This window comes from Phyllobates terribilis, unplaced genomic scaffold, assembly GCF_046119375.1.
Source record: "Phyllobates terribilis strain yellow unplaced genomic scaffold, ASM4611937v1 Scaffold_4__5_contigs__length_816908805, whole genome shotgun sequence".
NCBI classification, from domain to species: Eukaryota; Metazoa; Chordata; class Amphibia; order Anura; family Dendrobatidae; genus Phyllobates; species Phyllobates terribilis.
This window is the reverse complement of record NW_027362764.1, coordinates 580811641-581099998: the sequence shown is the minus strand read 5'-3', so window position 1 is coordinate 581099998 and position 288358 is coordinate 580811641. Positions and strand designations below refer to the sequence as shown.

At 43.7% G+C, this 288358-nt stretch overlaps 3 protein-coding genes across 3 annotated transcripts; 2 read left to right on the top strand and 1 right to left on the bottom strand.

The window, feature by feature from the left end:
- The first annotated feature begins 50144 nt into the window (after positions 1–50144).
- On the top strand, positions 50145–170962 carry ROCK1 (Rho associated coiled-coil containing protein kinase 1). The gene is made up of 33 exons (XM_073679135.1): positions 50145–50680; positions 84094–84175; positions 129089–129189; positions 130070–130207; positions 131351–131526; positions 131664–131748; positions 133376–133520; positions 134603–134741; positions 140991–141082; positions 141299–141458; positions 141539–141605; positions 142779–142867; positions 143569–143617; positions 143806–143941; positions 145079–145170; positions 145840–146086; positions 147505–147611; positions 149020–149170; positions 149605–149765; positions 151012–151196; positions 153525–153594; positions 154076–154179; positions 155934–156099; positions 158088–158181; positions 158521–158606; positions 158952–159140; positions 161194–161359; positions 163280–163356; positions 166318–166406; positions 166567–166645; positions 167380–167641; positions 168782–168986; positions 169352–170962. The coding sequence occupies exons 1-33, from the start codon at positions 50588–50590 to the stop codon at positions 169353–169355; spliced, it is 4086 nt and encodes a 1361-aa protein (XP_073535236.1). The 5' UTR covers positions 50145–50587; the 3' UTR covers positions 169356–170962.
- Positions 170963–205839: 34877 nt separating this feature from the next.
- On the top strand, positions 205840–244339 carry USP14 (ubiquitin specific peptidase 14). The gene is made up of 16 exons (XM_073679134.1): positions 205840–206061; positions 213484–213629; positions 214385–214417; positions 218248–218352; positions 221051–221154; positions 221730–221788; positions 222009–222139; positions 223162–223242; positions 224474–224553; positions 232310–232424; positions 232896–232961; positions 237393–237485; positions 237752–237880; positions 241136–241190; positions 241893–242000; positions 243647–244339. The coding sequence occupies exons 1-16, from the start codon at positions 206046–206048 to the stop codon at positions 243796–243798; spliced, it is 1473 nt and encodes a 490-aa protein (XP_073535235.1). The 5' UTR covers positions 205840–206045; the 3' UTR covers positions 243799–244339.
- A 13307-nt stretch (positions 244340–257646) lies between these two features.
- THOC1 (THO complex subunit 1) lies at positions 257647–288128 on the bottom strand. Its single transcript, XM_073679132.1, has 21 exons — positions 287978–288128; positions 287820–287893; positions 287417–287477; positions 286017–286083; positions 281266–281384; positions 279595–279643; positions 279365–279460; positions 277251–277333; positions 277094–277167; positions 274643–274751; positions 274383–274514; positions 273565–273665; positions 265260–265326; positions 265128–265178; positions 264978–265048; positions 264767–264862; positions 264517–264582; positions 262711–262794; positions 262230–262377; positions 261940–262018; positions 257647–258108 (listed from the first exon to the last, which is right to left on the bottom strand). The coding sequence occupies exons 1-21, from the start codon at positions 288023–288025 to the stop codon at positions 257813–257815; spliced, it is 1971 nt and encodes a 656-aa protein (XP_073535233.1). The 5' UTR covers positions 288026–288128; the 3' UTR covers positions 257647–257812.
- Between the last annotated feature and the right edge of the window lie 230 nt (positions 288129–288358).

Here is a 288358-nt window from a genome sequence, read left to right as displayed (position 1 = left end):
GCCTCCTACTACAGATCCTCTCTTCCTTTGGCGTCAAAGACCTTGCCCTATCCTGGATCTCCTCATACCTTTCTAACCGCACATTTAGCGTCTCCCACTCCCACACTACCTCCTCACCCCGCCCCCTCTCTGTTAGAGTCCCTCAAGGCTCTGTCCTAGGACCCCTACTCTTCTCAATCTATACCCTTGGCCTGGGACAGCTCATAAAATCCCATGGCTTCCAGTACCATCTGTAGGCTGATGACACCCAGATCTACCTCTCTGGCCCAGATGTCACCTCTCTGCTGTCAAGAATCCCAGCATGCCTAGCAGCCATATCCTCCTTCTCCTCCCGCTACCTCAAGCTGAATATGGACAAAACTGAACTCATTATCTTTCCCCCATCTTGCATATCCTTCCCACCAGATCTTTCTATCACAATAAATGACATTACTCTTTCCCCTGTACCGACAATCCGCTGCCTCGGAGTAACCCTTGACTCTGCCCTGTCCTTCAAACCCCACATCCAAGCTCTCGCCACCTCCTGTCACCTCCAGCTTAAAAATATTTCCAGAATTCATCCTTTCCTCTACCCTCAATCTACTAAACTGCTTGTGCGTGCCTTCATCATCTCCCGCCTCGACTATTGCAACATCCTCCTCTGTGGCCTACCTGCTAACACTCTCGCACTCCTCCACTCCATCCTCAACTCTGCTGCACGACTCGTTCATCTCTTGCCTCGCTACTCCTCTGCTACCCCCCTTTGCAAATCCCTTCATTGGCTCCCATTCCCCCAGCGTATCCAGTTCAAACTACTAACACTGACCTACAAAGCCATCCACAACCTCTCTCCTCCGTACATCTCTGAACTAATCTCCCGCTATATTCCTTCACGTAACCTCCGTTCCTCCCAAGACCTCCTTCTCTTCTCCACACTTATTCGTTGCTCACGCAATCGCCTCCAAGATTTCTCCCGAATATCCCCCATCCTATGGAATTTTGTGCCTCAACACGTCCAATTATCCACCACATCCGGATCCTTCAGACGGAACCTGAAAACCTATCTCTTCAAACAAGCTTACAGCCTGCCATGACCTTGCTTGCTGCCACCTCAACCAACAACACAGGAACTACTGCAACCCCTCAACCTACTGTCTCCACCCCTTTCCTGTAGAATATAAGCCCGCAAGGGCAGGGTCTATCATTGTTAGTTTGTTTACTGCAAGTGATATCTGTATTTGGTATGTAACCCCTTCTCATGTACAGTGCCATGGAATCAATGGCGCTATATAAATTATTAATAATAATAAGAAGAAATGTCTACACCATATTGTGGCCATCACCTGAGGAAGGCGGTAACCCGCCGAAACATGTTGTGAGTGCCACATTTGTCAAATAAAGAAGCATCACTAAAAGGATAATCTTGCCTGGTTGCTGGATTCATGTGCCACACTTAGGAGCCACAAATTTGCCACGTTCATCAACTGAAAGCACAGTAACCTTTCAAAAGCCAGAGATAGGCATACATAATGAGAGCACCAGCTACAGCCCCTCCCCAAAGGCCGCCCCGAAGCACAAGCATATCATTATGGCAGACATGAAAATAAAGATTATAAAAGAACCACTGAATGGATTTCATCAACAAAGGTATCATTTTACTTGGTGTAACGGCGCCAACCGGATAGTGTATGTGGTTTATTAAGCACCATCCTGCTGACAGGTGCGCTTTAACAACGGCCTCCGTATGTGCCATATACCTCAGCTTATGAAAACCTCCCAGTGGTGGGGTATAATAGACTACAGTGAGACAATCACTTATAGGCTGGGATATTACATTACAGTAGTGCAGTGTATTATCTAAACTATCAAAAGATTGAGTGTTCAGTCAACTTGGGAAACTAATAAATATTGTAAAACAAACAGCTCCCCCCCCCCATGTAAACAACAAAAGACACATTAGAAATACTACTGTAGAATAATTTCACTATTTACAGTGCATTGTGAAAGTATTTGCCCCCCTTGAACTTTTCTACCTTTTGCCACATTTCTGGCTTCAAACATAAAGATATAAAATTCAAATTTTTTTGGGAAGAATCAACAACAAGTGCGACACAATCGTGAAGTGGAACGAAATTTATTGGATATTTTAAACTTTTTTGTTTGCTGCTGTAATCGCAGCAAAAGGTGGCGCTACAAAGTATTAACTCAAGGGGGCCGAATAATATTGCACGCCCCACTTTTCATTTTTTAATTTGTTAAAAAAGTTTAAAATATCCAAGAAATTTCGTTCCACTTCACGATTGTGTCCCACTTGTTGTTGATTCTTCCCCAAAAAATTAGAATTTTATATCTTTATGTTTTAAGCCATAAATGTGGCAAAAGGTAGAAAAGTTCAAGGGGGCCAAATACTTTTACAATGCACTGTATTTCAGACAATGAACACTGCAAAAATATAGGGGGAAAAAGCTGAAAAACATTGCCAGAATTGCTTTTTTTGTTCATCCCATCTCACAATAAAATAAAATGTGACCAAAAAGTTGCATATATCTCAAATTAATATTAACAAACATTACAGCTTGTTACACAAAAAACATTCCTTCATGCAGTTGTGAAAACCAGAAAATGAAAAAGTTATAGCTCTCAAAATATAATGACCCCCAGAAAAGATATTTGTTGTAAAAAAACGATTTTCTGCTACAAAACTAATACAATATAAAGAAAAAATATATACATTGGCTATTACCATAATCGTAATGAACTGTACAATAAAGGTTACATGTTTTGCGTATGTCAAGTGTGTTGGGTTGTATGTATTGTGTGTGCTATGTTACATATTTTGAGTGTGTTGTATTTTATGTGTTTTGTGTGTGCTGTTTTGCGTGTGTTATGCTGAATGTGTTGTCTTCCATGTGTTATATCGCATATGCTTTGTTGCATGTGTTCTGTTATTTGTATTGTGTGTGTAATGTGTTACATGTGGTGTTACATGTGTTTTGTTGCGTGTGTTGTATTGCATGTGGTGTTCTGTGGGTTGTGTTAGTCTGTTGTGTGTGTTATGTTGTATGTCTTGAGTCTGCTGAGTTGTGTGTATTGTGTTGCTTGTGTTACATGTGTTGCATATATTGAGATGCGTGTGCTGTGTTATCTTCGTTGCATTTTAGCCGCATGTGTTGTGTTGCATTTATTGTGTTGCTTGTTTTGTATGTCTTGTGTACTTTGTTGTTTGTGTTGTGTACTGTGTGTTATATTGCATGTGTTCTTTGTGTTATGTTACTTGTTTTGTCTTGTAAGTTGTGTGTATTGTTTTTTGCATTGTGTGTGTTCAGATGCATGTGTTGATTGCACGTTGTCACACGTGTTGAGTTCCATGTTTTTTCTTGCATTGTGTTGCGTGTCTTGTATTCTGTATTGTGTTGTATGTGTTTTGTTGTGTGGCTGTGTTATGGGACCTATGTGTGTTGTGTTCAGCGCGTTGTTTTGCATTTGTTGTGTATTGCAACTGACAGGTCATTTTTACCGCATAATGAATGTCGTAAAAATGAAATTTAAATGTAAAAAAATTGGCAGAATTTCTGTTTTTTTCTTCTATGATTTCTCATTGAGTTAATAAAAATTGGTTAATAAGTGACATGTTCCCCAAAATGATGCCAGTAATACATCCCTTGCCGCAAAAAATCAAACCCTACTTAGAAAGAAATATAGAAATGTTATTGCTCTTTGAATGTGACATTGAAGAAACAAACAAAAAATTGCTTCATCCCGAATGCCCAAGATAGGTCACCATTGTCGGACTGGGAAACATTGGGCCCACCAGAGGATTTCATTCTGAGGACCCACCTTTCATCTTTATAAAACCAGTGCATTATCATGAAAGGATTTTTTCGGACCAAGACTAAGGGGAAAGAGGGAGTGGAGACCCCTAAAAAGCTCAAACGACAAACCATGACTCCCCTATGGGCCCATATATAGGTTCCACACCTATCACTGAGCAGGAAACACGGCCCTAGCTGACCCTAAAGCTAGGCCCTAGGTAGGGAGGGGTGAGCAGTAGTTAATCCCACTGCAAGCTAAAGTACACACAATGTAAACAAACAAGAGAATACACTTAGCTTTAAGCTGACACTGGTGAGAACACGACAACAATCCACAAAGGAACTCCAAGGAAATTCTAGCCGACTACTAGAATTCCAGTCCTGAATAGAAGAAGAACACTCTGTCACCAGCAATTCTGTGGAGAAACTGAGTGTATTTAAGCATACAGCAAGGGTGTGGCAATTAGCAGCAGAAGGTGAAGATCACCGCTGGGTCCTAAAGGTATAACCCCAAGCAAGTTGAGGATCACCGCTGGGTCCTAGAGAGTGAGGGATCATGAAAGGATCAGGAAGATGTTTGCAAGGCCAAACACAGCGACCTTCTACAGCCGGACCCCGTATGACTGTCTGTCAAAAGTGACACACCCATGACATTATTACAGATTGTGCACATGATAGGAAAGCAGTAAAAATCAACTACAACCTGTTTACACATAGACATATATGTTGAAGTAACTTGAACACTACTAAGGCTTTCTTTGAGTTAAAGAGCTTAAAAAATGCTCAATGCAGAACTAGGAGACCTCAGATTGTTACACACGTTTTCAAGACAATTAGTTGTTTTGCCATATTTGCGATTTGAAGTGAATCAATTAGCCACAAATCAAATTTTTGGGAAAAATTCAATGAAGTTGGCAAATTTGAATTTCAAAAGATTTCCTCATCTCTAGTATGTTCAATTACAGCATTGACCCAACAAAACATGGCAATACAATGATTACTGGTGACATTATACATAGGAGGTAGACAGTATACAGTGGAAATCTCCAGGTAAATCCAGTGATCACCAGTGACATTATACACAGGATCTCTGTAGATAGTATATATTATATAGTGTAGGTGTACAGGTAATATAATTGTTGATATTATACACAGAAGCTCTGTAAGTAAGGTAGTAAATAGTGTATAGTGTGCAGATAAATCCACTGATCAGCAGTGTGACATTATACACAGGAGCTCTGTGTTAGAACCCTCCTGTTTGTTTTTCCATCTTGTGTTGTGCGGTCACGTGACCACCTGCCTTTATATTCCAGCTCCCGCCTCCTGGCTCTGCTGGACTTCAGTGTTTGACTGTTTCTCTAGCCAGCTGCTTCTGTGCCTTTCTCTGTCAGTTCGTTTGGTCCTTCTGGGACCTCTAGTACCTTTTTGTCTGTTTGTCTTTTTGTGTTCTGCAACAACTTCTCTGTTTAGGAGGTGTCCCATTTTTGTCCCAGTCCTTAGTTCTTTGAGGGACCCCTCCCCTTATGCTATAGGTCTTCGTTCAGACTAGCCGAGGACTAAGGCGGGTCTGTTCGCTAGGAACAGGCAGCCCGCTTCATCGTAGGGATTCAGCTTAGTCTTACTGTAGGGACAGCTTTCCCCTATCTTTCCTTAGTACTTGCTGCAGATCATAACAGTAAGTCCAGCCAAAAAAAAATAAAAGGAAAGAAATTCGGGGATCAGTATGGTTTCCGTCCAGGATTTGGCTCAACGCCTGCAGGGATTGTCTCTGGAGGTAGCCAAGTTCCAGCAACACGTGAGTAGCTGTTCTGAAGCGCATTTTGTGGAACCCAAGGTAGGACTGCCTGATGTTTTTTATGGTAAACAGCAAGATTTTTTTTCCTTTATAAATGCTTGTTTGTTATATTTTCGTTTGAGACCAAGATCCTCTGGGAATGAATCACAGCGCATTGGTTTTATTATGTCACTTTTGCGCAAAGAACCAAAGGGGTGGGCTTTTTTTCTCCAACCTAATGATCCATGTTCAAGGTCTGTAGAAGAATTTTTTTCTGCTATGGGGCTATTATATGATGATCCTGATTGAGTCTCATCTGCTGAGGCAGAACTCAGGCGTTTGAATCAGGGGTCAGGTGATGTTGAAAATTATTGCTCACACTTCAGAAGATGGGCCTCGGAAGTTAGATGGAATGATCCTGCTCTGAAATGTCTATTTATTGCTGGTCTGAGTGAAAGGGTTAAGGATTTGCTAATTGCATTCCCTGCACCTGAGACTCTGCAGGATGCCATGCAATTAGCTGTTCGTGTGGATAGGAGACTGAGATTTAGACAGAATGAGGTAAAGACTCCTGTAATGCCAGGTCCTAGTCTCCAGAAAATCTGCTCTGACGGCGGAGAACCGATGGAGGTTGGGGCGAAGTCGCTCCCCTCTCAGGAAAGAGACCGGAGGTTCGCCGAGGGATTGTGTCTTTATTGTGGTAAAGCTGACCATTTGATTAAGTATTGAGAGCTTCGTTTAAGTAAAGAAAAAAAAAGGTCAGTTACGCCCGTATAGCTTGTTTACGCTCTGCAGGAGTATTTCTTTCTGGGAGTACTACTTTGCAGGAAAATTTGATTGAATTTCCGGTATTTGTGGATTGTGGTTCAACACTTAATGTGATTGATAAACGGTTTTTGGAAAAACTTAAATTGAAATCCAAACCTTTGTCATCACCTATTTCTGTGATTGCAATTGATAACACTCCCTTGAAATGCATTACTCACAAGGTTGCTGCATTTCCCCTCACTATTAATGGAGTTCACCAAGAAATTTTGGACTTGGTTGTATTAGATAATTTACCCTCTCCGGTCGTTTTAGGTTTGCCTTGGTTAAAACTGCACAATCAATTGCTGGACTGGTCTACTAATGTGATTAAGTCTTGGAGTCCGAAGTGCTATGATAAATGTTGTAATGGTCATATTGCGGCTGTGGAAAAAGGTGAATACCTGTACCTATTCAAGATTTTTGGAGTTTTTTTTCAGAGGGTGAGTCGTAAGTTTTACCTCCTCATAGGGATTATGATTGCGCCATTGAGTTTGTTCCTGGAGCTACTCTTCCCAAGAGTCGCTTGTTTAATCTGACTATCCCTGAAAGAAAGGCCTTGGAGGAATACATACAGACTAGCCTGGCTGCTGGTCACATTATACCTTCTAAGTCGCCTGTGGCAGTTGGATTTTTCTTTGTTAAAAAAAAGGATGGGGTTCTTACGTCCATGTCTGGATTTTCGTGAAATTAATAAGATTACCGTACGCAATTCCTACCCATTGCCGTTAATTCCTGACTTGTTTAACCAGTTGGTGGGGGCCAAGTGGTTCTCTAAAATTGATCTCCGGGGGGCATACAATTTGTTACGAGTGAAGAAGGGTGATGAATGGAAAACTGCTTTTAACACTCCGGTAGGTCATTTTGAGAATCTGGTGATGCCTTTTGGTCTTACAAATGCACCTGCATTTTTTTCAGAACCATATTAATGACATCCTGAGACCTTTGATTGGTAAGAATGTGGTTGTGTATTTGGATGACATTTTGATTTATTCACCAGATCTAGAGTCCCATTGGCAGAGTGTACGTGAAGTTTTACAGTTATTGAGTGATAATTCACTCTTTGCTAAGCTGGAGAAATGTGAGTTCGCTGTGCAGAAAATTATTTTTTGGGGCTACATTGTCTCCAGCGAGGGCTTTGAGATGGACCCTGTGAAGGTTCAGGCTGTGCAAGAATGGCCTAGGCTTATTGGTTTGAAATCTATACAGAGATTTGTGGGTTTTACCAATTGTTACAGGAAATTCATTAATAATTTTTCTGTAATTGTTAAGCCTCTGACCAGGAAAGGTGCGAATACGGTCCAGTGGACTACTGAGGCCATTGAAGCGTTTGAGTATCTCAAAGAGTGGTTCAGTTCTGCCCCTATCCTTATGCAGCTTGATGAGACCAAGTCTTTTTTGGTCGAGGTCGATGCTTCATCGGTGGGGGTTGGAGCAGTTTTGTCTCAGGAGAACAAAGATGGAGTACATCCTTGTGCCTTCTTTTCGAAAATTTTTCGGAAACCGAACTGAATTATGATGTTGGAAATCGGGAGTTGCTGGCTATTAAACTCGCGTTTGAACATTGGCGTCATTTTTTGGAAGGCGCTAGATTTCCATGGGAGGTTGCTCATGCCTAGAGCCTTCAGGAGAGATTTGTTTGTGGAGTGTCATGAGTCTCGGTTGGCAGGTCATTCAGGAATTTCAGAGACTAAGAGACTTATCAGTCACAGTTTTTGGTGGCCTCGGTGGCAGAAGGAAGTCATCAAGTGGGTGCGTCAATTTACTGTGTGTGCTAGGTCAAAGGCTTCACATACTACTGCTGCGGGGTTGCTTTGCCCTCTGGAGGTTCCTAGTGCGCCTTGGACGCATCTCACAATGGATTTTATTACTGATCTTCCTGTGTCCGAGGGTTTTACTGTCATCTGGGTGGTCGTGGACTGTTTTAGTAACATGTGTCATTTGGTTCCATTCATTAAGTTGCCCTGCGCCAAGACACTCGCTAAGGCGTTTGTTAAGAAGATTGTCAAGCTTCATGGCGTTCCCACGGATATTGTTTCTGATAGAGGACCTCAGTTTGTGGCTCGCTTTTGGTGTGTTTTTTGCGACAGGTTGGGAGTCCATTTGTCATTTTCGTCTGGGTATCATCCTGAGTCTAATGGACAGACTGAAAGAAAGAACCAGGATGTAGAACAGTTTTTGAATTGTTTTGTTGCGGACAATCAAGAGGTGTGGTCTGAGTTTCTGCCTCTCGCAGAATTTGCTCTTAACAATCACACATCCTCCTCTGCTGGGTGTTCTCCTTTTTTTTGTTGTACTGGGAGACATCCGTCTTTTGGTTCATTCTCCAAATTGGGGTCGGCAGTGCCGGAGGAGGAGAATTTTTCCAGTGATTTGGAGAGAGTTTGGACAAATGTACGTTGCTACCTTCAAGAGGCTAGCAAGAAGTCTAAGAAGTATTTTGACAGGAAACGTAAGGAGGTTTTGTTTACTGTGAGTGACATGGTTTGGTTGTCCTCAAAGAACCTGCGGTTGAGGATTCCCTCTAAAAAACTGGGTCCTAAGTTTGTGGGTCCATTTAAAGTGCTTCAGGTTGTTAACCCGTCTGCGGTTAGGTTGGATATCTCTACTTCCTGGAAGATTAATCCTGTGTTTCATGTTTACTTGTTGAAAAAGGCTGATGTATCAGATAGGGATTCCACTGTCACAGTTCCTCCTGTGGTGGAAGACGGTGAATATGAAATTTCTCATATCCTGACTTCTAGATGGCATAGAGGGAGATTACAGTATCTTGTCTCCTGGAAGGGTTTCTGTCCCGAAGATAACTCCGGGGTAAGGGCGAATGATGTCTCTGCTCCTAGGCTTGTTAGAGCTTTCCACAGGAGGTTTCCGGATAGGCCTGGAGGATCCAGAGGATCCTCATAAAAGAGGGGGTACTGTTAGAACCCTCCTGTTTGTTTTTCCATCCTGTGTTTTGCGGTCACGTGACCACCTGCCTTTATATTCCAGCTCCCCCCTCCTGGCTGTGCTGGACTTCAGTGTTTGACTGTTTCTCTAGCCAGGTGCTTTGGTACCTTTCTCTTTCAGTTGGTTTGGTCCTTCTGGGACCTCTAGTACCCTTTTGTCTGTTTGTCTTTTTGTGTTCTGCAACAACTTCTCTGTTTAGGAGGTGTCCCATTTTTGTCCCAGTCCTTAGTTCTTTTAGGGACCCCTCCCCTTATGCTATAGGTCTTCGTTCAGACTAGCCGAGGACTAAGGCAGGTCTGTTCGCTAGGAACAGGCAGCCTGCTACATCGTAGGGATTCAGCTTAGTCTTACTGTAGGAACAGCTTTCCCCTATCTTTCCTTAGTACTTGTTGCAGATCATAACACTCTGTAGATAGTATATAGTGTTAGTGAACTAGTGATACAGTGATCACCAGTGTAATTATACACAGAAGCTCTGTATATAGTACAGGTGCATCTCACTAAATTAGAATATCATCAAAAAGTTTATTTCAGTTATTCAATACAAAAAGTGAAACTCATATATTATATAGAGTCATTACAAACAGAGTGATCTATTTCAAATGTTTATTTCTGTTAATGTTGATGATTATGGCTTACAGCCAATGAAAACACAAAAGTCATAGCTCAGTAAATTAGAATACTTTATAACACCAGCTTGGAAAATTATTTTAAAATCCGAAATGTTGGCCCACTGAAATGTATGTTCAGTAAATGCACTCAATAATTGGTCGGGGCTCCTTTTGCATCAATTACTGCATCAATGCAGCGTGGCATGGAGGTGATCAGCCTGTGGCACTGCTGAGGTGTTATGGAAGCCCAGGTTGCTTTGATAGCAGCCTTCAGCTCGTCTGCATTGTTGGGTCTGGTGTCTCTCATCTTCCTCTTGACAATACCCCATAGATTCTCTATGGGGTTAAGGTCAGGCGAGTTTACTGGCCAATCAAGCACAGTGATACTGTTGTTTTTAATCCAGGTATTGGTACTTTTGGCAGTGTGGACAGGTGCCAAGTCCTGCTGGAGAATGAAATTTCCATCTCCAAAAAGCTTGTCGGCAGAGGGAAGCATGAAGTGCTCTAAAATTTCCTGGTAGACGGCTGCGCTGACTTTGGTCTTGATAAAACACAATGGACCTACACCAGCAGATGACATGGCTCCCCAAACCATCACTGATTGTGGAAACTTCACACTAGACCTCAAGCAGCTTGGATTGTGGCCTCTCCACTCTTCCTCCAGACTCTGGGACTTTAATTTCCAAATGAAAATTGGAACTCTGGGACCTTGTGGAGTGTGACAATGACTGCCTTCTGGACATCTGTCAAGTCAGCAGTCTTCCCCATGATTGTGGAGCCTACTGAAACAGACTAAGGGACATTTTGAACACTTATTTGTTTTTTGTTAATTATTTTAATTTACTGAGATAATGACTTTTGTGTTTTCATTGGCTGTAAGCCATAATCATCAACATTAACAGAAATAAAAACTTGAAATAGATCGCTTTGTTTGTAATGACTCTATATAATATACGAGTTTCACTTTTTGTGTTGAAGAACTGAAATAAATTAACTTTTTGATGATAGTCTAATTTAGTGAGATGCACCTGTATATAGTGTAAGTGTACCGGTAATTCAGCAATCACCGGTGACATTTTAAACAGGCGCTTTGTATATATAGTGTAAGTGCACAGGTAAATCCAGTGACATCTCCAATTGAAGCCAATAATCTTCGCTTTTCTTCTTCATCCGGCACAGACAAGTATGACCAGGGGTGAACACTGATGGCTTGGGGCCCCTGTGTAAGAAATGTGTTTTGACCCCCTCATTTCTCCCAGAAAATTATCGCAATTAAATGTTTTGTTATACACATGTTTATTTCCTTTGTTTGTATTGGAACAACACAAAAGAAAGAGAAAAAAAGGCAAATTAGACATAATTTCACACAAAACCCCCAAAATTTTTGGCACCCTCTTAGGAATAAATAACTGCAATCAATCGCTTCCTATAACCATCAACAAGATTCTTACACCTCTCAACTGGAATTTTGGACCACTCCTCTCTTGAAAACTGCTCCAGGTCTCTTATATTTGAAGGGTGTCTTCAAAACACTTTGTTGGTGCTTTAAAGATCAGGGGTTTGACACAAGTCTTTATTTTACCAATAGTTGTCAAATGTATTAGCTTCAGCCATCTATCGCACTCTAGTGGTAGCAAATTATATAATTATGAATTGTGAGAATACTTGTTTATACGGTTTAGAAATTCTGTTTTGCAGCTATACAAAAATTGCAGTATTAGATTTTGATCATAGATGACATTTTAATCAAACTGAATTACATTTTTTTTTCTATCTGTTCACAGCATGTGTCTTATAGTAATACACTGCTAAAAAAATAAAGGGAACACTTAAACAACAGAATATAACTCCAAGTAAATCAAACTTCTATGAAATCAAACAGTCCACTTAGGAAGAAACACTGGTTGACAATCAATTTCACATGCTGTTGTGCAAATAGAATAGACAATAGATGGAAATTATTGGCAATTATCAAGACACCCTCAATAAAGGAGTGGTTTTGCAGGTGGGGACCACAGACCACATCTCAGTACCAATGCTTTCAGGCTGATGTTTTGGTCACTTTTGAATGTTGGCTGTGCTTTCACACTCGTGGTAGCATGAGACGAACTCTACAACCCACAGAAGTTGCTCAGGTAGTGCAGCTCATTCAGGATGGCACATCAATGCGAGCTGTGGCAAGAAGGTTTGCTGTGTCTGTCAGCGTAGTGTCCAGAGGCTGGAGGCGCTACCAGGAGACAGGCCAGTACACCAGGAGACGTGGAGGGGGCCGTAGGAGGGCAACAACCTAGCAGCAGGACCGCTACCTCCGCCTTTGTGCAAGGAGGAACAAGAGGAGTGTAACGGGTCTGAGAGGTGGAACCTCTGAGCTACTATACAAAGGGGCAGTCCTTGTAAGGAAGCAGGTGGCTCCCAGGGAAGGCGGGCAGGTAGATACGGCAAGTGACAGGAACAGTCTCTGGGTAGAAGGGCAGGAGGTCACGGCAAGTGACGGGGAAAGTCTCTTGACAGGCGGGTGGTCACGGCAAGTGACAGCAGGGTAAGAGTCTCTAGACAGGCAGGTGGTCAAGGCAAGTGACGGCAAAGCCTCCAGGTAGACTAGCAGGCGGGTAGCAAGTGAGCGCTCCCAGGTGAGCGGGTAAGAGTCTCTCGGCTGGCTGGCAGGTGGTCACGGCAAGTGACGGCAGAGCCTCCAGGTAGGCTAGCTGGCGGGTAGCAGGTGAGCGCTCCCAGGTGAGCGGGTAAGAGTCTCTCGGCTGGCAGGCAGGTGGTCACGGCAAGTGACGGCAGAGTCTCCAGGTAGGCTAGCTGGCGGGTAGCAGGTGAGCGCTCCCAGGTGAGCGGGAAAGAGTCTCTCGGCTGGCTGGCAGGTGGTCACGGCAAGTGACGGCAGAGCCTCCAGGTAGGCTGGCTGGCGGGTAGCAGGTGAGCGCTCCCAGGTGAGCGGGAAAGAGTCTCTTGGCTGGCTGGCAGGTGGTCTCAGGCAGGTATCAGGCAGGTATCAGGCAGGTGCTTCCTAATCCGCAGGCGGACTGGTCCATAGACAGACTGGCGGATGCTGGTAGACAGACTGTCGGACCGCAGGGAATGCAAGCAGGTAAACAGAGCTGGAAAACAGACTGGCAACGGGACCTGAGGGCTGAAGCAGAGGTGAAAGGCTTTGCAACAACTTTGCTTGGGCACCTCCATTTTGGAGGAGGTGCCTTATATATGGGAGCTCCACCAGCAATTGGCCGGGAACTCCTTTAGGACGGCGCGCGCGGCCCCTTTAAGAGAGAGGGAGCGCGCGCGCGCCTTAAGCACAGTGCCCGGGAAGCGACGAGCGCTGCCAGCACGGAGCAGGGAGGTGAGAGGAACTGCGTCTCTGCCTAGCAGGAGGCAGGGACGCCGACGCTACAAGGAGCACTGCCAGAGCCCTGCCAAATGACCTCCAGCAGGCCACAAATATGCATGTGTCTGCACAAACTGTTAGAAACCGACTCCATGAGGGTGGTATGAAGCCCTGACGTCCACAGATGGGGGTTGTGCTCACAGCCCAACACCGTGCAGGACGCTTGGCATTTGCCACAGAACATCAGGATGGGCAAAGTCGCCACTGGCGCCCTGTGCTCTTCACTATATGAAAGCAGGTTCACACTGAGCACATGTGACAGACGTGACAGAGTCTGGAGACGCCATGGAGAGCGATCTGCTGCCTGCAACATCCTTCAGCATGACCGGTTTGGCATTTCTTTGGAGGGCTGCACAGCCCTCCATGTGCTTGCCAGAGGTAACCTGACTGCCATTAGGTACCAAGATGAGATCCTCAGACCCATTGTAAGACCATATGCTGGTGCGGTTGGCCCTGGGATCCTCCTAATGCAGGACAATGCCAGACCTCATGTGGCTGGAGTGTGTCAGCAGTTCCTCCAAGATGAAGGCATTGAAGCTATGGACTGGCCCGCCCATTCCCCAGACCTGAATCCGATTGAGCACATTTGGGACATGTCTCGCTCCATCCACCAACGTCACATTGCACCACAGACTGTCCAGGAGTTGGCGGATGCTTTCGTCCAGGTCTGGGAGGAGATCCCACAGGAGACCATCCGCAGCCTCATCAGGAGCATGTCCAGGCGTTGTAGGGAGGTCATACAGGCACGTGGAGGCCACACACAATACTGAGCCTCATTTTGACTTATTTTAAGGACATTACATCAAAGTTGGATCAGCTTGTAGTGTGTTTTTTTTGGGGGTGATTCCAAATCCAGGCCTCCATTGGTTAATAAATTTAATTTCCATTGATGATTTTTGTGTGATTTTGTTGTCAGCACATTCAACTTTGTACAGAACAAAGTATTCAATGATAATATTTCATTCATTCAGATCTAGGATGTGTTATTTGAGTGTTCCCCTTTATTTTTTTGAGCAGTGTATAAAAAATGCTATCTACAGTACAAAAGTTTGGACACACCTTCTGATTTAAAGATTTTTCTGTATTTTCATAACTATGAAAATTGTACATTCACACTGAAGGCATCAAAGCAAAAGGTGGCTACTTTGAAGAACCTAGAATATAGGACATATTTTCAGTTATTTCGCACTTTTTTGTTAAGTATATAATTCCACATGTGTTAATTCAGAGTTTTGATGCCTTCAGTGTGAATGTACAATTTTCATAGTCATGAAAATACAGAAAAATCTTTAAATGAGAAGGTGTGTCCAAACTTTTGGTCTGTACTGTATAAGCTACAGCATTCGCACCTTAAAACATATTATATTGGTATTTCATCACGTTTGTTACAAATCTTGAATGCAAGCAGTTTCTTATGTGTAAGCATTAGAACAGTACAATGCTGGTAGCATAAAGTCTATGTAATCCTAATAGCACATAGACAAGAAAATTGAGTGCTTCTCTTTGCAGAGGCTTTTTTCTTGCACTGATGGAAGACAGTCTGAAGTGGACTGCCCTCATCACAACCTCTGTGATGTGCCCAAATAGATTCTTAACAGATAGATCGTTTAGGCTTTTTAAATCTGAAAATTCCCATTTGTTTTTTTAGAAATAGATATTCTGCTCCCACCATATAATATCAGAGCAGCCATTCTTTTGTGCAGATGTTTAGTGTTTCCTGAAGCCAGTGTTGCTTTTAGCTCAGTTATTCACACCCTGAAGAGAATTCCTGCTGCAAGAGAGACATGGGGTCAAAGCCTGCTGGTGTAAGGTGCACCAAATTTATCAAGACGTGCACACATCTGGGTAAAATTGGAGTATTTGGGGCAATCTGGGTGCTGCAAACTGAAATTTATGCCGGCTATTAGTTGGTGTAGATTTCTCCTATAATTTACTCTAATATCTGATGTAATTTATTGTAGGGCCCTGGCCTTCCTACTTATCCCCATTCACTTTTTTTCAGAGTTATTGTGCATATCATCTATTCTACAAGAATGTGAGGATGTCATACCATGTATAAAGGGGCTATGGGGCATCATACCATATATAGGGTGCTGTAGGGGCATTATATCATGTGTAGGGGGCTGTGGGGACATCATACCATGTGTATGGAGGCTCTGGGTACATCATACATGCATGGGGCGCTGTGGGGGCATCATACCATGTATAAGGAGTCTGTGTGGGCACCATACCATATATAGTGGGGTGTGGGGGCATCATACCATGTCTAAGAGGTGTGTGGGGGCATCATAGCATGTATAAGGTGCTATGGGAGCATCATAGCATGTATAAGGGTGCTGTGGGGGAATCATACCCTGTAAAAGGGGGCTGTGGGAATGTATTACCATTTATGGTGGGCTGTGGAGGAGGTCATACCATGTATAAGGGGGTCTGTGGGGATGTCATAAGAGCTTGGAGGAGATGTAATACCATGTATAAGGTGCTCTGGGGCCATTATACTGGGAATACAGGAAATATGAGGAAATCATACTGTTTATGGTGTGCACTAATGGACCACACTAGGAACAGTATTCTATGTGGGCGCATATAAAGAACTAGTCAAGGATAAGGCATTGGCTTTGCGTAAAGTAAAAATTGCCATGGTATGCCACAGTGTGTGTACCTCTTTTTTATTTTATCAAAGTTAAGAGGTTTAAGGATGTCCCTGTACATCTCCCCAGTGGTGGCCTGGGGATCATATCACTTACATGCAGGCCAGCGCTGTGAGACCACATGAAACAGCTGATTGGACTAACCTTTCAATCAGCTGTAATTGTGGGAATGTCTCCCACAAGGTATCTCTGCCTGTATGTGTAATATATAATGGCAGTTAGACAGGGCAGGAGACAGGTGAGACATTCAAAGAAAACTACTTCCACAACATTTGCATTGCAACAAATAAGCACGTATGTATTTGTATCATTTACATTCTGGCTGCTGCATTCACTCACATCTACCGTCCCTACAAACACTCTTTGTACTCCATCCATATTGGCCCCTTTCTCCTCGCCTCTCCTATGTACAGCACTCATGCTCTTTTTCACTATCCTAAACTGCACCGATCCACTCACTTCCACCATACAACACAAGAAACCTCTCACAAATCACTTAACCATCTGCTCACTCTCACTATGCTCCTTCTCCTAGTCGCAGCAGATATCTCTCCCAAAACTCTTCTATTAGTAAGTCAAACCCCTCCCCTTCTTCACTCAGAAAGCTTGCTAATCTCATTAATATTCCCTGCATTCTTTCTGTCTCCTTCAATTGCGCCCTTTGGAAAGCTCGGTCAGTATGTAACAAACTCTCCTACATCCATGACTTTTTCCTTTCAAATTCCCTTAACTTTCTGGCTCTTACTGAAACCTGGGTCCAGTAGTCGGACCCTACCGCCTCTGCTGCTCTCTCGTATGGTGGCCCACAGTTTTCACATCCCCCCAGACCTGAGAGCAGACAAGGTGGAGGTGTTGGTCTGCTCCTATCAGCGAAATGTACTTTTCAGGTTATCCCCCCAGTACCCTCACTTATCTTCTCTTCTTTTGAGGTCCACACTGTCAGACTCTACTGACTCTTCTCCCTGCGAGAGGTGGTTGTGTGTCGTCCTCCGGACCCCTCCCTTCAGTTCTTGGATCACTTTGCCACCTAATTTCCTCACTTTCTATCCTATGACATCCCAACACTCATCATGGGGGACTTAAACATCCCCATCAGTAATCCACTCTCCCCATCTGCCTCCCACCTTCTATTTCTAACCTCCTCCTTCGGCCTTTCAAAGCTTACTAACTCTCCTACTCACAAAGATGGAAATACACTGGACCTGATCTTCTCCTGGCTCTGCTCAGTGAATTATTTTACTAACTCCCCTCTCGCGCGCTCTGACCACAACCTTCTGTCATTCTCTGTCAGTAACTGTTGCTCCACTCAGGACACTCCCACTTACCACACCTATAGCAATATACGCACCATTAACACCCAGAAACTTGCTAAGAAATTGCAGTCATCATTGGCCCCAATCTCCTCTCTCCCATGTCCTGACTCTGCACTCAAATATTATAAAGATACTTTGCAGAGTGCCCTGGATGAAGCTGCTCCTCCTACGCTTAGAAAAACTTGGCACAGACGGCGATAACCCTGGCACACACTACAAACACGTTTTCTGTGCTGAACATCTGTGGAGAAAGTCAAATCTGGCCGAAGATTTCATCCACTTTAAGTTTATGCTTAAAACATACAACTCCGCCCTTCACCTCTCCAAACAAACCTATTTCAATACCCTCATCACCTCACTTTCCAAAAATCCTCAACGCCTCTTTGACACTTTTCATTCCCTCCTCCAACCAAGAGTGAAAGCCCCGACTACTGACCTCAGCGCTGATGATCTGGCTAATTATTTCAAAGAAAAAATTTACCATATCAGACAGGAAATTTTCTCCCAATCCCCTAATACCATGCACAGTCCTCCCTCTACCATTACATCTAACTCACTCTCTGTCTTTGAACCAGTCACGGAAGAAGAAGTGATCGGGCTCCTTGCATCTTCTCGCCCTACTACCTGCACCAGTGATCCTATTCCCTCACATCTCCTTCAGTCCCTCTCCCCGGCTGTCACCACTCACCTAACTAAAATATTTAATCTCTCTCTCTCATCTGGTATCTTTCGCTCCTCATTTAACCCCTTTACCCCCGAGGGTGGTTTGCACATTAATGATCATGCCAATTTTTACAATTCTGACCACTGTCACTTTATGAGGTAATAACTGTTTTCTCCTCACCTATGGGGTATCTGCATGCTCAGGGGAAATTGCACAACAAATTTTGGGGTCCATTTTTTCCTGTTACCCCTGCAAAAATAAAAAATTGGGGTCTAAAGTAACATTTTTGTTAATAAAGTTAAATGTTAATTTTTTTCTTCCCCATTCCAAAAATTTCTGTGAATCACGTGAAGGGTTAATAAACTTCTTGAATGTGGTTTTGAGCACCTTGAGGGGTGCAGTTTTTAGAATGGTGTCACTTTTGGGTATTTTCTGTCATAAAGGCCCCTCAAAGTCACATCAAATGTGATGTGGTCCCTAAAAAAAATGGTTTTGTAAATTTTGTTGGAAAACTGAGAAATCGCTGATCAACTTTTAACCCTTATAGCGCACTAATAAAAAAAAAAAATGTGGTTCCAAAATTGTGCTGATGTAAAGTAGACATGTGGGAAATGTTATTTATTATTTATTAACTATTTTGTGTAACATATCTCTCTGATTTAACAGAATAAAAATAAAAATTTTGAAAATTGTGACATTTTCTAAATTTTCTCCAAATTTCCAATTTTTTCACAAATAAACACAAGTGATATCGAAGAAATTTTACCACTATCATGAAGTACAATATGTCATAAAAAAACAATCTCAGAATCAGTGGGATCCGTTGAAGCGTTCCAGAGTAATTACCTCATAAAGTGACAGTGGTCAGAATTGTAAAAATTGGCCTGGTCATTAACGTGCAAACCACCCTGGACGGGAAAGGGGTTAAACTTTTGCCCAGAGCCCCACTTTGTTTAAAACCGGCCCTGGTGGATCCTGGCCTATATATGGTACATTATGTAGGAAGATTGTAAAGAAAAGTGACACCTATATATATGATGAAAGTGTGATAACGAGATGGCTGCTAAAAAGTTATCCTCTCACCAGGTCAAAAATGTTTTTTTTGCATTTTAACTTATTCGTGCCTTTTTATTTAGAGCTAATTTTTATGGTTCTTACATGCGGACATGGCTCATATGATTCTCTGGAGCTGTGTTTTTAGGTGTTTTGCATTAATACACTGTGAGCAACGCTCCCTTAGAAAAAATATGACAATTGACACTAAATAAAAAGGCTCATATCTCTGGAACCGTATGTAAATGAAGTAATTAGGGGAGAAGTGGGAATAAAATAAGAGCAAAAACTGTTCACTTTCAGCAATAGATGAATTTTTTAGTGACTCATTCATTCCCTTTACTAGTGTCAGACAATGACGCAATACTTTAGGACAGTGGTCTCAAGCTACTACAAGATTCCCGGCTTTCAGCGCACATTGTGCATTGTACTATTGCACCAGATGAAAACATATAAGTTGAAGAAGTCCCATGGTTTAGAGCAGGGGTCCTCAAACTACGGCCCGCGGGCCACATGCGGCCCGTGGAGGACTTTTATCCGGCCCGCCGGGCTATGGGTGGAGGAGAGGGGAGCGGTGTCAGCACCCGCCCTTCTCCCCCGCTTGCTCAGGGCCCCGGCAGGTGGATACATACCTCTCCTCGTGCCTCTGCAGATCCGCTGTCTTCCTGCTCTGCGCTTCCTGTGACGTCTCAGGTCAGAGGGTGCGGTGACGTCTTTACACCGCGCCCTCCCGAGTGCTGTCACAGGCAGCGCAGAGCGGGACAACGCCGCTGCGACGCTGGAGTCCAGACCAGAGTAGAGCAGCGGCAGCAGGTGAGGAGGAGTGAGGTGAGTATTGGATTTTTTTAATTTTTTTAATGTATGGAGGCATAGGTCATTATATGGGGGGGGTGACATCCTGCATGGGGCATGATATGGGGGGTGACATCCTGCATGGGGCATTATATGGGGGGGTGACATGCTGCATGTGGCATTATATGGGGGGTGACATGCTGCATTATATGGGGGGTGACATGCTGCATGGGGCATTATATGGGGGGTGACATGCTGCATGGGGCATTATATGGGGGGTGACATCCTGCATGGGGCATTATATGGGGGGTGACATCCTGCATGGGGCATTATATGGGGGGTGACATCCTGCATGGGGCATTATATGGGGGGTGACATCCTGCATGGGGCATTATATGGGGGGGAAAGGGACATCCTGCATGGGGCATTATATTGGGGGAAAGGGACATCCTGCATGGGGCATAATATGGGGGGGGGGGTGACATGCTGCATGGGGGATTATATGGGGGGGGAAGGGACATCCTGCATGGGGCATTATATTGGGGGAAAGGGACATCCTGCATGGGGCATAATATGGGGGGGGGGTGACATGCTGCATGGGGCATAATATGGGGGGGTGAAATGCTGCATGGGGCATAATATGGGGGGGTGACATGCTGCATGGGGCATAATATGGGGGGGTGACATGCTGCATGGGGCATTATATGGGGGGGTGACATGCTGCATGGCGCATTATATGGGGGGTGACATCCTGCATGGGGCATTATATGGGGGGGAAAGGGACATCCTGCATGGGGCATTATATGGGGGGTAAAGGGACATCCTGCATGGGGCATTATATGGGGAGAAAGGGACATGCTGCATGGGGCATAATATGGGGGGGTGACATGCTGCATGGGGCATTATATGGGGGGGTGACATGCTGCATGGGGCATTATATGGGGGTGGCATCCAGCATGGGGCATTATAAGGGGGGAACAGCCTGCATGGGGCATTATAAGGGGGAAACAGCCTGCCTATTGGGAACATTTACCTGCCCATTGAGGACCTATGCTGCCTATTGGGGATATTTACCTGCTTATTGGGGACATTTACCTGTCTATTGGGGACATTTACCTGCCTATTGGGGACCTATGCTGCCTATTAGGGACATTAACCTGCCTATTGGGGACATTTACCTGCCTATTGGGGATATTTACCTGCCTATTGAGGACCTATGCTGCCTATTGGGTACAGTTACCTACCTATTGAAATACCGGTTGATTTAACTTTACTTGTTCTTCATTTTAAATATTGTATTTGTTCCTGTATTGTTTTTTTTTACTACAAAATAAGATATGTGCAGTGTGCATAGTAATTTGTTCATAGTTTTTTTTAAAAACTATATTCCGGCCCTCCAATGGTCTGAGGGACCGTGAACTGGCCCTCTGTTTAAAAAGTTTGAGGACCCCTGGTTTAGAGTATCTCAAAGTATTTTTAGTCCCTTCATTTGTATGTATTTTGTGCTTTTTTAGCTCAGCCCCACAATGACATTGTCGAATCACAACATTACTGAAATGCACGCTATGACTTCTTTGTCATGAAAGTCATGAATAGCTGGTGAGCAATGCAATAATTCCAAGAATAAGGACAGCTGGAATTGACGTAGTTGTGATGTAGAAAAAAAATCATATTAGTTTGAATGTATATTCCTATTTCTAATGAGCAATTCCTAGCAGAAGTTTTCATGTTGGGTGTTACTCTAGTAAGTTCTATCTTCTGCAGTCATATAATCAAAGGTTTTCACGTCTGTTATGACACCAGTGATCTGACAAACTATTCTAAACCGCACAGACTGAATCTCAGGAAATGTGTCTTCTGTAATCTTAACCACAACATGCAGTCATCTGTTTTAGCCACAGCCATTCATTTCATATGCTATAGTGCAAACCATAGGCTATCTTTGTGTGGCCAGAACGTACAGAATACAGGAAGCAAAAAAAAGTAAACTAGTCATACTGGAATGTGCATATGTAATGTCTACATATTTATTAGCAGAATTATATACACTGGTCATTCACATTATAATATTTTCAACTTAAAATCGTCTTTTCTGAACAATTATAATTTAAAGGGGTATTCTCAAGTTAATTACTTTAACTCGAGAGCATGAAAATAATGTTTGCAATTGACTAGCTTTTCCTATCTGCTGTCACACTCCTGCAATAACAGCTTTTATCTTACATAATGAATAGCTGGTTTCTATGGCGCTCAGCTACTAGTGTCTGCCCAGAATCTGGTTGAGAATGCACAGTAGTTCCATTCTAGGAGAGGAGTTAACTCTTAACATACCTCACTCCAGCCCATTGTTTGTTTTCTATACAGCATTTAACTGCTCATCTCCCTCACTCTCAGCTCCTTATAAGCTGCTAGGGTAAATATTGCAAAATCACCAGCCTGCAGCATAGGCTTCTCCCATAGTACTTTTTCTAAGTACAGCTGTAGCTGTCCTGAGCTGTGGCTTGTTCAAATGATGTTACCTCTATATGTAAATCTAGTGAAAACAGTGTACACTCAAGAATAAACCCCTGATAGCTGAATGTGGTACTACAGAACTTGTGCTGAGCTATATAGTTCTACTAATCCTAGAGTTTGCTGGTCACTAGAACTGTCACTCAAGGAGGAGTGGCCACCCTGCCAGAAACCAGGAGGTAAGGAGACTCTAAAGAGACAGCATAGCTCTGAGCCGCTCAAGAGACAACTTGAGAATACGCCTTTAAGACCTAAATCAACTTTCAGTGCTACTGACAATGTTGATTAATGACACTTTCAATTGACTGGAAGACATATTCAATTAGTGGTTGCAATTGAATGGAAAAGTCCATGTGAATCAGTGCATTACATTGAGGCAGTGTTGAGACAAAAAAAATTAAAAAATAAACTCTATCTTAAAAACCATTGAGATATACTATAAAGGTACAGTTTATACCAAGTGAATATATTGCTAATCAGCTCCATATTGGGCAATCTTGTGCTCGACAACAAGTGACTGAAGAATGTACCATTATCACTTCCCGTTCTAGCTAGGCCACCAAAGCAGCCTGCACTGAATCCACAGGGGTGAAGCAGATGAATCTGCCTTACACTGATATTTTTAACACATCAATGCCATCTGTAAAGTTATTGTTGGATTCAATCAACCCCTTTAAGAGGGATTTACATTTTCATCATTTTGGACAAATTAGTCTTTGCCGTGATAAAAGTAACAACATCAGCTAGTACTCACCCTCCCAGGTCCAGTGCTGCGTCTCTGCTGCTGCTCCAGAGATTGTGTCTAGGCCGCAGTAGTGATGTCACGTCTACTGTATCCAAAGTGTCAAAGCCAATGCCTATGAGAAGGTCCACTGAACTCTGCACTATGTCTGTCTATCTCAATCAGTCATACTTTAAATTGAGCGGCCATTAATATGCATGGGTTACCACAATTGCATTCATAATGGGGACACCAAAGCCACATTCTCAGCAAGGTGGAGGTCTCAGTAGCTGCAACCCCAGCAATCAGCATCTTGGAACCTGTGGATAAGTTGATTTAGTAGGCCAGACCTTTTAATGGAGCAGACTAGCTCTTACTGACAACAGCAGATCACACGTGATTATAGAGGCTGGCAATATCCTCCTGATGAACATGCTGAAACTATTCAAAAACAGTGGTAAAATCCAGTAACTATCACACTATGCAGAAAGGCTGAGGAAACCTGTCACGGGTGTGTCAGAGGTGACAGTCGCCCTGCAGTGGGTTGCAGGAGATCTCCATGTTTGGCATTGCAGAGAGCTGCTTAGATAGGAGGCTGTCTTTAGGACCGAGCGACTACCTCTCTCTTGCTAATTTGCTCTCTGGCCTGGGTGTATATATACCTGGTGTGTCTGAGAGGGAATCGCCAGTTATATTCACTTCTACTTGTGAAGCTTAGCAGGAGCAGTACCTCGTCCTCTCTGGAGCTTGAAGCCGTGTGAACATTTGGAGATCATTTAAAGCTAAGCCATTTTCCCCTGTTTTGTCTACCCTTGTTGTCTTTAGCGTTTTAGTGGAGAGTTGACTAGTGCTCATCTCCTTCCATCCCTAGCCGCAGCCATACGCCAGGGAAAGTAGTGCGAGGCACGTGATCGGCGATAGCTGAGGAGGCTATAATATAGGGACGTTAGTTGAGACAGGGTGACGCTAGACCAGACTAGGAGGTCTCCACTTCCCCCTTTCCCTAGTGTCTGCGCTCCCACTCCCTTTTTCCTCTGTGTTGCACTTACACCTGGCGTGATAAAACCCCAATTGCATCATCACAGTTTTAAGGTAAAAACTGCATGCTGCTGATTCCATTTAATGGGATATAAAATAAATACACAATATATAATTGACCTTTTTAAAGTCACTACTCACCCAGACAAAGCTTTCTAAAAAGTTTAGATGGATAGGTATTTTCAGCCTTACATTCTGGTTTTTGCCAGATGCTTAACCTTCTGGACAGATTTCCATGATCTCATGCCCACGCTGATGAATTATATAATCCATGAAATCTGCTCATTTATGACCTGGCAAAAGTGACTCCTAACCACTGAAATCCAGATGAGAAACTGCCGATTTACAGCACAATGCAAAAAACAGACTGAAATCTTTGTAATAGCTGGAAATAATATCACCAATGATCATATTAAAATGTTAATTTTTTCCTGACATTTGGATTGAAATGTAGTATAATGTACAGTCCTATATAGCATATGATACCTGTGCTGTTCTTTCATTGTTTGATCCTCCAAGTTACATTTATTATTCCGCCAGCTTCCAATTCTTTTGGAAGCGTTTCATTTCTCTGAAGAGCATGTATACATCTAGATTGTATAGCAGTGGGAAAGCTGGGTGACAGTAGCTGTTTTGGAGTTAACACAGATGTAACCCAGCTTTCCCACTACACAAAACACAAAAGTGGAAGAGAGAAGGGGAGAAGACAAGCTTAATAAATGTTAAGGAAACCTAAGACATTAAAAATAATGTAAAGCAACAATACCTCCCACACACCCTACATGAAGGGATCGGGCAGGCAAAGTGAAAAGTCAGAAAATGTTTTAATGTTTTGAAAAATAATACAACTTTTATTAATTTCATAAAGAGACATAAAAATAACACACAGAGTAAAAAGCAGGTGCCTCTTATGTGAGGGACAAAACACTAGCAGATCAGTAGATACAATATTATTATTGTTATATAGCCATAGAATCGCCACACATGCGGTAAATATCGCAAACAATATTTTTAACTATCCATAGATTCACCACATATACAATACAGACCAAAAGTTTGGACACACCTTCTCATTTAAAGATTTTTCTGTATTTTCATGACTATGAAAATTGTACATTCACACTGAAGGCATCAAAACTATGAATTAACACATGTGGAATTATATACTTAACAAAAAAGTGTGAAACAACTGAAAATATGTCTTATATTCTAGGTTCTTCAAAGTAGCCACCTTTTGCTTTGATGACTGCTTTGCACACTCTTGGCATTCTCTTGATGAGCTTCAAGAGGTAGTCACCGGAAATGGTCTTCCAACAATCTTGAAGGAGTTCCCAGAGATGCTTAGCACTTGTTGGCCCTTTTGCCTTCACTCTGCGGTCCAGCTCATCCCAAACCATCTCGATTGGGTTCAAGTTTGGTGACTGTGGAGGCCAGGTCATCTGGCGTAGCACCCCATCACTCTCCTTCTTGGTCAAATAGCCCTTACACAGCCTGGATGTGTGTTTGGGGTCATTGTCCTGTTGAAAAATAAATGATGGTCCAACTAAACGCAAACCGGATGGAAAAGCATGCCGCTGCAAGATGCTGTGGTAGCCATGCTGGTTCAGTATGCCTTCAATTTTGAATAAATCCCCAACAGTGCCACCAGCAAAGCACCCCCACACCATCACACCTCCTCCTCCATGCTTCACGGTGAGAACCAGGCATGTAGAGTCCATCCGTTCAACTTTTCTGCATCGCACAAAGACGCGGTGGTTGGAACCAAAGATCTCAAATTTGGACTCATCAGACCAAAGCACAAATTTCCACTGGTCTTATGTCCATTCCTTGTGTTCTTTAGCCCAAACAAGTCTCTTCTGCTTGTTGCCTGTCCTTAGCAGTGGTTTCCTAGCAGCTATTTTACCATTAAGGCCTGCTGCACAAAGTCTCCTCTTAACAGTTGTTGTAGAGATGTGTCTGCTTCTAGAACTCTGTGTACCATTGACCTGGTCTCTAATCTGAGCTGCTGTTAACCAGCGATTTCTGAGGCTGGTGACTCGGATAAACTTATCCTCAGAAGCAGAGGTGACTCTTGGGTCTTCCTTTGCTGGGGCAGTCCTAATGTGAGCCAGTTTCTTTGTAGCGCTTGATGGTTTTTGCAACTGCACTTGGGGACACTTTCAAAGTTTGCCCAATTTTTCGGAGTGACTGACCTTCATTTCTTAAAGTAATGATGGCCACTCATTTTTCTTTACTTAGCTGCTTTCTTCTTGCCATAATACAAATTCTAACAGTCTATTCAGTAGGACTATCAACTGTGTATCCACCAGACTTCTGCACAACACAACTAATGGTCCCAACCCCATTTATAAGGCAAGAAATCCCACTTATTTAACCTGACAGGGCACACCTGTGAAGTGAAAACCATTTCCGGTGACTACCTCTTGAAGCTCATCAAGAGAATGCCAAGAGTGTGCAAAGCAGTCATCAAAGCAAAAGGTGGCTACTTTGAAGAACCTAGACTATAAGACATATTTTCAGTTGTTTCACACTTTTTTGTTAAGTATATAATTCCACATGTGTTAATTCATAGTTTTGATGCCTTCAGTGTGAATGTACAATTTTCATAGTCATGAAAATACAGAAAAATCTTTAAATGAGAAGGTGTGTCCAAACTTTTAGTCTGTACTGTAAATACACAGATAGTATTCCTATTGGGTAAAATGTTATAGATATGCTACCATATATATAGGCAAATTAAATTACTGAAAATGTACTGATACAAAATGCTAGGCAGCGTGCTTTAAGAAGTGCATACCTCACAATAGCATATAGAGCAGGAGTCCTCAAACTTTTTAAACAGGGGGCCAGTTCACGGTCCCTCAGACCATTGGAGGGCCGGAATATAGTTTTAAAAAAAAACTATGAACAAATTCCTATGCACACTGCACATATCTTATTTTGAAGTAAAAAAAAAATACAGGAACAAATACAATATTTAAAATGAAGAACAAGTGAAGTTAAATCAACCTGTATTTCAATAGGTAGGTAACTGTACCCAATAGGCAGCATAGGTCCTCAATAGGCAGGTAAATGTTCCCAATAGGCAGGCTGTTTCCCCCTTATAATGCCATATGCAGGCTGTTCCCCCCCCCTTATAATGCCCCATGCAGGCTGCTCCCCCCTTAAAATGCCCCATGCTGGATGCCACCCCCCATATAATGCCCCATGCAGGATGTCCCTTTCTCACACCATATAATGCCCCATGCAAGATATCACTCCCCTGTCTTTATAATGCCCCATGCAGGATGTCCCTTTCCCCCCCCATATAAAGCCCCATGCAGGATGTCACCCCCCCATATAATGCCCCATGCAGGATATCACTCCCCTGTCTTTATAATGCCCCATGCAGCATGTCACCCCCCCATATAATGCAGCATGTCATCCCCCCATATAATGCCCCATGCAGCATGTCACCCCCCATATAATGCCACATGCAGGATGTCACCCCCCCCATATAATGCCCCATGCAGGATGTCACCCCCCCTATATAATGCCCCATGCAGGATATCACTCCCCTGTCTTTATAATTCCCCATACAGCATGTCATCCCCCATATAATGCCCCATGCAGCATGTCACCCCCCATATAATGCCACATGCAAGATGTCACCCCCCCATATAATGCCACATGCAGGATGTCACCCCCCATATTATGCCCCATGCAGCATGTCACCCCCCCATATTATGCCCCATGCAGCATGTCACCCCCCCATATTGTGCCCCATGCAGCATGTCACCCCCCCATATTATGCCCCATGCAGGATGTCCCTTTCCCCCCATATCATGCCCCATGCAGGATGTCACCCCCCCATATTATACCCCATGCAGGATGTCACCCCCCCATATTATACCCCTTGCAGGATGTCACCCTCCATATACAGTGCCTACAAGTAGTATTCAACCCCCTGCAGATTTAGCTGGTTTGATAAGATGCAAATAAGTTAGAGCCTTCAAACTGCAAACGAGAGTAGGTTTTATGAACAGAAGCATAAATCTTACAAACCAAAAAGTTATGTTGCTCAGTTGAATTTTATTAAATTTTAAACATAAAAGTGTGGGTCAATTATTATTCAACCCCTATGTTTAATATTTTGTGGAATAACCCTTGTTTGCAATTACAGCTAATAATCGTCTTTTATAAGACCTGATCAGGCCGGCACAGGTCTGTGGAGTTATCTTGGCCCACTCCTCCATGCAGATCTTCTCCAAGTTATCTAGGTTCTTTGGGTGTCTCATGTGGACTTTATTCTTGAGCTCCTTCCACAAGTTTTCAATTGGGTTAAGGTCAGGAGACTGACTAGGCCACTCCAACACCTTGACTTTTTCCCTCTTGAACCAGGCCTTGGTTTTCTTGGTTGTGTGCTTTGGGTCGTTGTCTTGTTGGAAGATGAAATTACGACCCATCTTAAGATCCTTGATGGAGGAGCGGAGGTTCTTGGCCAAAATCTCCAGGTAGGCCGTGCTATCCATCTTCCCATGGATGCGGACCAGATGGCCAGGCCCCTTGGCAGAGAAACAGCCCCACAGCATGATGCTGCCACCACCATGCTTGACTGTAGGGATGGTATTCTTGGGGTCGTATGCAGTGCCATCCAGTCTCCAAACATCACGTGTGTGGTTGGCACCAAAGATCTCGATCTTGGTCTCATCAGACCATAGAACCTTGAACCAGTCTGTCTCAGAGTCTTCCAAGTGATCATGAGCAAACTGTAGACGAGCCTTGACATGACGCTTTGAAAGTAAAGGTACCTTACGGGCTCGTCTGGAACGGAGACCATTGCGGTGGAGTACGTTACTTATGGTATTGACTGAAACCAATGTCCCCACTGCCATGAGACCTTCCCGGAGCTCCTTCCTTGTTGTCCTTGGGTTAGCCTTGACTCTTCGGACAAGCCTGCCCTCGGCACGGGAGGACACTTTCAAAGGCTGTCCAGGCCGTGGAAGGCTAACAGTAGTTCCACAAGCCTTCCACTTACGGATGATGCTCCCAACAGAGGAGACAGGTAGGCCCAACTCCTTGGAAAGGGTTTTGTACCCCTGGCCAGCCTTGTGACCCTCCACGATCTTGTCTCTGATGGCCTTGGAATGCTCTTTTGTCTTTACCATGTTGACCATGTCTGAGTGCTGGGGAGGGTCTTAAATAGTCAGAAAAGGCTGGCAAAAGAGATCTTTAATCCACACATGTGAAGCTCATTATTCTTGGTGCCTGAACTACTTCTTAATACTTTAGGGGGACCAAACAGAATTCTTGTGGTTTAAGGGGTTGAATAATAAATGACACACTGAATTAACTTTTAACGTTTTAAAAAAAACAAAAAAAAAAAAACAAAAAAAAAAGTTGCTGCAGTACATTTCCCACTTCCAGGCTGATCTACAGTACAAATGTCACAATGCCAAGTTAATTCCGCATGTGTCAACCAGCTAAATCTGCAGGGGGTTGAATACTACTTGTAGGCACTGTAATGCCCCATGCCTCCATACATTAAAAAAAAAAATCCAATACTCACCTCACTTCTCACTTGCTGCCGCTGCTCTAGTCTGGACTCCAGCGTCGCGGCGGCGTTGTCCCTCTCTGCGCTGCCTGTGACAGCACTCGGGAGGGCGCGGTGTAAAGACGTCACCGCGCCCTCTGACCTGAGACGTCACAGGAAGCGCAGAGCACGGAAGACAGCGGATCTGCAGAGGCACGGGGAGAGGTAAGTATCCGCCTGCCGGGGCCCTGAGCAAGCGGGGGGAAGGGCGGGCAATGGCACCGCTCTCCTCTCCTCCGCCCATAGCCCGGATGAAAGTCCTCCGCGGGCCGCATGTGGCCCGCGGGCCGTAGTTTGAGGAACCCTGATATAGAGTCTATAGGGTGCAAGGTAAGTATTATCAAAGTGCAAGTGCATCATATCAGCATATACAGTTGAAACCAGAAATTTACATGCACTATATAAAAAGACACATATGAATGTTTTTCTCAATATCTGACATGAAATCAGAATAAACCTTTCCCGTTTTAAATCAGGGCTTTGTGATGACGACTCCAAAACATGGATTTTGTTATCCTTAAGCCACTTTGTTACCATTTTGGCAGTATGCTTCAGGTCATTGTCCATTTAAAAGACCCATTTCCGCCCAAGCTTTAACTTCCTGGCTGATGTCTTGAGATGTTGCTTCAGTATTGCCACATAATCTTCTTTTCTCATGATGCCATCTATTTTGTGAAGTGCACCAGTCCCTCCTGCAGCAAAACAACCCCAACAACATGATGCTGCCATCCCCGTGTTTCACAGTTGGGATGGTGTTCTTAGGCTTCCAAGCTTCTCCCATAACGATGGTCATTATGCTCAAAAAGTTCAATTTTAGTTTCATCAGACCAGAGGACATGTCTCCAAAAATTAAGGTCTTTGTTCCTGTGTGCATTTGCAAACATTAATCTGGCTTCTTTATGTTTCTTTTGGAATAACTGCTTCTTTCTGGCAGAGTGGCCTTTCAGCTCATGTTGATACAGTACTCGTTTCACTGTGGATATTAACACAATCTTACCAGCTTCCACCATCATCTTCACAAGGTCTTTTGCTTTTGTCCTTGGGTTGATATGCACATGACGGACCAAAGCATATTCATCTCTGGGACACAGAACCCGTCTCCTTCCTGAGCAGTATGATGGCTGGACATTCCCATATTGTTTGTACTTGCGTATAATTGTTTGTACAGATGACCGAGGCACCTTGAGGTATCTTGACATTGTACCCAAGGATGAGCCAGACTTGTGCAAATCCACAAGTCTCTTCCTGATATCTTGGCTGATTTCTTTAGACTTTCCCATGATGCTATACAAAGAAGCAGTGTGTTTCAGGTGTGCAGTGAAACACATCCACAGGTGTGTCTCTAATTAACTCAGATGTTGCCAAATAAACGATCAGAAGCTTCCAAACACATGACATCGTCATATAGGCAGCCCAGAATTGTTTAAAGGCATAGTAATCTTAGTGTATGTAAACTTTTGACTTTGCAGTAAGTAATAAATATACCTTAAAACATTATCTCTCATTATTCTGGCATTTGGCAAATATTAAAAATTATAGTAATCCTAATTGACCTAAAATGGAAAAGGTTTATTCTGATTTCATGTTAGATATTGAGAAAAACATGCATATGTGTCTTTTTATATAGTGTATGAAAACTTCTGGTTTCAACTGTACATACAATTGACAAGCCAAATGGCTATAAATAGCAATGAAGTAGATAATTCAATTATAATGTAAATAATGTTTTACATAAATGTGAAGCTTTTTCCTGGCAAATAATGGCATGATATGTCAGGCGTTCCACAGCCCCGACGCACGTTTCGTAGACACTTCCTCGGGGGGGGGGGGGGCAGTAGGCATCGTACTAGTTTATGGACCCTCTTACTTTCTTTATTTGACATTAAAAATAAGCCTGGGTGGAGAAGAGTAGGTTAAAGTTGCAATGCTAATCTGCCATGAAAAACATGTAAGGTGTCAGAGGGCGGTATTCATGGGCAAGCTGCTGCTCCATGTAACCCTGGCACTTTACAGAAAAATTGTGTCCCAGTTTAAATGTGCAGTTGAGTGTAGGATGCATTACACTCACTTGTAGGTCGCAGGCTTCTGCTGTCTTCAGGTCTTCATCTTCAGGAGCCGCTACGCATATATCAGGGTACACCCAGTTTGTTTGAACACACATAAGTTTACTCGACAGCTCAAGTGCATCAGATTGTAACACGCAGTATCGGGCACAACATTCTCCACAGGCCTTATGAACGAGCAGGCAATTAAACATAAGTGTATGAATGCGCAACACATTTAATGGGTTGCAATGCAGTGAAAATAAAAAGATTTAAACATACAATTGACAGTAATTATAAAAACAATCATAGCAAGTTTGTGAGCAGGGTCCTCAGTCCTCTTGGTATCTGATGATTTATGCGATTATTTTTATTCTGCAATGTCTTTTATAGTCTGTACAAGCCCACTCCAAAATGTAAAGTGCTGAGGAATATGTTGGCGGTATAGAAATAAAATTATTATAATTATTGATATAAAAACCATTAATGTTGAAAGTTCAAGTCTCGCTTGCAGCTACATCAGTTGGTCAAACTAATAATAGTCAATGAGGGGTATCTGTGGATTTATCTGATTCATATATTTCTAAAGCACGATATTGGAAATCAAGTTACACTCTTACCAGTCTGGCACAGATGATTTGTCCAGTAAACCACTTGCAACATTAAGACTTGTCCCCAGTCTCTTTACCATTAGGCGTCAGCTGCTTTTTAAATACCATCTTCAACACAAAACATCTAATTTCATAAAAAAATACTCTATTTGCCATGCACATATAAAACACAATGCATCTAAATACATAATGAATAAACTATGTAGACATATGTCAAATTCCCCTATATATTACTTTAGTTATACTAAGAAAAACCCACAATGGTCACTGAAATATGACCTGACAAAAGTAATTTTCAATACAAATGTACTGATTATCAACTAATGAAAATCTGACATTGTGGTTCAACAGAAAAATGTAAAAAACAAACAAGCTAATGAAAATGGCCTGGACAAAAATGATGGTTCCCCTAGAAAATATTGAAAATAAGTTTACTATAGGGACATGTTAAACTAAGGTGTGTCCTATAATTAGCATCACAGGTCTACAAACATGTAATCGGCCCATGAGCTTATTTAAAGGGTAAAAAGTAGTCACTGTGCTGTTCGGTTTCATGTTCACCACACCACACTGAACATGAACCCAAGAAAGCTAAGGAGAGTGTAGTCTCAGGAAAAAAAAATCTATAAAAACATGTTAATGGGAAAGCTACAAGAACATCTTCTGAATTGTACAACTGGAGTAACAGGAACATCAAATTGTTTGGAGAAGTTTACAGTCTTTGGGACTGTAGCCAACCTCCCTGGACATGACCACAAGAGGAAAATTGATGACAAATTGAAGAGACAGATAATACAAATGGTGACCAAAGAACCCAGAACAATTTCCAAAGAGGTTATAGGTGAATTCCAAGGTGCATGTACATCACTGTCAGATCGCACCATCCTTTGCTGTCTTAGTCAAAGGTGACTTTGTGAAAGACGTCCAAAGCACTGTTGAAAGCAAAAAATAAAAAAACAACAATGGATTTTGCCAAAATGTATATCGACAAGTCACAAAGCTTCTGGGAGAATGTCCTTTGGACAGATGAGACCAAACATGAACTTTATGACAAGTCTCATCATCTCTATGTTTACAGTGGCGACAAGATAATGACCCAAAACACATGGCTAAAAACATTTGACTTTTCCAAAGTGGCTTCTGTGAGCCCTAATCTAAATCCTATTGAAAATCTGTGGAAGGAGCTGAAACATGCCGTCTGGAGAAGGCATGCTGAATGGGACAAATACCCGTGGACAGGTTCAGAGTTAGGCCGGAGTCCCACTAGCGTATGGCATCCGATGCGAGAGCATCCGACGCTATGTGCTAATGACACTCAGCTCCTGCTCTGCTGAGAGCGGGAGGAAAGTTTCAGTGCTCTGATCTTCTTGCACAGAGAGAATTGACGCACCCCTGGGCCTTCGTCGCGCGGCATCGCGCGCACGGGAGCTTACTCGGAGCCGGATCTGTTGAGGGTTGTACTCTCGTGGCGGTGACCCGGTCCGTGCCCAGGGAGTCAAACTGAGCGGCGATGTATTAGCGGTAGATGTTGGACGACTACGCCACCCGTTGAATGCAGCGAAGGAGCTGCCGCTGCAGGGCAGACCGCTGAGGCCGGTGGTAGGATTGTGCAGCGTGATAGTATCACCCCCAACGGGAGGGGTATGGCCTCAGGGCAGCCGACGTGGATGATGGGGGTAGCAGGAATCACTCAGAGACGATGCGGTGTAATTCAGGGTCTTTACTGGTGATAAAGATAGACCCTCCCGGAGTACTGGCTAGCGATCGGGGCCTGGTCAGTCCTTGAGCAGATGGGATCTCCCCTGGCCAGGCGGAGTTGTAGGCCTCCCAAACTGACTGTACTCTTCTGGCTACCTTGCTAGAGGCGGGTATAAGTAGCCCACGTCCCTGAGTGTACCGTGTGGTGCTCACCCGTATGGCCGGTGACTCGGGGCCTTCTAGTGGCGTCCGCTCCACGACGGCGGTGCTGGTCCCACGCGTGTGACCGTGCCTTCGGGTTTCTTGGCCTGAGGACCTGAAATCCCCTGCCGGGCGGTTTCTGCTGCTGGGTAAAGATTAGTCCCCACAGCCTCGGACTCCGGGTCCGGTGATAGCTTCTCAGTCAGGGCGAGCTCTGCAGCTGCCAGCCCCTGACTCCTTATAGCACTGCTCCCACAGAGCTCCTGTTGTTCTTTTACTAGATCTGCTTCTCTTCTCTGTCTCTACTTCTTCTCTACACACTAACCCTGCCTCAGTCCTAGGTTTATATAGGGGAAGTTCTTCCCCTCCCAGGACTGGGCAGGAGGTGTGGCATGCACAGGATCCCTGACCAAGAGACCTCCCACCTGTTCTCAGACATAACATTGCTGTTACTGTGGAAACCAGACCCCTGGGGTGCCACATTCCCCCCTAGTGAAATTTAGTACTCCGGGACTAAACATATTTTTAAACATAACAAGGTATAAACAATAATAGTACAATAAGAAAAACATATAAAGATGGTCACGGCGTGTCCGCAACCGGGTGCAGTTTTTGAAGAAAAGCAAGGTGTCCATTTCACCAAAACAGGGAGACGTAACCAGGTAGGGGTCTGTCCTGCCCCGAGTCCTTAACAGTCTTTAGTCCATTCCTAGGTTACGCTCCAACCATGTACAAGGATTCCCGGTAAATCCACCAAGGACTCCTATAAATAACTAGAAACACATAATTATACACAAGCAACAAGAAAAACAGGTAACCACAAATAAAACAATTTATACACTTCAAATCCTCCAACGTGCAGGTAACTGGCCTCTAGTGGCCCTAGTGGACCTACGGAGTTGACTGTCTAGCCCTGAACTACAGGGTGTGGGAGCTGTCAAGGGTAAACTGGGCAGCTGTCTACCGGCTCTTTGGCTCACTAGGGGTACGGCAGGCTCACTATAAGCAGAGGGTTGATCCTCCTGTTCTGCTTGTGTGGAGTCTTCTGCCTCCTGGACCGGCTGCTCTTCCAGCTCTACCTGTTGCTCCGTAGGCACTTGGGATGCTGGTTGGAGGAACGTGAGGACGGGTACCACAACTGCACCATTGACTTGAGTCCAGGACCGAGGGAAGTCTCCGAGCACAGTACTAACCATATCTTCCCTTTCCTCTACGGGTCGATGGTCTTCTTGTTCCTCTTCAGGGTTCCGTAGCTGCTCAGGACACTTCTTCAGGTGATCCCGGGATACAATGGCTATGGTCTCCCCTCCGTTTTTACTGATGGTACAGACTTTCGGGTTCTCGTGGCTTGAGGGCAGTACGGTGTACGGGTCCTTCTCCCACTGGTCGTCCAACTTGTGGAGCCGTCTTTTCCTCTTCAAGACCTGCTCTCCGGGTACCAGGGGAACAGCGGGAGCATACTGGTTGTAAGTTTTCTCTTGTCTTTCCCTAGCCTGACAGAGACTTCGCTCCACGCTCTCCTGTACTTTCCGGTACTGCTGCTGCCTCTCTGTGTCCCAGTCTGCCTCTGGTGAAGTGTCCTCGGGTGTCAGGACTCCCATTTCCAGGTCAACAGGTAACTTACCAGGTCTCGCCCTCATTAGGTAAGCCGGGGTACAGTTGGTGGAACCTACCGGGATGTGGTTGTATAGGTCCACCAGATCGGGCAGCTTCTCAGGCCACAGACTGCGTTCTTCCAGGGGCAACGTTTTCAGGAGATCCATTACCACCTGGTTCATTTTCCCACAAAGTCCATTAGTTTGCGGATGATAGGGTGTCGTCCTTATCTTCCGGCAGCCATACAGATTGCAGAATTCCTGGAAGACCTCCGCTTCAAAGGCAGGTCCCTGGTCCGTCAGCACTTGGTCCGGGTACCCGTGTGGGCGGCAGAAGTGCTGCTGGAAGGCTCTAGCTGCTGTTTGAGCCGTTAAGTCCTTAACGGGGACGACAACCAAGAACCGGGAGTAATGATCCACAATGGTTAACGCGTAGACGTAGCCACTTCTGCTTGGGGTCAGTTTTACATGATCCAAGGCTACCAGTTCCAACGGCTGCCGGGTGACGATGGACTGCAGGGGAGTCTTCTGGCTGGCACGGTCCTTCCTTCTTAAGTGGAACGGGCCACAGTCTCTGCACCACCTCTCGATGGTTCCCCTCATGCCTACCCAGTGGAACCGCCCACGCAGCAGGAACTCCAGCTTCTTCCATCCGAAGTGTCCAGCCCCGTCGTGGTATGCTTCCATCACCATGGCTGCGTCTCTCCGTGGCACCACTACTTGCCAGATTAGTTCATGCGTCCGGGAGTTAACCATTCTGCGGCACAACTTCCCCTTGTAAAGGAACAGTCGACTCTTCTCAGCCCACAGTTGCTTGGCTTCCTCCGGAGCGTCTGGGTCAAGGCGAGCCTCTGGCCGAGTCAGCATCTCCTTCACCAGCAGGACGGCAGGGTCACTGTCTTGCGTTTCCTCCCAGTTGTAGTGAGGCAAGGGGTTAAACGTAGCGGCTTGCTTACTCCTTACCCGATGGGAATACTGGATAGTCCCATGACGGTGGAATGCGGGGAGTTCAACTTCTTCCAGTCCCTCTGGATCTTCTCCTACGTCCGGTAGGTTTGGCATCCTGGACAGGGCGTCCGCGTTGGTATTGGAGCGTCCTGCCCGGTATTTGATTGTGAACTCGTAGTTGGACAGACGGGCCATCCATCTCTGCTCTAGGGCACCGAGTCTTGCCGTGTCCAGGTGTGTCAACGGGTTGTTATCCGTGTACACGGTGAACCGGGAAGAAGCGAGGTAGTGCTTAAAGCGTTTGGTGACTGCCCACACCACTGCCAGGAACTCTAGCTTAAATGAGCTGTAATTCTCAGGGTTTCTTTCGGTGGGTCGCAGTTTTCGGCTAGCGTAAGCGATTACTCGTTCTTTCCCCTGCTGGATCTGGGACAGTACGGCTCCTAGCCCGATGTTACTTGCGTCAGTGTAGAGGATAAAGGGCTGGCTGTAATCAGGGTACGCCAGGATTTCATCCCCCGTGAGGGCCATCTTCAGCTGGCGGAAGGACTCTTCTTCTAACTTCTCCCATTTGAAGGGCGGCTTCTGGTTCTTGGCCTTCCGGGACTGGCCTATCAGGAGGTCCTGCATAGGAGCTGCCTTTTTGGTGAAACCGGGGATGAATCTGCGGTAATAGCCTACCAACCCGAGGAACTGCCGCACTTCCTTTACACTGGAGGGACTTGGCCATTCCTTAATTGCGGTGATCTTATCAGGGTCGGGAGCCACTCCGTCAGCGCTCACCACGTGTCCCAGGTACTGCACCTTTGGTTTCAAGAGGTGACACTTGGAGGGTTTTACCTTTAAGCCGTAGCTTGCCAGAGCTTCGAACACTTCCGCCAGGTGTTTCAGGTGGTCCTCATAAGTCTTGGAATATACGATGACATTGTCCAGGTACAACAGGACCGTCTCGAAGCTTCTGTGGCCCAGACAGCACTCCATTAATCGTTGGAAGGTTCCCGGTGCGTTGCAGAGTCCGAACGGCATACAGGTAAACTCGCTAAGTCCCATCGGGGTGGTGAATGCGGTCTTCTCCCGGTCCGCCTCTGCTACAGGAACCTGCCAGTACCCGCTAGTGAGATCCAAGGTAGAGAAGAAGTTAGCAGATCTTAAAGCAGCCAAAGACTCCTCTATCCTTGGTAAGGGGTACGCATCCTTGTGTGTGATACGGTTAATTTTCCGGTAATCTACACACATCCTCATGGTGTTGTCTTTCTTTTTGACTAAGACTAGTGGAGCTGCCCAGGGGCTACAGCTATCCCTGATCACCCCAGCCTCCTTCATGTCCCTAAGCATCCCCTTGGCGTGTTGGTAGTGTGCAGGGGGTACGGGTCGATACCTCTCTTTTATGGGAAGATGGTCTCCCGTGGGGATGTGGTGTTCTACCCCCTTGACTCGCCCGAAGTCTAACGGGTGTTTACTAAACACTCTCTCGTACTCTTGAACCACCCGATAGACTCCCTGTTTCTGGTGTGAGGGAGTGGAGTCAGTACCCAAATGTAGTTGCTGACACCAGTCCTCCATTGTTTCCTTAGAGCCGTTACCTTCCTCCGGGGAAGATGGAGGCAAGGGTTCTACGGACTGTATGGAATTTTGATTGATGGTATACAATTTGGCTAGCGTGGCATACCGGGGCAGGTACACTTCCCTCTTCCCGATATTTATTATGCGAACGGGCACCCTCCCATGGCGTACATTGACCACCCCCCGTGCTGTCAAAATGGTGGGCCTACTGTCTGAGTAAACTGGTTCTACCATTGCCTGGTAATCTCTACCTCTCAGACCAATAGCTGCCCGGCACCAAATCATCATTTCACTTTTTGGGGGCATGGCAATAGGGAAAGGGTCACACATTCTTACGCTATCAATCTCACCACCGGAGAGTTCTATCTGTTGCCGTCGCATCAGTGCCCGGATCTCTTTCTGGAGCACTCGCTGCTGGCCGGAGCTGGCGTTCTTGGCAACCTGTTGTAAAAGGAAAATCACCTCTGCAAGACAATTTTCAATTACATTAGTTCCTAGAGTTATCTTTGGGTGACTCTCGTGTTTGTCAATGTCTACAATGATCAGTCCCTGTGCTGCCAGTTCGACTCTACCGATTTTAATGGTCACCTCTTTAAATCCAATCTGTGGCACGGGCTGACCATTGCTGGCGATGATACTCAAGTCGTCGTCAGGGTAGCGGGTGATATCCGAGTCATTCCAGTACTGCTTGAAGAGCACGTACGGGATAGTGGTGACCTGTGACCCGGTGTCCAATAGGGCACTCATAGGGATGCCATCCAGTACCACAGGCAAGACTGGACATCCTCCCACATATCTGTCGCGCCAGTTCGATGGGCCTGATGATCTTTTTCCTGGGGGTTGGCCCTCTACCCCAGGTTGTGCCAGTTTAAAGGACAGTACCTTGCCATATGTCCGGGTTGATTGCAGCGGCGGCAGATGGGTTATCCGTCCTCGTTGTATCGGTCGCTGGGTCTTCCTCTGGCCGGTGGGGTCCTCCTTGGTCGACGCCACGGGATGTCCTCCGGTCCGGATGCCAGCTGGATCTTCCCTGGAGTGGAAACCTGTAAAGACTGCACAGTTCGGGTTAGCGCAGCAACGCTTTTAGCTAGCTCTTGGACCTGATGGTGCAGGTCTGTAGCCGGGTCACTGTTTAAAGCCTGCGCATCAGCTCCCACAGGCCCTGCCGACAAGGGCGCCGCCTCCTGGTGGTAAGTGGTAGTGGGGCGTCTGTGGGTCACAACGCCACCTGGTGCTGGTTCTCGGAGCACCCGGATGGCTCTGTCCTTGAACTGTGCAAATCCCAGATGAGGGTCCTGTAAGGCCATTGCCCGCAACTGGGTTCGGTGGGCATTGTAATATAAACCCTCTATAAATTGTTCAGTCAACAGCCTGTCCTCGTCTCCCACGCCGTCAGGGTCGGTCTGCTTAATGGCTCTCAGGGCCTCTTGTAGGTTCAGGGCATAGTCCCTTATACTCTCATGTGCCCGCTGTTTGCACCCGTAGAATCTAAGCTTGATCTCGGCTGAGGTGCAGGTATCAAAGGTGTCCCTCAGCCGGGTTAGTATCTCTGCGACAGTCCTCCTCCCAGGTGGCCAGGACTTTACCTCCCTTTGGGCTGCCCCGGTTAATTGGGCCACCAGGATGCTCACTTTTTGCTCCTCTGTGAGGGGATACACCTGGAAGAGGCTATCCAGCTTTTCTCTAAAGTCATGCAGGGTATGTGACTCCCCTGAGTACTGGGGTAGCCAGGCTGCCCCCGGAATATAGGGCATGGTGAAAGGCATGACCGCAACAGCGGTGGCGCTGGCGGGGGTTGAAGCGGTGAAGCTCTCCTCCGTATCCGACATCCTTCTCCCTCCTAGTGGACCGTGGCCTACCTTGCGATGATCCTCTTCCTTAGGCCGCGGCTCCGCAGTGGATCGTCAGGGTTGAGGACCTTCCGTCGCGCTCCTGTGACATCGGCATCTGCTGGGCTCCTTCCAGGACCTTACGCAACGTCCGGACGTGAGGCGGGGCTTCAGTTCTCGCGCGCTTTCGGAGTCCACGCCCCTCTTCTTCCCGCGCGGCGTCTTCAAGATGGCGTCCAACGGCGGGAAAACTCCACGGATGGCGGGAAGAAGGCAGAAGATGGCGGGAAACCTCCACGGATGGCGGGAATCTTCACCACTGGTAAGTTTGAACAGTCTTTTTCAGGCACGCAGTACCCGGTGGTTGCGGGCACGAAATCCTGCCGACTACGCCAAAAGTTGACGCACCCCTGGGCCTTCATCGCGCGCACGGGAGCTTACTCGGAGCCGGATCTGTTGAGGGTTGTAGTCTCGTGGCGGTGACCCGGTCCGTGCCCAGGGAGTCAAACTGAGCGGCGATGTATTAGCGGTAGATGTTGGACGACTACGCCACCCGTTGAATGCAGCGAAGGAGCTGCCGCTGCAGGGCAGACCGCTGAGGCCGGTGGTAGGATTGTGCAGCGTGATAGTATCACCCCCAATGGGAGGGGTATGGCCTCAGGGCAGCCAACGTGAATGATGGGGGTAGCAGGAATCACTCAGAGACGATGCGGTGTAATTCAGGGTCTTTACTGGTGATAAAGATAGACCCTCCCGGAGTACTGGCTAGCGATCGGGGCCTGGTCAGTCCTTGAGCAGATGGGATCTCCCCTGGCCAGGCGGAGTTGTAGGCCTCCCAAACTGACTGTACTCTTCTGGCTACCTTGCTAGAGGCGGGTATAAGTAGCCCACGTCCCTGAGTGTACCGTGTGGTGCTCACCCGTATGGCCGGTGACTCGGGGCCTTCTAGTGGCGTCCGCTCCACGACGGCGGTGCTGGTCCCACGCGTGTGACCGTGCCTTCGGGTTTCTTGGCCTGAGGACCTGAAATCCCCTGCCGGGCGGTTTCTGCTGCTGGGTAAAGATTAGTCCCCACAGCCTCGGACTCCGGGTCCGGTGATAGCTTCTCAGTCAGGGCGAGCTCTGCAGCTGCCAGCCCCTGACTCCTTATAGCACTGCTCCCACAGAGCTCCTGTTGTTCTTTTCCTAGATCTGCTTCTCTTCTCTGTCTCTACTTCTTCTCTACACACTAACCCTGCCTCAGTCCTAGGTTTATATAGGGGAAGTTCTTCCCCTCCCAGGACTGGGCAGGAGGTGTGGCATGCACAGGATCCCTGACCAAGAGACCTCCCACCTGCTCTCAGACATAACATTGCTGTTACTGTGGAAACCAGACCCCTGGGGTGCCACAGAATCACAGCACAACTGCGGAGGAAAGGGAGAAAGTAATTTCTTCATCTCCTCTATTGACGGCGTCGGCGGGAATCATATTGCACTCGGGTGATATCCGAGTGCAGTGCGATATTTCACACACACCCATAGGCTTATTTATATGGGTGCATGCCATCCAGATGAGGCATGCAATAGCAGCATGCTGCGATTTTTTTCCAGTCCGATCGCGATCAGATTGGAACTTAAAAAAAAAAACGTCACTGAGCACACCATCATAGGATTAAATTGGTACGAATGCAATCTGATTTTTTAACGGATTGCATTCGTCAAATTTAATCGCAAGTGAGAGCGAGCCCTTACACTGAGTTACAGAAATCCTTTGTTTGCAGTGATTGCCTCAAAAGGTTGCGCAACAAAATATTAAATTGAGGGTAACATTTTTCTGTAGGCCATTTTCATTAGTTTGCTTTTTAAAATTTTCTAATGAATCACAATCAAAAAGGAAAGTCTGATTCTCATTAGTTAATTGACAGTCAGTAAATTTAAGTTGAAAATTACTTTTGGCAATTTCAATTTATTTCAGTGACCATTGTGGGATTTTCTTACTATAACAGAAGGGTACCCAACATTTTATCCACATGTACATAAGTATATACATCTTTTTATATATGCATACAGTGGCTTGCAAAAGTATTCACCTATTTTGTTACATTACAACCTTTGTTTAAATATTTTTGTAATCTGATTTGTGTGTGATGCATCAGCACTAGTCTATGTTGGTGAAGTGAAGTGAGAAAAATATAGGCATAAATTTAATTTATGGGATCAAATAACTAAAAATTGGCATGTGCATATGTATTCACCCCTTTTCCTACGAAGCCCCTAAAATTTCTGGTGCAAGCAATTTCCTTCATAAGTCACATGCTTAGTGAAAGGAAGTCCACCTGTGTGCAATCTAAGTGTCACATGGTCTGTCAGTATATACACACCTTTCCCTGAAAGGCCACAGAGGCTGCAACACCATTAAGCAAAAGGCACCACTAACCAAACAACACCATGAAGACCAAGGAGATCTCCAAACAAGTGAGGGACAAAGTTGTTGAGACGTACAAGTCAGGAATGGGTTATAAAAAAATATCCCAATCTCTGATGATCCCCCGGAGCACCATCAAATCTGTTACGAGTCCGGGTGGTGGAACCTCTGTGCTTCGGTGCAAGGAGGGACCAGAAAGGCGTGCCTAAGTGCCTACTCGGCCCGACCAAGGTCACACGGCGGCTTAGTCGACTCCGTGAACCAGGGAGGAACCGGGCAGGTGGACCAGGTGCCACTCTGGGACCGACCTTGTGTGAGAGCAGGTGACACCCACGGGTCAGATGGCAGGAAATGACCGGTACAGCGGATGAGCACGGCAGGAAGGCTGACGGGTGGTCTGGGTAGATAAGCAGGCTGGTTCGGCAGATAGCCAGACGGGTGCTCCGGGTAGGCGGGCCCGGCAGGTAACTGGCAGGTGCTCCGGGTAGACTGGCTGGCGGGCACGACAGATAACAGGCAGGTGCTCCGGGTAAGCAGGCTGGCGGGCACAACTGTAGACAGACTGGAGAACAGAACTGTTAAACAGGCTGGAGGGCTGGACTGACAGGCAGCGGGACCTGAGGGCTGGAGCAAGTGTTAAGCACACGGAACAACCTTGCACAGGCACCTCCATTTTGTAGGATGTGCCTTATATAGGGGAAGTCTTCTGGCCATTGGCCAGGGACTCTATAGGACAGAGCGCGGTCCCTTTAAGAGGAAGAGAGCGAGCGCGCACCCTTAGCACAGTGCCCGGGAAGCTGCGCGCGGTGCGCACCAAAGCAGCAGGGGTGCGGGAAGACGCCGGACCTGGACCGCGGCAGTGAGGGGGAACAGAGTCTCTGCCCGGCAGGAGCCAGAGACGCCGATGCTATAAAATCCATTATCATCAAATGGAAAGAACATGGTACCACAACAAACCAGCCAAGAGAGGGCCGCCCACCAAAACTCTCAGCCCGGGCAAGGAGGGTATTAATCAGAGAGGCAGCACAGAGACCAAAGGTAACCCTGAAAGAGCTGCAGAGTTCCCAAGCAAAGAATGAAGTATCTACCCATATGACCACAATAAGCTGTACACTCCATACAGGTGGCCTTTATGGAAGAGTGTGCAGAAAAAGCCTTTACTTACACCTAAAAATTGTAGGGCTCATTTTGAGTTTGTCAAAAGATATGTGGGAAACTCTCCAAATGTACGGAGGAAGATGCTGTGGTCATAGCAGACGAAAATTGAACTTTTTGGCCATCAAGGTAAACGCTATGTTTGGTGCCAAACCAACACAGCTCATCTCCAAAAGAACACCATCCCCACAGTGAAACATGGTGGTATCAGCATCATGCTGTGGGGATTTTTTTCAGCAGCAGGGACAGGGAAAATGGTCTGAGTTGAGGGGAAGATGGATGGTGCGAAATACAGGGATATTATTGAGCAAAACCTATTTCAGTCTGTCAGTGATTTGAGACTGGTACAGAGGTTCACCTTTCAACAAGACAATGACCCAAAGCATACTGCTAAAGTAACACTCGAGTGGTTTAAGGGGAAACATGTAAATGTTTTGGAGTGGCCTAGTCAAAGCTCACACCTTAATCCAAATGAGACTCTGTGATCAGATTTAAAGATTGCTGTTCACCAGAGGAAACCATCTAACTTGAAGGAGGTGGAGCAGTTTTCCCTTGAGGAATGGGCAAAAATCCCAGTGGAAAGCTCATAGAGACTTATCCAAAGTGACTTACAGCTGTAATAAGTGCAAAAGGAGGCTCTACAAAATACTAACTTTAGGGGGGTGAATAGTTATGCACACTGAAGTTTTCAGTTATTTTGTCCTATTTGTTGTTTGCTTCACAAAAGAAAGAAAACCAAATGTTCACAGTTGTAGGCATATTCTTTACATGAATTGATGCAAACCCTCAAAAAAGACTGAAATTCCAGATTTTGAGTTAGCAAAACACAAAAAAATGCCATTGTACTACATGTAAAGTAATGTGTAAAAGTTTTAGGCAGGTGTGAAAAAAATGCTCCAAAATAAGAATGCTAAATACCACCCAAAATAAGAATATTTTTTTTAAAAAAATAGAAGTTTAATGGTTTATTCATATCAATTAACAAAATGGAAAGTGAATGCACAAAATAAAACATCAAAGCATCAATTATTCTAGTGACACTTGCACACAGTTTTTGAAGGAACTGAGAAGGGAATAAGGTTACATAAAAAAAAAAATACTGCCAACATTTTTTAAAAAGAAATTTAATGCAAAAACTGATTTAAACAACAGGTCATTTTCAGATATGGGGTTAATCTGCAAGTTAGTAGCATTCTGACCCGGCCAGGCTCACTCACTTAGAGCCACAATGCCGGGAGGAAATGAACTTTATTCCTCCTGGCAGTGTTTGGGGGTGTCGCCGGTGCGGGTTCAGACACTGCCCTGTGCATAGAGATGTAGCTGTGCCCCCCAGCACTGGGGCGCAGTTACAGCCGCTGCTCTCTACACACAGAGCGGTGACTGAACCTGCGTCGGCTTCACCCCCGTGACTGAAACCCGAATGCTGCCAGGAGGAATAAAGTTAATTTCCTCCCAGCAGCGGGGCTCTATGTGCGGGCACCGGGCAGAACGCTATTAACCTGCAGATTGACACCATACCTGCAGGTTAATAGCTCTTATTCATGTGACAGGTTCCCTTTAAATCTGCGAACTATCTTAGATGACCACTAGGTGGCAATAAAAACCCACCATTCGATTAATTTTTTTAATTATACAATATAGTTTATAGAACATATAGGTGTATGATTCATGCATACCAGTATTGCTCAACTCCAGTTCTTGAGTACCCCCAAACAGTCTTGTCTTCCAAATACTTGGTATTGTCCTGACCTGACCTTAAACTCTGCCCGCCCTGACCTAGGATTGTCTTGACTATATTTCATGGATCTTGTTTTGGTTCTTCGAATGCAATCATCTGTCAGCCTTTCCCAAAGAGACTATTCTAAAGATTGTGACCTGGGTATTCCCTACACCAAAGTCAATATCCTTTGTCTATTGCCCTAGCCATGCTCTCTGTTCTCCTAATGATCCAAGACGAACATAGTCCATAATCTGAACTTCCCACTCCTGCACCCACGGCTTTTCTCATGCTGCATTGGTTCTCTAGAATGCACTACCCCATACAATCTGATTTGTTCTAAAAACACATCTCTTTAGACTGGCCATTCATATGATATTACTAACTTAACTGTTCTAAGTTCCCCCTTCCAACATTTTCACTTGAATCTGGTCCTTTCTATCATCTGTTCCCAGAGCACTCAATAACACTTTTTATCTGGACATAGACATAGTGGCTGGTTCATGCAGAATTGAATCCTTATTTATTGTAATGATGGCGGGACCATACATTACAAGCATTTTTAAGTGCTTAGTGCCATTCCTCCTTCATTGTAGATTGTAAGCTTTTGTGAGCTGGGTCCTCTTGTTCAAATTGTAAAACTGTGTCTGTAATGACCAATATTGTTTGCACATGTCCCCTCTGAACTGTAAAGTGCTGCGGAATATGTTGGCGATATACAAATAAAATTATTGTAAGAGTTTAGGGTGTAAAAACCAGGGCATCTATTAAGATTCCAGACCTCAATTTAGCCCAAGGGGTCCGCTATGTCTAGGTAGCACTTGTTTCAACCAACATGTATCTAATCTTTATGGCTACCTTTACACTTGAATTTCATTTCCGTAATTTATTTCACAAAGTATATTGTATGTAATGAAGAGAAAAAAATCTACCCATATAATCTCCCCCACTTCCCTTCTGTGCAACCATTCATCCACAAGGCCACATAACAGAATGCAACAAAGAGATGGTTAAAGGGAACCTGTCACCAGGTTTGGTCGATATGATCGATATGTCACCTTTCAGGCATGATGTACAGCATTCTATAATGGTGTATATATACCCCCAACCTGACCTGAAAGAGAAATAGAGCTTTTATTACACTCACCCGGGGGGCGGTCTGGTCTGATGGGTGTTGCTCGTCTTGGTCCGGCGCCTCCCTTCTTCTTACGATCGTCGCCCCCCCCCATTACTTCGTGTGGATGACAAGTCCCCACGTCATCCACCCAGGCATTGCGACCCTGCGCAGGCATACTTCTCTGCCCTGGTGAGGTGGATTCTCTAAGCCGTAGTTCTTTGTGAGAAACACGGATCGGATGGGATGGTGCAGCGTATCAGGTCACCCCTCTTTCGTCTCATTCAAAATAAAAAAATAAAGGGGTAGGCATATGTGGAGGGGGGGCACGCATAAGGGGGGAAGGGAAGGTGACGGACGTAAAGGGGGGGGGAGAAGGCGACGCGCGTAAAGGAGGGGGGAGGGCAGGCGACGAGCGTAAGGGGGGAGGGCAGGCGACGCGCTTAAGGGGGGGAGGGCAGGCGACGTGCGTAAGGGGGGGCAGGCGATGCGCGTAAGGGGGGGAGGGCAGGTGACCCGCGTAAGGGGGTGGGAGGGCCAACCGACCCGCGTAAGGGGCAACCGACCCGCGTAAGGGGGCGGGAGGGGCAACCGACCCGCGTAAGGGGGCGGGAGGGGCAACCGACCCGCGTAAGGGGGCGGGAGGGGCAACCGACCCGCGTAAGGGGGCGGGAGGGGCAACCGACCCGCGTAAGGGGGCGGGAGGGGCAACCGACCCGCGTAAGGGGGCAGGAGGGGCAACCGACCCGCGTAAGGGGGCGGGAGGGCCAACCGACCCGCGTAAGGGGGCGGGAGGGCCAACCGACCCGCGTAAGGGGGCGGGAGGGCCAACCGACCCGTGTAAGGGGGCGGGAGGGCCAACCGACCGGCGTAAGGGGGGCGGGAGGGCCAACCGACCCGCGTAAGGGGGCGGGAGGGCCAACCGACCCGCGTAAGGGGGGCGGGAGGGCCAACCGACCCGCGTAAGGTGGGCGGGAGGGCCAACCGACCCGCGTAAGGGGGCGGGAGGGCCAACCGACCCGCGTAAGGGGGCGGGAGGGCCAACCGACCCGCGTAAGGGGGCGGGAGGGCCAACCGACCGCGTAGATTCCTCATGACCCTGCTCCAAACTTGACACAGCATAATTTCCGCAGCGTAAGGGGGCGGAAGGGCAAACGACCGGGTAGATTCCTCATGATCCTGCTTCAAACTTGACACAGCATAATTTCAGCAGCATAAACGCTTGGGAAACGCTTGCTAATCCGCCCCTCATAGTCCCCAATGACAAGCCACAATGTCAATGCCCATGGTGCGCTCAAAAATCTGCAGCATGTCCATTAATTTTGCGGACACGCAGCGTAATCGCCGCCATTGACTTGCATTGAAACGCATAATATCCGTGTCAGTACATTTGTACACACGGATATTATGCGTTTCTATGTGCGGATGGTACCCAAGTCTGGAGGACAGGAGACTCTCATCCAGACCTGGGTACCATAGAAACTGTAAAAAAAAAAGAATTTAAAATAAAAACTAAATTTTATACTCACCTTCCGATGTCCTCCCGATGTTTTGTCTGCTCCATCCGGTGTCTTACAATGCTCGCGCTGTTGTGAAGGACCTGCCATGACGTCACTGAGTCATGTGACCCATCACATGGCTGAATGACGTCACCGCAGGTCCTTCACAGCAGCGCGAGCCGCCCAACACACCGGTCGCAGAGGAGATAACACCGGGAGGACATCAGAAGGTAAGTATAAGCTTTATTATTTTATTTTTTACCATTCTTATTCTTTTTAACTATTACTTGGTCACACTATATATGCCGGTTGCATGGATTTATATAGTGTGAGCAAGTTGTCAAGCAGTTTCCAAGTGATGCTAAAAATCGCTTGGAAAAGAGCTTGATAACCTGCATGCAAAAACGCTTGAGGCTGTGTGCCCACGTAGCGTTTTTCAAGCGTATATGCTGCGGAATTTCCGCAGCGTAAACGCTTGAAAAACGCATGTATATCCGCACCCCATGGTCCCCAACGGCATTCCGCAATGTCAATGCCCATGCTGCGGATTTTTCCGCAGCGTATATGCTGCGGTCAAAAATCTGCAGCATGTTCATTAATTTTGCGGAAGCGCTGCAGAATCAATGTGCGGATGGTACCCAGGTCTGGAGGAGAGGAGACTCTCATCCAGACCTGGGTACCAAAGAACCTGTAAAAAAAAAGAATAAAATAAAGTTTATACTTATCTTCTGATGTTTTCCCTCCGTCGCGCTGTTGTCTGAAGGACCTGCCACGTCATTGAGTCATGTGACCCATCACATGACTCAATGACGTCACCGCAGGTCCTGCACACAACAGCGTGAGCCGCTCAAGACTCCGGACGGGGCAGAGAATGCATCGGAAGGTGAGTATAAACTTTATTTTTTACCATTCTGAACAAGTTGTCAAGCACTTTTCCAAGTGATGCTTGGAGAAGTGCTTGATAACCCGCATGCGGAAACGCATGCAAAGACGCCTCACAAACGCTTCTACCTGGCGGGAAAACCGCATGTAATATCCGCATGCGATTTTCCCGCCAGGGAGAAGCGTAAAAAATATGCTTCAGGTCCGCAACGTGGGCACATAGCCTGACAAACGCTTCCTGGCGGGAAAAAAGCATGTAAAATCCGCATGCGTTTTACCTGCCAGGTAGAAGCGTTTGTGAGGCGTCTTTGCATGCATTTCCGCATGCGGGTTATCAAGCACTTCTCCAAGCATCACTTGGAAAAGTGCTTGACAACTTGTTCAGAATGGTAAAAAATAAAAAAATAAACTTTATACTCACCTTCTGATGCATTCTCTGCCCCGTCCGGAGTCTTGAGCGGCTCACGCTGTTGTGTGCAGGACCTGCGGTGACGTCATTGAGTCATGTGGTGGGTCACATGACTCAATGACGTGGCAGGTCCTTCAGACAACAGCGCGACGGCGGGAAAACATCAGAAGATAAGTATAAACTTTATTTTATTCTTTTTTTTACAGGTTCTTTGGTACCCAGGTCTGGAGGAGAGTCTCCTCTCCTCCAGACTTGGGTACCATCCGCACATTGATTCCGCTGCGCTTCCGCAAAATTAATGAACATGCTGCGGATTTTTGACTGCAGCATATACGCTGCGGAAAAATCCGCAGCATGGGCATTGACATTGCGGAATGCCATTGGGGACCATGGGGTGCGGATCTACATGCGTTTTTCAAGCGTTTACGCTGCGGAAATTCCGCAGCATATACGCTTGAAAAACGCTACGTGGGCACACAGCCTAAAACATATGCAGCATTTCTGCATCGTGGGCACATAGCCTTCTGCCTCCAAAACCTCCATGTGAACGTAGCCAACGCGTTTTTGGTGCGGCTGTTGGAGTGTGCGCATCCCCGGGGTGTGATGTGAGGTAATGACCTCCGCGGCCATGTCACTGCAAGCTGCAGAAGCCGGAGGTCACCGATCCTTCCCTCAGCAGGAGGCCGCGCCCGCGGGTGTAGAGCCTCCTCCCCACCCGGCGTCTGGGAGAAGTGACAGCCGGAGAGGCCGTGAATACTGGGCGCCATGTAGCGGCGCTGCGCCCTCCTCCGTGTGAGCCGCCGCCTCGTCCTCAGTGAGCTCGCTCCGTCTTCCGGCGCATGCGCGGCCTCCCCCGCCCGTCTGTGTTTGAACAGGAAGGCGGACATGTTTGTGGAGCGGCTGTGAGTCAGGAGGAGCTTGCGGCATAATCATCATCATCCGGGAGCCGCAAGAGGCGAGCTGCCCTGCCTGACTGTGCTGTGTGCCCGGGCGGAGGAGAGTGATGACCGTGCGGCCCGGATACTGAAGCTGGACGGGGTCATCCACAGCGCCGGCTGCTTCTTCGTAGTAGCTGTCAGCCGGGCCCCGCGGAGCTGTGCCCGGGCCTGTGTGTATGAGTCCGGCCGAGGCCCGAAGGGAGGAGGATGCCGGGGTCCGTTCCGCTGCAGAGCCCGGCGCTGAGGTGGGGGTGAGGGAGCTCGGATCCGAGAGACACGCAGGCAGCTGCCTCCTCCTCCTCCGTGCTGCGCTGTGAGGCCGCCGCCACTGCACGGACATCGCCTGCAGCCATGACTACCGGGGACAGCTTCGAGAGCCGCTTCGCCAAGATCGACGTCCTGCTACGTGACCCCAAGTCGGAGGTGAACACGGACTGTCTGCTGGTGAGTGTGTGCAGCCGGCAAGTGCCGGCCTGACAGCCGCTGATGGGGCCAGCGGTAACCCGGGGCTGCCTGCAGCTGGAGGCATCGGCCTGCGCCCTCCCTGACCATGGGGCCGGCCAGTACTAACCCCGGGCTGCCTGCAGCTGGAGTCATCGGCCTGCGCCCTCCCTGACCATGGGGCTGGCCAGTACTAACCCGGGGCTGCCTGCAGCTGGAGGCATCGGCCTGCGCCCTCCCTGACCATGGGGCCAGCACTAACCCGCGGCTGCCTGCAGCTGGAGGCATCGGCCTGCGCCCTCCCTGACCATGGGGCTGGCCAGTACTAACCCCGGGCTGCCTGCAGCTGGAGGCATCGGCCTGCGCCCTCCCTGACCATGGGGCCAGCACTAACCCGGGGCTGCCTGCAGCTGGAGACATCGGCCTGCGCCCTCCCTGACCATGGGGCCGGCCAGTACTAACCCGGGGCTGCCTGCAGCTGGAGGCATCGGCCTGCGCCCTCCCTGACCATGGGGCTGGCCAGTACTAACCCGGGGCTGCCTGCAGCTGGAGGCATCGGCCTGCGCCCTCCCTGACCATGGGGCCAGCACTAACCCGGGGCTGCCTGCAGCTGGAGGCATCGGCCTGCGCCCTCCCTGACCATGGGGCTGGCCAGTACTAACCCCGGGCTGCCTGCAGCTGGAGACATCGGCCTGCGCCCTCCCTGACCATGGGGCCGGCCAGTACTAACCCGGGGCTGCCTGCAGCTGGAGGCATCGGCCTGCGCCCTCCCTGACCATGGGGCTGGCCAGTACTAACCCGGGGCTGCCTGCAGCTGGAGGCATCGGCCTGCGCCCTCCCTGACCATGGGGCCAGCACTAACCCGGGGCTGCCTGCAGCTGGAGGCATCGGCCTGCGCCCTCCCTGACCATGGGGCTGGCCAGTACTAACCCCGGGCTGCCTGCAGCTGGAGGCATCGGCCTGCGCCCTCCCTGACCATGGGGCTGGCCAGTACTAACCCGGGGCTGCCTGCAGCTGGAGACATCGGCCTGCGCCCTCCCTGACCATGGGGCTGGCCAGTACTAACCCCGGGCTGCCTGCAGCTGGAGGCATCGGCCTGCGCCCTCCCTGACCATGGGGCTGGCCAGTACTAACCCGGGGCTGCCTGCAGCTGAAGGCATCGGCCTGCGCCCTCCCTGACCATGGGGCTGGCCAGTACTAACCCCGGGCTGCCTGCAGCTGGAGGCATCGGCCTGCGCCCTCCCTGACCATGGGACCGGCCAGTACTAACCCGGGGCTGCCTGCAGCTGGAGGCATCGGCCTGCGCCCTCCCTGACCATGGGGCTGGCCAGTACTAACCCGGGGCTGCCTGCAGCTGGAGACATCGGCCTGCGCCCTCCCTGACCATGGGGCCGGCCAGTACTAACCCGGGGCTGCCTGCAGCTGGAGGCATCGGCCTGCGCCCTCCCTGACCATGGGGCCGGCCAGTACTAACCCGGGGCTGCTTGCAGCTGGAGGCATCGGCCTGCGCCCTCCCTGACCATGGGGCCAGCACTAACCCGGGGCTGCCTGCAGCTGGAGGCATCGGCCTGCACCCTCCCTGACCATGGGGCCAGCACTAACCCGGGGCTGCCTGCAGCTGGAGGCATCGGCCTGCGCCCTCCCTGACCATGGGGCCAGCACTAACCCGGGACTGCCTGCAGCTGGAGACATCGGCCTGCGCCCTCCCTGACCATGGGGCCAGCACTAACCCGGGGCTGCCTGCAGCTGGAGGCATCAGCCTGCGCCCTCCCTGACCATGGGGCCAGCACTAACCCGGGGCTGCCTGCAGCTGGAGGCATCGGCCTGCGCCCTCCCTGACCATGGGACCGGCCAGTACTAACCCGGGGCTGCCTGCAGCTGGAGGCATCGGCCTGCGCCCTCCCTGACCATGGGGCCAGCACTAACCCGGGGCTGCCTGCAGCTGGAGGCATCGGCCTGCGCCCTCCCTGACCATGGAGCCGGCCAGTACTAACCCCGGGCTGCCTGCAGCTTGAGACATCGGCCTGCACCCTCCCTGACCATGGGACCAGCCAGCACTAACCCGGGGCTGCCTGCAGCTGGAGGCATCGGCCTGCGCCCTCCCTGACCATGGGGCCGGCCAGTACTTACCCCGTGCTGCCTGCAGCTGGAGGCATCGGCCTGCGCCCTCCCTGACCATGGGGCTGGCCAGTACTTACCCCGTGCTGCCTGCAGCTGGAGGCATCGGCCTGCGCCCTCCCTGACCATGGGGCTGGCCAGTACTTACCCCGTGCTGCCTGCAGCTGGAGGCATCGGCCTGTGCCCTCCCTGACCATGGGGCCGGCCAGCACTAACCCGGGGCTGCCTGCAGCTGGAGGCATCGGCCTGTGCCCTCCCTGACCATGGGGCCGGCCAGCACTAACCCGGGGCTGCCTGCAGCTGGAGGCATCGGCCTGTGCCCTCCCTGACCATGGGGCCGGCCAGCACTAACCCGGGGCTGCCTGCAGCTGGAGGCATCGGCCTGTGCCCTCCCTGACCATGGGGCCGGCCAGTACTAACCCCGGGCTGCCTGCAGCTGGAGGCATCGGCCTGTGCCCTCCCTGACCATGGGGCCGGCCAGTACTAACCCCGGGCTGCCTGCAGCTGGAGGCATCGGCCTGCGCCCTCCCTGACCATGGGACCGGCCAGCACTAACCCGGGGCTGCCTGCAGCTGGAGGCATCGGCCTGCACCCTCCCTGACCATGGGACCGGCCAGTACTAACCCGGGGCTGCCTGCAGCTGGAGGCAACGGCCTGCGCCCTCCCTGACTATGGGGCCAGCACTAACCCGGGACTGCCTGCAGCTGGAGGCAACGGCCTGCACCCTCCCTGACCATGGTGCCGGCCAGTACTAACCCGGGGCTGCCTGCAGCTGGAGGCATCGGCCTGCGCCCTCCCTGACCATGGGGCCGGCCAGTACTAACCCGGGGCTGCCTGCAGCTGGAGGCATCGGCCTGCGCCCTCCCTGACCATGGGGCCGGCCAGTACTAATCCGGGGCTGCCTGCAGCTGGAGGCATCGGCCTGCGCCCTCCCTGACCATGGGGCCGGCCAGTACTAACCCGGGGCTGCCTGCAGCTGGAGGCATCGGCCTGCGCCCTCCCTGACCATGGGGCCAGCACTAACCCGGGGCTGCCTGCAGCTGGAGGCATCGGCCTGTGCCCTCCCTGACCATGGGGCCGGCCAGCACTAACCCGGGGCTGCCTGCAGCTGGAGGCATCGGCCTGCGCCCTCCCTGACCATGGGGCCGGCCAGTACTAACCCGGGGCTGCCTGCAGCTGCAGGCATCGGCCTGTGCCCTCCCTGACCATGGGGCCAGCACTAACCCGGGGCTGCCTGCAGCTGCAGGCATCGGCCTGCGCCCTCCCTGACCATGGGGCCAGCACTAACCCGGGGCTGCCTGCAGCTGAAGGCATCGGCCTGCGCCCTCCCTGACCATGGGACCGGCCAGTACTAACCCGGGGCTGCCTGCAGCTGGAGGCATCGGCCTGTGCCCTCCTTGACCATGGGGCCAGCACTAACCCGGGGCTGCCTGCAGTAGGAGGCAACGGCCTGCGCCCTCTCTGACCATGGGACCGGCCAGTACTAACCCGGGGCTGCCTGCAGCTGCAGGCATCGGCCTGCGCCCTCCCTGACCATGGGGCCGGCCAGTACTAACCCGGTCCTGCCTGCAGCTGCAGGCATCGGCCTGTGCCCTCCCGGACCATGGGGCCAGCACTAACCCGGGGCTGCCTGCAGCTGGAGGCAACGGCCTGCGCCCTCTCTGATCATGGGACCGGCCAGTACTAACCCCGGGCTGCCTGCAGCTGGAGGCATCAGCCTGCGCCCTCCCTGACCATGGGGTCGGCCAGCACTAACCCGGTCCTGCCTGCAGCTGGAGGCATCGGCCTGCACCCTCCCTGACCATGGGACCGGCTAGCACTAACCCGGTCCTGCCTGCAGCTGGAGGCATCGGCCTGCGCCCTCCCTGACTATGGGACCGGCCAGTACTAACCCGGTCCTGCCTGCAGCTGGAGGCATCGGCCTGCACCCTCCCTGACCATGGGGCCGGCCAGTACTAACCCCGGGCTGCCTGCAGCTGGAGGCATCGGCCTGCGCCCTCCCTGACCATGGGGCCGGCCAGCACTTACCCCGGGCTGCCTGCAGCTGGAGGCATCGGCCTGCGCCCTCCCTGACCATGGGACCGGCCAGTACTAACCCTGGGGCTGCCTGCAGCTGGAGGCAACGGCCTGCGCCCTCCCTGACCATGGGGCCAGTGGTAACCTGGGGCTGCCTGCAGCTGGAGGCATCGGCCTGCACCCTCCCTGACCATGGGGCCGGCCAGCACTAACCCGATGCTGCCTGCAGCTGGACGCAATGGCATGGGGCCGGCCAGCACTAACCCGGGGCTGCCTGCAGCTGGAGGCAATGGCATGATGCCGGCCAGCACTAACCCGGGGCTGCCTGAAGCTGGAGGCATCGACCTGTGCCCTCCCTGACCTCCTTATGTGTTGCCCCCAGTACTTGTCACTGGTTATATACCGGGAGGCCCAGCCTCTACTGCAGGGGAGCCCCTGAGAGATGTCCCCTGGTGTCAGTCCTGCCCCCCCAGCAGCTCGGTGTAATCAGTGTGTAATTCATGGCCGCTGCTGTATCTGATGTGTGTATCCACCTATGATCCGGCTGAAATCTGTCACATTCCCACTGTTAGAGGAGAGTTAACGGTCGTGTAACTCGAATAAGGATCACAACGCAATATTCGTATTGGCCGGCCGCTCTCCTGACCCGATCATGACAGCTGCATAGAAATACATTCTGTCAGGGTCCTGTCGGGAGAGCTGACAGCCAGTCTGCGATCCTCATTCGAGTTACGCGGCCCTCTGACTCTCCCCTCAAAGGGAATCTCACCAGGTTTTTGATACCCCATCAGAGAGAAGATTCATGTAGGGGCAGAGACCCTGATTCCAGCGATGTATCACTTACTGAGCCGATTGCTTTCATTTTGATAAAATCATTGTTTTATCTTCTATAACTGCGCCCACACCACTGATTGGCAGCTTTCTGCCTATGCACAGTGTTCACAGAGCGCTGCTAATCAGTGGTGAGGTTATACAGAGCCTATGAATATGGAGCACTACCTGGCAGCAGGTTGACGAGTCCTGTAGTGATAATCTCCTGCTTATAACAGTGATTTCATCAAAACTAGAGCAAGATGCCCAGTAAGTGACACATCACTGGCATCGGAGTCTGTCTCTACATTATGCTGCTCTCAGATTAGGTGTCAAAAACTTGGTGACAGATTATTATTATTATTTTTTTTTTTAAAGTGACAGCATACTAGGGAGACCTTGATCAGTGTAAAGGGGTTGTCTCAAGAGCCTTTTATGGAATATTACTGGGATATCCCATAGATGCCTGATAGATGGGGGTCTCTCCAACCCCCGATCCGACCGCCATTACAGAAGGTGCTACAAATTCTGCTGTGTTCAGAACTCCCGCCACCTCTCCACTCGCTGGTGGTCAGACGACAGTCGGAATGTAAGATTGGGTACCCCATTCTGGAGATATTTATCTGTTAGACATTTGGCATATCTTATGGGTAACCCTAGTTATCCCCTGTACTGTTGTCTATACAATTGCTGGATAGAGCACAGTACTTGTTTTTTTTTTTTCAGTCCCATAGACAGTGACTGGAGCAGAGGTCGAGCATGCCCACCGTTGCTCCATGTAATATGGGGGGCTCTGCAGAGCGTCCTAGAGGTTGCCCCTTCAGCTATTAGTTAGTTATCCCCAGTCTTATAAATAGGTAATCAGTTACTGTCTTGGTAATAACCGTTTAGGGAGCCCCAGGGTCTCCTTATTGGGAAATCCTGGTGTAGCCACTTAGCTTTTCCAGAAGGCACAATGCTGAGGTCTCCCCATGTTTGTGCTTTCTGATATATAGGCTGTTAGGGACTTCTGGAAAGATAAGTGAGTGACAGGCCCACTGGCAGCTCCCCCGTCCCTCCCAAATAAGGTCATTTTTGTTTTACAATTGTAACAATTATCTTGCAAAAATTTGACAAGACTGAGTTTCATAGAACTTTTTTTTTAAACCCATGACATGAAAAAAAAGTTTAATATACAGTACCTTTCATTACAAAATCTTCAGTTTTACTCCAATTAGTTGACGTAAAAATAAATACACTCCACATCAAAAACTACTACATCTAGTATTTTGTATGACCCCCCCATGATTTTTAAGGACGGCACCAAGTCTTCTAGGCGTGGAATGAATATACTGGCGACATATTGCAACATCTGTCTTTTTCCATTCTTTAAGAATGACCTGTTTTAGAGCCTGGATGGAGAGTGATGCTCAACTTGTCCCTTCAGAATTCCCCATAGGTGTTTGCTTGGGATCATACTTGGCCATGAAATCACGTTCACCCTGTTGTTTTTCAGAAATGCAACAGATGTGTGTTTTGGATCATTGTCATGTTAGAAAAATGCACGTCTACCATTTGTGAATTCATGATACCATCAATGAATAGTAGCTCCCTGACACCAGCAGCTCATGTAGCCCCACGTAAGGACACTGCCACCACCATGTTTCACTGTAGGCACCATGGTTTTAGAGAAGTGAATTTAGAAAACTGCATGGTGCCTACAGTGAAACATGGTGGTGGCAGTGTCCTTACGTGGGGCTGCATGAGCTGCTGGTGTCAGGGAGCTACATTTTATTGATGGTATCATGAATTCACAAATGTACTGCTCTATGGTGAAAGAGAAGATGTCACCATGAGTGCGAGCCCTTGGTAGACGTGTACTTTTTCCAACGTGATGATCTTAAAAACACATCTGTTGCATTTCTGAAGAAGAACATTGTGAAAGTGATTTAGTGGCCAACTATGTTTCCTGATCTGAATCCAATCAAACACCTATGGGGAATTCTGAAGAGACAAGTTGAACATCACTCTCCATCCGGGATCTAAAAGAGGTCGTTCTTGAAGAATGGAGGAAAGATAGATGTTGCAATATGTCACCAACTTGTTCATTCCACACCTAGAAGACTTGGTGCTGTCCTTAAAATCATGGAAGTCATACAAAATGCTACATGTAGTAGTATATTTTTGCATCTACAAAATTGAGTAAAACTTAATATTTTGTAATGAAAGTTATATTAACCTTACTTTCATGTTATGGGTTAAAAAAAAAAAAAAAGTTTTATGGAACTCGGTCTTCTCAAAACTTTGAAATTGTTCTTGTATTCAGTGAGCTATTGATTAAAAAGTTGTTTTTGAAAGCGGGTGTACTCATTTATGCTGAGCGCTGTACATGAGCTGTACTACAGGCATCACCATATGCTGCTGAGCCATGATGCCAGTATTACAGCAGGTAATTTTGATTGGCTGCAGTGGTCACATGCTGGCTGCCTATTGTCAAACACCAGGGGGAGCACTGAAGCATCGATGCTGGGACGCAGTGGGAATGAGCGGCAGAGTTATTGTATTTTCTTTTATTTTCAATCCACCTGTTTAATTATTGGTTCCATGATGGTAGAAACAGGAGAGTGACACATTTTCCATAGTTGAAAATTTTAAGTTGGGAAAAAAAATTAAGTGGCTGATAATTGGAGAGATCATTGCTGATCTGCATTTCTAATGATTTAGGGACAGTTACATAGTTTTTATTTCCCCCGGATTTCCCCTTTAAGTCTGCTGATGATGAAATCGTCCGTGTATGAACAGGGAAGTGTGCGTTTCACTGTGCAGAAGATGATTATTATTTTTAGGTAGCGTTGTCTGGGCAGGTTCTAGGAGAAATGATAGCTGCCTAGAAATCCTGACACGTAGCCAGATGGAAAGCCTCTGCAGCCCCACATCTCTGACCGAGCGCTGCCGCTGTGTCTTCTGCTGGCCCGCCCATAGGACAAGCCATTTGTGCCCATGTGGATGCCAATCTTTAGTGCTGGCAGATGGACCAACTGCAGATTAGTGTTCAGATTTAACTATTTTACTACTGTAGAAATCATCTTGCCATGCTTATGCCCATCAGTGCGGGTATGGCAACAAACCGTGCCCATTCAGCTGCAATCCCAGAGTATAAAGTGAGCAGCAGGTGACAGCGGGGCGGACGCTCAGTTACTTCTGTCCTGGGCACAGCCTTTCTGGGTGACTTGAGTGATGCTGAAGAGGAAGAGCAGTGACTGGCTATGCCTGCGAGCCGCCCGGCCCGCGCTCCTGGAGCGCACACAGGAAATGCTGTGTCTTTGAAGTTGCTCTTGCGTGTACAGTGTATGCTTTTACAGTTTCTGCCGTAGTTCGTTGTGCACAGAAGAGTCACAGCTCTGAGCTTTGTCTGCTCTGATGGGGTCACACTTGCTTTTCTTTCTCACTGAATGAGAAATTGGTGATAAACTGACTCCTGTTTATTTCCCAGTGACTGCAATTAAATGGAAACCACTAAAATAACGAATATTGATCCTTTAATCGTGAAGTTAGAGCAGATCTGAGCGAAATGTCATAACCTGTATTTATGGGAAATATCTTCACATGCGCAGTTTTTTGTCAGTTTTTTAAACTGTAGTCCAGTCTGATATTCAATGTCCCATTCCGGCGTTTTTTTATTTTATTTTAGCATTTGTTAGATACGTGTAATGTGTGTACAGTGCATGCATTATAATAGTTACCGGTCACTGTCGTCTTCGGTTTCCAGCATCGCTCTGGTCCCTCTCATCCATCATGACTTTCTTACTGGCTCACACATCAGACCGTATAGCTCTTAATGTAAGATTGAGAGTCTCATAGATTTACATTGTGAAATGACTTCTGGTCACAACTGCTGTCACATGACGCAGGAGAGGACTGGAGCAGCGCTGTAAACGGCAGAAGACGGCAGTGGGTAAGTGTTCTGAATCAAACACTGATCGTACTTTATTGATAAATAAACGTACAGTGGTGCACATTCACTTATGAAAAGAAAACCAATCCACTCTTAGGCTCAAGCGTTTTTGCACCGAAATTTCTGCAGCGAAAACGCTTGGTAATGCGTGCCCCATGGTCCCCAATGATAATCTGCATGTGCTGTGCACATGATGTGGAAATTTCCGCTGCGGATTATCATTGCGGAAAAATACACAGCATGTCCATTAATTTTGCGGACACGCAGCGTAATCGCCTCCATTGACTTGCATTGGACCGCGTGACATCCGCATCACTGCATCTGCACATGCGGATATCACACGGTTCAATGTGCGGATGGTACCCGGGTTTGGAGAAGAGGAGACTCTCCTCCAGACCCGGGTACCATAGAACCTGTTAAAAAAAAAGAATTAAAAAAATAAAGATTATACTTACCTTCTGATGGCCCCCGGCCCCCTCATCGATGCGTCCGGTCTGTTGTATGGGTCGCGGTGGTGTGAAAGGACCTGCCATGACCATTTAGTCATGTGACAGGTCACGCGACCGCCGACATCGGCGGTCGCTTGACCTGTCACATTACTAAATTACACCATGGCAGGTCCTTTCACACCACCGCAACCGATACAACAGACTGGACGCAACGGAGAAAACACCGGGGGCCATCAGAAGGTAAATATAATCTTTATTTTTTACCATTTTTATTCTCTTTTTAACTATTACTTGGTCACACTATATAAATCCATGCCAATTGCATGGATTTATATAGTGTGACCAAGTTGTCAAGCACTTTCCAAGTGATACTAAAATCGCTTGGAAAAGCGCTTGATAACCCGCATGCAAAAACGCTTGACAAACGCTTCTACCTGGCGGGAAAAACGCATGTACAATCCGCATGCGTTTTTCCTGCCAGGGAGAAGCGGAAAAAAATCTGCAGCATTTCTGCATCGTGGGCACATAGCCTTAAAGTGCTGTATGCGGACTTTTCAGTGACTTCGTGTTGGCTTTGCTTGCAGATTTTCAGACCTAAAATAAATGCCGTTAAAAACGGAATAAGCCCTAAAATAGGTTTTATGCGCTAGTTCTCTATTGCGTGTCTGGATGGCGACCTAACGTATCTGTGAGGCACAGGGGGTGAAGTCACAATCTGACTTTGACATTGTTATTCTATATGGGTTAAATCTTCCATGTGACCTTAGAATTAAATCTCACATTTGTTTAGTATCTGCTAAGAAACAATAGGCTCCCACCATTCCAGGAGAAGTGATCAAAGTAGCGTTGCGATTCGGGCTGTGTGGGTAAGGGAAGGTTTTGCGTTTTACGCCAAGGTGCTTCAGTTATACGGCAAGTCCAGGTAATGCACATGGGTTTTATGTGCTTCATCGTTACATGCTGAGGATCTCCAGGTCACTACTATCCATTGTTCTCCCCATGTGAACCTACTCTTAAAGGGGTTGTCCACTACTACTGGTGAACTCAGGAAGGTGGAAAACAGTTTTCTTCTGTACCGACACCTCTCCTCAGTACTTGGTACTGTCTCCCCCCACTAGTATACTGGGATCAACATCCATCTGGGGCATCACGTGACCACTGCAGCCAATCAGATGCCCCTGATTGGATGCAGTCTTTACATTTTGTCAGAGGCGTGGCATCAGTGTGGGAGTACCTAGCTCTTTAATATGGGGCTGTTTAGCAGTGGAAAAAGCTAAGGAATTAAAAAAAATAATAAGAATGGAGCTGCTCTCCGGGTCTTCTAAAAAAATAAATACAAATCCAGAACATGTAAACTGTGTAAGAATAGTCTCTCCAGCTACCAAAGAAGTCAGGGCAGGATAGGGGGGCTAGACCCCCCTGTCTGGAGCTGTATGCAGGTCACAGAGGGTAAGATATTTGTGACATTTCCACACTGAGAAGTAAGTGGAGCATGTGACATCGTGCACGTGTCCTATTCTCCCAAGTGGTGCATAATGCCTCACGCCCGCTACGGTGGCCTGGCGGGTATCCGTAGACGGGATGTCACCAGACCTGCGACCTTAATGCAGAAGTGAGCAGAGATGGACAAACCCTTTAAGTGCACTGTCCGGCACAGCTATTAATGGTCTGTTACTGCAGAGATCGGCTCCATTTCTGACCGCAGTTATGTTCATGGCCCACTTGTCCTACTGAATAGGCAGCATTTAGTGTCCATTCACACTCTGCATATATGTATAATATTAGTGCTGGGTTATCTGGCTCTTCTAAAGCTGCTGGGACTTTTCATTCCTTATCTGCCCAGGAATTGTTTACCGTGTGATGAAAGGTTTGCAAACAGGACCTACAGCACGTGCCGTGACCAGGCTCTCCTCTTCGTCCGTCAGATCGGGATGCAGCCGTTAATGCATATGGTATGCTGGGAGCTGTAGTCCTACCACAGGGTGCAGATTACCGACAGTCGGGGCTCTGGTCTGGCTGTGATATGCTAATATCCTGGCCCACGTGAAGGCCCGCCTCAGATTATTGCTTTTCTAATGCTTTGTGTATTGTTGTTAAGGCTCATTAATATGCAGAGAAAAATATCTTGAAGAAATGCAACAATGAATCGTCTGTGCGAAGAAAAAAGGAAGCAGATTAGTGTGAAAGGGAAAATGTTAAAGTTTGATTTCCACCTCCCACAGCAATCTGAAAAAACTCGTTTTTGTGCTGGGGCACTACTATCACTTTGAGCGAGCGAGCGAGCTTGTGGGGAGAGTCACATTCCCAGGCTCATTATTCTAGAAACCCATGTGTGCTTGCTGCAGACGACGGGGCGTGTTACACATTGCTAAGTAACTAGAAAATATTTGGGAAACTTTCAAAGTGGGTTTGATAGATTTCAGTTGAAAACTGGATTCTTTAAAAGCCAAACTTCACTGAAGGCTAAAAACTTGTAGTTAACCAGCGGAGACCTGCGCTCCTGTTTGCACTGACCGTGCCAGCAGCAATGATATCAGGGGGACATTGCCATCACCTCTGACTTATTGTTCCTATCTCCTGACCCACTTAAGCCATGTTCACACATTATTGATTTTGTCAGCGTTTAGGTGCAGATTTTACATGTATATGTTGACAATCTGCTGACATTCTGCAGTAATTGCAATGATTGGATGGAGGACAAATCAATGTGCAATCTGGACGTCTGCCCCAAATGCTTTGAAAACTTTTTGACTGATCTGATGTCAAAACCACCACATGTGAGCATAGTCTTGTATGGCGAGGAGCCTGCCCAGCGGCACATTGGAGCCATGCGCCTCTGTGTATAGAGCCGTAGCACTTGATGTGCTGCCGTCTGGTGCTTTCACATGTGACTGTACTCTCTGAAGCATTTCTTGAAATGTCGTATGCAATGTGATGTAGAGACCTACTGAAGCCTCAGATTTCCATGCCCTAATTGAAAATTAGCTCAGAGAGTGTTCACAGACATCGTAATTGTAGCGTTTTTTTCTGGGTATTTTACAAAGCGTATTCGGTGCATAAACTGCGTAGCGTTTTACAGTCCCGGCAAAATAGATGCCATTTTTAAAATCTCATGCACATGCTGCTTTTTTTCACTTGTTGGAACTCTGCTGCGTTTTTGCCAAAACAGAAAATGTCAATTGTTTCCGCATTTTTCCTGCATTAATATACTGTAGACAAAAGCACACATGAATTGTGTGTAAAACGCAGCAAACTATGCATTTTGTACACAGCATTCTTACTGCTAAGAGGGAAGGTTTTGGGTGCAGAAAAAATAATGTTGCAAAAATACTAAGCATGAACATGCCCTAAGGCATAGGTGTGCAACAGTGTCTTATTATGTCACTCTTAAGGGCTGCAATAAAATCTAAAGGGGTATTACTCTCTGACATTTCGCTAAATGCCTGAGCGATAGGAGCCCAGAAAGTGAAATGCACCTATGGGAAGACTAGGATGTCCCCTTGTACCTCAGCTCACACTCTTAAAAATAGGCCATGTGTGCATAGAACTTTCTTCATTGTAAACTCAACTGCCATAAACTAAAATGGAGAGAGGCACATGGCCATCTAGAACTAGCATACCATTCAGGAGTCAAACCCCAATAATTTTATGATGGCTGTGTGCCTCTTCTCTTTTCTTTGATTTGAAAACCTCATGTAAGCAGCTACACACAGACCAGCATGATTGGGGGCCACACAGAATGACATTACAGGCCCCTGGGCCCAGGTTGTGTTCCCCAACCTGTCATGTAAAAAAAAACAAAAAAAACACTTAACCTGCAGATAAGAGGTTAATCTGCAGGTGAAAAGCATTCTAAATTTGTGTGGCCATCTCACAGAAAGCCTGGCTGCCAGGTGGAAATTAACTTTATTCCTCCTGGCAGCCTCCGGCTTTCAGTCATGGAGGTGTGGCTTGAGTCACCGCTCAGTATACAGTGAGAGGCGGCTGTAATCATGTCCTGGGACTGACTGAAAGCTGGCTCTGCTCTGATTCGCTGTATAGCAGCTGTCAGTCAGTGCCGGAGTATGCTTACAGCCGCCGCTCACTGTGTACTGAGCAGTCACTGAAGCCGGCCACCATGACTGAAAGCTGGAGGTTGCCAGAGGAATAAAGGTCATATCCTCCCGGTAGCCGTGTTTTCAGTGCAGTGGCTGCATGACTTTAGAATGCTAATAACCTGCAGATTAAACCCTTATCAGAACAACTTGTCTTTTTAACAATGATTCCATAAATTATGATAAATTGCCTATCGATCTTTGCTTTGATCTGGGGTCTGGGTTTTTATGGATGATATTAATCTGTTTAGCATGAGCAATTTTTCCAAGGACTGTACCTTACAACGTCCGAACAATCCCAACACAGCGGATGAGCTTCTGCCTTTGGTCGATGGGTGTCATGCCTGTAACTGTCACACAAAACGACAATGTCAGAAAATCACTGTTTAGCCTTCTTATATCTGTAGTGTGGTCAGCTGGAATGTTTAGGGGTTAGAAAATGTGCTATTGAATGGCTTCCTAATTTTTGGGATCTACAGTTTTCAGTGCAGGCTAGGTTTCACTGCCCTCATACAGGAAGACAATGGTTAAACCACATGTGAGGTCAGCAGGGAAGGCGGGGAGAGCGTTTCCAGGGAAAGACGTGGATAAACAGGAGCCGCCGCCATCATAACTTATTATTATACAGTGAGAGATGAGAATAACTTATGTGGGAACAGTACGTCCGACTAAGGTTGTGTTCACATTTGCTTTGGAGGCGCTGTAGAGCTCACTGATTTCATAGTAAAGTATAGCTGTAGATGCAGAACTTTTTTTTTTTGTAATTATGTAAGTAACGGACCCAGTAAGTCGGTGGCTGTCGGGCAGCGGATCCGGCCCTGCATTGTGGTTGCTGTTTATAATGGAAGCATGATGGAGATATGAACAGAATTAGGATGTCATTGTAAAGGGACTATAATCCGGATCAATTCACAGTCCTCTGCAGTAAAGCCTGAATGTGGAGCAAAGGAAAGATTGTTGGTAGGATAAAGTCCAGATGTCCAGCTGATTTAATGCCACAAACTTACCCTGAAAGAAGAAAAATAGAAATCATAAAAAATGTATATTTCTTGGAAAGTTGGGTCGTACTTAGTATTGCTATATTTACAGCTCCCAGGGTTACTATTTCTGACCTGACAATTGCTTTATGATTACATGGAGTAGTAATAGTACTGATATTGGCTGTCACTAGGCCTCACAAATGAAATCAAAGCCTTTTACATCTACTTTTTGTTATGGAGTTGCCCATTGTTTGGATATCGGCCATTTCAGCCTGGGTGAACCTTGGTTGTGGCATTACCAGCGGCAAGTTCAGGCTGGGTAGCACATGGACATGATATGTGCTAGTTCACATGGGCTGTTTTTCACACTGCAGCATCTGTTTGTCTTGTCCGATTTATAATGCATGGAAGGTGTAGCTCCCATCCCACACCAGCCGCTGATCCTACAGTGACCCTTGCTTAGCAGATGGAGCTGGCAATCTAATTTGAAGTGTTCCCAGAGCATCACTGCTACATTACAAAGCTTGTTTGCTAGGCAGGACCTGGAAACTTTCTGTGGAAAGTTTGTGCACGCTCTGTAGGGTGGCGATAAGCCTTGACCGTTCAGCTGTCAATCTTACAAGTGGAAGGAGAGGGCGGCTATTTAGGGATCTATCATAGCAGTGATAAAGCTGGGGGTCTGATTGTGGGACTGCAGGTAACAGGTTGATTTCTTAATCGAACCTTGGTCGTAAAAAGATCACTGCCTTGCTGATCGGGGTCATAAAACAACCTCTAATTGACTCTATACAAGCTCAGTCGTTTAATGGGCTGTTTAGTCAGGCCAACTGGAATTCTATGTCCACAGAACAATCGTTAATAGGATCGTGCTGTGCATATAGAATATCATGTTATCGGCAGCAGATCACTTGCTGACACAGAATGATGTGCTTCTGACCATGATGACCATCTCTGGTAACCAAGCGATGAACTAACACCAAATAAAGGCTGTATAAAATACTTGTTCTCTATTATTGGGTTTTCTAAATAGGCCTCAGTGCTACGTTCACATGGGACCAGATATTTTTTTACACGTGTCTGCTATTTTTTGTCGCTGATCTTCCCCATTACTGGGCTCTTCGTCCTCGTCCCCAGTGATAACATTCACCTGTGATGGCAGCAGTGGTAACAGGCGTCTGTCTACTTGTGTAACTTGCACTGCACTCCCCCTCACACGGCCCGGGACCACCTTTTCATGGGGCATCTGTAGGTGGGCATTTCTTATTTTGACACCAGGCCCCCCATTGTGCCCCGCCACGCTAGGGATGCGGAGCGCTCCCGGTATCACATGTTCTGTACACCTAGCGCTGATTCCCGCTACGGGAGCAGATTTTCAGCCTCACATGCGGCCTGTATCTATGACAACATGAAGTGTCTCCCACATGCCAAGCTGAAAATAGCTGCTTCTCATTCCAGTCCTGAGCCTGCATGGCTATCATCCCATATTGTTACTGGATTAACCCTTTAGCATGTGTCTTGCTATCTCCCGTTCTGCAGCATCGTCTGTGCCCGCTCTCCGTTACCTTCCAGTGGCAGGACGGCACTTCTCTGGGTTGGCACTGGCGTGCAGCTGATGTAATGGGCTTATCTCCTCCTAGAATATGTTGGCCGCTCTTTCCCTGACTCCAGAAGGCTTATCAGTGACAAGTCCACTTCTATTACATTCACTGGCATGTTTTATCTGCAGCCAGCTGACCAGACTATTTCCATAACTAAAGAGTTAAATGGAAAGGCGTCTGATGACGGCGTGCCGAGAACAGTAAGCCATCTCTGGAGACTTGTATGGGTTTATTAATAACATAATGGGAATCGGTTGAATTGCATCTGGATGGTGTTTTTCTTACTTTGTGGCCTGCGTGCAAATACAGCCATAGTCTGAGTGTAGCCAGTGTGTGGCAACCTGCTATGGTCCGGCTCATTTTGCGGTATCTGGTCGTGTTCAGACAGGTCTTGACTTGGAATTGCTTAATGAAAGCTTTCTGATGTTTTTTTTGAGCTTCAAAGCACTTTCTCTATGTTCAGTTTGGCAACTAATAGCTTTCTCTAAATTTTGATGTACAAATGTGTAATGGGTTGTCCCGTCAGATCTGACCTTGTGTTGGCTTGTGTGGGGGGCTTCAGAGATTGTCTTACCGGGGGACATGGCTGTGTGTGCGATGACAAATATGCTTCATCCACAGGAGAAATGTGGACATTCTGGTGACTTTCCCTGATGATAGCTGGTTTCTGGGGGCTGCAGTGAGGGGATCCCCGGCAATCCAACAAACATTGAAATATTTTAAGTTGCAATGGCCCTTGCACCAAATAGCTGTATGTGATGGGAAGGATTTCCTAGGAGAGGTACACAATTTTATAGTAAAGCTGGGCACGATTTTCTTTATCACATTCCCAAAGACCCCTTTAACTACTATCCCCTACTATATTATTATTCCTTCTAAGCCAATCACCATTGTCCCAAATAAGGGGTATTTCCAGAATTAACACTTATCACAGATGTACAGCAGAGGTTATAGCTGCCCGGTCATTGACGTTAGGCCACCCACAAATCATGAGAGCAAGGGTCCTGCATCCTTAGTTTGAGTTTAGCAGTGGTCTACCATTATTGCATTGAAAGTTTTTAGGACTGATTGAGAAAGCCTCTAGATTTCAAATTATGGCAGGTCACTACCTGGACTGCTATTTACATTCAAACAGGACGCCGTTCTCTTTGTTGATAGTGGTTTCGGCCCCTATGATCATTCATCGCCTATCCTCCTGGTTTACCCATTCAGGCCACACCCCCACTATCAGTATTTGGTCAGTATTCAGTCAGTATTTTTAATCTGGAGTGGGAGCCAAAACCAGATGAGGAACAATCAGAGAAAAGGTATAATAGAAATAAGTCACCAATTCTGCATTTATCACCCACTCCTGGTTTTGGCTCCCACTCCTGAGAAGAAATACTGACCGAATACTGATAATGGGGCCGTGGCCTTAAAGATAATCTGTCAGTAGGATCAATCCTCCTAAGTCCTCTATATGGGCATGTAGGTCATAGGAAGCTGAATAAACTGATACCTTGTTATCTGATGTCTTATTCCTGAGAAACCCATGTTTTTTCTTATATGTAAATGAGCTGTTAAGATCTATGGACCGGACACTGATCTGCATGAGAATCTGTCTCCAGAGATGATTATAATGAAAGGGACATTACTTTTGTGAGATTTGTAATGGCCGCTCTCTACTCACCTGATCTACATCTCACAGTAGTAATAAAGGGAACCTGTCACCAGAAATAATGCTATTAACTTGCAGATATGCAGTTAATCTGCAGGTTGACAGCGTTATTATGCTGCCCGGCGCCTGCACGCCGCTGTGCCTTGTGATGCCAGTGTTGGGGCAGAATGGTTCTGTGAGCTCCAGGCCAAGCCAAAGATGTGTTGAGCGAGTTCTCTAATTTTGCTTATTGAGTACACATTGTTTTCTATGCACTAAAGGGAATGCCATTTATAGGACCAAGTCCTCTTATGACTGTATTTGTGTCTTCGGTGACAGACTACCTTTTAGGTTCCTGTGTCATTATGCTCTTCACACAGGTTTGTTTTTTTTGGTGAAACCTCCTTCTGAATGTATGTATAGTAGATGAAGAAACCACTGATTTGCTAACAGGACGTGAGCTCACAGGATGTGGTTGGATGATAAGGTAAATGAGCAGCTTGTGTGGAAGGATCCAGATTGCTTGGCTAGTTGAGTGATGATCATTTAAGGTCGGGGAACGTGGCGGTCGCTGCTGGGCATGAGATCCTGAATTATGTCCTGCTCATGTCTCCAGATAGAAGGCTTAAAGGGCCTCTGTACTGTCATGCACATGGTCTCCAGTATGAATGCAGCCCTAAATGTCTGTTCACACCTTGGTTTGTCACGATTGGAGAATTTTTTTGTGACAAACGCTGTTTAACATGTAATTTTTTGGTTGGTGGTCAGTCATAAATAAATCATATGCTAGATATAATCTGCACTTTCTGGCTGTAATGTACTCTGCAGCTGTGATTGAATGTTTCTTACCATAATGGCTGATGATTAATCACCCTTGCTCAGTCCTCTGAGGGGACACGCACTTCAAGTCCGTAATGGAATTTCCTTACTAAAATTTGTGCGGTAAAATTTGAGCCTAGGAGGTCTAAAAAAAAGATACCTTTCAGACCAAAGCCGATTCTCCTTGCCCAGTGCTGCATACCCCTCCGGTCTGCTGGATGCGACGGCCAACAGGGGTGTCACGTGAGCGCTGCCCCCAATGGTACTACTGACGTGGAGATCAAAAGTGATGTGGGCATAACCTAAACCTCATTCACACACAAATATCACATGCGCAGACACTGAAAAAGGTCTAAGGTTCGTAAACTAATGCTTTGTTCCCTTGTGTGTTGATATTGCTGTTACATACTTTGGGTGACCCTGGATTTCATTTGATCCCCTCAGTGGACAGCCACCTAATATGTCCAGATGTGGTGAGAACTTGCGCCTAGTGCACTAATTCTCATTGTCTGTGTGCAAGAGGATCCAGGCAGAAGGACTACCTATTAAACATTTGTGACCAGTGAAACTGGACACGTTGGCCCGATTCATGAAGTGTGGAGATTTTCTGGGACATGGCGGGGTCAGACATTGCAGGTGCACGCCGCCTCATGGATCAGCAGCGTCTGACAAGTGGTGTGCGCCTCCCTGTGTCTGGTTGGAGGAAGGTTTCTGGCGTTTCAGCTGGTCATGAATTAGACAGGCTGTGACGTCACACCCCAGTCTTGCCCATTTTGGTGGAGATGAGAGAAATTGGTGTGAAAACTGCTATTTTTTTGCGCAACTCTGAGAAGCAACAGAATTTCCCTACTTTTTTAAACAATTTATCCAAAAAATTCTAGTGAAATTGCTTTGATGAATTGGGCTCATGAGATGGACAGTCTGGTGCACGCTGCTGTTCTTTTGATTCCCTCTCAAAGAGAGTATATATTATCAATGTCTAGACACAGGAGCATCTATACTGTTTACTTGTGAGGGAACCCCCCCCCTTAAAGGGGTTGTACAGTTTCTGGAAAACCACTGTCTTCTGACTGCAGTTTATTTTCAAAAATAACTGTGCTTTCCTCACCATGCTCAGGTTCCGTGCTGAGTCTCAGCCACTGCTTATGGTGTCTAGTATTGTCTGCAGCACTGACGACAGCGCCGCAGCCGAGCTCAGTGAAGTTAATGGCATGAGCATCTCCACTCCGCACTTGGCTGCAGCGCTGTTGAAGTGACTTTGGCACTGCAGACAATAACAGACACTGGGAACAGCGGCAGAGTCTCAGTGCTGGACTTGGGGACCTTAGGGACACGTTTTTTCTGAAACATGAAAACCCCTTTAATGCTAGCTTTTTTTTTTTTTTTGCAATGAAAGTCAATAGGCAATGTGTCCCTGCATTTTATTGCCCAAACTGTGTATGAACGAAGCCTAAAAAAAGTCACTCCTAGCTTTTTATTTTCAAAATGAAGGCAATGAGCTGATTTTTATTAGATGTTGAATTCCTCATTTGGGCCCGGTGTTCACACGTTGGAGATATCTACAGTAGGTTCATGAGTCTCATGCTCACTCTCCACTAGTGGATCACTCATGAGCTACCAGGCCTACTTATTATAAAAGGTGACCGTAGTTTCCTCTAGCTGTGAACTTATCATCAACCTTTGTGAATCAACACAATTGTTGCAAGTCTGTTCATGGATGAAGTCCTGCAATTTGAGGATATGCACGATTTAGTGTAATCAGACCCCTGCCTCCCCACAATTATAGCTATTTGACTCTTTGAAGTGTGCAGTCATGGGTTGTGCTCTCCAAGCCATGGAAAGTAAGTAATCAGATGCTGATATTCAGCAGTCTATATCCTGACCCTAATCTGCTACTGTGGTAGTGTTACTCACCTTGGACATGACTTACTAGGTTAAATTCTAGGCTCATGCAGAATAGCATATAAATTGAACTTGTGCTATCCGATTTTTGATTGGACAGCACACTGCTGTTTACACGGCACTGTGCTGCCGAGAATCAATCATTTTTAAGGTTGCATCAAAATCAATTCACCCAACAAACAATCGTTTTGCTCTTTTATCAGTTGCTAGGTTGGCCTGTTTAGACTGATAATTGGGAAACGAGCGTTCCTAGGAGGACTCATCCTCAATTATCGGCCAGTGTAAGTGCACCTTAAGAACAAAGTGTCACCTGAAACACCTGGTCTGATTAGTTGTCCTATTTGTGTGTTATATTGTCTATGTCTCTCCCCCCCCCCCCCCCCCCCCTGGTCACCAAGATCTGCAGAATTTTTTAGACTTGAACTTGCTGTGTTTGCTTTAGTCTAGAAATGATTTCGACATCCGTTAAACTGAAAATGGAATATTTTTTCTTTTTCCTTAGTAATATATAGAACTTCAGGTTATTTTTGCTTTCAGCCCTGGAAACCTCACATTATGGAATTTCAGGAATTGCCTATATTGCTTTGGAATGCTTCCCAGTATTCACTACTATAAATGAATCTACCGGTTATGGGGATTGTTTAAGTGGAATGCTGCTAAAACTACAAAGTCCTTAATTGATGAAATATGGGGAATTAACTGAAACTTGGTAAAATATTTAAAAAACTTAAATCCCTTTTTCCTGGCTCTCCCTGATAGTGATTACATCAACTATAGCTTCATTCACACTTTGGCATAATACGGCTTCGGCAAAGAAACACAGCACAAGCTGCATGGTAGGAGATGTTGTGTTTTTTTTCTTCTTTTGTTAGTAGGGCAGCATGAATCAGACACTGGATGCTACTTCAGACGTATATTTATTACTCTGAAATCCTGGGGCAGTTCAGAGAAAACTTACACTGAGAAGCTGACCCGTAACTATGCATCTTGGATGTCCAGTCCGTGGAAGATCTCCATCATTGTCTCCTGCACCGCGCCCCAAGACACTGAGGTCATTTCCTATGTTCATTACTGTGTAAAAGTTTTAGGCAGGCGTGAAAAAAAAATGCTGCAAAGTATGAAAGTTTTCAAAATAAAAGTGTTTAATAGTTCATTAATAAAAAATAAAATGCAAAGTGAATGGACTAAAGAGAAATCTAACTCAAATATTTAGTGTGTCCCGCCCTTTGCGGACTACATTTTTAACTTGTCACCCATTTCTTTCATTAAAAATAAACAAATGTAAAATATACATCTTTGGTTTCTCAGATCCCATAAAACTTCAGTTTATCAAAAAGTAAAGTTAATGAACGCAATTGGTAAGCGCTGTAGACAGGGAAATTGAACGGCCAGAATTGTGGGGTTATTTTGGTCATTGCAAAAAGAAGCAATTAAAATATTGAATCTATCCCATAATGGTATATATAAAAACATCAGTTCTTGATGCAAAAAAACAAGTTCTCACATAGATTGGATGGAGATTCACGGGAAAATAAAGAAAATGGTGTCACAGATCACTTCTTATACAAAGTTCAGGATTTTGGATTAAATGATGCTAGTGATTGATGCTCAATTACTATATCTGCCAACCATCGGCCATAGTGGTATTTAGTTATATCATGAGGGGGTACTTGCTATTAAAAATAAAGGGTATTCTCAAGTTCTCTCTTAAGGGGTACTCCAGGGAGATAAAACATTATTCTAATGGCTGAGCCCTTATAAACTATTAAGATAGCCTCTATAGTGTTGTTTCCCATCCTCTCACTGTCTGCAATTCAATGTGACGCTGGCGCTGCTCCTTGGTCCGTCTGTGGCAGGGCCATGGCTCGGACCCCTGATTGTCTGCAGATTCCCATCATGTCCTACTGCTGTGATCCTAGAGTCAGTCTGCTGCAGATAGGCCAAAGCAAAACGTACCATGGTTTGCAACAAACAACAATTTTTTTTTTAAGCAAAATGTTCCTGTAGCTATTATATACTATGATTGCCCAGACCTCTGCCAAGCCCCGAGGAACAATTGTGCAGTAAAATTCCCAACTCCCCAGACACAGACTCCAGAGACCCTGTGCTGTGGAGAACCTGCTGCTCTCATCCAGTACAGCAGAGATTCAAGTGCCATTTTCCAGATCATGTGTGAAGTCCCCTGACACATCAGCGGCAAACAGCTCAGGGCAGATTGTGGCCGAGGACATGGTGGAGCATGAACACCTCACCTGGAGGAGGAGGCAGGGCTGAAATAAAGGTAGACAGCGAGAGCAGCCAATTCCTAGGGTAACTTGAGATCAGGCGGATGCGGCTGAGTTGTATCATTGTGACTAAATAGTGAAGTAAAAATTAGCATGTTAGGAGCTTTTCTCTTGTATACACTAAACCTAAGCAATGGGGTCTAAATGCATCTAATGCAATTCAGGTATAGATGAGGGCCCAGACCAGAAGAAACCAATGTAAATTAGTTTATTTACCTCTTAACATGTTGCTTCCAACTACATGGTATACAAATTGCCCTCCAATTGTGAGCACCCAGATGGGCCTGTGAATTGTATCTTCATACCATGGGCTGAATACGCGGGTGCTGTACTAGCCTTAAAATTAGAGGCTTTTTCTGGTGACTGAAACCTCTTATAAAAGAACATTGGCTGCTCTTTTCATACATAATTATAATCAAACCTTCCAAGTCTTACTATTAATTATGCTTGCGTATATAGCACCAACATATTCCACAGCGCTTTACAAACATTGTCCCTATTGGGGCTCAAAATCTAATTCCCTATCAGTATGTCTTTGGAGTGTGGGTGGAAACCAGAGGAAACCCACGCAAACACGGGGAGAACATACAAACTCCTTGCAGATTTTGGCCTTGGTGGGATTTGAACCCAGGACCCCAGAGCCTCAAGGCTGCAGTGCTAACCAATGAGCCAAATGTAGCCCTATAATTAGGGACTGGTCACCCCAATATGTTTGTGTCCTTCTAAAGCCAGAACTCCACCAGTTGGCAGTTACTTAGGTGCAGGGGGCCTTAGTCCCTTTTCTGCTGTACTTGCTCTTGTTACACTGGATTGTTGCCCACCATGGAAAGCTGGGCTGAAACAGAATATTTTTCTTTATAAATAATGAGTTGAGTCTTGGACCCTCTTCTTATTTTCTTGCTTACTCCTGGTAGAGTGTCGTCTTGCAGCTCAGTCTCGGCTCACATATCTCTACTTGTGGATGCCTGTTTTGGAATTGCATACACTGGATGCCATTGATATTATATAAAGCTTTGCCATCCATTTTTTTCCACCTTGAATACAGGTCTGTATGAGTCTGTTATCCAAATTTGTGAATTCCAAAGGAAAATGAATAGTTGGCATTGTCCTTTCCACGTACCATAAACATTTTCAGACTCTATAGAGAACCTTTACCAAGACTGGCATTTCAAACTCTAGCCTTAAAGGGGTGGTCCGAAGGCAAAGCATGTTCTCCTAACTCCCTGCTTAGTCCCAAAATCTCAGCTATTTTCTAATATATTTGCTTTAAAAATCCCCTGCCGTTCCCTAACTACACTAGCCATAAGCTTTTTGTCTTTCCTATTTCCTGTCTGATGACTATTAGTTTTAGTAGCACCAGTGCATGCTGGGATACTTAAACGAAGCGTCATCGGGGGGCAGAGTCTACGGTCACAATCCTAGCCCCTGCTCACTCCCTGAAATGAAGCTACATTAGTGACGTTCTTTTCAGGGGCTGGTCCCTGAGTGTCTCCCCCTGTGTGATGAGTGCAGCGTCCGTTCTGTTGTTGGCTTATGAATAGTAATAAGCTGGTGGCAGAGCGGTGTCCCTATGCCCGGGGTGCAGGAGACTACTGCCGCCCCCGCAGATGTTGCCACTGGTCTCTGCACTGTTTTGAAGCAGGCAGTGATCACTGGAGTGCAGTTATTTCCGAATTCCGGCTAGCTTCAGCTCACTACGTGCAAACTATACACCAGCAGTGGTCGGTCTCCTAGACGACAAGCTGTATACAATAGTGTTAATACCTCAAGAAGAACTGACATTTTTAGAAAGGAGTAAATGGCAAAAGTGCTTGTTTTTTCCCCAGCTCTGCCAGTACCCATCTATGAAGGTTAGGACAACACTTTAGCTCAAAGTTAAGAGGAGAAAAATGCTCATACATGCTTTGTGATTGGTGCATATTGGGCTGTCAGTGAGCCAGAAATTGAAATCTGTGCCTGCTACAGGCGGCCGTAGATTTCTCTGTACGGGTAATGTCGGCTGGGGCCTCAGTGTATTGCTTGGGTACAGTCTGATATCATTCAGAGCTGCAAAAACTCTGTGTAAGGCTTTAACGTTGTACTCGTCTCTGCGTGTTTAGTGTCCGCACAGCTCGTGGCATCGACTATTGTATATTCACCGCAGGCTTCATGCAGTTGTCAAAAAGAAACAATGATTAGTCCCTTGTATCTTGTGCCTTGTAAGAGCTTAGCCTAAAAAAAAACCTGATACACATTAGATAAATATCCTTCTCTGTGGATTTGGCCCACAGCCCAATGTGTATTGGGGGGAGGATCAGATTCTTCCCCAACAAGTGATGTTGGAGAAGATAAGTGTCAGATTTCGGACCGCTGATCCTTTTCTCTCGGTGATAGACCACCACTAGACATGTCTGCCAGCGGCTTTCTCCTACAAAACACGGGAGCACTCGGCAGTGTTGAAAAATCAGTGACTGCTAGCTAAAGTGTATGGGGGGGCTTAAGATGTTTGGGTACATTCACATGTACCAGAATTGCTTCATAAGATGTTCATATCAAATCCAGGGAGATTTTCTGTGGTCCCCACCAGTCTCCTTACACTTGTCTTCCACTGATGACGTGTCTTTATGTGCGGCGGCTGGTGATTATGCCACTTCCTTACTGATATAATGGTGATTTACTGTATATGTGACTGATTAAGGCAGCAGCCATTTTAGTTTCAGCCTACGAGTGTAGTGTTGAGGCTGTGGAGGGTACTGGTACCAGTAGTGTGTATGTACTGGGTATAGACTACATTATAGGCTCAGCTGGGTTTCCCATAGCTAAAACCCAGATCAATGTACCTATATAATGTATTACAAGTAGGATTAGAAACTTTCCCTCTATGTATTTTCAGCCTCTTGTCCGGTGGCTGCTGCCAGTCACGTGACTTCTCGTAGACCTCCGAACTCGGGTGTATACAGTGCAAACATAGATAAGTCTCCTGATAGTGTGACGTCATTGTGATCTGTCCACAGGAGCCGGAACAGAAGAAGTCGGACTTCTATATTAATGACCTATTCTTATCCTAGGTAATCATGGTCAGATCAGTGGGGTTCGGCATTCCCTCCATTCCCTTGCTTGCAGCTTCCTTGGCATCCGGATGTAAGCAGTGTACAGAGTTGTAACAGCGTTCTATACTGCCCGTTCTCAGGTACTGCAGCTCAGCTCCTATTCACGTCAAGGGGAACTGAACTGCAGCACAGAGATTGGCCAGTGTGCAGCGCTGTGGTGTTGTGGCCGTGTGTATGGTGTATATCCAGGAGCAGCAAACAGCTGATCGGTGTCAGCGGGGGTCACCACCGCTATTGGGATAGGTCTGGGGGGCAGCAGTTCTGTGTAGTTATTACTTTACACCCTGCATACGATAGGAGCAGAGCTTTATGTCCTTCCAGTGCTGCAGAGTTTGGAGCTATTAGTGCAGGCTGAAAGCTTCAGGGATAACCAGCATGGAAATGTCTTATGGAAACAATGGCGTACTACCCGGACACTGTCTTCTCAGCGATGGGAAGTCGCCACGTACAAAGTGTTTAAACAGTTTAGAAAAAGGTTTTAAACTTTTTAAAGTACATTCATCAAAGTGTTTTTGTGGCTGTGGAGGGTCCTCCGGACAGGTCCCATTTTAGTACAGCCATGTCCCCACCACCATGGCTGCCTGCTATCCCATGTATCAGCTGGACTAAGCACACCTTTCTATTGCAACAGCAAGCGGAGAAGGAGAAACAAACCAGCCTACCCTTCTGCCACCCTACTGATGAGGGGGCATACATTGAGAGAATACACTCCTTTTGTTTTCTTCTCGCTTAAGAGTAAGCACACGAGATGGCACCTACAGTACAGACCAAAAGTTTGGACACACCTTCTCATTTAAAGATTTTTCTGTATTTTCATGACTATGAAAATTGTACATTCACACTGAAGGCATCAAAACTATGAATTAACACATGTGGAATTATATACTTAACAAAAAAGTGTGAAACAACTGAAAATATGTCTTATATTCTAGGTTCTTCAAAGTAGCCACCTTTTGCTTTGATGACTTCTTTGCACAGTCTTGGCATTCACTTGATGAGCTTCAAGAGGTAGTCATCGGAAATGGTTTTCACTTCACAGGTGTGCCCTGTCAGGTTTAATAAGTGGGATTTCTTGCCTTATAAATGGGGTTGGGACCATCAGTTGTGTTGTGCAGAAGTCTGGTGGATACTCAGCTGATAGTCCTACTGAATAGACTGTTAGAATTTGTATTATGGCAAGAAAAAAGCAGCTAAGTAAAGAAAAATGAGTGGCCATCATTACTTTAAGAAATGAAGGTCAGTCAGTGTGAAAAATTGGGAAAACTTTGAAAGTGTCCCCAAGTGCAGTTGCAAAAACAGTCAAGCGCTACAAAAAAACTGGTTCACATGAGGACCGCCCCAGGAAAGGAAGACCAAGAGTCACCTCTGCTTCTGAGGATAAGTTTATCCGAGTCACCAGCCTCAGAAATCGCAGGTTAACAGCAGCTCAGATTAGAGACCAGGTCAGTGCCACACAGAGTTCTAGCAGCAGACACATCTCTACAACAACTGTTAAGAGGAGACTTTGTGCAGCAGGCCTTCATGGTAAAATAGCTGCTAGGAAACCACTGCTAAGGACAGGCAACAAGCAGAAGAGACTTGTTTGGGCTAAAGAACACAAGGAATGGACATTAGACCAGTGGAAATCTGTGCTTTGGTCTGAGTCGAAATTTGAGATCTTTGGTTCCAACCACCGTGTCTTTGTGCGACTCAGAAAAGGTGAACGGATGGACTCTACATGCCTGGTTCCCACCGTGAAGCATGGAGGAGGAGGTGTGATGGTGTGGGGGTGCTTTGCTGGTGACACTGTTGGGGATTTATTCAAAATTGAAGGCATACTGAACCAGCATGGCTACCACAGCATCTTGCAGCGGCATGCTATTCCATCCGGTTTGCGTTTAGTTGGACCATCATTTATTTTTCAACAGGACAATGACCCCAAACACACCTCCAGGCTGTGTAAGGGCTATTTGACCAAGAAGGAGAGTGATGGGGTGCTACGCCAGATGACCTGGCCTCCACAGTCACCAGACCTGAACCCAATCGAGATGGTTTGGGGTGAGCTGGACCGCAGAGTGAAGGCAAAAGGGCCAACAAGTGCTAAGCATCTCTGGGAACTCCTCCAAGATTGTTGGAAAACCATTTCCGGTGACTACCTCTTGAAGCTCATCAAGAGAATGCCAAGAGTGTGCAAAGCAGTCATCAAAGCAAAAGGGGGCTACTTTGAAGAACCTAGAATATAAGACATATTTTCAGTTGTTTCACACTTTTTTGCTAAGTATATAATTCCACATGTGTTAATTCATAGTTTTGATGCCTTCAGTGTGAATGTACAATTTTCAAAGTCATGAAAATACAGAAAAATCTTCAAATGAGGGTGTCCAAACTTTTGGTCTGTACTGTATATCGCAGCATGTCAAAATGTATTCCTGTTTACATGGGAATGAAGCTGGCATACCACTGATACACATGGATGCCTGCACCTCCCCCACATTGGGTTTATGCTCTTTAGCTCTGCCGTGCTGTGATTCTCAACACGTGGCACTTATACCATAACCATTTTATTTTTCTGTCGGCGTGGCCATATAAGGTTTTTTTTTTTTTAAGAAACTTTTAGTTTTCAATGACCCCAATAGAGAGGTTATGCAACCGTTACAATATTAGAGCCATGGGGGTCCAACTGTCAGCACTCCTTTCCATTCACTTTGATGTAATAAAATAATGTTTATCTTTATAATAATAGCATGATTTAATTGTCTGTATTGTGTTTTGCCCCGTGGTCTGGTAATGTATGACCACCTTTAATGGGAATCTGTCACCAGGTTTTTGCTACCCCATCTGAGAGCAGCCTACCGTAGAGACAGACCCTGATTCCAGCAGTGTGTCACTTACTGGGCTGCTTGACCTTTTGATAAAATCACTTTTTTCTTTGCTGCAGATCTAGCAGTTCTCTGAATACTGAGCTCTGTATAACCCCGTCCACACCACTGATTGGCAGCTTTCTGCCTATGCACAGTGTACACAGAAAGCTGCCAATCAGTGGTGAGGGGCAGGGTTATACAGAGCTCAGAAATATGGAGGACTACATGCAGCATGTATACTAGTCCTCTAGTGATTATTTCTGGCTGATAAAACTGTGAGTTTATTAAAACTAGAGCAAGAAGCCCAGTAAGCGACACATCCCTGGAATCAGGGTCTCCACCACTGTTATACTGCTCTCAGATTAGGTGGCAGAAACCTGGTGACAAATTCCCTTTAACCTTTGCAAACTTCTCTTGTGTTGTTTTGCTGATTTCTTATTCTTTTTCCCTTGTAACATAATGTTGTATTCTTGGTTTTCCATTCTGCACTTTTACTGCTTTCATTCACTTGTAGGAATTTTGTTTTCTTTGCATGGCCGGAAACTTTTTCTCAGATTTCAGAGACCTTGCAGTTTAGCGATGTAACAGTATTCCTGGGTTCCTCCAGCCCATGCGCCCGTGGATGGTTACCCAGATGAAGGAATGGTATTTGTGCTTTATTGTCCTGGGTAACGCTCATTGTCTTGGAGTTTAATATTAAGGAAACACATCCTTCTCATTATAATGCTGTGTACTTTCCAAGAATGCATTTCTTTCTTCCCATAATGGAGCATTGCGCCTATTTTTAGCTGCTAAACGCACCCCTACTATTCTCTGCAAAAGCCATTTGGGCCCATGGACGTCATGGAAACGTGAGCGCCTGCAGGTCATAAAGTGAGCGCTTTCCAGATTTTAGAATTTCTGAATAATTTTTGAGCTTTTAAATTTTCTCAAATGCATTTGTAATTTTTTTTGGGTTCAATGCTGAGCCGGCTTTGTTTTGAGTTTTCCGATGTCTCGAAGCCTGGGATCACCTTGAAAATACTTTAGAGAACATCTACCTTTTACAAGTCTCTAAAAATTTTAAGTTGCATGAATGCAAGTCTCGGTTACAGTGGGCTTTTAGGGCAGTTTTATTCATGGCCAATCTTTAGAAGTTGTTGATCTTATAATGCAGGGTTACCTATGTGCGGATATAGGCTTATATGAGAACAAGATGAGCGAAACTAAAGTGCCCCTATGCTGAGCCGAGTGCTTCACCTCCATCGTTCCAGTGATCACCGGGGTCCTCTGCACCCAAACCCTAACCAATCAGTGTCCTACAAACTAAAGCAAAACCAAAGAAATGAGCTGGAGCACATGTTGGTATAAGTGCAGTGTGTAGGTGCACATTCACACTGTGACCATTACCCAATCAGAGTGGTCCTATCTCTAATGTAAAAGTATATGCACCTACACTTCTACCAATACGTGCTCCAGCTCATTTCTTTGGTCTTGCTTTAGTTTTTTGTACATACAGGGATGGGTCTCCCCCTTCTTGGGCTGTGCATCTGGTCCATATATCTTTCCTTGGGCAGGTGGTTCAACAGTCAGACCTGAGTCCTGCTCGGCCCTGTTAATTGAGGCCTGCTGGTACATAGAGAGGTGTACTATATTACAGATAGGACATCCTGATTGGATACACCTTGTCGCCGTGGGATCACCTTTACGTTTTTTTTTTATTTTATCAAAACAGTGTCAACTAAGTACCCGATGTTATTTACATTTACTATTTACTTTTTGCAGGGTATTTACATACAGTGTGAATGTGCTCCTTGCACATTGCAACATATTCTCCAGCTCCTTTCTTTGGCTTTGATAAGGGTTATAAGGACTCTGTAGCACTTGAAGCCTCCTGCGTGGCCCAGATCTCCTGGAGCCGCTAGCTATTGGCTATCCTGATCTCTCCCTGATCGTACTAACTGCTTTTATTATTTAGATCTGCAATTCATGCTAAATTCACAAACCTAACGTTTCATTTCCAGACCTTTCCCACCATGTAAGGGTCTTCATACATGTTTGTGACTGTTCTTCCGACTGTTTTCTCTCCCGACTACCACACTCGTGAACATTCAAGCGTTTTCAGAGGGGATAGCTGAGAAAGCTGCTGCCAGAAAGCCCTGCTAGATCCTTCTGTCTGAGTAATGAAAGGGTCGGGGGTTCAAATTTAAACTGTCCGACCCTTATTTCCCTTCACACACTGTCAGGAGATTCGGGAGGCCCCCATACACAGACTGTTGGTTGATTATCTGCGGGTACAGCTGACTTTAGTTTAGCATCTATGGGGGCCTTAGGGCTCTGTTCACATCTTCTTTAGAGCCTTCATTGTAAATTCAGCCAAAAGTAATGAACAAAGTATTGCATGCTAACCTATTTGCCTCTTAAAAAGAGAATCCCTGTTATTGCCAATGGGCTGTGTCTGAACTGTTGGTGTTTGCCATTAGACAAGTGTTTTCTGATCACCTTTTTTTTGCCTCATAGGCTTCTATGGGTTAAAGTTAACTAACGGAGGTTTAGTCATTAACCCTGTTCCAGCGCTGGCTCCGGTTTGCTGCAGCGGTGATGTCCTGACTACAGCACACGCGCCCAAATGCTGCCATTAGGAAGCCTTTGTTAATTTTAACCTGTTAAAGCCTATAAGGAAACAAAAATATGTTGTGTGGATACTTTTCTAACTAATGCTGATGTGAACAGACCCTGCCCCGGAGGTTAGAGCCCCATGCACCATATATTCTAGGCTTCAGGTGCCAGTTGCATTATTACAGGAGCCAACCAAATTCTGTTCACATCTTGCTGTAATTCTCTGCATTGCATTTCTAAAGATGGGATTTATCTTGATCCGATCTTCTGAAACAGCTGCTCTCCGAAACCTGATACAAGTCCTGCTTTAATCAAACATGTGAATCCAGAGCTCATATCAAAGCTTCCCCCGGAAGACCTGGGAGCCGCAAACCGCTACATAGGAATCCTCTGCAACATGGCTGGTTTACCACTGAAAAAAGTGCTGGGGTCCGATCCATTATTGTGTTTGTGCTGGTTTATTTCTGTTGTTTTGGGGGTTTCTCTTGTTTTTCATTTACGCCTTATTCTTCCTTTTAATTTTGCACCTTTTTAAAAGATTGTGTGGTCACCTGTGCAAATGTCCCCTCCGGTTGTAAATGTATGTACCTTTGAAATATTTGTGCAAATTATGGGACATTTACTGAAACAGTCAGGTTTTGGCTAAATAGTTGCGGAATAAGAAAAAAAATAAAAACAAAACTTATGAACTACGGTACTAAGGTCATTTTGAAGAACGTCAAATAAGTGATTTGATAAAGGCATATGCACACACCTATATACACATACACATGATGAATCTGGCCCATAGTTTGTAAACCTGTTGTGATATCTGGCACAATATCAGGGGTGATAATCGCTATCTTTGCTGTTTAATGGCATCCTCTAGCTTTTCTGTTTTTAACTTCTTTTTTTTTTTACTTCAAATATCCACTGCCAGGTTGACATAAAACTGAACATAGAGGGAGCACTCACTTATGGCTTTGTAACTAAAAATAAAATTATATGCAGTTTGTAAGCTCTGCCCCAAATTCCACTTACTATGCTTCTAGTATGCCAGTAATGATAGCCGTATAGTACGTTAGGTAGAGCTTTCCTCATGACAACAAAAGAACGGGCACTTTGAAATCTATCCTTCTCCTTTGACACCTGTGCTTTGGGGGGAGGGCAGTGGGTGTGGGGGGATTTCACGGGCAGTATATATCAGTCAGGTATGTTTAACTTTGGATCACTACGGTGTTTGAGAGACATACTTTATAAGCCCCCAAGGACAGAGCCGCGCTGGAGACTAGTCGGATTGGTGGGTCCCCAGCAGCTTCTCCTCACCCGATGTTTGATAGTGACTAGTGATGAGCGAGTATGCTCTGTTAACCCTTTCGGCGAGCATGCGAGGGTGCTCGCCGAGTGTCTTCAGCGTGCTCGGGTGTTATGTTTCAGTCACTCAGTGCTCATGATTTGCGACTGTTTGACAGCTTTAATACATGTGAGGAAGATACTCGAAAAACACCCGAGCATGCTCGTAAATCTCGAGTAATGAGCATGCTCTCTCATCACTGATAGTGACCAGTTTTCTCTTCCTATCCACGCTCACAGGGAGAGATCTGTCACTCCAGAGGAGCAGGTGGAGAGAAACCGCCGGGAACCCGTCTGTCCGACTAGTCTCTAGCACAGCTCTGTCCCCGGTGGCTTTTACAGTATGTCTTTCTCAAATATACCTGACTGGGATACAGCCAGTACCTGATATGATTCCTGATCTGTGGGTGGCATGTATCAGCTGTCTGAATCCCTTTAACAACTGCCAATTTGTAGCTCTTGTGTGTTTTTTAAATTATTATTAATTTATTTATTTTAAAAATGCAGTAGCCAAAGAGGTGCGGGAAAAATTGTCCTTTTTATATTCTTCCTTTTGGTGGCAAGTTCTTGGAGTTGCGTCCAGCTAAGCTCTCAGCATCCACAACAATGGAGGTCTTAATGGAACGTGAGCAATACTCAATCAGTATTGGAAGATGCTTTCCATGGCATCAGAGGTGCACAGAAAAAGGTGCAATCTGTAGACTCCTGGTGATTTTTAGGAAAAGTAACATACTATGTCTAAGTGAAGCTGAAGAAAACTTGTGAGTGCCCAGAATGTGATTCATTTTCATGTCCAGTAGTATTGGTGGTTTACCCCCATACTGCCATGCCTGGCTTGTGACTGCACTGAAGGATTTGACCTGTTTATGACACTCGTTGTGATGTGTCTAATCATTTTATGTTTTTTATTTTGCAGGATGGCTTGGACGCTATGGTGTATGATTTGGACTTCCCAGCTATGAGGAAAAACAAGAACATTGACAACTTCCTAAACCGATGTAAGAAACTTCATTTGTGTTTCTTTAACTGGAGATTTGTACGAGAAATGACGTGTGCAGAACTGCTTACACCGTCTTGAAGGATGAAATTGAGTAGTAATGTATGACTGGGAAGATAATCCACAACCACTCTTGGTTGGCCTATATCTCCCTAGGTAAAACTAGCCTATCAAAGTTACTTAGGGTGTGGCAATTCATGAGCAACTAGGTAAACATACTAAAGATGAATGACACATTTAAGAATCAAAGTTAACCCTCGGCGTTTTTCCCAGGCTAAACATAGCAACTGGAGAAATTTATGTGACTTCAGATTGCCGAACCTTACAGTGTGCAATATGCAGACTGTTGGGATTCCCCTTTATCGCTAGTTCGAGCAGTCGTCACACAACCGCAAGTAAGGGATTTGCGTGGTTGTGGTAATGTACCGACTAGCTTCTGTCATTTAAAACTTTGAGAGAAGTCAAAAGTTACTAGTCGGCACGTATACTTGCAGTCATGACTGCCCGAGTTAGCAATAGGGGGGAATCCTGATGGTGTAAAAATTGCACGCACTGTCAGAATTTGGAAAAATGTATGTTCAGCCCAGCAAACCCCTCTACCTAGCTTCATATTCATTAACCCCTTCACAACATTTGCAGTGTATATATACATCATGGTCGGGAAGTACTAATGCCGTATATATGCGTCATGGCGATTGCCCGCACACAGGAGGCTTTGTGCAGGTGATCACTGCTGGGTTTTCAGCTGATAGGACAGCTGACACCCGACACTCGCTGCCCGCACCGCACCCGGCAGTTTAACCCTCTAAATAATGCGATCGATTTCGAATGCATCATTTAGCAGGCATGCAGAGGGAGGGAGCCCCGTCTGCCTCCTAATCAGTGACCCCGCAACGTCATCACGAGGGGCCGATTGTTGCCATGGTGACCCGATGTCATGACAACAGACCATGGTGTATCAAGTTTGTGTGTCCTTGACAGTTTATAAAGCATAGCAATGCTCGTGCATGGCTATACTGTATCAGCGATCAGAAGCAATCAGAGTTAATAAAGTGAAAGTCCCACAGAGGGACTAAATGAAAAAAATTGTAAAAAAAAATTTATTTATGGGTACAATCTATCTATAATGAATATTTTTATGAAAAAAAACAAAAAAAGCACACCTATTTGGTATCGCCACATCCGGAACGACCTGACCTATACAACTTGCCCACTAGTTAATCCCTTCAGTGAACACCGTAAAAAAGGAAAAAAAATTCCTTTAATTGCTGTTTTTTATGAATTCTGCCTCCCAAAAATGGGAATAGAAAGTGATTTAAAAAATGTCATGTGACTGAAAATGGTACCGATTAAAACGTCAACTCGTCACTCAAAAACAAGCCCTCACATGACTGTCAGCCGAAATATGGAAAAATTATAGCTTATTAAAAAATATTTCTAAATATGGTGATGCAAAAACTTGTTTTTGCAATAATTAGCATCTTTTAGTGTGTGAGAGCCGTTAAACACAAAAACCCGATATAAATCTGGTATCGCTGTAATCGCACCGACCCAAAGAATAGTTGTCTAATCACTCCTACCGCACGAGGAACGGCATAAGATATAAATTAAACCAATTCTTCACCTGCTGTTGATTTGTTCATTCTGCCTCCCAAATATCGCAGTAAGGCTCGGTTAATAATAATTTTTATTTTTATAGCGCCAACATATTCTACAGCACTTAACAATTTTAGGGGGGACTTATACAAGCAATACAGAATAAGCATTTCTCAAATCAAAAGGAGTGAGGGCCCTGCTCACAAGCTTACAGTCTGAGGAAATGGGGTTCACATTTATCCTGCTCTCTGCGCTTACACCTGGGTTTCCATGTAAATCTATGAAATATGTGATTCAGACAGAATCCCCAGTGGAAGATTCCCCATAATGCGACAGATGGAGGCACTGTGGATACCATCTGCCCTGTGATCCAGCAGTGTCGGTCTTTTTAGGCTTGCACAAAAGTACGGCCTGCCACAGTTTTGTGCACTTCTGAAAAGGACACCGCTGAACAGAGCCCAGAGTAACTCTGCTGCCTCATTATACTGAATGGATCCCTTGGGGGTTTTATCTGAATCACGTCACTTGGAGATTTAGATGGAAACCCCAAAGTAAGTGCTCAGCGTAGGGCACCGGATAAATGTGATCTCAAATGTTATGTAAAATTTTCCCAATAAAAGCTTCAACTCAATCCACAAAAAAAGTCCCCACTCAGGTCCAGCATCTGTTAACGGAAATACAGGGGGCTTCCACGTTACTGGTAGCACAAAGGCTCTGGAAAAGCGCTATGGCTCCTCGCCCCCCCAAAAGAAGTCCAGCAAATTCTGCACTCCCAAATCCAAATGTGGCCCCCTTTCTGAGCCCCAGTGTGCCTAAACCACATTTAACGTCAACATGTTCGGCATTTCTGTAGCGATGAGAGCCCGCCTAATTTACGTGTGCTTGTCTCCAGAAACACGAGCTGGTCACCTCACCGGTAGTTTGCAATTTTCACTCGGCAACATCCACTGCTGCTTATTTCTTGGAAACACCCATGGAGTCAAAATTGTCAGTACACCTGTAGATAGATTCCCAAAGGGGTATAATTTCCAAAGTGGTGTCGCTTAAGGGGGGATTCTGCTCTTCTAGCATGTAGGGGCTCTGTATACGGAGTCGGCGAACTATTCTAGGAAAATCTGCACTTCAAGAGGCAAATAGCGCTCCATCCCTCCCAAGTTGTGTGGCTAAACAGTACTGTACAGCCACATATGGGGCATCTGTGTAATCGGGAGAAATTGAACAACAAATTTTGGGGTCCATTTTCTCCTGCTATCCTTGTGAATATGGGGCTAAAACAACATTTTTGCGAGAAAAATAATTTTCTCATTTTGACAGATCAACGTTGTAAAATTCTGTGAAGCACCTGTGAGTTCAAGGTGCTCACCACTAGTCTAGATAAATTCCTTGAGTTTCCAAGATGGGGTCACTTGTTGGGGGGGGGGGTTCTACTGTTAAGGCACATCAGGGGCTCTCCAAATGCAACATGACACCCGCAGACCTTTCCATCAAAGTTCCAAAATGTCACTCCTTCCTTTCTGAGCCTTGCTGTGCTCCCAAACAGTAGATTTCCCCCACATATGGAGTATTGGCGTACTCAGGAGAAAGTGCACAACTAATAGTACAGTGTCATTTCTCCTGTTATCCTTGTGAAAATGCAAAATTCGGGGCTAAATGTACATTTTTGTAAAAAAAAAAAAAAAAAGTGATTTTTTTTTTTATTTTCACGGCTCAATGATATTAACTTCTCTGAAGCACTTGGGGGTTCAAGGTGTTCACGACACATCTAGATAAGTTCCTTGAGGGGTCTAGTTTCCAAAATAGGGTCTCCTATGGGGGGTTTACACTGTTTAGGCACATCAGGGGCTTTCCAAACACGAAATGGTGTCCGCTAATTATTCCAAATTCTGCATTCAAAAAGTCAAATGGCGCTCCTGCCCTTCCGGGCGCCCAAACAGTACTTTTCCCCCACATATGGGGTATCTGTTTGCTCAGGAGAAATTGCACAACAAACTGTTAACCTTGTGAAAATATAAACATTTGGGTCACATTTTTGTGAAAAAAGGTATATTTTTTTCCTTCCACATCTCATTGATTCCTTTTGAAGCACCTGAAGGGTTAATAAATTTCTTGAATATGGTTTTGAGCACCTTGAGGGGTGCAGTTTATAGCATGGTGTCACTTTTGGTATGTTCTGTTATAAAGGCCCCCCAAAGAAACTTCAAATGTGACGTGGTCCCGGAAAAAAAAAAAAAAAAAGATTTTGTAAAAATGGGAAATCAACTTTTAACCCTTCTAACAAAATAAATTGTGTTTCAAAAATTGTGCTGATGTAAAGTAGACATGTGGGAAATGTTATTTATTAACTTTTTTGTGTGACATATCTCTGGTTTAAGGGCATAAAAATTAAAATTTTTAAAATTGCAAATTTTTTGCCAAGTTTCCGAATTTTTTTTTCCCCACAAATAAACGCCAGTCATATCGAAGAAATTTTACCTCTATCTTGACATCTCTATATGTCACCAAAAAAGTCTCCGAATCGCTTGGATACATTCAAGCTTTCCAGAGTTATTACCACATAAAGTGACACTGGTCAGAATTGTAAAATTTGGCCTGGTCAGGACGGTGAAATAGGCTCAGGGGTGAAGGGGTTAAAGAATCGATTTTTCACTTTTTGCAGATTTTTTTCAAAAAATATAAATGTTTTCTACTTGCAGAAAACTCACAGATGTTTGCTTGGGCCGGATGCTATCGTAGCAAGCTCATTAGTGATAATTTTTAGGCTAGTTTCTGTTTTCAATGAATATACCTGATCACTGACAAAAAAAAGATCTTGAGAAAGTTAATGGCTCCATGGTTACAGGCTGCCAATACTCCTGATAGTTGTGGTTCGCTCTACTCTCGATCTCCTTTCCTACCGTCTATAAATTACTCGGAGGGGAGAAGGTGGAAGTATCAGATTACACGTTTTTTGTTTGTGTAGTCTTGGATAAAAGTTTTGAGACTTGTACCAATTTTGGGTTTCACAGAGTTTGCTATTTCAGTGTTTTTTTGATCTTTTAGTCAGATGTTTCTATGGAAGTGACTCGCCCCCTGGGCCGTGGGGCACCCGGAACCGGGCTTCTATGCGATTCTGGGGGTAGTAGTGGCAACCCTATCCCGTGGCTCAGGGTGGTCAGACCAAATTGTGGCAGTCTATTTATCAGTGTTTTGAATGTCCGACTACGCCACCCGTGGATTGCGGTCAGGGATGACCGCCGCTGCGAGGCAGACCGCTGAGGCTGGTGTTGGTGTGCAGCATAGGGATAGGATAACTCCCCACGGGGAGAGTGTAGCCTCAGGGCAGTGTAGGTGAATGCTGGGGGTGATAGTGCCGGCCGCAATAGTAAGAGTTCGGAGTCCGCTTCAAGCAGTCCAGGGTCTTTATTGCAGATGTTATTACTGACCCAACAGTAGTACTGGTTAGGAATGGGCCTGGGTATCTGAGAGCATTCGGGCGAGCCCCACTGGTCAGGGTGAGTGTGAAGGCCTACTGTTCTCTCTATGCTCTTGCTGACTATCCACCTTTTCGTGGTGTAATAGCCCACGTCCCTGAGCTGGCCGTGTACTTTGCCTGTATGGCTTGCGACTCGGGCCTTGGGTACCTTTTGCTTTCTCCTGCTGTACTGGTCCCTCTGTGTGGCGAAGCCTCCAGGCTTCTTAGGCCAAGGGACCTGAAATCCCTTGCGGGTTGGTTCTCTGCTGCTGGGCTTGCAACCCTGACAGCCTCGGACCCCAATGTCCGGTGGTGATTCTCTCAGCCAGGACCGGCTCGTCGCCTCTGTCCCTGGCTCGCAGTTCCTCGTCTGCGTCCTGGACTCCTCAGCTGCTGCTGACCTGTCCCTTCCTCTGAGAACCCTTCTGGACACTGCAGAAGTGGGTTCTGGTCTCTCTAACCCTGCCCCAGTTCCAGCTTTTATAGGGGCAGCCTGCTCCCCCTACTGGCCTGGGACAGGAGGTCCTGCATGGTAATGGTCCCTGACCAGGGAACCTCCCTCCTGCTCTCAGACACGGCCTTTAATATTTGTGGCATCCAAGCCTGGGGTGACACAGAAGCATAAGTACAATTATAAACATTTCAGAAGTTTTTAAACTTTTATTGACAAATACATCAAGTTTCTGCAAAGACTCAATATTTCCTGCGTTGTCCGTTATTTTTCTGGCTTCTGGGCCAGATCCTGACTGATGACTACCTACACTTTCCTAATCCGTGCTTGGAGTCTATCATAATTTCTGTGTTTTTGTTTGTCCACCTTCTTTTTGAAGATTGAGAACTGGGTAGTTTCCTGGCCATGGACACACACTTTCAATGTTTTCTTCCCCAGGCCACTTAGTTATCACTTCTGCCTTGTGACATGGTGCTCTATCATGCTGGAAAAGCATTGTTCATCACCAAATTGCTCCTGGATTGATGGGAGAAGTTGCTCTTGTAGGTTGTTTAGATCCCATACTTTATTCAGACTGTTTCCTAAATAGGCTGTAGGTTCTGTTCAACACTGGTGCAGAGCTTAATGAAGAATGGCAGCAGGCAGGTATCTGTCCCTACGCACGCACAGTGAGGAAAAGGCTTTTGGAGGTTGGATTGGTGTCAAGAATGGCCGCAAAGAAGCAACTTCTCTCCCAAAGGAAAACCTCAAGGACTGACTAATATTCTGCATGAAGAAAAAATGAGCACTACCGTGAGTCCTTTGTCATGCCAACAGTAAAGCACCCTGAGATCTTTCATTTATGGAGCTTTTCATCCATTGAGTCGGCTAACTCACAATTTTGCCTAATAACACTGCAATGAAAAGCATGGTATCTCTACATTCTCCAAGTGAAACTTCTCCCAATGATCGAGGTTCAATTTGGTGATGAACAATGCTTTTTCCAGCATGATTAAGACCAGATCGCAAGGCAAAAGTGATAACTAAGTAATCTGTGAAGAAAACATGAAAAATTTGCATCCATTGCCCGGAAACTCCCCAGATCTCAATCTCAGTGAGAACCTGTGGTCAAAAAGCAGAAGGACAAATAAAAACTCAGAAATTGTGATCAACTCCAAGAACTGATTAGACAAGTACGGGTTGTCATCAGTCAGGATTTGGCCCAGAAGCTGATATATTCAGCATGCCAGGACAAATTGCAGAAGTATTTAAAAATTAGGGTCATCACTTTAAATATTGAGTCTTTACAGGGGAGAATGACTATTTAAGCGGTCTAAACTTAAAGGGAATCTGTCACCCTATTTGAGCGTTTTAGCTAATATTGACATACAGGTTGTATAAAGCTGAAATTAGTTGTTGTTTGAATTTTCATGCCCTTAAATCAGACAAATATGTCACACAAAATAGTTAAGTAGACATGTGGGAAATGTTATTTGTTATCAGCACAATTTTGGAACCAAAATTTTTTTTTTGTTAGGAAGTTATAAGGGTTAACAGTTGACCAGCGATTTCTCATTTTTCCAACAAAATTTACAAAACCATTTTTTTATTGACCACACATTTGAAGAGGCCTTTATGACAGAAAATAGCCAAAAGTGACACCATTCTAAAACCTGCACCTCTCAAAATGCTGAAAACCACATTCAAGAACTTTATTAACCCTTCAGGTGCTTCACAGGAATTTTTGGAATGAGGAAGAAAAAAAAATGAACATTTTATTATTTTTTCACAAAAATGTTTCTTTAGACCCAATTTTTTTTTTTATTTCTCCTGAGCACGCAGATACCCCATATGTGGGGGAAAACCACTGTTTGGGCGCATGGCAGGGCTCAGAAATGAAGGAGCGCCATTTGACTTATTGAAAGTAAAATTTATTTGAATAATTAGAGGACGCCACATCGCGTTTGGGGAGCCTCTGATGTGCCTAAACAGTGGAAACTCCCCACAAGTGACACCGTTTTGGAAACTAGACCCCTCAAGGATTTTATCAAGGGGTATAGTGAACATTTTGAACCCAGAGGTACAGCACAGAATTTGATAACATTAGCTCATCATATGGAATAAGTTGTCATTAGTCTTGAGTGCAAGTGCTCACTACTTGAGTTTACATCGGGTACTCTGGTATATACCATGTATCGCGGATGCTCCTTCCCCACCCCGCATGTTTCACGGTTATTAGACACCCCCCCCCCCCCCCCAAAAAAAAAAAAAAAAAAACATGCAGGGATCGCTCGTGCATGACAGGCAATCCTTGCAAGTTTTTTTTTGCTGTATAACAGCTGCAAAACATATGGGGTGGAGACTCCAGCATGTCACTCCAGCACCCGCGATACTCGGTGCATACCTGAGCACCCGATGCAAACTCAAGTAGCGAGCACTTGCGCTCAACACTGGTCGCCATATCGTCATTTTATTTTCCTTTACTTTTGAAAAAATCCCTTCTCACATCCCTAACCCTAGCGTTTATTTTTTACGCCGTTCATCGTGCGGTATAAGTGATGAGATTACTTTATTCTTCGGGTCGGTGCGATTACGGCGATACCAGAATCATATCGGGTTTTTATGATTGACAGCTGTCACACACTGAAAAACCCTTTTTATTTGCGCTAGTGTTTGCATCGCCATGTTTTGAGAGCTATAATTTTTCCATATTTCGGCCGACAGAGTCATATGACAGCTTGATTTTTGAGGGACAAGTTGACTTTTTTATTGGTACCATTTTCGAACACGTGACATTTTTTGATCGCTTTCTATTCCGATTTTTGGGAGGCAGAATAAACAAAAACCAGCAATTCAGGAATTGTTTTTATTTTTTTTTTATATGCTGTTCCTCAAGGGGTCAAATTGATAAGGCAGCTTTATTCTTCTTGTCAGTACGTTTATAGCTGTACCACATTTATGTTTTTTTTATGTTTTACACAATAAAAAACCTATTTTATAGTAAAAAAAATTTTTGTATCACTTTATTCTGAGAGCTATAGCTTTTTTTTTTTTTTTTTTTTTTGGCTGATGGAGCTGTGTGGCGGCTTGTTTTTTGCGGGACAAGATGATGTTTTCGGCAGTACCATTTTTATTTACATTCATCTTTTTTATCGCGTTTTATTCCATTTTTTGTTTGGTATGATGATAAAACATCGTTTTTTGCTTCGTTTTTTTTACTTATTTTTTTACAGTGTTCACTGAAGGCGTTAACCAGTGGGACAGTTTTATAGGTCAGGTCGTCCCGGACGCGGCGATACCAAATGTGTACTTTTATTGTTTTGTTTTTTTTCCATAATATTTATTTATGGGTACAGCCTATTTTTAATTTCTGGGATTATTTAAATTTTTTATATATATATATATATATATATATATATATATATATATATCTAATATATTTACAATTTATTTATTTTTTTCAGTTTTCTGACACTTTTTTTTATTCCTTTTACACTTTGTCCCACTATGGGACTTTCACTTTTTGCAGGCTGATCGCTTGTATAGCATAGGGATGTAGTAGGAGCATCTCTATGCTATTCTGCGCGTCAGCGCTGCACTGGCAGAAGTTACTTTGATCGCGCACTGCATATGATCAAAGTAAGTTCCTGGTGACCCGGACATCTGGTCACCATGGCAATTACTGGGACCCGGCACGGACAGCGCAGGACGCCGGAGACTAGCTAAGTAATCCACGCCAGCATTTTTCGGTAAATGTGCCGGGAGCGGAGCTGCACCGCTTCTGGCACATAGCACCAGGTATCAGCTGTGAGAATCAGCTTGTGTGCAGGCGCAATGACGTGATGCGTAATAGTACGTACCAGGTCTAATAGGCCCAGGGCCGTGAGACTTACTATTACGGATCACATCAGAAAGGGGTTAAAAAAAAACAAAAAACTAACTCCATAAATTCAAATCACAACCCCTTTGCCACATTCCAATTAAAACCATTAAAAAAAGATATACCCCCTCCCCCCCTAGTCTTGCCACGTTTAGGAGACAAATTACAAAATCATTTCCAGATGGTACAGGACCCCGGACAGGATCCATCACATGTACCCAACTCTTCCAAATAAATGCTGGAGGTGTGAGTCTGCCATTGGCGATATGACTCATATCTGGTGGAAATGTCCCCAAATCTTTAAAAATCTGGGCTGCAATATTTGATCTTTTTAATAAGTTATTCGGCACCACTATTCCAAACCCTCCTGAGGTGGCCCTGCTTTTCATCATGCCCATGTTCATCTCTAGTATTAAAAAAGGAAAATTTAGAGTATTTCTAACAACCACCAGACAAATCATTCCCAGATATTAGAGATTATAACAACCATTCCTTCCAAAGTAGAGTGGGTAGAAGCCTTGGATAATCTGAAACGCATGGAGAAGTTGGTGATTTCTGACAATTGTGAAATTGTCCTTTCTTTCTTTGCAATTTCACCACACTAGGAATTTTTTTTCCATTATTTGCCAGTGCGCTATATGGTAAAAATCAATGGTATAATTCAAAGTACAACTCATCCTGCCAAAAACAAGTCCTCAGACGGCCATATTGACGGAAAAATAAAAGTTATGGATCTGGGAAGAAGGAGCAAAAACAAAAGCACAAAAATGAAAAATCGCAAGATGGTGAAGGGGTTAAAAATCTTTTTTTTTCTCATTTGATCTTCCAGGCTATGGGACTTATGCTGCCTGGAAGATAAGACTTGCCTCCTCTCATTATACTAGATTTCTCCTCTTCCCTGCTTGTGTTTGACGTCAGGTGTGCGGCCAGAAATCCTGCAGATTCTGCCGACAGTCTCCTGCTTTGTTCTGCCCTTCTCAAGGCAGTGACTTCAATTTTCTTGCTCGCAGGCGCCGGAAAGTCACTGTCACTTCCAGTCCCAGTGTTCTCCAGCACTCTGAATAGTTGTACACTCAACTTGAAATTTGCTGTGCACCTGACGTCAAAGGCAAGCAGGGAAGAGGGGGAGCAGAATCTAGCATAATGAGAAAGGAGCCAGTCTTGTCTTCCGGGCAGCATACACCCTATAGCCTGGAAGAACAAAACGAGAAAGATGATTTTTAATGAGCAAGGCATCATCAAAGAGGCATACAGATATGACTAGTTTCAGCTTTATGCAACCTGTATGCCCATATTAGCTAAAATCGCTCAAATGGGGTGACAGATTCCCTTTAAAACCATATTAATAACTGTTGTCATCATCATTTATTTTTAGAGTACCATTGATTCCATGGTGCTGTACTTGTGTAAAGTGGGTTTACAGACAAAAATACAAACATCCATTTTAATGAAGAAAATACAGTCCCAGTGTGGTTGGTTACCTAGGTCCGGTGTACGTGGCATTGCAGACTCTATGGTTCACATCCTGCTCGTGTTGCTGTGAAAGGAAGTGTACTTGATTGATCCGACCTGCTTCAGTCCTCCTGTGCTTCTTCCATGTTTCCATGTAGCAGTCTGGTAGAGAGCTCGGTTCAGACCAGTGGCGTGACTATGCTGCTGGTCTGAACTGTCAGTCTTCTTCATATTCAGCCAGCACCCACCTATAGCTGTAACAATGGGAGCCAGCTTTGATCACTGCAGTTTAACCACTTAGACACTGTGGGCATGGTCAAAAACTGCATTTATGCAATTAGACAGCGGGGTTAGGCCCTCTTTGTTATCCAAAAAATAATTACTAAAAGAGCATAAACCTCACAGCTGGACAGCATGTCAATAGTAGGCAATTAAAACTTAAAGGGTTGGAGCGTCACCTAAAATGTTTTCTAAATATCTATCCTTACACCCTAACCACTTTTGCACTTTTTCCTATATAGCTAATCCCTAAACTTTTTTTTTTTTTTAACTGTACCTATCTGTGACTTTTTGTTAGAGAGTAGTCTCAAATGTGACCTCACAGGAGGCTGGAGCTGCACTCCGTGTCAGTCAATCCTCCTGGAACAGGTCGTCACCAGGGGGCAGCATTGCAGTTACTCAGTTTCTTGGATCGCTGCCCCCTCTGAAGATGTCCTGGGTGCTGGACGCTGTGGGAGAGGTGAGTGCAGTGCTGGCTCTCTGCTTCTGTCTCTGCCGCCATAGGTTCTAACTGTGAAATAAGTCATCAGCGGGCAGAGATAGAAGCAGTGAGTGATACCAGCACCACCCCGCAGCTTCTAGTACCGCCCTCAAACAAATTGCCGTCAGGGGGCTGCGCTGGTGTCACTCACTGCTTTTATCGCCGCCCCCTGATGACATTTTCTTTCACGGAAGCTATGGCGGTGGTGGAGACCAAAGCAGAGTGCCGGTGCTCCACTCACATCTTCCTCAGCCTTTATCATCCTGGATCTTCAGAGGGGGCAACGATGCAAGAAACAAGTAAATAACGGCTGCGCTGACCCCTGGTGACGTCCTGTTCCAGGAGGGACAATAGATGCTGCGGGGAGTGATGCAGCCCCAGTCTCCTGTTATGTCCTGTTTTGAAACTCCTCTCAAATGAAACTTCTCAGAAAGTACAGTAAAAAAAACACATTTAGGGATTAGCTAGATAGTTAGAAGTGTAGATCTTTGTGCAATAAAGCCAATTACAAAAGTGGTTAGGGTATAAGGATAGATAGTTATAAATTATATTTTAGGTGTCAGACCCCCCCCCCAACCCCTTTAACATTTATTGGTTACATGTTAAAAAATATTCACTTTTTTTTTTATTACAGGTCACAAAATATGAAAGTGATATCTCTCAGTAGTTAGGTTAATTATATAGCTCATTTAATAGGAGTAGACTATTATTTTTACTATAGCCTAGCAATACTGTAGGTTTGTCTAAAACAACCACACGTTCCAAAATCCCCTCCACCCTCACACCAACATGTTTCACCGCTTTTGCAGCTTCATCAGGGGCTGGGACAGTGGTGTGTTAACCTATTGCCACCCAATCCCCTTTTTTCCCACAGCACCAAGGCAGCGCAGAATTGTTTATAAAAGCCCTAGTGTCCGCCATCTTTATAATTTGATTTACAATATTCTTCAGTACAGAAGTATTATAATTGCAATCAAGCCCTAGGGGACTAAAGCAATTCTCAGATGATTCTTCCCTGACAAGTCACCTTCTATACGGTTTATAAGTAAAGGCAGGGCAGGCAGTCTAGGGCTTGTAATTACCATCCAAAGGATGTTGGTGTCAATGATGTCAAAGTCAGCGTGGTTAAAGCAGAGAATGTGACTGCTCAGTGCTGCGCCCTGTTCAGATGACTAAAATAAAGTGGGGGCACAGCCTGATTACAATGTTATTTTCTGCTTTTACAGCTGACTGATATCTATGATACTGGCATCATTTAGAAGGTGATTATAAGCCCTAGACTGCCCTGTTTGTGCTTAGAGAACTTGTCAAGGTAAAGTTTCTCTATAAAAAAATTTTTTTTTTTATTAATATGCAAGAAAAATGCACCAAAAAACATAGAAGCATAAAATCGCCTCCTTTTTCCCAATTGTAAATAAAGCAAATATATGCATAAAAATGTATATAGACACTGCTCAAAAAAATAAAGGGAACACTTAAACAGAATATAACTCCAAGTAAATCAAACTTCTGTGAAATCAAACTGTCCACTTAGGAAGCAATACTGATTGACAATCAATTTCACATGCTGTTGTGCAAATGGAATAGACAATAGATGGAAATTATTGGCAATTATCAAGACACCCTCAAAGGAGTGGTTCTGCATGTGGGGACCACAGACCACATCTCAGTACCAATGCTTTCTGGCTGATGTTTTGGTCACTTTTGAATGTTGGTTGTGCTTTCACACTCGTGGTAGCATGAGGCGGACTCTACAACCCACAGAAGTTGCTCAGGTAGTGCAGCTCATCCACGATGGCACATCAATGCGAGCTGTGGCAAGAAGGTTTGCTGTGTCTGTCAGCGTAGTGTCCAGAGGCTGGAGGCGCTACCAGGAGACGTGGAGGGGCCGTAGGAGGGCAACAACCCAGCAGCAGGACCGCTACCTCCGCCTTTGTGAAAGGAGGAACAGGAGCAGCACTGCCAGAGCCCTGCAAAATGACCTCCAGCAGGCCATAAATGTGCATGTGTCTGCACAAACGGTTAGAAACCGACTCCATGAGGGTGGTATGAGGGCCCAACGTCCACAGATTGGTGTTGAGCTGTGAGCACAACCCCCTGCAGGACGCTTGGCATTTGCCACAGAACACCAGGATTGGCAAAGTCGCCACTGGCGCCCTGTGACTTCATGTGGCTGGAGTGTGTCAGCAGTTCCTGCAAGATGAAGTCATTGAAGCTATGGACTGGCCCGCCCGTTCCCCAGACCTGAATCTGATTGAGGACATTTGGGACATCATGTCTCGCTCCATCCACCAACGTCACGTTTTACCACAGACTGTCCAGGAGTTGGGGGATGCTTTAGTCCAGGTCTGGGAGGAGATCCCACAGGAAACCATCAGCAACTTCATCAGGAGCATGCCCAGGCGTTGTAGGGAGGTCATACAGGCACGTGGAGGCCACACACAATACTGAGCCTCATTTTGACTTGCTTTAACGGACATTACATCAAAGTTGGATCAGCCTGTAGTGTGTTTTTCCACTTTAATTTTGGGGGTGACTCCAAATCCAGGCCTCCATTGGTTAATAAATTTGATTTTCATTGATGATTTTTGTGTGATTTTGTTGTCAGCACATTCAACTTTGTACAGAACAAAGTATTCAATGAGAATATTTCATTCATTCATATCTAGGATGTGTTATTTGATGTGTTATTTTTTTCAGCAGTGTATTATACTATTACATATACTTCTGTGTGTATATATAATTTTTTTTTTTTTTAATCAGAATTATAAACGTATTTAAATTAGTGAGCATTTTTCCTTTGCTGAGATAATCCATCTACCTCACAGGTGTGGCATATCAAGATGCTGATTAGACAGCAGGATTATTGCACAGTGCCTCAGGCTGGCCACAATAAAAGACAACTCTAAATTGTGCAGTTTTACAGTATTGGTGGGTCGGTGGGGGGGTTAAAAAAACAGTCACTATCTGGTGTGACCACCATCTGCCTCCCACTGTGCCACACATCTTCCTCGCATACGGTTGATCAGGTTGTTGATTGTGGCCTGTGTGATGTTGCTCCATTCCTCTTCAGTGGCTGTGCGGAGTTGATGGTTATTGGCAGGAACACGCTGTTGTATACGCCGATCCCGAGCATCCCAAGCATGCTCAATGGGTGACATGTCCAGTGAGTGTGCTGCCATGCGTGAACTTTGATGTTTTCAGCTTCCAGGAATTGTGTACAGGTCCTTGCAACGCTGGTCTGCGCATTATCCTGCTGCAACGCTTGGCTGCGCATTATCCTGCTGCAACGCTTGGCCGCGCATTATCCTGCTGCAACGCTTGGCCGCGCATTATCCTGCTGCAACGCTTGGCCGCGCATTATCCTGCTCCAACATGAGGTGATGGTTGTGTATGAATGGCACATCAATGGGTCTCAGGATTTCATCACGGTATCTCTGTGCATTAAAAATGGCATCAATAAAATGCACCCTTGTCCATTGCCGTTGACGTGCGTCTGCCCATACCGTAACCCCACCACCACCATGGGCCACTCAATTCACAACGTTGACATCGGCAAACCGCTCACCCAAACAACTCTATACACGCAATCTGCCATCTGCCCTGTACAGTGAAAATTGAGATTTATCCATGAAGAGAACATGCCAGACGCCATCAAATGTGCGCATTTGCCCACTTAAGTCTGTTGAACGATGAACTGCAGTCAGGTGAAGACCCTGATGAGGACGATGAGCATGCAGATGAGCTTCCCTGAGATGGTTTCAGACAGTCTGTGCAGAAATTTTTTGCTTATGATTGTTGCAGCGGCTTTCTGGGTGGCTAGTCTCAGACGATCTTGGAGGTGAAGATGCTGGATGTTGAGGTCCTGGGCTGCTGTGGTTACTCGTGGTCTGTGGTTGTGAGGCAGGTTGGAAGTATTGCCAAATTCTCTGAAATGCCTTTAATTTTTCTACTGTAAGTCGTCTACATTCAGTTAATAGGCAACAGCTCTGGTGGACATTCCTGCATTCAGCATGCCAACTACACCCTCCCTCAAAACTAGCAATATCTGTGGCATTGTGCTGTGTGATAAAACTGCACATTTTAGCTGTGGCGTTAGTAAGCCAAACCTCCGACTCCTCAATTTCCCTGACTCAAACTCCAACTCCTCAGCCCTGGAGGAGCCTCACTACTGAGCATGTACCTTAAATGCAGCACAGATTCATCTCACTACTGAGTGTGTACATAAAGTGCAGCACAGATTCATCTCATTGCCTCACTACTGAGCATGTACATAAAGTGCAGCACAGATTCATCTCACTGCCTCACTACTGAGCATGTACATAAAGTGCAGCACAGATTCATCTCACTGCCTCACTACTGAACATGTACATAAAGTGCAGCACAGATTCATCTCACTGCCTCACTACTGAGCATGTACATAAAGTGCAGCACAGATTCATCTCACTGCCTCACTACTGAACATGTACATAAAGTGCAGCACAGATTCATCTCACTGCCTCACTACTGATCGTGTACATAAAGTGCAGCACAGATTCATCTCACTGCCTCACTACTGAACGTGTACATAAAGTGCAGCACAGATTCATCTCACTGCCTCACAACTGAGCATGTACATAAAGTGCAGCACAGATTCATCTCACTGCCTCACTACTGAGCATGTACATAAAGTGCAGCACAGATTCATCTCACTGCCTCACTACTGAGCGTGTACATAAAGTGCAGCACAGATTCATCTCACTACTGAGCATGTACATAAAGTGCAGCACAGATTCATCTCACTACTGAACATGTACATAAAGTGCAGCACCGATTCATCTCACTGCCCCACTACTGAGCATGAACATAAAGTGCAGCACAGATTCATCTCATTGCCTCACTACTGAGCATGTACATAAAGTGCAGCACAGATTCATCTCACTACTGAACATGTACATAAAGTGCAGCACCGATTCATCTCACTGCCCCACTATCGAGCATGTACATAAAGTGCAGCACAGATTCATCTCACTGCCTCACTACTGAACATGTACATAAAGTGCAGCACAGATTCATCTCACTGCCTTACTACTGAGCGTGTACATAAAGTGCAGCACAGATTCATCTCACTGCCTCAGTACTGAGCATGTACATAAAGTGCAGCACAGATTCATCTCACTACTGAGCGTGTACATAAAGTGCAGCACAGATTCATCTCACTGCCTCACTACTGAGTATGTACATAAAGTGCAGCACAGATTCATCTCACTGCCTCACTACTGAGCATGTACATAAAGTGCAGCACAGATTCATCTCACTGCCTCACTACTGAGCATGTACATAAAGTGCAGCACAGATTCATTTCACTGCCTCACTACTGAGTATGTACATAAAGTGCAGCACAGATTCATCTCACTGCCTCACTACTGAGCATGTACATAAAGTGCAGCACAGATTCATCTCAGTACTGAGCGTGTACATAAAGTGCAGCACAGATTCATCTCACTGCCTCAGTGCTGAGCATGTACATAAAGTGCAGCACAGATTCATCTCACTGCCTCACTACTGAGCATGAACATAAAGTGCAGCACAGATTCATCTCACTACTGAGCGTGTACATAAAGTGCAGCACAGATTCATCTCACTGCCTCACTACTGAGCATTTACATAAAGTGCAGCACAGATTCATCTCACTGCCTCACTACTGAGTATGTACATAAAGTGCAGCACAGATTCATCTCACTACAGAGCGTGTACATAAAGTGCAGCACAGAATCATCTCACTGCCTCACTACTGAGCGTGTACATAAAGTGCAGCACAGATTCCTCTCACTACTGAGTATGTACATAAAGTGCAGCACAGATTCCTCTCACTACTGAGCATGTACATAAAGTGCAGCACAGATTCCTCTCACTGCCTCACTACTGAGCATGTACATAAAGTGCAGTACAGATTCATCTCACTGCCTCACTACTGAACATGTACATAAAGTGCAGCACAGATTCATCTCACTGCCTCACTACTGAGCATGTACATAAAGTGCAGCACAGATTCATCTCACTGCCTCACTACTGAACATGTACATAAAGTGCAGCACAGATTCATCTCACTACTGAGCATGTACATAAAGTGCAGCACAGATTCGTCTCACTGCCTCACTACTGAGTATGTACATAAAGTGCAGCACAGATTCATCTCACTGCCTCACTACTGAGCATGTACATAAAGTGCAGCACAGATTCATCTCACTGCCTCACTACTGAGCATGTACATAAAGTGCAGCACAGATTCATTTCACTGCCTCACTACTGAGTATGTACATAAAGTGCAGCACAGATTCATCTCACTGCCTCACAACTGAGCATGTACATAAAGTGCAGCACAGATTCATCTCAGTACTGAGCGTGTACATAAAGTGCAGCACAGATTCATCTCACTGCCTCAGTGCTGAGCATGTACATAAAGTGCAGCACAGATTCATCTCACTGCCTCACTACTGAGCATGAACATAAAGTGCAGCACAGATTCATCTCACTACTGAGCATGTACATAAAGTGCAGCACAGATTCATCTCACTGCCTCACTACTGAGCATTTACATAAAGTGCAGCACAGATTCATCTCACTGCCTCACTACTGAGTATGTACATAAAGTGCAGCACAGATTCATCTCACTGCCTCACTACTGAGCGTGTACATAAAGTGCAGCACAGATTCCTCTCACTACTGAGCATGTACATAAAGTGCAGCACAGATTCCTCTCACTACTGAGCATGTACATAAAGTGCAGCACAGATTCATCTCACTGCCTCACTACTGAACATGTACATAAAGTGCAGCACAGATTCCTCTCACTACTGAGCGTGTACATAAAGTGCAGCACAGATTCATCTCACTACTGAGCATGAACATAAAGTGCAGCACAGATTCATCTCATTGCCTCACTACTGAGCATGTACATAAAGTGCAGCACAGATTCATCTCACTACTGAACATGTACATAAAGTGCAGCACCGATTCATCTCACTTCCCCACTATCGAGCATGTACATAAAGTGCAGCACAGATTCATTTCACTGCCTCACTACTGAGTATGTACATAAAGTGCAGCACAGATTCATCTCACTGCCTCACTACTGAGCATGTACATAAAGTGCAGCACAGATTCATCTCAGTACTGAGCGTGTACATAAAGTGCAGCACAGATTCATCTCACTGCCTCAGTACTGAGCATGTACATAAAGTGCAGCACAGATTCATCTCACTGCCTCACTACTGAGCATGAACATAAAGTGCAGCACAGATTCATCTCACTACTGAGCGTGTACATAAAGTGCAGCACAGATTCATCTCACTGCCTCACTACTGAGCATTTACATAAAGTGCAGCACAGATTCATCTCACTGCCTCACTACTAAGTATGTACATAAAGTGCAGCACAGATTTATCTCACTGCCTCACTACAGAGGGTGTACATAAATTGCAGCACAGATTCATCTCACTGCCTCACTACTGAGCGTGTACATAAAGTGTAGCACAGATTCCTCTCACTACTGAGCATGTACATAAAGTGCAGCACAGATTCCTCTCACTACTGAGTATGTACATAAAGTGCAGCACAGATTCATCTCACTACTGAACATGTACATAAAGTGCAGCACAGATTCATCTCACTACTGAGCATGTACATAAAGTGCAGCACAGATTCATCTCACTGCCTCACTACTGAGCATTTACATAAAGTGCAGCACAGATTCATCTCACTGCCTCACTACTGAGCATGAACATAAAGTGCAGCACAGATTCATCTCACTGCCTCACTACTGAGCGTGTACATAAAGTGCAGCACAGATTCATCTCACTGCCTCACTACTGAGCATGTACATAAAGTGCAGCACAGATTCCTCTCACTACTGAGCGTGTACATAAAGTGCAGCACAGATTCATCTCACTGCCTCACTACTGAGCGTGTACATAAAGTGCAGCACAGATTCATCTCACTACTGAGCGTGTACATAAAGTGCAGCACAGATTCATCTCACTGCCTCACTACTGAGCATGTACATAAAGTGCAGCACAGATTCATCTCACTACTGAGCGTGTACATAAAGTGCAGCACAGATTCATCTCACTGCCTCACTACTGAGCGTGTACATAAAGTGCAGCACAGATTCATCTCACTACTGAGCGTGTACATAAAGTGCAGCACAGATTCATCTCACTGCCTCACTACTGAGCATGAACATAAAGTGCAGCACAGATTCATCTCACTGCCTCACTACTGAGCGTGTACATAAAGTGCAGCACAGATTCATCTCACTACTGAGCGTGTACATAAAGTGCAGCACAGATTAATCTCACGGCCTCACTACTGAGCGTGTACATAAAGTGCAGCACAGATTCATCTCACTGCTGAGCGTGTACATAAAGGGCAGCACAGATTCATCTCACTACTGAGCGTGTACATAAAGGGCAGCACAGATTCATCTCACTACTGAGCGTGTACATAAAGGGCAGCACAGATTCATCTCACTACTGAGCGTGTACATGAAGTGCAGCACAGATTCATCTCACTACAGAGCGTGTACATAAAGTGCAGCACAGATTCATCTCACTACTGAGCGTGTGCATAAAGTGCAGCACAGATTCATCTCACTACTGAGCATGTGCATAAAGTGCAGCACAGATTCCTCTCACTACTGAGCGTGTACATAAAATGCAGCACAGATTCATCTCACTACTGAGCGTGTGCATAAAGTGCAGCACAGATTCATCTCACTGCCTCACTACTGAGCATGTACATAAAGTGCAGCACAGATTCATCTCACTGCCTCACTACTGAGCATGTACATAAAGTGCAGCACAGATTCATCTCACTGCCTCACTACTGAGCATGTACATAAAGGGCAGCACAGATTCATCTCCCTGCCTCACTACTGAGCATGTACATAAAGTGCAGCACAGATTCATCTCACTACTGAGCATGTACATAAAGTGCAGCACAGATTCATCTCACTACTGAGCATGTACATAAAGTGCAGCACAGATTCATCTCACTGCCTCACTACTGAGCATGTACATAAAGTGCAGCATCGATTCATCTCACTACTGAGCGTGTACATAAAGTGCACCACAGATTAATCTCACTGCCTCACTACTGAGCGTGTACATAAAGTGCAGCACAGATTCATCTCACTGCCTCACTACTGAGCATGTACATAAAGTGCAGCACAGATTCATCTCACTGCCGCACTACTGAGCGTGTACATAAAGTGCAGCACAGATTCATCTCACTGCCTCACTACTGAGCATGTACATAAAGTGCAGCACCGATTCATCTCACTGCCTCACTACTGAGCGTGTACATAAAGTGCAGCACCGATTCATCTCACTACTGAGCGTGTACATAAAGTGCAGCACAGATTCATCTCACTGCCTCACTACTGAGCATGTACATAAAGTGCAGCACCGATTCATCTCACTGCCTCACTACTGAGCGTGTACATAAAGTGCAGCACCGATTCATCTCACTACTGAGCGTGTACATAAAGTGCAGCACAGATTCATCTCACTGCCTCACTACTGAGCATGTACATAAAGTGCAGCACAGATTCATCTCACTACTGAGCGTGTACATAAAGTGCAGCACAGATTCATCTCACTACTGAGCGTGTACATAAAGTGCAGCACAGATTCATCTCACTACTGAGCGTGTACATAAAGTGCAGCACAGATTCATCTCACTACTGAGCGTGTGCATAAAGTGCAGCACAGATTCATCTCACTACTGAGCATGTGCATAAAGTGCAGCACAGATTCCTCTCACTACTGAGCATGTACATAAAGTGCAGCACAGATTCATCTCACTACTGAGCGTGTACATAAAGTGCAGCACAGATTCATCTCACTACTGAGCGTATACATAAAGTGCAGCACAGATTCCTCTCACTACTGAGCATGTACATAAAGTGCAGCACAGATTCATCTCACTGCCTCACTACTGAGCATGTACATAAAGTGCAGCACAGATTCATCTCACTGCCTCACTACTGAGCATGTACATAAAGTGCAGCACCGATTCATCTCACTGCCTCACTACTGAGCGTGTACATAAAGTGCAGCACAGATTCATCTCACTGCCTCACTACTGAGCGTGTACATAAAGTGCAGCACAGATTCATCTCACTGCCTCACTACTGAGCGTGTACATAAAGTGCAGCACAGATTCATCTCACTACTGAGCATGTACATAAAGTGCAGCACAGATTCATCTCACTGCCTCACTACTGAGCATGTACATAAAGTGCAGCACAGATTCATCTCCCTGCCTCACTACTGAGCATGTACATAAAGTGCAGCACAGATTCATCTCACTGCCTCACTACTGAGCATGTACATAAAGTGCAGCACAGATTCATCTCACTACTGAGCATGTACATAAAGTGCAGCACAGATTCATCTCACTACTGAGCATGTATATAAAGTGCAGCACAGATTCATCTCACTACTGAGCATGTACATAAAGTGCAGCACAGATTCATCTCACTACTGAGCGTGTGCATAAAGTGCAGCACAGATTCATCTCACTACTGAGCATGTGCATAAAGTGCAGCACAGATTCCTCTCACTACTGAGCATGTACATAAAGTGCAGCACAGATTCATCTCACTGCCTCACTACTGAGCATGAACATAAAGTGCAGCACAGATTCATCTCACTGCCTAACTACTGAGCGTGTACATAAAGTGCAGCACAGATTCATCTCACTACTGAGAATTTACATAAAGTGCAGCACAGATTCATCTCACTGCCTCACTACTGAGCATTTACATAAAGTGCAGCACAGATTCATCTCACTGCCTCACTACTGAGTATGTACATAAAGTGCAGCACAGATTTATCTCACTGCCTCACTACAGAGCGTGTACATAAAGTGCAGCACAGATTCATCTCACTGCCTCACTACTGAGCGTGTACATAAAGTGCAGCACAGATTCCTCTCACTACTGAGCATGTACATAAAGCGCAGCACAGATTCCTCTCACTACTGAGCATGTACATAAAGTGCAGCACAGATTCCTCTCACTACTGAGCATGTACATAAAATGCTGCACAGATTCCTCTCACTACTGAGTATGTACATAAAGTGCAGCACAGATTCATCTCACTGCCTCACTACTGAACATGTACATAAAGTGCAGCACAGATTCATCTCACTACTGAGCATGTACATAAAGTGCAGCACAGATTCATCTCACTGCCTCACTACTGAGCATGTACATAAAGTGCAGCACAGATTCCTCTCACTACTGAGCGTGTACATAAAGTGCAGCACAGATTCATCTCACTGCCTCACTACTGAGCATGTACATAAAGTGCAGCACAGATTCATCTCACCGCCTCACTACTGAGCATGTACATAAAGTGCAGCACAGTTTCATCTCACTGCTGAGCATGTACATAAAGTGCAGCACAGATTCATCTCACTACTGAGCATGTACATAAAGTGCAGCACAGATTCCTCTCACTACTGAGCGTGTACATAAAGTGCAGCACAGATTCATCTCACTACTGAGCGTGTACATAAAGTGCAGCACAGATTCATCTCACTGCCTCACTACTGAGCGTGTACATAAAGTGCAGCACAGATTCATCTCACTACTGAGCGTGTACATAAAGTGCAGCACAGATTCATCTCACTGCCTCACTACTGAGCATGAACATAAAGTGCAGCACAGATTCATCTCACTACTGAGCGTGTACATAAAGTGCAGCACAGATTCATCTCACTGCCTCACTACTGAGCGTGTACATAAAGTGCAGCACAGATTCCTCTCACTACTGAGTATGTACATAAAGTGCAGCACCGATTCATCTCACTGCCTCACTACTGAGCATGTACATAAAGTGCTGCACAGATTCATCTCACTGCCTCACTACTGAGCGTGTACATAAAGTGCAGCACAGATTCATCTCACTACTGAGCGTGTACATAAAGTGCAGCACAGATTCATCTCACTGCCTCACTACTGAGCATGTACATAAAGTGCAGCACAGATTCATCTCATTACTGAGCGTGTACATAAAGTGCAGCACAGATTCATCTCACTGCCTCACTACTGAGCATGTACATAAAGTGCAGCACAGATTCATCTCACTGCTGAGCGTGTATATAAAGTGCAGCACAGATTCATCTCACTACTGAGCGTGTACATAAAGTGCAGCACAGATTCATCTCACTACTGAGCGTGTACATAAAGTGCAGCACAGATTCATCTCACTACTGAGCGTGTACATAAAGTGCAGCACAGATTCATCTCATTACTGAGCGTGTGCATAAAGTGCAGCACAGATTCATCTCACTACTGAGCATGTGCATAAAGTGCAGCACAGATTCCTCTCACTACTGAGCGTGTACATAAAGTGCAGCACAGATTCATCTCACTACTGAGCGTGTACATAAAGTGCAGCACAGATTCATCTCACTACTGAGCATGTACATAAAGTGCAGCACAGATTCCTCTCACTACTGAGCATGTACATAAAGTGCAGCACAGATTCATCTCACTGCCTCACTACTGAGCATGTACATAAAGTGCAGCACAGATTCATCTCACTGCCTCACTACTGAGCATTTACATAAAGTGCAGCACAGATTCATCTCACTGCCTCACTACTGAGCATGTACATAAAGTGCAGCACAGATTCATCTCACTGCCTCACTACTGAGCATGTACATAAAGTGCAGCACCGATTCATCTCACTGCCTCACTACTGAGCGTGTACATAAAGTGCAGCACAGATTCATCTCACTACTGAGCGTGTACATAAAGTGCAGCACAGATTCATCTCACTGCCTCACTACTGAGCATGTACATAAAGTGCAGCACAGATTCATCTCACTGCCTCACTACTGAGCGTGTACATAAAGTGCAGCACAGATTCATCTCACTACTGAGCGTGTACATAAAGTGCAGCACAGATTCATCTCACTACTGAGCGTGTACATAAAGTGCAGCACAGATTCATCTCACTACTGAGCATGTACATAAAGTGCAGCACAGATTCATCTCACTGCCTCACTACTGAGCGTGTACATAAAGTGCAGCACAGATTCATCTCACTGCCTCACTACTGAGCGTGTACATAAAGTGCAGCACCGATTCATCTCTCTACTGAGCGTGTACATAAAGTGCAGCACAGATTCATCTCACTGCCTCACTACTGAGCATGTACATAAAGTGCAGCACCGATTCATCTCACTGCCTCACTACTGAGCGTGTACATAAAGTGCAGCACCGATTCATCTCACTGCCTCACTACTGAGCGTGTACATAAAGTGCAGCACAGATTCATCTCACTCCCTCACTACTGAGCGTGTACATAAAGTGCAGCACAGATTCATCTCACTGCCTCACTACTGAGCGTGTACATAAAGTGCAGCACAGATTCATGTCACTGCCTCACTACTGAGCATGTACATAAAGTGCAGCACAGATTCATCTCACTGCCTCACTACTGAGCGAGTACATAAAGTGCAGCACAGATTCATCTCACTGCCTCACTACTGAGCGTGTACATAAAGTGCAGCACAGATTCATCTCACTGCCTCACTACTGAGCATGTACATAAAGTGCAGCACAGATTCATCTCACTACTGAGCATGTACATAAAGTGCAGCACAGATTCATCTCACTACTGAGCATGTATATAAAGTGCAGCACAGATCCATCTCACTACTGAGCATGTACATAAAGTGCAGCACAGATTCATCTCACTGCCTCACTACTGAGCGTGTACATAAAGTGCAGCACAGATTCATCTCACTGCCTCACTACTGAGCGTGTATATAAAGTGCAGCACAGATTCATCTCACTACTGAGCATGTACATAAAGTGCAGCACAGATTCATCTCACTGCCTCACTACTGAGCATGTACATAAAGTGCAGCACAGATTCATCTCACTACTGAGCGTGTACATAAAGTGCAGCACAGATTCATCTCACTACTGAGCGTGTACATAAAGTGCAGCACAGATTCATCTCACTACTGAGCGTGTACATAAAGTGCAGCACAGATTCATCTCACTACTGAGCGTGTGCATAAAGTGCAGCACAGATTCATCTCACTACTGAGCATGTGCATAAAGTGCAGCACAGATTCCTCTCACTACTGAGCATGTACATAAAGTGCAGCACAGATTCATCTCACTACTGAGCGTATACATAAAGTGCAGCACAGATTCCTCTCACTACTGAGCATGTACATAAAGTGCAGCACAGATTCATCTCACTGCCTCACTACTGAGCATGTACATAAAGTGCAGCACAGATTCATCTCACTGCCTCACTACTGAGCATGTACATAAAGTGCAGCACCGATTCATCTCACTGCCTCACTACTGAGCGTGTACATAAAGTGCAGCACAGATTCATCTCACTACTGAGCATGTACATAAAGTGCAGCACAGATTCATCTCACTGCCTCACTACTGAGCATGTACATAAAGTGCAGCACCGATTCACCTCACTGCCTCACTACTGAGCGTGTACATAAAGTGCAGCACAGATTCATCTCACTGCCTCACCACTGAGCATGTACATAAAGTGCAGCACAGATTCATCTCACTACTGAGCATGTACATAAAGTGCAGCACAGATTCATCTCACTACTGAGCATGTACATAAAGTGCAGCACAGATTCATCTCACTGCCTCACTACTGAGCGTGTACATAAAGTGCAGCACAGATTCATCTCACTGCCTCACTACTGAGCGTGTACATAAAGTGCAGCACAGATTCATCTCACTGCCTCACTACTGAGCGTGTACATAAAGTGCAGCACAGATTCATCTCACTGCCTCACTACTGAGCGTGTACATAAAGTGCAGCACAGATTCATCTCACTGCCTCACTACTGAGCATGTCCATAAAGTGCAGCACAGATTCATCTCACTACTGATCATGTACATAAAGTGCAGCACAGATTCATCTCACTGCCTCACTACTGAGCATGTCCATAAAGTGCAGCACAGATTCATCTCACTACTGAGCGTGTACATAAAGTGCAGCACAGATTCATCTCACTACTGAGCGTGTACATAAAGTGCAGCACAGATTCATCTCACTACTGAGCGTGTGCATAAAGTGCAGCACAGATTCATCTCACTACTGAGCGTGTGCATAAAGTGCAGCACAGATTCATCTCACTACTGAGCATGTGCATAAAGTGCAGCACAGATTCCTCTCACTACTGAGCATGTACATAAAGTGCAGCACAGATTCATCTCACTGCCTCTACTGAGCATGAACATAAAGTGCAGCACAGATTCATCTCACTACTGAGCATTTACATAAAGTGCAGCACAGATTCATCTCACTGCCTCACTACTGAGCATTTACATAAAGTGCAGCACAGATTCATCTCACTGCCTCACTACTGAGTATGTACATAAAGTGCAGCACAGATTTATCTCACTGCCTCACTACAGAGCGTGTACATAAAGTGCAGCACAGATTCATCTCACTGCCTCACTACTGAGCGTGTACATAAAGTGCAGCACAGATTCCTCTCACTACTGAGCATGTACATAAAGCGCAGCACAGATTCCTCTCACTACTGAGCATGTACATAAAGTGCAGCACAGATTCCTCTCACTACTGAGCATGTACATAAAATGCTGCACAGATTCCTCTCACTACTGAGTATGTACATAAAGTGCAGCACAGATTCATCTCACTGCCTCACTACTGAGCGTGTACATAAAGTGCAGCACAGATTCATCTCACTACTGAGCGTGTACATAAAGTGCAGCACAGATTCATCTCACTGCCTCACTACTGAGCATGTACATAAAGTGCAGCACAGATTCATCTCATTACTGAGCGTGTACATAAAGTGCAGCACAGATTCATCTCACTGCCTCACTACTGAGCATGTACATAAAGTGCAGCACAGATTCATCTCACTGCTGAGCGTGTATATAAAGTGCAGCACAGATTCATCTCACTACTGAGCGTGTACATAAAGTGCAGCACAGATTCATCTCACTACTGAGCGTGTACATAAAGTGCAGCACAGATTCATCTCACTACTGAGCGTGTACATAAAGTGCAGCACAGATTCATCTCACTACTGAGCGTGTACATAAAGTGCAGCACAGATTCATCTCATTACTGAGCGTGTGCATAAAGTGCAGCACAGATTCATCTCACTACTGAGCATGTGCATAAAGTGCAGCACAGATTCCTCTCACTACTGAGCGTGTACATAAAGTGCAGCACAGATTCATCTCACTACTGAGCGTGTACATAAAGTGCAGCACAGATTCATCTCACTACTGAGCATGTACATAAAGTGCAGCACAGATTCCTCTCACTACTGAGCATGTACATAAAGTGAAGCACAGATTCATCTCACTGCCTCACTACTGAGCATGTACATAAAGTGCAGCACAGATTCATCTCACTGCCTCACTACTGAGCATGTACATAAAGTGCAGCACAGATTCATCTCACTGCCTCACTACTGAGCATGTACATAAAGTGCAGCACAGATTCATCTCACTGCCTCACTACTGAGCATGTACATAAAGTGCAGCACCGATTCATCTCACTGCCTCACTACTGAGCGTGTACATAAAGTGCAGCACAGATTCATCTCACTACTGAGCGTGTACATAAAGTGCAGCACAGATTCATCTCACTGCCTCACTACTGAGCATGTACATAAAGTGCAGCACAGATTCATCTCACTGCCTCACTACTGAGCGTGTACATAAAGTGCAGCACAGATTCATCTCACTACTGAGCGTGTACATAAAGTGCAGCACAGATTCATCTCACTACTGAGCGTGTACATAAAGTGCAGCACAGATTCATCTCACTACTGAGCATGTACATAAAGTGCAGCACAGATTCATCTCACTGCCTCACTACTGAGCGTGTACATAAAGTGCAGCACAGATTCATCTCACTGCCTCACTACTGAGCATGTACATAAAGTGCAGCACCGATTCATCTCACTGCCTCACTACTGAGCGTGTACATAAAGTGCAGCACAGATTCATCTCACTGCCTCACTACTGAGCGTGTACATAAAGTGCAGCACCGATTCATCTCACTACTGAGCGTGTACATAAAGTGCAGCACAGATTCATCTCACTGCCTCACTACTGAGCATGTACATAAAGTGCAGCACCGATTCATCTCACTGCCTCACTACTGAGCGTGTACATAAAGTGCAGCACCGATTCATCTCACTGCCTCACTACTGAGCGTGTACATAAAGTGCAGCACAGATTCATCTCACTCCCTCACTACTGAGCGTGTACATAAAGTGCAGCACAGATTCATCTCACTGCCTCACTACTGAGCGTGTACATAAAGTGCAGCACAGATTCATGTCACTGCCTCACTACTGAGCATGTACATAAAGTGCAGCACAGATTCATCTCACTGCCTCACTACTGAGCGAGTACATAAAGTGCAGCACAGATTCATCTCACTGCCTCACTACTGAGCGTGTACATAAAGTGCAGCACAGATTCATCTCACTGCCTCACTACTGAGCATGTACATAAAGTGCAGCACAGATTCATCTCACTACTGAGCATGTACATAAAGTTCAGCACAGATTCATCTCACTACTGAGCATGTATATAAAGTGCAGCACAGATTCATCTCACTACTGAGCATGTACATAAAGTGCAGCACAGATTCATCTCACTGCCTCACTACTGAGCGTGTACATAAAGTGCAGCACAGATTCATCTCACTGCCTCACTACTGAGCGTGTATATAAAGTGCAGCACAGATTTATCTCACTACTGAGCATGTACATAAAGTGCAGCACAGATTCATCTCACTGCCTCACTACTGAGCATGTACATAAAGTGCAGCACAGATTCATCTCACTACTGAGCGTGTACATAAAGTGCAGCACAGATTCATCTCACTACTGAGCGTGTACATAAAGTGCAGCACAGATTCATCTCACTACTGAGCGTGTACATAAAGTGCAGCACAGATTCATCTCACTACTGAGCGTGTGCATAAAGTGCAGCACAGATTCATCTCACTACTGAGCGTGTACATAAAGTGCAGCACAGATTCATCTCACTGCCTCACTACTGAGCATGTACATAAAGTGCAGCACAGATTCATCTCACTGCCTCACTACTGAGCATGTACATAAAGTGCAGCACCGATTCATCTCACTGCCTCACTACTGAGCGTGTACATAAAGTGCAGCACAGATTCATCTCACTACTGAGCGTGTACATAAAGTGCAGCACAGATTCATCTCACTGCCTCACTACTGAGCATGTACATAAAGTGCAGCACAGATTCATCTCACTGCCTCACTACTGAGCGTGTACATAAAGTGCAGCACAGATTCATCTCACTACTGAGCGTGTACATAAAGTGCAGCACAGATTCATCTCACTACTGAGCGTGTACATAAAGTGCAGCACAGATTCATCTCACTACTGAGCATGTACATAAAGTGCAGCACAGATTCATCTCACTGCCTCACTACTGAGCGTGTACATAAAGTGCAGCACAGATTCATCTCACTGCCTCACTACTGAGCATGTACATAAAGTGCAGCACCGATTCATCTCACTGCCTCACTACTGAGCGTGTACATAAAGTGCAGCACAGATTCATCTCACTGCCTCACTACTGAGCGTGTACATAAAGTGCAGCACCGATTCATCTCACTACTGAGCGTGTACATAAAGTGCAGCACAGATTCATCTCACTGCCTCACTACTGAGCATGTACATAAAGTGCAGCACCGATTCATCTCACTGCCTCACTACTGAGCGTGTACATAAAGTGCAGCACCGATTCATCTCACTGCCTCACTACTGAGCGTGTACATAAAGTGCAGCACAGATTCATCTCACTCCCTCACTACTGAGCGTGTACATAAAGTGCAGCACAGATTCATCTCACTGCCTCACTACTGAGCGTGTACATAAAGTGCAGCACAGATTCATGTCACTGCCTCACTACTGAGCATGTACATAAAGTGCAGCACAGATTCATCTCACTGCCTCACTACTGAGCGAGTACATAAAGTGCAGCACAGATTCATCTCACTGCCTCACTACTGAGCGTGTACATAAAGTGCAGCACAGATTCATCTCACTGCCTCACTACTGAGCATGTACATAAAGTGCAGCACAGATTCATCTCACTACTGAGCATGTACATAAAGTTCAGCACAGATTCATCTCACTACTGAGCATGTATATAAAGTGCAGCACAGATTCATCTCACTACTGAGCATGTACATAAAGTGCAGCACAGATTCATCTCACTGCCTCACTACTGAGCGTGTACATAAAGTGCAGCACAGATTCATCTCACTGCCTCACTACTGAGCGTGTATATAAAGTGCAGCACAGATTCATCTCACTACTGAGCATGTACATAAAGTGCAGCACAGATTCATCTCACTGCCTCACTACTGAGCATGTACATAAAGTGCAGCACAGATTCATCTCACTACTGAGCGTGTACATAAAGTGCAGCACAGATTCATCTCACTACTGAGCGTGTACATAAAGTGCAGCACAGATTCATCTCACTACTGAGCGTGTACATAAAGTGCAGCACAGATTCATCTCACTACTGAGCGTGTGCATAAAGTGCAGCACAGATTCATCTCACTACTGAGCGTGTACATAAAGTGCAGCACAGATTCATCTCACTACTGAGCGTATACATAAAGTGCAGCACAGATTCCTCTCACTACTGAGCATGTACATAAAGTGCAGCACAGATTCATCTCACTGCCTCACTACTGAGCATGTACATAAAGTGCAGCACAGATTCATCTCACTGCCTCACTACTGAGCATGTACATAAAGTGCAGCACCGATTCATCTCACTGCCTCACTACTGAGCGTGTACATAAAGTGCAGCACAGATTCATCTCACTACTGAGCATGTACATAAAGTGCAGCACAGATTCATCTCACTGCCTCACTACTGAGCATGTACATAAAGTGCAGCACCGATTCACCTCACTGCCTCACTACTGAGCGTGTACATAAAGTGCAGCACAGATTCATCTCACTGCCTCACCACTGAGCATGTACATAAAGTGCAGCACAGATTCATCTCACTACTGAGCATGTACATAAAGTGCAGCACAGATTCATCTCACTACTGAGCATGTACATAAAGTGCAGCACAGATTCATCTCACTGCCTCACTACTGAGCGTGTACATAAAGTGCAGCACAGATTCATCTCACTGCCTCACTACTGAGCGTGTACATAAAGTGCAGCACAGATTCATCTCACTGCCTCACTACTGAGCGTTTACATAAAGTGCAGCACAGATTCATCTCACTGCCTCACTACTGAGCGTGTACATAAAGTGCAGCACAGATTCATCTCACTGCCTCACTACTGAGCATGTCCATAAAGTGCAGCACAGATTCATCTCACTACTGATCATGTACATAAAGTGCAGCACAGATTCATCTCACTGCCTCACTACTGAGCATGTCCATAAAGTGCAGCACAGATTCATCTCACTACTGAGCGTGTACATAAAGTGCAGCACAGATTCATCTCACTACTGAGCGTGTACATAAAGTGCAGCACAGATTCATCTCACTACTGAGCATGTACATAAAGTGCAGCACAGATTCATCTCACTGCCTCACTACTGAGCGTGTACATAAAGTGCAGCACAGATTCATCTCACTGCCTCACTACTGAGCATGTACATAAAGTGCAGCACCGATTCATCTCACTGCCTCACTACTGAGCGTGTACATAAAGTGCAGCACAGATTCATCTCACTGCCTCACTACTGAGCGTGTACATAAAGTGCAGCACCGATTCATCTCACTACTGAGCGTGTACATAAAGTGCAGCACAGATTCATCTCACTGCCTCACTACTGAGCATGTACATAAAGTGCAGCACCGATTCATCTCACTGCCTCACTACTGAGCGTGTACATAAAGTGCAGCACCGATTCATCTCACTGCCTCACTACTGAGCGTGTACATAAAGTGCAGCACAGATTCATCTCACTCCCTCACTACTGAGCGTGTACATAAAGTGCAGCACAGATTCATCTCACTGCCTCACTACTGAGCGTGTACATAAAGTGCAGCACAGATTCATGTCACTGCCTCACTACTGAGCATGTACATAAAGTGCAGCACAGATTCATCTCACTGCCTCACTACTGAGCGAGTACATAAAGTGCAGCACAGATTCATCTCACTGCCTCACTACTGAGCGTGTACATAAAGTGCAGCACAGATTCATCTCACTGCCTCACTACTGAGCATGTACATAAAGTGCAGCACAGATTCATCTCACTACTGAGCATGTACATAAAGTTCAGCACAGATTCATCTCACTACTGAGCATGTATATAAAGTGCAGCACAGATTCATCTCACTACTGAGCATGTACATAAAGTGCAGCACAGATTCATCTCACTGCCTCACTACTGAGCGTGTACATAAAGTGCAGCACAGATTCATCTCACTGCCTCACTACTGAGCGTGTATATAAAGTGCAGCACAGATTCATCTCACTACTGAGCATGTACATAAAGTGCAGCACAGATTCATCTCACTGCCTCACTACTGAGCATGTACATAAAGTGCAGCACAGATTCATCTCACTACTGAGCGTGTACATAAAGTGCAGCACAGATTCATCTCACTACTGAGCGTGTACATAAAGTGCAGCACAGATTCATCTCACTACTGAGCGTGTACATAAAGTGCAGCACAGATTCATCTCACTACTGAGCGTGTGCATAAAGTGCAGCACAGATTCATCTCACTACTGAGCGTGTACATAAAGTGCAGCACAGATTCATCTCACTACTGAGCGTATACATAAAGTGCAGCACAGATTCCTCTCACTACTGAGCATGTACATAAAGTGCAGCACAGATTCATCTCACTGCCTCACTACTGAGCATGTACATAAAGTGCAGCACAGATTCATCTCACTGCCTCACTACTGAGCATGTACATAAAGTGCAGCACCGATTCATCTCACTGCCTCACTACTGAGCGTGTACATAAAGTGCAGCACAGATTCATCTCACTACTGAGCATGTACATAAAGTGCAGCACAGATTCATCTCACTGCCTCACTACTGAGCATGTACATAAAGTGCAGCACCGATTCATCTCACTGCCTCACTACTGAGCGTGTACATAAAGTGCAGCACAGATTCATCTCACTGCCTCACTACTGAGCGTGTACATAAAGTGCAGCACCGATTCATCTCACTACTGAGCGTGTACATAAAGTGCAGCACAGATTCATCTCACTGCCTCACTACTGAGCATGTACATAAAGTGCAGCACCGATTCATCTCACTGCCTCACTACTGAGCGTGTACATAAAGTGCAGCACCGATTCATCTCACTGCCTCACTACTGAGCGTGTACATAAAGTGCAGCACAGATTCATCTCACTCCCTCACTACTGAGCGTGTACATAAAGTGCAGCACAGATTCATCTCACTGCCTCACTACTGAGCGTGTACATAAAGTGCAGCACAGATTCATGTCACTGCCTCACTACTGAGCATGTACATAAAGTGCAGCACAGATTCATCTCACTGCCTCACTACTGAGCGAGTACATAAAGTGCAGCACAGATTCATCTCACTGCCTCACTACTGAGCGTGTACATAAAGTGCAGCACAGATTCATCTCACTGCCTCACTACTGAGCATGTACATAAAGTGCAGCACAGATTCATCTCACTACTGAGCATGTACATAAAGTTCAGCACAGATTCATCTCACTACTGAGCATGTATATAAAGTGCAGCACAGATTCATCTCACTACTGAGCATGTACATAAAGTGCAGCACAGATTCATCTCACTGCCTCACTACTGAGCGTGTACATAAAGTGCAGCACAGATTCATCTCACTGCCTCACTACTGAGCGTGTATATAAAGTGCAGCACAGATTCATCTCACTACTGAGCATGTACATAAAGTGCAGCACAGATTCATCTCACTGCCTCACTACTGAGCATGTACATAAAGTGCAGCACAGATTCATCTCACTACTGAGCGTGTACATAAAGTGCAGCACAGATTCATCTCACTACTGAGCGTGTACATAAAGTGCAGCACAGATTCATCTCACTACTGAGCGTGTACATAAAGTGCAGCACAGATTCATCTCACTACTGAGCGTGTGCATAAAGTGCAGCACAGATTCATCTCACTACTGAGCGTGTACATAAAGTGCAGCACAGATTCATCTCACTACTGAGCGTATACATAAAGTGCAGCACAGATTCCTCTCACTACTGAGCATGTACATAAAGTGCAGCACAGATTCATCTCACTGCCTCACTACTGAGCATGTACATAAAGTGCAGCACAGATTCATCTCACTGCCTCACTACTGAGCATGTACATAAAGTGCAGCACCGATTCATCTCACTGCCTCACTACTGAGCGTGTACATAAAGTGCAGCACAGATTCATCTCACTACTGAGCATGTACATAAAGTGCAGCACAGATTCATCTCACTGCCTCACTACTGAGCATGTACATAAAGTGCAGCACCGATTCACCTCACTGCCTCACTACTGAGCGTGTACATAAAGTGCAGCACAGATTCATCTCACTGCCTCACCACTGAGCATGTACATAAAGTGCAGCACAGATTCATCTCACTACTGAGCATGTACATAAAGTGCAGCACAGATTCATCTCACTACTGAGCATGTACATAAAGTGCAGCACAGATTCATCTCACTGCCTCACTACTGAGCGTGTACATAAAGTGCAGCACAGATTCATCTCACTGCCTCACTACTGAGCGTGTACATAAAGTGCAGCACAGATTCATCTCACTGCCTCACTACTGAGCGTTTACATAAAGTGCAGCACAGATTCATCTCACTGCCTCACTACTGAGCGTGTACATAAAGTGCAGCACAGATTCATCTCACTGCCTCACTACTGAGCATGTCCATAAAGTGCAGCACAGATTCATCTCACTACTGATCATGTACATAAAGTGCAGCACAGATTCATCTCACTGCCTCACTACTGAGCATGTCCATAAAGTGCAGCACAGATTCATCTCACTACTGAGCGTGTACATAAAGTGCAGCACAGATTCATCTCACTACTGAGCGTGTACATAAAGTGCAGCACAGATTCATCTCACTACTGAGCATGTACATAAAGTGCAGCACAGATTCATCTCACTGCCTCACTACTGAGCGTGTACATAAAGTGCAGCACAGATTCATCTCACTGCCTCACTACTGAGCATGTACATAAAGTGCAGCACCGATTCATCTCACTGCCTCACTACTGAGCGTGTACATAAAGTGCAGCACAGATTCATCTCACTGCCTCACTACTGAGCGTGTACATAAAGTGCAGCACCGATTCATCTCACTACTGAGCGTGTACATAAAGTGCAGCACAGATTCATCTCACTGCCTCACTACTGAGCATGTACATAAAGTGCAGCACCGATTCATCTCACTGCCTCACTACTGAGCGTGTACATAAAGTGCAGCACCGATTCATCTCACTGCCTCACTACTGAGCGTGTACATAAAGTGCAGCACAGATTCATCTCACTCCCTCACTACTGAGCGTGTACATAAAGTGCAGCACAGATTCATCTCACTGCCTCACTACTGAGCGTGTACATAAAGTGCAGCACAGATTCATGTCACTGCCTCACTACTGAGCATGTACATAAAGTGCAGCACAGATTCATCTCACTGCCTCACTACTGAGCGAGTACATAAAGTGCAGCACAGATTCATCTCACTGCCTCACTACTGAGCGTGTACATAAAGTGCAGCACAGATTCATCTCACTGCCTCACTACTGAGCATGTACATAAAGTGCAGCACAGATTCATCTCACTACTGAGCATGTACATAAAGTTCAGCACAGATTCATCTCACTACTGAGCATGTATATAAAGTGCAGCACAGATTCATCTCACTACTGAGCATGTACATAAAGTGCAGCACAGATTCATCTCACTGCCTCACTACTGAGCGTGTACATAAAGTGCAGCACAGATTCATCTCACTGCCTCACTACTGAGCGTGTATATAAAGTGCAGCACAGATTCATCTCACTACTGAGCATGTACATAAAGTGCAGCACAGATTCATCTCACTGCCTCACTACTGAGCATGTACATAAAGTGCAGCACAGATTCATCTCACTACTGAGCGTGTACATAAAGTGCAGCACAGATTCATCTCACTACTGAGCGTGTACATAAAGTGCAGCACAGATTCATCTCACTACTGAGCGTGTACATAAAGTGCAGCACAGATTCATCTCACTACTGAGCGTGTGCATAAAGTGCAGCACAGATTCATCTCACTACTGAGCGTGTACATAAAGTGCAGCACAGATTCATCTCACTACTGAGCGTATACATAAAGTGCAGCACAGATTCCTCTCACTACTGAGCATGTACATAAAGTGCAGCACAGATTCATCTCACTGCCTCACTACTGAGCATGTACATAAAGTGCAGCACAGATTCATCTCACTGCCTCACTACTGAGCATGTACATAAAGTGCAGCACCGATTCATCTCACTGCCTCACTACTGAGCGTGTACATAAAGTGCAGCACAGATTCATCTCACTACTGAGCATGTACATAAAGTGCAGCACAGATTCATCTCACTGCCTCACTACTGAGCATGTACATAAAGTGCAGCACCGATTCACCTCACTGCCTCACTACTGAGCGTGTACATAAAGTGCAGCACAGATTCATCTCACTGCCTCACCACTGAGCATGTACATAAAGTGCAGCACAGATTCATCTCACTACTGAGCATGTACATAAAGTGCAGCACAGATTCATCTCACTACTGAGCATGTACATAAAGTGCAGCACAGATTCATCTCACTGCCTCACTACTGAGCGTGTACATAAAGTGCAGCACAGATTCATCTCACTGCCTCACTACTGAGCGTGTACATAAAGTGCAGCACAGATTCATCTCACTGCCTCACTACTGAGCGTTTACATAAAGTGCAGCACAGATTCATCTCACTGCCTCACTACTGAGCGTGTACATAAAGTGCAGCACAGATTCATCTCACTGCCTCACTACTGAGCATGTCCATAAAGTGCAGCACAGATTCATCTCACTACTGATCATGTACATAAAGTGCAGCACAGATTCATCTCACTGCCTCACTACTGAGCATGTCCATAAAGTGCAGCACAGATTCATCTCACTACTGAGCGTGTACATAAAGTGCAGCACAGATTCATCTCACTACTGAGCGTGTACATAAAGTGCAGCACAGATTCATCTCACTACTGAGCGTGTGCATAAAGTGCAGCACAGATTCATCTCACTACTGAGCGTGTGCATAAAGTGCAGCACAGATTCATCTCACTACTGAGCATGTGCATAAAGTGCAGCACAGATTCCTCTCACTACTGAGCATGTACATAAAGTGCAGCACAGATTCATCTCACTGCCTCACTACTGAGCATGAACATAAAGTGCAGCACAGATTCATCTCACTGCCTAACTACTGAGCGTGTACATAAAGTGCAGCACAGATTCATCTCACTACTGAGCATTTACATAAAGTGCAGCACAGATTCATCTCACTGCCTCACTACTGAGCATTTACATAAAGTGCAGCACAGATTCATCTCACTGCCTCACTACTGAGTATGTACATAAAGTGCAGCACAGATTTATCTCACTGCCTCACTACAGAGCGTGTACATAAAGTGCAGCACAGATTCATCTCACTGCCTCACTACTGAGCGTGTACATAAAGTGCAGCACAGATTCCTCTCACTACTGAGCATGTACATAAAGCGCAGCACAGATTCCTCTCACTACTGAGCATGTACATAAAGTGCAGCACAGATTCCTCTCACTACTGAGCATGTACATAAAATGCTGCACAGATTCCTCTCACTACTGAGTATGTACATAAAGTGCAGCACAGATTCATCTCACTGCCTCACTACTGAACATGTACATAAAGTGCAGCACAGATTCATCTCACTACTGAGCATGTACATAAAGTGCAGCACAGATTCATCTCACTGCCTCACTACTGAGCACGTACATAAAGTGCAGCACAGATTCCTCTCACTACTGAGCATGTACATAAAGTGCAGCACAGATTCATCTCACTGCCTCACTACTGAGCATGTACATAAAGTGCAGCACAGATTCATCTCACTGCCTCACTACTGAGCATGTACATAAAGTGCAGCACAGTTTCATCTCACTGCTGAGCATGTACATAAAGTGCAGCACAGATTCATCTCACTACTGAGCATGTACATAAAGTGCAGCACAGATTCCTCTCACTACTGAGCGTGTACATAAAGTGCAGCACAGATTCATCTCACTACTGAGCGTGTACATAAAGTGCAGCACAGATTCATCTCACTGCCTCACTACTGAGCGTGTACATAAAGTGCAGCACAGATTCATCTCACTACTGAGCGTGTACATAAAGTGCAGCACAGATTCATCTCACTGCCTCACTACTGAGCATGAACATAAAGTGCAGCACAGATTCATCTCACTGCCTCACTACTGAGCGTGTACATAAAGTGCAGCACAGATTAATCTCACGGCCTCACTACTGAGCGTGTACATAAAGTGCAGCACAGATTAATCTCACTACTGAGCGTGTACATAAAGTGCAGCACAGATTCATCTCACTGTCTCACTACTGAGCATGTACATAAAGTGCAGCACAGATTCATCTCACTGCCTCACTACTGAGCGTGTACATAAAGTGCAGCACAGATTCCTCTCACTACTGAGTATGTACATAAAGTGCAGCACCGATTCATCTCACTGCCTCACTACTGAGCATGTACATAAAGTGCTGCACAGATTCATCTCACTGCCTCACTACTGAGCGTGTACATAAAGTGCAGCACAGATTCATCTCACTACTGAGCGTGTACATAAAGTGCAGCACAGATTCATCTCACTGCCTCACTACTGAGCATGTACATAAAGTGCAGCACAGATTCATCTCATTACTGAGCGTGTACATAAAGTGCAGCACAGATTCATCTCACTGCCTCACTACTGAGCATGTACATAAAGTGCAGCACAGATTCATCTCACTGCTGAGCGTGTATATAAAGTGCAGCACAGATTCATCTCACTACTGAGCGTGTACATAAAGTGCAGCACAGATTCATCTCACTACTGAGCGTGTACATAAAGTGCAGCACAGATTCATCTCACTACTGAGCGTGTACATAAAGTGCAGCACAGATTCATCTCACTACTGAGCGTGTACATAAAGTGCAGCACAGATTCATCTCATTACTGAGCGTGTGCATAAAGTGCAGCACAGATTCATCTCACTACTGAGCATGTGCATAAAGTGCAGCACAGATTCCTCTCACTACTGAGCGTGTACATAAAGTGCAGCACAGATTCATCTCACTACTGAGCGTGTACATAAAGTGCAGCACAGATTCATCTCACTACTGAGCATGTACATAAAGTGCAGCACAGATTCCTCTCACTACTGAGCATGTACATAAAGTGCAGCACAGATTCATCTCACTGCCTCACTACTGAGCATGTACATAAAGTGCAGCACAGATTCATCTCACTGCCTCACTACTGAGCATGTACATAAAGTGCAGCACAGATTCATCTCACTGCCTCACTACTGAGCATGTACATAAAGTGCAGCACAGATTCATCTCACTGCCTCACTACTGAGCATGTACATAAAGTGCAGCACCGATTCATCTCACTGCCTCACTACTGAGCGTGTACATAAAGTGCAGCACAGATTCATCTCACTACTGAGCGTGTACATAAAGTGCAGCACAGATTCATCTCACTGCCTCACTACTGAGCATGTACATAAAGTGCAGCACAGATTCATCTCACTGCCTCACTACTGAGCGTGTACATAAAGTGCAGCACAGATTCATCTCACTACTGAGCGTGTACATAAAGTGCAGCACAGATTCATCTCACTACTGAGCGTGTACATAAAGTGCAGCACAGATTCATCTCACTACTGAGCATGTACATAAAGTGCAGCACAGATTCATCTCACTGCCTCACTACTGAGCGTGTACATAAAGTGCAGCACAGATTCATCTCACTGCCTCACTGCTGAGCATGTACATAAAGTGCAGCACCGATTCATCTCACTGCCTCACTGCTGAGCGTGTACATAAAGTGCAGCACAGATTCATCTCACTGCCTCACTACTGAGCGTGTACATAAAGTGCAGCACCGATTCATCTCACTACTGAGCGTGTACATAAAGTGCAGCACAGATTCATCTCACTGCCTCACTACTGAGCATGTACATAAAGTGCAGCACCGATTCATCTCACTGCCTCACTACTGAGCGTGTACATAAAGTGCAGCACAGATTCATCTCACTGCCTCACTACTGAGCGTGTACATAAAGTGCAGCACAGATTCATCTCACTACTGAGCGTGTACATAAAGTGCAGCACAGATTCATCTCACTACTGAGCGTGTACATAAAGTGCAGCACAGATTCATCTCACTACTGAGCATGTACATAAAGTGCAGCACAGATTCATCTCACTGCCTCACTACTGAGCGTGTACATAAAGTGCAGCACAGATTCATCTCACTGCCTCACTACTGAGCATGTACATAAAGTGCAGCACCGATTCATCTCACTGCCTCACTGCTGAGCGTGTACATAAAGTGCAGCACAGATTCATCTCACTGCCTCACTACTGAGCGTGTACATAAAGTGCAGCACCGATTCATCTCACTACTGAGCGTGTACATAAAGTGCAGCACAGATTCATCTCACTGCCTCACTACTGAGCATGTACATAAAGTGCAGCACCGATTCATCTCACTGCCTCACTACTGAGCGTGTACATAAAGTGCAGCACCGATTCATCTCACTGCCTCACTACTGAGCGTGTACATAAAGTGCAGCACAGATTCATCTCACTCCCTCACTACTGAGCGTGTACATAAAGTGCAGCACAGATTCATCTCACTGCCTCACTACTGAGCGTGTACATAAAGTGCAGCACAGATTCATCTCACTCCCTCACTACTGAGCGTGTACATAAAGTGCAGCACAGATTCATGTCACTGCCTCACTACTGAGCATGTACATAAAGTGCAGCACAGATTCATCTCACTGCCTCACTACTGAGCGAGTACATAAAGTGCAGCACAGATTCATCTCACTGCCTCACTACTGAGCGTGTACATAAAGTGCAGCACAGATTCATCTCACTGCCTCACTACTGAGCATGTACATAAAGTGCAGCACAGATTCATCTCACTACTGAGCATGTACATAAAGTGCAGCACAGATTCATCTCACTACTGAGCATGTATATAAAGTGCAGCACAGATTCATCTCACTACTGAGCATGTACATAAAGTGCAGCACAGATTCATCTCACTGCCTCACTACTGAGCGTGTACATAAAGTGCAGCACAGATTCATCTCACTGCCTCACTACTGAGCGTGTATATAAAGTGCAGCACAGATTCATCTCACTACTGAGCATGTACATAAAGTGCAGCAGAGATTCATCTCACTGCCTCACTACTGAGCATGTACATAAAGTGCAGCACAGATTCATCTCACTACTGAGCGTGTACATAAAGTGCAGCACAGATTCATCTCACTACTGAGCGTGTACATAAAGTGCAGCACAGATTCATCTCACTACTGAGCGTGTACATAAAGTGCAGCACAGATTCATCTCACTACTGAGCGTGTGCATAAAGTGCAGCACAGATTCATCTCACTACTGAGCATGTGCATAAAGTGCAGCACAGATTCCTCTCACTACTGAGCATGTACATAAAGTGCAGCACAGATTCATCTCACTACTGAGCGTGTACATAAAGTGCAGCACAGATTCATCTCACTACTGAGCGTATACATAAAGTGCAGCACAGATTCCTCTCACTACTGAGCATGTACATAAAGTGCAGCACAGATTCATCTCACTGCCTCACTACTGAGCATGTACATAAAGTGCAGCACAGATTCATCTCACTGCCTCACTACTGAGCATGTACATAAAGTGCAGCACCGATTCATCTCACTGCCTCACTACTGAGCGTGTACATAAAGTGCAGCACAGATTCATCTCACTACTGAGCATGTACATAAAGTGCAGCACAGATTTATCTCACTGCCTCACTACTGAGCATGTACATAAAGTGCAGCACCGATTCACCTCACTGCCTCACTACTGAGCGTGTACATAAAGTGCAGCACAGATTCATCTCACTGCCTCACCACTGAGCATGTACATAAAGTGCAGCACAGATTCATCTCACTACTGAGCATGTACATAAAGTGCAGCACAGATTCATCTCACTACTGAGCATGTACATAAAGTGCAGCACAGATTTATCTCACTGCCTCACTACTGAGCATGTACATAAAGTGCAGCACCGATTCACCTCACTGCCTCACTACTGAGCGTGTACATAAAGTGCAGCACAGATTCATCTCACTGCCTCACCACTGAGCATGTACATAAAGTGCAGCACAGATTCATCTCACTACTGAGCATGTACATAAAGTGCAGCCCAGATTCATCTCACTGCCTCACTACTTAGCATGTACATAAAGTTCAGCACAGATTCATCTCACTACTGAGCATGTACATAAAGTGCAGCACAGATTCATCTCACTACTGAGCATGTACATAAAGTGCAGCACAGATTCATCTTAACTAAAAGCCGAGATCCTTAGATCAGGAACAGAACAGACATTTTTTAACTTTACCAAATTCTTATGAAAACATTTACAGCACATCCTGCATTGTACTACTGTACCCAATGTATTATATATTTTTGGAGTCGATCCATTTCATACTGACTCCACAGCTCTGAACATTTTAGAGTCCAAGTCTCACCTGTGCAATAATCCTGCTGTCTAATCAGCATCTGGATATGCCACACCTGTGAGGTGGATGGAGAGGATCTCACGAACACAGATTTAGACAAATTTAGGAACATTATTTGAGAGAAAAAGGCCTTTTGTGTACATAGAAAGTCTTAGATCTTGGAGTTCAGCTCATGAAAAGTGGAATCAAAAACAAAAGTGTTATACATGTATACATACACAAACAACCTGTCAGGTCCAGATTTGCAATGTAAGTACAGGTCCAGCTGTTTACAGCTTATAATTACCTTCAAAACGTTGCTGGTTACTTAAATATCTGTCAGTGGTGAAAGCTGAAATTAGCGTTCTAATCTCGCTGCGCCCGGCTTCATTCCAGTCATCTGAACAGGGCGCCGGACTGAGCAGTCACAGATTTCCTGCCTTCAGCGTGGTGACTGATAGCTATGACTGCAGCATCACTTGGAAGGTAATTAGAAGCCCTGCAGACTGCCGTGCCTCTGCCCCTCTGGTTCCAGCACGTTATGGTCGCCCTCTGCTCTTTGTACTCTGTGATTCGGCAACAACGTCCCGACATGTGACTGCTACAGCCAACCATTGGCTAAAGCTGTGACCCGCTATACCCAGTGATTGGCTGATGTGGTCACATGCCGGTCCTGACCTTGTTACTGGAAGCCCAGAGACCATCAGGGACCTGGAGTGGCCGAGGATCGGTCCTACGAGTGACTTCTTTTCTTGTTCTCGAGCACTCTATACTTTTAACAGTGTAATGTATATCATGGCTGGACAAACCCTTTTACCACTTCTCTGTATTTTGGCTTGCAGAATAAGCTTAAAATATTTCTGACATGTTGTCAGTCTAATTTCCATTTGTTCTTATGTTACTGCCGTCATAATTACAGGAACAACTCGGGTCTAATCTGTCACTTTTGTAAATTGTGGAAGGAATCCTTGTTTTTTGGCAGGCTCAGATGATTGAGCAAGTCTTAACAACTCAGATAAGTAACATATTTGTGAAAGAGGGGGGAAAAAAAGCTGACAACCCTGAACCTTTATTCTGCCGTTGGTATTTTATTTAATAGCGCTCTGTTTGCTGAACATTAGCATTCTGAACTTTCCATACAATCTCATGCCAGCGTTGACCCTAGTGGATTAAAATAGCCCTTTTTCACCATGACCAAATTTGGAGCTGAAATATCTGCCCACTGGGAATCTGTGAATGTTTTCTAGTTTCTAGTGACAGGTTTATACAAATAATTAGTAATTCCCATTGCATGTTTTAAATTAAAGCCCAGGATTTAATCATAAGAAGAGGGATGTGTTGCCAATTCTCCATCTCCCTTCTAGCGTTGTCATCTTCCTAGTAAACTGCTTAAAAATAACATGTGGAGTGACTGAGCCTTGTTGTTGTTTTTTGCTTCTTTGATTCTAGATAAGGACACAATAAGTAAAATCCGTGACTTGCGCATGAAAGCTGAAGATTATGAAGTCGTCAAGGTCATTGGCAGAGGAGCGTTTGGTGAAGTCCAACTGGTAGGTCGCAGAATAGTGGCGCTTGTGTGACCGATCCATTAGCAGATAAGATTTTACATTTGTACATGTCATATGCAGAGCTGTTATCAGATTTCACTTACTTTGAAAATCCATATTTCAAGTCCTTTCATTATTCTTTTTTTACCTCGCCATTCTTAAAGGGGATATGTCATTAAATTTCACAATAAAAGCTCCATACTTTATCAAATACATCTTAGAGGTGATGAGGCTGGTGTATTTACGTTGAAAATTAATGTTACAATGACTTGTAATCCTGTTTTGAAAGTATCCCTTCCTAGTATTAAAGGGAATCGGTCACCAGGTTTTTGCTATCTGAGATCATTATGATGTGGGAACAGAGACCCTGATTCCAGCGATGTATCACTTACTGGGCTGAATCACTGTTTGATCTACCATTTCCCTGAATGCTGCCATGTAGTCCTCCATATACATATTATACTCTGTATAACTCCGCACACACTGTGTATGGAGGACTACATGGCAGAAGGTTTACTAGTCCTCTAGTGATGACCTCCTGCTGACAAAACAGTGATGTTATCAAAGCTACAGTAAGCAGCCCCGTAAGCGACATCACTGGAGTCAGGGTCTCTGTCTCTACAATATGCTCAACTCTAGCTGGACTCATGAAATGCTCATTCCAATATTAGAATTGCACAGCCATTATGATATTTATTTTCAAAAGAAGTATACCGGCCTGATCAAGTCTAAGAAGTTATTCATCTGTTTGTATTATTAATCTGGTGACATTCGCTGAAAAAAAAAAAAATTGTGCAGTTACCAAAAGCGTTATTAAATTGTTATAAAAAGATTTTGTAAAGCTGGAAAATCATAACATTTTATATGTTAATTTGTTTTAAAGGTAAGGCACAAGTCTTCCAGAAAGGTGTACGCCATGAAGCTTCTCAGCAAGCTGGAAATGATAAAGAGGTCCGATTCCGCCTTCTTCTGGGAAGAAAGAGATATTATGGCATTTGCCAACAGTCCTTGGGTTGTGCAGGTATGGTGGACACTTGGTCATTCTTCTGTTTATATTCTTATTGATGTAATCCTTTTTCCTTTGGTGTTATGAAATGTTTACTAGGAATAATAGCGTTGAGGGATTATAATGTGTGTGTTAGAAACACGAGTGGAGGTGCTGCCGCTTGTCACTGTTTCTATTCACCAGCCTGACTAAGAGACCCCAACTGTGATCTGGCTACTTTATAGCTAACTAATATTTGTCTTGCAGTATTCAATACTAAGAAGTTTTTAATTTTGTATCTGTGTTGTAAAATCTCAATAAATTATTGGAGAGAAATCCCATCAGTGCCTCCGTCATGTTGCCACTTGCATTGTCCGCCTACTCCTCCTCCCCCTTGGTCACATTGCCCTTTGCAATATCCCCCAAATATCGCGTTGCCCTCTGCAGTGCCCTCCCTCCCCCGTTGCGCTACTTTTTGCAGAGCCTTCACCATTTCACAATCACACTGCCCATTGCAGAGCCCCACTGCCTAAGTCGTGTTATCTTTTGCTGACCCCCCTCCCCTTTACTCCTAATTATGTAGCCCTTTGCAGGCTCGAACCTCCCCCCACCCCTCATTCCCAAATTACCTTGCCTTTTGCATGGCTTCCCGCCCGCCATCATGTTGCTTAAGCACCACACCCTGAGCTTACCACTTAGAAGCAGGAGTTGTTAGAGATGGCTACTTATCTTGTACCTTAAAGGGGTGTTCCCTTCTCCAAGATCCTATCCCAAAATGTAGTAGGTGTAATTATAATATTAGCAAATATTTCCAATTAAAAATGTAGTATAGTTCTTCTGATTTGCTATGTCGCTTACCCCATGTGCAGGGCATTGCAGTACCATGGATACCTAAGCTACTGCAATGCCCTGCACATGGGGTAAGCAACATAGCGAATCAGAAGAACTATACTACATTTCTAATTGGAGTTATTTGCTAATATTGTTATTACACCTACATATTAGGATTGGATCTTGCAGATGGGAATACCCCATTAAGGTACAAAATGGCAAAGAACATGGACAAACCAAAATGTCTGTGCCGTCTGGGTGCAAAGGCTTACAGTCTACACATTCTGGATTATGTACTTGCTATGAAGGCTCTATAAGGCTATGTTCTGTATTTTTATTTTTTTACAGCTATTTTACGCTTTTCAAGACGATCGGTATCTGTATATGGTGATGGAGTACATGCCGGGAGGAGACCTGGTAAATTTAATGAGCAACTACGATGTACCTGAGAAATGGGCACGTTTCTATACAGCTGAGGTGGTCTTAGCCTTAGATGCCATTCATTCAATGGGCTTCATTCATAGGTAAGTTTCTGAAAGCGCTGCACAGTCACATCTATTCTCCTAAAGTGATATACTGGAAATATCAGAAGAAATTCTATAGCCGTGGATAAAAAGAGACATAACGATTGTATTCTTTAATGTCGGCCATTGCCTTGCAGGGATGTGAAGCCTGACAATATGCTGCTGGACAAGTCTGGGCACGTAAAACTTGCAGATTTTGGTACTTGTATGAAGATGAACTCGGTAGGTTGGCAGACTAATTAGTCTGTGATCATTCACATTTAATGGCTGCTCAAATTATGTAAATCTGTTATAATTAGGTTACACATGTGAAGAGCTCAGTGACTACTATGGCCGCCATTATAGGTGTCACAGCGATCCTGCTATTCCAGAAAACTAACCAAATCTGTGCACTAATGCGGTGACATGTCCCCCTCCTCTGAAGTGCATGACAATTAGGGGGATGTGCTGTCTAAGTGTCTAACAACCCATTTGGAGACCATAATGGTAACCATGTTGATTGTCGCCCGTCATTTTCAGATGTAATTGAATTGGACAACTCTGCTCTTCCTACATATATTTTAGTGAAATGCTTGTAAAAAAAAATAGTACTGGGGTGTTAGAACTGACCAAGGAAATGACGGAGAAAAGGCTCAATGCAGAAAAAGATAAGAAAAAATATATTTTTTCTTCTGAAAACAAGAAAATATAAAAAGCAAAATAATAAAAATAATCCTAATAACGTAAAAATTAAGAGTTGTAACATAAATGCATCCACGGGCTTGATGTTTGTCTGCTGAGCTTTGGGGATTCCACTGCTGGGACCCCCAACCATCTGAAGACTGGGGCTCTGGAGTCCCCTATTTGAATGGGACGTAGGTCTCTTTCATTGTCTATGGGACTGACAGTTATAGATAACATTGTACTTGGTCTTCTCCATCAGCCCCATGATAATAAATGGAGGTGCTTGTTTTGGACCATTGCTCCACTGTCAGTGACCTCAAGAGCCCTGTTCTTAAAATTGTTGGGAGCACTAGTGATCAGCAAGTTATTAGCTCTTCTAGTACTCTACCAAAAATGGAAGTGATAATCTGTAAATTAACCCCTTCTTGGTTTCCACAGAACGAGTTATTTCGGGATCATGCAGAAAATCCTGTAGAGTGTCTGAAAGATCATCTCCTGCACCCTTTCATAATTCATTTCTAAGTTTAGTGTTCTTTGAAAAAAAACTATAAAGATAGAGATATTTATATCTAACATGCTGGGCCTGGGGGCAACTTAGATTCTGTGCTAACTTATGTTGTCAGGGATTGTGCCCATGTGGGAGGGGAGCAGCCGGCATGTAGCGCAGCTGTCAGTGCTTCCCTTCTCCCTGCTTGAGGGGAAAAGGTGGCTGCTGCTTCATTCATTGTTAGACACCGATCTTAGCCTTTCTAAAAGTGCATTTACAGTGAGAGATTACGGTGAATGAGGGTCCGTGCAGTGTAGACATCTACCGATCAGCGAGCAAAGTGCTTGTTCAGTGGGTGAAATGATCTTTTGTGCTGCTCAAAATATCAAACATCATTGTGCTGGATAAACCATACTTATGCTGCCGAAAACAATGGCAGCCTATGCGTACTGATCATTCATTGCACATCTATGGACCAGTCTCTGTGCAAACCCACCCTCGGTGAGATCCGATCACTTTGCTGGAGACCGAGTAGCTCCCTCATGTAACATATGCATCCATTCTTATATGTTTTTTTTTATTTTTTAAATCCATTTAAATATTAGTGGTAAGGTATAGGATAGAGTGTTGGGAGCATGTTACTATCTCTGATTATCGTGGATTGTTTGGATGTGGTTTAATGTTTAATCTCACATACAGGAGGGAATGGTACGATGCGACACTGCTGTAGGAACTCCCGACTACATTTCCCCTGAAGTATTAAAGTCCCAAGGAGGAGATGGTTACTATGGACGAGAATGTGATTGGTGGTCTGTAGGAGTGTTCCTGTATGAAATGCTTGTAGGTAAGTTCCATGGTAATGTATGACCACGATATACAGATTACAGCCCGGGTCTTGGGTCACTTGGTTCCATTCTTTACTATGTGCAGCATGTGCCGTATCTGGTACTGAGAGCACTTCACCTCCACACGTCCCGTTGGAATGAATTGTGCTGGATGTCAGTAACTGGGAAGATGTCAGTAGGTGGATACGTGTAAATGGCACATGAGGTCCTTTACTTTTCCTTTGCTATTTAAAACTGGATACAAAGTAAAAAAAAATAAATTTCCTGTAAGAGGTCAGTCCAGTGAGTTGTGTAGTATCTATCAGTGGCACTCAGTCTTGACATTCACTTTCCTGCATCTATACGCAGTGGAATTTGCTGCCAACCCAGAGCTTTATGTAAAAATGCATCTACTTCCAGGAGAGGAGTCACACAAAACAGGGTGATCACTTACCTTTAACTGCAGAATGGCTCCTTTCTCCTGATAGCTGTGTAGCTATTTGTATAGTTGGAAGGTCCAAACAGTATGTGTTTTTTTAGAAGCATTTAAAGAGAACCTGTATGAGGACTCTTCCTGATGCCGGCCTCCTGCCAGTGATTAACAGGTCCCTCTTCTTTGACGTGCTCCCCCAGCCTACATCTCACAAGCGCAGCTGGATAGTCTGGCTCTCGCAATGTCATCACAACGTTATTGTGCCTGGGTGTCCCCTGGGAATGGACTGTGTTGCCCCTGGGACTGTCTGCGCCTGGGCGAGATGTCATCTGGGGTAGAAGACAAAAATGACTTGTCGATCACTGTCAGGAGGTCGGCACGGGGTGGAGAAAGAGGGAGAGAGGCCGGAGAGCTGTAAGTTCAGGCTGAGCTCATAGCATAAGAATTGGTTGATGGGCTACAAGAAAATGGAGACACTGATTTGTAATATAAAGGTATGGAAGTGATAATCATTATAGGTACTTTGCTGTGATGACGTTACTTTGGGGTCTAAAAACCTGACAGGTCCCTTTTAGGCTTCCATGTGTTATTTTTTTAAGATGCAAGTGATCCATTAATGTTTGTGCTTGGAAACATCTTAACAGTGTAACAAATTGTTTTTTTCTGTAGGAGACACTCCTTTCTACGCAGACTCGCTGGTTGGTACATATAGCAAGATCATGAATCATAAAAACTCGCTTACATTCCCGGAGGACAGTGACATTTCAAAAGAGGCGAAAAACTTGATATGTGCATTCCTCACTGACAGGTAATGGCTTCATTAATACTTTGTGATATTTTGCTTGTGAAGCCCCTAGAATTATCGGAATAGAAAAGTAAAGCTGACCTCTTATTTTAGATGGCTGATCGTTCGGCTGGCCTCTATCTCTCCCGACTCCCCCGTATACAGGAGTGCCTCGCTCTTCCCAGGGTCCTTGTGTTCTCTGTATAAGAAAACTGAATTTTCTGGAGTGGCTTATCGCCCCATTAAACAATCATTTAAATTCCAGCCACCCACCAAATCCTTATGTCCCAAACATAACCCGTAAGGGGACAGCCGGGAGGCCCCCATATACAGTAATGGTCAGCTAATCCGACTAAAAGTGGTGCGTTAGGGTGTCTTATATGTAGTGTATGGGGGCATTAAAAGCTGGGCTATCAGACATGGAGCTAATGAATCCTGGACTTGTATCGATGGAATTTCTTGCTAATGACTTTACAATCTAAATCTTGTGGAAGAAAGAAAAAAATGTTGACCAAGAATTTCTTAGAGGACTGTCACTTGGCTACTAAACAAGTATGTTTGGCCAAAGAGCAGAGCGGCTGCCAGACGGGCAGCAGAAACCTGATATTGTCAGCTGCTCTCACTTAAAGAAAATCTTCGGTTTATAGCATAAAGGGGTATTCGCTTCTACAAGATCCTATCCCAATATGTAGTAGATATAATATTATTTGCAAATGCCTCCAGTTAGAAATGTAGTATAGTTCTTCTGATTCGGTATGTCACTTACCCCATGTACAGGGAATTACAATGGCTTAGGTAGCCATGGTTGAGACGACTAACAACTAACTGTCACTATATGAGTGGTCTTAACCATGGATACCTAAGCTATTGCCATGCCCTATACATGGAGTAAGCGACATAGCGAATCAGAAGAACTACACTACATTTCTAATTGGAGGTATTTGATAAAATTATTTTTACTACACATAGTACATATTGGGATAGGATCTTGGAGATGGGAATACTTTAACTCATTCCCACAAGTGTTTGCTGGAGAGACGTTTAGGAGTGTTGCTTTCAGATATTTAAGAAGATGAGTAAAGGATTGGTACAATACTAACCATGTGTTTAAAGTGACTGTGTGGGACTTTAATATTGATGGCCTGTCAATGCTAACAGAGCTGTAGGCCCTGAAAAGTCTTCATACGATGCATAACTGTGGTAACAGCTGATTGGTGGGGTTTGGGGTGTCGCACCGCCTCTGATGATATTGACCTATCCTAAGAATAGGTAATCCATATTAAAGTCCTGGACAAACCCTCAATGTGCTTCCGATGCGTCTTTTATTGCCATAATGTTCCAAAACTGCAGTGAAATCACTGTTTACTGCATTTTCGGAAATTGCATGAAGAAATGTTTTTAAAAGTATTGTGTGAACACTGCCTTTAAAGTGCATCTGTCTGCAGAAACTTGCATTGCAAGCTGTTCAAGGAATTAAAGATGCAGTTGTGTATAATTGTGTAGCGCTCTGGGAATAAATGTCCTATACTGCATATTGTAGGAGTAGACCCTCATCTAAAATCCTCTGTCCCCTTCTTGCTGGAGACCTTTTCTGTATACTTGGCCCTCTGATCAGTATGGTGGCCATAGAAGACCATGTGTGTATGAAATTTGTATCAGGGCTGCGGGGAGCAATGTTTTGTTCTTATTCACTACTTTGCTTATGTACGTACATTGTAATTGGTAGTGGCCCCCCATGGCTGACCAGCTGTTAGGGGTGTTGTGGACACTTCAGGTCTGCTTAAAATAAGTGAACCTAGTCCTGGAATAAATCCTCAATTGTTCCGAATCCTTTAAATGACAAATTCTAGGAAATGAGATGTATGTCGTCGTCTCTGCTCCCAGCCCTGTAATGGAGGCCTTATAAGGCTGCCGGCACCACGACTTCTCCAGGAAGATAAAATCATATATATTCACTGCATTTGAAATCACTGCCGGCTTCTGTCATTTTTTATCTAAATAAAGCAAGATGTGAGTATATGTAAGCGATGAAAAAGAGCGGCCGAGTGCCTTTGTAAGGAAATGTCTGCAGTCTGCAATGAAAATAGTGAAGGGTTATGTGATAGCACTTCATTGAAGTAATCGTTGCTGAAAGAAATGAATGTAACTGAAGAATGGCTTGGTGCTTTCTGCTTCTCTTGATCACTACACTTGTAGCTCATTTGGTTTCTTACCAGGCATTAGTCGGCACGCTCGGCTGTTTCTGTAAGCCTGCTCTATCTTACCACTCATTCATTGCTTGTGGGCAGTTGTCGCATCCCCAGGTGGTGGTCCCAAGTCCTCCCCATATGTGTGGCTCACAGAGGTGGGACCGGCTTCTATCTGACTTTTCTGGTATGCCTTGTTGATTTGCCATCAATGTTTGGAATATCCCTTTACCTTTCCTTTTGAAGTGAATGAGTATTAAAGGTTGGCATTTTGGAGGGATGGGGGGAGTAAGTCGAGGGTACAGCCTTACAGGATTTAATTGATGTGGTATAAGACGCATCCAGCCATGCATGGTTTGTTTCACCCTTCATTGCAGTTTCGCCTCCAATTTAAGCCTAATGTATTGCAGTGAGTGAAGTCTGTGAATTGAAAATATGTAGCACAGGTCAATTTCCACCGTGAATGAAACTTTATAAACTCTCCGCCTGTGTGAACAATACCCTAAATACTGAAGGAACACTGAGGCGTGGGCCGGTCAGATTCAGCAGAATGTGTCATAAGACATGATCTACAAGTCAGCTGTGCTCTGGGAGGGCTGGACAAGGATGAAACCCCTAATCGATATCCATCTGTAGCTTCTTTCTGCTCTTGAACTGATCATTTATTTTCAAAATTCTTAAATCCCAGGTAAAATCTGTATTCAGTGAAGACAGAATGTTCCATTACTGAGATAGGAGATGACAGCTGCTACTGATAAGATTCTATGGAGGAGGGAGCAGCTACAAGCAGAGCTCCTTCCATCTACATAGGAGATGGCAGTTGGTGCTGATAAGATTCTATGGAGGAGGGAGCAGCTACAAGTAGAGCTCCTTCCATCTACATAGAATCTTATCAGCACCAACTGCCATCTCCTATCTCAGTAATGGAACATTCTGTCTTTACTGAATACAGATATTACCCCGGAATTGAGGATTTTGAGAATGAATGATCGGTCTTGGCAGAGAAAGAAGCCGATTTCTCTGATAAGATATATCACAAAGTTTCTTATTTTCATGTGCTATTGAATTGCGAAATAAACATTAAAATGATTATGCTTTAAGACTTTGTTCAAATCAGTCACAAAGCAGCCAAACGCACCACACAATGGACACTGGTTGTGCCGGATGGACTTTTAATAGGATCATTCTGGTTTCCCTCAAGAGGGTCTATAACTAGAATTCCCAGAATCAACGATGCATCCTCAGCAATCTATCTTGAATCACTGTTCCCCCCCATATAAAATAACACTTATACTGTATGTAAAGTGCTGTGGAATTAATGGTGCTATATAAGTGAGTAAAATAAATAAATACGCCACTTCAGTGCGGGACCATTTCAGCAGTGTTGTCACTGGATCTCCCGGGGCTTGCGTGACATAGGCTGCAGGGATCGTGTGACAATCAGCAGCTGCTTCATTCTCCCCGCTTTTGGACAAATCAGACATCTGTAGGAAGGAGGAACTGTGGCAGCTCTATCCCGAACTTCCTCTGGATGTCTGATTTGTTTGAAGGTGGGGAAAGTGAAGCAGATGCTGATAAGCCGCAGAGATCAAGTGACATAACCATGTCATGTGAGCCCATGGAGAGCGAGTGCCAACCCCGGAGGGGAGTTTAAGTGTTCTTATTTTACTGTCTGAGTAGTGGACAACCCCTTTTAAGAATGGCCTCTAGACTCCTATTTTCTGATTAGTGTTTTGTACTGTTCATGTTCTTACACAGTTGTGGCCAAAAGTTTTAAGAACGAGACATATTGTTTTTCACAGTTTTCTGCGTCAGTGTTTTTTACACCTTTTAGTCAGATGTTTCTATAGTTACTAAAGTACAATTATAAGCATTTCATATGTTTTTATACTTTTGAGAAATACATCAAGTTTATGTAAAGACTCAATATTTATGGTGTTAACCCTTAATTTTCAACACTTCTGCAACTCTCTGGAGAGGGTGTCATCCGAGAAAATAACTCTGCAGAGGGCTGGGGTAAACTTTTTCTCTGATGAAGCCTCCTTCAGAATGTTTGGGACATCTGGAACAATGATTGATTGTCCAGGGAAAATCATGCCACCATGCCAAAAGAATTATCAGACCATCCATGTGTCGGGGCTTTTTATCCATGGTGGGGGATCGATCGCTCACAATTTCGCCTAAGAACACTGCCATGAATAAAGAATGGGATCTGATCATCATCTTCAAAGAACAACTTTTCCCGATGATCCAGGAGCAATTTGGTGATGAACAATGCTTTTTCCAGCAAGACGGAGCACCATGCCACAAGGCAAAAGTGACACCTAAGTGGCTCGGAGAACAAAACATTGCCAGCAAAGTCCTCAGATTTCAATCCTATTAAAACCTGTGGTTAATCCTCAAAAAGCGGGAGGACAAGCACTGATTAGACAATTGCTGGTCATTAGTATTGAGCGAGCGTTCTCGTTTAACCCTTTTAAACGAGCATGCTCGGGTACTCACCAAGTAGTTTCGGCGTGCTCTGCATTTCAGTAACTGCCGCTGCTCGCTCAACACTAGTGGTTATCAGTCAGGACTTGGCCCTGAAGCGGATATCCAGCTGCCAGGGCGAAGGGTAGAAGTTTTGGAAAATAAGGAGCAACACTGTAAATATTGAGTCTTTGTATAAATTTGATGTATTTGTCAATAAAAGTGTAAAAACTTCTGAAATACTGATTTTACTTCAGTAACCATAGACACATCTGACTGAAAGATCAGAGAACACTGAAGCAGCAAACTTTATGACCACATTTTCGGTCTCAAAACTTTTGTTCCCAACTGTAGATCCCATGTGAGCAGTCCATCATCTTTTTTGTATCCATACGATCCGTCTGCCACTAAGGGGTTAAACTGCTGCAATGATCCAAATCCATGGCATCTATGTGGCTATATGTGGAAAGACTTGCTCCTTGAAGTGATCGCAAGAACCTGATGGGTTGCTTGATAGCAGACACAAATCCGCAAATTGGACTTTCACTTTCACTTTAGAAGCCCTTGAATTTCTATGTACACCCCTGTTTACACAACTTGCTTATGTACTACTTATATGTATTCTTTAAAATGTGTCAATCACAGCATTAGTCTTTTGTTTGATGGCTTTGACCAGTCATAACATTTAGGCATGAATCGCTTTGAAAAGTTGCAAAATTTTTGCACAACTGAGTTCCCCTAAAATTTTACAACTTTTAACGTTTTCACGCCAGTTTCTTCCAGTTTCACAATGGGCAGAATGAGGGCGTAACGCCACAATTCATCTAATTCATGACCAGCTGTGGTGTACCTTACACCAAAAATCTCACTCCAGTTCCCGACTTAGTAAGATTTGTGGCAAGGTGCATGTAGGCGCATGCCATTTGTCAGAGGCGCCTAATTCATTAAGAGGTGTGCGCCTCTTCATGAATCAGCCACGTATGACTCCAGTTAACGCCAGTCTTGAGGAATCAGGGCCTTGATCTTTGGTGACTTGATAACTGCCTGCAATGATTGCCTAGACTACATGTCAGAAACTGCCCCCTTGACAAACGTGCTTCTAAATGACCAACCAGCCGTTCAATTGTCAGTGTCTAATTATAATGATAGCATGGACTTCTATAAACTTGGTTAAGGCTTGATTTATGATACGTGCTTTATACTTGTTTTGGCTTCTGTTTTCAGACTGGCCAGTGAAGTTAAAGGGACTGTCAGCACAAAATGACTGTTCAGACAAAGTACAGCCACTAGGTGCTTCACAGCGGGACCAATCATTTATATACCCCTTCCCACCTGCTTGTTTTCCCTTCATCTCCATCCTCCCTTATTCTTTCATTGACAGCTCTGTCTTGGTAGGGCCAGATAAGGGAGGCGATGCATGTAAACCAAGCAGGTGGGAAGGTGTATATAAATGATTGGCCTTGCCGTGAAGCACCGAGCACCAGTACTTGGTTTCAACAGTCATTCTGTGCTGACAGTTCCTTTAAGCTTTTTCCAAAACATTAATTAACAATGAATTGGAATCAAGATGCTCTGACAATGAACATTATTTTTATTTATTTTTTTTATTTCTTCACAGGGAAGTCCGATTGGGGCGGAATGGGTTTGAAGAAATTAAAAGACATCTTTTCTTCAAAAATGACCAATGGGCATGGGAGACCCTCCGAGATAGTAAGTTCTTTATCAGTAAAGATCGTGTGTTAAATGCCAGCCTCTGCTTAAACAGTCGAGATCGGAGGAGCCTCTGATCCCGGCCTTTTAACACATCTTATCAGTCAGGTTTGTTTCGAGAGGGCAGAAACAACCCTACCTGTCTTATACAGCCTGATATACTTCCTAAACCTAAGTGACGCTCTTCTTTTTCTATTCTTCTGCTCTTCTTTTTAGCTGTAGCTCCAGTAGTTCCAGATTTAACCAGTGACATTGATACAAGTAATTTTGACGATTTGGAGGAAGATAAAGGAGATGAAGAGACATTCCCAATACCTAAAGCATTTGTGGGGAACCAGCTTCCTTTTGTGGGATTCACATATTACAGTAACAGACAGTAAGACATTGTTTGTAGATATAATGGTTTTGAAGACTCATTATATGAATTTTCCAACTTTTCACTGGTTGCTTTTTCAGGTATTTATCTAACCCTGCTTCAAGTGCTGATGACAATAGATCCAGTTCCAAAGTTGATAAAAACCTGGTATGTATCAGTGATCACTAATAGTATTGCTGTTCTATCAAATGGCATAAAAAAGTGAGACGAGAATAGGGCTTGGATTTGCCATCGCCCTTTAAAGGGAACCTGTCAGGTGACTGTTGCTGCTTAAACTGTGGCCAGCATAAATCGCAGCCGGGCTGCACAATCGCAGCCGGGTTTTTATTCTCTGAAATGTTCCAGGGTTTAAGAGAAAAGATACTTTAAAGCACCACTTTTTTATTGCACTGCTGGAGTGGTGCTTTAAATGTAAGTCCCCCTCCCCCTGTTTCATACTTACCTGCCGCCGCCTTCATCCTTTTCCAGAGTCGCTCCTGTCTGTCTCCGAGGAAAAGTGACCTGCCGGCAGCTCCAGTGTCTCCTGTAGCTGCGCGGCGGAGGTCACTTTTCAATACATCTGAGAGCCTTGTTCTGGCCTTGTTCTGGCTCTCATAGACTTGTATTGAGCTCTTGTGACGTAGCTTCTGACCAGTCAGAAGTTTCTGGCGCAAGATAGCACCACGAGACCGGAGCGACGTCTATAAAAGGTGAAGCCGCCGGAGGGTGAGTATAAGAATGGGGGCGGGGAGCTTACATTTAAAGCGTCACTCCAGCACTGAAAAAAAAAAAAAAAACGCCATAATGGTGCTCTAAAAAACTGTCTGGGGATCATAGCCAGAAACTAGAGTATCCGCTATTCTGGCTCAGGTAAGATGGCAGCCCCTCTTAGTCATATACATGAGATACAATCTTAAAAAATCTATGAAAAAAAAAAAATCATTAAAATATAGATTAGAAAAAATAAGAATATGTATCACGATCTAGTTTAATTAATAAAATGCTTTGAAACATTCCCTTTGAGGGGCATGTGACTTAATAAACTTAACACCTCTTAATCCACCTTACATCGGTCTAGTCTGACTTGTAAAACAGCAATATAAGTATCCCCCCCCCCCCCCATTGAGCCTCCCATTGACTATGTCCATAATGTCTTACATTTGCACAATTGGAGGCTGTAGTTCAGACTCTAAAGTTACACCAATCCTCAGCAGCAGCTGATTTTTTTTTTTCCTTTTACCTGATCTCCATAAGATTCATCAGTCCTTTGTGATAAATATTGTATGTATTGTAATAATATATATTGTTTCTTTGTAAATATATGATAAACATGTGCTTCAGGTGGAGAACTTACAGAAGAGCATATATCAACTTGAAGAGCAGCTGCATAATGAGATGCAACTGAAAGATGAGATGGAGCAGAAATGCAGGTAAGCGATTCGAGGCTCTGTTCACACATTGCATATCTGGTGTGTGCTTTACGCATCGATTTCTAAAGTGAAATCCACAGCAGTTCTGCATCTAAAATCTGTTTTCCACACTTATTCATGCATTTCTGTACCAAAGTCACAACAAGGCCAGGCTAGTAGTTTAACCTGCTGATTTAGGTTGCCAATTGAAACAAATAGGTAAAATCCACCCAAAAAGCTGCATTTCTGCCAAAGAAATGGATATGTTGCAGATTTAGAAAACACAACTAAAGACAATTTCAGACACAGCATGTGGGTAGGATCAAGTTAAAACTCATTCAATTGACTGATCTGGGTTGTCTAATATGTTAGTATCACCACGTAAATTTGTGTCTGTTACCTTCCATTTTTTACACACATTTATTGGTTTGATTAAAATAGAGGATCTCATGAAGCTGGAATCCTACACGAAGTCTAGGGTTAAACTAAAAATAATTGGATGGGGTTGTATCATATCTCTAGGGGCACCATATTCAATCCTATGTCTCCATTACGAAGTCTGAATTTCAGATGTAATGTTTGGGCCCACTGTGGTTCTACTGAACCAACCTATGATATGCACCTAAATCAGGATTTAGTCATTAGTTTTTTTATTATATACATTACTGACTTTTGATGCATAGTTTGCTTGATTTGATTAAAAATTTTTTCCTTTGTTAAAGGATGTCCAATATTAAATTAGACAAGATAATGAAGGAACTGGATGAAGAAGTAAGCTTTCTCTTGACTTTTCTTGAACCTTAGCATGCATAATTATGTTCTGATCATGTTCTTCATTGTTCTCCTGGCCCCGAGTCACATATTAATTCAGTCATGCAACTGATAGGTAGAAATATGCCCATACCAGCTAAAAATACATTATTACGTAAGGTGCAATCATTCATCATGTATAATTTTAGGGCAATCAAAGAAAAAACTTGGAATCGGTCGTGTCTCAAATTGAGAAGGAAAAGATGATGCTACAGCACCGAATGAATGAACACCAAAGAAAGGCAGAGCAAGAGAGTGAAAAGCGGAGGAATGTAGAAAACGAAGGCAAGTTAACAGTTCGTTGTTACTCGGCCTAATGGTGGTGGGCATGTGGTCCTTCTCAGGAATGTGGCCTTTGCAATGGTTAATTAGGGGTTAATGTTGGAGGAGGGGGTATTGTGTAATCACATTTGGACTTGATTACCAGCTAAAAATAAGTCATTTTAATCTCCAGTACATGAATGAAGATTGATTTTATGCCAGAGTATCTTGTACTTGTAAAAAAAAACATTTATTCAGGTTTTCTGAGAGATGACAGCATATTAAAGTCTTAATTTTTTACCAAATGTGAGGGATGCATGCACACTCATTATCCTGAGAATAATTAGTCGTTGCCCTAATTAAGAACATTTTTTATACATTACACTTAAAATATTGGCTTTGGGAACTGATAAATAGTATATGGTCATACAGAGTTTTGGCATTGGGTCACTTCTACATTGGATGCCTCGTCAGTTTAGTGTCTATGAGGGAAGCCCCTTGCTCTGTCCATTCCCTTCTGATCCTTTTGTTTAAGAGAACCTATCACTTGTTCAAAAAATTTACCTAGATATCTTGTAATAATCCCTGATCTCCTCTGATTTTGACGCGCTCTTCCTTTTTTGTGCTGCGTCGCTCCATTGCAGAGACATTCACATTTGTTTCTTCTGTAGCGCGCAGTATGTGAAATCTCTGCTTGTAGTGCAACTGAGCATTTTTTTTCAGTCTTGAAAATCTTGGCAGATTATCTAGCAGTTTATCAGTGGCAGTCATGAATTGGTAAAATGAGTAACGGATGTGTAAGGAGATGGATAAACTTTGCAAATGCACTTAGGTTTTTCTAAGTGGAGACGAGGTTATGCTTACAAGAGAGACATGACAGCTATGCCACAGCCTTTTACAAATGAATCCAAGAGAATTCTGATATATGGGTTTTCTGAGAATGTGATAAAAATGGCCGCTGTCACATATTTCAAACTGCTGTCTTTCCAAGTCATGTGTCAAGACAGGTTGCTGCCTAAAGAAATACTTTCCTAGACATGCGTTTCGGCTGTGAGGTTGAGGAGCAGCATCACGAACAGACGTAACTGATCTGTTCACTCCAGCAGAAAACCTTCACCTCAGCTGATGATTATTATTTTTGTTTCCCTGATCTTTGCACAGTTTCCACATTAAAAGACCAATTGGAAGATTTGCGGAAAATCAGTCAGAATTCTCAGATGACAAACGAGAAAATTGCACAGTTGCAAAAGCAAGTAAGTGATCCCTGTTGTCATTGTCTGGATTCTCAGCATTCATTTTATTTTATTTTTTTCTCATCCAATATCTCTTCCCACATATTTTTTGTCTGCTTACTGAATCTGAGAAAGTCTTCCAGCTGTACACAGAGCCATTGCTGGTGAAAAGCGTTTCCCAAACAATCAGATAATAGTTATCAAACCTTTATTACCCTTCCAGAGTCTAGCACTGCAGCAGTGACCTCACAACTACATTGCACATTACCACTGCAGTCAGTCGTTGAGGTCGGTGATGTCACCTACATTAACAAAGCTGCTGAGCTCAGTGATTGGCTGCAGCTGTAATGTGAGCTGTAGATGTGATATCACTGCTACAGGAAATCACTGAGAGCAGAGCAGCATATATTATTTATAATGTATATCATTTATTTTTTTTAACCTATATCTGATTGTTTGGGGACCATTTTTCTAAAAGCGGAAAACCCCTTGAAGTGCTCTCACTATATAAAATCTGTCAATAGATACTTTGGGGGTTTTTTTGTATCATATTCACTGGGGATCAGAGTTGTGATGGACTGCCAACATTTTTTAGGTGCCAGTTAATCGGATATGTCTTTTCCAATTCATCCCCATGTGTCTCTCTTATAAAACTATTGATATGACTTATGAGAAATCTTTTATTCTTAGTTGGAAGAAGCCAATGATCTCTTAAGAACCGAGTCAGACACTGCTGCGAGGCTAAGGAAAAGTCAAAATGAGATGAGCAAGACTATTTCACAATTGGAAGCACTCAATCGGGAATTACAGGAGAGGTGTCGGCTATTGGAAAGTGCCAAATTACAAGTGGAAAAGGATTTTTTTCAACTACAGGCGGCCTTAGACTCGGAGAGGAGAGACCGGAATCAAGGATCAGAACTTATTGGTGACCTACAAGGTAAAGAGTTATGTGGTTACTTGCCCGACGTTTACATGGTGTCATAGTGTCAGTAACAAACAAGGTAGGATATGGAACTGATGCTACTGTAACATAAGAAATGACATACACTATATGGATAAAAGTATGTCCCAATCTAATTTAATATGGAGCCCGTCCCCTTTTTGCTGCAATAACATCATCCACTCTTCTAGGAAGGTTTTCTACAAGATTTTGGAGTGTGTGAGAATTTTGCCCACTCGTAAAGAAGTGCATCTGTGAGGTCAGACACTGACATTGGATGAAAGGGCCAGGCTCACAATCTCTCTTCTAGTTAATCCCAAAGATTTTGCATGGGATTGAGGTCAGGAGTCTATGCGGCTAGTCAAGTTCTTCCAGACCAAACTCGTCCAAATATGCCTGTTTTACACCACTCCATCTGACACTTGGCATTGTGCTTGGTGATGTAAGGCTTGTATTTAGCTTCTCTGCCATGTAAACCCATACAATGAAGCTCCCAGCATTGTGCTGATGTTCATACCAGAGGAGGTTTGCATTCAGCAGTGAGCAGAGCGATGGAGACTTTTACATACTATGCTCCTCCGCACTTGAGGACCTCGCTCTGTTACTTTGTGGTCTCCACTTTGTGGCTATGTTATGGTGATTGGTAAACTCTTTAACTTTTCCATAACCTCCCTCACAGTGGATGGTAAAATATTTAAGAGAGAAGAAAAGTCATGGAGTGACACTGGTCTGTTTCTTGAATTCAGCGAGCTTAGATCGGCCCATTCTATCACTCATGTTGGTAAGGACAGACTGCACGGCGAGGGAATGGATTTGCATCGGTGTAAATGAGACTAAATACAAACTATATAGAATTATTTTAAGAGGGGGGGGGGGCAGTACTTTTGTCCATATAGAGTTTGTCTCTATAAAATGGTTGCGTGTGATGACTTGGGATATGATTCTGTCATTAAATACTGTAAGTATTATTGGTCTTACCCTTTATTTCACAAATATATCAAAAATGGATAAATAGATGAAAGGAGTAAGTGACACTGGTTAAAAACTACATTGGTAAAATATACCCACAAGCACAATAAATTGCAGTCTGGAGGATAGCTCGTGGTACTGGTATCAAACAGAGCATTGTTCTGTACTCGTGCTCCTCATTTTCTGGATGAGCATGAAGCTGGGACGCCCCTCGTGCCCAGACAGTTATATGATGTGTAAAGGAGCTTTCATCTCATTGGTGACAAGTGATACCTCTTCTGCCAGGTGGAGGTCTTAGATTAATTCTTCTGTGCACTGTGCTGTCATTTCATTAGGTTCTTAAGTGAAATCCTGATACAAGCTTGTCGTAAATACAATTCTGCGGCTGAGGAGCGTGATTTCATTTTATTGACATCATTTTTTTTTTCTTAATTCTTTTCATACAGCGAGAATGACATCAATGCAAGAAGAGCTGAAGCATCTCAAACACAATCTTGAAAGGGCAGAAATGGATAGGAAAGAGGCATTGGATCTCCTGAACAAGTCAGAGAAAGTTAGTGATATGAGAAGTTCCTACTTACATGACATTCAGCTCCTGATCAAATAATCATATAATTAATAGAAATTAAGTGTAAAATTACGTGCTGTATATGTTTATACTTGTTGGAAATGTGGGTGAAACGTGAAAACTAGTGTCCTGGTGGACAGGACGTACAATTACTGAAGGCGATCACACGTGCGTATCCAAAATGATGTACGGATTCCATAGTGCATAGACATACAGGTCAGGCTTTGTTTCCCTAAAGTTGTACACTATATACTGAAAGTAATTTCATTATAACTAAAGAAACGTATGTGTATGTATATGTGTGTAGATACAGTACAGACCAAAAGTTTGGACACACCTTCTCATTTAAAGATTTTTCTGTATTTTCATGACTATGAAAATTGTACATTCACACTGAAGGCATCAAAACTATGAATTAACACATGTGGAATTATATACTTAACAAAAAAGTGTGAAACAACTGAAAATAGGTCTTATATTCTAGGTTCTTCAAAGTAGCCACCTTTTGCTTTGATGACTGCTTTGCTCACTCTTGGCATTCTCTTGATGAGCTTTGAAGAGGTAGTCACCGGAAATGGTCTTCCAACAATCTTGAAGGAGTTCCCAGAGATGCTTAGCACTTGTTGGCCCTTTTGCCTTCACTCTGCGGTCCAGCTCACCCCAAACCATCTCGATTGGGTTCAGGTCTGGTGACTGTGGAGGCCAGGTCATCTGGCGTAGCACCCCATCACTCCCCTTCTTGGTCAAATAGTCCTTACACAGCCTGGAGGTGTGTTTTGGGTCATTGTCCTGTTGAAAAATAAATGATGAACGGATGGACTCTACATGCCTGGTTCCCTCTGTGAAGCATGGAGGAGGAGGTGAGATGGTGTGGGGGTGCTTTGCTGGTGACACTGTTGGGGATTTATTCAAAATTGAAGGCATACTGAACCAGCATGGCTACCACAGCATCTTGCAGCGGCATGCTATTCCATCCGGTTTGCGTTTAGTTGGACCATCATTTATTTTTCAACAGCTCATCAAGAGAATGCCAAGAGTGTGCAAAGCAGTCATCAAAGCAAAAGGTGGCTACTTTGAAGAACCTAGAATATAAGACATATTTTCAGTGGTTTCACACTTTTTTGTTAAGTATATAATTCCACATGTGTTAATTCATAGTTTTGATGCCTTCAGTGTGAATGTACAATTTTCAAAGTCATGAAAATACAGAAAAATCTTTAAATGAGAAGGTGTGTCCAAACTTTTGGTTTGTACTGTATGTATATATATATATATATATAATAGATGTATATAATATTAAATTTGGTTTCCTTTTTGCTCTTGACGTTACGTCTACACCATGATTGTAAGTTGCTGTGTGAGTGTTGATTGTACTGTGTTGTCTTTTTAACAGGAGAAGAACAATTTAGAAATAGAGCTGAACTATCAGCTGAAGTCTTTACAGCAGCGGTTGGACCAGGAGTTCAATGAGCATAAGGTGACAAAGGCAAGGCTGAGCGACAGACACCAGTCATTTGAGGAAGAGAAGTCAGTGGCTATGTGTGGTGAGTCCTGTTGTCCCTTTGGTTTATAATTAAGTTGTAGCTATATTTCAAGGGGTGTTCCTATTCCAGAAACCCCCTGGGAAGAAGAAGGAAAAAAAAAAGTCCTTCACTCACCCTCCCTGGGTCTTGGCCATTGTTCCCAATGTCTGTTATTGTTTGCGGTGCTGATGTCATGTCAGCAGTGCTGTAGCCTCCACACCACCACTCTCTGCGGTCAGAAGGAAGCAGTATGGGCATTACGTCCCGTGGACATGAATGGAGCGGTGGTGCTCTTGCATGGCAATGCTGCTCTGTTCAGTATCAAATGCAATTTAATGAGTTCTGAGTGGATCCGTGTTTCTAGAAATAGTGCTCATCACACACATCATGTAATGACACTCGACCTCTTCCAATCGTTGCTATTACCTGTAAATGTAATTTACGTTTGGTTTTAGAAATGGAAATGAAAGTGAAAGCAGAAAGAGCAGCGAAGGAGAAAGCGGAGAGCCGGAGGATGGAGATAGAGAAGCAGTGCTCCATGCTGGATTTTGACCTCAAGCAGTCACGTCAGAAATTGGAGCACCTTGTCCAGCAGAAGGAGAGGCTGGAAGAGGAGGTATGGATGGATGTACGGGCATGGAGTGCGGCCATTCTGCATCTAGTGGGAAACGACAAGATAAATGGCTGCCTGGCTTTAATCTGTAATTAAAGGGAACTTGTTAAAGGGTTTTTGTTATGTAATCCAAGAGCAGCATGATATAGGGGCTGAGAGCCTGATTCCAGTTAAGTGTCATTTACTGACTACTGGACTAGGAGTCTAGTGCCTCCTAGTCAACTGCTCCGCATAATCCGCCCCAATCACTGATTAGCCGCTTTCTGCTTATGAACAGTGTACACAGAAAGAAGCCAATCACTGATGTGGGCGGGGCTATACAGGGCTCCGCATTTTGAGCACTGCTAGGTCAGCAGAGAAAACAGGGATTGTATCTTTTTCACAGCATGCAGATCAGCAAGTGACACATTGCTGGCATCGGGGTCCCTGTGCCTACATCATACATCTCTCAGATTACATAGCAAACACCTGATGACAAATTCCCTTAAAAATGACTTTAAAGGGAACCTCTCATGTCTGATAACGCTATAAATCTGCAAGTTAAGTTAATAGTGTTATAAAGGTGCCTGTTGCAGTATTAAAAGCGCAGCATCATACAGAAATTGAAGTTTATTCGTCCTGGGAGCTGTGCGTCATGCAGGCATGCCAACACAGCTTCAGTCACCACTCGCACCGCTGTAAGCACACCTCACACTTTGACTGACAGCCGGCTCTGCAGTGCATCACTGTTATATGGTTTTTTGTTATGACAGGTTCCCTTTAAATCTAAAATGGGAAGGGAATCTGTCTTGAGACATTTATCTACAGCTTGTTCTTATGCCGGTGGGGTTTAGCGTTCCAACCATGGCCAATGTACTGAATGTACGGTCTTCATCTACACAATGCTACTAATGCAAATAGTATAGACCACCATGGTTCACTACGCCATTAACATCACATGCTGGCATTATGTTGGTTGCTGCTGCATCTCTATATAAAGAACAAGGGATCAGTACACAGAAATGAACGTTGTATAAACATAATTTAATTATTTATTAAAAAAGTACTACCTTTTTTTTAACCCTTTGGTTTTAGAGGACAGTTGGCATTATTTTAACCATTGACTGATTGAAAGGGCAACAGAAATTAGACATTTACTCATAAATTGTTAATTCTTTGTTCTTCATGAATTGTTAATGCACATAGATCAGAAATATAACAGTAGACAATACTTCGTCACAAAAGCCAACTCCATCTTTGTGGTCTGCAGGTAAAACATCTGACACAGCAGCTGGAGCAAGAGGCGAAGAAAAGGATAACGGCGCAGAATGAGCTGAAGGTGCACGCGTTTGAGGCGGACAACTTGAAGGGATCTGAGAAACAGTTAAAACAGGAAATTAATACGTTGTTGGAGGCAAAGAGGTTGTTGGAGTTTGAGCTGGTGCAATTAACCAAGTACGTACATTGCGCTTCTGTATATCAATGTTCTCTATCCAGTAGGTTGACTTAAAGCGGATCAGTCACTAGATTACACAACACATACATACATTACTAAATACATATCCTGGAGCTGATAACTTTGCTGTAATTACTTGGAAATTCTGTCTCCGATGGCTGCTTAATCCATTATAAAAGTTCAACTCATTCTCCACCCACCTTGTCTGACTAACAGCTCCTCTCCTCAGTGTCCCTCCTTCTGCTGAGATCTCACACTACTCAGTACAAGCTGTAGCTTTCAGTCAGGCTGGGTGGGAGGAGACTGATCACACTCAAGAGTTATTTCATATACCTGGAATCCTCTTTATCTAAATTTATTAAGGCCATTTTGACTTAAATTTTCATAGTATATACACTAGTCTAATAAGGTCTGAGATCCATTTAATAATGTGTAGTTTTGTATTGTGAAGTCTGGTGACGTGCTTTAATCCATGCAGTTCTAGCCATGTCATGTTCCCTGTATCATGGATAACTGTATGACCAACCTGCTAAATCTCCTATTATAGAGGGCTGTGCATGGGAGACGCCAGGTGCTGTGGCTACGAGGATATAACACCTCTTGTGCCCGCTCTTGCACGTCCTGGTGTCGTATTTAAACTGTAGGTGGAAGAGCCGAACATGATACAGCGACACCTGATGGGTGCTGTGTTTATTCTCATCTTCTATTGTGGTGGCATATGGCTAAGATGCCATCACTTTATCATAGGTGGGGGTTAACCCTTTGGAAACCTTACCTTTCCTAAGAGTAAAGTGGACACAGTCCTGCTTTATTTCTGAATTATCTAATGCGTGATTATCAGAATGAATGTGTGGCCATGTAGTGCAGACTTATGTAGCAGTCGTTATCCAGTCTTGCATGGACATCCAGGTTTATTGGCAATAGGAAAGCCTTGTCCACCATTGCTGTGGTTTTGGCATTTTTTTGCTAATTAGCCTGTTCTCAGTGTAAAGTTTTAATAGCTGGGGACATGAAGTCTACCAGGGAGCCGTGGAGTGGCGTTAATACCCCGAATTCTTGGCTGTAGTATGTATTCTTGGTTCGAACTTCGGCAGACATGGATGTTCTTGGCAAGTAGTTAAAGGTATGCCCACGTTCCTAATTCTTGTTTTTCTCAGTGCTCATTCTCCTTAATCTAATTTGTCTGATTGGCCAGCACACGTCAAGTGTCGCTTTAGTAATGCTTTTAATATGTGCGCCACCAAAGTGGAGCCTCAGATATTAATAGCATTACATCTGCCACCGCTGCTATATGATGTCCTATAGTTGGAGGGCACCGCCAGCGACCGTGCACCTACTAGAATCTTTGTATTACTTAGGGGTCTGTCTTCAGGGTGGTACTTTTGTCATCCTGTTTCCTGCTCTGCTCATATCTATGCCATCTGTGCAGGGAATAAAAGCTTAACTAGTAGAAGCCCCTCCATTCCCTAATTACTAGTGAGTGCCATGTGTTGTATGAGGGGTAAGCGGTACAGAGTGATGATAGGTGACCATGCTTAGCTGCTACTACGGGCCACACATAGCCTTCCTATGTACAGTATGAGCCCTCACATAGTCCCTCTATATACAGTATGAGCCCCACATAGCCCCTATATACAGTATGAGGAACCATACAGCACACCATACATACAATATGAGCCCCCCATATACCGTATGTGCTCAGACACAGCCATCCAATGTACAGTATGAGCCCACAGTCCCCCTGCATACAATATGCGTTCTTAAATTGCCTCTCTGTATACAGTATGAGCCTACACGCAGTCCCACTATATAGAGTGTGAGCCCCCACATGGCCCCCTATATAGAGTGTGAGCCCCCTATATAGAGTGTGAGCCCCCACATGGCCCCCTATATAGAGTGTGAGCCCCCACATGGCCCCCTATATAGAGTGTGAGCCCCCACATGGCCCCCTATATAGAGTGTGAGCCCCCACATGGCCCCCTAATACACAGGCACACCTTTCTCCCGTTCCCCTAGCACTCTGCTCTGGTCTCCAGTGCACGGACTCTCCGCACAGCAGACGGGATGTTGTGACGCCATTGCGTTTGCTGTCTCAGATGCACACGCTGATCGGTGGAAGATTGAGCCTCAGGCTTCTTCCTCTACCAGTGTTTTCACCACTATCTGCATCTTGAGGATGCAGATATCCAAGATATCCGGCGACGGGCAAGAGTGGGCATGGTGCTGTAGAGTAAAATTTGTATTAACATTTGGACAATATTTATAGCTCTGAAATCTTAAAATAGCTGCTGTTCATAACTTTTTTGTTTGTTTGTTTCCTTCAATAGGCAGTACAGGGGCAATGAGGGTCAAATGAGGGAACTTCAGGACCAACTTGAAGCTGAGCAGTATTTTTCAGTAAGTGATGTATTAATCATCAGTGTTTTTGCTTACGAAATTATTTTATGATGAGTATACAATGGTCGGCAATGTCCAGGATGATGCAAAATTTTTATTTCAAATACAATCCTGCAGCGTCTGGATCAGGGTAACATACAGCACCCCTATGACTACTCTTAAAGAATGTAGCTGTACAGTACGGTGCTTATCCTTCTCTGATTTTAAAATTGTATATTTCTTCTGAGTAATGACCTTTAATAGTCAGATGCACTTATCGCCTCCCCCACAGCTTTATTAGTGTGTTATATGTGTTTACGCACATGTAGTATTTATAGGCTACTGAATTAATCCAGATGGAGATGAATGCTTCCACTTCACATATTCACCATCTCCTGTTCTGCCATTGGTATAATTATTAGCTGTTCTTGCATTTTTTTTTTTCATCTCTTTCCTATGAATTTAATCTGCTTAGTATTACATCTTTATGATCGTCCTACAGACACTGTACAAAACTCAGGTTAAAGAACTTAAGGAAGAAGTTGAAGAGAAGACAAAGCTCAGCCAGGACCTGGATAAGAAGTTCCATGAAGTTCAAAATGAAAAGTAAGGTTATTTTTTTTTCTTAATTTCTGCATGTTATGAAGCAATACAGACATTAGGTGTCTATCCTCTCCTCACAAGAGAATATGAATGTCCCATTCCTCACGTGTGCTTACTGACGTTAAAGGGGAGCTTTTTATATTCACCATTTTTAATTATACATGCTACTAAATTGGTTTCACACGAAGGGCTCTTTCACACGTCCGTGTTCCCAGTACGTGTGGTGACCGTTTCCACACGTACTGGAGACACTGACACACGCAGACCCATTCAAATCTATGGGTCTGTGCATATGTCAGTGTGTTTCCACGGACCGTGTGTCTGTGTGCTCCACACGCTGACATGTTCCCTTTTTTTTGCGGGTGCACAGTCCGCAAAAGTCTCGCTCTGAACACACACAGATGACATCTGTGTGACATGTACCGGCGCCTGGGATTCAGCGCTACAGTTAGCGCTGTTCCCAAGCACCAGGTGCTGAATACTACCCTCATCATGGTTCCTGCCGGCGCTGCAATCTCGGCACCAGTAGGGACAATGATGAGGGTAGTAGTAGTGTCTGCTTCTGCAGTGTCCACCTGTAAAAATAAGAATAAAATAGTAAAATCTATGTACTCACCTGTCCTAAGTGTCCCCCGCTGTAATCCTCTGACTGCTGCCGCCCGGGAGAATGAGCCGCTCCAGCGAGCGGGCCCCGGAGCTGAGCTCAGGAGCGGTGTCCCGTCACTCACTGAGCTCAGCGCAGCTCCAGAGCCGCTCTCTGGAGAGGCTCATTCTCTCCGGCTCCTCGGCGTCAGTGGTCAGAAGATTACAGCGGGCAACATCTCTGGACAGGTGAGTAAATGGATTTTATTCTTATTTTTACACAGGGACACTGCGGGAGAAGACTACTACTACACTCATTATTGTTTCTGTGGGTGCTGATCGCAGCGCCGGCAGGAACCATGATGAGGGCAGTGTTCAGCACTTGGGAACAGAGCCAACTGTACCGCTGATTCCCAGGCGCCGGATCATGTGATCCTGATGCAGCACACGGTTGCCACACGTGTGACACACGGGACACTGATATTTCCGATACCATTTTTTCCGGTACCGGAAATATACAGACTTGTGAAACCGGCCTAAAATGAAGTTGTTCATTTAATATTATGTTTTGTGGATAATGGAAGTACCACATAAACCTCTCGTCATTGGCAGTAATATTTTTTTCTGTTTCTCTAGTTTAATGCGTTTAAGATCTCATAAATGCCACATGGTTTCCATGCTGCTGTGACAGATCCATCCAACAGCTGACACAGATTATCTCTGATAGACGCCATTGATGGGATCTATTGGCTTTCTGATATTTTGATGGCAAAAGTACCAATACTTGCTGCACTATGTTGTCAAAAGTGACAGGAACCACAAACAAACCACCTGACACAGCCTCAGAACTGATTTTTCAGGCGTTCTTTAAAGGGGTTGTCCAGGCTTGTGCCTACAGACCAGTGAATCCTCACTGCGCCCAAAGCTTGCACTGCACCTACTCAGTGACTGCAAGTATGCGATTTGCCGACTAGACATTCGAGTGAATTTGAGTGAGGCCATACACATCTAGTCTGAATTTGACCGAAAGTATGCAAATCACCCGCTGTCGGTGCAGCAGCGGAGAATCCTGCCGCGTGCACTGTGCCTCACAAGTCTGCAGTCACATAGACCGGTAAACCATCCTAATTTTGGAAGTATGTGTGCTGTAAGTGACCTACCCTGTTGTTTTGCAGAGAAACTCTAACTGCACAGTTGGATCTGGCTGTGACGAAAGCAGAATCCGAGCAGCTGGCCAGGGCACTTCTGGAGGAGCAATGCTTTGAATTGACCCAAGAAAACAAAAAGCTGTCGACACGAACCAGACAAGATGTTGTAGACAAAGATCATACCATCCGCAAGGTAAAATATTTCATTTCCTAAAGGCTGAGTTCACACCTGGCGTATTTGGTGCGGATCTGCATGCACAGTATTAACTATGGATATTAGATTTCCTCAAATCTGATCTAAACATTGTGAATATATTCAACACATGTCCGTTCTGGTACAGATTCAGCATGGATTTCACCATTTGTAATGGAAAGGGTTAAGTCGGCACATAATCTGCAGTAATCCCTGCATGTAATAAGTGTGGCTTTTCCTGCAGTTGCACTGTGGAAACCATCCAGATCAGATATGCAAAATACAGCCTGAAAAGTGTAACGCTGGTGCAGTGGGCAAGGGCAGGGGTCTGATTTACTAAACGTGGGTGGTCATTTGTCATGTAACGGCTGGGATGCTTTAATATAAAAAGCAGCTTGTTTTTATTCTTCGGATCTTTTTGCATTAAGTAGGGAAGGAACAGTAAAAGGAGCTGACAGACACCTCTAGGGGCAGCACAACTTTCTTGAGAACAAGGCATCGGGTCAGCACGCCCAATCCTATTTCTCCATGGCATCTACCGGACAGCTTGTAAAAATGACATGCCCCTACTGGTCCCTTTAAAATCAGTGGGTTCACCTCTATTCCTTCACCTGATTCTGGTAAAAATGGGCTTTACAGAAGTAGTTGGATGGGTGAGCTTGTGGGTGGGTGGGCGGGCTCCCTGACCGGCAGTGAATCTGTAACCTAGTTCTCCAGGTAACTTGCATTTGTTGTATGAGGTCTTTCTGTTCTTCTTTTTGGTTTGTCGTCGCAACTCTTTTCTTGTATTTGGAAAATGAAAATTATGCTTTATGTGCATCTCAATTAATAGGAAAAGATCTGATTTAAATTAAAAAATCAGCAGGTTCAGTCAATTTAGTCTGATTTATGTGGCCACATTTATTCAGCATCTTACAATATATCACCATTTAGATTCTTAGTAACAATGTTGTTTAGTTAATTGGAAGATCTCAGATCCCATAACCTAATGTCAGTAGAAGTTATACCTTTCTTTACGTGCATGAAAGTTCCTTAATTAAAGGGAATCTGTCACCAGGTTTTTGCGACCTAATCCTAGAGCAGCATAATGTAGAGACAAAGTCCCTGATTCCAGCGATGTGTCACTTACTGGGCTACTTGATTAAATCATTCAGCAGGAGATCATCACTAGAGGATTGAAAAACCTGATAGGATGTAGGCTTCCATATTCATGAGTTCTGTATAACCTCGCCCCCACCACTGATTGATAGTTTTCTGTCTATACAGTGTACACAGACAACTGCCAATATGTGGAGTGGGTGGGTTTATACAGAGAACTACTAGAGCTGTTACAGAGAAAGCTGAGATTTTATCAAAACTACATGAAGCAGCCCAGTAAGTGATACATAGCAGGAATCTGGGTCTCTGCCCCTACGTCATGCTGCTTTCACATGGGAAGCAAAAACTTGCTGACAGAAATTCCCTTTAAAGGGATGTCCCAACTTGGCAAGTGATTACGTCTTCACACTAAACTTGAGAACAGGGCTCTTAAGTGCCTAGTTGAATGGTGTCATGGTCCGGCACGTGGACCACCACTCGATTCATTGTCTGAGGCCAGTGAAGATGGCCGAGTACAATGGGTGTATATTTCCGACAGTGCCATAGACTGTCAGTGGGAGGTGTGAGGTACATATGAGGCCATTGCCCCATTCAGTTAAAGCATGAATGCAGAATGTTATACCCCATTATGTGGATAGGACAACCCCTATAATAATCCTGATATTTGCTCTGAAATTGAAACTCGTCTATTTAAATGCGCATGTTGCTGAAAGAAATGTATAGATACAGGTAAGCTACAAAATTATTGGAAATACCATGTGTATCTGTTGAAATTGCAAAGTCCCATTTTTACTAGCACCAATTTCTGCTGTTTTCGCTTATTTTATTTTTTTACGAAGGTTTCCTAATTTTTTTTTTTCTTAAATATATTTTCCCCATTATTTTGGCAGTTGGAGGAGGCGAACCATACATTAACCAAAGATGTTCAAGAAGTAACCAAAGAGAGCGCAGAGCTGAGTGAAAAGGTTAAGACACTGGAAGAAGGTATTTCACTTTCTAATAGGATCCTGTGGGATTGAGATGTTTGATGCCTTTACCGTGTAGTTCTGAATATTTGCATCTGTCCTCACATGCCGTCATGCTATAGGATTATATAGTCCTCACTATTGTAGTCTGCCGCATGGTGCAGAAAATGTGTAAAAATGGAGGCACTCAGGGATATTTTCCATTTTGTCTGTTAGCGTATTAGGGAGCACAAGAAGAGCTTCCATATCCTATCATTTCAGGAAAGGGGGGAGACCCCTGCTGCAGCCAGTCTGACAGCGAGGAGAGGGGACATGACTGACAGCGATACTTTCTTTTAACAATATTTGTATTTTGCAGAATTTAAATTGAAGCAAGAAGAAATTAGCAATTTGAAGATTACTTATGAGAAGAATATAAACACCGAGAGAACGCTTAAAACGCAGGTAATTGATGGCTCCTCTAGCTTGTTCTTTATACAGCTCAGAGACCTATATATGAGTGACAATGCAGATAAAAATTATTCTGTGGCTGAGCTTCTATTACAGACTGTATTATATGGGAATTTTTATGAGGATATTTACTTTTATGCCTAATAGAAAGGAGCTCGTTCTGCATCATGTTCAAATATGGGCATGTAATGTGTGCTGCACTGTTCAAGCAATGCTTCATTTATTAGGTTGGGGTCTAAATGAATGATTTAATTTCCGGCTCATGCTGCTTGCATATGACGGATCGTTACTGTTGTCTTGTATATAGCGCACACTCATTGTGCTGTGGTTTTGATCTAGGCTGTAAACAAACTAGCTGAGATTATGAATAGGAAAGAATTCAAACTGGACCGGAAGAAAGCAAACACGCAAGACCTGAGAAAGAAAGAGAAGGAAAACCGGAAGCTGCAGCTGGATCTTAACCAGGAGAAGGAGAATTATAACCAGATGGTTACCAAATTTCAGAAAGAGATAGAAGAAATGTTAATGGTAAGCAACAATTTGTACATTACTTTTTTGTGCAGAATCAGAACATAAATTTGTAAATATTGCACATAAAAATAATTCTATATATATCCCCATGACAGGGTGTATGTGTGTATGTGTATATATAGAGAGAGATATAGATATATATAGAGATACAGTACAGACCAAAAGTTTGGCCACACCTCATTTAAAGATTTTTCTGTATTTTCATGACTATGAAAATTGTACATTCACACTGAAGGCATCAAAACTCTGAATTAACACATGTGGAATTATATACTTAACAAAAAAGTGTGAAACAACTGAAAATATGTCTTATATTCTAGGTTCTTCAAAGTAGCCACCTTTTGCTTTGATGACTGCTTTGCACATTCTTGGCGTTCTCTTGATGAGCTTCAAGAGGTAGTCACCGGAAATGGTCTTCCAACAATCTTGAAGGAGTTCCCAGAGATGCTTAGCACTTGTTGGCCCTTTTGCCTTCACTCTGCGGTCCAGCTCACCCCAAACCATCTCAATTGGGTTCAGGTCTGGTGACTGTGGAGGCCAGGTCATCTGGAGTAGCACCCCATCACTCTCCTTCTTGGTCAAATAACCCTTATACAGCCGGGAGGTGTGTTTGGGGTCATTGTCCTGTTGAAAATAAATTATGGTCCAACTAAACGCAAACCGGATGGAATAGCATGCCGCTGCAAGATGCTGTGGTAGCCATGCTGGTTCAGTAAGCCTTCAGTTTTGAATAAATCCCCAACAGTGTCACCAGCAAAGCACCCCCACACCATCACACCTCCTCCTCCATGCTTCACGGTGGGTACCAGGCATGTAGAATCCATCCGTTCACCTTTTCTGCGTCGCACAAAGACACGGTGGTTGGAACCAAAGATCTCAAATTTGCACTCATCAGACCAAAGCACAGATTTCCACTGGTCTAATGTCCATCCCTTGTGTTCTTTAGCCCAAACAAGTCTCTTCTGCTTGTTGCCTGTCCTTAGTAGTGGTTTCCTAGCAGCTATTTTACCATGAAGGCCTGCTGCACAAAGTCTCCTCTTAACAGTTGTTGAAGAGATGTGTCTGCTGCTAGAACTCTGTGTGGCATTGACCTGGTCTCTAATCTGAGCTGCTGTTAACCTGCGATTTCTGAGGCTGGTGACTCGGATAAACTTATCCTCAGAAGCAGAGGTGACTCTTGGTCTTCCTTTCCTGGGGCGGGTCTCATGTGAGCCAGTTTCTTTGTAGCGCTTGATGGTTTTTGCAACTGTACTTGGGGACACATTCAAAGTTTGCCCAATTTTTCACACTGACTGACCTTCATTTCTTAAAGTAATGATGGCGTTTTTCTTTACTTAGCTGCTTTTTTCTTGCCATAATACAAATTCTAACAGTCTATTCAGTAGGACTATCAGCTGTGTATCCACCAGACTTCTGCACAACACAACTGATGGTCCCAACCCCATTTATAAGGCAAGAAATCCAACTTATTAAACCTGACAGGGCACACCTGTGAAGTGAAAACCATTTCCGGTGACTACCTCTTGAAGCTCATCAAAACAATGCCAAGAGTGTGCAAAGCAGTCATCAAAGCAAAAGGTGGCTACTTTGAAGAACCTAGAATATAAGACATATTTTCAGTTGTTTCACACTTTTTTGTTAAGTATATAATTCCACATGTGTTAATTCATAGTTTTGATGCCTTCAGTGTGAATGTACAATTTTCATAGTCATGAAAATACAGAAAAAAAAAATCTTTAAATGAGAAGGTGTGTCCAAACTTTTGGTCTGTACTGTATATAGATATCTATATGTGTGTGTGTGTGTGTATTTCTCCATGCCTTGTTTCTGTATGGTTTTGCTGCCTTCAGTCTGAAAGATGTTGTACAACCCAGTCAGACATTTTGAGTACTTTGATTGCCCACGCTGTATACCATCACTCAGTAAGAGGGTTTATGCTGTTTGAAGGGTGTAAAAACTGAAGGACTGATGTAGATTTCTTTATATGTGTTTTATTGTGTTTTTTTTCCTTCCAGTTACACTTGTAATGCCTTATATAATGTCTTTTTAGCAATTAACTGAAGAAGGCAATACCAGGAATGAGCTTCAGATGCAGCTGGCCAGTAAAGAAAGTGACATTGAACAGCTGCGTGCCAGAGTGGCAGAGCTGCAGCTACGTATGGACTCTACCAGTGTTGCCAGCCTACAGCCAGATGAGGCAGATGGAACCATCGGTGGTAAGAGTAACGTAAACCATTGTGTAGATGGTTTTAATAATTTGATTAGGCTACAAATCGTTTTGGTTTTTTTTGAGCCTATTAAATATTTTGCAGTACAATAAATCTTAAAAGCACTAATTGACATGCAAACCATAATCTAATCTTCACTTGTTAAAAGGGTATTCCCACCTCCAAGAACCTATCCCAATATGTAGTTGGTGTAATAATAATATTAGCAAATTCCTCCAATTAGAAATGTAGTATAGTTCTTTAGATTAGCTATGTTGCTTACCCTATGCAGGCATTGCAGTAGTTTAGGTATCCATGGTTACGACCACTAAGAGCTGTCACTATATCAGTGGTCATAACCATGGATACCTAAGGACCTGCAATGCCTGCACATGGGGAAAAGAGAGCGAATCAGAAAAACTATAATGTATTTCTAATTGGAGGTATTTGCTAATATTATTATTATTACACCTACTACATATTGGGATAGGATATTGGAGATGAGAATACCCCTTTAAATCCTCCCTTCTGACATCTGTAATAAAACAGATCTACACTTGCTTCTGATCTGCACTTTGTGAACAAGACCTAATTGTTTAATTTGCTATTAGTATAACTACTTTTACTAAATAGCTTTAAAGGCCTTATGGTACAAGTCTGCAGTCCCTCTTTGTGACTGTAGACTTGTGAATCCTCATTGCGCTCTGTGAGGATACTTGTGGTCACATCACTGCCCAGCCTCGGAGAATCCTCAGAGCATGTCAGGATTCACAAGTCTACAGTCACATAGAGTGACTGCAGACTTGTACCTTAAGGCTGGACAACACCCCTGAACACCAGTACAAAGAGTAATACTATATATTTTAGTGATCTTTCCTATATACACAGTTTGGGTGAACAGTTACATGTCTAAAGGAGAAAGGCGCTAGACCGAGTTCGCTGGCAGCAATGTATAGGAAGGGGCGTTCATCTTTTTAAAGTTAAACTGAAATACTGTAAAAAGTTATGTTTTATGGTTCAGTTATTTTTATTCCACAATAAATATGTGGGAAAAATGTCAGCGTTACCAGCTAGAGTGTTACTTTTTTTTAATAGAACTGTTTTCTTTTGAACCAAAAATATGTGTCCATATCCTTTAAGGTGAATACTTGCACACCTCCTCATTCTAACAGCATTAGTTGTGGTGCATTGAACTGAATGTTAGCTGCCTACGTTTCATGCATTTGTCCTCTTATTGTTCCTAGTATGCCAATATAACGTATCTCATTTTGCTAGCATTCAGTGCTGTTGGTGGATCATCATTTCGTAGGTGTGTGTGTGTCTTTTGCCGTGTGCCGCTTGCATTTGGGGAAGAAACAGTTCCATTAATGGGATGAGTTTGTAGCAGAACTAGGCATACTGTTCATGGATGGGGCATATGCTTGGCTCTGGCACACGTCACCTTTTCAGATGGTTTGAGTCTATTCTTCCCACTAAATAAAATGTTTGTCTCTTATTCTCCGTTTAGTCGAGTCTACCTGCATTCCTTATTTCTTTCTCTCCTATTCTTGTCTTCTGTGAGTAAATGGTAACGCACATCTGCCTGTTATTGGTGACCACCTTTTCAGTTAGCTTGTTGCACTTTATCCTTCTAAATATGATTTCTCGCCTTTAAGACCTAAATCGTTTTGTTTTTATGATGACATGTTTTTCTTTTTTTTTTCTTTTTTACTCTTTTAATTTCTGTCTTGATAAATGCTCTTCGTGTTCAACTTGCATTTGTTACTGCAAGTTATTTTTCTGTTTTGTGGGCATGAAGTGTTGACAGCTAAGTCATCCTTTGCGTTCTTTCCTGCCATGCGTTTTTCATGCTGCATGTTTCTATGTTTGACACTATTTTCTAACCAATTCAAATGATTTAATGCAATGGTCGTTTCCTTTTTGTTTTAGAATCCGAATCAAGAATTGAAGGCTGGCTGTCCATCCCGAACAGAGGAAATATTAAAAGGCATGGCTGGAAGAAACAGGTATCAGCAAGTCAACATTAGAGCATTTAGCAAGGGACCCTGCACGCACATCCCCCATTGTCATATCCATAAACTTGTTGCATCATTTATGACAAATTGATTAATAGGCTCAAAGATCGCTCAAATTAATGTAATGCTACATCAAGTCTGCAGAGTGAGAGACTTTTTGGCAATGGCTCTCCACTGTAATTATTAGCTAGGGGTCCGAAGGTCGTTGGATTTTGAGTAAGTGCAGTTACTGTACTGTGACTGTTTGGAACTTTGATATATAGAAGTCTTTGCTGAGGTAGATGAAAAATAAGCAGAATGAGAGATAAGGGCAGAGAGATACACACTAAGGGTGCTTCCACTTAACGTTATGTGTTGAGCTCACCCAAGTGCTTGATGCACAGCTACACTGCTCAGTACTGCTGAACATTATCCCTCATGCTGCTGATGATTGTAAAAGTGCTACATAGAGACAGGATAGTAGGAATTTCTCGTATCTCTGTGACCTGTGTATAGCTTATTTTCGCTGAGCTAATCTTCATACACGAGCTCAGAGAAAACTGAAAATAATGCCACGGTCAGTATTTGGTCAGTATTTTACATCAGTATGTGTAAGCCAAAATCAGTAGTGGGTGATAAATACAGAAGTGGTGACGTGTTTCTATTATACTTTTCCTCTGACTGTTCCTCTCCTGGTTTTGGCTTACACATACTAATGTAAAATACTGATCAAATACTGAACGTGTGCACATGGCCTAAAAGGGAGCACCTGTTGAAGGGAAAAAATGGTGGTACATGCAGAATGCTGGTCACATAATAGCCCGAAATAGTGATATTCCTGATGCATACATGTGACAATTTATTCTGAAAAGCCGCTAACAAAATAACTGACACACCTTAATTACTGTTAGGGTGTTTTCACACTGCGTTCTGGCACCCTTTCGTTGATCCCGCTGTGGCTTACGTCCGAACTTCCCCCTTATAAAACGGGATTTGGGTGTATGTGCTGATGAGGCTATAGACTATAATGGTGCAGACACAGCGAAAGTGTGCTCTATCATGCATCATTTTCAAGCGGGTTTGCCTACTGGAGGCAGACACTCAGACTTAGGCCACAGCCCCACTATCAGTATTTGGTCAGTATTCTTTCTCAGGAGTGGGAGCCGAAACCAGGAGTGGGTGATAGAAACAAGTCACCAATTCTGCATTTATTATACCTTTTCTCTGATTGTTCCTCACCTGGTTTTGGCTCCCACTCCTGAGAAAAAATACTGACCAAATACTGACCAAATACTGATAGCGGGGCCGTGGCCTTAGTCTACTAAGTCTGGGTGTCCGCCTCCAGTAGGCGTATACGCCCCAAGATGATGCATGATAGAGCACACTTTTGCTGTGTCGGCACCATTATAGTCGAATCCTGTTTTGGGGGGGGGGGGGGGGCTCCGGATGTAAGCTCAACGGGATCAACTAATGGGGGGTGCCAAAACGCAGTGTGAAAGCACCCTTATTCGGCTTTATATTTAAAATGTGATTTTGACTTAAAACTGTTGTATTAAGTTGGGAAGAGCCCTGTCTTTGGAGCGGAGGTGTCATATGTGCACCTTTTACGCCATTCATTCTCTTCAGCACTGCCAGAAATAGCTGCGTGATGCAGAATATATCTACAGGTGCATCTCGCTAAATTAGAATATCATCAAAAAGTTAATTTATTTCAGTTCTTTAATACAAAAAGTGAAACTCCTATATTATATAGAGTCATTACAAACAGAGTGATCTATTTCAAGTGTTTATTTCTGTTAGTGTTGATGATTATGGCTTACAGCCAATGAAAACACAAAAGTCATTATCTCAGTAAATTAAAATAATTAACAAAAAACACCTGAAAAGGCTTCCTAAATATTTAAAAAGGTCCCTTAGTCTGTTTCAGTAGGCTCCACAATGATGGGGAAGACTGCTGACTTGACAGATGTCCAGAAGGCAGTCATTGACACACTTCACAAGGTCCCAGAGTTCCAATTATCATTTGGAAATCAAGGTCCCAGAGTCTGGAGGAAGAGTGGAGAGGCCACAATCCAAGCTGCTTGAGGTCTAGTGTGAAGTTTCCACAATCAGTGATGGTTTGGGGAGCCATGTCATCTGCTGGTGTAGGTCCACTGTGTTTTATCAAGACCAAAGTCAGCGCTTCCCTCTGCCGACAAGCTTTTTGGAGATGGAAATGTCATTCTCCAGCAGGACTTGGCACCTGTCCACACTGCCAAAAGTACCAATACCTGGTTTAAAAACAACAGTATCACTGTGCTTGATTGGCCAGAAAACTTGCCTGACCTTAACCCTATAGAGAATCTATGGGGTATTGTCAAGAGGAAGATGAGAGACACCAGACCCAACAATGCAGACGAGCTGAAGGCCGCTATCAAAGCAACCTGGGCTTCCATAACACCTCAGCAGTGCCACAGGCTGATCGCCTCCATGCCACGCTGCATTGATGCAGTAATTGATGCAAAAGGAACCCCGACCAAGTATTGAGGGCATTTACTGAACATACATTTCAGATTTTAAAATCATTTTTCAAGCTGTTGTTATAAAGTATTCTAATTTACTGAGATAATGACTTTTGTGTTTTCATTGGCTGTAAGCCATAATCATCAACATTAACAGAAATAAACACTTGAAATAGATCACTCTGTTTGTAATGACTCTATATAATATATGAGTTTCACTTTTTGTATTGAAGAACTGAAATCCATTAACTTTTTGATGATATTCTAATTTAGTGAGATGCACCTGTAGCTTTACCATAGTAAGGACATACCATACCTGGTAGTGTGACTGACACAAAGTTCTCATCTCCGCTTTCTCTTCGTTATACTACTCTCCATACTTGTGCTTTGTATTCACTAATTCCAGGTAGTGTGTAAAAAAAATATTTCAACTGAATATATTTGATTAATTGTAAAATTTGACTCTCTGCAGTATGTTGTGGTTAGCAGTAAGAAGATCCTATTCTACAATGATGAGCAGAATAAGGAGCAGTCCACCCCATCCATGGTACTAGATATAGAGTAAGTACTATCACTTGCCTTACTTGGTTTTTATCCACGGAGAATTTCAATAATAACATTTTCTCTGAGTTTGAGATGTTTTCTGTGTGTATCTTTGAAAGGAATAAAAAAAAACAACTTTGATTAAAAATAATCTAATTTATGTGCTTCATTTCATTAGTAAGCTTTTCCACGTCCGCCCTGTTACACAAGGAGATGTTTATCGAGCGAATACTGAGGAGATCCCGAAGATATTCCAGGTAATAATGCCTCCTTTGATTGCACCTGAGGAAAGGTATCATCCAAAAATGCCATTTTGCGTCAGTAGGATTTTATTTTTTCCAGGCAGTCCGTGGTCAGTAGAGGCGGAGGCTGTACTAACAATACAGACCATGTTAGTCTGACACGTTTCTAACTTTTTAACTCCCATTAATTGCAGCTCGCTGTTGTACTGTGCCCAGGATAGTGTAAATATGGCGGTCTTCAGGAGAATTTACAAAAAAGCAATCCCGTTTTTGCACCCTAATGTTGTTGTTATTTTTTTCTTTTTTTATGCCGGTGTTTTCCCAGTAGCTGCATTTTTCCAGCTATTTTATATTTAGTCCTCCATGGCATCTCATCTGCTTTGGCTGCTTGGCATGATGTTTTCATATGATGAAATATAACTGATACTCATAGATTTAGGGGTAAAAAGCATCCAGTAGAATGGTGTTTTGTTTTTTTTTCTTTTTTGGCTTGTCACCCACAATTAAGTTATTAAAACACTAACACATGTTCATCCACAACTTGGCATGTGTAGAAATGAGAAAATGTAAAAACTCCATATTGCTGAAATGATAGAATTGTTCCAGAATAGTAAAATGAAAGAGACCCAAAATTGTCTTGTCCATAGTGGTTTTATTTTATTTTCTTAACCCACTATCGACCTCTGAACATGTAGACACAACTGTTCTAGTCAATATCCGTTCCCATTGTGCATTTTTTATCCCGTTAGATACTTTATGCCAATGAAGGAGAATGCAGGAAAGATGTGGAGTTGGATCCAGTGCAGCAAGTGGAGAAGACCAATTTCCTGAACCACAAAGGGCACGAGTTCATCCCTACACTCTATCATTTCCCGGCCAATTGTGAAGCTTGCTCTAAACCATTATGGCATGTTTTCAAACCGCCCCCAGCACTGGAATGCAGACGGTGCCATGTTAAGTGCCATAAGGACCATCTGGATAGAAAGGAGGAGCTCATAGCTCCCTGTAAAGGTCGGTACCACATGCCACTAGCATCTTTCATTTTTAATTTCTGTTCATCTTTTGGGTCTAAACTGGCCCTTGTATAGGCTTACATTACCTAGGCTTTACTTTTGGTAATTTGGCAACAGATTGAGTTTATATGGTCTTTCCTTATTTGGTTTTTACTCCTCTCCCAATCTGCGTACTGTTAGTGATTGTTAGAAGACATTGCCCTTATTCTGCCTCAGTCTAATGTACTGGTTCTGTCCACTAATGTCATCTATCTGCCATGAACACATGGCTTTTAGTGTAAAATAGTTGTTGTGCAATGCTTAAACATAGCATAAAGTTGGCCATACACCTTAGATAAATGTTGGCCAAACAATCGTTAGCCAACTATATCTCCAGAGTCCCCCATACATAGGAACGCTTGGCTGAGCATTCCTGTGTACTCTATGGGGAGAGCGGAGTAAGCCACTGCCATCTGCCCACAGAACAAAATGGTCAGGTGCCCATCCCGGGGAAAGTCAGGATGCCTCCGTATGCGTTAGATAAAAGTTGACGGGATCAGATGACTAATGTGTATGGGGGATAAGGATTTTGTTGTTTTCTTCAATCATGCAATTCTTTTGTTTTGACTTAAGGTAGTTATATACCTTTGATAGCTGTTGGCTGAACAAATGGTTCAGTCAAATAGTATAAAATTATCAAATCGTATGATCCATAAAATAAAATTAAATGGTATAATTCATGAGGAAACATAAAGAAATCTAGATAAGCGCTTAAATACATAGAGCCTCATACAAAAGATGCAAGAAGATATGTATCACAACGATAGCTTAGTAATCACTACATATGGCTCTTGTTTGACATCAGAACCAGGCACAAAAGACTCACCGACAAAATAGTGTATAGTCATTACCAGAGCTGCATATGGATTCTACTGCCGCACACACGTTTCGCCATTGCTTCCTCAAGAGCTTTGAGGAATCGCTTAACTTTATCAACATCCTTAGCATATTAATGACCAATGGCGCTCTGATATAGTAAAGTTTACAATCATACATGAACAAATAATTATATAAACTCCACCTCTGCACTCTATACTTTCAAGCATATGTATCTGTGTGTTTTAAATCCTCTAATTGTCCCCTCTTCTTAATTTCATAGTGAGTTATGATGTGACAAGTGCAAGAGATATGCTTTTACTGGCGTGCACTCAGGATGAGCAGAAAAAATGGGTATCTCATTTACTGAAGAAAATGCCTAAAACGCCACCTTCAAATTTTGTCCGCGTCTCCCCAAGGAGTATGTCTACTAGGTCAACAAACCAGTCCTTCCGAAAACCTATGAAAACTGGTTCAGGAAAAGCCAGGTAAGAATTTCTGTGCCTGGTTATTGTAAGACATGATCCTGTGCATGTGTTCAGAATAATTTTCTGTGTGGGACTATGGTAGCGTGATTCTTCAGGAGTATAAGGCCCATCGTTTCATACATCTGGCCGGATATACAGAGGCAATATGTCATTTTGACGTTTTTGAAGGAGGTGCTGTTTGTCTCCATTGCTGGTTCCCTCCTACCTTCTCACATCTCTTTGCCAGTCAATGTAAGGTGCTTCTGACTATTGGGGACCTTGTAATACCTGTGACAGGTTCTAGAGGGGTATTAGATCCATGAAAATTGATATAATGGTCAAAATAAAATGCATATAATGTCATTTATTTTGTCTTTCTCTTCCAGCTAATCTTGGTTGGTCACTGTGCATTCATGAAGCTGGTCTTCCATATTACAGACTGGTGCAACGAAGCTGCTATATCCATCAGCGACGGAGTAACAGGCTTTCAGGGTGACTTTTTCTTCCTCTTCCCATTGCTAAAGCACAGAAAGCATGTTTGAGGGTCTTTTCTTGTGGGCTCGTCTAAAGATAGAATAGACGGATTATTACTATGTAATGCAAGTTGTTAAACAAAGCTTAGCCTATTTTTATTTTCATATATATTTATATTCAAAACATTGTAAAGATTTTTGGATATCTATGGAAGCCTGTCAATCATGATGGAAAACAGCTCATGCACAGATGAGGATTGGAGCAACGACGCCAAGCATGGATATCAGAGGACGATGTCTCAATGAGAACAGAAGTTCCTGTATGTTATCTCCATCTTCCTGAAGACTGCAAATTCTTCTTGCAAAAAGTGACCACTTGAACTTCAGTGCCTTCACTTTTCGGCTATTGTAGCCTTATGGCAAAAGCACTTGGGGGGGACAGAGCCTGTATTGTGCTTTGCATATATTTTACAGCCATTCATCAAAGTGAAAGGTCAACATATAATTTTAACTATGCATTTTATTTGTTTTATTTTATTCTTTTTGCCAAGCCATATTGAAATGTGTTTAATACATAGAGGCATTAGAAACTAACAGTACAATCCAAGTTTTTATGTGTGTTTTTGAATACATCATTTTGTTTCTTTTGTATTGTTTTTGCCTTACAGTTTTTAAAGATAAAGAACGTTAAGTTAACGGACATATAAAATATGTATGCACTGTGTGGATTTGTAAATTATTTGTTAGAACACTTTATTGGGTATTGCTATTGTCGTTGTTGTTTTTTTTTTATAGTGCCTTATTTCTTTCATTTATTTTACTGCCATGTTCTGTTTTAGTTTATGGGCACAAAACTTGTATCCTGAAAGTAAATACCCTTTCCAAGTCACAGGTTTTATCAGTCTCATATCACACTGCTTTTAACGGAGGGAGATTGAAAGGCCATTAGCTAAAGGGTTTAGATACAAAAGTTGACACAAAGTATTTTCAGATGTCCGTTTTACATTCCTAATAGATGAACCCATTATTTATAGGGTTTTAAATATCTGATTAGCTCCATATTGGAGCAAATCAGTGTTTTAGCCAGAGGCCAGCCAGTTACGTTTTAGGACTGTGACTGTCAATCACCAGTCCCCATAGCTGTCCTGCGCAAGACTTTAAAGGCCCGGCCTTGAGCTGGAATACCAGGAGTTGCCTCTGGTCACTTTGACGTTCCCCTTTTCTGACAATTAGTTCAAAAACCGTTATCTTATGGAGGATATTTTCTATTTAGTTTTCTTTCTTACATAGTTTGAGAAGACATATCATGTGGTTTCTGAACAATCACTGAGCTAAACTACCTGCTATGGTTGAAATATGCCGAGCATCCAAGCTTGAAAGCATTAAAATAGTTTTTCACGTTTTTATAAACTCTTGATAATCTAGGGATTCTAATATATATGTTCCTGACTACATAGCAGAGACCAATTAAGGTATGGGCAATAATGGTTTATTTTAATTTCTATGTTTTTTCTTTTTTTTTTTATCAAATACCTCCTCAATAATGTATGATGGCTTTGCAGTTTCATTTCTTAAATAAAAATACAAAAAAAAAAGCACTGGAACCCTAGTTGTTTGAAGGCAATTTGCATGTTACAAGTGGTATTGAAATCCGCACTGATGGATATGTAATAATAAACATATCTGTTATTAATATGCTAATGACTGTGTGATCATTTGAAAAGAAATAAAAATTATTTATAGAACTCCAGGTTTTTTTCTCATTAATGCTTGTGCGAGATGCTGCTCCATTTCTCCTCATTCACATGTATTCAGCATTTCTGATGCCAGCAGAAAACCATTCATCTAGAACACGTCAAACTCTGGCCCCAGGGTGGTTTTATTTGGCCTGCGACACCAGAACCACCACCCCCTTGTGAGGCCATTATACTGTATGGAGGACTATGTGGGGCCCATTATACTGTATGGAGGACTATGTGGAGCCCATTATACTGTATGGAGGACTATGTGGGGCCCATTATTCTGTATCAAGGACTATGTGGGGCCCATTATTCTGTATGGAGGACTATGTGGGGCCCATTATTCTGTATCAAGGACTATGTGGGGCCCATTATTCTGTATGGAGGACTATGTGGTGCACATTATTCTGTATGGAGGACTATGTGGTGCACATTATTCTGTATGGAGTACTATGTGGGGCCATTATACTGTATGGAGGACTATGTGGGGCCCATTATTCTGTATGGAGGACTATGTGGGGCCATTATACTGTATGGAGGGCTATGTGGAGCCATTAGTCTGTATGGAGGACTATGTGGGGCCCATTATTCTGTATGGAGGACTATGTGGGGCCTATTATACTGTATGGAGGACTATGTGGGGCCCATTATACTGTATGGAGGACTATGTGGGGCCCATTATTCTGTATGGAGGACTATGTGGGGCCATTATACTGTATGGAGGGCTATGTGGAGCCATTAGTCTGTATGGAGGACTATGTGGGGCCCATTATTCTGTATGGAGGACTATGTGGGGCCTATTATACTGTATGGAGGACTATGTGGGGCCCATTATACTGTATGGAGGACTATGTGGGGCCCATTATACTTTATGGAGGACTATGTGGGGCCCATTATTCTGTATGGAGGACTATGTGGGGCCCACTATTCTGTATGGAGGACTATGTGGGGCCCACTATTCTGTATGGAGGACTATGTGGGGCCCACTATTCTGTATGGAGGACTATGTGGGGCCTACTATTCTGTATGGAGGACTATGTGGGGCCCACTATTTTGTATGGAGGACTATGTGGGGCCCACTATTCTGTATGGAGGACTATGTGGGGCCCACTATTCTGTATGGAAGACTATGTGGGGGCCCACTATTCTGTATGAAGGACTATGTGGGGCCCACTATTCTGTATGGAGGACTATGTGGGGCCCACTATTCTATATGGAGGACTATGTGGGGCCCACTATTCTGTATGGAGTACTATGTGGGGCCCACTATTCTGTATGGAGTACTATGTGGGGCCATTATTCTGTATGGAGGACTCTGTGGGGCCCATTATACTGTATACTAGTTGGCCCGCGGCTTTGTCCAAGTTTTTCATTTTGGCGCTCTGCGTATTTTGAGTTTGACATCCCTTATCTAGAAAGTTTAGAGGATCAAGAAAGCGGGAAGTTAAGATGTGTTCAAATAACCTTATATTTGTTCATTGTCTTGTATAAAGAGGTGAATTATTGCCGATATAGCGATGTTTTAGCACACTGAACAATCGTATTAACAGTCTTTCTCTGCACAAAGAAGTGTGGTCAGTCAGATTAAGGCTGGCATTACACATTGGATGGCTGTCTGACGAACAATGCTTTGGCTGATTGTTCGGCCGGCAGCCATCTCAGCTGACTCTCCCATACACAGGAGCACTGGTTTGGCCAAGCACTCATGTGTTGCCTGAGAAAGTGACTGAGTGACACACTGGCCAGAGGCTTATCTCAGGGAGAATGATGTGCTCCACAGTCTGAAATCGGACATGCGGATCAACATTTCTCTCGACTGTCAGTCTGTTTCGGAGAGACGGCCAACTATCAGCCGAACCAGTTTATTGGAGGGTTCAGCCGACATTAGTCTAATGGGTATGAGAGCCTTAAATATGCCTTTTTAAATATAAAGTAAAGGTAATTGGTTTTCCAGGAGAGCATAAAAAAAGAACCAAAGGTGGTGACCATTGCTGCTACAGGAACACAGAGGTTGAAATGCCCCTTCCACCAGCACCCGATAGGGTCTTCCAAATTCCTACAACAGGACAACTCCATGCTAATATATAAATTCACATAGATGATAAGGAATCGACAATAAGGGTGCTGTCATGATGCCGCTCTGGAAAACAATTACTGGTAGATCTTTCCAGGGTGTTCTCCATGACTACATTATATGAGCAGTACCAAATTGGCAAGACAGAACAACTAGTCTATATCATCAGCAGGGGTTATAGAGGATTGGATCAAACTCTTCAAAGAGTTCTCCAATCTCTTTGAGCAACCCATCAGATACATTTCTTGTCCGTGTCATTGAGGGGACACACACTGTGGGTCTTGGCTTCTGCCACTAGAAAGCGGAGACTATGTAATTAATTTTTTGCCTCATCTACCAGCTATAATAATTTTGCAGGCTTTCACTTAAATACGTTTTAGTTTAGTGCATGAAGGAGGCAACCTCCCTGCACTGTCAGGGGTTTTCTGCTTTTTATTTTTCTTTCTTCTCCAGCTGGGAAATAGAGGATTAAGCCTCCCTGAAAAATCCCCAAATGAGACGAGAAAACAGTGCTCTGAATAATCACACACTCCTCTCCCCCCCCCCCCCCAAAGAAGGCAAAGTGGAACAGGGCAGCCATGCTTCCCGTCAGCCGTAGGGTCACCCGCCCTTCCTGCCTGCTCTCCACCACTATTCCAGCCTACTATCCTGACTGAAGGACTGTCGCTGAAGGGGATGACCTACTTGTTTATTAGGGGAATGGAAGAGAATGAAAATGAGGTATTTTGGGATTAGGAGAGTTTAAAACCCCATTCCAGCACGGAGGCAACATTGATGGCATAGAAGCAGAACTTCAGGGGGCTTCTTCTGATCTTTCTTCCACATGCCATGACTTGCTTAGTGTGTTTTTGCCATCTTCCACCTGCACTTCATCCAAGGATGGTCACCCACTGCAGCGGGCATCAGCTATTGTCTGCACCTTATAACTTTCCTTGTGTGACAGCCCCATATAGAGGTGTTTCATCCACCCCATCGGCGTTTTTGAGCCCCCCTCATTCCAGTTTCTTTTGAAATTTGCGGAGCTGACATCACATAGGATGGGCGCCAGCCGATGGTCCTCAGAAAACAACGGCTGCACTTGGCTCCTTCCTCTCACCCTTTAAGTTCTTATATTTTGTACCTCAGGGCAATATCTGCATAAAATCAGTATCTCATTAGATTAACATTTGCATTCAATACTAAGGCGGTACCTCCATGAGTCACACACTATGTTTTCCACTCTGTCCCCAGGGAATTTTAATTTACAGTAGGTGTACCTACTATCTTGGAAGTATTACGCCTTAACAAGGTCACAAGCATAATTCTTGGCAGGACAGGAAAGATGCCAGCCTAATTTCTTCATTTTTTACTAACCATAGGCCTCATGAAACAGTGCACTGATGCTGGCCAATCATTTCACTCTAAATTGAGCTTGTATATTTCTATGAAGACAGTCCAAAGAGTACACGTCTCTGCCATACATTTCCAAACTTGAAGTCTTTAAATCTCACTCGGATGTTCAGAAATTGTTGAAACTCTTCTATTTGAATTGACAACCATATTGTTGCGAGCGGCACCTTCCAGGTACTGGCTCCTGCATCTGCTATACTCTGGTTATTTTCCCAGGCTATGACCACTGTTTTGCATGGAACGAAGTGCTTCACAAACTCGAGAGAAGTAAAATTATTGTCCGACCTTACTTAAGAGCAGCTGGACTGACTGCAACTGTTTTTTCCTGCCTTTACATCAGTAGGCATAACCACTGCTGTTGGCTTCCTTCATCGAAGCATGTATCCAGATTACTGCGTGATCCCCATCAAAGATCACTGAGACTCAAGGACTATCCATATATGAAATCATTAGATATTCTCCAAATCGCCTGTTCAAAAGGGAAGAGGACTTGATCTGTAGAGCCACCAATTGGGTGTAACAGTCCTAAAAGTCAATATCAACCCTTTCACGAGCTCTGCTACTCGACTTAGGATAAAAAGCCAAACCTACATTTACAGGCATGTGTTTTGAGGTATTTTCCCTTCCTCAGTGCAAAGCAGAAGAACTGTTTTGGTTAGGTGAGAGGCCTCGTGACTGGAGACTTCAAGGGGTTTTCCCACTATTGTAAGTTCATTTTAATCAATAGATCTTGAAATAATAATAATTTCCACAATTGGATGTGTTTAAATAAAATGTTCCTGTGCTGAGATAATCTTATAAATGTGACCCTGCTGTGTACGGTGTAATGGCTGTGTCTGACTGTGCAGGAACATGGTCTGATCATACCACATCTCCTGGGCAGGAGGGGAAGCAAAAGAGTATACAGACATCACAGCAGGGAATCACTGCTGATTCTTTTTGTGAAGTAAAACATTGTTTAAAAACAGGCAGGGAAATGTTTTACCTCACAGAATCAGCTGCGGTTCCCTGCAGTAATGTCTTCTGTATACTGTTTTGCTTCCTCCCCTGCCCAGGAGCTGTGGTATGATCAGACCATGTTCCTGTACGGTCAGACACAGCCATTACACAGTACACAGCAGGGGCCCATTTATAATATTATCTCAGCACAGGAACATTTTATTTAAACACATCCAATTGTGGAAAATATTATTATTCCAAGATCTATTGATTAAAATCAACTTTTGTTTGTGGGAAAACCCCTTTAAGTGGGAAGTTTCTCCAAGTGCCAAGCCAGCGTTAGAAGACTTATAGGCCATGCAATGCTGCTCTGGGAATTTAAATATGCAAGTAGCCTCTTTGCATATTAAATTCCCAGAGGAGAATGGCGTGGCCTATCAGTCTCCTTACTCCGGCTTGGCTCTCTTCACATGGAGAAACATTCCCCTTTAAACACCTAGATATTTTGTGTTATCCCCTGGTCCTAGTCCCTTATCTTGGGTAGGTTCCTTCATAGAGTTGCTCCCAGATAAAGGTGAAAGGCCTTTTCTTGGGGGAGCATATGTTCGTTCTATATCTTCATCATTTTGGCATGGGAGGCTCTCTCCATTGCATGCAGTACAGAATTTTCTTGTACTTCCAGACCACCCCCTTTTACAGACTAACCGGTCCAGGCTTTATATTTTGTCTAGAGTGTTTCACTCCGTTCTCTCTCAGGCAGTTATTTTTTATTTTCCACAGAAGAGCAGTCTTGGATGTTTTGGAATCTGCCTTTTCTTCTCCTGGTTTTAATTATTGGTCTTTCCATCGGATCGGGCCACCATCAATGTGTACATGCCTACAAAAAGTGTATTTCATTTGTTTATATTATTCATTAACATTAGGGGGATTTTCAATTTGCTAACTCAGGAGTTCTCAGATCTTCCTTACTGGATGACTGCTGCTGAACATCAGTGAACTTCATACTTTGCCACAATTCAGACCAAGATTATTCCAGGACACACCCCTCTTTTTATATATATCTCAGATATCAACCTACTTGTTAGCTACAAGCCCCCAGAGCACGGCAAGCCAGTGTGGCCCCCCTGGCTAGTGCCTCAAGTGCTACGTCCCCACAAGTCTCGGCCATGCCCCCAATGAATATCATGACTGCACTAGATGGGACTAACGCCCCTTCAGGCCCTGCCTTCCAGCTCCTCCCCTGACACAACCCAAATGGTTGCAGCAGTTATATGTCAGTCTTACACTGCCATCCAAGACTCACTAGAACAGTTACTCAGTCAAAATGGGCTCCTCATCTCAACCCCTGCTGCTCACCTGCAGCACTCACCTAGACTGCTACCACTAGACCTCACACCTGAGTCTAGGGGACCCGATACTGTAGATCCTCAGGAGGGTGTGTGGCGTCCCTGGAATCCTAGTGAAATGCTGGCTATGAGGAGTAGAATGCCAGGCCCTGAAATGTTTCTCATGCCATTTGTTAGAGGTAGAGAAAATTAGAAAGGCTTTCTCCTGTTGTTGCCGGGATTTAGAGGACCTGGTGTTAGCAGCGGCAGGGGATACCTTCTACCCCCTTGTGGTGGGGGCAATAGGGGCCCCACCTGCAGATGATACTTCACTAGATTCAGGGCAGCAGTACTTGAGAAAACTCACCCAGTGGGGGCAGGATAGGTTAGCTTCCGAGTAAACCACCCTTCATGATATCCAACAGGATGATACAGGGTCAGTAGAAAAATATTAGACCCGGCTCTAGCAAAAATGGCAGGACTTAGGATACGAGAACACCCGTTTACTGTCCTGTGCTTTTGTTGAAGGTTTAAAGTCTGTGATTGAAGAGCCACTAATAGTGTCCTGCCCGGAGTACCAGACCATGTCCCCAGCCTTGATATTCCAAGTAGCCAAGGGTGTTGAAGCAACAAATGCTCTAAATAACAAGGCAAAACCTGGTCCAAAGTCCCTTTTATGTATCACCATACCCAACAAAGGGACTGGACTAGGCAAGGATGAAGAAACGTCACATGTTGGAATTTTTTAAAGACTGGACACAAAAAGCGAAGCTGCAGGCTCCCTCCTAAACTCGGAGCAGAGCATGATAACCCCTCTCCTCCCCCTTCTCCAGCAGATGAGTTGGTGTCTCACTAGGAAAATGGCAAATCAGTCAGGACCTGCGTGTGTAATGTCCCTCAGTAATTTTGGTCCTACACCCATTATCCTCATTTCACTTGCAGGAGATGATCCCTTGCGTTTTCTCATTGACACTGGTGCAGCCAAAACAGTAGTGCGCAGGAAAGATTTAGATTCACTGATTGGGGGTAATGAGTGTTAGGGTACGTGCACACGATCAGTAATTGCTGCGGATTGTACGCAGTGCACTTGCGCTGTGTGCAATCTGCAGTGGCTAGATGTTACAGCATAGAGGATGGGATGTGTAGAAATCCCATGTCCACTTTGCGTCTCCGTGCTCCTGCTGCTCACCCGCGGACACGGACATGCGGCGCGTCTTTCCAGACCGCAGTATGTCAATTTCTCTTGCGGAGAAGCTAGTCTCCGCAAGAGAAATTATATCCGTACAATGTATAGGATGCAGTGAATCCGCATGGTTCAGTGAACACATGCGGATTCACCTGCGTGCAGCGCTTTGGATGCAGCATAAAGTATACTGGGTTCAAAGCGCTGCCAATGCCGTGTGCACATAGCCTTATAGTATGTGGGCTGGTGAGGTTTGTGTGGCAAGGCTGCTTTTTTGAACCAGTCTGGCCCTGATGTCAGGTTTCAATCAGGGTTTTTTCTCATTTTCATCCGATTTTGGTCATTGTGTTAGTTTTTCTTTTCAGTGTGGCGTATTTTTCTTATATGCAAAGTAAATAGCTAAAGGTTTCCTAGCCTAGCTTGCCCTACCTGTAGACATTGGAAAACAGGCAGTACAAGCAACATGGTTGGTTCTCTCCATTTTTTTTTTTAACAGACTCAATAGGTGACCTTTATCTACAAATCGGATGAGAATCGGACTTGTCTCAGTTTTGATTTGCAGATCGACCGTCCACAAATAATAGAGATGTAAACATGTCCATAGTCTATAGCGGAATATTTTCTATCTGTTAGACAACAAAGAGAATGTATAGACTGATAGTGGTCATGTGAAAGGGACCCAAAAGTGGTTATAGGTTCCAACAATATCCACTATTTTATTACTGCCCCTCAGTGGACCTCCAGAGTCATAGGGCCCTCCAATAAAATTTTTTAGATGTTTAGTCTAGATGTGATCTGTTTAAATTAAAGACCTATTCACTGAAATGTGAGTTTGGTGGGCAAATCGGACAAATCTTAATTCTGTGACTTTTTGCATACCGTCGGTCTGTAAAAAAAATAAAACAGACATGAAAAATTTCCTCTAGCTAATTTTCCTTGATGGAAGAAATCGTTAAGCAATATTATGAGGGCTGCTGAGGTTTGTGTGCCAGGGCTGTATTTTAATCTCAGTCCAGCCCTGCATGTATGGCAGATATCAGAAAGAGGTTAAAAAAAAATTCTCCTTTCTATATTCACCTACCATCACTGATCCAGCAGTGCAGGAAATATACGCCTCTGCCCTGACACACTGTGCTCCGTCGTGATGCCATTTAGGGGCGCTGCTGCACGCCTCTTTCAGCCGGCTTTCTGGTGCAAAATTTGGACCTGAACCCCCAATAGCATGTTGGTCAGATGTATGGACCCCTGTGGTATTCTACATCCTATAAAGATAAATGTGTCCCCCCAATTAAAAACAAAAAAGACTACAGATACAATGTTCCGTCCACCCACTTACAACGCGACAGATGAATAAGTGCCATAGCACCGCCCTGGTGCTCTGCACAGCAACAGTACCTCCCTTTTGTTCCCCATACTGTAACAGTATTACCAAAAATAATATATATTACAATAGTGATGTCTCCCTTTGTGACCCCCTCAAAGTAGAAATGTCCCCCTCTGTGGTCCCCAAACAATATCAATGCATATGTCCCCTTTAGTGGCCCTTGTGCATATTAACACCATTATTGCCCCCATACAGTAATAGCGTCCACATTAAATGCCTCTATACAGTTGGGACATCCCATATTGTGGCTCTATAAATCAATAATGTATGGGCCCCAATGGTCAATTTTATTAATGTCCCGCTTTGTGGAGTAATAGTGTCCCCCATTCTTGCCACCATGAAGTAATATTGTCCCCCAATAGGTCCTATATTGTAATATTGTCCCCCAATTGGTCCTATATAGTAATATTGTCCCCCAATTGGTCCTATATCGTAATATTGTAACCCAATTGGTCCTATATAGTAAGACTGTCCACCAATTGGTCCTATACAGCAATAATGTTCCCGTGTTGAATCACTATAGTAATTATGTCCCTCACAAACAAATAATGTATGTTCCACATTTTGACACCTATCCTGTAATAATGTCCCCTCTCCTGGTCCCCGGCAAGTAATAATGTCCTCTATCCTGGTCCCCATCCTTTAACAATGTCCCTTCTCCTGGTCCCCATCCTTTAATAATGCCCTCTGTCCTGGCACTTATCCTATAATAATATCTTTCATCCTGTAATAATATCCTCCGCCCTGCTGCTCTTCGCATACACATTAAACAGATTATTTTTCTTACCTATTCCCTCTCCCACAATGAGTCGGGTCCTGTGACGTCATGCCGATGTTAGCTGAGGCCTATGATTTGCTGTGGCTTGTAGATATTGCGGTGCAGAGAGCCGGTGATTCTCTGCTCCATTACTTAATCTCAGATTGCCATGACAACTACTGACGCCCACGATTACAGGGTGCTGATAGGCTTAAAGAGAGAGCCCCTTTCCTCAAATAACTATCTGGATACTATTGACAGCATGGCCATGATTGTGCGAATACCATTCATGACCATTACTGCAGAGTTGCTGCAGCTATGATATACAGCTGCCAATCATGGTGCTATCACTGACTGTGAGCCAACACCATCATCTCACAAGGCAAGTAGGGCAGTTTGCAGCAAGTCACCTCCCGCTGGGCCATACATGTACCACCCCCATTAACGGAATGCAAGGAAAAGTGTGAACTTGTGCTAACTGTGCAGTAACATTTTGTGATCTCTGCTTCGTCCTGTCTTCCAGCACAGGGTTAAAAAGGCTCTAACTCCATATCTGGCTTCATGGCTTGATCATAGATGCTGGATTCTGATTCCCAAGAATATCCCATTAACCCAAGATTGTGAAATAAAAACACAAAACACTTTTATTGGATGTTAAATAGACCGAATTTTATTACATATCACATTATTATTATTTCATTCAGTGTCTGAAATTTAGAATCAGCCAATTGCTATGAAAAAGACACTGAAAATGGCAAACCTCGGACTCACCAAGAATCATCCTTCAGCTCTCAGGAGAGGAAAACCCCCTTTGGAGGAAACCTCTAGGGAGCCATGGCTGAAGAACTGCCCTTCCCTTGGGCTTAGAAGGTTAATGCCAACACAAATTGTATCAGAATTTGTACATTGTATCATATTTGCAGTGAGACATAATATACATCCACTACAGATATGATGGCAGTGACATCACATAGTCACACAAGTTACACATTACATCAGCAGAAAACAGACAGTAATGGAGAAGGTCAAAGCAGGTGCCCTGTGCGAGCGCCGTATGGAGAAGTCTAATGCGACCTCTCCAGGCCGTACACATAAAAGTGAAGGCAGATAGTACCAGACGTGAGGGAGATCTGGCTGCAACATCTGTCACCCCATTGATTGCTAGGGTTAGTTTGATCTGGCTGGCTAGGCGGTGTGGCTGATCTGGCTGGCTAGGTGGTATGGCTGATCTGGCTGGCTAGGCGGTATGGCTGATCTGGCTGGCTAGGCGGTATCCCCTTCCTCCCATATAGATTGTGGAGTGATGAAGCTCCAGGTCTCCAGACACATCCAGTATGGCGCCTCATACGGCTGAATGACCTGTGGTTCCGGAATCTTCTATAGCATAGATGTATGTGTTTATGACATCAGCACAGTTGCCGTAGTTACCACAGTTGCTTATTACTGATGTTTCATTGGGTAGAAAGTCCCTTTCAGTGTTCAAAAGAATTAACGCTTGAATGACTGGCATTGTGCCTTTCTCCAGAAGTCTGTAAAATAATCTTGTCTCTAGGTAGGACCATTATCATTAATTAATGAGCGCATCTACAGATTTGATGTGTAACAAGCACCATAATTCCCTTAAAGAGGTTATCCATTACTTTTACATTGATGGCCAATCCTTAGGATTGGTCATCAATGTCTGATCAGCTGGAGTCTGACACCAGGCACCTCCACCGATCTGCTGTTGTCTCGGAATAGAGAATGAATGACATGGAAGTCAATGCAGTTAAAGAAGTAGAAAGCCAAACCGGGATGAGTGTCTCCCATGACACAATACACTGTACACTGCAGAGGAATGGTATGTATGGATGTCGTCCACAAAGGAAGCCATTCCTAAAGCCGAGGTGCAAAAAACCCACTTCCAAGTTCATCCAACTTCATTCTTTACAGGACTGCTCTGTACTCATATTGTGCAGTTATGCATTTAGTAGGGCTTAAAGAGGTTGTCCACTACTTTTACATTCATGGTCTATCCTTAGGATAGGTCATCAAAGCCCACATTCCAAGTGAATGAACATTACTCCTGATCTAAACCCAGTCAAACACCTATGGGGATTTCTGAAGAGACAAGTTGAGCTGCACTTTCCATCCATCATCCAGGATCTAAAAGAGGTGTTCTTGAAGAATAAAAAAAGATAGATGTTGCAATATGTCACCAACTTGTTTAATCCAGGGCTAGAAGACTTGGTGCTGTCCTTAAAATCATGGAGATCATACAAAATACTAGATGTAGTAGTTTTTGATGTGGGGTGGATTCGTTTTTGCATCAATTAATTTGAGTAAATCTCGAGATTTTGTACTGAAAGTTATATTATTAACCCCTTACTTACCGGGGACGTATTAGTACGCATATTTGCGTACCCCCCGTTCAGTGAGGGCTGCTGCGCTGAGCCCTCACTGAACGGAGCACATGTCAGCTGATTCTTACAGCTGACATGTGCCCGCAACAGCCGCGGGTGGAATCGCGATCCACCCGCGGCTGTTAACCAGTTAAATGCTGCTGTCAATCTCCGACAGCAGCATTTAACGCGCGCTTCCGGGTAGCTCGTCATAAGCCCCGCCCACCGGCGACCCCGTCACGTGATCGCGGGTCGCCGATGGGCGTGCATGACAACCCAGGGTCTGCAGCAGACGCCTGTGGTTGTCATGATCTTGTCGCTATGAGTGCCACCTAGTGGTCGGCGCTCATAGCACAGGACCATTTCTGCTGCATGCAGGGGACCTGCTCGTCCCCTGTATGTAGCAGAGGCGATCGGATAGTTGCTGCTTCTAGTCTCCTATGGAGACTATAGAAGCAAGCAAAAAGTAAAAAAAAAAAGTTTTTAAAAATATAAAAAAAAAGAAAAAAATATAAAAGTTTAAATCACCCCCCTTTCGCCCCATTCAAAATAAAATATATAAAAAAAAAAAACACATACACATATTTGGTATCGCCGCGTTCAGAATCGCCCGATCTATCAATATAAAAAAATAATTATTCCTATCGGTAAATGGCGTAACGAGAAAAAAATTCTAAACGTCAGAATTACGTTTTTTGGTCGCCGCAAAATTGCAATAAAATGCAATAACGGGCGATCAAAACATCGGATCTACGCCAAATGTTATCAATAAAAACGTCAGCCTGGCACGCAAAAAATAAGCCATCAACCAGCCCCAGATCACGAAAAATGGAGACGCTACGGGTCTTAGAAAATGGCGCTATTTTTTTTTTTTTTTTTTTACCAAATTTTGGAATTTTTTTTCACCACTTAAATATAAAAGAACCTATACATGTTTGGTGTCTATGAACTCGTAATGACCTGTAGAATAAGAAGGGCAGGTCAGTTTTAGCATGAAGTGAACATGGTATAAAAAATAAATAAAAAACAACTGTGGTATTGCACTTTTTTTGCAATTTTACCGCACTTGGAATTTTTTTCCCGTTTTCCCGTACAGGATATGATAAAACTAGTAATGGCGTTGAAAAGTACAACTCGTCCCGCAAAAAATAAGCCCTCACATGGCCATATTGACCAAAAAATAAAAACGCTATGGCTCTGGGAACAAGGGGAGCAAAAACGAAAATGCAAAAACGAAAAATGCTCCGGGGCTTAAGGGGTTAACTTAAACTTCATTTTGGAAATTGTTCAGTGACAGATTGATTAAAATCTTGATTTCCAAAGGGGATGTACTCATTTATGCTGAGCAGTATATATTGTTCTGACGTTCTCTAAATAGTTTCCCAGGTATGTGATCTGTTTAAATTACAGACCTATTCACTGAAATGTGAGTTTTGTGCGCAAATCGGACAAATCCTGATTCTGTAACTTTTTGCATACCGTCGGTCTGTAAAAAAATGAATAAAACAGAAGTGAAAAATTTGCTCTAGCTAATTTTCCTTGATAGAAGAAATCGATAATCAATATTATATGTGGGCTACTGAGGTTTATGTGCCAGGGCTGTATTTTAATCCCAGTCTGGCCCTGTTTTCCCGATAGCATGGTTCAGATATTTGGTGCTCAATACCTGACCATTTTTTCTTCTTGTTCCTAGGGGCCACTTTTGAACATCCCACTTCTCCTCCTGCTTGCTACAAACTGATACAGCTCAGTGCCTAAAGGAGGGATATTGCTTAAATACTTAGTGTCTGCTACCTATTGGTAGCAGCTATGACCCACGGTTTCTGTGTCCTCCAATGAAAGTGACGAGAAAAGGATTTTAAGCTATGCAATGTTAAACACGGAACCATAGACTTCTATGGGTCCTTGTCATTAATGCTGCTGGAAAAAAAAAAGCAGACATGTCTCCATGTGTTTTGCACACACACAGTCTGTGTAACAACACCAACATGTGCATAGCACTACAGCTTATAATGAGTATGTGTGGTATACATGGAAAAAACAAATACCACATGGAAACATGGATATGTGAATGAGGCCTAAGATCCAAACGCTTAACCCCTTTACCCCCTCAATGCTGTTTGCACGTTAATGACCAGGCCAATTTTTACAATTCTGACCAGTGTCACTTTATGAGGTAATTACTCTGGAACGCTTCAACGGATCCCACTGATTCTGAGATTGTTTTTTTCATGACATATTGTACTTCATGATAGTGGTAAAATTTCTTCGATATGACATGCGTTTATTTGTGAAAAAAAAAGGAAATTTAGCCAAAATTTTGCAATTTTTAAACTTTGAATTCTTTTGCCCTTAAATCAGATATTTTGTGAGTCCCAATGGGGACGGTGCCGATATAGTCTGTGAAGCGCTGTGGAATTAATGGCGCTATATAAGTGAGTAAAATAAATAAATATGTCACACAAAATAGTTAAAGGGAATCTGTCACCCCCTGGGACTTTTCAGACCTCTACTATGGGCATACAGGTGATAGAAATGTGAATCTATACATACCTGTATGGCCCATATTAGCGGTCTGGCTGCTGTGTAATAGCTTTTTTATTAAATTATTTCTGCTAAGCTTCGCGTCCCCCGGACGCCAAGAAATGCCCGCCTACTAGCCCTATTTCCATAGTCACCCCATCTATCCTGCACGTCACAGGGCCCTCTGACGTGCAGTTCCCGGCCGGATCCCGCGCCTGCGCTGTTTCCTTTGTACAGATGGCGCTCTTCTCCCTGCTGTCAGTGTAGTGTTGTGCAGCAGGGAACTTGTGCGCAGGCGCCGGTGAGTCACTCTGCCTTCACAAGACTGGTACAGCGATGGGAAGTAAAATGGCTCCACAGTGCGCAAATCTTTTCATGGCCAAGCTTGAAAGTGACTTTTTGTCCTCATATCCCATCAGGCCTCTGGCCTACTATCGTTTCATTGACGATAATTTAATCATCTGGACGGAGTCTGAGCAACAGCTGAAGACGTTCCATGAACACTTTAATCGATTTCATCCCACCATAAACCTAATACTCAATTACTCCTGTACTGAAATTAATTTTTTGGACACCATCATCAAGCTACAGAACAATGAAATAGCAAAGAAAAATTATAAGCAATCAGCTCACCTATTCACAAATGCAGGTGTGCACGGATCCAAGTTCCAAAGGAAATAGTCCATATAACAGAGGCGGTTGATCCAGCACTTCCAATACAACGTATATTTTTATTAAGAAAATTTCATCCATAAAAAATATAGAATGCCATAAGAAATCCACAGAAACATATGGAAAAGTGTGTCATCTGAGGAAATAGCCCCAAGGGAGATGCATTCAAGGTGTTGGTTGACGCGTTTCGAAGTGATACTTCTTATTCATAACCTACATAACCATCTTATTCATAACCTAGGCTACGAATAAGAAGTATCACTTCGAAACGCGTCAACCAACACCTTCAATGCATCTCCCTTGGGACTATTTCCTCAGATGATACACTTTTCCATATGTTTCTGTGGATTTCTTATGGAATTATATATTTTTTATGGATGAAATTTTCTTAATAAAAATATATGTTTTATTGAAAGTGCTGGATCAACCGCCTTTGTTATAAGAACAATGAAATAGAGGCATCCTTGTACCGGAAGCCAATCGACCGTCGAACATATCTTAAATGGGACAGTTTCCATCCGAAACACATAAAAAACTCTATTGTCTACAGCCAAGCCATCAGATACAATCGGATATGTTCCAACCCTATGGATAGAGACAAACACCTTGATGGCCTCAGAAAGACCTTTTTGAATCAGGGCTACCATCCAAGAACAATTGAGAACCAGATTACAAGAGCCACAAGAATATCAAGGAATCATCTCCTACATTACAAAACCAAACAAGAAAGCAACCGGGTGCCTCTAGTAGTCACCTACAATCCAAATCTGGAGGTGCTAATGAGAGCTGGACGGAAACTACAACCCTTACTACAAAAAGATGCCTGATTACAATCCATATTTCCAGAACCCCCACTTTTGTGTTTCAAGCAGTCCCCAAATCTAAGAAGCATCATTGTCAGAAGCTCCCTGTCATCTCCACCAGCTACAGGTACCTTTCCTTGCAACCCAAAAAAATGTAAAACCTGTCCGTTTATAATGACCACAGACAAGATGAAGATACCCAACTCACATCAGGACTACAAGATCCCAGGTACGTTCAGCTGTATCACATCTAATGTAGTGTACTTAATTATATGTACCAAATGTCGAGCTGGGTGTCTGTATGTAGGGGAGACAGGGCAAAAAGTCAGGACAAGGATGAATTCTCATCGCCACACAATAAAAGAAGAAAAAATAGATCTACCTGTAGCCAAGCATTTTGTTCCCCTGATCACAGCATCAAAGACATGAAATTAATGGCATTAAAAGGTAACTTCAAATCTCAGAGAGAAAGGAGAGTCTCGGAATATAAACTAATAGTGACCTTTGACACCTTCAGAGAAGGAATGAATGTGTTGCATGGATTTATGTCATTCTACATCAACTAAGGAATGTGCCCATCAAACTTTTGGAGTCATCACAACACTGCACCAAACAATAAAACTTTCACAGTCCTTATCTATGAACTGCTAAAATATTTACAGCCAGAAATGTTTATCTCACCCATAGTAATAGCTCTGCTTTTCATCACCTGTCTCATCTATTGCATTATTTATGTGCCCTATTGTGTATAAATATGTGACTCTTCAGATTTTGGGTTAAACTAGCCTCATGAAGAGACCCGAGTATTCTCGAAAGCTTGCAAGCTGTTACCATCTTTTCAGTTAGCCATTAAATGGTATCAACCACTGAGGACTCTCAAATCTAAATATTTTTCTCTCTTCAGAGAGGAAGAGGACTTCGGCATTGTGAATTGCTGCCATCTAGTGACCATTCGCCATAACTACATTACTAACTGTTACAATGCTCAGACTATTATTACTAGACACAGGCTTAACTAAAGTAGTGCACTGAGGGCTTCTTGAAATGGGACATCTAGCATGACCACCTTTTAAACCAGCCCCTGCTTATACAGCCCAATCTGCTGAATACCACCACTATCAGCAAATGATCTGACTGACTGTGTGGGAGATTTGACCATCCCCCCAGCACTGCTTACTTGCAGGAGCTGCAGCCTTTTTCTCTCTCCAGAAGCCCTGTTTGTGGATTACACAACACACTACCTGCTGGCCACACGGATCTTTTCTATTCTACTGTCTGGGGATATATGCGGCAAATAAGCATCACATCTTACCAGCCTGGAAGCCACTGCCCAGGAACATGATATTATAATTGGACTATGACAGTCTTCCTACTCTCCTACTCACTGCAGCCTATAACCTGTTAATCTGCTAACCTTTTCTGCCGCCCATTGACCTACTACTTTCCCCCACTAGTGGGGAGTTGTAATGGACAAATATTTAATAAAAACCCAAGCAGAGAAATCTACCCTCTTGCACGGGCCTTTACTGCCCAGTACACAACCGCCATCTACAGTGCACCACAATAAACCCACCTTGAATCCACCTAAACAATCTGCTAAAGGTTCACGTCACCAATCCACTTCTCCATTGCTGGGGAACCCGCCTGTGGTACTGATGGAGGACACTTTATCCCCGCCATAGCTTTCTCTGCTGCTAAGCTGCTCTGAACCCTCTGGGCAAGATTCTATACAGGCGATTTTGGTGGCCCAAGAAGTCTCCAAGTTACTGATGCTACAATTTGACAATCGGTTTTACGTTTTTCATACCTCCATTACTTCACCCATGGCCCACATTACCACCAATTCTCAAAAAATTGCAGAATTGGAAAATAGGATCCAGTCCAATGAAACTGAACTTACAGAACTGAGGAACTCTCTCCAACAAGGTCAAGCTACAGAGCGAGAAATGCGTGATAAGCTGGAGGACTTGGAAAACAGAGATCGCCGCAGCAATCTGCGTTTTGTAGGCATCCCGAAATCAGTGGGCGGTGAACGTCTTATGGAATACCTTACCAAAGATCTCCCTGTTGCCCTCCAACTGGACCTTGGTAAAGACCCAATGATGATAAAAAGGGCGCACAGACTAGGCCCCCCAAAGCCTACCCGAGACAGTGGAATTACTAGACCTCGCCTGGTTATAGCAAAGTACCTCAATTGGGCCATGAAAGAAAAAGGTAAGAGCATATCGACAGCAACGAGAACGGACTATCCATGATTCTAGGATCCTAATCTTCCAGGATTTCTCTGCAGCCGTAGCTCAGAAACGCAAGGCATTTGTACCTATCTGTCGTCTACTGATTGAAGAAAGTATTAGATTTCAGCTACTCTACCCAGCTAAACTGAAAGTCCAAGATGGATATCAAGTAACTATTTATGAAGACCCAGAGGTGGCAGAAAGAAGATTCCATCGTGCTGAAGATGTCGCAGTGAGATGATCTATAGAACTCATTATACCTGTTATCCTTTATTGTAAGGGGACTGTTGTTTCCGTAATGGAATGTTTTCTTTGGTGATGGCCTGGCTCGCCTGGTGTATTCTTGGCGGGCCGCTATCACTGATTTGTAAAGTTGAATATAGTTTTTTATCTGTCGTTCTTTACTGTTTTTACCCTTCTATGCTTTTCCCTTTCTCAGCTCAGGTACTAATCTGTGCAGGACCCACCTTTGATGACACCTCTAATATTTGTTCATGCCTGAGGCTCACTGGGACAGAGAGGGATGGACACGCCTTGTTGCAGAATCCTACTCAGACCTTGCCCTGGGACCCAGGATGAGTATACCTCAGACACCAGACTCCAACACCACTTACACCTCACCACATTTGCGGTTTCTGTCATGGAACGTGACGGGCCTTAACGCCCCTCTTAAACTTAAAAAAGTTCTAATCCACCTGAAACGATTCATGCCAGATGTGGTCTTTCTTCAGGAGACACACTGGAGGGCTGACAAGCCTGGTAAATTTTCAACACCTAGGAAAGGTGATTGCTATGCTGCCTCGCATACTTCATCATCACGCGGAGTAGCTATTCTTATTAAGACGGGCCTGCCATGTTCCATTCAAGATTCTATTAGCTACAGTCAGGGTAGATATCTGATTTTGAAAGTGGAAATAGCCGACAAACTATATTTCTTGGTCAATCTCTATGCTCCCAACCATGGCCAATACTACTTCTACACATCGATTCTCCAGATTCTTTTGGGACTTGGGCCTAACCATCTAATGGTAGGAGACTTTAACTTAGTACAATGTCCTACCTTAGACCGCTCCTCGCCCTCTCCTCAGACCTCAGTAGCCACCGCTTCCCTCCTGCATTTCATGGAACAGCTTTCACTCTGCGACCTGTAGCATCGGCGTCTCTGTCTCCTGCCGGGCAGAGACGCCGTTCCCCTTACTGCTGCGGTCCCAGTCCAGCGTCTTCCTGTTCCCCTGCTGCTAAGGCGCGTACTGCGCGCAGCTTCCCAGGCACTGTGCTTAGGGCGCGCTCCCTCCCTCTTAAAGGGGTCGCGCGCGTCATCCTAAAGAGTCCCCGGCCAATGGCCGGAGGACTTCCCCTATATTAAGCACCTCCTCCAAAATGGAGGTGCCTGTGCAAGGTTGTTGTTGTGTGGGTGCTAACACTCTCCTCAGCCCTCAGGTTCCTTGCCCGCCAGTCTGTCTAACAGTCCTGCCCGCCAGTCTAACAGTCCTGCCCGCCAGCTTGCCTACCCGGAGCACCTGCCAGTTACCCGCTGTGCCCGCCAGCCTGCCTACCCGGAGCACTTGCCAGATTACCTGCCGTGCAAGCCTGCCTGCCTACCCGGAGCACCTGCCAGTTACCTGCCGTGCTCGCCAGCCTGCCAACCCGGAGCACCTGCCAGTTACCTGCCTTACCCGCCTGCTCGTTTACCCGGAGTACATGTCTGGCTATCCGCCGTACCCGCCTGCTTGTCTACCCGAATCACCCGCCAGCCTACCTGCAGTGCTCATCCGCTGTAGCGGTCGGCTCATGTCATCTGACCCGTGGGAGTCACCTGCTCTCACACAAGGTCGGTCCCAGAGTGGCACCTGGTTCACCGTGCGATCTGAGTCAGTCCGAGTAGGCACTTAGTTATGCCCCTCTGGTCCCTCCTTGCATCAAAGCACAGAGGTTCCACCACCCGGACCCGTAACACGACCCATGGTGAATGACGGATTCCACAGCTAGAGAGTACACATGCCACTCCCTTACTTATCAGTCCTTCTCCCATATTGATTATTTCCTCATCTCCACACGACTATTTACCCAGCATCATGATTTCCGCATCCACCCAATACTGATCTCAGATCATGCTCCTATTTCATTATTCCTGACTTTCCTGACGGTTCTGAGCCCCCCGGACGCGACATTGGAGGTTTCTGTCCTACCTTGCATAATCAGATAATTTCATAGCCTTTCTTAAATCTCACTGGAATGACTTCCTAGATGACAATATCATCCACACTGACAATATCCCTTTACTCTGGGCCGCTTCTAAGGCCGTTATGAGAGGCCATATCATCAGTTATCTGTCATGTAGAAGGAGGGCACATAGAAAGAAATTTGATGCCTTACAAACCTCCCTTCTTCAGACTCAGACAATGCTCGCTCTGTTCCCATCCACTGATGCACAACAAGCTTATAATATGGCCAAACATCTCCTCGACTCTTGTATACATTCCCAATCACACTGGCAGGTCCAATTAACCTGAAATAAATTCTACCACTGGGGAAATAAGACGGGCAAATTGTTACGCACCCTAACTAAACCCAAGCAACCCTACAAGCCAGTTATTAAACTGCAGAATCTCGCAATGGGCTCGCACACAACTGACCGTGAAGAGATCCCACAAATTTTCAGTGATTATTATAAGAATCTGTACAGAGCCTCCCCTGCCAACCTTACAGCGATTAACTCCTTTTTGAACTCGATTAATCTCCCGTTCCTGACCACTGAACAACAAGTGATGTTAAACTCAATGATAACGGAAGATGAAGTCAGACAAGCTATAACAGACACATCCAATGGTAAGACCCTAGACCCTGATGGATTCTTTGCTGAATATTATAAGATTCTATCGGCTGACTTAGTACCCATTCTGACTAACTTTTTTAATGCAGCTTTCCTTCAGGGGGCCTCTATGGATCAATATACTCACTCACGCACTAGTTATCCCTAAACCTAACAGAGACCCATTATTGAAACAATCCTACCACCCAATCTCATTCCTCAACTATGATTATAAACTCCTGGCGAAGATCTTAGCAAACCGTCTACAAATGTTGTTGCCTGGCCTTCTGTGTGAGGCTCAGACAGGCTTTACCCAAGGACGAAGCAGTGTGGCAAATATATGCCTGGCGGTCGCAACCACGGTCTTGGCCCAGGAAGCATCACGGCCACCCGTAATGCTGATGAGTCTGGATGCCGGAAAGGCCTTTGGCAAGGTGACATGGCCTTTTTAGTATGAAGTCCTGGGCAGGGGAAATTTTGTTCCAAGGTTCCTACAATATATTCAATACCTCCACATAAACGCAAATACTTGTGTGATGGTTAATGGATGTAGTGCACCAGCAATAGATCTCTTTCAGGGAGTCAAACAGGGATGCCCTCTGTCACCCCTTTTATTTAACCTCTCTATAGACCTCTTATTACGCCACCTATTGCAGACCCCTACTTTTAGGGGACTTATGGTGGGCTCTAGAGAGTTAAAGGCCACGGCATTTGCTGATGATATTCTGCTGGTAGTAACTAACCCCAACAGGTCCTGCATACCCTTATACAAGAATTAGAAGACATAGGAGGTTTATTGGGCTATAATATCAAATGGGATAAAACAGAGGTGATGATGCTACACGGCCCCTCCAGACCATTATGGGCATCAGGATTCCCATGTCGATGGACTACTTGCTCACTGAAATACTTGGGAGTACAAGTGACAAGACATCCGGCTAAATTGTATAAAACTAGTATCAATTTATATCTCAATAACTTAGAATCCACCTTGGCTAAATGGAAGGATTTTAGTCTGTCATACTTAGGTAGAGCCAATTTAATTAAAATGACAGAATTTCCACATCTTCTCTATCTTTTCCATACTCTCCCTATCTATCTAGCTCCTAAAGAAGAGAAACGGATCAGCTGTTTGTACTGCTCATTTATCTGGGAGGGAAAAAGCCATGTATAGCCTTTAAATTACTCCAACAGCTAAGGGGAGAAAGGAGGATAAACTTCCTCGATATTAGACACTATAACCTAGCATCCCTATTCCGGGTGGTGGTGGACTGGCTGGGAGGGACATCCTGATAGGCCCAATACGGCCTAGAGTGTCGTCTCACATCGGGCCTAGCTCTTCCTGCCATCTTACACCTCCCTTATACCGAATTGTCGACTGAGATAAGAGCAAATCCACTCCTGTTGTCTACATGAAAGGCATGGCAGAAAATACGCAGACAATTTCGGCTCTCTCCTCAGGCGTCTCTCCTTCTCCCACTCATTCGTAACCCTCATTTTCAAAATGGACATTCCCACCCTGTCTTTTATCAGTGGCACTCTCAAGGTATAACATCTATTAAACACTTGATCCACTTAGAGGAGCGCCGTATGTACTCAAAAGAGGAGATGCAGTCTAAATACCCTACCGTCATATTCCCTTCTTTCCTATATCACCAAAGTAAGAGTTACGTAACAAAGATACTAGCACATCTTCCTAAGCAGGAGTGGAGACCATGCCTGCTTAGATGGTTTACTAAATCTAATTCTTCATCTGGCCAAATAGCCACCAATTACAAATTCATACATGTTGCCCTGGATTATGAACAATCCCAATTTCCGCTAATAAAATGGCAGATTGAGGACCCTACCTTCTCCTGTAGCACTATTCTTAAAGCTCTAGATCAAGCCCACAAATTCCTCCCTTCAGCTCGCTTTCTAGAAATGAAACTGAAAATCTGTCATGGATCCTATTTAACTCCACAAAAAGTCATAGAATGGGGCTGTTCAAAACCGCCATGTGTTTTAAGTGCCACTCCTCTGAAGCCAATTTGTTCCATTCCCTGTGGACATGCCCAGTCATTCAGCCATTTTGGGTCAGAGTGCGAAAATTCACCACCATGCATCTGACAAACTTTGCTCGTGATGAGCCTCTATGGGCCATCTTTGGATATTTAAAACCAGATAAATACACATGCACTCCAGGGGTCCATAAACTACTACATTTGGTGGTGGCAGCCGCTACTAAGGCCATTCTGCAGGCATGGATCCACGACCAAGCTCCTCCTTTCAAGATCTTTCTAGACAAACTGTCATTTCTGCTTCAGATGGATTGGGCTGAGGCCTCCTTGCATAAAGAGGGAAGGGTGCAGTCCTTTTTTGAAACTTGGGAAAGTTTCATCTCCCTGCTTCCACAACGCATTCAGGATGATATTAGAACCTGTTTTCAACCAACAGTGTGGTATCAAGAGCAACTACTATTAGGAAAACCGACTACATAAAAAATATTTTTTGGGAGAACCGCTGCGTTCTAGGTGTTGGAGGTCTGCTCTGGTGTTGGTGGGTCCTGCATAACTCTGAAAGAGAGTCTAAGGTTACACACCCATGGTGGGTGATCAATATGCAAGAGATTTACCTGTTTCAGATATATCCTTTTTTTCCCTCCTCTCCCCTCCCAGTTTTTGGTTTATTTTCCTTTTAAATCAATGTAATTGTGCCTAGAATATATATTTTGCTACCTACCATCTGATAACAACATGGCATGCATATGTTAGTAGGCTTTGGTTAATCGAGTAACATTTGCATTGATATATGTACATTTTTTCTATTCAATAAAAACAAGGTTTAAAAGAAAAAAAAAACATTTCCCACATGTCTACTTTACGTCAGCAGTTTTTGAAACAATTTTTTTTTGTTAGAAAGTTGTAAGGATTAAAAATTGACCAGCGATTTCTCATTTTTTCAACAAAATTTACAAAACCATTTTTTTAGTCACCACATCACGTTTGATGTGACTTTGAGGGGTCTATATGACAGAAGATACCCCAAAGTGACACCATTCTAAAAACTGCACCCCTAAAGATGATCAAAACCCCATTCAAAAAGTTTATTAACCCTTCAGGTGCTTCACAGGGATTTTTGGAATGTGGAAGAAAAAAATCAACATTTAACTTTTTTTTTCACAAAGATTTTACTTTAGACCCAATTTTTTTTATTTTCGCAAGGGTACCAGAGCCTCTAAGTGCTAGAAGAGCAGAATCCCCCCTCAAGTGACCCCACTTTGGAAATTATACCCCTTTGGGAATTTATCTACAGATGTGGTGAGGATTTTAACTACATGGGTGTTTTCCAGAAACAAGAAGCAGTGGATGTTGCTGAGTGAAATTTGCAAACTGCCATTGTAGTGACGGTACATTGTAATGACCAGTATGTTGTAGTGACCAGTACGTTATGCCCCGCTCTTGTTTCTGGAGACATGCACCCATAAATGCCAGACATGTGGATGCTAACTGCGGTTTAGGCACACTGGGGCTCAGAAAGGAGAGGGGCATTTGGATTTGGGAGCACAGAATTTGCTGAATTTCTTTTGGGGGTTGAGTAGCCATTTCGCTTTTCCAGAGCCTTTGTGCTACAAGTAACGTGTAGCCCCCTATATTTCTGTTAAGAGATGACAGACCTGAGTGGGGACTTGCTTTTTTGGTGTATTGAGTCTAAGTTTTTATTGTGATCCAAAATGTTATGTAAAATGTTCCCATTTATCCTGTGCTCTATGCCGAGCACTGATATCAGGGTTTCCATTTAAATCTGCGAGTGACGTAATTCAGATGAAATTCCCAAGGGATATCCATTCACTATAATGAGGCAGCTGATTCTGGATTCCGTCTGGCCTCTGTTTAGCGGTGTCCTTTTTTTTTTCAGAGGTTCACATATTTATTTATGGGTACAATATAGATTTTTTTTGTGATTTTTAAAAAAAATATTTTTACAACTTTTTTTCACTTTTTCTTAACTTTTTTTTTAACTTTGTCCCACTATAGGACTTTCAGTTTCTGCAGTCTGATCGCAGTTATAAGGCATAGCAATGCAGGAGCATTGCTATGCCTTATAACCTGTCAGCCCTGCAGATACAAGTTAGTTAGATCATGCACTGCGCATGATCTAACTACCTTGCTAGTGCCTGGAACTTAGTGTTGGGTGTCAGCTGTCAGAATCAGCGGACACCCAGCGGCGATCACAGTCTCTGTGCGCGCAAAATCGCCTGTACGTACTCAGAACTTCCAAGGTCGGTAAGTACTTACCAACCAGGACGTACTGAGTACTTCCAAGGTCGAGAAGGGGTTAATAGGCTATTGATCCCACTAAAAACAACACTGCTATTGCACACTTTGATATGAGGGGATTCTCCTGATCATGTCACCAGTACTTCTTTGATGCTGTGGCCTTGGTCTTCCAAGTTAATGTTTCCAGGCCGTATCCTTCATTGAATGACATGATTTGCTGATTGCGTTCTTAGTAGTTTTTTTGCTATAAGACTGAAAAGGAAAAGCTTCACGGAAACTGATTGGGATATGGTAGACAAATGATAGCAGACTCCACACTCCAAATTATTTAAACCTTGTTTAGTTAAGACAGCTCAATACTAGATTTATATATTTTGTGCCAGGTAGTAGGATGTTGCTGAAGGAGAATATTTAGGGGTACATATAGTCCTCTTAGAGCTCATGTACAGTACCATTTTGAAGCCTTTCTCTGTAATCACTTTTTGCAAATATATGGACCAATACATCCAGTGAATAACAGTCACAAGATCTCTGCCAGTGCAGACAGGGAATGACAGCTGTAATATACCTCACTGCAATAGCCTGGAACACATCTCCGAAGGCTGATGTTTAACCCTTTAGACTGCTGTCAATTTAAACTTCAGGCCTCATAGGAGTTTGAGTAGGAGAAATGAGACTGAATGGAGTCCAATTGACAGCTGAGTGCCTGACAAACGCTCCTAGTTTGGCAAGAGACATCTGATTTTGTTATGTTACATTATGGGAAATTTTGGGTGTACATTTTTCTAAAAAAGGTAAACCTCTTTAATCCCTTTCGACATACGTTTGAGGCAGGTGTGGAAGCAATGCTGCAAAGTAAGAATGCTTTAAAAAATCTAAGTGATAATAGTTTATTTTTGTTAATTTTCAAAATGTAAAGTGAATGAACCATAGAGAAATATAAATCAAATTAGTATTTAATGCGATCACCGTTTTTCTGCAAAACAGCATCAGTTCTTTTTGGTTATACTTGCACAGTTTTTGAAGGAATTTGGCAGGGAGGATGTTCCAAACATTTTGGAGAACTAATTACAGATCTATGCAAAACATTCTCCCTCTTCATGTAATCTCAAAAAGATCTGATGATATATCAGGGCTCTGTGGGGGCCATATCATCACTTCTAGGACTCTTCTAGAACTCTTTGCTCTTCTTTATGCTGAAGATAGTTCTTAATAACATTGGCAAATCAATTTTGAGCCAATCAGACACCTCCCTGATGGTATTGCACCATCGATAAATACCTGCCTTTTTCTAATCAATCCATAGCAAATGCTGTAATTTTTCTGCACCCACTTCCTATTTTTGTGAATAATTTGTTTTGTTGGCCTTGTTTTCATGTTGAGAATGTGACTTTTTGGCTGTGATTCTTCTATAAAGACCATTCCTGACCAGACGTCTCTGAAGATGGGAGTCGCTGGGTCCCACTGGTTTCTGACAGTTCTGAGGTGCTTGCACTGCTGGACATAAAGCTTATGCCAGTAAGCATGATGTGGCTTTCATCTGCTGAACTAAGTTTCAGTGCTCGACTACTACATCAACAGTGTTGCCAATTCCTTGCTGATTCTTTAAAAGAGCTTGAGCAGCACACCTTGAATCCCCAATCTGATTTGAACTCTTTGCCTCGGAGAAACTTTTCTGATTCAATATAAATACCTTCTGTCTTGTTGCTGTGGTTAGACTTGCCATTGTGTATGATCTGTGACATAAAACTGTCTTCCCCAACCTCACCTTTGTAGCAGTTTGGCTGTTTCTCTTCCAGTTTTAAACCTCCTGCACAGCTGTTTCTGTTTCAGTTGATAACTTTGCTGCATCCTACATATGACAATGATGATCATCACCTGTTTGGTATAATTGGTTACTTATACAACTAAAAAAATCCTAATAAATCCCTCACTTTGCGCAAGCGTACCCAGAAGAGTTAATGCTGTTTTGAAGGCAAACACCAAATATTTATTTGATTTACATTTTTCTTTTGTTCATTCACTTTGTATTTTGATAAAAATAAACTATTAACACTTCTACTTAAAAAGAATTTTTACTTTGCAGCATTTTTCACACCAGCCTAAAAGTTTTGCACAGTAGTCTGTCTACACACACATATATACAGTCATGGCCGAAAGTGTTGGAACCCTTTACATTGTTCCAGAAAATGAAGTATTTCTACCAGAAAATTATGGAAATTACACATGTTTTGTTATACACATGTGTATTCCCTTTGTGTGTATTGGAACAACACACACGCACAGAAAAAAAGGCAATTTGGACATAATTTCACACAAAACCCCCAAAATGGGCGGGACAAAACTGTTGGCATGTTTCCAAAATTGTGGGAAAACAACTTTGTTTCCAGCATGTGATGCTCGATTAAATTCACCTGTGGCAAGGAACAGGTGTGGGCAATATGAAAATCACACCTGAAGTCAGATATAAAGGGGAAAAGTTCACTCAATCTTTGCACTGTATGTTTGTGTGTGCAACAGGATGAGTTATCCTGAAGTTGTATTTCTACTCATGTGCCATATTCACTGCTTAAGAATTTGGAACTTCTCCAGTGACTTTGCGCAAATTACACTCAATGGACAGAAACCACGTTCTGCTATTTCAAATATCTTGAACTGTTAAAGCACTGCTCCAGCATTTTTTTTATTGTACCACTGGAGTGGTGCTTTAAATGTAAGTCCCCTGCCCCCTGTCGGATACTCACCTTTGCTCCGGTCGGTCTCTGGAGAAAAGTGACTTGCCGGCCGCTCCAGTGTTTCATGGAGCTGCGTGGAGGTCACTTTTCAATACAGGTCTATGGGAGCCTTGTTCTGGCTCTCATAAACTTGTATTAAGAGCTTGTGATGTAGCTTCAGACTTCCGGACAGTCATAAGGTACCGTCACAACATGGTGCTGCGGGACTGGAGCAGCGCTGAAAAATGGTGAAGATGCCGGAGGGTGAGTATATGACTGGGGGCAGGGGACTTACATTTTTCTGGCATAAACACTTTGATGAATTTTAGCCATAATGCCTTTGCCTATTGGGATAATATGAACAGGCACGTGGAGGCAACACAGAATACTGAGCCTAATTTTGACTTGTTTTAAGGACATTACATCAAAGTGGGATCAGCCTGTAGTGTGTTTTTCCACTTTAATTTTGGGGGTGACTCCAAATCCAGGCCTCCATTTGTTAATAAATTTGATTTCCATTGATGATTTTTGTGTGATTTTGTTGTCAGCTCATTCAACTTTGTACAGAACAAAGTATTCAATGAAAATATTTAATTCATTCAGATCTAGGATGTGTTATTTGAGTGTTACCGTTATTTTTTTCAGCAATGTATGTGATAGGTATTTTTTTTCTATATTGGGTCTATTACTGTATCACATTGCTGATACTACTAAGCTGGAGAGTAACATTCATACTTTATTTATTCATGGTGTCTGAGGTGTGGCATTTCTTTATTCAGGTTTTAATTCATTTCAATCATGGTATGTCAATTTGTCAATAAATGAATAATTAATCTTATACAGGTGTGCACATTGTTATGTATACTACCTTTTCTCTTCATTTTTGTTTAGCTGCAAAACCAAGAACAGTCACTACGAAAAGTACAATATACAGCCATAATAAAAAGTGGAGCCCATTCAAACAGTCATGATGGTGAGAATAAGACACTGCCAATCGAATTGTAATGGCTTATCCTAAGGATAAGCAATCAGTAATATTGGGAAGGAGTCAACATAAAATTACCTATTGTTTAGGTTACATTTTTTTTTTTTTTTTTTTACATTTTTGGCATTTTTTTTCTCCATATCACAATCTTTATTAAAATTAAAAATGTAAAATCTTGCAATTTCACCCTGGCCACTGGGACTTTTTTGTCCTGTTGTTTTTGGAATTCTACACATTATCCGAAATAAACAGAGACTAACACTATATTTTGTATTGAAGCATCTAATAATCATGGTCAAAGGCAGGCCCGTATTTGCCACTAGACACCGGAGGTCCGGTGACTGGGGCAGTGGGTCACGGCGCCAGGCTCAGGATTTAAAAAAAAAATATATACAGTATATATTTTTTAAATCTACCATCCCGTCCCCAGATTCCATAGGAAAACCGGAGTCTTTGCCAGCGGGAGGGGAGGTGTCCCTGTATTCATTTGTATCAGCGTATTTGAGACACTAATACAAATGAAAGTCTGCGCTGCGGCACTTCCGGGGTCAGTGGAGCTTTAATCAGCGCCCTGTGCGCACTCTCCTGACATCAGGGCAGCGCGATGAGTTTACCTCATCACGCTGCCGATGTTACTACAGAGCTCCGCAGAGTAGGAGATGCCACAAGAGCCAGCAGCAGCTAGGTAAGCGCTCACTGAGCCGAAGATATAGTGTGCTGCATGGGGGGGGGGGGGGATCTATGAAAAAGGGGCATCTGTGAAAAAGGGGGCTGCACTGGGGGGGGGGTGATCTGTCTGTGGGCAGCTCTTTTCTTGCTGATCTGGCCTTGAGCACCAAGGAGAGACCCTGCCTACAGTCCCACGGGCATATCATTAGCTCAAAACTACAAAAACTGATTACACTGGAACCACAAGACAGATTTCTTCACCTCCGGGATCATATTAATCAGTGCAACAGCCCCAACATGACACTGCCTGCATTTTACTTAACAAAATCCTGGTGACAGGTTCCTTATAAGGAGGTACGGCATGGTGGTCATGGTATAGAAGGGGGGACGGCGTGGTGGGAATATTTTATAGGAAAGGACAGTGTAGAGGCCATGTACCATCAGAGGAACAGTGTGGGGTCATTTTTTGTGCAGATATCACAGCGAGGGGCAGTTATTTATTTGGGGGCACAGCATAGATTCTTTTTATTCAGGAGCATTATGCTGACACTGCTATTATTAAAGGCACTGTGTCGGGATGTGCTGCAGAAGTCCGGAGAAGATAGATATCTGCAGAGATGAGCTGTGGCTGTGAGACGTCATCATAGCACCAGGATCTGTGAGGTATCTAGATCTATGGATGGCTAAATACATTAGCTAAATGCAGATTTTAAATGACCGCTGAGCAGCTATATCAAGCAGTGTCAATAGTTTAATAGCCTGTTTAGTCATTCGGTGACCGCACTTTCATGTGCACAGAGCGATCTATACATGATCGTCCTGTGCACATAGAATAGCATTGTTCTTGGCAGCATGTGTTCACAGGACAATGTGCTGCCAAGAAAGATGATATCTAAAGGGCGTCTGTCACCCCCCAAATGACAATTAAACTACATAACCATTTATTTAGGGAACGTAGCCCACATAAAAATCCTACCAGGCATTTACAGTGTAACCTAATAATCAAAAATCTTCTTTTATTTTTGTATGCAAATGAGTGCATTGGTGCTTCTTTGACATGGCCTATGGTGCACCAAAACATTACACCTTTCTATTGTATATTAAAGCCAATCCTCTGTTTTGATTGACAGTGCTCCATTGGTAGGAGCGAGCGCTGCCTAAAATCACTGTGCTCCAAGTGTCAGTGTGGCCGTGCACACAATGTAGCGGCAGGTGCGTTCTTATTTCTGGTTCCTGCCGGTCTTTGGCCGCCACTCGAGCAGCTTCAATGAGGAGGATGAGGGGTGTTTAAGTGAACAGTCAGCATGTACATGTCACATGGGGCTGTCTTCCCTGAAGTTGCTCACTACACATCCAGGTGCAGCGACCACGGACAGACAGGATCCATGCATCAGAGCACGTCCCTAACCACATTGTGTGCTCACCCGCACTGTCACTTGGAGCACTCGCTGTTTTCAACGGACCGTTGACAATCAATACAAGTGACTAGCTTTAATATGCAAATATTAGGGCATAACAGTGCACCAAGGCATAGACCACGCAAAGGGTGCACTCAAAATAAACGTGGATTTTTTCAGCAAATGTTAAGTTAAACTGTATACACTTGGTATGATTTTTGTATGTGCTGCGTTCCCTATTATAAATGTTTATCCAGCTTAATTGGCATTTTATGGGTGACCGTATCCCTTTCAGTAAGCTTAAAAATTTCACCCTACGAGCAAATGTTTTGCTCCTGCATCGGGTGACTGACAGCCTGTTTAGGTAGACCGATAATGCACCTTGAAGAATAAGTGTTTGAGAGATTATTTTATATGCTTTCGGGTCATTAATTCTGAGCAGATCTGTGGGGAACATCGTCCCGAGTCCCCCACCAATCGCTCAAAAGACCTTAGAAAAGAGCAAATCATGAGACAGGAGAGCACATGGATGCAGTAGTGCAGAGCAGAACGGATGCAGTAGAGAGTCATAGTCCTGTCTCCTGGATTGTGCACTTCTAAGAGGTCTTTTGAGCAATCAGTGGGGGTCTCAGCACACATTGCTGCCCCAACCTGTTCAGAATTAATAAACCCAGAACATATAAGATATCTCTCAAAAGTTAAAGGGATGGTCAGAAGGCAAAGTAATTTTCATTCTAAATCCCTATCTATTTAGTGCCATAATTTAAACTATTTTCTAATATACTTGCATTAAAAATTCCCTATCCTTCCCTAACTACACTATCTAATTGCTTTTGCTATTTTTTTTCCCTACTTCCTTTTTCATGACGCTTTGTTTTAGAATCACAGTGCATGCTGGGATACTCAAATGAAGAGTTATCAGGGGGCACAGACTGCAGTCACTGCCACAGCCTCTGTCCCCTCTCTAAAACGAAGCGCCATCAGTGATGCTCATTTCAGGGGCTGGGCTAGTCCCTTTGCACTGTGTGATGTGCACAATGACAGCGCACCTTTCTTACCGGCTCAGTTCAGTAGTAATGAGCTGGCAACAGAGCGGTGTCACAATACCCGACGTACAGAGACCAGTGACGTCACTTGTCGGGGCGATGCTGTTTTCTGCACGCCGAGTATTCTGACACTGATCTGAGCAAGCAACAGAGGTGCGCTGTCATTGTGCACAGCACACAGGGATTAGCCCAGCCCCTGAAATGAGCTTCACTGATGAAACTTAATTTCAGGGAGGGGACAGAAACGCCTCTTCCCCCTGATGGTGCTTTGAGTATCCCAGCATGCACTGGGATTCTCAAACAAAGCATCATTAAAAAGAATGTATAAAAAAAAAAAGAAAGAAAAGCAGTTAGATAGTGCAGCTAAGGAAGGATATGGCATTTTTAATACAAGTATATTTGAAAAATAGTTCAGATTATGACACTAAATATATACGGCTTTATAGTTATGCACATACAGTTATATTAAAAAGTTTGGGCACCCCTATTAATCTTAAGCTTAATGTTTTCTTAAAATTGGTGTTTTTGCAACAGCTATTTCAGTTTGATATATGTAATAACTGTTGGACACAGTAATGTTTCTGCCTTGAAATGAGGTTTATTGTACTAACAGAAAATGTGCAATCTGCATTCAAACAAAATTTGCACATTTTCTGTTAGCACAATAAACCTCATTTCAAAGCAGAAACATTACTGTGTCCAACAGTTATTACATATATCAAACTGAAATAGCTGTTGCAAAAACACCAATTTTAAGAAAACATTAAGCTTAAGATTAATAGGGGTGACCAAACTTTTTCATATAACTGTATATACACTGCTCAAAAAAATAAAGAGAACACTTAAACAACAGAATATAACTCCAAGTAAATCAAACTTCTGTGAAATCAAACTGTCCACTTAGGAAACAACATTGATTGACAATCAATTTCACATGCTGTTGTGCAAATGGAATAGACAATAGATGGAAATTATTGGCAATTATCAAGACACCCTCAATAAAGGAGTGGTTCTGCATGTGGGGACCACTGACCACATCTCAGTACCAATGCTTTCTGGCTGATGTTTTGGTCACTTTTGAATGTTGGTTGTGCTTTCACACTCGTGGTAGCATGAGACGGACTCTACAACCCACAGAATTTGCTCAGGTAGTGCAGCTCATCCAGGATGGCACATCAATGCGAGCTGTGGGAAGAAGGTTTGCTGTGTCTGTCACCGTAGTGTCCAGAGGCTGGAGGCACTACCGGGAGACAGGCCAGTACACCAGGAGATGTGGAGGAGGCTGTAGGAGGGCAACAACCCAGCAGCAGGACCGCTACCTCCGCCTTTGTGCAAGGAGGAACAGGAGGAGCACTGCCAGAGCCCTGCAAAATGACCTCCAGCAGGCCACAAATGTGCATGTGTCTACTCAAACGGTTAGAAACTGACTCCATGAGGGCGCTATGAGGGCCTGACATCCACAGATGGGGGTTGTGCTCACAGCCCAACACCGTGCAGGACGCTTGGCATTTGCCACAGAACACCAGGATTGGCAAAGTCGCCACTGGCGCCCTGTGCTCTTCACAGATGAAAGCAGGTTCACACTGAGCACATGTGACAGAGTCTGGAGACGCCGTGGAGAGCGATCTGCTGCCTGCAACATCCTTCAGCATGACCGGTTTGGCAGTGGGTCAGTAATGGTGTGGGGTGGCATTTCTTTGGAGGGCCACACAGCCCTCCATGTGCTCGCCAGAGGTAGCCTGACTGCCATTAGGTACCGAGATGAGATCCTCAGACCCCTTGTGAGACCATATGCTGGTGCGGTTGGCCCTGGGTTCCTCCTAATGCAGGACAATGCCAGACCTCATGTGGCTGGAGTGTGTCAGCAGTTCCTGCAAGATGAAGGCATTGAAGCTATGGACTGGCCCGCCCGTTCCCCAGACCTGAATCCGATTGAGCACATCTGGGACATCATGTCTCGCTCCATCCATCAACGTCACGTTGCACCACAGACTGTCCAGGAGGTGGCGGATGCTTTAGTCCAGGTCTGGGAGGAGATCCCACAGGAGACCATCCACAACCTCATCAGGAGCATGCCCAGGCGTTGTAGGGAGGTCATACAGGCACGTGGAGGCCACACACAATACTGAGCCTCATTTTGACTTGTTTTAACCCTCAACTGGTGAGGTGGGGTTTGCCACACCCCAGGGAATTTTTGTTCGGCTGCCATTCTTTGAAAAATGCTGGTATGAGGATACGCGTCTCACTAGCTTCCATCCATTTGTGGGTGTCAAAAATTAGTTATACTCATGTGTAATCAATCGCCAATAAGAAAACGATTAAAACAAACGTGATCTTTGCATTTTCTGTAAAAGTAAGAGATTTCTAAACACTGGGGTATAGGAAACCCCACATCACCAGTTGCATGACAAAAACCCCACCTCACCAGTTGAGGGTTAAGGACATTACATGAAAGTTGGATCAGCCTGTAGTGTGTTTTTCCACTTTAATTTTGGGGGTGACTCCAAATCCAGGCCTCCATTGGTTAATAAATTTGATTTCCATTGATGATTTTTGTGTGATTTTGTTGTCAGCACATTCATCTTTGTACAGAACAAAGTATTCAATGAGAGTATTTCATTCATTCATATCTAGGATGTGTTATTTGAGTGTTCCCTATAATTTTTGGAGCAGTGTATATAGCAGCTGAGTATGTGCAGCCGTGCGTCCCCTACTGTGTCCCTCTTTCTCCCTGTGCATATTTGGAGGTATGGATAGGAAGGACCTTAAAGGTGTAGATGGATTTTTCTCATGAGGCTGCTGCTGTTATAAAGAACAAGTTCTGCACCTGTGGCTAAACCCTTGCACCTGCAGTCCTCCATCGGTAGTGGGCGCTGTGAGCAGAATTACTTATCACAACTTACAGCGTTTACTGCAGCCACTAAACAGCCTCTGGTTTTAGCCTCCTCTGCACCCAGCGGGTTACAGCGCAGCGCCCTACCGGAGCGGCACACCCGCCGAGGGCCACTCTGTACCGCACAGCTTCTCTCACAGCTGTGCCCATCTCTGCTACTTCTGAGGAAGAAAACCTGCTATCACTTCCGGGTTATTGTAAATGAAGGCTCGCTGCCATTGGTCAGGCTGTCAAAACTCTGCCCTGTGATTGGCTGTAGAGTCGCCGGACTGGTGCCTGATTGGTGACGTTACCGGGCTGTACTTCGGGATTGGCTGGTCAGTCGGTACAGCGTGTGATTTCGCAGCGTCACTGCTGTGAGGGGCCCTGTTTGAATGAGACTGGGAGACAGCGACAGCCTGGAGAGCGGACAGCGCCCCGACATCCACCATGCCCGTATATGCAGGTACCGGGGCCGGGAGCGCGGCCTGCACAGCGCGCTGTGTGCGGGGACTGCTGTAGTAATGCTGAGCACAGCCTGGCTGCAGGGCTCCTCTCCTGCCTGCTGGGTGCAGTAGTTCTATCTGCCAGTGACTCAGGCTGCAGCATGGAGGAGAGACTTCCTGCAGGAGAGGAGCTGGCGGGCCGGTGTCATGGCCGCCGGTTGTGCGGTGGCCTGGGGCGTCTCACCTCAGGGGCGGACACTTTATAGTCACCCCTTCCCGTCTCAGCCATTTTTAATATCACTGTATATTTCTTCTTCCTTTCTTCTTTTTTCCCGTTGACTTGTAGTTTTGAATGACACGATTAATTTTACCTTCTAATGTCTATAAGAACGGGAGAAAAGGAAAACCTGGTTCTGCCTCAGTGTTTGGGGTTTTGTTTTTACTGCGGTCATTGATGGGTAAAAATGACCTGAAAACCTGCGATGCCACAGAGACGCCAGAACTTTGCTGAATAAATTGCTTGGGTCGCATTTTTTTTATTTTGTGTTTTTATTTCTTCCTTACTAGCCAGGGCTGTGGAGTCGGAGTCATGGAGTCTGTATTAAATGGACCGACTCGTAAAATATATAATAAATTGGGTACAGTGGCTCAATGCAGTTTGTGGGGAATATTTTTTCATAATTTGGGAAAGTTATAAAATGTCCTATAAATGTCTGTCCTATTCCTGATCTAAGGGTCTGGACTTTTTGCTGAGATGAATCTGTGCTATGGAGTCATGTATGAGGGAGTCAGAGTTGGTGTCATGGAAATTGAGGAGTCAGAGGTTTGACTTCCTGACTTCACAGCCCTGCTACTAGCCCTTTTAGGAGACTTGAAACTGTGGTAGTGATAGGGTCCTTCAGTAAGACTCTGGCTGCCACCCGTCGGTGCCCTATAGTTTCGTCATGGTACAGGGGAGTGGTGATGTGCGCCCAAACGGACACTCCACCTTGATTGTGCCCTCTCCATACGCGCTCATCTCCATACAGTGATGTAAGGAAGGAGTTAAAGGTGTCCAGCAAGCTGCAAAAAGTGACTGATAAACATGGTGTACTCTGACCATGATTCATTAAGGCTGGCATTTTACATGCTCATCTTAATGATGGCATCCCTGTAGTGAGATGCACCTAATTCACAAAGAGGTGATCTCTACTTAAAGGGGTTGTCCGGTCCAAATCAATAAGTCTGCAGTCACTCTGTGTGACTGCAGGCTTATGAATCCCCCCAGTGCACGCAATTCGCCTATTTCTGAGCCGAGACCGGAGGGTATAGAATCACTAGTCGGGGCGCGGCCTCGCTCTATACAAATGTTTGAAGGAAGGCTGCGCCCCTAGACAGGCTCTGGCGGGCAGGGCTGTGGAGTCAGAGTCTGTATAAAGTGTTCCGACTTCTAAAATATATAATACATTGGGTACAGTAGTACAATGCAGGATGTGCTGTAAATGTTTTCATAAGAATTTGGGAAAGTTATGAAATATCCTATAAATGTCTGTTCTGTTCCTGATCTAAGGATTTAGGCTTTTAGTTGAGATGAATCGGTGCTGCACTTTATGTACATGCTCAGTAGTGAGGCAGTGAGATGAATCTGTGGTGCACTTTATGTACATGCTCAGTAGTGAGATGAATCTGTGCTGCACTTTATGTACACGCTCAGTAGTGAGATGAATCTGTGCTGCACTTTATGTACACGCTCAGTAGTGAGATGAATCTGTGCTGCACTTTATGTACACGCTCAGTAGTGAGATGAATCTGTGCTGCACTTTATGTACACGCTCAGTAGTGAGATGAATCTGTGCTGCACTTTATGTACATGCTCAGTAGTGAGATGAATCTGTGCTGCACTTTATGTACATGCTCAGTAGTGAGATGAATCTGTGCTGCACTTTATGTACATGCTCAGTAGTGAGATGAATCTGTGCTGCACTTTATGTACATGCTCAGTAGTGAGATGAATCTGTGCTGCACTTTATGTACATGCTCAGTAGTGAGATGAATCTGTGCTGCACTTTATGTACATGCTCAGTAGTGAGATGAATCTGTGCTGCACTTTATGTACACGCTCAGTAGTGAGGCCGTGCTGTGGAGTTGATGCTGGAGTCATGGAAATTGAGGAGTCGGAGGTTTGGCTTATCAATGCCACAGCCCTGCTGGCCGGGAGTATGTATAACTCATACATACCCTCCAATCCTGGCTCAGAAACTGACGAATCCCCACTAAGGCGGATCAGTCTGCAGTCACACAGAGTGACTGCAGTCTTATCAATTTGGACTGGATAGCCCCTTTAATGAGTTAGGTTCACCTTACAACAGAAATGTGCCCTCGTCAGAGATGTTACTTCGGTCAGTGACTGTCATACATTTGTGGCCACACTCACACCACTAATGTGGGGTAAATGTTCATGAATTAGATGGGTGGGCTAAACCACACTCCATCCCACTAATGCACTTCCCATTTTAGCGGAGTTGGCTGGGACATGTGTTTTAAAAAATAACTAAAAAAAAAAAACCTCCCAAAGTCTTCATTTTGTTTGCAATATTTAAGTGTTTTATGCCAGAAAACTGGTGAAAAAACTTTCATGGATCAGATCCTGTGTGTGCAGCAGAACCCTGGCTCGTTTTTTAGTGGAGTTGCCCATAGACTTTACTTACAACATCTGCATGACGTTTGTATGTCTTTCCTGTGTTTGTGTGGATTTTCTCTTTATTGGTCCTGTACTTTATACGCCATTCTCTTCACTCCAGTTTTCTATTCAGTATGAAGGGTATGCTGGCGTAAGCACCAACTTTCATGTGTCTTGGTGTTCATGATGATGATATACAGGATATAAAGTAAGGAGGGAGGGGAGCCAGCAACCGATCCTGATTAAAGTCTAGTTACTTTTTTTTTTTTTTTTTTAAGCACATAACATGTCAGACATGTACATTTTTGTGTATGTCCAAGAGCTGACATCTTTGTTGCCATAGTACCTAAGGTCAGTTGGATGTCAGCTGTATATTACAGCTGGCATCCGCTGCTGATGGAACAGCCCCAGTGCCAGTGCCATGCATTATGTCCTGTTATGATAAGGATGTGATGGCCGGATCAGGTTATACGGCTTTATCTTTAGAATCCGATATTAGATAATTGTTCTCCCTATGCGGACATACACATTTTTACCCCTTAGAGAAAACCTGTCGGCTCTATGGACGTGTTTATTTTAGTAAGCATTATAAAGAAAATAAGTTTTCTGTACCTCTGTATTCTGCCATTCCTCTTATATTTCTCCTAAAAATTTCTTAATAAGTTGGCAGCCAGGTGTTACAGTTGGGGTGTGCCCCTACACATTTATACTGTTTAATCAGTGCTGACTGCATCACTCATATAATGACAGCCCCTTTGACCAAGGCAATGATAACACCCAGATGTCCATTTATGAATACGTTTCTAGGGGGAATAAGAGTCCCCTTACACAATAGATGGCTGCTGATGAACTGTGGCTTGGCTGACAGCTCAACGACTCCTCTGGATCTCTCAATCTCCTGTGTTCCCTATGAGAGATCTACTACCAGACTCCTCTGGTTGCAGAAATCTGGTCATCTCAGAGCAAAAGGATTGGCAGTCCTAAATCGGCCATGCCAGATCCTTAAAGGGGTTGTCTGGTTTAAAATGACCAGTCTGCGGTTACTCGGTGACTACAGACTTGTGATTTCTAACATCGCATGCACTGCACGCTGTGAGGATTCTCTGGGGTCAGCCCCGGGAACGGCTGGCACATAACCGCAAGCATGCCATATGCATACTCCGGGCACAATCCGACTAGACTGTTTCTGTCGTGCTCAATGCAAGTGTATTGCGGTAGGCTGGAAACAGTCTAGTTGCATTTTGTCTGTGAGTAAGCATATCACATGCTTGCGATCATGTGACCGCCATTCCTGGCACTGACACCGGAGAATCCTTGCAGTGTGCGCCATGTGAGGATTTACAAGTCTGCAGTCACATAGGGTGACTGCAGCCTCATTTTAGATCAGACAACGTCTTTAATCTTCCCATACATCATGTGTTGGGGGAGAGTAAGGAGGCCCCCATACAAACAGGCGGCCAAGCCCATCTAAATCACCGTGGTTTGTCCTGATGAAGAGGCTGTATATTTCAAAACGCATTGACTATTAAACTGCATCTCTTTGAAATCAGGTCTTCTCATCATTATTGATGGCAGCGCAGGTTAATCTATTCCTGTCCAGTTTTTCTCTTTAGCCCATCTAGATCGGCAGTGTCAGATGACGTTGGTCTGATGTGTATGGGATCTGTTGCGGAGTACATTGCAGAATTTTTAGAAAAAATGCTCCATTACTGGAAAATTATGGGAAATACAAGTACTTCCTAAAACCTGTCAGGAGAGGGAACGTCTTCTTTAACCGATGTCTATACTGTATCTTCTAATCCTAAAGCAATTAATATGAAACAAATGCTTTACTTACCGGTGTAATTTGGCACAGATGTATGTGTAATTTGGTGACCTGAGATGCCGGCTTGTGCAACATGATACATTAGACTGTACCTGCCTGTAGTAAATGAGGTTTGTCAATACGCATGAGGTGGTGCGGCTGCTGCGGAGGGAGTAGTAATCATCCTAACAATAATCCTTGTGTGCGCTGTGACCTCATCCAGCCTTGTAATCAGACAATGGCAGTCTTATTGTGTTCTCCATGTACAGGTGAATCTCACTAAATTAGAATATCATCAAAATGTTAATTTATTTCAGTTCCTCAATACAAAAAGTGAAACTCATATATTATATAGTCATTACAAACAGAGTGATCTATTTCAAGTGTTTATTTCTGTTAATGTTGATGATTATGGCTTACAGCCAATGAAAACACAAAAGTCATTATCTCAGTAAATTAGAATACTTTATAACAATAACTTGAAAAATGTTTTTAAAATCCGAAATGTTGGCCTACTGAACTGTATGTTCAGTAAATGCACTCAATACTTGGTCGGGGCTCCTTTTGCATCAATTACTGCATCAATGCGGCGTGGCATGGAGGTGATCAGCCTGTGGCACTGCTGAGGTGTTATGGAAGCCCTGGTTGCTTTGATAGCAGCCTTCAGCTCGTCTGCATTGTTGGGTCTGGTGTCTCTCATCTTCGTCTTGACAATACCCCATAGATTCTCTATAGGGTTAAGGTCAGGCGAGTTTGCTGGCCAATCAATTACAGTGATACTGTTGTTTTTAAACCAGGTATTGGTACTTTTGGCAGTGTGGACAGGTGCCAAGTCCTGCTGGAGAATGAAATTTCCATCTCCAAAAAGCTTGTCGGCAGAGGAAAGCATGAAGTGCTCTAAAATTTCCTGGTAGACGGCTGTGCTGACTTTGGTCTTGATAAAACACAGTGGACCTACACCAGCAGATGACATGGCTCCCCAAACCATCACGGATTGTGGAAACCTCACACTAAACCTCAAGCAGCTTGGATTGTGGCCTCTCCACTCTTCCTCCAGACTCTGGGACCTTGATTACCAAATGAAAATTGGAACTCTGGGACCTTGTGGAGTGTGTCAATGACTGCCTTCTGGACATCTGTCAAGTCAGCAGTCTTCCCCATGATTGTGGAGCCTACTGAAACCGACTAAGTCTTTGCAGGTGTTTTTTGTTAATTATTTTAATTTGCTGATATAATGACTTTTGTGTTTTCATTGTCTGTAAGCCATAATCATCAACATTAACAGAAATAAACACTTGAAATAGATCACTGTTTGTAATGACTCTATAATACACTGCTCAAAAAATAAAGGGAACACTTAAATAACAGAATATAACTCCAAGTAAATCAAACTGCTGTGAAATCAAACTGTCCACTTAGGAAGCAACACTGATTGACAATCAATTTCACATGCTGTTGTGCAAATGGAATAGACAATAGATGGAAATTATTGGCAATTATCAAGACACCCTCAATAAAGGAGTGGTTCTGCAGGTGGGGACCACAGACCACATCTCAGTACCAATGCTTTCTGGCTGATGTTTTGGTCACTTTTGAATGTTGGTTGTGCTTTCACACTCATGGTAGCATGAGACGGACTTTACAACCCACAGAAGTTGCTCAGGTAGTGCAGCTCATCCAGGATGGCACATCAATGCGAGCTGTGGCAAGAAGGTTTGCTGTGTCTGTCAGTGTAGTGTCCAGAGGCTGGAGGCGCTACCAGGAGACAGGCCAGTACACCAGGAGACACGGAGGGGGTCGTAGGAGGGCAGCAACCCAGCAGCAGGACCGCTACCTCCGCCTTTGTGCAAGGAGGAACAGGAGGAGCACTGCCAGAGCCCTGCAAAATGACCTCCAGCAGGCCACAAATGTGCATGTGTCTGCACAAACGGTTAGAAACCGACTCCATGAGGGTGGTATGAGGGTCCGACGTCCACAGATGGGGTTTGTGCTCACAGCCCAACACCATGCAGGACGCTTGGCATTTGCCACAGAACACCAGGATTGGCAAAGTCGCCACTGGTGCCCTGCACTCTTCACTGATGAAAGCAGGTTCACACTGAGCACATGTGCAGACATGACAGAGTCTGGAGACGCCATGGAGAGCGATCTGCTGCCTGCAACATCCTTCAGCATGACCGGTTTGGCAGTGGGTCAGTAATGGTGTGGGGTGGCATTTCTTTGGAGGGCCGCACAGCCCTCCATGTGTTCGCCAGAGGTAGCCTGACTGCCATCATGTCTCGCTCCATTCACCAACGTCCTGTTTCACCACAGACTGTCCAGGAGTTGGCGGATGCTTTAGTCCAGGTCTGGGAGGAGATCCCACAGGAGACCATCCGCAACCTCATCAGGAGCATGCCCAGGCGTTGTAGGGAGGTCATACAGGCACGTGGAGGCCACACACAATACTGAGCCTCATTTTGACTTGTTTTAAGGACATTACATCAAAGTTGGATCAGCCTGTAGTGTGTTTTTCCACTTTAATTTTGGGGGTGACTCCAAATCCAGGCCTCCATTGGTTAATAAATTTGATGTCCATTGATGATTTTTGTGTGATTTTGTTGTCAGCACATTCAACTTTGTACAGAACAAAGTATTCAATGAGCATATTTCATTCATTCAGATCTAGGATGTGTTGAGTGTTCCCTTTATGTTTTGAGCAGTGTATATGAGTTTCACTTTTTGTATTGAAGAAGTGAAATAAATTAACTTTTTGATGATGATCTAATTTAGTGAGATGCACTTGTATATATCTGTGTACTGGGTATATAGCGCATTCAGGTGCAGGGGAAAACTAGAGCTGTAACATTTGGCCCCTAGTCAGGTCCCAGCTTGTATTTCCCGGTGGTCTCGACTCCCATATTTATTAGTTTCAATACCCTCAGTTCTTTATCTGCTTGTTTTTATGAAGCATTAAATTGTGCTATTTTCTCCCTCCAGTTAACGTGAAGTGGGGGAAGGAAAAGTTTGATAATGTGGAGCTTAACACCGATGAGCCTCCGATGGTTTTCAAGGCCCAGCTGTTTGCACTGACCGGGGTGCAGCCGGACAGACAGAAAGTCATGGTGAAAGGAGGAACCTTGAAGGTAGGAGCTTTACAAGGTGCCCCGGTTATACTTTGCTATTCTTACAAGGAGCTTCCGATCATTAGGTTGTCCCGAGCTTGGCTGCATTCACCTGAATGCTAATGTGCACGAACATCACATGCATCCATGTATGGCTGAAGCATAGTAGCCCCATTTAATAGCATAAAGCCACATTCACACGTTCAGTGTTTGTAAACCAAAAACCAGGAGTGGGTGATAAATACGGAAGTGGTGACGTGTTTCTATTATACTTTTCCTCTGATTATCCCACTCCTGATTTTGGTTTACACATACTGACCAAATACAGAATGTGTGAACGTGGCCTAAAAGACATGGTGCCGTTTTATTCTGCTCATTAAACCATCAACAGTAAGTCCTGGAATAAGATTTTAATGAAATAAAGCTTATTAATATGGTCATGTTGCTCCGCTTTTTTATGCACTTACTGCAGGTCTATTTTCATGTCTCTGCTTGCAGTCAGTGAATAGAAACATCCCTGCTTACATTCATGGGGGGCAGACTCCTTCATCTTGCATTGCTGGATTTTAGTCTTTAAAAGATTATTTTCATTCACCAACAATAAGCAGACATATTGAATATCTGGTAGCCGAAACACACCGTTCATTAGCCAATATCTACATTGCTCCTTTTCCTTGCTCTTCCTGCGGAGTACCTCTAATATCTGATGTCCTTGTGGTGTACAGTCAGGAGCTGACATTATATTGTTAATCCATTTAGTTTTTTCTTTTCCTTAGGATGATGATTGGGGTAATCTCAAGATAAAAACTGTAAGTACTTTCTTCTTCCCGTTCTGATGAAATAATTAGCATTTTAGTCTGTTTTGCATGCAGTGGGCAGTGTTTGCTGTATGACAGCTGGAGGCTGCTGAAAATACAGTAAAATCTTCCTTTTGTAAATGCCACGCTCCTGACTAGACAGGTGATGTGATTGTTACACCCCCATTACCTCTGCTCCGTTCCTCTGCACCTCTTCTGTCATTGTCCGGCTTCAGAGGTGGGCGAGCACATGCTAGTGACTGACCACCAGTTGTGCCCATCTATCCCATTTACATATTCCAGTGGTTTTTAAAGTGAACGTGTCATCAGAAAGTCAGCTATTGATTATATATTTAATCTCCGTTTTTTGTGATGTTTTTTTTTCAATTTTACATATCACTTTATAATATCTATAATACTGTGCAAAATTTTAGGCAGGTGTGAAAAAAATGCTGCTTGGAATGAATGTTTACAAAAATATATTCATGTTAATAGTTTATTTTTAATAATTAAAAACTTGTGGTTTGTCCTGAGGAAGAAGCTTGTTATACTTTGAAACGCGTCGACGATAAACCGCGTTTCTTCATCGTGGATCCTGATTCTTTCTCTGTGATATCCATTGGAATTCGAGGCAGCGCAGAAATTAAACCCCTTTTTTTCATTGCTATTGTAATAGTTTCTTTTTAACACTTAACAAAATGCAAAGTGAATAAACAAAAGAGAAATCTAAATCAAATCTTTGGTGAGATTACATATACCTTTTAAAATGGCATCAATTCCTGGTATACTTGCACAAAGTCAGAGACAGGGTTACTGTCAGGCGTATGAGTAACCAAATAAACCAAACGTGATAATGATCATTTTCATATGTATATCAAAGCTGTCAGTTGAAACAGAAACAGCAGTGTAGGAGACTTAAAGCTCAGTGAGGAATAACCAAACTGCTAAAAAAAAGGTCAGGTTGTGGTAGACAGTTTAATGGTCATACACCATGGCAAGATGGAGCATAGCAACAAGAAACAAGGTAGTTATACTGCATCTGTAAGGTCTCTCCCAGTAAAGATTTCAAAGCAGACTTGGCTTTCATGACAGGCTGTTCAAGCTTCTTTTGAAGAAGCACCAAGAAATTGGCAATGTTGAGGGTTGTAGACAGTGGTCGGCCAAGGAAACTTTGTGTAGCAGATAAGACCCATCATTATGCTTCCCTTCAAAATCAGAAGATGTTCAGCAGTGCCATCAACTCAGAACTGGCAGCAAGCAGTGACACCCAGCTTCACCCACTTACTGTTCAAAGACGTTTGGCCAGAAGAGGTATTCATGTATGAATTGCGGCCAAAAAAACATACCTTCATCGTGGAAAGAAGGCTGAGCAACTTGGCTATGTACAAAACCATAGGAACTGGGATTCAGAAAAATGGCAGCAGGTGCTCTGGACTGATTAACTAAAACTTGAAATATTCAGAAAATGGAGTTTGGGAGTTGATCAGGATTAAAGATTTAGGTACAGGGATTTTAGTAATACCATAACAGTAATACAAAAATAAAACTAATTAAAAAATTAAAAACTGATTTAATTGTAATAGTGCAGTAATGATAACAATAGAAATGGTAATTCATTTGTGAGGCCTGGTTCCAGTAAGTTAGTGTAGTGTTGGTATGTGGGTAGTACAATTGGGGGAGACAGGTTGAACTTGATGGACCTAGGTCTTTATTCGGCCTACGTTACTATGTTTTAAAGGAGTCCTCAATGCTGATAAATACAGGCAGATGCTTATGCATCATGCAATACCTCCAAATTTATGCTGCAGCAGGACACTGATTCCAAAGATACAGCCTATCTTCAACGTAAAGAAGAACAGGAGACCTAAAAGTGCTAATACATCGCCCACAGAGCCCTGATCTCAGCATCACCAAGTCTGTGGAATTACACAAAGAGACAGGATTTAATCAAGTCTTGCAGTTTTTTACAACAGCAATAAGCCTAATACTAAACTCGCACTTTGTGTACAGTTTACTTTTCAGCAGTCTTTGTCATGGCAGGTAACACTTCGATATAGATATAGATAGATACAGGATTGTCCAAAAGTAGGTGGACAGAAAGTGTAATAAGGTTATGAAGGGGGAGATTTATCAAACATGGTGTAAACTGAAACTGGCTCAGTTGCCCTTAGCAACCAATCAGATTCCACTTTTCATTCCTCACAGACTCTTTGGAAAATGAAAGGTGGAATCTGATTGGTTGCTAAGGGCAACAAAGCCAGTTTCACAGATCTAGTTTTCACAGATATATCTCCCCCAAATCTGTTTTCTCTTCAGATAATTCAGATAACACATAATAGCAAATAATTTAAATACAGATCAAAGAAAATGGATTTTAACAGAGTATTGGAAATCTCAAAATGCTGAAACTGTTAGAGCAAATTGGGTTGAAACATTTGGTACTCAAGCCCCAAAGAGACAAACCATTTACCGCATTCGTGACAAATTCAATGCCACTGGCTCAATCCTTAATGCTCTAAAAACTGGTCGACCCAAAACAGTCTGTACAGAAGATAATAAACAATTTGCTGCTGAAATATTTGTTCAGAGTCCAAAAAAGTCCACGGAAGAGCCTCTTTGGAATTGGGAATTTCACGAGCTTCTATCATGCGAATCCTGAAATCTATTGGGTGGAAAGCTTATCGTCCACGTCTAATTCATGGTTTATTGGAGGATGATCCAGACAGGCGGCTGCAATTTAGTGAGATTATGCTTAACGAAATTGAAGAGAATCCAGTAATTTTAGATAACATTATGTGGAGTGATGAAGCTTCTTTCACATTATCCGGCCATATTAACAGACATAATTGTATCTACTGGTATAATGAGAACATGCATTTAACATTAGAGCAACAACTAAATGAGCCTGGTGTCAATGTTTGGGTGGTATTTCAAGTTTTGGTTTTAGGACCAATATTTTTTGATGGAACAGTCACAGGAGATAAGTATCTCGAAATTCTAATGAATCAAGTTGTTTCCCAGTTACAGCAACAGCCTAATTCAAATGACTTTATTTCCAACAAGATGGGGCTCCTCCACATTATTCAAGAGTAGTCCGCGAGTATCTTGATGAAACATTTCCTAATAAATGGATTGGCCGGCACGTTCACCAGACTTGACCGCAATGGATTTTTTCTTTTGGGGAGTACTCAAGGACAAAGTTTATAGTCGAAAACCAAAAAGTGTCAGTGATTTGAAAAATTACATAAGAGATGCAAAGAGACTTGTGCAAAAAAGTTTGTTGAAGCGTAAGAGGCGACTTCAAAGCTGTGCAAATCGTAATGGAAAACTGTTTGAGCACCAGCGTTGATAACATTTAAGGGCTTTTGTATTATTGTTCAGAATAAAATGTAATTGTCAATGTTATGCTTGTGTTAGTAAATATAATTTTATATATAAATCAAAATAAATGTTATTTAGATATAGTAGATGGCATAGGATCCACTGTTCCTACTAAGGGTTAGTCACTGTTCACCTTTTTTCCCTTCACTTAAAATTAAACACTTCAATACAACTCAATAGGATCTCACTCCGTGTAATACTGCCCATGTCCATGTGGCAGCTGGGGGAAAAAAATAAAAAAATTTTGAAATAAAAAATATTGGAAATAGAGAGTCTTACTGCATGAATTGGGTTTTTATTTTGTGATGGCACGTTTCCTTGCAGGCATGGTTTCCCATAAACATTATGGACACCTACAGTTATGTGCTATAAACATGTTGTAGATGGGGGATGAAGACCTTCTTGAATTATGTAGTTATTCCCCATAACGTATAATTTTCCTTTATGTTCTTCTCTTGCAGGGAATGAGCTTGTTAATGATGGGCTCTGCTGAAGCTCTTCCCGAGGAGCCCGCAGAGAGGCCTGTATTTGTAGAAGACATGACGGAGGAGCAGTTGGCCTCTGCAGTAAGTGTACTCATGGCATTTTATTCTTTTCAGCTTTTGGCCGTGACATTTATCCCAATGAGGTTGAATTGTATATGAGTTTCAGGTATCTGGTTTAATTGAAGCTAATGTCATCACAGGTATTGATGAATATTTTTGTATAAAATGGACTTTCATTTGAGTAATTAAAGAAAGCGCTGTGCATGGCATACTTGTGGCGCCCCCTGCTGTTCTGGTGATTGCCCATCAGACCATCCACCTTTAATGTGTCCAGTGCAGATGAGTAAAGGTTGCTTCTATTCTTATTGATTGTTCTGCACTGTAGTGGGAATCGCTTTGCTGCTTGTGTAATAGAGGATCTAGTTGTTTGGAAACCTATTGGTGTAGGCCATCTATATCAGATTTTGGGGGTTCCTCTCCCAGATCCCTACCAATCAAATGATTTGAAAGTACCATAGTACTTGGGTTTCTGCAGAGGCAGAATTTTAACACCATTTGCTGCACAGTCCCCAATAAAGATGCCTACTGTGATTGGTTCAGTGTGCATGTTCATTCCACTTTTTCATGAGAATCCTTGTATCAGTGTTTACTATCAGTATGGCATGTCTGTCTTATATGTAAAAAAAAACAAACAAAAAAACTTTTTTCCAAGTTGCTTTTACCCAATAAGCATTATATATATATATATATATATATATATATATATATATATATATATATATATATATATATATATATATATATATATATATATATATATATATATATATATATATACAGGCCTTGGATGACCTACAGAATCAGTGATTTATATATATATTATATTCATATATACATACATGTCTGAAAGTGTTGGCACCCTTGAAATTGTTCCAGAAAATGAAGTATTTCTTCTGGAAAATTATTGCAATTACACATGTTTATTTCCTTTTGTGTGTATTGGAACAACATAAAAAAGACAGAGGGGAAAAAAAGCAAATTGGACATAATTTCACACAAAAGCCCAAAAATGGACAAAATTGTTGCCACCTTTCCAAAATTGTGGGGAAAAAACTTTTGTTTCAAGCATGCAATGCTCGTTCAAACTCACCTGTGACAAGTAACAGGTGTGGGCAATATGAAAATCGCATCTGAAACCAGATGAAAAGGGGAGAAGTTGACTCAATCTTTGTGTTGTCTTTGTGTGCCACACAAGGCATAGAGAACAGAAAGAGTAGAAGAGAACTGTCTGAGGACTTAAGAACTAAAATTGTTGACCAATACCAACAATCGTGAGGTTACAAGTCCATCTCTAGAGATATTGATGTTCCTTTGTCCACAGTGCGCAACATAATCAAGAAGTTTACAGCCTATGGCATTGTAGCTAGTCTCTCTGGATGTAAACGGCAGAGAAAAATTGATGAAAGGTTGCAATGCAGGATAGTCTGGATGGTGGATAAGCAGCCCCAATCAAGTTCCAAAGAAATTCAAGCTGTCTTGCAGGCTCAGGGTGCATCACTGTCGGCGCAAACTATCTGTCGACATTTGAATGAAATTAAACGCTATGGCAGGAGACCCAGGAGGACCCCAGTGCTCAGAGACACAAAAAAGCTAGACTGCAGTTTGCCAAAATCCTTCTGGGAACGAATCTTGTGGACAGATGAGACCAAGATAGAGCTGTTTGGTAAAGCACATCATTCTACCGTTTACCGAAAACGGAATGAGGCCTACCAAAAAAAAGAACACAGTACCTACAGTCAAATATGGTGGAGGTTCAAAGTTGTTTTGTTTTTCTTTGCTGCCTCTGGCACGGGGTGCCTTGACTGTGTGCAAGGCATCATGAAATCTGAAGATTACCAAAGGATTTTGTGGCCGCAATATAGTGCCCAGTGTCAGAAAGCTGGGTTTGCATCCTAGGTCATGGGTCTTCCAGCAGGACAATGACCCCAAAAATACTTCAAGAAAAACCCATAAATGGATAGAAACAAAGCACTGGAGCATTCTGAAGTGGCCAGCAATGAGTCCAGATGTAAATCCCATTGAACACCTGTGGAGAGATCTTAAAATTGCTGTTGGGAGAAGGTGCCTTCAGATATAAGAGACCTGGAGCGGCTTGCAAAATTCCAGTTGAGAGGTGTAAGAAGCTTGTTGATTGTTATTGGAAGCCATTGATTGCAGTTATTTGTTCCAACGAGTGTGCAACCAAGTATTAAGTTGAGGGTACCAACAATTTTGTCAAGTCCATTTTTAGGGTTTTGTATGAAATTATGTCCCAATTGTCTGTTATTTTTTTTTCTTTGTTCTAGTGTGGTGTTCCAATACACACAAAGGAAATAAACATATGTATAACAAAACATGTGTAATTGCAATAATTTTCTGGAACAACTTCAAGGGTGTCAACACTTTCAGCCGTGTGTGTATGTGTTTATATATAATTAGGAAAATTGGTGCTGCATAGTTAATTTAATAAGTTGATGGAGCCCATTTTAATTCATTGGGTTCATTAGATTCGCTGGGCTCCATTGGTCTCAGTCTGATCGGCAGAGCTGTGTGGCTTATTTTATAATGCTAATATGGACATAGCCTTAAATAAAGATACGTTTCTCCATGATCGTATTTAAAACCCTGCATGTATATGATCTACGGAACAATGTAACTTTCAGTGTTTGCCTTGAAACACACATGCCGCCTTTTTCCACAAGGTCTGTAACTCCCATTTCATGTCTTCTGTGTCTTACAGATGGAGTTGCCTTGTGGGTTAACTAACCTCGGAAACACGTGTTACATGAATGCCACAGTTCAGTGTATCCGCTCGGTGCCAGAACTAAAAGAGTCTCTTAAGCGGTATGATTGTGGAATTAGTGAGGTCTTGTCTCTGCTGTCCTACAGGCCTTTGGCTACGAATACTAGCCTCTTGTGTCAAATGAATCATTTGGGATTTTGGGCTATTTGAGCTGCTGATCAAAAGCACACTGTGGCAAATTTAAAATTTTGCAACTTTTTAGAAGTGTTTTAATATGGGGGTTCTTCTTAGATGCTAATAAGTTGTTAAAGACTTGGTCGATTCATTAAGACTGGCCTAGCTCGGCAGTATTAATGAAGTGCTCGCTTGAGTACCCTGACTTGATTCATTAAGCGACATTTGATACTCGCCGTGTGCCGTCGGCAGAAATGTACACCTGCTAGGGGCAGGCATACATTTCGAGAGTAAGTTATGCCACTTTAGTGGCGTAACTTATGATGAATTTAACAGGCGGGGGTCCAGGTGTAGTGGACTGTGCCGGGGGGGTACTCGAATGTACAATTCTATAAAACAAAGTAATGATAATATAGGTGTCATAACATGGTGTGTGTGGGGGTGTATTACCCACAAGGTGTTGGTGGAAGGTTTGTAATGCTTGTGTGTTCATTTATTCCAGCTATACAGGTGCCTTGAGAGCTTCTGGAGAAATGGCCTCAGCTCAGTATATTACTGCAGGTTGGTGTCTTGCCTCCTCAGAGTATACATATTATGTGCACAGAGTAGTGCAGAAACTTCAATTGCACAAAGTTAAGGATCGATTTAAACTTTTTGATGCCATTAGTTGCATTAAACTAGAACTTGTGACTGTAGCTGTGTAAAACCTCTGTTCCATAGTTTCTTATTCTTTCATGACTCGGTACATCAAATGTGTGACTCCTCCATCTTTCCTATTTAGCCCTTCGTGATTTATATGAATCAATGGATAAGACCTCTTCCAATATTCCGCCAATCATCCTTCTCCAGTTCTTACACATGGCCTTTCCACGGTTTGCAGAAAAAGGTGAACAAGGACAGTATATACAACAGGTAATTTTGCCAAACATGTCCTTTGTAATGCTAATGCTGGTGCTACATGGTGACTTTGGCCACGACACTTGTCTCGCTACCAAAGTTCAATAAGTGTCGCTTCTATATCCTGCAACTTTGTCAAGCAAGTCAAAAGAAGTCCAACCGTGTCGGATTTTTTGCGCTGTGCTTGTCATAGGTCATAGTACCCCCGTGATTGCAATGCGAGTCAATTCGCTTGTATTGTACTGCTATGTAGCCTAGCAAACTTTAATCATGTGACAAGTGTTGCAGCCAAAGTTTTCGTTGTTACTCCGGCCTTCATGTACCTTCCTAGTCCCCCAAAATGTGGCTTTCTAGTTATGTTCCCCTTTTCATATGGTCTTGTGTATGCTTAGATGGTTTGCTTTATGAAGGTTGCCCATCTGCACACCTCATGGGACCCACCTCTGTTCCTCAGTTCAGTGTGGCTCAGTAAAGGTGACCATGCACATTACATTAAATTCATTTTAACCTGCCAGTTTTAGTAGGAGTGGACAGTCTAATGTACATTGGACCTCCCAACTCTTCCTTGGTAACATTGAGGGGAAAGTAGGATCTGCCACTTTGAATTTCAATGTCCAATTTTGTTCTTGAGTATTAGCCACTGCCACAAGGTTAGTGGTACTGGGAATGCATTCATGCTTGCTCTAACCAGGCATGCGTGTGTATAACAGGGGTCAGGGGGGTTGCTTTTGGCCAAATGAGCAGTTGGCTGACTGTTCTTGAATGTGTATGGGCAGTTTCTGAACAGCGCCTGGCACACCCAAGCCATCATTCATTACTCAGATGAATGCAGTGACCACTCTGGGGAGTGTGTAGGGTCTGATACCTCTGGAAATGTCAGCTGTTTGAGGGTGCAAGATGGTGGACCACAGCAGATCATTAAGTAACCGTGTGGCATATGTACCATGAAATGTGCCTCTGCTGCTTTAGTTTAAATACCCATCTGGTCTGTTTTGGTTGGTTATAGAACCTGTATATTTTATGTTTTTGTTTTTCAGGATGCCAATGAATGCTGGGTAGAAGTAATGCGGGTTCTGCAGCAGAAGTTAAAACCCATAGAAGGAGACACAGACATGGAGGTAAATGCTCAGTAGGTGGCTTTCATTACTGCCCTCACTATCTGTCCTTCCTTTTAGTCCTAATTTAATAGCTTTGTACCTCTACCAGAAAGTGTATATCTTGAAGCTAAGAAGGAGTTCACTAGTCCCTAGATGTGTACGCCTCACTATGGTTTTTATTGTAGGACGTTGGGATGTATTAAGAACATGCCCTGGTCCATTTCTTGCTAGACATGGTGCTGGAAATAAATGTCTACATGGCCAAGTTCATACGACTGTATTTTCAGTCTGAGTGCTGCTTGTGAGAAAAAACAAAAAAATGGACCACTCAGACCAATGTTATTCAATACAGTGCAGATGACAGTGTCCCGTCCCCCCCCACCCCACCCCCCCACCCTTTTTCCCTTGTTATTCACTCATGTAACATTTATTACTTCATGTTCTAGAATATTGTGACTTTGGCTATGTGCCCACGTTGCATTTATGAAGCAGAAAATTTCTGCTTCATTTCTGCAAGTCCTCTCCCGGAAAAACGCATGCGGAATTGCCTTGCGTTTTTTATGCATTGGACAAAGGCAATTCTGCTTGCGGAAACGCAAAATTAAATGACATGCTGCGGATTTTTGAACGCAGCATAAACGCTGCGGAAAAATCCGCAGCATGTGCATAGAACTTGCGGAATCCCATTGGGGATCATGGGGTGCGGGTTACCAAGCGTTTTACAAGCGTTTCCGCTGCGGAAATTCCGCATCAAAAACGCTTGAAAAACGCTACGTGGGCACACAGCCTTAATCTGTATGTAATTAATGCCAGGTTAATGATGGTGTTTTTGGAATGTGATGTTCACATCACTACATGTGGTTTTGACTTGTGCTGGACAAGTTATTTTATTTGACTCGCTATTATAGCGCCACCATATTCGACAACACTTTACAGACATCCTCACTCTCCCCATTGGGGCTCACAGTCCAGATTCCATATCACTATGTCTTTGGAGCGTGGGAGGAAACTGGAGGAAACCCACACAAACACGGGGAGAACATACAAACTCCTTGTAGATGTTGTCCTTGGTGGGATCTGGACCTGCTGAAAGGTGGCAGTGCTCTTTATCTTGCACCTTTTTGACCTTTTTAATAAAAACAAAATCATCTGTGCAGGGAAATTATTCTGTAAGGTAGCACATATTTCTATGTCCATTTACTATGTCTTGGGAAAATAGTAGGTTAACTAGCCCTTTATCTTGTCTCTTTAGACGGAGTCTGCAGGCGCTGCCGCTGCACCAAAGAAGAAGAGTTTTATTGACCAGTTTTTTGGCATTGAGTCGGAGTTGACGTATCCTTTTATAGCAAAAATGAAAGGAAATGGGACGCTGGAAAACATACTGTTGGGACAGAGGCTCACATCAGGTGCATGAGAACTTCTTTTAACGCAAATATGATCTAATTCATAAGGCATATACAAATCTAGATCAGAACTTTATGCAAACGTATAAAAGTTCCAGCCATAAAATAAGCTATCAGATGAAAACATTAATGTAATGCCTCTCTTTTAATCCTTTCAGTTGCAACCGATCAAGTCAGACTATCCAATAAACCTCCTGCCTCCTCAGTTTATTAGCTGTGATATCCGAAATAATGGCAACCTCCTCTAACACTTCCCAATGCAATTCATTAATATTGTCGGTATTCAAAAAAACTGTCTAGCAATTGATGTGCCTACATTTTTCTGTTAATTTTCTGATGCAATCCTTTGGCCACTGCTCACATCCTGCAGTTTATAAGATCGATCAGTAGATTTATGTTTATTCAAACAAATTTTAACAGCTATAAACATCTGTCTTACATAACCTCGTCCACACCAGCATATTAAGAATCTGCAATTTTTCATATCTCATTTAAAAAAAAAAAATTAAAATAAACCCTTTTAGCTGCAATTTTTTTTTATTGGGTAATATATTATATCCTTAACTACAGAATTGCAATTTCTAAAACAAACTGGAAAGACAAAAGTGCAAATAGGGTCTTATCTGATAACCAAGTAGTGTAAAATGGTAAAGGTATTTCTTTATCGCTTCATTAGGGGACACAGGACCATGGGTGTATGCTGTTGTCGCTAGGAGGTTGACACTAGGCAAAAAAAAAAATAGCTCCTCTTCCGCAGTATACACCCGCCTACAGGCACCAAGCTCACCAGTTTAAGCTTAGTGTCTGTAGGAGGTAGACTGGATCCTAACAGATCTAACCCAGTTGTGTTTTATTAATACTTGTTTTTTATTTTTCAGATACAGCTCTTCAGGGTTAACAGGTAAAACTGTGTCCCCTGTTAACCCATTTCACAAGCGACCGAGAGAGCAGTGTGGCAACCCCCGCATCGCCCACTCTCGGACCCGCTGGGCAAGACCTATTCCCTGTCACCTCACGGTGTCTCGGTGATTCCTGGTGGCCAGTACTTGCCTATTCCCCACCCCAGCCCCTTCCTCGGAGCGGCCTGAGAGGGAGACTCTGGTCCTTGCGGTGACCTTCCCCCAGATTCTGGGGTCGACACCGTCTCACTGTCCAGTACGGTCAGTGCAGGAAGGAGGAAGAGCCAGGATCCCGCCCCCTATCCATGGAGGACCTCCTGTGACCATCCTCAGAAGGGGAGAAAAAGAAGAGGTATCGAGACTCTAAAAAAGGACAGAAAGGTACATCTCCTGCTGCCTCACAACCGCAGGTCCCAGGCCCCCAGTGCTGCCTGCCATGCCCCCACCTCCACCCCCCCCCTCATCAAACATGGCGCTTACTTCAGCAGCGCTTCCCGGCCCACGCTCTCTCTCCTCGAAAATTCAGCGTCCCTCATTCCCCATTCTTCCCCATTAGGTGCGGCAAAACTGCCCGCGTTTTCTCTGTCGGGGGGCGTCTGGTGGGCCGTTCCTCTTACCGGCGGGTATACGCCCCCTCCAGCAATCGACCAATCAGGGCCGATGAGCATTGTGATGCTTACGCCACGCCTACAAGCCCTCCCGCGGACCTATCAGTGGCTGGGTCCTTTAAGGCCGCCCCCTTTCCTTCCACCTATCAGAGCCTCGGCACCTCTCATCATCAGGGCAGCGCGCTCTGCTCCTGCCCCGCCCCTCTACGCCGATGCCATCACTCTGCCTGGCTGCTTCATCACTGCCGCTCTGCTCCTGACTCCGGCGGCACCACTCTGCCTGGCAATAGCCCACTCCGGCTTCAGCTCCGGAGTTCCGAAGGGGGACACAGGACCGTGGTTACTTCAGGATCGGGTAGGCTCTGCCCTGGCACTGACCCACACCTTTTCCTGCCTACAGGCTCCTTCCTCTGCAGTATCCCTGGTCAGGCACATATGCCCAAACCCAGGGAGCTCTCTGTCCTTTCCTCTCAAATAGTCACATACTACGCCTGTGCTCTTTGCGGTATTAAGTGGCCTGCGGGTCTCACAACAGCTTTCTGCTCGACCTGCAAACCGCCCACCATGCTGGCACCCCAAGATCCCCCCCCCCCCCTCGCCACCCTGGACGAAGGAACTCCCTCTCCTCCGGAGTAGGCTGTTGCTATGTCCCAGTCTGTCTCTGACCTCACCAAGGTATCTCAATCTCTGGTGCAGGTCCTACAACGCTTGCCTTTGTTGTCCACGGCCACCAGTGCGCCGAACGTTCCCACGGACGGTTCGCAGGCACCCCTGCCTCCTCTTCCTCCCAAGGGCAGACTGAGAGCACGTTCTCAGAAACGGACTCACACAAGCTCATCCTCCAGCTCTCCAGACTCCAAGATGCTTCCTGCATCTCGCACCTCTTCCCCGGAGGTCGCCCTGGGATCTAACTGGGCATCAGATTCAGACTCTGGTTCCGACACGACCAATATTCCAAGATCCAGGACATGATTGACAGCCTTATATCGGCTGTCAATCAGACTGTGCATGTTAAATAGGATGAGAGCCCTTCTCAGGACTACTCAGTTTCCTTCAAGAGAATTAAGCGCCCGGCACGCACTTTTTCTAACCATACAGAATTTGACGGTGTCATTCAGAAAAGCGCTTTACAGGAAAGAAACAGACATGCTATACCCGTTTCACCATTACCTTGTCAGCAAATGGACGGAGTCCCCATCAGTGGATTCTCTCGTCTCTCGGCCAAAACCGTGCTGTCTCTTCCAGACTGTTCCTCCCTTAAGGACACTACGGATAGACAGGTTGAGGCCTTGGCTAAGTCGGCCTTCGAGGCTGCTGGCGCCTCCCTTCGTCCTTCCTTTGCCTCAACTTAGGTATCAACAGCAGTGTCCGCATGGGCCAAACAGCTTAGGCAGGGCATCTTCCCCGGACGATCTGGCTGACCTAGCGGATCAGATCGCCCACGCAGGGAAATATCTGCACACTGCGTCCCTCGACCGCTGCCTGCTCAGCCCGTGTCTCTAGCAATCTTATTGCCTTACGTAGAATTCTTTGGCTGAAGGCTTGGAGCGCCGACCCGGCTTCCAAAAAATCTCTAACAAATCTTCCTTTTCAAGGCTCCAGGCTGTTTGGGTCTAAGTTAGACCAAATCATTTCTGATGCCACTGGGGGCAAGAGCACCTCCCTTCCCCATCCCAGACCTAAACATGCCTTTCCTAGGAGACGTTCCGGTCCTTTCGTCAGTTCGCTCAACCGGGCCCCTCCTCTCAACAGGACTGTACGCCAGCACAGCGAGAGAGACGTAAGCCTTCCTTTAGGCCCACTCCCAACTCGTGCGAAAAGGGTCGCTCCTCCAAGTCCTCTGGATCCCGATTACGATTCAACAGATTTTCCTCAGCATGACGGGTCACTCCCACCTGGGACTTCTCCCAGGGTGGGTGGCCGTCTGCTTCTGTTCCGAGACTCTTGGGTCTCGGCAATAGAAGACGCCTGGGTCCAGGAGATTGTGACCTCTGGCTACAAAATCGAATTCAACACCAGGCCAGGAACACGGTTTCTCAGGTCCCGCCCCCTACAACCATCTCTGCTTCCCGGCTTCCTTCAGGCCATTGCCTCCCTTCTGCTCTCAGGAGTCATAGTTCCCGTCACCTTTCAGGAAAGGTTTTTCGGTTTTTACTCCAATCTTTTCGTTGTTCCAAAAAAGGACGTCTCAGTACGTCCGATCCTGGATCTCAAACAGCTAAACCAACAAGTATGCACCCAACACTTCAGAATGGAGTCCGCCAGGTCGGTAATCGCCTTGATGGAAGCCGAGGAATATCTTTGTTCAGTGGACATTCAGGACGTGTATCTTCACATCCCAATCTGCGCATCACATCAGAAGTTCTTCGCTTTTCCTTCCAGAACGCACATTACCAGTTCACTTCCCTCCCCTTCGGTCTCGCCTCCTCCCTGAGGGCTTTCACGAAGGTAATGGCGACGGTCATGGCCATTCTACGAGCCAGGGGGACTGTAATTATCCCCTACCTCAACGACCTGTTAATCAAATGCCCCACCTTCAGGGACTGTCTCCACAGCCTCCAGATCACCTTGAACACACTCTCTCTCTCGGTTAGGCTGGCTGATCAACACAGACAAATCCTCCCTGGTCCCATCTCAACGTGTAACCTTTCTAAGGATGCAGTTTGACACGACCCCTGCCCTGGTCCTTCTTCCAAGGGAAAAGATAAACTCTCTCCGTCGGGGGATCCACCTTCTCTCCGACCCAAGTCCACACTCCCATCGCTTATGCATGAGTGTCCTGGGAAAAATGGTGGCAGCTGTGGAAGCGGTACCGTTTTCCCAGTTCCATACCCGGCCTCTTCAACTGGCCCTTCTGTCGGCTTGGGACAAGAACCCGTCATCTCTAGATCGATGCATCAGGTTACCTCTTCAAGTGAGAAGGTCACTAACCTGGTGGACCCACCCCTCTTCCTTCAGACCCGGTAGGTCATTCCCACCGCTTCGCTGGCAGGTGGTCACGACAGATGCTAGCCTCATCGGTTGCCAGTCTTCCTTCACCACACGGTGCAGGGTCGGTGGAGTCCCCACGAAGTCTCCCTACCGATCATCTTGGAGATGAGGGCAATTTACCTGGCGTTGCGTCACTGGCAGGAGATTCTAGCAGGGTTCCCAGTCAGCATACAATCGGACAATGCCACGGCCGTGGCATACATAAACCATCAAGGAAGAACGCGCAGCAAGCCCGTCTCGAAAGAGGTGGCAAGAGTGCTAGTTTGGGCCGAGAAGACCGTTCCGGCAATTTCAGCAGTCCACATTCCGGGGGTCGACAATCGGGCGGCCGACTTCCTCAGTCGGCAAGGCCTTGCCTCAGGAAAATGGTCTCTCCATCCCGAGGTGTTTCATCAGATTTGCTTATGGTGGGGCACGCCGGACGTCGACCTCATGGCGTCTCGGTTAAACCACAAGGTCCCATCCTTTGTAGCTCGGTTCCGCGATCCGCTAGCGATCGCTCAAGACGCGCTAGTCATATCATGGTCTCAATTCCAGCTGCCCTATCTCTTTCCCCCTCTACCTTTTGATCCCTTGAGTCGTCAAAAAGATCAAGACAAAAGGAGTACCGGTAATTCTAGTAGCTCCGGATTGGCCCAGACGCGTCTGGTACGCAGATCTAGTAAACCTGCTCGTCGACTCCCCCCTGGAGTCTACCAGACCTTCTGGATCTCCTCTCTCAAGGACCTAGTCTTCATCAGAATTCTCGTTCTCTGAATTTAATGGCATGGCCGTTGAAGGCGGGTTTTGCTGACAATATCATTCAGACCCTAATTAATGCCAGAAAACCCGCTACCTTGCGCATATACCACAGAACCTGGAAAGCCTTTTTTCGTCACTGCGAGCAAGATCTGCTAGCTCCATGTCCTTTTCGTTACCGGTCATTTTGGCCTTTCTTCAGTCTGGCCTGGAGGCGGGACTCTCTCTAAGCACTCTCAAAGGCCAAGTTTTGGCCTTGTCCATTCTATTCCAACGTAACTTGGCTGGCCGTCCTCAGGTCAAGACGTTTCTACAAGGGGTGGCTCACCTGGCGCCGCCTTGTCGCCCTCCAGTGGACCCATGGGACTTTAATATGGTCCTAAGCGTTCTCCAACAGCCCCCGTTTGAACCCGTTCAGGACATCTCAGCCCCTCTCCTCTCCTGGAAGGTGGCTTTTTTGGTGGCTGTTACCTCAGTTAGGAGGGTTGCAGAGCTCGCAGCGCTCTCATGTCAGTCGCCCTTTCTGGTCTTCCATCAAGACAAGGTAGTGCTCAGGCCGGTGCCTGCCTTTTTTGCCGAAAGTGGTCTCCTCTTTCCACATCAATGAGGACATTGTTTTGCCTTCTTTCTGCCCAGCTCCAGTGCATCCATGGGAGAAATCCCTGCATAAACTGGATCTGGTCAGAGCACTACGTGTGTACCTTTCTAGAACGGCCTCCTTTCGGTGTTCGGATGCCCTGTTTGTCATCCCTGAGGGGCGTTGCAAGGGTCTTCCTGCTTCCAAGTCAACCATCGCCCGTTGGATACATTCGACCATTTTGGAGGCATATCTCATCTCAGACAAACCTACCCCTCCGGGAGTAAGGGCTCCCTCCACCCGGGCGGTAGGGGCCTCTTGGGTGGTTCGCCATCAGGATTCGGCTTCTCAAATCTGTAAGGCCACAACGTGGTCTTCACTCCACACCTTTTGAAGATTTTACAAGGTCCACACTTATTCATCGGCTGATGCCAGTCTTGGACGGAAGGTCCTGCAGGCGGCGGTTGCCCGCAGTCTGACCTAGTCTGTGACTATCTTGTATTCTCCTATCCAAGGGACTGCTTTAGGATGTCCCATGGTCCTGTGTCCCCCAATGAAGCGATAAAGAAAGAGGGGTTTTTGGTACTCAACGTAAAATCTTTCTTGGAGCCTTCATTGGGGGACACAGCATCCTCCCTGATTTTGGGCATATGTCCAGTTGGCCCTGTTGGGCATCTCATTTAGTTTTCACAGTTATGCCCCGTTGGGCATTGCATAGTTGGTTATTTTATGTTTCTCCTACTGCTTTAGCCACTAACTGGTGAGCTTGGTGCCTGTAGGCGGGTACTTACTGCGGAGGAGGACCTATTTCTATTTTGCCTAGTGTCAACCTCCTAGCGACAGCAGCATACACCCATGGTCCTGTGTCCCCCCAATGAAGGCTCCAAGAAAGAGATTTTACGGTGAGTACCAAAAATCCCTCTTCTCACCTGATAGGAGTTGTGACTGTCACAACCCTATAGAGGCATATAAAGGCTGCTGCAGGACCACCAAGGAGATATGTTGCAGTAAATGTGGAACACACACGAAGGTGAAGCATGTGTGATCGTATATTTGAACCATTGGGCAGCCGGATTTTGAACTATCGTATTCCACATTTACTGCAGAAGTGCAATGCTGGCAAACTGAGGCAAAGCAAATATGCCTCTTTTTTTTTTTTTTTTTGGTTGATAACCATGTTTGACCTTCCCTTCCAAACAGAACATCAAGTTTCCCTAATATTTGCATATCATCCATTTAATAAGCCTAGAATGTCTGTTATACTTTGTGTCAAAGACCCATTTATCCCTTTTAAATTTCCTTTTTCATAATATGGTCAAGGGCACACTACCGTAAAAATTGTCTCTTCCAGCTGCAGCTTCCTTTTTTGCGGACGCTCTCTGGACTTAAACGTTTTACACATCATCTGTTTCACTATCATATTGCACTTTACTAGATGAAATTCTCCTGATTCTCATAAACTGACTACGAGAGAGGCCTTTAAAAACAAGGGACATGATGGCTATTATAACGTAAAACATTATTATGCGTCGGTTACGAAACAGATGATATTCCGATTTATCAAATTTCACAAGACTTTCATCCAAATAGCTGCGCTGATGACTGCTGTATTCATCTGAAAATTCGGTTGTCTCCCAGTAAGACACAGGACTGTCCGATGAATACTACGATATTGTGAGTAGTCTGTATATGAATTTCATTGAAGATTGCCTTATACACCTGACGTTTATATTGATTGGTCTCACTGGGTTTGTGTGATGACGCTGGGTGCTGGCGTGGTCATTATCAATATCATGTGGTTTATGAACTACTGAGGAGTCATGGACATCATTCCCACCAGCCTTGTGTTTATTTACTTAATGATACACTAAGCATGAAATGTACTGAATCTGAGGAAGAAGAAGTAACCAAAAGCTATGAAAATCAACTCCAGCTCAACTGCTACATCAACCAAGAAGTGAAATATCTCATCACAGGCCTCAAACAGGTGAGAGCAGCTCCTTGTGTCTTGCACTGGCTATATCAGTGATCGCACAAAGGCAATTACTTAGGCTATGAATAAATATTAGCTTGCCCTAAGGGAAGGAGAGTGGACAACAAGTGACAGCTGCAGCAAATCATTGGCTAGACTTGTTTCAGCGTTCACGATCCCGATCTAGAAATGGTCTCCTCCAAATCCGACAATGCTTCTGGCTCATATGGATTTTTTTTTTTTGAAGACCACTATGGGCTGTTTTTGAAATGATTGAAAGGTAGGGGGCAACCCTTCTAAGTCAATTGGTAACTCTCATGTAGTGAGTGCCACCAAATGAATTAACCAAGTCTCTAAATGACTCCTGTGGCCTGTGTGACGTGCCAGTAGAGGATAGTCGTGGCTCATTTTTCTTGTAATGGATTATTTTGTAATTGTTGTTTCTATTTGCTGTGTCGCTTTTGAAGTCTATTTTATTCTTTTCAGCGCCTTCAAGACGTAATCACCAAACTGTCACCTTCATTACAAAGAGATGCTTCATATAACAAAACTGTAAGTATAGACATTACTGCTTTTATCACTTTGTAAAAATTACTATAGTACTTAAGTTCATGAGGATGGAAATTTTTTTTTTTTTAATTAAAGGGGTATTCCCATCTCAAAGATCCTATCCCAGTATGTAGTAGGTGTTATAATAATAATGTTAGCAAATACCTCCTGTAGAATTGTTGTATAGTTTTTCTGATTCACTTTTTCCTCATGTGCAGTCATTGCAGGACCTTATGTATCCATGGATACGACCACTAGCAACTAGGTGTCACTTTATCAGTGGTCGTAACCATGGATACATAAGGTCCTGCAATGCCTGCGCATGAGGAAAGACCTAACAAATCAGAAAAACTATACTACATTTCTATTTGGAGGTATTTGCTAATCTTATTACACCTACATATTGGGATAGGATCTTGGAGATGGGGAATACTCCTTTTTAAAGGTAACTTAAGTTTCAGTCTGCAGTTTTCATTGATTCTTATGCCTCCTGATATCCATTTTGCAAATTGATCCAGGTCTTAGATTTTTTTTTTTTCTTGCGGGAGTGTCTCTGTCTGTAATACATGCTGGAGGTCTATGTCTATATCCACGGTTCTGCTGTCTGTACCGGCTTTCATGTATCTGCATGAACTGCGCTTATTTCCTCTCTTCTATAGCCAGTTTCCTTTGCTTTCTATATGACTTTACATATTTTCCTCTATCTCCTTTGCATATCTTGGAGGTTCCAACTCCCAGTTTTTTATTTATTTTTTTTTAATATATTTTTTTTTTTTGCTGAAAGTTGCATAACTTTACGTTTAGGATGCAAAGAAATTGATTATTGCAGGGTGTGATTTAACTTCATGGGTGGACACTGACAGATGGGGGTGGGAGGGGAGTCCAAATACTAATTCTGCATAAGAACAAAATACTGTCAGGCTTCACCCTTGTAAAAACACACACATATACGCCACAGCCCCACTATCAGTATTTGGTCAGTATTCGGTCAGTATTTTTTCTCAGGAGTGGGAGCCAAAACCAGGTGAGGAACAATCAGAGAAAAGGTATAATAGAAACAAGTCACCAATTCTGCATTTATCACCCACTCCTGGTTTTGGCTCCCACTCCTGAGAAAAAATACTGACCGACTACTGACAAAATACTGACAGTGGGGCCGTGGCCTTTTATGCATGTTCTTGTTAAGCAAAATATAATATGCACTTGCTGATATATCATATGCACGCATATGCATAGTACAAAAATCCACACATACCGTATTTTTCGGACTATAAGACGCACTTTTTTCCTTCAAAATTTTGGAGGAAAGTGGGGGGTGCGTCTTGTAGTCCGAATATGTCTGTCTGTCTGTCTGGCACAGGAGGCAGCAGGATGGTGGAGCACTGAATATTCATTCTTCTTAATAGCGTGCGCACAGTGTCATCTGCGGCGGCTTCTGCCGCTGCTCTGCAGCCACGCGTGCCCGCTATTAAGGAGGCTCAGAGAGGTCCTCACTTGCGTGTCACGGCGCAGGCTCCCTGTAGTGCCGGCGCTCTGAGTTAGTGCCCTACCGCACAATCTCCAGCAATCGCGGTCCTTCCTGCTGGCGCAGTCGCAACATGGAGCTCTGGATCCGGGGCTCCGGGACTCAGCCAGCAGCTCTGCCCAGCACTGCGCTTTCCGGTGATAACTGTGGGAAGGTGGGTGCTGGGAAACGTCTAGTGAGCTGGAAAAAGATGGGGAGGAGGCTGCAGGCTATTGGGGGTGGATGTAAAGAGGCTTGGCTGCAGCATACAAGGCCGGTGTGTGTCCTGTATGCTGCACACAGCTGATACCACATTGTGTGAATGGAGGCATAGCACATCGTATTAACCCTTTAATGTTTCATAATTCTCACCACCTGGCTGTGTATCTGCAGCCATCCTGCCATAGCTCAGTCCTGCTATTCTGTAGGTGGCATTCTCTGCATTGACCACAGCTAGAAGCCATTCACTGTGCTATGGTCATCAATAGTTTGTTTAGAAATGATCAGCCCCATTGTCAAACACCAGTGCCACTCTCACTGGGCAGCTGTATTGTGTATGGACTGCCTACTGATGTGTGAGTACACCGGTGTCAGTATGACGTCTACATTAGCATTTTGTGCACTACATGGCGCCAACATATACTGCTGCGCTCTACAGGTTTTATCACTGATGACTTCTCGTCCAATCCCCAATGGAGCTCACAATCTAATTTCCCTATCCCCCTAGAATGCAGACCAAAGTAAACGATGCGCATTGAGCGATCTACACTAGTTCACTCAGTGCTCATGGGCTGCTCAGAAGCGTGAATAAATCTACACAGGAAAATTTTTGCTGCACAAAAAAATATTTCACAGATCAATGAGCGTTTTTGCTTATTACATGGAAAAGTAATCGTGAAATGAGTATTAACGTATAAAGGGTGCCATGCATACAAGGATAAGGGATGAGGGGGAGCCATGCATACCAGGATGGGGGTGGGGGCCACATATACCAGGATGGGGGATTTTAGCACAGAATTGGGGACATTAACCCTGTAACAGTGTCGGCAGCAGACCCCCTCCACCTTAACAGTGCATCATGACCACATTTTTTGCTTAATATTTTTTTTTCTATTTTCCTCTTCTAAAACCTAGGTGTGTCTTATGGTCTGGTGCATCTTATAGTCCGAAAAATACGGTATATAAGATGTACACGTACAGATAACACGTGCATATACATGACATTTTTTTTGTGATGCACTTGTTCAGATGACCAGAGGAGTTTTTCGCCATTCATTCTTTTCTTCAGACAGTTAGGCAGAGGAAATCCTCTTGTACGTAACAGTGCACAAGCTCCTGTCTGCCATACGCTAGGTCCTGAGTTTGACAGGACAGACCACACTTATTTTTTTAGTAACTATTAATACTGAGCATAGAGAAATGCAGGCGGCTCTTCCCCCAATGTCCTTAGAGCAGGAGAATCCACATTGGGAGAAAAGTATGATCACAGCAGCATCTGAGATGCCCGCAGCGGTCAGTGAAGTTGGGTGTGCAGAGATTTACACTTACTCATGAGCTTGTGCAATAGTCAGATTCATAAAATGCTCATCTTAATATTCAGATTATACAGACAATTTATATTGTAAAATCTGGTGACAGATCCACTTTAATTGTCTACTATTGCTGAGGCTTAGAGGTTGTCCACTATTTTTACACTGACAGGTGATGAGCGAGCGTGCTCCTTTAACCCTTTAACCAAGCATGCTCTGGTGCTTACCGAGTATTTTCGGCATGCTCGTATATTATGTTCGAGTCCCTGCGTCTGCATGATTTACGGCTCTTAGACAGCCTCAACACTTGTGAGGATTCCCTAACAAACAGGCAATCTCTGCATGTGTTGAGGCTGTCGAACAGCCATAATCATGCAGACGCAGGGACTCGAACATAATATACGAGCACGCTGAAGATACTCGGTAAGCAGCCGAGCATGCTCGGTTAAAGGGGTAAACGAGCACGCTCGCTCATCACTATTGATGACCTATCCTTAAGATAGGTCATCAAAGTCTTATTGTCCGGGGCCTGACACCCGGCACCCTCTGCCGATTAGTGGTTATCGGCGACGGCGGCCAACATCCGGAAATACTCACTTGCAGAGCTGCTCCATCTTTTGGTAGTGGCTGGGATTTGGTACTGCATATCTGCCTCCTATTCAAATCAATAGGATGCGGATGTGTAGTACCCTATGCGGCCACTATCAGAAGACTGAGCAGCTCCGCAAGTGAGTATTTCCGGATGGCGGCCAGCGACACCGATAACAGCTGATCGGCGGGATTACCCGACCCCGGCCAATCAGATATTATGACCTATCCTAAGAATATGTCATCAGTGAAAAAGTAGTGGTCAACCTCTTTAAAGGGAACCTTTTCACATGAAAAAAAACTCTTAACCTGTAGATATGGGGTTAATCTACAGGTTAATATTCTGAACCTGCCTGGCGCCGGCGCTTAGAGCCCCGCTGCCGGAAGTAAGTAAACTTTATTCCCCTCCCCCCCTCCCCCCCCCCGGCGGCATTCAGTGACTGGGATAGTGTCGCGGCGGCTGTAACCCCATCCCCTGCACTGATTGACAGCAGTTCTGCATTAGGGCCAGCCATTAGTCCGTGCCGGGGGTGTTAAAGCTTCTGCTCTCTATACATAGAGCAGTGACTGAACCCCAACCAACGTCTTTCCCGTGACTGAATGCCGAACGCTACAGGTTCCCTTTTAAGAAATTTCATTCTTGGTTGGTTTTCAACAACTGCAGTAGAGCTGCATTTTAACATCTGAGACTTCTCATTGACAATCTTGAATATATTGGTACCTTTTGTAAGAATCTGTTATATCTTGGACTCTCTAATGCATTTTTACATTTTTATATTACTTAATTTTCACTTTTTTGTGGTCTCTTCACAGACGAGAATAAGCCGTTTACCTGCCTACCTGACAATTCAGATGATGCGGTTCTTTTATAAAGGAAAAGAGTCTGTAAATGCCAAAGTTCTTAAGGTACATTTTTATCTCTGTGATTTGTCAAGTGCAATGTGTCACAAAGACTGTAGTAATTACTTAGTGTCTATTGAAAAGCCATGCCTTCCAATTGATGCTCATTTAATTTGGATCTGGATACAAATCACAGCTCCTATATAAACTCAGCAAGAAAATACCAGTGTTAGAAACTGCTGTCTCTAGACTTTTTACAACCTACCAGGCAATCACCTAAAACCTTTTTTTTTTTTTATTATTATTATTATTATTATTATTATTCTACACAGGATGTTAAATTTCCTCTAATGTTGGATGTATTTGAGTTATGCACACCGGAGCTGCAGGAAAAGATGGTCCCTTATCGATCTAAGTTCAAGGATCTGGAAGATAAGAAAGTTTCAGGACAGCCACCTAAAGTAAGTAGATAATCCAATAATTCCAATGAGCGCAGTAGATTTAAGCCCCCGTCACACTAAGCGAGATCGCTAGCGAGATCGCTGCTGAGTCACAAGTTTTGTGACGCAACAGCGACACTTCGCAGCGACCAGGCCCCTGCTGTGAGATCGATGGTCGTGTCGGAATGGACTGGACATTTCTTTGATCGTTGAAGCCCCGCTGGGTAGCATGCATCGCTGTGTTTGACACCTTACCAACGACCTTGTTAACGACCCAGACACAGAAACACATAGGCGTGCATCGTTATACAGATCGTTACGGGTCGCCGCGTCGTTGGGAAGATCTGACTGTTTGACATTTCACCAGCGACCACATAGCGACGCAGCAACGATCCCTGACAGGTCGTATCGTTGTCGGGATCGCTGTAGCGTCGCTTAGTGTGACGGGGCCTTTACACAAATGCATGGCCAGATGTTTCCAATGAGACGGATCGTTTAGATGAGACTGACAAACTCATGGAAGTTAATCATTTTGACTTGTATTGTACAATTCCAGTGGATTTGGGTTCCTAGACCATGCAGAAGGTTAGTGGTAGATTTTCAGTGCACAATGTGGCCCAAAAATTCACAACTTAATTACAGTGAATATTGGTGGAATATGCCATCACGGTAAAGTACACTGGCTTTGCAATAGATGAAGACTGCTGCATGGACTAAATGCTACTAGTTTATATATTAGATTATATTATCACAGTTTTTTGATCCTCTATAGATGTCAATAGAACTTTCTATCGAAGTCTAAACGAGGCTCCAAGAAATCATCTTCACAGAATACCCCAAAAAACTAATGGAATATTCTAGACAAAAAATGACTACTTGGCTCCAAGTGATTTGCTGAGAAGCTCTGCAGGTATTGGCCGTTGTCCTATTATGACGAATAGAACAGAGGCCGAATACATGCAGCTCACACTCGAGAGCCATCAAATACCTGTAGATGTCACAGGCCCTGCTCAACTCCTGATGAAGAAGTGAGCGGAGCTAGATTACACATTTTAAATTCTTAGCTAATTTTCTGTTGATATTGTTGTAATGTCTTCTGGACTAGTCCGGCTAAACCTTAGGGCAGTGGTCCCCAACCTTTCTTGCCTTGAGAGCCACATTCAGCTCTGAGAGATGGTTGCGAGCCACATTTCAGCACCGCACCCCCACACAGTAGTAAAACTAAGCTCCCCACCCCTCTACCCCCAATTACCAGTGAAGTGACAGCCAAAGCTTCCGATACAGAGGCAGTATATGTACATCTCATTCGGTATTCTCGCATCAATCACTCCCACTACACTACTGCATCCAGCTAGAAGCGCCTCTCTAACTGGCAGCTTACCATATTTTTGTACCCTCCGCTGCCCCCATCCAGATCTGCTCTTCTGTGCGGGGCTGCTCACAAATCCCCATCTGCACCCCTGCTCCTCATAGCTGGTTGTTAGACCTGGTGCTAATGTTACAGTTGTGCTCAAGAGTTTACATACTCCGGAAGAATTTTTCCTTTTTTGGCCTTGTTTCAGAGAATATGAATGATAACAAAAAAAAACACTTTTTCTCCACTCATGGTTATTGGTTGGGTGAAGCCATTTATTGTCAAACTACTGTGTTTTCTCTTTTTAAATCTTAATGACAACCAAAAACATCCAAATGAACCTGATCAAAAGTTTACATACCATGGTGATTTAGGCCTGATAATGTGCACAGAATTTGACACAAATGGGTTTGAATGGCTACTAAAGGTAACATCCTCACCTGTGACCTGTTTGCTTGTAATCAGTGTGTGTGCATAAAAGCTGAGTGAGTTTCTGGGATCCAGACAAACTCTTGCATCTTTCATCCAGCCACTGACGTTTCTGGATTGTGAGTTATGGGGAAAGCAAAAGAATTGTCAATGGATCTATGGGAAAAGGTAGTTGAACTGTATAACACAGGAAAGGGATACAAAAAAAAATATCTAAGGAATTGATAATGCCAGTCAGCAGCGTTCAAACTGTGATTAACAAATGGAAAATCAGGGGCTCTGTAAAAACCAAACCACAGTCAGGTAGACCAACAGAAATTTCGGCAACAATTGCCAGGAAAATTGTTTGGGAAAAACCCACAAACAACATCAGCTGAAATTCAGGACTCTCTGAAAACTAGTGGTGTGGCTGCTTCAAGATGCACAATAAGGAGGCACTTAAAGAAAAATGGGCTGCATGGTCGATTCGCCAGAAGAAAGCCATTATTGTGCAAATGCCACAAAGTATCTCGCTTACAATACGCCAAACAGCACAGAGACAAGTCTCAAAACTTCTGGAACAAGGTAATTTGGAGTGATGAGACCAAAATTTAACTTTTTGGCCACAACCCTAAACGTTACATTTGGAGAGAGGTCAACAAGGCCTATGATGAAAGGAATACCATTCCTACTGTAAAGCACGGAGGTGGATCGCTGATGTTTTGGGGATGTTTGAGCTACAAAGGCGCAGGAAACTTGGTAAAAGTTGAAGGAAAGATGAATGCAGCACGTTATCAGCAAATACTGGAGGCAAATTTGCACTCATCAGCCCGGAAGCTGCGCATGGGACGTACTTGGACGATCCAAAACACAAGGCCAAGTTGACCCGTCATTGGCTACAGCAGAACAAAGTGAAGGTTCTGGAGTGGCCATCTCAGTCTCCTGACCTCAATATCATTGAGCCACTCTGGGGAGATCTTAAGCGTGCAGTTCATGCTAGACATCCCAGGAATTTACAGGAACTGGAGGCTTTTTGCCAAGAAGAATGAGCAGTTTTACCATCTGAGAAAATAAAGAACCTCATCCACAACTACCACAAAAGACTTCAAGCTGTCATTGATGTTAGATGGGGCAATACATGGGGTATGTGAACTTTTGATCAGGGTCATTTGGATGTTTTTGGTTGTCATTAAGATTTAAAAAGAGAAAACACAGTAGTTTAACAATAAATGGCTTCACCCAACCAATAACCATGAGTGGAGAAAAAGTTTTTTGTTATCATTCATATTCTCTGAAACAAGGCCAAGAAAGGAAAAATTCTGCCGGGGTATGTAAACTTTTGAGCACAACTGTATAAGCGGGTAGACAGCCGCCATCCACACATCAGGAGCCCTCGAGCCACAGGTTGGGGACCCCTGCCTTAGAGTATACAGTATTGTGACCATTAGTATTATGTGCTTACACATTAGTATGTAGCACTAATGCTGTTTATTTTTTCTCTGATTTAATGTTAGGTAAGCCAGGTTAAACAAAAAGAAGTTAAGTATGAACCATTTTCCTTTCCAGATGGTAAGTCCATAGTATTATAGATTTTTTATATATATATACACTCACATCTGGTTTCTGTAACCCTTTTTGTCACTATCCTAGTCTACATTTGTTGATGGTGCATGGTAGTTGAAAGATGTGGCAAATACTTTAAAGATGGCCATGCCTCATAATGAATTTGACACCTCTTATGCCAGCCCTCCCTTCATTAAGACTAGCATACCAAACGCCAATCTTAATCGGGTCCATAGCATGTTTCTGCTATACAATCAGCCTATGCCAAGCGCATTGTAGATCTGAAACATTGCGTACTGTCCGGAGTTAAAATAAACCTGCCTTGTTTCATTAGAGTAAAATAAGCATGCGCATATTCATTTTTCATGCATATTTCAGTTTGTATGGGGTCTGTTATTTTACAGTTTGTGGAGTTCTAAAGATGATGGATCCCATATGAATCAATGGGGCTCTTCTGCATACATTAGAAACAGAACTGCACAGGATGCTAATCCCATTTATCTGACCCATTTGTTGTAACCTGAAACTGAAAAGGGGTTTTCAACCCAAACGATTTGAGCAGGGAATTCAGGGAAGAGAAGCCACCTGAAATTGGGAAAGGGACATTTTCGCAAAACGCTGCAAATTTGCTTCTCTCTTCTAGTACTTGGTTTCTAAAAAAAACTATTTAACTCAATCTCAATCCATTTGTTACTGACTGTTTCACAGATATTGGTTCCAACAATTGTGGTTATTATGAGCTGCAGGCAGTTCTTACTCATCAAGGAAGATCAAGTTCTTCAGGACATTACGTCTCATGGGTCAGGAGGAAACACGGTAAATACAATCCAGTTTTGATATTAGACTCTTTTTTTTTTTTTTTTTTTTTTTTTTTTTTTAAATTGAGTTGCTGATTAATTTCATAATATTTTTTTAAGGATTGAAGCTTAATTTCCCTGCGTTGTTTAATTAGTCTATGATCAGGCAATTTTTTCCCCTTTTCTTGACCAGTCACGTTTTCTGGTTTTATCGTACCTACGCTTCTAACAGACCTTTAAAAAATCTTCTCATTCAAATAATTTTTTTTTGGCCATACATGGGGCATATTTTTTATGTATTTCTTTTTGTGCCTGTTTTTTTTGCGCTCATTGGAGCAAAATGTATAGAAAAATAAAAACATGTATTTTTCACTTTTTTTATCCTTTTACTTTTTTACAACTACAAAGAACTGCTAAAACATTTTAAATTGTGCACCTCTTACCATAAACCCCCCCCCCCCCAAAACTATTAGGTGGATCTACAAACAGCGACTCAGACTGACAGTGTCTATCTTTATTTTTATTTATTTATTTTTTAATTACTTTAAACTGTTTTTATGCATTTTTTCACTTATTTTGCACATTCTGCTCCCCATAAGGTCTTAAAAGACCTTTTGAGGGTCATTTTAACATATTACATTCTTTTTATAGCTTGTTTCCCCTGTAACTGGGAGCTAGTATTTTATCCCAAGTTACAGGGCAATTTCAGCCTTGTGTTTGCATAGCAGAGCTGACTGTGCCTCCTACAACCCAACAGCTCCTGCTCACTGATCCCAGTGGTCACATGATCACTCGGTCTGGAGAAGGAAGTGCTGTCAGTGATTCATAATCTGTATACGCATGTGCTGGTTCATCACTGTGTATACAAAGATCAAGAAGTTACACATGGATTATTACCAACATGGATTCTTACCATGTTTATCTTCTCTGTAGGGGAGTCTGGCTGTGTCTGACAACCAGCTCCCTGCCTCCACAGCTGCACTGATGTTTTAGAACGTCAGTGCAGAATAAAATGATGACTGCCCTGACTTTTAAAGTCTATGGACAGCCCAGAAGTAGTTTTTTCTCATTTATCTATCTTCCCACAGTCACTGCTAGGGCAATATCACTGAAAATGGGGGCTGTGTAAATCCATATGCAAAGATTTCCTCATAGTATTGGCTGCAAAAAAAACCCCCAAAAAACAAAACCTGAATTTTGTAACTTTTACACTTGCATGCAAATTGTTCTTATTTGGCCACAGATTTTACTGTTTGCATTGCACTCTGGAAAACCTGCAAGCAAATGATCAGACCGTGTTCCCACACTGTAACACGCAGCCATTACATAGTACATAGCAGGGGGCACATTTATAAGATTGTCAGCATAGGAACATTTATTTTACACAATCAGTTGTGAAACTTAATTTTTTATTCCAAGATCTATTAATTAAAATATACTTTGTGTGACAACCCCTTTAAATGTGTTCTTCATTGCTGTCCTATGGATTTCACTAGTCATTTAATCCTATGGTCTCTGCGCTATGATGGGAAGTATTGTGCATGGTAGGGCACATTTCTGCATGATTTTTCCTTGTAAGAAATACTAATGTAAGGAATGACTTGGTAGATGCCCTCTGTACAGAGCCGTCCTACCCATGCTCTCTCATCCTTTTCTCCCTTTTAGATGAATGGATTAAGTTTGATGACGATAAAGTGAGCATTGTATCTCCAGAAGACATACTGAGGTTGTCAGGAGGAGGAGACTGGCATATAGCATACGTTCTTCTATATGGACCCAGGAGAATCGAAGCTACTGAAGAAGAGGCCGAACAATAATGACATTTGTCAGTTTAGTCATTTTTTTTCTTTAGGTGTGAAATAAATGTTCTTCGATTTAGAATCACATGACCCAGATTTTTTTTTTATTCTCTTAGAGGAAGACGTGAATTGTATAGTTCAATTCACTTTGGTGCACAAACTGTGATGATCCTCATCGGAGAGCTGTAAAAGGCTAAAGCTACCTTTTTCCTATTGTCTTAACGTAATTTTAAAATTGGAATTCTAAAATGACTTAATGTCCAGCCACTGCCTGGTGGTGCTAAAACTATTTTTTTTATACGTTAATGAACAGACAATATTTATTGCACACCTACATCATTCATTGTTACTATTGCATGGTTTATACCACAGTACTTGCCGTCGCCTTATCTGACAGTTCTGCCAGGAGGGAGGAAGGATATGTGTTGCCTCATTGTAACAGTGCTGCTTCCCATAACTCAAGACCTGGCCACAATCATGTGCCCAGCTTCATCTGACTATCTGGTCCAGACCAATGTTGGCATCTTGGTGACTTCAGAATAAAATTGTGATCAATTTCTGTCTCTAGGTTATTATTTCTCCTGCTCAGCGAGAAAGTTAATGATTCACTCCATTTAATAATCAGGCTTAAAGGGGCATGAGAAATAAGTCAATGCTGGCACAACTTGTGCTAACAAAGCATTTCAAAAGGCATGTGCCAATTTAGTATTTGCTTTACAGTGTTTATGAAAAGAAACATCTTGATGTGATGTATGCCCGCATGGCAGCATTAAGTGCGCAATTTGAATAGTGAGTTGCAAAGAGTTAAGTTTTGGCACATATTCTGCCAGGCTGGTATAGTTTTATCCTAGTATTATAATACTAGCTATTGAACCCGTCCTACGCCTGGGTGGCGAGCATTTTTATTGGTATATGGTCTCCCATGCTGGTATGTGCTGCCCCCATCCTGTCCCCACCATCCAATCCCGGTATGCGTGGCTCCCCTCATCCCCATTTCCGGTATGCGTGGCTCGCCCCCTCATCCCCACTTCCGGTATGCGTGGCTCGCCCCCTCATCCCCGATCCCGGTATGCGTGGCTCATCCCCGATCCCGGTATGCGTGGCTCATCCCCGATCCCGGTATGCGTGGCTCATCCCCGATCCCGGTATGCGTGGCTCATCCCCGATCCCGGTATGCGTGGCTCATCCCCGATCCCGGTATGCGTGGCTCATCCCCGATCCCGGTATGCGTGGCTCATCCCCGATCCCGGTATGCGTGGCCTCCTCAACCCCCCCAATCCCGGTATGTGTGGCCTCCTCAACCCCCCCAATCCCGGTATGTGTGGCCTCCTCAACCCCCCCAATCCTGGTATGTGTGGCCTCCTCAATCCCCAAAATCACTGCTCACATAAAACAATAAACACTTATACTCACCTTCCTTCCTCACCTCTGCTCCAGCGCTGCGTCCTGTCTGCAGCAGCTCATGTCGGCATCTGAGCAGCGCACGCTCTCAGACACAGAGGTGAGCTGCTGCCACACATTCACTCCTCTCCACGCCGGGACTATGGGCGTGGAGAAGCATGAATATGCTTTCTCTTTAGCGGCGGCCACTGACAGCAGGAGCCGGGCCTCGGCGCTCCTCCGTGCCCGCTACTAAAGAGAATGAATATTCCCTCTTCTCCACGCCCATGGGAGTGGCCTCAGAGGGAATATTCATGTCCCTTTAGCAGCGGGCACACGAGGTAGTGTGCTCCGCTCCTCTGCCGCCGCCACCTCCTACTCACCTATCCTCCTCGTTCCCACGCTGCTTGGGGCCCTCACGGGCCCCCTCCGGCCTCAGGCCCAGGCCCCATAGCAGTGGCTGTCTTACCTGTAACGGCTGGATGCGGGTCTTCTGTCTGGAGCCAGACTGCGTGTCACGCATCTCCCGTTATATTATAGATGTCATTACTTTATTTAAATCAAATATTTTTTTTTTTGAAAATGTTCAAATTTACAGACTAAAGAAAAACAGATCCCTCCCTCCAACACAATATATCAAGTCATATCAAAGTACAAAAGATGAACCAAAGTTCAATAACGGAGAAAATATCATACTAGGTTACCGTTAACTTGTAAGGACAAAGGTTAAATACAGATGAGTACTGTTGTGCTGGAAAAAGTGCCGTCAAGAAATATAATGCATCAGGAATTGGTGTACAACAAAGGCCTAATATTCAAAAAAGACCTAGATGGGAACTCAGGAACTCTCTTGATGCCAACCCTAATCCATGGGGCCCAAAGCTTTTCAAATTTTTTAATAACATTCCTTTTTAAATAAATGCCCCTTTTCAAATTCAGTAATAAATGTATTTTATTTCTAAACTCTGGGATTGTAGGCACATGATCCGTTATTCATGGTTAGGAAATAGCTCGATATTGAATAACATACGAGACACAGCCATCTTTACCATTTTCATCATTAGTCAACTATTCAACATACCCCAGTGTACACACAATAGGAGTAGGGACTATATATGAATTGAATAAACCCTTTTTATAATTTCCAACACCGCTTCCCAGAAAGGTTCTAGATTAGGACAGGACCTCATCATGTGCAGTAAATTTGCTGAGTTTATTTTACATCTAATGTAAATAGGATTTGGCCGGAGTCCTCTGTGAAATAGGAATTGAGGTGTTCTGCACATATAACTGGGATAATCTGAGATTTTTGCTCAGGGACAGTTATGGGATTATTTCCAAGATTTCTTGCGATAGGCACTATAGAAGAAGAAGGTCAGTTATACTTTCCCATTTTATTTTGGAGTGTGATGGGTAGTTTGCCAAGACTGGATCTAATGTGGTACTGTATAATACGGAGATCAGACCACTAGAATTGTGCGAAGTACCGATGCTATATATTATCATAGTCTTAGGTATATGGAACTCCAGGATAACCACCTCTGTCCGATATGCATGTCTCAACTAAAATGTATTTATAGCATTTGGGTGTAGGTATCCCAAACTCAGTTTGTAGTTGAGAAAATTCCTTGATTTGTCCCATGTTTTGGTAGGCGACCAATCTGTGCATCTCCCTCAAATTTCATTTTCCATACCCTTCTAGTTGATGAAGATTAGAAAGCCAAGGGGTTTCCCAAAGTGAGGTAAACTGAGTGACCCCTTGTAGACCCTGCAATTCTCTAACCTTCCACCATAACCTATAAATAAGTGATCGCTTTGGAAATTACCCTGATGAAACCCTAAACCTATGAGCCTAATGCTTCATATAGTCTAGATGAATTAAAATGATGCTGAAGTAGAAGACGCTGGGCTCCCTCACCTCCAAGATCGTCCCATCCCTAATACAGGGATGTGAAACTCACACAGAAGGCCAAAATGAAAAACTTGGACAAAGTCACAGGCCAACCAGTATACAGAATAGTGGGCCCCCCATAGTCCTCCCTACAGAATAGTGGGCCCCCCCATAGTCCTCCCTACAAAATAGTGGGCCCCACATAGGGGTTGTGGTTCTGGTGTCGAGGGCCAAATAAAACCACCCTGAGGGCCAGAGTTTGTCATGTAAGCCCTAATATGTTGGAATTGGGCTGCTATAAAACAAATCCATGGACTCAGAACTGCCAGCTCACCAACACTTTTGTCTCTGCAATGTTTCCAGTCTAATTCTTGGAGTTTGCTTGCCCTAGATTAGTTCCCTGAACATGCGGTTAATTTTTAAAAAAAAGTATCGCTGGAGTATCCAAATAGGGGAATTGTGTAAAACATATAGCAGTTGAGGCATCTACTGTATATCATTTTGACTACATTAGTGTTGCCCACCACTGACAATGCTAATTTAGACTAGGCTCCCATTTTATGTTTAAATTTTGTAAGAATTGGAGTGAGATTTAATCTTCCATAGTTGTTTGTGTTATGTGAATGCCCAAATATTTAAACTCAGACTCCTCTTAATCCAGAATTGGCATAAAAAGGAACATTGTCACCATTATCCAATGGAAGCAGAACTGATTTACTCCAATTAATCACTTAACCCGAATATCTCCCAAATCTCTAAATGGTCTCAATCGCCAAGAGTAAGGTACTGGAGGCCTCTGCTTTTAAAAAAAAAAAAAAAAAAAAAAAAAAGCATCATCAGTATAAAGTGCCACTTTCTCCTCTACAGTCCATCTACGAAAATTTTCGATACCGGGATGATTTAGATTTATTGCAGCAAGAGGCTCAATGGCTAGTGCAAAGAGCAAGGGTGACAGCCGGCAACCCTGTCTACTGCCCCTACCCAATCCAAAGGTGGACAAAAGCAGCCCATTAACCTGTAATCTAGTTACTGGCCTCTCATACAGCAACTTTATCCATGAGATGAAAATAGAGCCCATACCAAAATGTTCTAGTACTGCCCACAGGAATTCCCATTCAATAGTCAAATGAGTATATGACCGTATTCCCTGCATTCTCCACTGGTAGCTGAAGATTAAGATGTAATTGGCGAATGTTAACAGCTGTGGATCTAGCTAGCATAAAACCTAATTGGTCAGTATGTATTAGACTAGAAATGACCTTTAGTCTGATGGCCATTACTTTTTCTTTGATCTTTGTCTGTGGTCAACAGATATAGGCAGATAAGAGTCAGGGAGAAGTGGGTGCTTACCCTGTTTAGGTATAACTACTCTTACTGCCCTGCTTGAGCATTTGCAATCACGGCTAGCAGGTGCTCTGCTTTTTCTCCCCACCTTAAAAAAAACATTGCTGAGAAAATATGCGGTTCTTTTTGAGTTTTTCAGTCACATGCAGATTATATGCCTTCTGCGCCTCCTTCCAAATCCGCAAATCCCCCACTGCTTCCGTCAAAACGAACCGTTCCTCCGTAGTTTTAACACTATCTTGGAAGAATTTCCCGAACTGTCTTGCTTTGGTTTTAGACCTACAGTAGTTCAATATTACTAACCAGATTAATCTGTTTTTGGTATAAATTATATTACCATATGTCAAACAATTTACCAGTTGCTGCTGTAGATTGCAAGAAAACCAACAGACTCAGCATTCATGATCTGCATGTTTTTGAGTCTGTATTTGAATAATTAATTGAAAGGGGTGTGTTCAAAATAATAGCAGTGTGGAGTTCAATTAGCAAGGTCAATCATTCTGTGAAGAAACAGGTGTGAATCGTGCTGGCTTCACCCTTAAATAAGGCCCACCTATGTTGTACATGCATTTCTCCTTGAAAGGCCTGAGAAATATGGGTCGTTCGAGACATTGTTCAGAAGAACAACATACTTTGATTAAAAAGTTGTTTGATTGGAGAGGGTAAAACTTATAAAGAAGTGCAGACAATGATAGGCTGTTGAGCTAAAAATGATCTACAATGCTTTTAAAATGGAAGCAAAACCAGAGAGACGTGGAAAAAAACGGAAGACTACCATTCGAATGGATCGAAGAATAGGCAGAATGGCAGAGGCTCAGCCAATGATCAGCTCCAGGATGAACAAAGACAGTCTCAAGTTAAGTGTGAGTACTGTGACAGTTAGAAGACACTTGTGTGAAGCTAATCTCTTACCAAGAAGTCCCCATAAAGTACCACTGTTAAAAAGCAAAAAACAAAACGACATGTACTGAAGCGGAAACAATTTGCCAAAGAACACATCAATTGGCCTAAACAGAAATGGAGAAACATTTTGTGGACTGATGAAAGTAAAATTGATCTTTTTGGGTCCAAAGGCTACAGACAGTTCGTTATACGACGCCCAAACTCTGCATTCAAGCCACAGTACACTCTAAAGACAGTGAAGCATAGTGGTGCAAGAATCAAGATATGGGCATGTTTCTCTTACTATGGTGCCGGACCTATTTACCGCATACCAGGGATCATGGACCAGTTCGCATATATGAAAATACTTGATGAGGTCATGTTGCCTTACGCTGCAGAGGATATGCCCTTGAAATGGGTGTTTCAACAAGACAACGAACCTAAACACACCAGTAAACGAGCAAAATCTTTGGTTCCAGTCCAACAAAAATGATTTGTTGTTTTCTGTAGTTAAAAAATGATATACATTTCTCTTCATGTTTTGAATTAGAAAACAGTGTGCATGTTCCCAATGCATGGAAATAAAAACTAGTATAAAGATTTTGTGCTTAACTCATCTTTTTGAACACACTATTATTTTGAACACTATTGTATGTGACGACACAGCTTTTATTAATTATTCCAGGCATATATTCAGTAGGCCAGGAGCCATACTCTTTTATCTTTTATGTTGACTTTTGAATTTGTGTTTTCTTTGGTTGGTCAACACACTGTTTGAATAAGCCTGAATGTTGACACTTGAGTTGATATTTACTGCAACTTATTGTCTGTTAGTTTTGCAAGACAGGGACTTTGGGTCTTTGAATGATAGATGTTTGCTAGATGTTAATTACCATTGTATAAGTCCATGCAGTTTGCTGACTTGCATTGTTTGAGTGTTTGCAAGTGAAAATTGGGGGATGAGCTGTGGATACTCGAACATTGTGAATTAATATGATCCCTGACCCTTCACCTGTGAATGATGGCTTGAAAGGATAAATGTGAACTATAAGGGTATGTACCCACGTAGCGTTTTACAAGCGTTTATGCTGTGGAATTTCAGCAGCATAAACGCTTGGGAAACGCTTGGTAATCCGCCCCCCATGGTCCCCAATGACAAGCCGCAATGTCAATGTCCATGCTGCGCTCAAAAATCCGCAGCATGTCCATTAATTTTGCGGAAACGCAGCGTAATCGCCGCCATTGACTTGCATTGAAACGCATAATATCTGTGTTAGTATATTTGTACACACGGATATTGTGCGTTTCTATGTGCGGATGGTACCCAAGTCTGGAGGAGAGGAGACTCTCATCCAGACCTGGGTACCATAGAATCTGTAAAAAAAAGAATTTAAAATAAAAAATAAAGTTTATACTCACCTTCCGATGGCCCCCGGTGTTTTGTCTGCTCCGTCCGGTGTCTTGCACTGCTCGCGCTGTTGTGAAGGACCTGCCATGACGTCAGAGTTATGTGACCCATCACATGGCTCAATGACGTCACCGCAGGTCCTTCACACCACCGCGAGCAGTGCAAGACACCGGACGGAGCAGACAAAGCACCGGGAGGACAATGGAAGGGGAGTATAAACTTTATTATTTTTTAATTTTTTACCATTCTTATTCTTTTTTTTTTTTAACTAACTTGGTCACACTATATAAATCCATGCCGGTTGCATGGATTTACAGTATATAGTGTGAACAGGTTGTCAAGCACTTTTCCAAGTGATGCTAAAATTGCTTGGAAAAGCGCTTGATAACCCGCATGCAAAAACGCTTGACAAACGCTTCTACCTGGCGGGAAAACCGCATGTAAAAACCGTACACGTTTTTCCTGCCAGGGAGAAGCGGAAAAAATATGCAGCATTTCTACATCGTGGGCACATAGCCTAAAAAGGGGGTCTTTGCGTCTGTTTGGAGAGACTCTACAGGATGTCAGTTTAGGGGACCCTGGCACCAGCTTGAAAAATACAGATCTGCTCCATTGACCATTGCTGAACTTTCAGAGATGACTTGAAGAATCCAGGTTGGGACAATCAGGTCACCTGGCCACAGACCTCACTGCTCTCGGCTAGTTTCCGAAGCTTGTCATTACCTCCTCTCTTTGGGTGCCTGTCAAAAGCAGGGTGCCACTGGTGGGGGTAGTCGACCCTGGTAGACCCGAAATCGCAGCTGCTCTATTGCCGATGGGCCAGCGGAAGGGTGAGACTCTGCAATTTGCACAATCTTGGGTACTTGCTGGGACTGTTCTGTATGTTATTGTTTGCTGGTGGTTCAATAAATTATTGCCACACTGTCTTACCGTCACCCTGTGTTATCTGAGGAATATTACGCCCACAGGTGACTCCCGTGTCTCCACCACCTACTAATAGCCTGTTTTAATACCCCTCTTAAGTATGCCTTCATGACATCCCACATAATGATAGACAAAGCTGAGTTATTTCTTTCCTGAAAGTGGCTGAAACTAGATTATCGTCTGATTTGGAGCCAGAAAGGATTCACAGCCCACTGAACCAAACATGTTATTGGTCTACGTAAAATATATTCGGACGTCAATAGAGGTGAGTGGTCTGACAAGACTTAGGCAAATATTCCACTGAATCCACAAGAGGAAGGATATGTTCTGAGCCAAAGACTAAATAAATGCGTGATGGTGCTTCATGAGATTTGGAATAACAGGAGAACTGCCACTTTTTAAGGTATTTAACATGCCATAAATCCATCAATGACATTTCTAATAATAACTCACAGAACTGGGCATAGGAGAAGTCTCTAGGGCCTCATTCAGTCTCAACCTATTCTAATATGGATGCATAATGAGTACAGGGACACCTTGTATTCTATCAATAAATGCCCCTGTCATCCTCATCACATTATTATAGAGAGGAGCAATATAAATGGCTTTCAAAAGAATTTCCTTAGAGTATATTTTATAATGGATACTGTGAAGAGCTGGCCATGGACTAAAGACTATTGAACCAATTGACATAGAGCAGAGTCCACGGCTCTAAGGGATGCAGACTTTTTCCAGCACAGAGCAGCTATTAAGTCGATCTTATTGTTGTGTTTTATTAGAGATTTGCTTGCTCGTCAGTTTAAGGTGCACAAATCTCTCCTGGAAAGTGTTCAGCCTCAGGAATTGGTTTCCATTCAGTGACAGTAAGCAGAGGAAGAAGTTTGGCTGGATCTTATGTATTGGTAATCGGGTAAAGCAATAATTTTGTTACAGGTGTCTCAGGGGCTTCAATTAAGCCATTGTTCTCCCTGCCATTAATCCCATTATGTGGATGGGGATAGTAGGCCCAGTGGAACTATCACCACAGAGGGTCTCGCAACTTGGCTAATGAGCTCGGCTTCAGGAAAATACCCCCACTAGTACACAGTAAAGGCCCCGACACACTTAGCGACGCTGCAATGATCCCGACAACGATACGACCTGTCAGGGATCGTTGCTGCGTCGCTATGTGGTCGCTGGTGAGCTGTCAAACAGGCAGGCTCACCAACGATCAGGGGAGCAGCGACATCGTGGAAAGAATCTTTCCACGATGTCCTGCTCCTGGTTACGAGCCTGCTGAAGCAGGAGCAGGCTGGTAACTATGGTAAACATCGGGTTACTAGGGCCACACGGGCTCCTAGTAACCCGTTGTTTATCATGGTTACCACTCTGCTACAGTGAGCGGGAGGTTACCGCTCACTTTAGCAGGCTCGTAACCATGATAAACAACGGGTTACTAGGTGCGCGTGTGCCCCTAGTAATCCGATGTTTACCATAGTTACCAGCCTGATCGCTGCTCCCTCTGGTCACACACAGCGATATGTGCTGACCAGCGGGAGAGCAACGACCAAAAAATGGTCCAGGACACTTTGCAGCGATCAGCGACCTCACAGCAGGGGCCTGATCGCTGCAAAGTGTCACACATAGCGACATCGCTGGTGAGGTCGCTGTTGCGTCACCAAAACCGTGACACAGCAGCGATCTCGCTATGTGAGACGGGGGCTTTAGTTTTGGGGGGAGTCTTGGCGGGGTTGTTGCCGGCTGGAGCTAGATACACGTGCTGTGGAGTCGGAGTCTGTGTTCATTTTGGTGGAGTCAGTATAAAATATATAATACATTGGGTACAGTAATACAATGCCAGATGTGCTGTAAATGTCACAAGAATTTGGGAAAGATATGAAATGTCCATATAATGTCTGTTCTGTTCCTGATCTAAGAATCTTGGCTTATAGTTGAGATGAATCTGTGCTGCACTTAATGTACACGCTCAGTAATGATGCAGTGCTGTGGAGTCGGGGAAATTGAGGAGTCTGAGTCAGTTGTTTGGCTTACTCACTCCACAGTATCCATTACCGATTATCCCCTCTGTTGCTGTAATATGTTGAGAAACTTTTTGCAGACCTTGCCTCATATAGGAAAATTTATTTTTCAGCAGACCCATCTGGGTGTTGAGGATATAGCAAAGCTGCAGTGTGTTACAGCAATGGATACATCTTTTAATATAAGCTCAGTCTCCTGCTGTTCTGCGCTGTTGTCAAAAGAAGCATCTCCTGCTAGGGCTTGTAAAGCGGGGAAAACCTCAGGATTGTGTTCAACAAAATTCCTTGATTTTCCTATGTGCATAGCGGGCTGGCCATTGTCTCCATCAAATGATTTATGTGCTTTTACAGGAGAGGGAACCTTTTTGCCTGGGATCCTAGCAAAGCTGCCTAATTTCAGCGCCGCAGTTGCTGCCACTGCTTTTGCCGCCTGGTACCTGCCGTAGGCGAGCCGGTGCTATCTTGGATTTTTCTGCCCGTTGTGTGAGCCGCCTCCTGGATCTTTTTACCGACACATCCGGCCACTGTCAAGCTGCCAATGGGTGTCACGAAATGCAAGGGATATTCTTAGGCTCTTATAGCTGGAGTACAGGATCGCAGGGGCCCATTGGAGTCTGATGTAGGCCTGTGTCCCCACTCTCCTGCTCCACGACCACTCACTTGCCGGGCTAGCCACACCCCATGCCATTACTTTGTTTGTTGAATTAAAATGTGGATTTTTCCGGCCTGCTAATGAGTAAGTGTAAATCTAGGCTACATGAAGATATAATTGCGTTTTTTATTAGTTTAAGTCAACACATTTAGAAGTTTTCCCAACTTCTTCCTTAGGACATAACCATATATACAGGCGGCAAGATATAGACACATTTAGACAGGTGAAATTCAAAAAATGGGTGCCAAGAAGGTCAAAATTCAAACCATTCTATTGATAAGAGCAAGTGAAAGATGTATATAAAATGAAAAACTACTGCATGCATATGAGTAAAAAAAAAATCTTTTATTTTAAAACGATCTTTTAAAATCAAATCTGCTGTGAATAAAATTATTTTTCTTACTTTGAATATAATAAGAACACACATACCACGAGCACAAATTTTACATTTTTCTTTTCAATAAATTAGATCACAATAGGTCTTTACCCTTTATCAGTAAGCAAATCACCATCATTTATTCACAACTAGCTCTTTAAACCACAAGACAAGACTACAATATGAGTTTGAATCCAGCGTATTGTATTAACAGCAAGACTTGATTTTAAAAGTAAGAGCTTATTAAAAAAAATTTTTGAATGTCACCTGTATAAATTGCTGTAGATTGAGAGCCCTCGCGGGCCGGGTCCTCGCTCCGCTCCTCCTGTACCAGTCGCCGACTTGTATTGTTCAAATTTATTGTAATTGTTTGTGCTATGTATATTCCTTTCACATGTAAAGAGCCATGGAATAAATGGCACTATAATAATAAATGTGTCTACATTTTGCTGCCTGTATAGATAGCTATGTCCTGAGGAAGAAGTTGGGAAAACTTTGAAACACGTTGACTAAAACCAATTAAAACCACAATATCATCTTTGTGTATCCTGGATTTACACTTACTCTTCAGCAGCGAGGAAAATACACATTTATTTTACTCACTTATAGCGCCAGTAATTCTACAGCACTTCACACACTATCAGCTCTGTCCCCATTGGGGCTCACAATCTAAATTCCCTATCAGTATGTTTTTGGAGTGTGGGAGGAAACCCACACAAACATACAAACTCCTTGCAGATGTTGTCCTTGGTGAGATTTGACCCATTTTAAATAAGATTACCGGTCTGAAGACCTGTAGACCCGCGCAACTATGATTTCATGCCTTGCAATTGTTGTGTAAACACAACTCTACCAGGTTAGCATAAACTTATTCAATTCTTTAATTTATACTCCCATAAGACCCTATTTTGTGCTCTTTTTGCTCCTAGTGCCTTCATTATTATTTTATGATTATTAGTCTGACTACTGAGATTGTATGGGACACAGCGCTGATTCAGTCTTGCCGCACACAGCTGTGCCCTGGCTCCATACAGTACATGAGGATCTGCAGCACTGTTGCATTACTTGTAGATATGCAAAGAAAAACAGTGAAGGCGCTGCAGCCTTTTCATTCTTGGTTTTCATTGGGGCCCTACCAATCATAAAGCAATAGTATATTCTAGTGATTTTTCCATTACTTTTGGAATACTGTTTTAGACCAGATTCCCATGTGGTGTTACGTACAGATTTTCTTTACAAAAACGCAGAGATAATAGTTTAAGCAAACTGAATGTGATTTCATGAACACTTGTGCTCACTTTGCGTTTAATGATCCACCGTGGAACTGTGCGGGTTTTGCTTAACTCCACATACTCAGTGAGGTATATCTGATGATGAACATACAGCCACTGTAGAAGGTTCTTGTGGCAAATCCCATGAGGGTAGACCTTTCTAGCAGAGGCACAACACTCTGAAAGACATTCCCCAGTCACACTCCAATGTGGATGAAGAACAGGTCTCCACATTGTTCCCCATGGTCAACATCCTTATTACACACCTATAAAAGAGACCCTGATAATGAACCCTGTTTCCAAGGGCCTATCTTCCTTTTTAGCGTCCTATACACTTGGAATTTAACACAGAGCTTTAAAAAGGAAAACTACTGTGGCTTGGAGGTTAGTACTGTTGCCTTGCAGCACCGGAGTCCTGGGTTCAAATGAACAGCGACATGAAACATGAACAATCTGTACAGGTGTTTCATTAAAACAAGACAATTGGACGTCATGTACCCTTCGCCAGCAGATGCCCCAAAAAGAGGGTATTTTTTGCTGGTTGTAGATGCACACAACTGGCAAAACACATCCATGACAGCTACAGTGTCCCTCTAATCTGTGAGATTGAGAAGTTGATTAATTGGTCAAATCTTCCTTCAAAGCTGAACGTTCAGCTCTCAGGCTAATGTTCGCAAGTTAGTGGGTTAGTAAGGCTATTTGGGCCAAACCCCTACGGGATGGTATTCTGTTTGTTTTAGCAGACCTTGCTCAACAGCTGTCTGAACACGTAGACATATGTTCAATGTCACTCGAGTCTTCCAGGATCATTATCCACTGCTGGGTTCTCTCCACAGCCATCTGCTGCACCTTGTAGTTCAAACGCTAGCCTGAGGACAAAGCATCAAAAATGGCCGATGGCCCACCCCTTTTTGGTAAAAATGACTGCATGAAATTATCACAAAAGGAGTACGCACTTTCCCTTGAACAAGAACATCCATTTGGTTTTTAGAGGAGATCCATAACTCATTTACTCAGTTTTCACCCCTGCTCCAGCCCTAGTTACAAGAAACAGGAAGCCCAGGATCATAAAGTGAGACCCTCCTTTAAGCCACCCATCATAGACTGCCAACAGACTTCAACGTTCACAACTTCATGAAGGGGGGGGGGGGGCAACTCATCAAGTCAAGGTGGAGGGGGGCATATTCTGCTGCTAAATAATGTTGGGTTCTATCATTTGCAAAATGCCTGGATATACAAAAGATACAAAAATAGAATTCTCTTCCATGTCCCCAAATTGTCCCACCCACCCCACAAACGCATCCAAGCAGACCCTCCTTCTTGTGTGTAATCCAGAACTTGTCCAAGTGAAGGGTGATGGTGCATTTCTCAGTCGGAACACTGCCACAGTTTCTATTTAAATATTTTTGTTGTTTCCAAAAAGGATGGCTCAGTGCACATGTCCTAAATCTTAGGCAACTCAACCGATATGTGAGGGTTCAAAGTTTCCAGATGAAATCTTGGAGGACAATAACTACATCGATAGAACAGAGAGAATATATGAAATCCATAGACATCAAGGATGCATAGCTTCACATTTTGATCTCACAGCTTTTCCTTTACTTTATCGTCGGAGCCCATTGCTACCAATTTCTGACCCTCGCCTTCAGTTATCTGAAGTTTTTTTGTAAATCCAAACAATAAACCTAAACAAATAATGCAACAGCCCAGGGACATATCTTTTATTATAGGTCCTCCAGGAACAGCAGTTTCATTAAAAAAAGAAAGAAAAGTCCTCCTAGAAAATCCCAAACACTGTATTAAAAAGCTTTATTCTCAATATCAGGGTGATATGAGACAGTGCTAACCTAAAAGGAATGATGTATATACCCCCATAACCAGCGGGTCTATGTTCCGTTCTCAGGGTCATTGCTCAGGCTTTCCGCCAGGTCACTCAACTGAGCTTGATTCAAAGCAGCTATCAGATTCTCAACAGTAGCACTGGCTCCCTCCCGATCCTGCCACGCCACCAGCAGCAGTCTGGCCCTCATCTTCACATCCTCACTGTCAGATTCAATGTCCTGAATATCGGACTCTTTCATTTCTAAGTGAGGTGCCAGCATCTTCCACTGCTGTCTTAGCTTATTAGCAAGTGACTCGATGAGCTCGCCTGAGACTACCTTCTGCTGCTGGACATCTGGACCTGTAACAGCATCACAAGGATTCATGATGAGTTTACTGTAAATAGGATAACAATATAAAATATCTGAAATGCAAGACATCCTTTTATCTTGGCAATATTGTTAAGAAGTGCTTGGATTTCTACAGGCAACTAACTATACAAGAGAATAAAATTGTCCCTTTACTCCTTAACCACAAAGGGGGTTTTCTCAGGAACGAAAGTTGATTTTAATCAATAGATCTTGGAATAATAATAATTTCCACAATTGGATGTGTGTAAATATAATGTTCCTGTGCTGAGATAATCTTATAAATGTGCCCCTGCTGTGTACTGTGTAATGGCTGTGTCTGACCGTGCAGGAACATGGTCTGATCATACCACATCTCCTGGGCAGGGTGGAAGCAGAAGAGTATACGGATAGAATCAGCTACAATCCCATGCTGTGCTTTCTGTGAGGTAAAACATTTCCCTGCCTGTTTTTAAACAATATTTAAACTTCAAAGAAAGAATCAGCTGGAATGCCCATGCTGAAATGTCTGTATACTCTTTTTCGTCCTCCCCTGCCCAGGAGATGTGGTATGATCAGACCATGTTCCTGCAAGTTCAGACACAGCCATTACACAGTACACAGCAGGGGAACATGTAGGAGTCTCTTTAGACTGCCCTGTGACGCTGCATGATTATTCGACTCAGTCACAGAGCAGTCTGTCACAGAATGATCTGGTGAGGACAGACTTGTGCCCAGAAGATCACATTGTGCCGAGGGAAGTGTTGCATCACCGACGCATTCACTGGAGCAGGAGAGGAGCACAGGAGCTGCATCGCTACATGAGTAGGTCTAATCCCCTTTATAATGAGCACGGGCAGAATTTATGTAACTTGCAAGCACACATCCCCTGCCAACCCTGGGACTGTCTGTCTGACCGTGCGTCTGCCTGCTATATGTATGTGTGACTGACACACAGACACAGTCTAGGGCTGGCAGAGGATGTGTGCTTGCACTTACAAGTGGCATACATGCGGCCATTGCTCGTTATGAAAGGGATTGGGCATACTCACATAGCGATCCTGTGCTCCTCTCCTGCTCCCGTGAAAGTGCCAGTGATGCGACACTTCCCTCAGACCGCTCTGTGACTGAGTGGAATAATAATGCACCGTCACAGAGCAGTCTAAAGAGACGTACACAGAGAAGGTTGTGGGAACCGCACTGTTGGAAGAGACGGCAAAATTCGATTTTACAGCCTGGAAATAAAAATCACAATATCTCCACAACCGTAGGTCTGATTGAAGAAAAGACAAAAAATGATCAGGATGAAAGTGACAATTTAATGAATACAAAAAGCAAGCACTCTTGAGCTGCTGACAGGTCGTCTTTTAAAAAATAAAAAATTACATTTTGTATATTGAGTGACAAAATGGCAGAGAGGAAAGAAAACCTTCAGTTTGTCCTGCAATATCTGAACAGAACTACACACTTATCACTAGATAAAAAAAAATGGGGTAGATTTCTCAAGGCATGTAAGGGACACTTTCTCATGAATAGCTCTATTATAGGTTCTGTGCAGATTAAACAAAATCAAATCAGTTCCAATACTTTGCACTGATAACGGGCAAAGCCCGAAACACTTTCTGCGAATTGAGATTGATTCTGATTTGCCTTTTATCCTAAGTCATATTGCAAGGCTCTTTAAGGGCCGATATTGACTTGTAGGATTGCTACTTCCAACAGGTGGTGCTAGAGTTCAAGTCTTCTCCCCCCCTGGAGTAGCAATTTGCATATAGAGCTATTTAATCATTTTGGTGCCCGTCGATGGCTTGAGAACTGCAGCTCTTAGAGACAGAGCAAGCCCTTCATTTTTTAATTAGATTTAACATCGCTTGGACATATTCAATATATAATTATTATTATAATATATTCTGTGTTATGCAAACAATAAGCCATGGATTACAAAAGAGTTGAAACATTTACTAAACATTAAAAAACTGGCTTTTAAAAAGGAAGGACAAGGAGGCATTGAAAATTATACAGCGAGACCTAAAGGGGAAAATTAAGATTGCCCGTGAGGCATTCAGAGTTAAATTAGAAAATCAATTTGCACAAAAAAGCTCCAGAGAGGTGTGGGCTGGAATGAAGCTAGTGACTGGGTTTAAGGCAAGGTCGGAGCAGGGGGGTGGTGGACTTAGAATGGCTAATGGAATGAATGAGTTCTTCAATAGATTCAGCAATAAAGGTGCAGTAGCAGCAGGGAAGGGGGAGGAGGCCGGGGAACAACTAGCTAAATTAACAGGGGGTGAAATAGATCATTTCTCGGTCTCCAAAAATGACGTGAGGGACCAGTTTAATAAGCTGGCCATTGGCAAAGCAGCAGGGCCTGACGGTCTCAGTCCACGTGTCCTCAGAGTGTGTGCAAATGAGTTGTGTACGGTCTTCCAGCATCTCTTTAACCAGCGCTTACAATCAAAGAGAGTACCAGTGCTATGGAAGACTTCCTGCCTGGTGCCGGTTCCCAAGACTACCTTCCCGGCTTCCCCGGGGGACTATAGACCGGTGGCCTTAACATCGCATGCGATGAAGTCCTTGGAGAGAATAGTACTTGCTCACTTGTGTCCGAGGGTGATGGCGCATACTGATGCTCTTCAGTTTGCGTACCGGCAGGGACTGGGGGTGGACGATGCTGTAGCGTCTCTGCTACAAACAGTACATTCCTTTTTGGACAATGATGGAACCACTGTGCGTGCTTTGTTCTTTGATTTCTCTAGTGCGTTCAACACATTACAGCCACTCTTACTGCGTGGAAAGTTGATTAAAATGGCGGTGGATGAGGGACTTGTGAATTGGATAATTGACTACCTGTCGGCTAGGCCACAGTTTGTTAGGTGGGGGACGGCTACATCAGATAGTGTACTGAGCAGTGTCGGAGACCCGCAGGGAAAAGTGCTGTCGCCATTCCTCTTTACATTGTACACAGCTGACTTTCAGTATAAATCAGACCGTTGTCACCTCCAGAAGTACTCGGATGACTCTGTGATAGTTGGCGGTATTGGGAAGGACCAGGATGAAGAGGAATATAGAAGGGTGGTTGCGGACTTTGTAGTATGGTGCCAGGCTAACCATCTAGAACTAAATGTTAAGAAAACCGGGGAGTTGGTGATGAGCTATGGAAGGTGCAAGAAGGTATGCCTACCTGTTACCATTGACGGTCAGGATGTGGAGATGGTGGACAGTTTCAAATATTTGGGGGTTTACCTGGATAGCAAGCTAGACTGGAAGTGCCACATGGAGAAGGTCTACAAGAAGGGGATGAGTAGATTGTACTTCCTAAGGAAGTTAAGGTCGTTTAATGTGTGTGGCAAAATGCTTGAGGTGTTCTACCAATCCATTGTGGCTAGTGCCACCTTTGCGGCAATAATTTGCTGGGGTAACAGTGTGCGTGTTGCTGACGCCAACAAGCTCAACAAACTTATCAAGAAGGCTAGCGCGACGGTGGGCGTACAGCTTGGGACTTTTGAAGAGGTGGTAGAGGATAGGATTAAGAAGAAGTGCAGAGCTATAATGGGCAACAACACACACCCGCTTTATGAACTGTTTGCGAAACAGAAGAGCACATTCAGCAATCGCCTAATACAACTAAGGTGTAAAAAGGAAAAATACAGGAGATCGTTTGTTCCCACAGCTATGGGGGTGTTTAACAAATGTCTGAAAAGCAATGTCTAAAGCATTCCAAATGTTATGTTATCATATGTGTCATGTTCGAGATCTGTGTTCTGCTGCTGTGATACCGCAATTTCCTCCGGGATAAAATAAAGTATATCTTATCTTATCTTATCTTAATCAGGTCTACAAACACTTACTTTCATTGTTTTCCTTCAATAAGGATTCATTATCTTCGTCATCCTCATCTTCTCCCGTTTTTATTTCCTCTGAAGGGGGCTAAGAATATTATGGATTTTTAGACTTAGAATTTGTCAGCTGTCAACATGCATAAGTGTCAATATGGGTTAGAATATTAAACCAGTAAAGAAGGTTTATCAACCCATTTGTGCTACCTTTTATGTGTCAAGAAGTTCCAAATTTTTCACATGCCATAATTGAAAAATAATTCAAACATCTTTATAAACCTTGCCCATTATCATGTACTTACCGGCAATTCCTTTGCTATCTTGATCACCATGTTCTCTAAGTATTCTGGCAAACTCCTAAATTGTTGGTTAGTAGGTTGGAAAAAGTGTGGGCTTCTCCGGGCCAATAATCGCAGGGCTCTCCAGCCATAATTAGAGTTGTTTACTACTCTGTGTATGAGAAAAGATACATATTCAGACCATGGTAATAGAGGGGCAGCCAGAACGGGTTCTTACTAATATTACAAATTAGGAAAAAAACATATCCATTAATTCCTACTGCCCATTAACCCCTTCCAGAAATTTGACATGTTATTAGATCATATGTTGGGAGATCAGGAACTGAATGGGACACAATATGATATTTCTAAGACCACTAAAAAAGCTGCTCATTGCAGAGGCTTTTCATTCTGGCCAATGGAGTGAGGGACCCTTAAAGCCTATAAGCCCTATTAAGGATATTATGGCCAGAGGTTGGGCGTTCTGTACTTTGCATCAACATACTTGTATTCATCTTCCACCATGTTTACAGGATCTGCTTGTTCCATTGCCTCTTCAAAGAACTGTTCCAGCGATGGCATATACTCCCTACATTATAAAAGACAAAAGACCATTTTGAAGTCTTGTTAGCAGCAGCTTAAACATAAAAAAAAACCCATAAAACAAAACAACAACATCTTGTGTTCTAGGAATTGGACTTTCTTTTAAAAGGTGTATTCTAATGTTATGAAATTGGGTTAGTTTGCATGAAAATTAGCAAGCTTGCAATTGACTTGCTTTTTCTATCTGCTGTCTATCTTTTTTCTTACATAGTGTAAAGATAGTTTCCAAGGAGTTTGGCAATTAGAGCCGGTGGCCTGGCCGAATGTGCACAATATTGAAATACAATCTGAGAAGTTAACTCCTGAGATATCATTTTTTTTTGCAGCCTATTGATTTCTATACAGCAGTTAGACAACTACTCATCTTTCCCGCTCTGTCAATCTCTGACCTGGGGTAATGTTATCAGTCCTGCAGGCAGTTTCCAGAGCATTTTTCCTATTCACTGCTCATTTGTTCCAAATGCCCAATTATCTTTATATGCAAATACAATGATAACATTATAGACTTCAATACAAGCACTGACAGATCACTAAAGGTGTCACAGTAGCAGGAGGAAGCTGAGCAGTAGAAGCTACTGGACCAGAACAGTCACTCAAAGAGGAGTGCCACCCGCCCCAACAGCTAGGACAAGAAAGAAGCTCTGGAGCAGTGTGCTCCTAAAGACACATGTTGAGAATAATCCTTTAAAAAGTCAAGAGTACATGGTCTTCTAGGAACAAATATTTAGTATAGGGATACCTGATCTATTGCCCGTAATAAGAGCCAGAGCAGATGCTGAGGAGACTTTTCATAACATACAGCATGAGGGCATTTACAGTGGCCGATAACTGAACGAGTATTCATAGGAGAGCTCATTTGCCGGTTATCGGCCTGTCTAAACAGGCTGCCAATCACCATATAAGTGAGCAAAACGCTAATTTGTCAAGAGACATAATTTTTAAGTTTGATTAAAAATCATCATTCTTTGCAGTAAATCACCTTGTGCAAAACAGCGTAGTTGGCCTGTAAATGTAAATACACCCTCAAGCTGGGGAATCTTTACATGAACCTAACACCTGCTGCTTCAGCCTCTCCACTACCGCTCACCGTGAATTTATTAGTCACTTTAAAATGTTAAACTGCAGATTATAATAGATAATGGCCCCAGTGTTTCAGTTGGTCTTGTTGAGGAGGCGTGGAGGAGTCAGAGGTGCAGCCATTCTGACACAATCAGAGCTGAGAAACCTTCCCCCCACCCACACAAGGCTCTGTATGTACATTGTCTATAGACAGTAAGCCACTTATCACAGAAAGGGGCGGAGTCGGACTAGCAAGCACAAACTGTTGTAGTCCAGGCAAGGTGATAAAACCTTCACTGTAAGTAAACAACAGCACATAACATCACACATCGTTGAAATCTGTGTTTTATAACCACTACCTCATGCTGTCTTCAGATTACATAGCAAAACATGCTGACAGATTTTCTTAAAGAGACTTGAGCCTCTTAATGATTTGGGAGCATCTTAAAAATTTCTTTGTCAATTAAGATATGCCACAGTTCGTCATGAATTACTGAAAACTGAAGTAAATACTCCAAATGTTTTGAAAGACTTAAGCCAGTTTTCCGGGGGAAACACAGATGAATCTATCTGGCCAAAAGCCCCCATGCACTTCTCAACCAACAGCAGCAGGTCTATGGATGACAGTCCAGTATATGCGCTACCTTACCGAGTCTCTGACTTGCAAGCTTCTACGTTGTCAGGACACAGATTCCAGAGCCTTGTTAACTCTTCACTGAAAAGACAGATTCTAGTTATAATGGCAAGCTATAACTTCATCCACTTTGCCTACACATCACAGCTTTTTAGCTCAAAAATTATTATTACGAGAAAGGATAGAGCAAAAAGTCACTGAAAGGATACAAAGTAAGGCGTCTAAAAACAGACATCAAGAGGCAGAAACAAATCTAGAATCTTACTTTCCCATTAAAATTTTTTTGCTTGAACCTTTGCCTAGAAAGTCCTCAGGGGCCGGTCGTTTCCTTCCCATTTTCAACGGTTTACTTTCTGGTTGTCTGATTTAAAAAAAGAAAAACATAAAATCAAAGCAAATGTTGAATTAAATGTTAACGGCATTACCAAAATATAATGTAAAATTGCTATGTAATCTGGCTTTACAAATTGCCATACCTTTCTTTCACAAAACTGGGGCAACCTTCATTCTTCCAAGAGTTCCAGTTTTCTTCTGTGTTGAGTATGTGCTAAAAATTAGATTTCAGACATTAAGTTCCACAACGTGATCTGGCAGCTTGTATGGCTATTGCATCGGCTCTAGCTTACCTCCACCATTTTAGAAAATTTGTCTCCAGCAGGAGGGGTTTCACCAAGTAACTGGAATAAAGTAGATACAAGTCATTGGCTATCGTCTCAGAGTTTAGTCTGGATTACTAGAACATAAGAGATACCACAAACCTGGTGAACAAGTTTGGTAGTTTCCTCAATCCAGAGTGACTGCTCCTCCAGTAAAACGTAATTTGAGCTGGAAAATAAAAAAAAGTTATTTTCTTAGATATATGGACATCAGTAATTGGCTATTCCAGGTAGAGAATCCGCAGCGTATAGTAGCAGCATTATAGAGAAGTTTTCTTTCCAAATCTCATCCATGTAGACGCTCACCTGCAGCTACTGTAGTATACCCTAAAGCACAATTGCTCAAAGGCCCCGATTCATCAAGACCGGTGATTTTGCCACCGGTCTCGAGGAGGGGGAGTGTAGGAATCAGATACTCCAGATTCATTAAAGGGAATCTGTCACCTCTTTGGGAGTTATCAGACCTCTACTATGGGCATAAAGGGTATAGAAAAGTAAATTTATACATACCTGAATGGCCCATGGTAGAGGTCTGAATACAGAGAAATGTAGTTTTATCTCCTTAATTTTCACAGGCTTGGAGTCCCCCGGATGCCAAGCTATCGCCGCCCATCTGCTTATTATTCCACCAATTCCTCGCCTATGTCCACGTTTACCATATTGCTCCCCCCCCCACATGTCACAGGTCTCTGTGACATGCGCTTTTTTCCCTCACCTCCCGATGCATGTGCAAAGCGCGGTTCACAGGAAAAGCACTTTGTTTCCTGTGACACCTGCAGACCATTCCGTCAAAGTTTGCGTTCCAAAACATCACTCCTCCCTTTCTGATCCCTACCGTGCACCCAAACAGTAGTTTTCCTCCACATATTGGGTATCGGTGTACAACAAATTGTACGGTGCAATTTCTCCTCTTACCCAAGTGAAAATTCAAAATTTGGGGCTAAAAAAAAAAAACAAAGAATTTTTGTGGGAAAAATGTGCTTTTTTTATTTTCACGGCTCAACATTATAAACTTCTGTGAAGCACCTGGGAATTCAAGGTACTCATCATACATCTAGATAAGTTCCCTGAGGGGTCTTGTTTCCAGAATAGTGTCACTTGTTGGGGGTTTCCACTATTTAGGCACATCAGGGGCTTTCCAAATGCGATATGGCGTCTGCTAATTATTCCAACAAATTTTACATTCAAGAAGTCAAATGGCGCCATTTCCCTTCAGAGCCCTGCCGTGCTCCCAAACAGTGGATTTACCCCACATATGGGGTAGCAGCATGCTCAGGAGAAATTGCACAACAAACTTTGGGGTTTATTTTCTCCTGTTACCCTTGTGAAAGTAAACAAATTGGGGCTAAAAGAACATTTGTGTGGAAAAAAAAAAAAAGTTAAAATGTTTATTTTTTCCTTCGATGTTCCAATAATTCCTGTGAAGCACCTGAAGGGTTACAAGAAGAGAAAGCCGGAGGTATCATTCTCCATCTGTTCTGTTCTGTGTAGGTGGTCCTCTGATTAGCCTGATGCTAGATACTGATGAACTATAGTTCTTTGCATCATATTAGATCGTGGTCAGGCAACATTTATTGAAGAAGAGATCCAGTGGATCCCCCTGAACAATTGTACACCTTAAAACTCAGTCTTGATTGTGGCACAGAGGAAATATAGAAGGAGAAAGCCGGCAGTACCGCTAATTACCGGCATTTGCGATGGGGGGGGGGGGTGTCTCAGTGAATCCTTTATAAAGGGACCTTCTCTGCTGCGGATTTATAGGCTTTTGGTTCCTATACCTTTGGAGGCATTGTAGCTTGGGCAAGAAGATTTAACACCAGCCATTGAACCCGTCGCTGCAGCCCATCTCATCTCAGTGTTAAAACTGATGTTGGGAACGAGTAGTGGTTAATCAGTTAGAGGTTGAGAGGTGGAGATTAGTGATTATCTTATATTTTGCCTCTCCCCTCTTTGAATATTACTTATTTAAATGCTATCAGTGTTATAGTTATTCCCTTTACTTATTCTATACTAATTTTCATTGAATTGTATTCTGGCCAAGCAATACAAGATTATTGTCAATACTGCTAGAGTTTTAGTGTAAATTGTAATTTGCATTACCTTTTTCTTTATTGTCACAGAAGTAGGTGATGAACGAGTGCTCTAATTGTGCTGGTATATTTCCTATTTTAGTTTTTTCAGGCTTAATTTTAAAATATAAAATGAGTAAAATAGGGACAATTCCTAAAGTTAAATATTCCCACATCCAGTAAACCTCCTAAACCGCAAAGGGAGAACTTAAGTCAACAACATTCTTGTTTCAACTCTTCTGTCGATGTCCCCAATCTTTTAAGTCCCATGAAATCTAGATCTCCTATTAAAAGGGAAATAGTAAAATCTGACCTTAATAAAACAAATCTAAACCTGGCACATAGTAAAGTTATTAAAAATGGCGAAAAGAATAAATCCCAATCAAATACAATGGTTCCACCGTCTAAAACCCTGAAGAACGATGATTCCTTTGCACCTACTTCTATTACAGCACAAGTAGAAGATATGGATCTTTCAGTTCTTTCTAAAAGAAAGGAACCTGGCAATTGGGGTCATAGGTCTTCTGTTGAAGATTCAGTATAGACTTATGGAGACACTTCATCTAGCCTGAGTCAGGAAAGGAACCGCTTTAGAAAGGATATTGAATCTCACTCATCCCCAATATTATGAGTAAAAATTCTTTAAAAATAGTCGTCGCCATTTCCTGATGAAAACAATGCGGAAATGTATATGAAAGATCTCGCAGATAAAATCAATACCAACATGAAGCTTGCTTTTGAACGACTGGCAGAGATCTTTCATTCTACTTTCGATCTTTTTAGTAAAAGACTGGTAGATCACGGGAATAGATTAGGGAGGGTAGAGGAAAGTACTGAAAGACTTTCTAAGACCAGACAGGATTTTACTCAGGAGATTCACAAATTAAAATTGCAGACTTAGAGGACAGAAGTCGTAGAAACAATCTCAAAATACGGGGTATATCTGAAGATGTCACTTCTGGGGAGTTATCTGCTTATATCAAATCAATATTTTAAAAAACTATTTTCTCATTAACTAATTTGGACCTAAGTATTGACAGGATTCATAAGCTTCCCCGCCCTGCATTTATATCTCCAGATGTTCCCAGAGATACGATTCTTCGGATACACTTTTTTAGTACAAAAGTAAAAATCCAAAATTTCATTAGAGAAAATAAGCATTTCCCTGAACCTTTCAATCAGTTGAGAATCTTCATGGATTTGCCTAAAGACACTATAGATGCAAGGAAAACTTTCTCAAAAACCACAACATTTTTGAGTGACAAAGGGATCTCCTACAAATGGGGTTTTCCCCTAAAATTCATTATTTTCTTCAAGGGGAAAACTACTCTAATCTATACCCATGAAGAAGGACGGGATTTCATTACTACCATAAAAGTTGTCTCTCCCGCTAAGTACAAACCTCCACCTAGCGACAATCGTTGACAATTTTTTCGTTTTAATCTTTTAAACATCCTCCTTTCAATAGTAGCTTATTCCAGATGTCTTCCACGAACTATCCCCATAAAAGAAGGAAAATCCACAGGAGTGTGGGTTTCCTTCAGGAAGACTTCGGTTTATTTTATTGTTTATAATTGTTCATTTTTATTGTATTTTAGTACTTATTTTTTCTGAATACTGTATATTTAATTTCAGGTTGATTGCTGTACTTCACTTGGAAGTTGATATTTCGATTGTTGGATTTTCCACTTGAGTGCCATCTATACCACTTTACGAAAGTTATCGATACACAACTAAATTTTGTCAAAAAGAAACAAAGTTCATAGGCTCTAATCATCCCAAATTTCAACATAAGAGTTCCCCATATTTTTATGAATCCCTCAATGTAAGGAAAAGGGCAGGAGTTGCAACATTAATAAAAAACACTATCCCTTTCAATTTTATTGAGGAACATAAAGATACACAAGGGAGATATCACATTCTGGTTTGCCAATTAAATTCCCAACTTTGTACTATAGTAAATTTATATGCTCCTAATAGAGGTCATACAAAATTCCTCAACAAATTATTAAAGAAAGTTCTATCAGTTAAAAGGGGGGACTTAGGCATACTTGGTGATTTTAATATAGTTCCAGACGCTTACTTTGACTCATCTTCAAAAAACCGCCATTTGTCTGCTACTCTTAACAATTGGATATATAAAAATGAGTTATTGAATATCTTCAGATGCATAAATTCTTCTTCAAAGGAATATACTTATTTTTCTGAAGTCCATCAATCTGCATCACAAATTGATTTAATAGTTACAGATATATTTACTCTAAATTTAATAAAATCACAATTTGTGTCATGACAATTTCGGATCATTCTCCCGTTTTAGGAGAAATTTTTTTGGGAACACCAATTAAAAATGATTTCTTATGGAAGTGTAATTCCTTTTTACTACAACATCCCAATTATAAATTAGAGATAAATTCTTTTTTGGACAATAGCTCTGATTCTAGTAATCCTTTTGTTTGTTGGAACGCACACAAGGCATATATGAGGTATTTTAATGCAAATATCATCTAGGAATAAAAAAAATCAGTAGATTAAAAGTCATGAAAATTCAGGCCCAAATTAAAGACAAGGAGCAACAACAGATTATTCTTCCTTATCCCTCTGATATAATTAAACAAGATATTCTTAGATTGAGACAATTTTTTCTACTTACGATAATATGATCAAAAATACCAAATTTAAATGTTATTCAGCACTTAATAAACCTACAAGGTTTACGATGAATCGTACCAAACAAAAAAAGTAGATAGAATTATTTCAGATGACGGTACTCCCCTTTCACACCCTAGGGATATAGCAGATGGGTTTGCGAAGTTCTATCATAATCTTTACAATATTGATAGTCAGCCCTCTTTTATTCAACCTGAAAAGAGCACTATAGAACTGTTCCTTGACTCAATCAATCTCCCAAAAATTAAATTAGAGGATTTATCCACCTTTAATGCTCCGTTTTTGCCTAGTGAAATTGGTGATGTTATACAAAATTTAAAATCTTTTTAAATCTCCAGGACCGGACGGTTTTAGTAGTGAATACTACAAAAATTTCAATGAGATTTTGACCCCACATTTATCCCAATTGTTTAATTTGGCTTCTCACCACAGTTTTTTCCCTCCAGAAATGCTGGAAGCAACCATAATACTAATCCCAAAACCTAATAGTTATCTCGATAAAGTGAAAAATTATAGGTCTATATCATTAATAAACTCTGATATTAAAATCTACTCGAAATTAATTGCTAATAGATTAAATGAATTAATCCCTAACCTAATCAATAAAGAACAAATCGGTTTTGTCAAGGGCAGGCAATCCACGGATGGAATAAGAAGGATTATTAATACTTTAAAGCTTATTAACTCTTCTAAAATACCTTCAATTCTTGTAACCCTGGATGCGGAGAAAGCCTTTGATAGGTTAAACTGGGAATTTTTAAGGCAAACCATATTGAAATTTGGCTTTAATAACCAATTTTTATCCCATATTAAAGCTTTATATACAAATCCTAGTGCAAAGATTTATATTAATAATCATTTGTCTAGCCCTTTTCAAATCACAAATGGTACTAGGCAAGGTTGTCCCCTTTCCCCCTTTCTTTTCATTTTGGCCATAGAACCATTAGCACAAAAAATTAGGGAAAATAATCAAATACCTGGAATTTCTACCCCCTCCCATCATTTCAAGGAAAGTTTATTTGCAGACGACCTTCTATTGTCTCTTTCAGATCCTTTAAACTCTATAAAAGAATTAATTAATATACTAAATCTATTCTCAGATATCTCTTATTTCAAGATAAATAGAGATAAGTCTAAAATACTCTCTCTTAATATAAAAAAAGAGTTAGTTGATGAGATAGAAAACATCTCTTTTTGTAAGGTAGATAAAGATTTTATCTATTTGGGTATTATAATCACTAAAAATATTAACAACATTGTCACCTCCAATTGTGAACAATTAAATAAAGTAATAATAAAAGATTTAAATACATTACGTAACAACGATCTTTCATGGATAGGGAAAATCTTAATCAAAACTATTATTCTTCCTAAGATATTATATGTTTTTAGATCACTTCCTCTTATAATTTCTACTACCCAACTAACTTATCTCCAATTATTATTAAATTCTTTCATATGGAACAATAAAAAGGCTAGAGTTGCCACAAATATTTTATATAAACAAAAACCGCATGGTGGATTAAGTCTTCCAAATATCTCTGCTTATTATATGGCAAATCTTGTAAAGCAAAGTTTGTATTGGTTCTCGCATTCTGAGGCTCCGGCCTGGCTAGATTTGGAGTCTGCTTTAAATAATAGCATGCACCCTAGGAAGTTACTTTTTAGACACATTTTCACTAAAAAGTCGTCGACTACTTTTTTCAAGCACTGATTTATGCTTGGAAAAATCTTTCAAAACCTAAAAGAGGATCAATTAAACTTACCTATCTGAAAACTCTTTCATTACCTCTTATTGCTTCTATATAGAATTCCTATATTCCTGATTCTTGGTTGGTTCAAGGAATGAAAAAAACTAAAAGACATCTTTGATGGGTCAGATTTCCTTTCTTTTAAAGTTTAAGGAAAATCTCAATTTAAATACTTCAGATTTTTTACATTATTTCACAATAAAAGATTTTACTTGTAAATTTATTAAAAATAATCCCCCTTGCTCCGAAGCTTCCTCCAATTTACTTAATAATATTGATCACAAAATCTTTTGGAGTTTAAAATATATCTATAATTGGTACAATAAGGATACTGAATTTGTTAAAAATTCTTACATGACCAAATGGGAATCTGCCCTTAATACATCTTTTCAATTAGATAACTGTTAAAATGCTACAAAGTATTCGTATACATCTAATGTTTCTATGCCCCTGCATGAGTCATACTTTAAGTTATTGTCGAGATGGTACTATACTCCCGTAAGATTGTCATGTATTAATCCAGATATTCAACCAAAATGTTGGAGGAAATGTGGCCTAAATGGTGATATGTTTCATATTTTTTGGAAATGCCCTAAAATTAAATTTTTATGGACACAAATATTGGAACTCTTAAAGAAGATAACTAATAATAAAATTAACATTACTCCTCAATTAGTGTTATTTTCAATTGGTATGGAAGACATTGATCCATCACTCAGACCTATTCTGATACATATTCTTTTGGTCGCTAAAAATGCCATAGCTTTTCAAGATGGAAATCCTCCACTTTTCTCTGACATATTAGAAAAAAATAAAATCCATAAAACATATGAACAAAAATTTGCTATAGCTAATAATTGTTTCAATAGATTTTCAAAAAAGTGGTTGCGTTGGTTGGAAATTTTTCATTAATCGAACAGTCTTTAATATTCAAACTTTCAAGTGGTAGTAATATTTGACAGTTTACTTTCATATGTCACTTTAAAACTTGTTATATAGAAAAGGTTTACTATAAAAAAAATTTTTTGATATATGTTAATTATACATATATTTGCATATATGGATTTGTCTTATTCTACAGTATGAATTATCATTGATACAATTCATTGTAAACCTGAGTTCTTCCTTGTTTATTTGTTTGTATTGTTTATTCCCCTGTACCTTTTCCCTTACAAATTTTTCCCTTACTTTCTTTGTTAATTTTAAAAATTAATAAAATTATTGGAACAGAATTGTAAAAATTGACCTGGTCATAAAGATGCAAACAGGCTTGGGGAGGGGGGGGGGGGGGGGGTGTGTGAAGGGGTTAAGAGACACATTCCTCTTAATGACTTTGGAGCATCTGACAAGTAGCATACACCTATGTGAGCAAGACTGGAGTAATATTTCTGACACTGGGAACACCACAGGTGATCCCTTTTGGCAGAGCTGAAAGAAACTGGATTCAAAATACCAAAATCACAAAATTTTTGCACAACCGAGTTGCGTTTTATCAAAACAACTCAAATCAGAATTCTGCCAAAACTGCTGTAATTGATTGGGCCCAAAGTGTTCAGATCAATTTACAAGACACAGAATTTTCTTGTGAACAGACACATGAACTAGCCTCTGCAAGGCACCAATAAGAGGTTTGTTGCAATCAGTGCAGTTTTAAATGACTTTTAATGTCCACATAAGTTTTGCAGGTAAACAGCAAATATACATTAAAAAAAAGCAAATAAATACAAACCATCATTTAAAAATCAATGCATTAAGCTGCAGTAAATACCACAAGTTGGCATGTGCCCATCTCTTGGCCTTGATCTTTTTCAAGCCAAGTCGGATAAACTTTTGATGGCCCAGGCCCACGGTTAAAGCAGCAGCCTAACATTCAAGAGCACAAATACACACGAGAAGAACTCTACATATCTGGGTTACCTTTTAAACTTTACTTGGCCCTTCAAGTACTGGAACAATATGAGATACTGAACCAAAATGTGTCGCCGAAAGTTGCCGTCACTCAACTGCAAATCCATTAACTAAAAAGGAAAACCTAAATGTAAGATATAATACATATTTGTGACATTTTATTTTAAAAACATTGTTGACGTGCTACTCCTCTAGTACTGCTGTACAGGTTCTCCGCTGGTATCTGGTCTTCCGGCTAGTATTGCACGTAACCATTGGAGCCAACCAGAGCCTTCAGCAATCACATGTCCTTACGAACAAAACAGGATGCAAACTATTGGGCTAGGTGGGTCTTGTTTTGGGTGTTCAGACATGTGAGTAGCCGCAGTGGTGAGCATGGAACTAATAATAATAATATTATTATTAATTATTATTAATAATCTTTTTATCTATATAGCACCAACATATTCCACAGCACTTTACAATTCAGACAATTTACAGACATTATCGGCACTGTCCCCATTGGGGCTCACAATCTAATTATCTGCAATGTCAGTGTGTAATACCAGCAGAAAGTAGAAGCTAGGACACCAGCGGGCGATGGAAGCCCCATGCAACAGTCACATGATAAAAGATGGAGGATCAGTAACTGAATAACCTTTTCTGTTTCTTACTTGACACCTATACTGTGTATATTTTTAAAAAAGATTTGCATACAACCCCCTAAAGTGAAGTACTCAGTGTAAGTTATATCATAAGTGTCATATAAATAAGAGTCAAAATAACATATTGGAAGAACACAGGATGCAGCCACCAGGTAAAGCACCAGGAGACTAGTTTGATGTTACCTTCTCGCTTGTCAGGAACTTGGCAAAATAAACGTGTTCGCCTCCAGATTTCAGCTCTTCAATTTTTTTCCGTGATGCTTGTGTATCATCCAGTTTGTAACTCTTAAACACTTGCAGAACCTCTTCTGAGAACTATGACAAGGAGATGTGAGATCATGAGTTCGACCTGAACCTCAGCACTATATATAAGCCACGCTGCAGTATACAGACAGAGGATCACTAACACCAGCGCTTTCCACTATACACAAAAAAACATTTACCTTCAGAAACGTTTTCCAAGACGTTTTGTCATAGCACTGAATGGGGTTCCTGAAGAAGTCCTGTAGAGACCAGAATTTTCTATACAGATTGTAATCTATGGGAATAGAACTGGTGGAAAAAGAAAAAGAACAGGTTGAAACAAAATAAAGCATCAACATTTAACATTGGTGACTCCATGAGCTTGCTGTAGGAGACTAATAAAATCAGCTTTTTCATTACTAGCATTGGGGGGTATACGCCCTGCCACTAGGTGAAAAGAAGTGATGGCTCCAATTGGTGGGCCATACCCTCTCCTTGTACACGGGGAAGCTCAGTTTTAGCCCAAAGGAGGCAGACTTGACATGTATCAATTCTTCTTCATGTTTTTTTCCCAGGTGGTGTGGATATCCACTATGTTAGATCACCATCCGAGATAGGACACACCATGAACTCCACACTAGTGTAACTCGGGCACACCATTCACTGCCAGTCACCTGCCTCCCGAGGATGCTGTGACAGCAGAGTGACGGTGTCGTCACAATAGTGAGAGGACAATGTAGACGTGACCCTGCAGCATCTGAAGGTGTCAGGCAAATATAATTCTCCTCGCTATGTGTCCCTCCACATCCTACCGCATGGGTCTTAGTTAGGATTTATCCCCTGGTGGCCATCTCCCACCTGTTTATTCCTCCTGGGCTATTTTCTCCCCTAATTACAGTCCCTTTGGCAGTCTTTTTTTTCTCACTTTCTTGCAGATGTATATCACGGGCATTTTTACACCACACCACACCACAGGAGTCTTAAGCGGGCTTTGTGGTTTCCCCATGGTCCCCTTCCCTCCTCAGGGCCATTTTCCAACCTCTAGGCCACCTCCAACTCCCGCACTGAAGGGGTGACTCATTTTCTTATGACACCCAGGGCGACCTAGTACCTCCCCCCACCAGGCTCAGCTCAGTGTGGGGGTTAGCAAATAAGTTATTTTTCTCCTTAAGTGTTTTTCACACAATTTTTTTTCGTAGCGGCTTATTTTTCCAGGTTTTTCGTTCCCGGGTCCCAGGCACTGTCTGCATCCCATCAGGCATCTTTTCTGGGTCTTTTCTCCTGCACTGGCCCCCCTTCATTCTCACAAGCCGCAAGCCACATCTAGATGGCAGATACAGTCACCTCTCTGCCGCCAATGCTAATTTAAGGACTCACATTGCGGTTTAATGGATTTTGCACCTCTCCAGTTATCGGTTGGTGCCTTTCTGGACCTATATTTCTCATAGTCTTTCCAGGAAGACTGCCGTTCACTCTGGTTATTAATGTCATTTGTTCGCACTGCAACAAACACTTCCCATGCGGTTGAGCTCTCTCTGCGCCAAATGCCTGAACCCTTCAGATCACTCTCCGGGCCAGAGCCCCACCGAATGGGTCAGGTCTTTCATTGAGGCCTCTCCCAATCTGTGCTTGTTCCCTGGAGCGCTTAACAGCCAAGTTCGCTGTGAGAGGTAGCATTGCTTCTCATAGCTCCTACTGTGCCTCCTGGGACCAATTCAGGGACATGGCTTCTCCCCCTGCCCAGACTGAATCCTCGGGGGGACATCCCTAACTCAATCTCGGAGTCCAAGGAGGATTCACAGCTGGCCTCGGCCATGCAAGACTTTATTTGAGCAGTGAGACACCCTACACATCAAGGACAAGTCTGTCTACCTCCCAGTCCAAGAAAGCGGATGCCCTGATGGAATGTGTGTATGTAATTGAAAGATCCAAAACACTTTTCGACTAAAAGGATTAAGTGCATAGTGCAATTTTGGAGACCGCAGGAGTAAAGTAAATCTATTTGTCTAGTGTCTTGCTCTACATTACCTTACCGGGGGGTGTAGAAGGGTTACATGTGGGTAATCGCTCTATATGGTCATTGATTTTTGTGACAAATGTTCACATCTGACGAATTGATTTTTTCTATTTTATTTGAAATTGAATTCATCAAATTCAATGAATTTATTTTGTTTACAGTAAGGCAATGGAATTAAAAAATGTATAGATGAAAAACCCCTTCCTATCTCAAAAGCCAAGTGATTTCTTTAAATATTCAGTTTCAGACTGGAATCGCATGTGCTGCTTTTGTTGCATTTTTTTGAACCAAGGCCAGAAGTGCATCCAAAAAGAAAGATGCGTATAGAAGAAAGGCTAATAATGCTTTTCAATTATTTACCCACTCCTGTGCTTGGCTAAAAAAAAATAAAAATAATAATTGCAAGTGTGGTTCCAGCCTAACGGAATTTTTTGGCATGTCAGTTTTGGGTCATTAGACATGCAGACAGCCCAATACTTGTGACCCCAAAACAATCGCTTTCACAAAAGCGACAGATAAACCTGCAGAAAGCCCCACATATAGTTTTTGCATGTTTTTTCTGCAGTGTAGTGGTGTGGCTTCGGTTACCCCACTGCAGGCTGGTGTGATTCCCAAATCTCTTCTAAATACTTACGAACTGTTAGGCGCCTCATCATCTCCCATTTCACCTTCCTCAATCTCCATTCCATCTTCTCTTTCTTCCACTTGCTGTAAATTATAGAGATGTTCTACATTAAACACAAAATGGCAACAAAGCTTAAAAGAAAATGGTCACAGATGTAATCACTTACTTTTTGCCCCAGAGTGCTCTCCTGTTCATTGACATTAAATACGGTGACATTCTCCAAGTTGAACTGACTTTGCAAATTCAAGCCTTAAAACAAAATATGGAAGAGTAACATACACAGTATGAGATAGAAGATGAATATCTTTTCTAATAGTGAGCTCGGCTATTAGAGAAAACCTGTCAGTAATAGTTAACTTATTTAAAGGGAACCTGTCATCAGCTTTTTCCCATATAAAAGTAGTAAAGCGCATGGGCGGGGAAAGGCCGGAGAGTGCTGGAGCATGCACACTACAATACTTTGTTCTGCCCTCAGCAGGAAGCCTGCGCTGGAGCACAATGCTGAGGACAATGTGTGGATGACATAGACCCTGTCATCCACATGAAGCAAGAAGAGAGGAGGGGCCGGATAGAGACCAGCGAGGCCAATTTGACCGGACCACCCGGTAGGAGAGTATAATAAAAGCTAATTTTTGTTTTATGGAGAGCGCATTGGAAATAGGTAGACAGAATTCTAGAATGCTGTCGCATTGGGCCAGCACCTGTAAAGCTCTCCTTATTATGGGAAAAACCTGGTGACAGGTGTCCTTTAAAAATACTTTTTTACTTGTTTTAGATAGATACTGAACATCAGTAACTATCTAAAAACTTTTTTCAATGGAAGGGCGCCACCATCTTGTGGATGGCTTGGCTTCTCATGATCCCTCTACACCAAGCATGCTCCCTGCCTCTCGTCAGTATCCTCACTGTCCATCAATGTCACACTGGTCTTTGGGCTGATCAGTGTCATAACTGCTGATAAAATAACTCATGATCTCATGGGATCTCGCTGCTTACTGATATTGCCAGTATGGCTGCCAGGAACATTGCTTCAGGAGAAGAGTCAGACGTAACTACGTTCCCTGCCTCTCTGCAGTGCATCAAATATACTTGACAGTTAGGCCACATTCCTACAATGAGCATTTGGAGTTTTTGATGTCGCAGATTTTCTGCACCTATTATGCAAATTAGGTTACTTGAGCTTTTTCATTGTATTTTTGAGTGCGTTTTTGATTCTGACATTTTTGTCTCTTTTTGGTAGGTCATGTTATAAATAAAGCTGCTTTGTTTTTGAGACTTCCTAGTATTTGGCTCTAACAATCTTTATTGATACAGTCATGTGCGGAGTACATGTGTTTTTCATCTGCAGATTTTCTTCTTGTAATGCTAGTCTATGGGGAAAATCCACACATAAAACTCAGAGTACCCGTAAGAGAATTTGACATGTTGTGGATTTAAAGCATGCACCGCAGGTCAGATTACGCTGCATAAAAAAAAAAGCACAGTGTGCAGGAGATTTCTATAAATCCCATCTACTTTACTGGAACTGTAATATGCTGTATTTTTTACTCAGTGGAAATACACAGGGTCAAAAACTCATCTTAGGTACTTAACTTTGTATTGTGCTCTGTTCTGACTCGTGTGAGAGCAAACTGATCAAAGACCAGTGTGACGGTTAGGCCACGGCCCCACTATCAGTATTTGGTGGAATTCAATGGAATGTCAATAGAAAAAAAATGTACAGTAAAAAAAAAAAAAAAATTGCATTATTTCAGTCAAGACTGAATTTGAAATAAGAATGCACCAGACTAGAATAGAAATAAGTCCACAGCCCCTCTATCAGTATTCGGTCAGTATTTCTTCTCAGGAGTGGGAGCCAAAACCAGTAGTGGGTGATAAATGCAGAATTGGTGACTTGTTTCTATTATACCTTTTCTCTGATTGTTCCTCACCTGGTTTTGGCTCCCACTCCTGAGAAAAATAGTGACCAAATACTGATAGTGGGGCCGTGGCCTTATGTGAAGATACGGAGAAGAGCAAGTAACACGGTGCCTGGCAGCAGATTCATGGCACATCCTGAACATAATCTTTCTGCTCAGGGAAGATAGATCACTTCCAGGCTGTGAAGTGACGAACGGCAGCTAGAAATGCTTTTTCTATGTATACAGTAAAAAAATAAAAATAAATGGTTATTTTTTGTGATATGTACTCTTTAAGATGTATATGACAACATGATATTTCCTAACTAATAATTCTAATGTAGTTCTTCAATGATAAAAAATTTTTTTATCCGAATCTCACCAGATTTTTCTGAGAGGGGAAACAGGCGTGCGAGGAACAGCTGAATTCTTCCACAGAATACAGTATTTTGAGATTTAGAAAGTCTTCTTAAGAGATCTGAAAGACGATTCAACGAATCCACAAAAGTTTATTTTCAAAATATAAATTAAAGTATCTTTCAGGCATTGATCAGCATCGAACCTTCAAAAAAACATTGCCAACAACTTTTCAGTAATTAAATAGGGTCTTACCATTACACATTCTAAGCAAGTAGTTCTTTCCAGCTGAATAAAACATATTCTAGAACAAAGATATAATAGAAGTGAAAAAATAGAGCAGCATTGGATTTACACAAATGTACATGAGGAAACACAGAATCACAGATATACACAAAGGGACATTTCAGTCTTCTTGTATAAATGATAAATAATGAAATTAATAACGGATAAGGACGCTATGCTCCGACACTGTCTGATCAGGGAAATACCCTATAAACAATGTAAATGGTATCACAAAAATCTCTCCTTCACACCACATATCCAAGCCCTTGCCACTTCCTGTCGACTCCAACTCAAAAATATCTTCCGTATCCGCACAAACTAGTGCATGCCCTCATCATCTCCCGCCTCGACTACTGCAACCTCCTGCTCTGTGGCCTCCCTTCCAACACTCTTGCACCCCTCCAGTCTACCCTAAACTCTGCTGCTCGACTAATCCACCTGTCCGCCTGCTACTCCCCGGCCTCTCCGCTCTGTCAATCCCTTCACTGGTTCCCCATTGCGCAAAGACTCCAGTTCAAAACTGGCGCTATAATAATAAAAAATAATTTGTTAATTTATTTCTAGGAGTACCAGTGGAAGGGCACAATACAGACTTCCAAAAAAAGATGCTCTGGAACAGTCGCAGAATACAAGCATTTTCTTGAACAGGCATATCCGAAGAGAAACAGCATGTGATAATGATTTTTATAGTTATACTTAATGAACTTCTATTTATAGTGTTAAAGGGAGATCTCCAGCAACAGAAAAACTAAAAGGGAGATGCACTCCCAGTGGATATTCTGATCTGGTACTTGAGAAATCAGGGGTGCTGAGGTAAGAGGCTGCTTACACTAATGTCCACCCTGTCTATTTGATCTAATAGTGGAGATACCAGGGAAAGTGATGCAAGAGGCTACTCACGCGACTGTCCACCCTGTCTGATCTAATACTGGAGTATATCAGGGGTACTGAGGTAAGAAGAGGCTGCTCACACTGCTGTCCACCCTGTCTATCTGATCTAATAGTGGAGATACCAGGGAAAGTGATGCAAGAGGCTACTCAAGCGACTGTCCACCCTGTCTGATCTAATACTGGAGATATTAGGGGTACTGAGGTAAGAAGGGGCTTCTCACACTGCTGTCCACCCTGTCTATCTGATCTAATAGTGGAGATACCAGGGAAAGTGATGCAAGAGGCTACTCAAGCGACTGTCCACCCTGTCTGATCTAATACTGGAGATATCAGGGGTACTGAGGTAAGAAGGGGCTTCTCACACTGCAGTTCACCCTGTCTAATCTAATACTGGAGATGCCAGGGGTGTTGAGGTAAGAAGAGACTGGTCATAGTGATGTCCACCCAGTCTTTCTGAATGCTGAGCAGTTGCAGTGAGCCAGCAGTATGTGGTATAGATAACCTCCATTTCACAGCAGAGGATATTCCAACTACACATACCCATCTTACTAACATTGTAAACAAAACGAGAACAATATGCTAATTAAAAAGGTTTTTAGGAATTTACTTATGATGACATTACCTTTATTTTTTTTTCTATTCCAGGAGAACCGGTGTATAATTTGCATTTGTATAAGTAATCAAATAACTATCTAGCACTATTACCGGCAGATTTACTTATGTAATAAAGTACAATGGGAATAAACTTACAGATTTCCAGGTTCCAACATTTCGCTCCACAAATGTGAATATTTTATCACAATGATCCAGAGGAAGGCAATCGAGGACATCTCCTAGTAGTACAAATGGTGTGGTAGCTGTGCAGATACCTAATGTACAGAAATTAGCTGTTAAAACGGCTATATTCATAAATTTACAAAAATACATTTTGATTAACAGATCTTGGAATAACAATAAGTTTCAAACTAGGATGTGTTAAAAAAAAAATATTCCTTTGCCAAGATAATCTGTTCCTGCTATGTACTGTGTAACGGCTGTGTCCGAACATGCAGAGCTGCTCCAGTTCATGATAGGCACATACAGCTTCTGACTGCAGGAGGAAGCACAAATCACTATAAAAAGAGTATACAGATGAAACAGCAGGGGCTCACAATTGCTATTTTCTGAGGTAACACATTTCCCTAAGTGTGTTATCACAGGAGTGAATGTTTCTACTGCATTTCTAATCCTGTGAGCTCATCATATATCAAGTTAGTGATGAAAAGCTGCACTCACCGTTTAAGTAAAAATAAGAGTCCTTTATTTCATATTCGGATAAAATGAATGGAAAGCAGGGAGTGTAGGGAGGAGGTGGATCACCTCCTCCCCACACTTGCTGCTTTCCATTCATTTTATCCGAATATGAAATAAAGGACTCTTATTTTTACGTAAACGGTGAGTGCGGCTTTTCATCATCTCCTCTCTATTGGACTATTATTTCTGCATTTTAAAGCTGGCACCGCAAGTTTATACGACGTGTATTTGCCGTTAAGATTCAGGTGCGGTTATTATGCGTTTAGAAGGTGGTGCAGGCTCATTCTCCATTTAGTTATATATCAAGTTAGTGACATTTAAACTGAGCCAATGTAGTACCTACGTCACTGACTTAATTTATGATGAGCTCAGAGATGCAGTCACTTTTCTGATAAAACAGGCAGGGAAATGTGTCACTCATAAAATAGCAGCTGTGAGCCTCTACTGTTTGGTCGGTATTCTCACTTATCATAAGGCTATGTGTGCATGATCAGGATTTGAAGCAGAAACACTCAGGAAATTTCTGCATCTCTTTGGCAGGAAAGAACGTGCAGTTTTGCACATCAATGAATGCTTTTTGGAGCTAAATAAAGTTATTTGGTGGGACATTGCTTTAAACCTTGGATTACCATCAGAACTGGGGTGAGTATATAATTTAAATGATTAAAGAATGTGTCTGTTGCATTTCAAATAAAGTTTTTGCTCTGTGTGTTTATTTAACTGTTTAATTAGGTTTGGTCATGAAAAGGTCTGATTGACACCTTGTCATCACCAAACAAAAGAGCTAGGGGTCAGCTAATCCCATTCACCCAATCTTCATTAGCATTTCTATTCATGTAATTTATGCGGCTGCTATGAGCTGGTATTTTTAGCCTGGGAAGGTGCCATTTGCAAACATGGTCCCTGGCTAAATTAACAGTTCACAGCTGGTTCGTTAGCCGCTATGTCCCCATGATCAGCACTCAGCAGCGCTTTGGCCGCAGCGAATTTTTGTTGTGTCCAAAACGTGGTGTTCTAATGCCGCACTTTTGTTGTCGGTAAATGTGAATCCACCGCATATAATGACACTTCAAACGGTCAAAATCTGCAGCGGAGATTAGCGTGTCCGCTACAGAAATTGACATGCTGCGGGTGAGTTTGGGTACATGGCCACGGTCAGGAGCCGCTGCAGGTGTGACGCTGTGTGTTTATACAGCGTCAAACCTGCAGTGTCCAGATGTTATAGAATAGTGAATGGGATCTCTAGAAATCCCCTGTCCACTATGTGTTTATCAGAGGCTGCGAATCACCCACAGACACTGACACGCAGCGCGTCTTTCAGGACCGCAGCATGTCAAATTCTCTTGCAGAGTTGCTAGTCTCCGCAACAGAAATTTGACCACTAGAATGTATTGATTGCGGTAAATCCGCATGGTTTAGTGAACACATGTGGATTTACCTGCGTCCAATAGAATGTAACATTTTGGAAGCAGAAAGATATGCGTCCAAAGCGCTGCTACGTCCGGATCGTGGGCTCCTGCGTCATTTTTTTAACCAGCAGAGGGAAAGCCGACCGCTGGGACTGTCATTACCCAAAAATGTTACCTGGATGTTAATATCAGCCCACAGCTGTTTGTTTAGCCTTTACTGGCTAGATTACAGGGGGACCCCAGAAAAATATTGATGTAGGGTCCCCCTAGAAAATCTAACCAGCAAAGGCTAAACAGACAGCTGAGGGATAATATTAATAGCCAGGGAAGGGGCCATGGATACTAGCACCCTCCGCGGCTATTAATATCAGACCTCAGCAGTCCCAGAAATGGCGCATCCATAAGATGCGCCAAATTTGGCGCTTAGCCTCCGTTCTTCCCACTGCCCTGTAGCGGTGTCGAGTGGAGTAATGGAGTTGGGGTTCACGTCAGCCTTGTATTGGCAGCTGACGTGAAGCCCAGGTTAGTAATGGAGGGTGTCTATAAAACGCCCCCATTACTAACCGCGTAGTAAACTGGAGGTCGCTTTTTCAATAAAAGAAATGGCCACAATAAAGTATTTTAACAAAATAAAAATCACACGGTTCTACAATTTTATTTTTTATTACCCTCTCAGTCCCCGAATCCCTCGATCTTCTGAAAAAAAAGTAAAAAAAACAACAAAACAACCATATCCCTCACCTATCCGCCGTCAACGACGCAGTCCACGATCACCATGAGTCCATGAATGCTGCAGGAGGTCACTGGGGTTCATCAGCTGAAGATCAGCTGATGAGCCCCGGTGAGCTCACTATCATGGGAACATTCTTCTGAAGGATGACACCTTTGGGCAGAGACAGGTGAGTATGACTTTTATTTATTTTTTTTTATCGCGGGCTGGGCAGAGCAGACAATTGTTCCTCTCAGCCATGCTGCGGGAGCGGGAGTCGGATGAGAGGTGTAGTAGTCCTCCTCTCCCAACCCAGATACCTCCCGTGGCGCATTTCCGGCGCAAATTCGCGCCCATTGGCTTTAAATGAAATGCAGCAAATTCGCAGGTATAGATATTATACCTGCGGGTTTGCTGCGGTTCAATGCAAGTCAATGGGTGCGAATTTGCGGCGGAAACGCCCAAACAATGGCCATGCTGCGTTTTTTTCAGCGATGGTAATCCTGAGCGAAAGTTTCCGCATCATGTGCACAGCACATCATGATTACCATTGCTACAGCTAGCAGACCTATTACAAGCGTTTTCGCAGCGGGAAAACCACTGCGAAAACACATCAAAAATGCTTCGTGTGCACATAGCCTAAATGACTTTTCCTCACTTTCCTGCCCAGGAGCTGTGGTATGATCAGACTATGTTCCATACACGGTCAGACACAGCCATTACACAGTACACAGCAGGGGCACATTTATAAGATTATCTCAGCACAGAAATATTTTTTTAACACATCCAATTGTGAAACTTATTATTACCAGATCCTATTGATTAAAATGTTCTTTGTTTATATGACAATCGATTAATGGCAAAGTAGAAAAGGGGAGACATAAATAAAATGTTAGGAAGTAGTGTAATAAATATCACATCTGGAAAAACAAACAAGGGATGTCCCAGTGTGGACAACAGTACTCCGGAGTATAGCCGGAATGTGGCTTCTTCAAGGAATCAACTGAATTGGATTATCAGTCTTTGAATTACTGCTTTTACAACATTTTTGGAAGGCGACAACAAATTAATTTTAGATAAGTCAAAACCATAAATACAACAATGAAATCTGAATACGAAAACAAGAGCTGAGAACTATAACAATCTAATATATATAATCGACTTATCCTGTCAGTCTGTCCTTCTGTCCAGGAAATCCCGCGTCGCTGATTGGTCCGGCTGCGGCGAATCAGCGACGCGGGATTTCAGAAAAAAGATGGCGGCCGTTAAAGGCTCATCTGCCGCACGGAGGTCAGCGGCCGGCGGCACCGCTGACCTCCATGCGGCTACCGTCGGGAGATCAGCGGCTAGGACCGCTGATCTCCTGACGGTAAGTGTGAAGGGAGGACCGGGGAGCAGCGGCCCCGCAGGTCGGGATGCTTCTGCTGCGAGCAGCCGGTCATCTCCCAGCTGCTCGCAGCGGAAGTACCCGCACAAGCAGTCCTGCTCCCGGGCCCACACTAATACGACGCTGATTGGTCGCTGCCGTCGGCAGCGACCAATCAGCTAAATTGGCGCCAAGTCTAAACACCGCTCTGCGCCAATCAGCACAGCGGTGTTTAAATTCGGCGCCAATATCGCTGATTGGTCGCCGGCCGCGACCAATCAGCGATATTGGCGCCAAATTTAAACACTGCTCTGCTGATTGCGCCCGCCCGGTGTAACGCATACATATTCTAGAATACCCGATGCGTTTGAATCGGGCCACCATCTAGTGTACTATATAAAAGGGAAACTATTCTATTGCATTCTTCATTATTTCCCTATTCTTTTTTTTTTTTTTATAAATAATAATGGCGTGTTTTGTATTTTTTGAGTACAGTTAGTTGCCATCTCATCAAAAATGAAGAAATGTGTATATAGAATATTTATTTTCCAAGGCATATTGATCTGTATTTACAATGACATGCACACTTTTGTTTTATTAGCTTGGCAGTTCAGCTCAGTCTGATCCCCCCTAATGCAGAACTGTATCCAATCCTAATACAACAGTATCACAGCTACACATTATTTTACATTTTCCTATAATATTTAGTTGTTATTCGTTTTACCTTCTGCAACTCCATTGATGGAAAGTGAAATAATAGCAAGACAGTTGTCACATGAAGCTTGATTTATCTGCATTTAAATAAAAGAGGGTACCAGTTACATAAAATACAGAAGAAACAGGGAAACTTGAAAGCTGATCTATTGGATCCTTATAATATCCCAAAGTCCGATGATGGAAAAACTACCAGACCAGGCCGAGCTCTGGGGACATTCATTTTTTAGCTATGGTAAATGTAAGGTAGTCTAAATCTTGAGCTGCAGCACTCTCCCCTACCAAGCCCACATGCACAAATTGGTGGCAGTCTATAAACACCAGGATGTCTGTACGCGGAGGTAGAAATTTCATCACAAAGACAAAGTACTATCCGAATGTGTGCTGCATTCTAACAGCACTATGAAGACTTCTATTTCAGCACACAACACAGCCCCACAGGTGCTCCAGAGGTGGTCCGTAGTGCTGAAGTGCCCTCTGCAGGAAGCGACCCCCAATCCTTCCCCTTCTTAGTGACGTCTGTAGCAGCCAACCAGGAACCAGCTTCATCAGATAGGAGCACATCTCCAGGGCACTTACTGGTGTAAATCTTCATTTCTATTTAAGCAGGTCTCCAATCTATGACTGTCAGCCGCTCTGCAGAGTCAAAACTACTGAGGAGGATCTGTTTCTATGGATTTTCTGTTTTATTTTCAGAAGCCAATTATTTTATATAATGTGTGCTTTAACTTCTTCAATTAATAGTCAATAAAAGTGATCAGAAATATGTACAGATAAGCAAATCTATGACTCTACTTCACATGACCACCCTCGGCAGCAAATGTACATCAAGAAAGGTGGATAAATATTTTGGTTTCCCCAATGTACAGGGATGAGTGCTCAGTGATGTCACAGAACAGGAATCATACAAATACTGATCTCACGGAACAGGGATAATACACAGCATGATACCATACCACAGCACAGACGTAATACACATAGTGAACACATGATGGTAATGCAGTGATATCAGGAATAATACACACCATACTGACCACATGATGGATAATGCACAACATCCAGAGTGATTCCCGCCCGCACCCCGTGCGCTCGCTGCCCCAGGAGTTACAGTCATGATTCAAATGCTAAAAACCCAATCAGACCAGGAAGGTCACACATGAAAATGACACAATTGTATCCAGTATAGAAAACCTTCTGAAAAGAAAGCAGCTTGTGGGGCATCATATTTCGCCTATATCTGCACAAGATTGTTTAGACTGGATATTACTGTAGCAAACTCTCAACAATGCAAAAGATTAGCCCTGCATGTTCCCATTCACTAGCAGCAAGCAGGGATCTTAAAGAGGTTTAAGGAACTGAAACAAAGCAGAAAGCTGCAGAACTGATCACCGGCTCCAGCAGATCACTTACAATTTCCTCCTCCAGGACAACTCTGAAGACTTGGTCCAGGGTCGGCTTCTTCTCATTTTCACTATAAAACATCACATTGTACATTACACACACACACATAATTTATATATATTCTCTCTATACACACACAGCTATAAACACATCTACCACGTATAGATGCACACATTATATATACACACACTACATGTATACAAATACACACATATCCATTGCACACATCTATACACATACATTATATATATCACATGTACACACATGCTTACACTATATGCACACACATGATAGAGAGAGATATATATATATATATATATATATATATATATATATATACACACATACAGTACATATATATATATCACACACAGTATACACAGTGTGAGGCCCCCGGTGATCCCGCCCTCACCTCCCCGGCACTTGGCTGCACACGGTCAGGAGGGGTTTGATGTTCTTGCTGCTCACGGCTTCCCTGGTCGCGCTCTGGTAACAGAAGGACATGGCCGGTGTTACACTGTGGACAGTCCGGTCACGACTAGACGGCGAATAAATCCCCGTGAGACCTACCGTTAGTTTACTCCGCGCCTCTGGGAGGCTGAACAACGGCGGCGACATACTGCACCGAGTGTTCTCAGAACGTACGGCGCATCCTGATGACGTCAGACACCGGCTGTTCACTGCAAGAGGCACTTCCGGGGAGAAAGTGACGTTGTGGCCGGATCACGTGGCGCTCGGTCCTGTGCTCCGCTGTCCCTCCTCGTCCATGGCGGCCTGATAGCAATGTCCTCACAGGTGACGAGCTGCCGGCAGCCTCCATACTGTACACCCGGGGTTCTGCACCCGAGGCCTGATAGGAGAGCTTGCTCTATTCCGGGGAGGTCATTCCTCTGCATTCTGTACAATGGAGACTTTTTCAGTGTCTAAAACAATATATTAATGTCTGAACTC

Excerpts from the sequence above, each read along its gene's own strand:
- ROCK1 (XM_073679135.1), top strand. The coding sequence starts at position 50,588 with ATGACTACCGGGGACAGCTTCGAGAGCCGCTTCGCCAAGATCGACGTC. Across the intron at positions 134,742-140,990 it reads TGTGCATTCCTCACTGACAG|GGAAGTCCGATTGGGGCGGA; the intron begins GTAATGGCTTCA and ends ATTTCTTCACAG. Across the intron at positions 142,868-143,568 it reads GAGATGGAGCAGAAATGCAG|GATGTCCAATATTAAATTAG; the intron begins GTAAGCGATTCG and ends CCTTTGTTAAAG.
- USP14 (XM_073679134.1), top strand. Across the intron at positions 218,353-221,050 it reads AGGAGCAGTTGGCCTCTGCA|ATGGAGTTGCCTTGTGGGTT; the intron begins GTAAGTGTACTC and ends TGTGTCTTACAG. Across the intron at positions 237,881-241,135 it reads TTTCAGGACAGCCACCTAAA|GTAAGCCAGGTTAAACAAAA; the intron begins GTAAGTAGATAA and ends ATTTAATGTTAG.
- THOC1 (XM_073679132.1), bottom strand. The coding sequence starts at position 288,025 with ATGTCGCCGCCGTTGTTCAGCCTCCCAGAGGCGCGGAGTAAACTAACG. Across the intron at positions 277,168-277,250 it reads AGAGCACTCTGGGGCAAAAA|CAAGTGGAAGAAAGAGAAGA; the intron begins GTAAGTGATTAC and ends TATAATTTACAG. Across the intron at positions 264,863-264,977 it reads CCCAGTTTTGTGAAAGAAAG|ACAACCAGAAAGTAAACCGT; the intron begins GTATGGCAATTT and ends TTTTTAAATCAG.